This window comes from Lepidothrix coronata, unplaced genomic scaffold, assembly GCF_001604755.1.
Source record: "Lepidothrix coronata isolate B3197 unplaced genomic scaffold, Lepidothrix_coronata-1.0 Scaffold13, whole genome shotgun sequence".
NCBI classification, from domain to species: Eukaryota; Metazoa; Chordata; class Aves; order Passeriformes; family Pipridae; genus Lepidothrix; species Lepidothrix coronata.
Window position 1 is genome coordinate 8083913 of NW_016690193.1, and position 288358 is coordinate 8372270.

A 288358-nucleotide genomic window follows, 5' to 3' on the forward strand; every position below is an offset into this window, starting at 1 on the left:
GTCCTTCCTTGCACACTTAAGACAGTGACTAAGAGATTATCTCAGTTAAGGAATTTAATACTTTCATCATCCGTTTGGCCTTAACCTACCTAATCTGCTTACCTTCCTTTCTAGGTAAGCACAGCATATGGAATAATTGAAGTTACAGTTTTCTAAATGTCTTTTCCAAATCTCACATATCTCCAGAATTCATCTCTGTGTATAATAATTCAATTGATTTCTGTGTTGTACCCAGAGTATTAACAGGATTACTCAACAAGACAACCAAACAGAGTACAAACATCTTGGAGACACTTATGGTATGTGGAGCAAAGAAGAATGGATAGCTGCAACAAGAGTTGGACCTAGGATACTCCTTAAAGGAAATAGGCTTAACTGTGATATGGCAAAGACTCACAAAACAGAATCAGTGTAAAGAAGCCTTTTACAGGACCTATAAAGCATTGTGTGAGGATTGTGCAGCTCGTGAAGCCACTGAAAAGCCGCTGGACTGTAGAACAAGACAGAGAAGTACCAACTTGCAAGGACTCAGTAGGCAGGGAGATTTATCCCAACCATTTTTTGTTTCATGTCTTAATAGATATTTAGTGCTTTTTTTCTTTTATTATTTATTTTTTAAACAGTGCTTTAGAAACAGGAAGTATTTGAGCATTCTCACTAGAAGGAAAAGTGAATGTTCTGAATTGCTAGCAGTCACAATTTTGGGAGAATCAAATGACAGAAATTATATTCTGTTCTTTTGTGTGCATTTCTTTTAATAGCTAAGTCTAATTATACAATGTATCTCTGGTCCACTAATGGGTGGTTACTAGCACTAGTAGACCGTAAGTGCAGTCAGATGCTCACATTGTGTTTGGAGGGGTTTAGAGAGCAAGAGAATATATAATATGGATTCTCATATTTTAATGCCAGAGGAGAGTATTAAGATCATCTCTTGAAGTTCTATCTACATTGGTGTATAAGAATCACCTGGCCATCATCACCCTGATATTTAAGACCTGACACTGTAGCATACTTTTATCATTGGAAAATAGTGTAGCAGCTTATAGAAGATACCACTTCTTAAGACTCTTTTTTATGAGCATCTCTAATTATATTTATATTTAAATATATATTTAAAAAATAAAAATTACACAGTAAATCCCATTTTTACTTTCCATTTTTTCAAGAGACAACTTAAAAGGATTTTTCTGTGGGCTTACCACACAGTGACTTGAAATGGCAGACCTTATCTTTTCATGATGAAAAGTGTCCATTTTGTTATATTTGGAATCTTCAGTGAAAATACAACTCAGTATAGTGGTATGAAGAATCTGAAGTTTAGTTTTCTATTCACAAAGTTCAGAGATTCATCCACAACTAATAAAATCTCCCTTTTATTTGTTGTAATTACTCAGATTAGTGAAGTTATAGTAATATGGGATGTGAATAGTATTACAGTGGTACAGATCATAAAACCAAATCAACTGTTTGGATGCCCAGCAGTGAGAGATTGAAATCTTATATGTCCTGTGCCTAATGCAGTTACACTCCTTCAATTAAATTCGTTGTCGTCAGAGAAGTTTTATGTCCTTGTGTAAAGGGAAAAGGTAGATAACTTGAAATACTTATATTAATAAAACCAAGAACAAATTTAAGAAAAGCAAAAAATCAATCTGAGTTACTTTACTAGCTGTGAAGGAACTTGGATGCATAACCTTCTGATTTACATTACTGAGACACCATTCAGCCTCTTTTACTGGAGTTGATGTGTTCATAAAACTGGAAAAAATTTTCCAAAATTGAACTGAAAAGTGTGGCTTACATGGTCCAACCTCATGTATATATTTTTATGAGTTTTAATCTGCAGCTTTTGGGACAAATCCAATTTACTCCCTCATTTAGAGTAAATACGCATCTTGGAATTCCAAAATGAAATCAAATGGAAGATCTGGGCTGCAATCTAGCTAATTTTTGCCTTTGCCTGACAAGTATTTTATAAACCTGATCAAGGTATCTCATTTAAAATTTTAACTAAGTCTTTATCTGAAGAAAAATTAATTTTTCCAAGGGGATGCTTTTCACAGCATGACTTTGAACTAGCTTAAAAAAGATAACTGAATTGATCCTAGCTTGCAAAAAACAACTTCTACTTGATCTTCCCAGAAGTAATTCCTTTGGAAAATAATTTTGCACAGAGCACAAACAAGAAGCAAATTTGCAAGAGATATACTGGTTGGATCTGAAGTTGATAAAAAGAACATTTTATCCAGTGTGACAGTGGCTAGGGAATGAGTTACCATCCCTGTCTTCACAAAACAGAAACCTAGAAGAAAAATGTTTTATGTTGAACTATAACAATGGTTAGACCTTTCCATCCTTCTGCTACCATTAATCTTTGTACTTTATTTCTGTGATGTTCCTTTTGTTTGGTCATGGCCCTTCAGCTGAACATCTATATTATATTCCTGTCATCTCCCACACATGCAAAATTCCTCCACAGAGGCACAGATATAAAGAAGAAATATAAAATATTTTTATTAGGAATCTCACCACTTTTGCTTCTCTTTTTTTTTGTGTACATGTGATAGCATAGTATGGTTTCATTATTCCAGCAATTGCAGCAAATGAAAAACTGTATCCTTCATGAAAAATATTGATAACAGTTTAGAGCACAGTTTAGACATCAGTTCCTTTAATTACTATTATGCTATGTGGGAGTAAAGAGCTAACAACTCACATGATAATCAGATAGCTTCGGCAGCTTAGAAGCTATCAACTCAACCTCTTCTCCAGAGGAGCTTAGTCAATGGCATAGATTGTGTGAGCTCTCCTGGTATTCTGCATGGTTCAGATCAAGATTCAGTGTGCCAAGGCAAGCTCTATTCTCTCACATCACAAGCTGGGACACAGCCCAGCCTCTGAGATCATGAGTTCGACTTGAGGATACAGAGTCAGTTTCCCTCATATTTATTCTTCAATCATAACCTTCCAGAGAAGCACAGTCTTGGCGGGGACACTGAACTGGGGAGTACTATTCCTAAAACATGACAGGGGGTCAGCTGTCCTGGCTGTGTCCCCTCCCAGCTTCTTGTGTCCCCCAGCCTCTTTGCTGGTATGGCAATATGAGAAGCTGAAAACTCCTTGACTAAGAATAAAAACTGCTCAATGCCAGCTAAAACATCAATATGTTACCAACATTCTTCTCATGCTATATCCAAAACACAGCACTGTACCAGTTACTAGGAAGAAAATTAACTTTATCCCACCTGAAACCAGGACACCTAGACACTTAGGAAATACTTCTGTTCCAAAGCAAATCTTCAGTGTAAAAGTCATACTTGTTATAAAATCCCATGACTGAGAAGAGTGGGGGAAAGAAGCAAAAAATTTACCAGTAGTATGGCTGCCTACTCCATACCTGTCTCTGCTCTAGATCTTTGTAAAAAATTTGCCACTGGGGAAAATTCTCAAAAATTAGGTGAAAGAATTTTAATGTTGCAATTCAACTTCAGATTAAGGATCAGATTCTACATCTGAACAGTCCTGCCTTATAAGAACTGGTAGGGAAATGTACATATTTTCTGGAAAACAAATGTATATATTTTGTGGAAAAAGAGAAAATATAAAATTGCACACAAGAAACTTAGCTAAAATGGCTTGTTATTTAATATGTACTTGGTCTCAGCATTTCCTTGAGAATGTCAAAACAATTTTTCTACAAATGGTTTCTATCTCTAAGTGAAGCCATTTGTAATACTTTTTCTTTTCAGTTCAACAACTTGTAGTCTTTAACCCTTCTAGACTAAAAATGACGCTGTCAGAAATACAAAAGTAAATTAATCATGACACCTGAACAGGAGTTAACCACGTAATCTATAATAAATAGTAAAATAGATTGTTTCACTATGTCTCCTTGCCTCAGAATGAATATTTAACACTAAAGTCAATGCTCTAAATTTGCTTATATTGTGTGAAAGTGTGAAAAGAAAAATGAAGTTGCTGTCTTATAAATGTTTTACAACTAAATTTTCTACTGTAAATACAGAGTAACTGTTCATTATTTATTTAAATTTATATTGTAGGTTATAAGCATATTGACATCATAACATTTTCTTCAGAAAGAGAAGAAATCATCACAATATCTCCTCAGGAGTTGCTGCAATGCATCAGTTTCAGACTGTACCACTGTGCTCTGTTATTGATGATTTTTGCACCAACATTCTTGGTCCATTCAGAAGCAACAGGGTAATTTTGAGGCATGTCTAGGTGAGCAAATAATTTCCTCAGATATCTTAAATGAGACAAAAACTAAACACCCCAAGCCAACAAAAACAACAAAAAAACCCCCAACCCAAACTTCTGAAGGAGAATGTTTTCTTTTTTTAATTTCTTTGTGTTCATTTTTACCCTGAGAGTACATTAAAATATTCAAAAAGAAAAAGCACAATTTTCTTTTCTGGTCTAGATGAAGAGGAACCTTGCCTTAATTTCCTGAAGCACTCAGTGGTGAAGAAGCAATAATTATGTAACTAACAGAAAGAAGACCCAGAATCATTATTAATTCAGCCTGGAAATGTTTTGACTTCTGACAAGGTAAAATACTTGGAAGCTATCTTTAGCAGAAAGAAATTTTTAGTATAAGACCTCATTTATGAAAATTGTAAAATACGCATGGTTAAGAAACCTGCAAATTAAAACTACCTTTTTCTGTTTTTAAGATTATTCTCCAGTCAACATCATGACAGTGCCATAACATTATAAGACATTTCATTTTCTCACACAAAGCAAAACTCTTAATGTTAAACCAGACCGAATACTTTCCCCAGCAAAGCAATGCCTGATAACAGGGGGGGAAAGTAATTAAAGAAAGATACTTTTTTTAGGAAACATAATTCAGAATGTATTCATCCCTTAAACTGACAGAGATTAGATTCCCATTGACAGTTTGCAACTGACAAGAGGGTAATATTGAATTTTCACAAGAATAAAAGTAAAAATCTCTGAAAAAAATCAGTGATAATACTCTAGTCTCATGTCTCTTGCTATCCAAAAATATTTGCAATGTTTTCTGTCAGGTAGTTGCAATAGGTTATTTGTCACATATACATATACAAAAGTTCACATCATTCCTCACATATGGAGATTTGAGAAAGTTTAAGGTCACGCCTTTCTCAGCTATGTAGTTCTAAGGATACCTATCTCAGCAAGAACACTTAGTAGAATCCTCTCTTCTAAAATGTTTCACATTACATATGTTCCATAAATTAGTTCAATGGAAGTCAAGCTCAATTGTTTCCAAAAAAGCAAAATGAGCACTTGACAGGACAATACTTTTCATTTCAAAATATTTACATTTATAATAATAATAATTAAGAAAGTTAAGTATGATTGTAATTCCCTCCTGTTTTTATTAAGAAGACTGAGAAATGGGGGGGGGACATGATTTGGCTTTTATGATTTTGAAATACTGCTCTAGATACAAATTCTACTCCTCAGTAGGTGATCTCTTTTTAAAATTCATTTGTATAATACAGTTGCTGATGAAAGAAAGAACCTCAGAAGTATCATCCCATAAAGGGTTAATTTTCTATGTACACCTCTCACTGCCTCAGACCTCATTTGATTTAGTAACCTACAAATAGCTCAACTGTCAGAGTTTTATTACATCCTTGCATATATTCTACAAGAACTGATTCCAAAGAATATTTATTGAAATTGGGTAAAATGCATGCTCAGAACAGATTTAATATATAAAACATCACCATTCTTTTTTGTCTTTCTTATGCATCACTCCAAATAAATGAATTCCAAACAGGATATAAACCCTTGTGGACCAGCCATCTTTTGTAAGCCAAAAGTGTCATCATGACAAGATCACAATCAGATCACAATCTCAGCTCTCAGGTTGGTGCTCAAGTCTGAATCCAGAATACATAAATATTTTCTGGGGTTGAAGGAAATTATTAATTGCTAAGACATTATGGAAATAATTTGCTGATGCAATTTTAAGATTTTCTGGGCCTTACATTTCTCAAAACTTCTGACAAAATGCAAGGAATCTATAACTCCTTAAGGAATGTTGATGGAACAACATGGAGTTCCCACAGTTATTCCACATCTGTATTACTTTCTTCACCTTGATTTCCAAAGGAATTAAGAAGTTACCTGTGTTTTTGTACTGTGAAAGAATAAAAGACACAAATAGCACAAAGCAGCCTAGTTTACACAAGTGGACCTGTTTACTATTATTTTTTTCGTTTTGAATTATTCCCATAATGCAGAGACCTCTGCACTCATTTTAACTTAAAAAACAATGATCAATGACAACTTAATAACATATAGGTAATCTTCACACAAGGTTTTGAATCTCTTATGAAGGCTCTTACTATATTTTCCCAGAATGAAGGCTCTACCTGAGTTCCTCAATAAAATTCGATGAATAATATGAATGTCCCAGTAACAAGTAGAAAAAGAAACAATTTAAAAATCACAAATTCAAACCAATTCAAATGCTTGATCAGAGTTTCTAGGCTTTTTTCCTATGTAATTAATCAGTTTGCATATAATCTGCCTCAGAAGGTGCTCTTCAAGTGTGAAACTACTTTTATTGCCTGTACACAGAACCTACATTTTTCTTGCAAAGTGATTCATGTAGCTCTGCAAAACCTCGTACTGAATTTTTGGTGTTGACAACGGCTCCCTCTTGTGATATTGTACTGAATTCAGATCTGTTCTAAAGCAGACTTAGTTTGTAATAGCTCAAACCTTAGACTGGATGATTAGTTAATGAGTGCAAATGCTTCACTAAGCAGTCAGGGAATGTCAAGAGGATTGTTCTCTGGAAGTTGGGGGTGTGTACACTGGTAACAGGTTTGGAAGTTAGGAAGAAAAATAAGTGCAATGACATATGACTGTACCCATAAACATAGATTTTTATGAGAATTATGAGAACAGTTCTAAACCTTTATTAAATTATAATCCAATAATGAAAAAGTCAGGAGGTTATAAATTAAAGTAGTCTGTTATCAATAACATGAATGTTCTAATAAATATATAAAATTGAACTCATGAAGGTTTATAAATTACATCTTTGTTTAGAATTTTTCCAAAGTACTTAGATATAGAGGGAGTTCTTAAACAACTGCTTCTATTTCAACTCAGTTCTCCTTTCATGCACTTACCAGAATTATTTCTGCTAAGTTTTTGATGAATACATCTTTTGATCAATACCAAATTGTCTCTTTTCTTTTAAAAAAAATTAGAATGCCATTGTCTCATTTCATTCAAATAGAAAAAACTGCCATGTTGGTTTGAATTAATTTAATTCCCTAAGTAAAGATTAGGGAAAACAGAATCACTAAGGTCTGTGGGCATTAGGAAACTTGAGCTCCTGAATAAATATTTCTCCTAGTATTCCTCACTTTCTCCTCTCAGAGGTCAAAACGAAGGAACAAAACTAGATGTCTAGTAGACAGCTACAAACCGAAACTTCATCCACTGCCTGAAATGTAAACTAATTAAAAAATGGAAATTACATACCGAAGGCAGAAGGTTACTTGAATATATGCTGACCTTTCAGCTGATTAGAGTATGTCAGTACTGTGGGAATACAAAGTTTATTATCCCTTTCTACTTTGGTTTGATCATTTGCAATTGTAGGTACTGTATATGATATAAACTCTAAACTATCATCATAAATGCCAAACTGAAGAGATGCATATTGATAGTTCAGAGGAACTTGAATCAATGATGAGAAGCTTTGCATTCCCAGAATAACACCAAAATCCAATAGCTGGCTGCATGAAATATTAATATTCTTACATCTTGTCATTATTGATTTGCGTCCCTCAAATGAGTTAACATTTAGACTACGCTGTCTTCAAGGAAAAGAATACTTTTTATCAGTTCCAGATAGATATTTCTCATAATAGAATTATGAAGGGGCTTATTCCTGCAATATATATATCCTACTACCACTTCTTTTTTAGCTTATTTGGTATTATTTTCTACAGTAATAGCTCAAAAATTTTGACTGCACACAGAATTATCTATAAATTGGGTCAAAATGAAGCAGATATTTCTAAAAAATAACTTGGAAGTGTACTTGGCTGAAGTAATTTTTCTGTAAACACATCACCAGTTACATATTTTTGTAAAAGCTATGTAGGATCTGCTCAGTGGGATACAAAAGCAGGCAGCCAACTCCGAATAAATTTGTCATCTGAGATTCAGCGGCAAACTAAAAACTGGAGCCAATCTGAAGCTCCAGCTATCTCAGTCAAGTTTCTTATGGTTGCAAAGTTTCAATCCAGGAAGGCCTAAGCATTTTGGTCACAACAGATTACATGAATTATAAAGAGACAAGAGAGGGAAACTGGAATACGAAATAATTGAGTGCTGTTTCTATTTTTACTTCACTGATTTCAATGTACATACTTGTCTTGAGAGGCTGAGTGGAGAGCAAGGAAGCCCAAATTGATAGGCTGTCCCAAACTCCTTAAAAAGAAATACAGTATATTTGTATTTAAACACCACAGACTAATTGTTGAACATGTAGGAGGGAACTTTTAAAACATTCAGTTGGCGGAAATGACAGACCTACCTTCTTTTGAGATACCAAAATACATATAGAAACACAAGACTGGGTTATACCAATAATTACAGATTCTTTAGCATTCTGAGAAAATTATAAAGTGAATGTTTATGTCAACTATTACTTTACCTGCTGTTCCTAGGACAATAGCAGTAAATGAAGGAGAGTAGACAATCCTGCATGTGAATTCGTATCTTTGTATATTTTAAGCACAGAGAGAAGCAGATAAATCATTTTGCCTCCTTCATACTCATTTACCAGAAAAATGGCACCATTAAAATAGTCAAAAGGGCGACATCTACAGAGTCCAAATGGTACAAGGCATAAAATGATTTTCCAAAATATCATCTTTACGCTTTTACAGAACTGGAGTTAGTTGTAAAATATCAAAGTATTGACAGATGTAATGAAGTTTTATAAAAAGAGGGATTCAATTGAAAAAATATATGTGAGACTGTAAGATCAAATCAGCAAGCATATCTCATTATTTGTTATTCAAGTCCTAATTATTTCCAGAAATTCTCCTTAGGTGCATTAGAATAATTTAAGTCACGGAAACAGAGCTTTGTTCACACTTGACATACTTAACTGAATAGAAAACTAAATTTTAGTTCTTTTCATTTCATCAGTGGAAGCATACAAGGATATTTGAAAGGCCAGCTTAGTGCTTTAGCCTGATACCCAATCAGCTGTAATAAAGGAATTGGGAGTTAGGGGTTGGCAGACTCCAGATTGCCCAGGTGCTGTATACAGGCGTTACTGGACTGTGGGTCTCTCAGAGAAGTGTTGCTGGGGTTGTGATCTGAGGCTGCAGGAAGCAGATATGTTATCTCCACTCTCTTTTGACAACATATGAGAATTCATTACTGACCAATTCCAGTTACTTTATGTCTTCTCCATGCCCCTGAGATAAGCAGATGCATCAAACTGAACCTCAGTCTAAAGAAAATTCTAAAGAATCTAAAGAAAATTCACCTTTCAGGCTTTACTTCTGCCTTATCATTTTAGTGATACAATAATCTTGAAACTGACATAAATCTACTTACTAACTCCAATACTCTTTTTGTGTACTATGAACACATCATTTGCATTGCACATGGATACGCTTGTGAATATGAAAATGTATCTCTAAATGTGTATTCCAAGTGGTTAAATACTTGCAGAGTTTTCTTTTTGCTGTGAAGTGTTTTTAGTTCCAAATCGTAGTGAGAAAAAAATCAAATTCTAGACAACCATGAGAAAACAGAGAAAGGAAAAAAGGAACCCAAGTGCAACTTGCTGTTACCAAGTCCTAACTTCATTCTAACTGTGGCTTTAAACAGGAAACCACTACACAGGCAAAATGTGCCCCCACAAATAAACAGTCTGGCCATGGAAAATTAAATATAACCTTCCTAGTCATGTCAGTAGGTAGGAAGCCACCTGATTTGGCAAAGTAAAGATGTTATCTATTGATAGTGCAGCCTGTACAACTGCATATCCAGATGAATTAGGCTGAAAAAATTGTTTATTGGAAAGGGAGTCATGCTTCCTATATGCTTCTTATTCATAGATTCTTAGAATCATTAAGTTTGGAAAAGACTTCAAAATCATCAAGTGCAGCCTTTGACAAAATACCACCATGGTCGCTAAACCATATCACAAAGTGCCACATCTACTTGTTTTTTTGAACACTCCAGAGATGCTGACTCCACCACTTCCCTGGGTAGCCTGTTCCAATGCTTAACCCCTCTTTCCGTGAAGAAATTTTTCCTAATAATCTAGTTGAACCTCCCCTGGTGCAACTTGAGGCCATTTTCCCTTAGCCTCTTGCTAGTTGCCAGGGAGGCAAGGCTGACTCCCCATCTCACCACAACCTTTTTTTCCTACAACCTAAGCTAGAAGTGTCTTACACTGCAAAATGAGGTCATAATTTTATATTTGTTAACTTTTATATTGAAAGGATTGAACAATTAGCAGTGACCTGGAATGGAAATTATGTCGTTCATCTTTATGTCTTCTAATATCTCACGGATAAGATCTGTATTTTTCTGATGTGGTCTCAGTTCTCTATATATCAAAAAAAAAAATCAAAATCAAAAAATCCCAACACATAGGGTCTTGAAGGAAATTCAGAAAGCTGTCTTTACGCAACCGCAATGTTTTTCTTTTAGTCTCTCTACTTAATGTAGTCCAAGAGATCATATGTACTACTATAAAGCTTATCAACTTTTTTCCAAGAAGCAATTTAGAATCACTTATCTAATATAAGTTTTCTAAAGAGAAATGTGTAACAATGTGTCTACAGAGAAAAGGAACAAACCAAAGCCCTACCCACCCTCTGCTGCACATGCAATTCACCTCTAATCAAGGGAGGGGCAGAGGACAAACTACAGTCCTGCTGTTTAATGGAAAGAACATGACTAATGTAGTGTGATAAGGGTGATATATACACTCTAAAAATGCTGGACCAAAGAAATGGACACTGGAAAGAGGATACTTCAGCAATGCTAAATATCACAATTGGAAAATTGCTGGGTTTCAGTTTCTGAATATTGGGGGTGGTTTAGGGTTGTTCTGCCTGCAAGTTCATCCAAATTTTTATGTAATAAGTGTTTGTCATTGGGATACAGAAAATTCCATTTTGGTAAATCTTTTTTTTCAAATGGCTTAAATCCCAACAATTTCAAGCCTATATTGGTTAAAGGGAAGCCCTGCTCCCACTTTAAAAGTTTTGCTACGCATTCACATTTCACAGTAACATGTCTTTCCTTTGTAATAGAATATCTATCAATTATTTATAATTATATTCTTGCACATAAAATGTCCTCAAGAATTATGAAAAAATTATAAAGGTATGCTTAGCATTACATGTACTGCTGAATGTCATAAGAGGCAGAAGAAGAGTAATCAAGTTTTACATTGAACTCATCTGCATTCTGACCTATGAGGATTTCAAGTTTTATTAACAAAAAATAATAAAAATAATCACTCATATTTAGAATTGTACTTGTAAATCAACAGTGTTAGATTCAATGTTCAAATCAAAATTTGACTCGACTGCTGTTATGAAGCCATAAATATCACAGAAATAAATACAAAATACAGCAGGATCTTTCACCTTTTAATCTGTGCTAGTTGCTTAGGTAGGTAAAAACATGGAACAACATATGGACAGCAAAGTTAAAGGCATATAGGTATATAAATATTAAAGACATTGGACATAACATCCAGAGAACAAAACAAACAAAATAAAAACAACAAAACAAAAAACCCCAACAAACCAACCCAACAAAAAATGCTAAACAAGGGTAGCTAGAAAAATTATCTGTCACTGGCAATTTCTACAAAGAGAAATTGCCCCTGAACTGAACACAGTTTAGCTGCAAACATAAGTAAGAAAAGGGCAGACTCAGAGAAACTTCAACATTTTTGTAACAGCATTATAGCAATACATTTTTATTATTATTATTTATCAAGAGCTATTTTATGTGCCTTGCTGACTCACTAACATTGTTGGTTCACTTCCTTACTGAGATAACAAAGAAGGATGTATGCTCTCAGTTGAGATTTCGTCAGTCATTAACCATAGGAGCAGCAAAGCCTAGGGATAAAGCTTAAGTTAATCTTTATAATTTCACATTTTTTACATAACTGTTACTAAAGATAGACCCTGTGAAGGAAGTAAATGTCTTACCTTAGATGGAACTAGCTATTTTTCAGTATACCATAATAAAGTTATACCTTACTGCACTTTTCACAGTTTACATGCATGGTTTAAATTATACTTTGATAAGATTAAAACACAAGCTAAGGAAATAGAATGAGCAGATTCAGCAAACAAGAGTCTAGAACATGCCCACCATGAACTTGGGATATATTGAGATAACTGGGAAGCTACAGATACATAAGTCCAAAGGCTGTATTGCCTCTGATGTACACACACTATACATGTTGTCATTTATTCCTTTGGCAACTTTTTTTCTACTGGTACTTCTTTTCTTCCACAGCCCTTCTCTTACCTTTTTCACTGTGTTTGACATAATTTTTTTTCAGTTTCAGTTTACTCTTGAGCTAATGAGCAGGAGCATACACATGCTGCATAAATTATCGAGGAGATTTAAATAAATTAACTCCTTTATTCCCACAGCACATACCTCATCAAGTCATAAATCACTGAAGAAGCAGCTCGTCCGAATCTCAGCAGCTTTAAGTTAGAAAATTATGCCAATTTACAAGAGATAATATCATAGCATAGAAGTTAGCTTTTCAATATTTAGACAATTGCAAGACCTGCCAAGAACTGAATGACAGTTAAAAGCAGCAAAGGATAGAAAAACAGTAACAACTAACAAATCATTTGATGCCTTTAGCGGTAGTGCTTCAAAAACCATATTAGTAGAATCTTCCTTGTATCTATTCACTCCAGTGTGTGAACACTTCTTTTAACATGTTGTTTGACTCATTACTCTTTTTTAGTTATAAAAATGGAAGGACTCGTTTATATAAAAGAAATACATTAGTTGTATGAATATTATTATCTCATTAATATATTTGTTACTTTAAAACAAAGAAGGCCACATTCACATGATAAATATTTCTCAAGAAATGGCAGTGTGGCATAATTTTATTATGTGATGGATGAAGAAATGAAAACAAGTAGAAATTTGATTGAGACCAATGATATGTCCCTCTGCATTAAGAGAAAAAAAAATAATATCATACAAAGCCCATATTTGCCTAGCTTGGCTTGTGTAAAGTAGGTACCTCGTGTTGTCAGCAATAGGAACAATAAATGGATTGAAGCTGTAGACACAAAGTCACAAAGTCACTTTCATAAGTCACTTTTTGACTTACGCTTTATTTGGTCTGGTCAACCATTTTTATGAGATCAAATTATTTCTGTCGGTTGCAAAGCTGGATTTTAATTAAAGCAGAAAGTTCAGATAATGTTTTTCCTCTTTTTTTTCTGATACTTTTTGAGTCCAAGTGTACTGTGTACAGGGCCATGTCCACAGTTCAGTTTCAGAAGTGATCACCAGCAGCTGTGACAGCAGTGTCAGCATAAAAGGAGGTACCTTGCAAAAACAGTGAAAACATATACTAAATAAAAGCAATATCATAAAGGACATTTCCACTTCACTGGCAACATTCTTTCCAGTGACAGGAACTGGCATGTAGGTATGTAGAATATGTTTGCTTTATATTTTCTATCTGTCCTATATTAATTTTTTCTGACAATTTTACTTTACCATTTCTATAAAAAAAGAATATTTTTTTTTTGTTGACAATAAGCAACCTAGACTAGGAAAAAAGTGTATAGATTAAATAAATAAATAAATTTAAAAAATTAAAACTTTCAAATTTTGAATTTAATTCTGTCCAGCTCTGCTGGGTTCTTATTCTAATCTCCATTCTGGCTTTTTCTAACCTCTTAAGTTAAAAGCTCTGCTTGGAGAAAGATCTGCTTGAAGAAATGCTGGATTTTTCATTTCTTTTCAGTCTCACATTTTTCTCTTATCTTTTCTAGGGTCATAATACATACATTTCAATCTAACAATTAGTTCCTTATTTTCTCAGTCATCCCACACAAGTCAACATATTTGTGGAGGAACTTTCTACAGAGTTAGTGAAATCCAAGCCACACCAGTGTAATGGATCAGCTTTCTATAGATCCCAGTGGGGCCAGAATTTCAGCTAGAAAACAAAAGTCCACAGAAACTGGTCATTGAACTATTTTCATACACATTTAATTGAAAGACAAAGAAAAATTACAAAACCATTGAATATCATCTCTGGTGCTGACTCTAGTAAACCACCAAGTAAACTGATAAATCATGAGACATATCATTTTTTTGTGGCTAAACCCAAATATTCTCTAAGTCCCATCTGGGTTTACAGTGTTTCTATGGGTATATTTACAGTAAAACTTTTAACAGCACTTCAAAAATATTCTTGACCTTTCCTATATTTTTCCAAGTTATTCTGATTCCAAAGCTATCAGAATTCATCATAAAGATCTGGGGTTTCATCAGTTTCCAGTAAACTGTCATCTGCTGTATCTCTGGGAGATTTTACAGTATTTTAATCATATCCCTGCAAATAGATAGTAATGGTGAAGGCTAATCTGATTTCTCTACAAGAGTATCAACCTTTGTTTTTATTTGGGACCACCACATCTTTTTCCGCAACTGCACATTCTGCTTTTTTCTTGTTTCTAGCCACCTCACAACAATCTGCTTTCATTGATGGAGAACAGTATTAAAAACTTAGTGAACAACCCATGTTTTGAAAGGTTATGTGTATTCAAAAGGCATGTTTTGTTTCCAGCTATTTTTGACATACTGGTATTTTTTAAAAGGTATTTTCCCAAACCAAAGGTCTGTCGCACCTGAAAAAATACAGTAGACTTGCCAGCCTCCAAGTCAGTGTGAAGCTTTCACATAACCTTTATACTAAATAACACTGGCAGAAGAAAATGCATCCTATGGGGGTGAGAAGAGAGTTCCTACAGTTTTCCAGGTAAACTGGTGGCATGTTAGATGCCCATGGGAGAGTTTACTTATTAACACCTTCCCAGTCATTTTTGAACTGGAAGATGTAACTCTCTTCTGCACCTCCAGTGTTGCTATGAAGATACCCTGCCATATGATGATGCTGAATAAAGAGTTTGCTTTTGTGTCCATTCTTAATAGTTCTGTTTAACTGTCAGATTTTCCTGAGACTATTGACAGCATTCCTGTTTTCCATGGCAAAACAAGGTAACAAGCATGGGTAGGAAACCCTTATGGACTTGTCTCCTGGCTCTCATTAGATTGGCTTAGGTACTCAAAGATTTGTATAAAGCAAATTAACCTCTTACCACAAAAATAAAGGGTTAATAAGCGATTCTTTTTATGTTAGCCTTGCGTAAAGTTACCTGGATCAAATGAAACATAAACATATGGAATTGAATGTCTCGTGAATTTTAGCCTTCAATTCAAGTTTGTTTCGTAGTTTCAAGTACTCAAAAAAGATTATGTGAATTTCTCATCCACAGTACAGACAAATTGGAGGGGGTAAACCCCTATGTTCTTTAGTGTCATTGTAGATAGAGGGTAAACCCCTATGTTCTTTAGTGTCATTGTAGATACCTAGACAGAATTTGTGTCTGCTTGTAAAGCCTTCCCAAAGTAATAATAAGATCTCTACATGGGGCACAAATCTTCTATTTTTAAAAAATATTGCATACTTTCTCTGTTTGTTACAAGGGTAGGACACAGACAGAGGACTCTGATTTGCATTGAACATGTGTCCATCAAACCAGGAAGAAGGATGTGGTGTTTTCTCAGTGTACAATGGACAATGTACAAATAGATAAACATGGCAATCTAATAACTATAAAGGTCTGTGATTTTTAATATCAAATACTTTTACAATTTTATTCTGATCGTTGCATATAAAAGTATTGTCTTAATTTAGACAAGTCTTCATATATAAGCATATATTCAGAATTAACAATTTAAAAATTGTTTTACTCTTTATGGCTTATCTTTCTCTTTAATGATAGTGATACTTCAGCAGCACTAGATGGCTCTTCTTGTATCCATGCTTAAAAGCATAGCAGCCAGAAAATGGCCAATATTGTCAACAAGAAAAAAAATTTGATGAGCTAGATGGTGAAGTAGCTTATATTCCAACACTTTCAATAGGACTTAGCAGCTTTCAAAAGCATTATCAACCATCAGTTCTTTTACTGCTGGCTGATTAATTTTTTCTTGTTATGCCTAATGTTTAAGGTTTTTTGATTGATATTTAATAGAGTATAGATAAAATAATCATTTACATAAATGAAAATACTACACACATATACCCAGCAATACAAAATAACAAAAAATCTCATCAACTGTAAGCTGTTTTCAGGAAACAGGCCCCTTCTTTAACTGTACACAACTTCATTTGTATCAGTTAAGCAGAATGTGAATGATGCAGTGGCTTTATTGACATAAGAGATAGTGGAAGAATTTAACTCTGTCTATAGGAAAAGCTGTAAGTTTTGAATTCACTTTTACCTTCAGGCAGATACATAAATATTGTCTGTTGCAAAGAGCAAGAATGTATAAATACAGACAATAAAATATTTTTCAATGGATACACAGGTGAAAGTGTTCCTCTGACTGGAGGAACAGTTTATTCCTTTGGTTTATTGAGGTAACTAATCCATTGTATAGAGAATGAAGCTGTGATATGTGTAACTGTGTTTTTACTCTTAGAAAACATAAAGAAAGATTTATAATAGCTACTAAAGAAATGTTTGTTGCTAAAATGATCCAGCAGAAGACACATTGGTTGTGACAAAGTTCAAATCATCTCCACACTCTCCTAATTTAGGAGAGATTCTATTTTGCATATTCTATTTTTTTATGTATTGACATGTGGTTTCATAAGCATCCATCCTTTGCCTGGTGCGGAAATATTCCTGCTTAGATCGCTACACAAAAGATCAGAAATAGCAACATCAAAATATTTTATATTTTTAAATAACAGAATTATCAGAATATTAAAAAATAATGTTTAGAAATCCCCTTTAATTAACATGTAGCTAATGCAATCAGAAGTGACTGATGCTTTAGTTTATATAAAGAGTATTTGTATTTTTCAAACCAAGACTCTGTAGAAAACAAAATCCTCACAACATGATCTGTAGGGTCCTTCAAAAGGATCTTTTTTCATATAAATTGCATCTATACAGGTTTGGTTCTCAGTGACACAGCTGTGTCATTCTAATAATTATTGCTTACATCAGTATGTATCTGAATTTCAAAATTCTTGCTGATACATTTACTGAGCTGAGTTTCTTTCTTACACTTGTTAGTCTTGTTTACAACCATGTTAATATTTCACTAGGGCTTAAAATTCAACACGATATACAATGTGCAAACTTCAGTCTTGACTGCCTCAATGGCAATGCTACAGCCTCTGTTGCTTCCGTTTACATGCACATCACCAGCATCCTGTAGGCAGGTACAAGAAAAAAACCTGTTGAGCTGTGCCTTTTCCTGCCGCTTTCACACCCTCTGTCCTGATGTGGACTGTGCCTGCTGCCAGCCAGGCAGCAACTGAAAAGCATCAGGGAATCACATTACGTTAGATCCTTCCAGCTTCGAGTAATTAACTCAGTGCATTTTATAGAACTGGGATGATTTTGAAGAAACTCCAATGGAATATATAGACAATTCCCTGGCAATCAGTAAGTGCTGGCTTCCCTTTATTTACTACAAGTTGGGGTTTTTTTATATATATGCTTCTGATCTTTCACAAAACTCTGTACAAATGTATTGGACTCCTTGTTTTTAAGATTTCAGGGAGGCTGCTTTTTAGAGCTAAATCCTGTGAGCAATTTAACACTTTCAATTTCCATTAACTTCAGAATTCCTGGACTATTTATTGGGATTTGATTAGTAATTTGGTGGTAATGTTCAGGCTTTCTCTTGTGTTTTAAACTTTCCACTACACAGGATGTAGATTTCTTTATATCCTAGGAGTTTTTCTATAAAGAAAATCTATGCTATTCTACAGATCATTACAGATACTTTCTGTTTCAATAAGCGTTTTTTTATTACTCTCTCAGAGTCCAAACATATTCCTGTTATTAAATGCATTGTACACAAATACATATAAAATAAATATAGCATATAGACATATATAGACATGCCAAATTTAGTATATGGACATACAGTTAAGTGCAGCTTTACTTTAATAACTGATATAAATGTCCCCCAGAGCAACAGCACATACTGCGCCCTCAGTAAAAAGAGCTTGAGCTTACATTCTTGTATGAGCCAGCAGTATTGTTTCCTTCTTAACCACTGAAGTTACTTAACCAGTTTGACCAGGATCTAGTATCCTCCTGAGTAAAGATTTAACTACTCTATTGAGAGCAGTCCCTTTCCACATCCAGTCAGGCAAGTAAATGTTTACACTTTTTCCTAGGCAAAGCAGTAGCAGTTCATGGATCTCCCCTTCACAAACCTTGAATTAGCTTTCATCTTGCTGGCTTTTGTCATTTTCACCTTGTTTACCCTGGCTTCTATCTACAGTGACTCCCATGACAACAAAGAAGGTAATAATTTAAAATAAATGTAGTACTTCACAGGTTTTACTAACTAATATTCTAATTATAGGTTTTGTGATTTATCTTGCTGGTAGACTTACAGTACCTGACACCGGTTTAGGAATAGCATATGAAGGGCAGAGAGTAATCAGTTAAGGCATCAATAAAAGTCACAAGCATAGAAATTGAGATAAGGTATGGGAACAAGACCTTTTAGAGCTGGATCTGCTCACTCAGATAGAGCTGTGTCACACAACCGAGATCAGCACTGTAAGTAACCTCTGAGTAAGTCGCTGTTCTCTGTAGGGGAGGATTTTCTCCTGGCAGCAGTTCTGCTTCATGAAGCAGGTCTGCTTCATGCTTCATCTTATAACTAAGAAGTTATAAGATGCTTAGGCTGGCAAAACTGAGGATGTTTTTGTAATCAAGGTAAATGTTTGTTTTCATTATGCTGAAGGCAAGTATTTGCTCCCTTTTAAGAGAGTGAAAATGCAATTAAAAGTACAGGGGGTGTCTTTCTCCCATTCAAAAGGTTTTAAAATCTGGACCAAAAAATCCCAAGCAGATGCCCTGCTAGTTCTACAAAGGAGATTTAACATAACCTTACACCATCAGCAGAGAATTCCCGTGTTACAGGCATAGCACTGTCACAGCCACCGTCATGCCATCTAATCCCCTCCTGGCAGAAGCATCACTGGGGCTGCTGAAGCAGAGCAGGAGCAGGGAACTCTGGCTTTCCCCACCAAAAAAGGAGTTCCTCTCTTTTTCCAGCCTCCTGCCAAGCTTCCTCAAACTGGAGAAGGTGGGAGCAAAAGGAGGTAGGGAGAAAGTGACTGAAATAAACTCCTGAGGCACACAGCAATATAGGCTGTTGGTTTCTGCCATGTCTGATAGTAAATAACCCTGTGTTAACTTGACTTCTGTATTAAAAAAATATTTATTTTATGGGCATGTCACTGAGCAACCCTAATCGAATGCTCTTAACATTTGTGTCATATTGTAAAACTTTGGGCTGCCTAATAATTTGTGAAAAAATAGCTAACAGCATTAAAGGTGAGGAAGTGTTGCAGTGCTTGCTTCTTGCATGTCAATTAGCTTTCTTTCTTGCTCTTCTGCTCCCTTGCATTTTACATCATTTCTACGCAGAAGGGGAAACTGTTCAAAAACAGTGCACATTTCTGCAGATAAAGTGTGGTTGCCATGAGAACTGACCTCATTGAGACAGCGTGGACACAAGCAGTTTTCCCTGGGAGAAGTCCGCTGTATTGACATGGCAAGAACAGCAACTCCTCAGCTCCAAGGAGGATGGGGGAATCATGTGCTATAAGGAATGCAGTCCTCATGGCAACTAACAAATTTTGCATAGGCATGAACTTGAAAATGAGACGTTGTTTCACTGGTCTCTAACTGACATGTGCGTTTTACGAGATTAAAAAGGGGAGTTAACGGAATCATATTGATTTTAAACTTATGCCTTCCATTGCACAAAGACAAGGTTAGGTATCCTTCCTTGCCCTCAGCTTCCATAGTAACTTACAACAGAGGTGTAGTGTGAGTAGCTTTGGCAGCATCTCCTTAGCATCAAAACTGCATGAGAACTTCTCACTTCTCACTGTCCTGTTTTTATCACCACAGCCACACTTTCAGTCTGCAAAGAGAAAGCTAAGTCTTCTGCTGAGCACTGTATGAGAATAGACTCTTGATGTAAGAGCTCATAGGCACCAAATCCGTCAAAAACCTTGGTGTGCCCTCATCAGGCCTGGTTCTTATGTTCCCAGTATTCAAAGCACCTTGTATGCAATGATCTTGGACAGAACTGCTGTGAGAACAAATCCCACTTACTGTGCTAGTGAAACAACCCCTGAATTTAGGCAATGTCCTTCTGCAATAACAGAGCCTCAACCATGTTCATGTCTTTTCCCACAATGTTTTTAAAATCTTCTTTAGAGGAAAACCTGGAAAGCGGGGAATCTGTATGAAAGTCTGCTGCCTAAGATGCAGTGGCAACAGGGGAATAAAAATCATATATCCGCTTTGTGCTGACATTGATGGGTGTCTTGTTAGAAACGTGTCTTAATACAAAGCTAACTGAAACAGATATTTTGGTGAGATGTTCTTCATAGCTCTTTTAGCATGCTCATACAGCCCTAGGCCAGTACATTCTACTCACAGCTGAAAGGAATTTCCTTTGATTTTCATCTTACATGTTATCTGAACAGAAAAGGAGGGCTACAGAAGAATTCTAATTTATAATCCAGTTATTTCAGTTCAGTTATTTAAGTGGAGATAGTTGTACAACTGTGGGAGGATGTCTGTGCTTGTTTTATTTTCTCTTGTGGCCAGTAAGCTTGCATGTCATTTGCTTTTTCCACAACACAGAACACAGTGTGTATCCTTCAGTTATTTGTTTATATTAGGGAAAATGAGAAACAGAAATATTATGCTGTATTTCTCAAGCTTCTAAAGCAATTTTTGAGGGAAATTGTCCCAATCTCACCTCGTATTACCATATTTTATTATGGCATTGTATAGCAGAACATATAGTGCAAAGCAGCAGTTCCTGTGCCAGCTGAAAAGCCAGTGCTCAGTGTGCCACTTCAGTGACACAGAGCTTTCCTCCCTCAGCAAAATGAGGGCATGTTCTATAAGATTATTCTATCTTTGGGAAAATGCAATAATTCATGGAAATGTAAACACAATATCTTCCTTCAAAAGTCTTTTTCTATCTGAGAAAGAAAAAAAAAGAGATCCGAGAGTATTAATTCAGTAATTGAGGCAACTGAGATACTTAAGAGAGGGCACAGAACAAGTAGAAGGACACTGCAGAAAAATACAGAAGTGTTTCACTAGATTAGTCATAAGGAAATTTAATTCAGAAAACAAAATTTAAAATAAAGCATGTATCATTATGCTATACATAATAGTAGCTACTGGAAGCAGTACAGAAGCCTACAGAGAACCTAGATGTAAAATCAAGAATATACTCATTGCATGTGTTACAAAACCTTTTTTTGTTGGCATTACATATTGTTCTTTACAGCTAGAGGCCTACAGGCCAGCATCTGGCACAAACTGAGATACAAGACACAGATTATAAAAATTGACAAGAATGGAAACTGGGAATCTGTAGTTGTGTGTCCTTCTGAAGGAGGCAGCAGCATGTATTTCCTGCTACCCTTTTAGAAGAGGCTAAACCCACTGTCACAACGTATATAGAACACAATTTTCATGCTCCAGTGCCATTGTTGCTCTTATATAAGGAATAATGGTCAGGAAGCAGTCTTGATTCTTTCTTGGGTGTAGCAGGTAATCCTTGACTTTAATTTCTTGCACTATTTGATCTGTATCCTTCTCAGGAACCAAACCACAGCTTCTTGAAGAAAAGTGCAATGTACTTTACAGAGTTTTGTTCTAAGAAATATAAAAGATGACAGATTTATAGTAAAAAGGTAAAAGGAAGCAAGACATTAATGGCTTGTGATGCATTTGCTGCCCAGAAGAGACAGTCATTAGAACAGTTCCAAGTAGAGTTTATGCAATAAATCTCCCGCTGGAGGGAGTTGTCTAGTCACCATGAGCCACTAGCTCTGCTACTTGGAGAAGAATTATCCTGCAAAGACCAGAAGCACGACTCCCTGGAAGCCTTGCTCTCAACAGTGTCTGTTAGAATTGAAATCTCAAGTCTGAAGATTAAAATGCCTGTCTTGCCACTCATATCTCCATAGCGTGACAAGCTATTCCAAACACAGGTGCATGCAAGGGAGTTCTATTTACTTAGCATAGTTTTGCCTCAGGGAAGTTTGATTTCATATGCACTAATTGAATTTCAGCTGAAGAAATTTACTGCTTTGCACTACTTACACAGCATAATCCAAATGGTGGGACAGTAAGGAAGACACCAGCAAGAAATTCTTTTTTCCCCAGAAAATTTATTTCTCTCTATATTTAAAAAAACAAACAAACAAAACCAAAAAACCAAACAAAAGCAAGCAAGCAAACAAACAAACAAACAAACAAAACAAAAAAACCAAAAAACTATACATATAGTGAAAATAAAGGAAGGATTGCCTATAATAAACCACTATTTAAAAATTTACTTATATTAAAAATACTTAAATTCTTTGAGATGCCTTCTTTCATACAGGAAACCTGGTGCCTTCTCCCTTCTCACTGGTGCAAAGCCCTTAACTCTGCCACTAACACAGAAATTGGAAGAATTTTGTCTGTATTCATGAAGAGTGAGTTGTGGGATTCACATAATAAAAATGGTATTTCAAAAAGCTCTAGTTACCATAAGGTAAACACCAGCCTTCTGTGAAAGTAGAAGTGGCAAACTGACTGTGCTAAACACTATATTTGAGTTTTTCAATTACTTCTTCCAGTGTGAGGACTTGGGATATCCTGAACTCAGTGCCTCACTACCTACACAGAAGAGAAAGTGTCTGAGTGGTTAGTCAGTAAGAGATGTGAGCTACAAGCATGGCTCTGAATTTCATTGTCTCTCCAGTCTTAGCATTTACTGTCTGCTTGAGTACGTGAAGGGCTGAGCCTTTGTGAGCATGCAGATTGAAAAGTATGCTTTTTCTACCATAGCCAGCCAAACAGGATTTTGGAGGTATGAGTCAGCTTAAAGCCACTGAATCCTGGCAGGTTTCAAATGAAGGATACCCTTTCCAAGAGAGTCCATAAGGCCAGGTAATGAAACAGGCTCCAATGGCTGCTGCCAGTTCTCCACTGTGCAGGAGGGGTGTAAACCCACCTCCACAAAAGGGAGAACAAGCAAGATGCATCCTGGCTTTCTAATTACATGAGAAAATTACCTCAGGGTGAATCTGATCTCTGCTTTGAAGACTGATTAAGTATCTTGAATAAAATTTACCTGGTCATAAGATAACATATATAAAATATACATAGAATGTAGGAAGAGTATAAACACTTATGTTATTAACACTTATGTTATTATTGCTATGTTTTAACATAAAATACTCCTGATAGAAGTGAGTTACCATCTAACTTTCCCTTGTGGGATGTGAAATGATAGGGATTAAAGCTCTTGCACAGGCACAGGCATCACCGACTGCTGTCTCACAAGTGCCAGCAAACAGCATGAATTTCCAGAGCCTTTTGCTCCTAGAAGGGTAGGTGAGTCCTTTTTCTGAGATATTTGACAAATGCAGCTTTGAGGAAGGGAGAGTTCGCTCTTGGATGAACATCTTAATCGAACACTTCTTACAACTCTTTCTTTGAAACACTTTCCGGAAGGTAGCATGAGCTGGCCTACACTTCTCAGGAAAGGTGGAGAGGGAACGCTATATACGCTCAACACACACTAAACAAAGCAGTGTGTCAGGTAGAGCCATCCTACAGTGAAATCAGACTGGAGATCATTCAGTCTACATCTTAGGAGCCTCCTATAGAGCCAAAACTTAAATAAAATTCATTGGAAGCCAGGATGGCCACATTATCTTTGAATACAGCTGACTACCTGAAGAATACATTATGCAGGAAGACACAGAGATTCTGCCTAGATCCCATGGGAGTGACAATTTGAATTTACTTTATCCTATATATTATAAGCAATACCATAGGGTACTGAAGGATGCCAGCAGTACACGCAGTTTAATCATTTGTGCCTGGATGACTGCATATATCCCTTTTACTGCTTGCAGTACTTAGAAATGAGGTTTACTGAAATCAGTAGGAAAGACTTGCTTGGGCTTCAGATTCAGAATCCATTCAGAACCATGTTTATGACTGACCACAATCGTAGCATGTCTCATCTAAGAATACTATCACAGCACCAAGTAGGTGACTATGATATCCTTAGGTATATGAGAGGATGGAGCTACATTCCAACTTTTCCTCATTTCTTGCTTTCTAGTTGAAAGTTCCCTTACGAATTTCCTTCTGAAGCAGTTTTAAAAATGCCTGGGATGCATTTTACAATTTCTTAAGTTTAGAGAAAGCTTTTGTTGACCTGACTGTCCCTTTCACAAATCAGTAATAAAACTGTATGTGATTCATGCTCAAAAGAAGAACTTCTAGTTCTAAAGCCAAAATAGAAAACATGTATTTAAGATCAGTATTACACCTAATAGAGATCAACACAAGAATAGGACATTCTCAAAAATTTAAGTAATCCAAACATTGAACCATTTGAAGACACTGAAAGTGGGAGAGCATATTATAATTATGTTCTAAATTTCATTATTTAAAATGAAGCATTTAAAAATGGTAGAGAATTAAAGCTGCTATTGTGGGAGTACTTTTATATTTTGTGTTCTTCTCTGTACAATATATATTTGCACACATACATATTTCTCTTAAAAGTTATGGAGGTTTTGGGGAACCAGTATAGCTTATAGTAGAATTTGCAGATATACTACTAAAACCAGACTATCACTGCTTAATGGAAATATGGAGCCTTTTACTCTGTTTGGAAAAAAAGTCTGTATGAGACCACCCATGGTGCAGAGACTTAGTAACAATAGAGCCTTGGCTGGATTGAACTATTGTAAGTGCTGAAACACAATCATCTGTATGGCAACACAGACATGGTCTTAGAGGTGAAAATTTGCAGGTAATTGTTGAATAAATAAAATAATGTGTTCAATTTGAAGTAATTATAGTGATTCCTTTGTTTGAATGCAATTTATATGCAATTTTAGTTGCCAGGAATGTGAAAGTATTTAAAGGTATAGAGAAGGCCAGAAGAGGAACAGGTGGATAAAGGTGAAAATTACGTAATTTGCCTGGCAAGAGGAAGACCCTGTAGCAACAAGTGCTTTTCCTCCCTGCCTCCCATTCACTCATTGTAAACACCAAGGAGTTGCTTTCATTCGGAAGCATCATTTGCCACTGCTTCCTCAAGTGCAGATTGAATTCATGATTTCAACTCAAAAATGGCACAATGAGCAGACCATGGTGCTGATCAGAATGAAACAGAGGTTTTCCAAGACAGTTGCATCAACATCAAAGACAAAATTTTAGGGGTCTGGGTCATTAGGAGCAAGATAGTTTTCTTGTCTTGCTTTTTCTTTTTTTGAGAAAATTTCTGGAGAAAAGTAATAGGCCTACAGCAAGTCTTCCCACACACAAAAACATTACCAGGGTGCTTTTCAGTCACTCCCTGTCCTCCCAACAAATAGGTTTTAAAGTTTAATAACTCCTTTTTGTGGCAAAACTCAGGGAAAATAATTTACCTTTGAAAAGCTCTAGAGGGGAGGATAAAAAAGAAAGAAAAAAAACAACCCTATGTTTTCAAACTGATGATGTGGGAGTTAGAGTGAACATTAAGACTTTCCCAGGAATCCCTAAGGAATTAGCATATATTATTTTAAGTCCTTACTGCTGTCACAGGATTGCTTTTGAATTGTGGGGTAACACTCATGGATTGGATGACTTTTTTACTAAACTCAGAAGTATACAACCATTTTCCTCTCCCTGTGAGGTAAATGTTGCTGAGATATATATATATCAGAGTAAGTGCCAGTAAGGTTAAGGAGTCCTTCCCAGAGTAAAAAAATAACAGTTTGGGTTGGAAGAAGGCAATAAATAAGATTATTCCACCAGCTCCTGTTCTCTGTCTACTAATTCTGTTTTACCCCTTAGTAATATGACAGTCTTGCACCCCATCTCTGTGAGTGGTGTCTAGAAAAGACTTTTTGAGGACTATGTTTTACGAGTAGGGTGGAGGCTTCCCAGTTTTCTATGTATGGGATAATTCATATCTAAAAGAATATAGAAAGAAAAGGGCTTACCAATCTCAGGGATCTTTCCTGGCTTTGTGCCCTAGAAAATGCTAAAGATATGGCAAAGCTACACGTATGAGCATGCACTCAGACTCATTTTCTTCCTAGAAACACTTGGAATGTGAGTGATATTTGAAATTAGTTCATGCTTCTGCTTGGCTCTCATGCTCCTTTCTGTTCCCCTGAGCTCTCATTCTACCTCTGTCTCCACAGACTGCGGGTAACTCCCATCAGGCCAGTGCTGAACTGCACCTGTGAAGTAGAGAGGCAAATGCAGAAACATAAACAAGTGACCTTAGATGGGCTTTTGCATGACCTAGCTGGACTCTTGGAAACATACTTCAAATTTACTTTTTTTCTTTAGTTCCCTGTATTCTTCACTACATAGCCTTGAATTCCAGATAGATATACTGTTTTTTGGATAACAGAGTGGGAAGAAAGGGTGGGGGTAGATTTCTGTGAAAATGCCATATATCTGTCCTCTGGTTTATAACAAAGGTAAGTTTTTGGTGCATTGACTAAAAATAAAATCACCCTTTCTCTAGATAATTTCACTACTAAATAAGAATGATATCTAAGGTTAAGCAGAAAAATTTTAAAAACACATTTTAAAATGTCAATAAATCCATATATGTCCTCATTATGATTAAATTACATGCAACTTTCACTAAAATACAGTCTATTAACTTCTAAACTGAAGATGTCTTTACTGCCTGTTCCAAAACAAAGGATGCTCCTGACTTCCAGAAACCTTCTCAAAAACACTTTTCAACTTGAGGGAAGATAACAGAGTTCTAAAAAAACCCCAGACCCAACAATATTAAGAGATTGTTATTGTAATTTCAGTATAAGATAATCTAATGTGTTAGGAGGGGCAGGAGAAAGAGAAAATACTAGCCCTGAGTGAGGCAGAATTAAAAGTAGAAAGGCAAAATTTGGCCAAGTTAAGGCAAAAACATACGTGTTTTTCAGCAATCTCTTCATATAAAAAATATCAATAAAAAATTGAAACACTGTGAAGTAGTTAATTACAAAGGCATTAGAAATTAGAATTAGGTAATCTCAAGCACCCTCTTCCATTCTATATTTCTATAACTCTCTGTTACCTGCTCCCTCTAGAATCAGTCTACATTCCTCTTCCTGCTATGTGTGAACTTACACTCATGTATCTTAAACACAGGGGTCTTGAAAACTTCTTTCACTGTGATGCAAACTAGCAGCACTTTCCTTGCATGTGGGACAAGTTAAGAACACCCATATGAACAGGTAGGATGGCTCATCTGGAACTTGTTATGCTAACATAAATCAGCCGTGTTTGATACAGGCCTTAGCATAAATGAGACAAATGAGAGAGAACAATGCTATGTTATCAGGGAGAGAGCAGAGACATCAGTCTAGTAACAGTTCAAATACAGGACAGGATAATTAAAGAACAAGTTAGACAAATATTTTAATTATTGGATAACAGCACTTTTGAAGGATGCAAAACCAAAAGCGCATATTTTAAAGGTAAGAACACAGACACGTAAGGACTTTAGGACCAGTCAGTTATGGAGAAAGTACAGAGCAGTAGAAGGAGATGAGGAAATAACATAAAAAGAAAAGAAAGAAAATCAAGCTAGACTTCACAACATCTAAAGGCATCACCAGTCTTCTGAGGGAACACAATATTTTTCCTAGCTGTAAATTTATGCAATAGGTCAAATATATGTTGGCCTCATTTTCTTTGATGGCAGATTGTATAGATCAGATATCAAAGTATGCTAAACTTATGCAAAGACTGCAATTTTAAAACCACTAGTGGTGGTCCAAAAGAAAAGAACTGGAAATGGAGTAACTCCCTAATGATGAATTTCAGGATTTGAATGCTATCAAAGTAGAAAATATATTCTATTTTATACAGCTAATAAAGGTCAAACATCTGAAAAGATGGACTGGGATGCATATGAAACTGTAAAATGAAGGAAAGTAGTAGAGCTTCCCAAAGGAAAAGTAGAAACCAAAGAAGTAAGTTAACACTAGAGATTGAAGAAGTGAGAGTTTTGCATAAAAATGGTTTATACATACATTTAAGCTCCTCTCACTTCCTTCTGTTATTAAAGAAAATTGGAAAGGCCCACAACATGCCAAAGTTAAGATATATGAAAATAAAGCCAGTGAGCTCCTTATCTATAGATAAAATGCAGGGGAAAAGTCAATTTTCAGGCAATAAAAATACAAAAGTAGGGTGAGACCAGAGATATAAAAGACCAGAGATGCTGTTTAATAATCCACCAGTTCTCATGTCTAATTAATGCTCTCAGGCACATTATAGAGAAAACTGCAGACTTAAAGATTAGTGAACTTACCATACCATGGCTAAACCAGGATCAGTTTGATCCAAACCTAGAATAAATAATAAAAAACTGGAGGCTGCAAAAAAAAAAAAAATAGAGAGAGCTCAGAATAAATTAGTAAATTTATACTATAGAGTGGCACCAAGCTTTTTTTAGAAAATAGGAAGACTCTTTTAATAAAAGTAACAAGGTACATTGAAACAGGGGTAAGATACTCTGGTTTGATTTTGTTATGCATATTTTATTTTTCTAGGTTTAGAACTAAAGTATTAAAGCGCTGCTCATATAATAAACTCAAACAAATAGAATAACACTCTGCTAACAGTCACAGATTATATAGGTAGCTATATAGAAGTGCATTTATCAATAACTAAAGTGAACTTTTTAACAAGTTAACAAAAGTGGGAAGTAGGATAATCAGTTTATTTGTGATATTTCTTCCTATTTTACAATACTCGAAATACTTTTAAAGAAACAGAAATGCTGACAAGATTTTCAGAAATCACTATCAGAAAATTCTGATATGCACACCCCCTGATGGTGGCATTCTGAAGGAAAAAAATCATTAACAAAATTTGAATATACTTGGAAAAAAAATTGAAAACATAAATACACTTACAGATATGTAGCTCTGGCAAGTTCTAGAAAGTTATCTGTGTGCACTTAATGGCAAAATGGATTTATGAGAATTTTTTTCAAAGCTTTAGGGTCTACAACTCAATAAAATTAAAACCAGTTACATGTGAACTGTTGCAACTGTTTCACATGCTTAGAGTTTATTGATTTTTTTATTTTGGCACAGTATATCAGGGATATAAAACTAAAGATGGTTTGAATACAAACTTATGGAATGTTAGACTTTGATTTTATAAACTCAGAAAATGTGTTCATATTTACAGATCTTTTCTCGATTTCAAAAAATTCCCTACTACCAATCAAATAAATATTTGAAAAAATGTTATTTTTTTTTCTTATTTTAAAGAGCAGTACTTAAACCACACTGAAAACCAACCAGATTGTAATCTCTCATGGTAATGAAAGATTATTCCTTCAGCTACCATGACGTGAGGTTTTAGTTATGCTTTGGAATTAGACTTGCTAAAAAAATTCCAAGCTTTGAAATTTTTTTGACTATTTTTAGTGGGGAAAACAGGTAGTTCTATGCACATATGAAATGTATTCACTGCTAAAAAGAGAAATGCTATTTGACATTGGTCTGAAAACATTAATTACTTTAATTATTTCCATTAATTCAATTATTTAAATTTCCTTCTTCTTCCAAACAATCATGACTCAACTTTCAGTCACAAGCAGCTTGAAATAAAGGGAGGAACATTCTTTACCTATTCCACATCTTTTCCACTGCCTGTAGAGTTAATATATTGTGGTTTTGGTTCACAGTTAATTCTAATAAAAAAAACAAGAGCTTGGGAAACACACAGATGGCCACACACTATAAATGATATGGTTGTCTTACGTGGGCGGTGTGTAAAACATTGCTTCTTCACTCCCTTATATCAAGCCTGAAATCAGAAGGCACTTGGTGCTGATACGCCTTTTGCATTTTCTATTTTTAATTTATGTAAAAATTTTATTACTTTCAAAAATAAGTCTTCTCAATTAGGAAAACTATTGTGTAACATAATCTCTCCAAAATCTAAAATGTTTTCATTGATGATAGCTTTATTCTCTCCAGAGGAAAACTATGCACAGGAAGGATACGAGAAAAGGAGCAAATCCAAGAAGAAAAAGAAATGTTCAAGTATGACTGAAGTGGTATAGAATACTACCCAGGTCCACTGTTGGAAACACTTCTGAAAGAGGCAGCTCTGGAAGCTGGTCACCTGAAGACAGTGAGAAAACGGATGTGAGAAAGGAAGGACCTGATCATCCATCAGATGGAATCCAGACGTGACAATTAGAGTTAATGAACCACGACCCATGAAGCTGCCTCAGCACCTTTTTACAACCCCACTTCATGGCCTTAATAAAAGTACCAGGGCTTATTTTACAGAGCACATCTGCTCTAAATTCTCAAAGGAGAAACTGCATTCAGAAGTTATGTTTGGTTTCTTCACCACTTTTCAGTCATGTATAAAGAATATTTAACAGCTGTGTATTTACTTTTCTATCTGTTCAGTCAACAGAACATGGGAAGATAATGGGTTTTTGTATAATAAGACTGCATGGTTATAATAGTTATTTAGCTTACATTAACATAATAAGCTGCTGAGGATGACTGAAAAGTACCAGGCAATTTTTTTTTTATTTTTCCAATGTAATGGCATCTATATGCAAGTAATGCCTTTGATTTCAGATATTTAGAAAGAGTGTGCTCTAAAAAAATCAGGTTGATTTGCTGCTTTTCAAATATGCCTCACTCAGCCTTGGTACTGAAGTCTTCAATTTCTTCAGAGAGCAGGTATGGCTAAGCAATACCTCTTCCTCCCCTAAGTCCAGAAGATCTGATGAACTCCTAAGCCTGAGGTTGAAACTGGTCTTTCTTGCCTTACAGACAAAGGATTTCTGCAGTTATCCAGTTTTTGGATCCTACCCATTTCCTTAGGTCTCGACTACCAATTCCATACCCACATTGCTTCTTCTGTCCAGAAGCAAAAAGAAGCCAAGGGGAAGGACAAAGTAGCTCATAGATTAATTGTTAGAAGACTCCCTTTTGCATAGTAGGAGATGACTGGAAGAGCTCTTGTATAGACTTTAAGGTATAATATATACAGGGAAGAAGTAATTTTGTTCCTCACCACAGTAACATGAGTGAAAATATGACAAAATTGACCCTGTTGTATCACAAAGCTTCAGATGGCAGTTGTTGAGAAGCCTAATTATGAGGTATTGCTTTCAGATTGTCAGTGTTTTTCAGGAAAGTAAAGAGAATACCTTCTTTTGATATTAACCACTAACTTAAAAATTAATCAATCTGCATATTAATCCACGACTGAATCAATGCTAGAGTCATTCGTCGGAAGGATAGTATATTTTGTCATGACATTATTGGTCAGCCAACTCTGATATGTATACAGTGCTAGCACAAAAATTATTTTCCCAAAACAAATCAATTCCCTATGAAAACTGATATCTAAATTACCATTGCTTTTTGGTAATGGTAGACAATTCCAGGAACACTTGTCCAGTTTGGCCCTTGTCAAAGCCTCCTACAGTAAAATATATAATTCTTCTCTTTTTATAATAAGCAGAAAATATCAACACGTTCAGGAGACATTCTGCTTTGTTTGTAGGAACTCAGTGGGAGCCTGTGCCTCATTTAGACTTTGCCACTGAGTTCCTGCAGCTTGGTTCAGAAACCTGCAAAGGCAAGATAGTAAATGCAGAGCAAGAGCTCGGGAATGATGTCTCATGGCCAGCTGCATTCCAATTCCCTCAGTGAGTTAAAAAGTGATTGGTCATATCCTGCTTCTGGGGAAGAAAAAGACCCTCAGCAGCCAGTACCTGTTTAACTCTGAACTGAAAGAAAACCACCATTCAGAAGAGTCCAGTTTGGTCTCACACATGGAAATGTCTGTGGTGCAGGACTTCATTGGGAGCTGTTGCCTTTCAAGGGAAGAGGCTCACAGAGCTTTGTATTAAATTTTTTTTTCCTATACTTTAAATAACAGATTAAATAATAAACCACTTAATTTTATTCTAGCAAAGTTTTCTCAAATAAAATTAAAAAAATTTTTACATTGTTTTAAATGGCTTGGTAATAAAAATCCCTGAAACTGTTACTCTTAGTGTACATACTATTGATAAGACAAGTTCAGGTTTATCTTCTTTCCTTGTTTGTTTGGTTTTTGTTTTAACCTTCCTAGAGCTCATTAAATGTATTGAAATCACAGTCAAACTAGAGAAAAAATAATATGTGAAGCTTAAAAAGCAGCAAAATTTAAAAATTATTGAAATAGTGTTTGCTACAAATACCTTCTGCCTTGCTTAAACATCAAATTATTTTTGTAAATTTGTGTTCAGAGAACATATACACATAGCAAATAAACCACCCACAGACTGAATGATGTTTTAAATGCCCACTACTTTAATAATTTCCTTCAAGCCAATTCTACTTCAGTAACTAAAGAACATATAACAGAAGAAATAATTGGTTTTAACTTCAAGCGTCATATAAAAACATTTAATGGAAGATCTCTATGTAAAAAAAGCTTTCTATGAGAAAATGCTCTACTAGACATTTGTGGTTTCATGAGCTGTTTACAAGTCATTCTATTCTAACACTTTTTATTTAAAAGTAACAGGAAATTGTATTTCATCATAAACTTTGTTTCTTTGGGGTTTATTTAATTTAATTATTTTTTAAATTATTGTTTTGATGACATTTAATATACAAAGCAGTCATTTTCATTGAAAAGAAAACACTGTTCCTAATCCAATATTCTTGTCCAAAATAACTCATGTTTATAGGGAGACACAGCAAGGAAAAAAAATATTAGGTGTTGACTCAAAGATAAGAGAGCATTTAACTCAGAATTGTGGCTTGGAAGAGCTAGATCAGGCATGAACATTCAATCCTTCTTGGCAGTTACAGTCCAAGTTTTTGTATACATTCTAACCAAAACTAAAGTGAACTTTCCAGTTTCTTAATTAATAGAAGATATACAGAACCAACATCCCTACGTATATTGAAAAATGTCATGTGTACTAATTAAATTACAGTATTAAAAAAAAAATAAGACATCTATGTGTACCTTCTCAATCTATGTTTTCAGCAGCTTATGTCCTACTTTCCTTGCTGAGATGTTTTTCAACTTTGTCTTGAAGGCTCTCTTAAGACAAAAAACTAACAATAAATACTAGAAAGAAATGTCTGTCCGCTTGAGGAGATCCTCTGAACAGATCACCATACACTTTCTTACTTAAGAATCTGATTGCAAAACCGTTTAAGCTGAACTATGTAGAAACTACTGTGAAATAAGAATATCTACAAAGGAGCTGTATTACTTTAAAAATGTTCCATAGTAAATCAACTTAGCATTCTTGTACAGGCAAAGACTGAGCCTTTCCCAGACATGTTGGCAGATACCACTATACAGAGATAAAATCACTTCTTACATTAGTGCCCAGTCACAACAAACCTAATTTTAATGATTTGTAGGTATAAACACTGGAACATTGAAGGTATCATAGAATCCTCACCTAATTACTTACCTAACTGTTAGGAAACAGGAAGCAGCTATGCACACACAGTTAAAGAGGCAGAAGGCCTTTTACTAGGAGCATACAGTTACACACTACTCGACTAAAATTCTGTGCTGTCTTCTGTTATTATGCACAATTCAAAGATATTTTTCTCATTATGCTCTATTACGTTCTGTAAGAGAGCAACACCTTGACCTACCACCTTGAACAGCTGTACACTTTCCTGCAGGTAATTTCAGCCCCTCATGAGTATCCTCCTTCTCCTGCTGTATTAATACCATTAGTTCTGTGACATATGGTAAAGTTTTCCAGCTGTAGAGGACCCAAGTAAAGATCCTGGCATGAGACATGTCTTTCAAATGATGTAAATCCAGTTTTGTTGAAATCAGGAAGATTTTTACAGTTGAATTCAATTAGGGAACAACTTAGACTTACTAGCCCGTTCCTACTCATGTCACACGTTAGGGAAGAGAACCTGCAATTTTGGAAGTGACTTGTTCAGCTTAATGGCCACATCCTCAGGACTGAAGTTAATTAATTTTTTATTAAAATTCCCATAAGAGTGATTTCCCCATAAGGGAAGTAACCCTTTCCAATACATACCATAGACATGAAGTAAATATTTTCTTGTTCTGAGATTTAGCGGTTATTACTCCTTAGTTCTACTCATGAAGTGTACTATTTCTGCACTGACTGACAGGGATAGTTCCTTCTGGCTGTTGTCCTCCTTATTAAGCTTTATTAGGTTATTAACAGTAAGAAGCAGAAAAGAAACAGTACTGTTAGTTGAGAAAGTTAATTTTAGAAAGCAATGGAAAGTACCTTACCAAAAAGGTGGATCTAAGCCATGAGCTTTAATGAGGTAATAAAAAACACTAAGAAATAAAAAGAAAAAAAAGTTGTGTGAGCAATTATTTTACATGAAATCGTGTAAAGAATTAATTATACCAGATTATCATTGCAACCGTATAGAACTTTTATATAGTAGATTAACAGTTGAAATCCATATGAGATTATTATTTATATGTACACCTGAATATATGTTTTACTATAATAGAAAGTATTTCATAGATCTTCCAAAAAATCTTGCAGCTATAGACTTCCATTTCATTTTGAATGGAAATATTTTTATATTTTCAGGCAACATGTATAGATTTTGATTATTGGTACTGAGTCATTTAGTAATATTTCATTTTTAGTTTCATAATTTATTTGCACCACAGTGAAATATGCAACCTAGTTCAAAGCTAATGATACGTAAAGTATTAACCCTGACAGCTGAATAGGGTCTTTATATTCAAAAAAAGAAAGGATGAGTAAAGAAAGAGAGGACAGAGGCACTGACAGGCATAACCATGATTCTTAGGAAAACATACTTTAAGAAGGCACATCACAGCATTTCTATGCAACCAAGCTCTTACAGTCTAAGGGACAGCTACACTAGCTGCTCTACGCTAACTTTCTACATGGGCACTTATGCACTAAAAGAAGGGGAAATTTTACATCTTTAGCTTAACTCACTTTCAAAGAAGACTAAAAATAGTGGTCTTGGTTTAATATAAGATTTAAAGGTAATACCTTTTGCATGCTATTTTCTTGCACCAGATAATTCTTAGTCAGCCATCTCCATCCTTTTCCATTACAGACTACTGGTAACTGTCCTCTCTTTCACTTGGAAGTGGTTCAGAAGTCTGGCCCACAAGTACTAACATACCCATGTCATACGAATTGACACTTGACCAAGTCTCAAATTCATCTTAGTATTTTCTGAATAATTAGCAAACAAGGAAAATAAACAGGAAGATCCTGTTTGGAAGCACCTCACTTTGAAGGACTGACAAAAGCCACCTCACTATAGCCTTTGCAACCAAATGACATTTTCTATGACTGGCAGAACGGAGCAGCACATAGTATTTATAGGGGATCCCTTTGATCCCAAGAGTATCATTTACCTGTGTTACGGGTCATTTAATTATTTGTCTTCTCAGTCAATATCCTTTGATGTAACAAATTTCAGGATGCCAGTCTTCTGATATATGGCAAAGTAATTAATTCCAGCAATAATATCTTCAAAGATGATGTTGCAATTCAACACAGAAGAAAAAAGCCACAAAAGTAGAAAAAGGTTAGACACAAATAGTATATCTCTTTAATTCAGCTAAGAACCAAACTTTGTATGTTAGTCTGAGTGAGTTATTTGGAAGATTTAGATACACCATATAGCCTTTTTCTTTGTTTCATATGATACATGTGAATCTTGTATTTATTAAAAGGTAATTAACAGATGTAAATTCATGGGACTATATGTTTACATGTTTTAAAAAAAAGGTTACATTAAAGTGCTAAATATAGGGTTCACCTATTTTTTTGAAATTAAAGAATTCAGGATGTAGTCTCATTCCTTTCCTAATAACACTCAAAGTACAGTGATATTGAAGCCATGCAGCACACATATGGGCCTTTATTTCTAACTTTACAACTTGTGCAATTTTTTAAAGTTGTTCAAGTCAGACCAAAAATGAGTTCTGTGTAAAAAAAAAAAAGAAAAACATACACTGTTGCCGGGGTTTTCTTATCCCATTCTATAACGTACCTAGGCTTCTGGTTATTTTCTACATTTCTTTGAGCATCACTCTTGAGCTGCCATGGACTATAAGGGAGTATGCCCACTTTCATCATTAAATCCCAAGAACCAGGCTGACTGCCAAAAGACAAAGTTCTAACTCAGAAAATTGAAGTCATGTCTGCGTAAGCTAGTAGTACAGCCCCAGGGGAGAAGACTTGCAGAGCAAAACTGTTGGTGCCAAGAATGCAACATCCACAATACGTGTGTTTCAGGTGGGTTACTCAGACTACTTGATAATCAGCTTATGTGGACTGAATGTTGATTAGCAGTTGAACTTCATCTTGTACTCACCTTCAATTCATAACTAGTGCAAAAAGAATCCACTTCACAGTTTCTGATACTGCTTCATGACATGAAGTCAAGCACAATAATTGGAAATGAGTGGGAGATTCATTTTAAAAGTGCACTGCTGATATAAATCCCAAATTGAGCAAGCAGCTGGACAGGGTGTGATTTCATGAATGAACATACTAGTGTAGCAGCACAAAAACTTGAAGTTTAATATTCTTACCTGCTTTGTCATAATTCAGACAAAGTAGTCAGCCCTAAAATTTGACATTTTACTCTGCTTCACATATTCTGACTCTAAAGATCTGAATTAAAATTAGGTCTGGAAGCAGTCATGCTGGAAGCTTAAAACTCTATTTGCATATACCTATTGCTTTCTTCACAGAAGTTTTCTGCAAAGACACAATTTATAAGATTAAAAGGTGCGATCATTTCAACTGATTGAAACAGATGAATTTGAAAAGTATGTAAAATCTGACATTTTTTTCTGGGTGGCAGGGTTTGTTGATAAGAAATTTTCTTTATTACTACCCGTGTTTGCTCATTTCTATAATGGGATGATGACTGTAGTAAAGGTCATATTGGTTCAATACAGCATCACAAAAAAGCATAGAAAGTTTTGAACTATACATCAAAGAAATGTCCTTATGAATTTAATAATTTTATCTTTGTTTTATTAGGTATGCCATTAATTATCTGTTAACATGGAAACTGCATAAAATGTTAGCCATTTATACTTGGATGCAAGTCCAAAATAACACTTGAAATTATAATTAATGAAAACTTAGCTCTTCAGCTGTTAGCTGTATGACCCAGTGTCTTTTTTCTGATGTAAAGGATTATATGGAGAGAAATATTATGGCTGGAGAACACTACAATGGTTCGGAAGAGCTGCACAGCCATGACTGAGAGAGGACTAAAGAATCTTATAGGGGTGGAAGATTTTCATCTTTTCATCTTTCCCCAAAAACCCTGGGGAAACAGGAAAATAATGGATAAGTACTACACAGTCCTCATGTGGCTTCTGCCAGCCCTTCATATCAGTGCCTGTCAAAGCTTCATCTACAAGCTGATTTAACATGTAGTCACTCAGAATGGTTGCTTTCATATCAAACCTCCTTATCTACCTGCTCTGCTTGTGATAGATGGAAGAGGTCATGGCCTTGGGAGGAATTATTTGCAGATCTTCCCTCTCTCTTTTTCAGTTAGTTTTTTATTTGAAAGGGAATCTTAGTGGTGTTATTTACAGCCCTGTTAAGGGAGATTAGCAGAACAGAAGGACAATGATACAGATATAAATTCTATGGTGTTATTGCTCCAGGCCAGAAGAGATGAAAGGACAGCGCTAAGGGCACAGCATTTTGGTGTCTGCTTTCAAGTTATGGCCAGGAACCTGAAGGTAACAAAAACTTATCTACAAAAGTATTAAAGGGTCATCATACGGATAGATGCTTTTGGGTATCCAGTAATCTCCTCCTCTTCCTTTTTCTTCCTCTTCTTCCTTTTCCTTCCTACTCTTTTTTCCTCCACCTCTTCTTTCTTGTTCCTCTTCCTTCCAATCAACAAGAATGTATTTTGTTTAACATTTACTACACTTTTCACTACTTAAAGGGCTGATATATGGGGTTTTTTCTGTGTTATATATTTAATATAAAATATATAATTTGCCAAAATGATACTACATATAATTTTATTATCCTTTAATTCTTGAAAATTTATTATTTTAGAACCCTTAAGTAAAAAGTATGTAATTTTTTTGCCAATCATTTAATTATTGTGTGCAATATTTATCATTTCAAGACTTAGTTTTTCTGCTTAAACGCAGTACTCGAAACAAAGCTTTCTCAACAGCAAATATTCTATCTTTCTATGTTACATATTTACCATGGTAGAACACCTAGCACCTCTTAAAATTACCTTTTACCACTTGTTTCAGAATGTCGCTATTGACATTCTAATGTGCTGAATCAATTATGCATGCACATGCTGAAATTCCTTTTCAGACCTAAAGTCTGCAGTCAGATGCATTTGTAGTCATAGATTTCATAGCTAACTATCTCAAACCCACTCAAAGCATCTATGAGTACCAATAAATCACTAACTTCCTGCAGGCAGGAATTCTCAGAAAAATATTTCCCTATTTTAACAGCATCTTTTTCTTTCTTTAAAAATCCAGACTGATAGTAAAAGTAAATTAATTTATGTATTTTTGCATTTAAAAAAATAATAAATTGTAGAGCTGTTATAACTACTGTATTTATTAAAATGTTTCAAAGTGTTATAAATGACATCTAATTAATTATTTAGAAGAAAATTTGTTGAAACTTAAGTAACTAGCTTTCAGTCAGAATTTATTGATTTAAACTCACTTTAGAGTTTGAACACTTTTTAGTTGTAAATTTAAAAGCAAAAAGTCAAAGGTGACTTAAATTTAAAATGAAAACTCCAAAAGTTTGCTCTTCCTGAATATTCCTTAAACTCCCCTTCTGCTTGACAGATATAACAGTGCTTATCTTTGAATGATAACATGCGATCTTAAAGAATGAACACCAAATGAAGTACAAATACCTGCATAGCCACAAGCCCAAAATTGACACTAACTTGGAGATTTGGTTTTACTTCTCATTTTAAGGCCCCGAAGCTGAGTTACTGGAGATGGCATAAGCTGCTTTCACTGTAGTTGCTGTGGCCTTGGCACATTTGAACTGGTTACAGAAAATGGTAAGAAAACAAGCATGACCAGAAGATGGGGTCTGGAAGAAGGATGAGAGTTAGAGACACAAAATGAGGAAAGCAGAGGAGGGATAACAATAAAAGAGAAATATAAAAAGAATTATGGGATTAGGGAAGGAAGAAAAACCATAAAGAGAAAGTAGAAAAGCAAGGAAGGAAGAAATAGATTTTGAACAAAATGTGTTTTACTCCACTGTATTCCTTTAATCAATAGTTACTCCTAATCTTATACTAAAAGAAGGCATTATATTGGAGTTATTTAATTGTGTAGTACAAGAACTACCTCTCTCCATTATGTCACTTAAATTACTTAGATATTTAAAACTTTTTTTTCTTTCCAACTTGCCTCTTAATCTTTATCTCTAGATTCTTAGACTTCTTTTTTTAAAGTCTTCAGTGAAAGATTTTGTACTACCACCCTTGGCTGAACACTTGCTCTTAAATAGATGTAACAGAAAAATGTTATGCTCATTTGGTTTGCTTCTCATAAGTTTCAGCATGGCATAACATTTCCTTGACAGTGCTTGCAAAAAGCACAACTGGCAAGCAAAACAGCTTCCCTTTTTGTCACATGAACACAACCAAGCTCAGCAAGCTCAAGAACACACACTCAGCAACATTGAAAAATATGGAAGAAGAATTTCAAGCAGAAGAACAATTCACTATAAAAAGAAAGGGAAACTTATAAAGAAAAGGATATGATAAGAGCAATTGATGCATACATTCTACATGATGAGGAAAACATGGTGTAGACATCAGCATCCACTGCTGCTCATTCATAGCACAGAAGTTCAGTGCTTGCAGAAAGTAAAACATCCCCTCATTCTTTAGTGCTCATCAAATTATCCACATTTCTTTTTTTTTAAATATTTTTCCCCTACTTTTGGCAAAAACTTGCTTATTGTGTGGTTTAGCTACCTCCTTTCATCAAGGTGTCACTTTCTTTATCTTTTGCATTCATGTCATCTCTTATTACACTTATCTTCCTCCGCCCAGATTTGTTCTACAGACTTTGTGAGGACATAAAAAGTGCAGTGGGAATATGAATGGCAATTCTCAATTATTTTTCTTACATTGTGTTTTTATCAGTGCCCTATCATATTGAAAGAAGTTGTCTACTCCTCCTGTTGTGATTAATTTATATTTGTGTGTTGTTTGCTCTTAAAGTATTTCTTTTTGTTCAGGTGGATATCTAAAAAGCAGTAGTATTTCAGGGAGGTAGCTTTTGGTGTTTTGGTGACAGGTGACCTAAAGTTGCTCTGTATTTGCTTAGCTGAATTGGCTGTAGATAAGAGTTATACCGAACAGTCTCCCCTTTCCTTAAAAAGGGGTTAAGGCTCATGCAATCTGTGATATGTCTTTTCAAATTTAGGCTCCTCTCTCACTGTTTCTCTTCACAGAATCCTATTCCCTTACTTCAAAGCATTACTAACTAGGAGAGTGACCACCTGAAATGTGCATAGACCTTAACAAGTCTTCCCCAAGAGCCTGTATCACATATTTGACAAGTTCATACAATACCTCCTTAACTTTGCCACTGAAGGGAACTAGCACTGGATGAAACCTTGCAAAGGAAGTCAGACCACTAGATGAAGATTCAGACTGAAAGTCCTCATAAAGGAAAGCTGTTAAGCAAGTGCCTAAATTGATCTCTCTTCAGCAATCCGCCCTTGATCGTATACAATAAAAGCCTTATTGAGCAAGGACGGCTCACTGAAAGGAGGCCTGAGAGCAAACCATAGCTTCATTTGAACTGGACACTTCACTAGTGACAATGACAAAACTGTACTTCTATAACTGAAACTGTGGTAGTTTCCAGGATTCTTAGATTTTCAGTAGTTACCTTTCGTTGGTTGAAATTGTTTTCCCATCTTTAGACTCTTTTTGAAGCGTCCTTGTCTTTCATCTGCTACTGTCCTTTTGTCCTACTGTCTATGTTGAACATTAGAAAAACCAAAAAAATCTGAAACCAACAAACACAATCAACCTAAAAAGTTCAGAATGTTGCAAAACAGAGAAAATTAATTATATTTTAAAAAAATTAATGCAACAGCAGTTACTAGAAACTGATGTTATATAGATTACCTACACTGACAAAATTAAGTTCAGTGCCAGAGCGATTCAACGCTCACTGAGGTACCTCTGAAAATGTATACATTTTACCTTCAGCCAAGTTCTACTTCTCTTTGCTAAGAACAGAAGGTTATTTTAAATTACTTCCATTTCCAAACATTCAGATCAAACGATCATTGATTTGGGAACCTAATGAGTCTTTAAGGGCTGCTTTTAAGACGTCAAACCAAATTTTTTAGTATGTTGAACTGCAACTTGTAATTGTAGTAGATTAAGAATTTTAGGATAAAAACATAGTCTTTATCCATATTCACAAAACATATATATGTCTTGTTTACAGGATTTATTAGTGATATTTTAAAGAGGAATCTAAGACAGAATCACAGTGCTCAAGAAATAACAACAAATTAGCATGTAGTGTTTTACTTCAATGCCTTCAGTCACCTCAATGAAAAGAATGGAATAACTCATGACAAAGCAGTAACCAAAAAATGGGATAAACTAGAATTCAGCCCTTAATCTTCCATCTTATTCTAATGTGCTTGTGTGCATAGGCTTGAAGTTGTAGACTTCAACACATTCAGGTGACTTTATTTTCTCATAAGTAATACTCTTCCACAGCTCACTTTTTTGGCTTTGTTTGTTTGCATTTTTTTATATGGTTGGTAACCTCTAAGTGACTGTCTATGTTAAGCCAGCCTTCACAACACCTTCTGTGGCCCACTGACCACAGGTGATTCTGTTCATCTTACCTCCACTGAGATGTTCAGAGGTTATCAGTTGTCTCCAGCATAACTGGGTGCCATGACAAGATGGCCTTACAGCTAAGTCCTATCACAGTCCTTCTCAAAGGATCCTAATACAGTTTATCTGCTGGTTTTGTCCTTTTTTGTTCAGTATTCCCAACATCTTTTCATTTGTTTGCCTACTGCAAGCTAAAAAGAGGTTTCTGTGTTAAAGACCAGCACTGCTGGACTGTAACTCCTGTTATTTCCAGTAACTCCTGAACACATGAGCATAGCTTATTCTGAAATGCCTGTTGTACTTCTGCTCTGCACTTCAGGCTGTGTGTTTTAACATTTTTCATCTCCTTAAAATATCCAATAATTATACTCCTGTATAATGTATTTCAGACTGATGTTAGATATAGGGGTTTTTTCATGTGTCACTGGTAAGTATTTCTTCCACTTCTCAAGTATATATGAAAAAGTTCAATACTACTTGATTAGAGGAATTCAGATTTTATATCCGTTTGTATGATGACAAGCTTCCATCCCAATTTTGTGTTTACCAACACATCCATGTATCTCTATATTAATCTGTGTTCTCCAATACATATCAGTTGTGCAGAGTAGGAATAAAAGCATCCAGAACATTTCAGATGTATCTCCAGTCAGATAAGATATAGAAAAGGCAAAATGAAGAACTACATGTATTCTAGTTGGGGTAACTAAAAGTCTAGACAACTGTAAAGACACTTCATACTCACAATTATTTTTTTTCTTATCTGCCAGTCACTATCAAACAAGATGCTTAGATTGAAAAAAGAAAATCTGAAATCTAAAATATCCAATCAACCACACATAGCTGTGTCATGTTCATGACACAGCCACAAAATCCTACCCTACTTTAAAAATAGTTTTGGAGAAAGCATTTCACATTTTGGCATGGATGATGATTACAGGGCTGCTTTACATAGTAGTTTTTCACATAATTTTATCTCAAGTACTTAGAAACCACCTTGCAGGAGCTATTTCGAAAGCTGTTCAGCAGATTTTACTGCTATCTTTTATTTTGGTTGACACTGCAACTTGTTATGAAAATATCTTCACTGAAGAATAAAGAAACAGCAATGTCAATAGAAAATACTTCTCTACTGATAAAACTGCAGCCATGTTAGAAGACTAGAACTGGTCTTTGCTGTGATGTTCTAGAGTAAAAAAGTCCATGTGACAACAACCGAGAAAAGATTAAAGGATAGAATATGATCTCTTCAATTAAGAGCATGTTTGCTCTGAGCTGTGGTACACAGGCAGAAGTATCCAACACAGGTCTGATCAAACAAGCTCTTGAACTACAGGTAGTGAGGTCACATTAGTACAGTTGAGTGGTGAGGATTAGTAGCCTGAAAGCAGAGCTTACATAACCTAAGCTATAGTGCTTTCAGGACACAAGCCACAGAGTGCTGCCTGATATTAAGGGGAGGAAAAAGCAGAGCCTGCACTAGCTGTAACAGTACTGCTAGGGAGTAGTTTAGACAAATCCAGAGGAAAATGAAGGAGGCAGCACAGTGGACCTTGTGAAAAATTTGTAATATGAGAGAGATGAAATAGAGATAGCGAGGACAGATTAGGAAGACACCTTATCTAGTCAAGAAGAGAATTCAATGGTCTGGAAGCCAGAGAAGTTTGAACTTCATTACTTCTTTTTCTGAGGGCACTTCTAGCCCAGTAGCTCAAAGTGTAAGTACACCTTGATGAACTGGGTGAAGGACTGACCTAGGTAGCCAGTCATGTCTGCCTTGGCTGCATCCAGCCACACTAGTCCTTACAGCTGTCTCCTTGTAATCTCATTTACTTATAGAAGAGCACTGCATATAATTAGAAAAGTTAGGAGCCACATTTTGATACTCAGTAGTAAAATGTTATGCTAAAGAGGTATTAGGCTGCTAATACCATCAGAAATTTTGACCTTACTGTGAGCTCTTGTTCTGAATGAGGTTTTATCACAGTATTATAACCTCCTCAGCTGTCTTTGCTAGGGCTTGAGTATTTGCTACATCAGAGCAAATATGCCCCTGATGCTCATTGAATATATTCAGGCACTGTATTTCTTAAATACACAAAACTAATGATAACCACTTTCCATCTTTTTGCTTTAGAAAATGCAAACCAGTTTGAGTTCTGGCAGTTACAACTGTTTTAACATGCTGTTAAAGATGAACTGTCATTTACAAAACACAAAAATCTAGTTTTGCTGCAATTTTTTCATCCAAAACTGACTGAGGAGGTAGAAAATCAACATAATAAATAGACTGCTTGTCATTACCTTTTAAACTTACTAATACTGTTTCATTGTTTGTCTCTTTATTTATATTATAAAAAGATCTGGATTTCAAAAAGGATGATACCTTTTTATAAGGCTGACAGTTGTGAGTGGGAGAAACAGACAAGCTTTAGGAAAGGTTTTAAATAAAAGCCACAGGTTGAGAAAATTTCCTTTAAGCTTATATTAACTATGTTAATAAACTAGACAATCCAAGCAAATAAAGAAGTTGGAACAGGTATAACAAAAGGGGATATTAGCAAGAGGAGAGAGTTTAAGATTCTTAGCTCTCGTAGGACATAGACTAAAATGAGAAACTGTTAGGTGATGGTGAAACACACAGGGAAAACACAATGTGCTATAATACTATACCTCTACTGCATTTCTTATATACAACATTTTGGTTTCTATCTCAAACCTGAATTAGGGCTTGTGTGCCTGAAAGACACCTGTTTTTCTCAGAAAATGGACTGATCTAATGAGAAATCCTTTTCACAGTAAAACTTGCCTTAGATCATCTGCAGCTACAATAACATTATGATTCTACAGCAGGGTTTTAGTGGGCTTTGGTTTTTTTGGTGCTTGGAGCAACAGGCAGTGATACATATTCAGGCTGCCTGGGCACTGTGGTGCCAATACAACTAATACTGATCGATCACTTCTCTCCTAATTCTTATTGGTCTTCCAGATCTAAGATAGAATTCTCATGAACAGGAATTAGATGGACCAACGCTGTCAGGAGGAAGAGTTCTTTCAAAATCTGTTACCTCTTCCGAAAATGAAAATTTCTGGGTTTTTATAGCCACGGACCAACAACTATGACAAAAAAATCAAAGCCTAATCTAATGCAAAATGCATGGAATTGCATAAATTAGTAGCTAATTGTCATTAAGATGCTATGAGAAAACATTAAATCATCTGTTATTATCATAAAAAGGAGCAGTGTCACTTTACAATAGAATCTAAATAAATTAAATTAATTAAATAAATTAAATCAGGACAACTGCTGTGTATAAACCAGGATCACACCAAATGAATATATCCGCTAAATATATTTATCTACTCACACAGCAGTGTGACAAAGTAACAAAGTGAGTTTTAAAAAGTGATAGAGAAAATGAATCCAAGTTCTCTTTTTTCAATAAACCTTAATAATAACTAGGTTTTGACAATTTGACTATCTAATTTGATGTGGGGTATTTTTGTCCTAATAAAAGACTTGTGTTTAATGATTTTGTTTCTTTCTAATTTTCTGTTTACACAGGGTATCAAATATTCACTTATGTTTACTTTTTGGAGATAGCTCCTGTCTAGCAGTTTTTTGATGATTTATTAAAGAGTATTGGAAAGGTCTTTTACTATGCTTGTTAATGGGTAGGTGTTCAGAGGCAAATTTAACATGCTAATTTTAAATCTCTTTTGACAAAAAATAATAGTACATATTTTGAATTGAAAATAGTTGTGTTTGATTAACTGGGGTACTCTCCTTGGTATGCAATGCTGGGATCCCCCACTTTTGTCAAAGACAATTTTGGCCAAAAAAGAAAAGGCTGTGTAATGCAAAAACAAAGGGACATCCTAGTTCTTTTACTTTTTAAAAAAAAAATAGAAGGAAAAAAATGCATTTTTATTTGGATAGATTTTGTCTCCATACGGAATGATTGTTAAATTGATCTAAATTGATCTGAGTAAAGTAAAAATTCAAATACAAGAGCTAGTTTTGGGAAGAATAGTTCCAAAGTACTACCCTTTACACAAAGCTACCATTTGCACAAACCTAAAAAAATACCAAGAAATGGAAATGTTTCTAAAAAGTTCTTAAATATTTTTAGAAGGGATATAGTTGTCTAATGTATAATATACCCATAATCATCTATAACTACTATAATGGATATAAACACATCAAGGCCTTTCAAAGCTCATTCTGTTAAACAAAATATGCTTTTCTTTATAAGTTATCCTACAAAAATTTTTTGTCCGTATTTTTTTTCTTTGAAATACCTTATTTTTAGTACAGGACAATACAGGTGTCAGCTTGCACTTACTTTGAAAATGAAGATGTTCACTATACATGCAATTAATCCATTAACTCTAAACCATGCTATTTTACCAAGGGGTGGTCAAGAGGTTAAAGGGAGAAAATATCACTCTCTCTCAGCATTAACAAATCCGTTCTGAAAGGGCACTCTTCATCTCATTTATAAGACACATAAAGCCAATATAAGCCATATAAGTCCCATAAAGCCAAGATTTATAAGGCTTTATAAATTACTCGTACAAGTCAATGAGACAAAAGCAGTCTCTGTCAGAATCAGGGTGTGCTTTTCATCACTTAACAGAAAAGAAAAGAGCAGGCAATTTTCAAAAGGTCTACTTTCATCACCTGGAAACATCTACAGGATAAACTGAAAACAAATGCAAATTTTTATGCTATCTGAAAATACTCATTGAGTTTACGGCTAGACAAGGAGAACACCGAGGGGAGTGGGGGGAAAACAAGAAAAGAATTAGAGCTTTCCTGTGAGTATTTGAAATCTGATATAAGCTCATTGTTAAATGCCAAGTTAATGGGCAAACAACTATGCCATTTTACAGAATTAAGATATTTTTTAATTTACAAGTGTAAAGTAAAATACATTTATTGGTGAAAATCACAATTCTATAATTCCTTCAAGTAAAGGGACAATCTTCGTGCAGTCAATGAGTTTATGCTCTATCACACATTTGATTAATTTTCTGTTTCTGCTGGCCTTTCTGTATGAACGAAAGAGCTACAAGCAACTACAAAATATGAGCATTACCTACTAAAATCTCGACCAAATTATTACGAGGATTTTGCTTCATCTTCATCCTTGAAGTTTGCATTGCATCATGGTTGCTATTTAGTTTGGGATTATATTTACATATTGATCCTCGGAAAAATTACTTAGAAATAAAGGTCACTGGGATTATCTTGTTGGAAAAAACCACTTGTAAGTCAATGACAATTTTCTTAAGCTTGGTTAAAAAAACAAACCAATACAAAAACCCCTCAAAACACATTCTGGACCTTCATCAAAGGACAAAATCTCAATTTTAACAAAATCTATTAAAAAGGGGGCCCAAAAAATGACCTGACACTGAAGACATTTTTTTCTTTTTCCTTCACCAAAAAGACTCACCCCCAAAAAATCTACAACAAAAAAAAAAACCTACCCCGAACCCAAAACCCAACAAAACCCAAAACACATTCCCCAAATCATTCCAGTTCAAGATGTTTAACTTCAGATAAGTAGGTTTTGTATACCTAATAATATCATTAGTATCATAGTGATCTATGATAAAGCTGATAGTGTTGCTAAACACAGTTCTGACATCACTGCAGGCAGGGTCCCTTCTGAGTAGTGATTATGTTTTCAGTAAGTGGAATCCTGAACAAACTGAAAACCAGGCCACTTTTTTTATCAGCCTCATTGAGTCAAGACTAATCTTTTCTGTCTTCACACAAATAAAATATCCAATGATGTGTACAAATGCTAAACACAGGTTGGCTCTACATGCCTCTTTCAGAGTTAATCACTTTGTGAGATACCAGAAGTGGAAGAAACTTTGGGGAGCCAAATGTGAAGAATGGTTGGTTGATAAGACTACCTTTCAGGGGCATTAAAAGCAAAGAGAGGACTTCCTGCTTGATAACAGAAGAGATAACAAAACTTTGAATAAACTGATAGTATTTCAACAAAAAAAAAACAACAAGAAAATACTTCGCCTTTTCTGTGTTTTATAACAGCATTTCTTAATAGTCCCTACCACACACTAGGAGAGGCACCTCACACAAATGTCCAAATAACTCACATTTTCATTTCTCTTAGGTTTGCTCAGTATTAAGAATTGGTCCCCAGCTTTCCCGTGCAAACTGCAAAGACTGAGATATTCTCTACTTGCAACAAAATACTTCAGGCGATATTTTCCCTATAGAATACATAGGTATTTTATAGGAAAAATAAAAGAATGTACTTCTTTTTTTATGCATTTCTACTTATCATGCCATGCCAGTTTGTGGCCACTGCGGTGCAGTCAATACATCAATCCAAATTATATTAAAACAATGAGAGATGATGAGAAGGGAATATAAACTAATCCCTCTGAAATACTGGGCTGAATAACTATCAATTAAGCCTGACATTGTAAGAAACGTGCCTATTAGCCTAAAATCATTACTTTTCTAATTCTGCATTCATCATGCCAGCTACTTCTAGGCAAGGATAACTTCTAGGCAAGGATAAATCAAGAATATATTAAATGTATTTATGCTTAAATAAGCTTCAATCAGATAGAAAACAAGACTTTTCATAAAGGAAATCTGTTGCTGCTAACATACATCAATGAGCTGCAACTTAGAATTCAGGACAAAGATGTTTTTCAAGTCTTTCACCTTGTTGTACTGAAACTTTCCCAACGAATACTTATTTATTCCAAGATACCTTGGCCCAGCAAATTATTCATTCCTGTACATCTTTCTAAGCAGATGAGAAGCCTTAGTGAAGATGATGAATCTACTTATTGGCTTAAATACACACTTACACTCCAGCACACTGTTGGATCAAAGCCTATGAGCTGCAAAGAATGCTTACTAGCTACAACATTAATTGAGATGCACGGGAATTGTAACCTCTCAGCACCTCTCCATAAGTTATGACCTCATTAGGGCTTCGGATCAGTAGCCAAACATTTACTTAGCTGTTAGCAAACTGTAAGTTAATGTGTAACAACTGCAACAAACCCTGAAAATAATGTATCTCAAGAAGATAGATGTAAATCTCTAAGATCTATTTAAAATTGCTACAGAAATTTTATATAAAATGTGTAGTCAAAGTGCTACAAATATAACATGATATGTCATTTAAGCTTAATTTAGAGTTTAATAAACCTCAAGTTTTTATTTGGGTTCTTCTCAGGTCTTCTTATACAAACCACAGAGGAATAAAATATATTTGCAGTATGAACATTACCTTAACTTAATGTTACCTCTTATTATTACTGATACACTCTGACAAAATTGTACAGTATTTTCTTTATCTATAAAACTGTAAGCTGAGCCTGTTGCTGTGGAGATTCAAATAAAAGGATGGGCTGGTTTAGGCTGAGGTAGAGATAATTTTCTTCATAGTAGCTGGTGTGGGGCTGCGTTTTGGATTTGTTCTGAAAACAGTGTTGATAATTCAGGGATGTTTTCATTATCGCTGAGCAGTGCTTGCACAGATCAGAGGCCCTTTCTGCTTCTCATCCCACCCCACTGGCCAGGAGTCTGAGATGCACAAGTTGTTTGGAGGGGACACAGCCGGGGCAGCTGACCTCTACTGACCAAAGGAATATCTCATACCATATGGCATCTTGCTCAGCATATACAGCTAGGAGAAGAAGAAGGAAGGGGGGACAAATGGAGTGATGCATTTTGTATCCTCAAGTAACTGTTACGTGTGATGGGGCCCTGCTTTTCTGGCAATGACTGAACACCTCTCTGTCCATGGAAAGTGGTGAATAAATTCCTTGTTTTGCTTTGCTTGCATGCCCAGCTTTTACTTTACCTATTAAACTGTCTTTATCTCAACCCGTGATTTTTCTCACTTTTACTTTTCTGATTCTCTGCCCCACCCCTGAGCTGTGGTATGGGGTTAAGTTGCCAGCTTGGTTTAAACCATAACAAAGGTCCAAGTAAATATACATTAATCCTTTGAAAACCAGGACAAGGAATACCAAGTTTGTTGGTGCCTTCCAAAGATGACTGCAGTCAATTTCTGTTTCAATTCACAGCTTTTCATATGCCTAGCATTGTACTGTAAGTATTTAGAGTCCTGAAACCCTGCTGTTGGCATAGAGAAATACGAAGTATCATACATGAGTAGATCATGGTCTTATTATTTTGCTACATGCCAGTGATGGACAGCAGATGTAGCTGCTGATCTTCAAATGAATGCACTTACATTAATACATTAATATAGATACCCCTCATATAATTCATTTATTTTTCTAAGCACACGGCATTTAATGTTGGTTAGTCAGGATGAAATTAGTACTAATTCAACGATGGCCTTAAATCAGTTAGCTCAGGAAGGCTATCCCTGTCACCATGGCAGCATGGCCCTAAGAACCGGTTGTAAACTCATCAGAGGACTTGAGCAAACACTCAGGAGCATGGCTATTTCACTGTTGCACTGCTATGGTTACCTGAACTAGCACATCTAAATCTGGTATGGGTAAATCACTGCAATAATAAGAGTCTTGTGAAGAAACTCATTCTATATATTCATTCTTCACTGGGATTTCTGGTTGAAATGCCATCTGCAAGTTATCCAAGCTTCAGTCTACACGACATTTTCTGTCTGCCAGAAAAAGTTGTGAAGCTTGTAACCTGTTCTCAGTTGCTCTCAATCTTCAGGCCACAGTACTTTTCACACCTTGCGAAAACTCTACAACCACCATACAACAGATGGGAAACCAAAGGGCCTGTCAGGAAAGATGGCAGAACCAAGATGCTACAGGCACGAAACTAATTAATTCAGCTGGTATTCTCCATCCTGACCCTTCCCAAGAGTGAGGACAACTAGGAACAGACTGCAAGAAATGCCTGGACAGTGGTGGCCCACATCTGTGGCCACTTCTGCTTAAGGCAGCTGGGGAGCCATGAGGCACTTGCCTATGTCATGGACAGTGCAACACATACAAAGTCCAGTGCCTCCAAGACGCCATCTATGAAGGTGTGGACTGGCAAATCTGAACCTCTGCAGGAGGCTCAAACACAGGATAGTGGAGTGTTGAGACCTCCACAGGCTTTCAACATTGGGCACCCTCAAAATCTACAGTGGATGTGGAATAAGTCTATGAGTGTCTTTTGTACCCAAAATGAGATAAATGTATAAACACTTCAGGTTTCTTTCTTTCATTGCAAAAGTTATAAAAGGGAAACAAAAATACTGTGAATAATTGTAGCCACATTGAAGCCAAGCCCACATTCTATAAAGCAGCTTTGCAAAGACGACATTGTGTGATTTCATATTCAGTGGCCCTTTGCTGCAGTGCCCAGGTAGCAGTGGGACAACACTTTGGGAGCAAGGGTGAGAGGGAAAGGTTACTAAGCCCCTGTGAGTTATCTGGAGACTCACACAACACTGGAATGGCAAAACTACTGATAGCTGTCTCTGCCACTTCACTCCCCACTCAAAATCCTTGACAGAAACAAGCCTGGACTCCAGCAAGCCATCAATCCCTGTTGTCATGACAGCTCCCTGGAGGCTTTTAAAGAGAGTCAAACCTAAAAGTAAGTATAATGGGGGCTAAAGCAGCCCCACGCAGCTCTGGCAGCCAGGACGCTCCACACTGAAAGTGAGAGGACTCTGCATCTCACACCTAATGTGCATGGAAGGACTATGGACTGGCCAAAGGAAGCTTTGTGATCACCATATTTAGTTTATGAAAATGAAAAACTGTGATTTACTACCTATCAGAACCACAATTTATTCTTGAGCTGTGACATTCATGCTGTGATTTCTCCATCCTGCAGCTATCATGCTGGAAAACCATTAAGCAAATTTATTCAACTACAAAGATACAAATCACTTAGTCTCCAAGTATATGCAAGTCCATTACTGGTAATGCACTACTCACCTCAGTGGCTCATTAAAAACAAATAGCGAAAAAAATAAAAAAGAAAAAAGAAAAAAAAAGAAAAAAGGAAAAAGAAAAAAGAAAAAAGAAAAAAGGAAAAAGAAAAAAGAAACGAGAAAAAAGAAAAAAGGAAAAGGAAAAAGGAAAAAGAAAAAAAGGAAAAAAGAAAAAAGGAAAAAAAAAAGAAAAAAGAAGAATGAAAGAGAAAAAATAAAAAAAGAAAAGAGGAAGGGGCAAAAAAGTAGTTGTAGTATGCATACATATGCACAATAACATCTAAATGTGAAGGCCAGTTTTCAAAGGCACACCAAAAGTCAACCTTCAGTGGTATGTACTTCTAAAATTACCTTCAATTTCAACTTCTTTTCAACACAGAGTTCTTCTTGAAAACATTTAAACAATATATAGCTGCTTTCATGAGCATTAGAAACAGCATTTCAGGTAAGTTTATTTTTTGTGAGAAAATATTATGCGTATAAAAATGGAAAACAAATTAGATGATCATCTCACACAAGCTATCGCAACTGAGCAATACAACTGCAGAACCAGTCCACGCAGCTAAAATAAATTAAACATTTTTTAAAGTTACATAGTTAAGAAATTTAAGGAAATTTTTAGTTACTCCTTGACCCTCTACATCTATTTATTGTAGCAGCTTGAAGGACAAAACCCTAAACTGGTCGACTAACATATTTTCCAAGATATATTCATCCCACTATTACATCTCATTATATCCAACCTGAAATCTAATGCAAGTGGTACTAGCTATCTATGGCACAAATATGGAGTATGCATATTACTAACACTGGTCCAAAATTTGCCAGGACTCTCGTCTCCATTTTGGAAAGGTTTATTCTTGATATAATTTGATGTATGAAAGTTCACTGAGTGTGTAAATTTTTGCAGGATCAGGTTATAATTTTGGAATTCTATTACACTATTACTGAGAGTGAGTAAATGCACACCATTTTTTCACATTAATAAACAACAAGTTGCTGTTACTGAACATGAAATAGAATTTCTCACCCTGTGTAAGCATGCTTCCAGTATAAATACAGCAGTTTATGACTGGGATATCCAACCACACAGAAGCAATTATTATCTAAATGATGAACTCTTCAAAATGAATCAAATTTTGAAAGGTCTGATACATTAGCATTTTCACCTCTGCATCTACAATAACATTATCTTTGTGTTTTTAATGGATTCAAATGCAATAAGGAATAAGTTGAATGAAGCAAGGACCACATCTCTTGTAAAATAGCACACTTCAAAAGGAAAGTTCATCAGATATTTATTACTATTTTGTAGAAATGTGCAAGCTGAAAATATTTACTAGCCTCAAAAGCAAATAAACACACTGCCAAATTCAACTGAGAATTTCTAAAGCAGTGATGCAATACGTCTCATGTACTGCACTTTCTGACAACATTTAAATTATGCACATAACCTAACATAACCTCTCTTCCATGAAGCATGTATTTTGTCTGAGGGTTGGTGGTTTGGGCTGCTGTTTTGTTTACTGGATTCATCTATTTTTGAGGGAGTATAGTATCCTCTACAAAATTTTGATGAGCCTGGAATCTCAGGATCTTTGAGGGCTTAACACAAGGATCCTTGTGGTGAACACTGAAATCGACACAATTTATTTTGAGTCTTGTTTGTTCATTTTGGTTATTATTATTTAATATATATATTATTATTATTATTTAACATATATATTGCAGAAGTAGACCAGTATAAATCATGCACTAGTGCTTAGCTGCTTTAGCTTTTAAAGGATATTCTTTCACTGTATCCTGTACCTAATGTCAGGCTTTGCAAATATTTCCACTACATCATTCCTGTTAATTTAGTCTTTGGTCTTTCCATTGATAGAGATAGCACTTTTCCATTAAAAAAAAAAAAAGACAGGACCTTATTTGGTATAGTTATAGGTGTTGTACAGCCACTAATCACCAGAAGTGGGTGACAGATTACAGTGCCCTGTTTTGTAGCAGGCTTTTTTTACCTCAAAATTTTCCACCTTTGCTATCAGTGCAGCTTCAACACTGGGAAAAATGGTAAGATCATAAGTGTAAGAGATCCACAGTAAGCATTGATCAGAGCAGTCACCCAGCAAGTGCAGCAGTTAAAGCACTGACAGGTTCTTCAAGGCGATCTCTTCAGTGAGGTGGACTCTGTTATCATAACACAGTAATTCACCCATTGTATGTAATTAAAAATAAGATGCTGGCATAGACAGGTCTCACAAGTCTACAATGTAAATCTTATCCCTTGAAAAAATCTGTTATTAGTTAGAAGCATACAACATCTAGAACAGCTAGCAAAAAGGCTAGTTATCATGGAGATGCTGTTATCTTAACTAAGAGTAAACACCACAAAACATTTCAATAAACAAAACTATATGATGTGCAACTGGAAAACTTTCCTATACAGCAGTCAAGGGACAAACAACATAGGAATTCAGCAAGAAATCCAATATTTTCCTAAATAAAAGCTTGACTTTCTTGTCTTAATTCTTTTTTCATGTGCTGATATATTTTATTTGAATGTAAACTTGCACTTCCTGCTTTTCAGCTTGCCTGATGGTCAGAAAAGTGAAGAACTCATACCTTCTCTGCTTTTCCACCTCTCATCAGTTGTGTTGGCAATAGAAAGGCTGATAACAGATAAAGAAATAATTTAAAGAGGAAACACTGAGAAGGCAGTATCACAGTCTGGACATTGATGAAAAGCAAGGCAGCATTGCAATCTTTTTGCCAGGAGGCAAAGTTCAAAGGACTGTACTAGACAGGTCTAAACCCTTGTAATAAAACACATACATAAAGTGTACATTTCACCTTTTTGCAAGATGGTGACCAGGCTTGCAGAGGGTTAATAATAGCGTCAACTGTTTGGAATACTAAAACATTACATTACATTAGATGGGAACATCCCTTATGGGAACTTGTGCTCACTGTTACTGCAGAGTTCCTTCATGCTTCACCATATCTCTAATGATAAACTGCAAGCAACACAGAAAACAGATCTACTGAAGCTGCAAAGCAAATTTACTACCTGAAGTCAAAAGTATAAATATGCAAAGAGCTGGAGGGTCATTTGAAATTCTCTCTCAAGTAATCACTCAGCCAATCTCTACAGAAATTTCTCTGTCCTAACACTTCCTGCATTAAAATTTTACTGTGGCTGGTGGCTGCCCAAATCCAAAACATAAGATCCGTTATGTAGAAAATTATCTCCAGGAAGTTAACTCTTTCTGTCTGAAAAATTTATTGAAATTTGTACAGCTAAATGGATAGATTTATGTAAGACCAATAATTTTCCATGAAAATTATGTGAAGCTCTAAAACTTAGAGTTTAGGAAAAAAATATATCTGTGTTTCTTTCCTGAAATTTCCCAAGTAAATATAAACAGTAACTTGTATGTTGAATATTGCAGTAAGCACCTCTCTTTCCTAATTGAGTATGTTAAAGCTGTAGCAGAAAGTACAAACTTGTTTATTTACATGATCACTTATGAGAGTTTTCTTTATAACATGGAAAATATATTTTTAAAAGATTTTCGCTGCTGAAACTCAGGGCACAAAAGGTCTGGCTGTGTAGGGGAGTTACATATTTAAAAGTTAACCAGCAAATAAAAATTAATTATAGAACTTTGAGCTTTTCAAGCACTGAGTTTTTTCCTTGAACATCATTAATTCGAGACAATATAAATTACTCTTTAAATTAAAAAAGCTCTGAAATTATGACCAGTGGCAGAGAGGAATCTGACCCCAAATGGGTTCCCTGAAATAGAACATGTGGTCACACTGGTGGGGATCACAGGCATTGTTGCTCCAGAGTTGACCTCTTTCTTTTCCTATTAAAAAGAAATATGTATATGTATTCCCTAGATGAATCTTAGAATCAAATTTTCTTGTTAGAGATGGAAGGGAACTGAAAAATAAGTGCACCTTCAAGCCCATGTAAACGTATTTTCCTTAAGTAAAAAGGAAAATTCATCAATACAGTGTGTAGGTAACTGATGAAACCGTCTTTTGTCTAGGAGGGACTTCATAATTTATGATTATTCAGGTGCATGGCTGGTACTTCATTGTATTAAATAAAATCAACCCTACAGATTGTAGGGTTACAGAAGTCTGACAGACTAAGTCTACAGAGAATGTTTTTCCTTTTCTATTATTATTGTAATAATTATAATTATTTCTTATACTGCAGTAAGAACTTGGAGATGATGCCATGAACACAGCATATTTTCTTCCCAGTTTAAAATTTCAAAAAATGTACTTTCTAGGTTATGCATCTCTGCCACACACAGGGAAAACCTCTCAAACTGGAAAAACAAAAATAATACAAGGTTTAGCCTAGTCTAATGTGTCCCCCATTTCCTTTCCTTGAGCACATCTGTCTCCAGTGTCAGGTTACCAGTGTGCATTCTTTCTGCTTGCTGACCACCATTTTCTTCCCGAAAAATCCTGTCTCCCTCCAGGCAGGAAAGGCAGCTGAGAACTAACAGGCAGAAAAGTGATTTTTTTTTTCCAGAAAAAGCATAAAATGCCCAACAGGAGGAATAGGGTTTAGGTTTTGAGTCAGTTTTCATTTCCAAGATTAAAATAATGACAGAAAGAGAGATTTCTCCTAAAATCATACTTTTTGAGCTAATTAGTTTTGTCCAGAAAAAGTAGTCTTCATTATTATAGTAAATGAAGAAGGTAAACATTATATTTGGCGTCTGGTGCTGTACCCTGGGCTGAAGAAAAAACATCCTTTTTATTCGTGGAGGGCACACAGACCCTATAAAACCATGACATAATAATCCCAGTGAAACTTGTGGTTTAAAAAAAAAAAAATCACAGACGCCTAGACACCATTTCAAAATTTATCCCCTTGAGCAATTCTTCACCAACATTTTCCCCTCAAACAGCAACTTACATAATCTTTTTGCATTTTTCTATTTTGTCTATTGCACAGATGACATACCATCTTGCAATGTAATAGAAAGGAACAAGGGAAAGCCTAGATTTTACCTAATGATATTTGCAATTGGACTTGATGGTGTGCTTCACCAAATTCTTTTGAATTAAAGGTTTTTATCCTAGATCTTAGTGAGATGGTTAGTGAAATAATTCTTCTGGATCAGCAGGATGGATTTATTTGGGGAACACAAAGTTAGAAAATCTGGTTAGAAACTCTGATATTATATCTCATCTGACACTTCCAAGTCAAAATTAACAATTTTCACTTACTATCAGTTACTATCACTGCTGAGCATTCAGCATGTCTTCTTATAGAACAGTAGAGATCCACAATGATCAATATATTTTTACAGGCCACTAGCAGGGGAAGAACTATTATTCAAGGGGATACAGGGATGAAAACAGTATTGCCATATATAACAATTAATTCCTGTACTTGAGAGGCTTCACTTAACATTTTATACTGATAGCATTTGAAAGCTGTTCTCAAATATTAACAATAAACACTATAGTTTATTGCTGGCCTTGAAAAAAAAGGTAGGATTCAATTTTTCTAACTAGCAGCCCAATAGGGAATGCTAATTAATCTCTTACTCCATACTAGGAAGTGCCCACTTATCTTTCTTGCCTGTTGTTATAATGCAACTTTGCTTATTCCACTTCTTAGTACTATGAATTTTACTGTTTCTTCACATTATTTCATCTTTTGTTCTTGCAGTGACTTGCTCTCTCATTTATCTAAATACTTTTTTTCTGTATATGACAAAATAATTTGATGTTCCCTCAGTGACTTTTCCTTTATTCCAGTTTTATTATTAGAAATGGCACGATGATTTCAAATTATTTTTTTCCCAAATAAAAAGACTGTAACAGTCACTCTGTACTGAAAATGTAACACAGAACAATTTCTATCCAGTGAAGTGATACAGTACTTACTGAAATGTGTTAAGCAGAAGATAATGCCATGTGTGTTACTTAATGTTTGATATTCAGGAAAGGCACTTCTAAATATTCCTTTTCACAACTTTTAAGATTATTTCTGCAATATGCTAAGTATTTTTTTTTTCTTTCTGGATGTAAACTGATAAATTGACTATTTTGATCCTATCAAAGAGGAAGTAGGGAACAGAATGTCTGTTGGAAAAGTAGCAATGACATGGGTGATAAATGCTGAAATCATCATTCCTTTATTGTGTTCCTTTCAGATTGCAAGAGAAGGGAAGTTTTGATTCAAAGAACCAATTCTTCTAGCTCATAAAGCATTATCTACAGACCTCCAGCTTTCCTACATACTTTACATTCCCTTTCCTCTTAAGCCAACACAAAACCCACCAGCAAATACTGTGAAAAAGGCAGAACTATTACATCACTACATTCTGGCTAGTTGTTATTTTCCTAATTTCAAGCAGCCACTTGAAAGTAAGTACCTGAAGGAAAGCTGCTTGCAAAAGAACTACAAGTTCTAGATCAGGGCTGTAACACATTTTAGAAATTTCTTCAGTGGATAGGCATCGAATTACTACTGTAGCTTACATGAAAATTGCAATAAATGTGATTTATCATGGCTTGGATCTTATCAGTCAAATAAACCTTTGTAAACTTTTGCACAGGGTAACAGTGGAACTAGTAAACAAACTACAAAAAAAGAGACATAAATACTGCACTTAACTATTGTATCTTACTCAATTTCCTTTAAAATTTAATGTCTCCTCAGAATGTCGGTAAACTTGACCACATTCAGGTGCAGAAGAGGCCTAGAGAGCCTGAGGGACTGACAGCAGTCTATGCATTCTTTCTGCCTTTTAGCTATTTACAGAGTCTCTATCACTTTGAAGTCTGTATTACTTTCCACCTTAGGGTTATGAGTCTGAACCTTACATAGCTGGCTGCTGAATGAAAGTGATCATCATTTGCAGAGATGTATGAACAAGTTTGCCCGTGTGTTCTCATTCATGGTGAGCAACAGAACACATCCCTAAATGTGTCCTGGTGGAGCTAGAAAATTTAGGATATTGAGGATGTAACCCTGATTCTGTCACAAACTTGTTATGTGATTTGGCACAGCACTCCTCTCTTTCTCTTTCTCTTTCTCTTTGAAATTATATTCTATTTATGACAAATCCGTCACTGGCACCATGGGACCCTGATTTCAGCTGAGCTAGTGGCATCAATATTAAAGAGAAGTCTAGTTTAAAGGTGAGAGATCCTAAAGAGAAAACTTAATGACCACCAAGCTACAGAGAACACTGGGAAGCGTCTGCTGCTCATGACGGAGGAACCATGATCAACCAGCAGAGGATTTCCTTTGCTGGAAGATTTTCCTTTGTCTGAGACACCTTCCTCAACAATCTTGACATCATTTCAAAACAACATTTAATAATTATTTTCACCATGTATTCAAGCTGCAAGTTGTCTTTTAAGTCGTATGGACATAGTCAGACAAATTAAGTAACTTTTTAATGATGTGTAATTCTGTGAGGAGGAACTAGCATACACTATTAAAGTTAAATAGACTTTTAAAGAAAATAGGAAAGCCCACAAGTGAAAAAATACAAGGATAATTGAATTTAAAAACCCCAATAAAACAACAATTATATATTCTATTCTTTAAGAAATTAGGCAAAATACAACTTTATAAAACTTTCAATAATTCTTATCTATTACTGATGGTAGTATTTAATCTATATAGAAATTTACTCTTTCCTGTATATTTTGAAACAGAAACTTTTCCCAAAAAGGAATAAATTTTATTATTTTTTTTTCAAATCACTAGGTGCTATTCCATCACAAGAAATCAGCAGGTTGAAAATAAGAAAAGAACCAGTCTAATTTCAACTGATGCCAGTAATTCACTGAATTTCAATGCCATCACTGCTGCTCCCACATTCTGCAAGTTTTGCCATTCTTCTCTTCAGGCTTGGGTATCTGCACCAGCTGTTTTCAGCGTGGTTTGTTAAAGCGAGCTCTCACCATGATCTAGAACAAATACACTGCAATGTACAGGTGTGTTATGCAAACCAATGTCCCATCCAAAACTGCTCCCCTCAAACTGCTGGAACAGATACATCTGTTTTACCCCACGCAGTAAAAAAATCTCACATATTAATTCCTAAATATTCTGATCCTTTAAAAATAATGGAGGGTACAAAAGACACCCATTAGCCTTAACTACTGTCAGTTGCACTTTGAATAGCCACAACTTCTCAGCTAGTTTAGAGAAGACAGAAAGCATTTGAGCTGCGAGGAGGGCCACGCTTGGGGGGTTTTCCCTGCCCCCGCTTTCGGGGGTAGAGGGAGAAACAAAGGTCTGGGGGACACTTCCTGCCCCTGCCATTGCTGTCTGCATGTGGGATCAATGTGGGCAATGTAAAGTTTAAACAGTTGCAAATGGGGGAGGGAACATCGCGGCTTGTTTTACATATGTTTTTTTCCTGGCCGGCTTGAATTTAAAGTGAAGCGGCCGCATTGTTCGAGAGGCTCCTTGCCCTTACGCATTGACAGGAGCTGCTGTTTACACGGGCTTTTCATTCCTGCGCTGTTTGCTTATGGAAAATAAGGGGGAGTGACAGAAAAAAAAAAAAAAGAGAGAGAAGGGAGAGGAGAAGAGAAGAGAGGAGAGGAAGGCCAGTGCAATCCAGGAACCTTGCCCCTGCCTGATAATTAACTCTGCTAGTGAAGGCGGCTGGCTCTGGCTCCCCGGCTTGTCACTGGCATGTGAGCGGGCAGGGGCTCCTGCCGCCCTGCTGGCCCCTTACAGCCCCGCGGGCGGCTGCTCCTACATTTCCTCGCCTATATACACATACGCACACCCTCCGAGCTCGCCTCTGCGCTGACTGCAGACATGAGACTCCAGCTGCTCCTTTGGACCGTGTTTTTGCTCCTGGCGAGCCTCCTCCCAGCCTACGGACAGCGGCCAGGTAGGCGATGCCTCAGCGTAATGGATGTGGCGGGACGGGAGCGTGGGGTTCGTGCCTCCCGTGGGCATCTCCGGCATGTTTCTCTCATCGCGCCCAACACGAGTTTCTACTCGCGAGACGAGTTTCTACCTAGCGCATCGATCTGTGCGCTTCATCTCTACGTGTAGCGGCAGCGTGAGAGGATGCCTCAGGTATCTCAGGAGTTTAGCAACTTCGAGGATGAGGGGGGCTGGGATAAATATGGACCCAAGGTAAGCAGCTGTTGTAGACCTGCTACCGGGAAGCACCGGCGGCACGGGGTGGGCGGACACCGGTAGCTCTCGGTGAGCGGAGCGGCGGGGCCGGGGCTGCCGTCCCGCGGAAGGTAACACCGGCCGCCTCCGCGGCGCAACTGCCGGGGCACACTGCCGGCCGCCCCCCCTCACGCCGTGCTTCCCTCCCTCCGTCCTTCTCTCCGCAGCCAACCTGGCCCTGCGCAGGAAGCTCCACCGGCACGGCTGCTCCCACCGGCGCTGCATGCCGCTCCACTCCAGGGTGCCCTTCCCCTGAACCCCGCCCGAGCCTGCCCAGGTAAATCCGCGTGTGCCGGCTGCGGCCGGGAGCGCTCCCCGCAGTGAGCACCTTTCCGAACTCACACCTGCCATTCGGAACAGTGCACGAGGCACTGAAGGAACCAAGCCAAGCCACAGGTGTGATTGCATCCGGGCTTCCCTCGTTTGGTTTGAAAACGGGGCTTTGAAGCGGCCCCGGCGGGGCGGTCGCTGCCCTGGGGCCGGTGCGCGGGTCCCATCGGCCGCCGCATTGTCCCCCTTCCAGGCCACCGCCCCCCCGCGCAAATGCCTTAGTGAGGCAGGGTGAACAACAACCGAGTCCGCTAAACGGGCCGAACGCTGCCCTCCAAGGCTGTTGGCAAAGCTGCGGGGCAAAGACTGTAATTAGTGTAAGGGCTGGACAAAGCGGCAGCTGCAGAGGATGCTCCGGGGCTTCAAGCACTGACACTTCCTTCGTGTTGGATGCTGGGCGAAGTCACCTCACTCTGCCCATCAGTAACATGAAGGTAGTAGCATTCACCCACTTCAAAGGGGACTGTAATTCTTAATCATTGTCAGCAAAAGACTTTGAGCTCCTTGGATGAAAGGCTATACAAGTGCAAAACATTAATGCTTTATAGCTGATGAGGGCATATACATTCAAATACTAAGTGACTGCAGAAGCACACAGGTAGCATATGCAAATAGGGTGGCATCAAAAGGAAACCAGGGCTCTTGCAATTTAAGAATGAATAAAACATGTAGTCAGTAGTTTTGTATCTTCTAAACTCATTATATATTATAATAATGTTGTACCCCCAGGCATGACAGCATGCTAAGTAAATGATGGCAGAACCTGCGCTCTGTAGAACCAAGATGTTTTGATTTACTGAGTGGTCAACAGTGAAAAGGAGACCAAAGTCAAACTTTTAACAACCCTATACCAAGGATCTTGTCAATGCATAAACTGCCTTGGTGAAAAGAGCCTACACCACTCCCCAAACAGCCATGAAAAAGGTACCATTCCACTCTGTAGTGCTGGCCTATAATCACGTGGAATGTGCATATGGGATGGTAAACTGGCAAGTTTGTGAAGCTGAAAAAAAGATAAACATATTTTAAATTTAATCTCAGGTGGGCTTGCATACCAAGTGGCAGAAATAAGCTGCAAGTATAAAGGAGGACATGCCAGAAGGATGCTTCACTACTGAATGCCATGTCTTCTCACTGCTACATTTAGACAAGAGACAGATTAAATGAGATTCCATCATCAGTTTAAGCAGAAACCTAAAAAGATAAGCAATCAGATCAATTCTCTCAGCAGGCAGAGACTGAATGAACAGAGGGACAGTGGAATTTAGACCCAGAGACTCCTTGAATCGATTCTGAATTACTTGCTTCAGCTCCTAAGAAAAGTAAATTTAACTCCCTTTTCCTCCAATTCAGCATCCATATCTAGAAATTGTCTGTATAGAAAGCATTTTCATTTTCTCTTATATGTTCTGAAACCACATATAATGAATGCATTTTGCTTGAGACTGCAGTAGCTGCATTATACATGTGCAGTTACACTGGAATTACTTTCCCTACAGAATATCAAGATAAAAGGTATTTGCAGGGTTATCTCCTTTTCTGTGGGGAGTTGATTTCTTGTAACAAAAGTCAATAACAAAGCAAAACAGTGTACTTACTAATTCATAAGACATTTTGTAGACATTTAGCTAAAGATGCTTCTGCTTTATAAAGCTGTTTAGAACTCAATAAAGCTTGACTAGGGAGTAAGGGGTAACAGACACCTGAACTAAGTCTCTTGAGTCATCATTGTGGGTGCTCAGCTCCTTTATCTTAAGTAGGATTTACCACCTACATTCCCTTCCACTTTTAGTCCTAATTCAGCAAATATTTACATGCCTGGGTAACTTGACTCACATGAGTAATCTTACTGATCTCAGCGGAGTGGAGTTGTACATATGGATAAAGCTATTTGCAGATGCAAACAGGACGGACTCTTAAGCCTGAATTTCAAGTAGTGGTTGGAAACTCAGAATGAGCATAGCAGCCTCTCACAACATTTAAAATGAGGGTTGGACTTGATTTTTTTTTTATCAGTTACATAGACAAAACACAGGAGAAAAAAATGAAAGAAAATTTTATATTAGGAGCCTTCTTGGTTTTGGTTTGGGGTTTTTTTGTTGTGTTTTTTTTTTCCCCTTAAACCTTGTAGATGAAATTTCCAAATTAAGAAACATTACTCCAAATTTCACCCATGTATTTCATAAATAACATATTCTGTTTCATATGAAACTAATTTAGACTACCAAATCTCTCATTAATGACTATTTCTCTCCTTTTTTTTTTCCCCTAGCAATTTCATAATGGGCTTTTCAGTGTTTTAAAGGAGCAACAGTTAAACAGATAGAGAATTTAAATTAGTCAAAAGTCCAGATCGACAACAGCTGACCTGGCAGCCCCCAGAGTTTCATCTTCAGCAATCCTGTCTGTCACATTCTGCTGGACCTGGAAGGGATGGGGGAAGGGTGGTGATGGAGGATGTACATGTAACTTACCGGGTTGAATCATTCGAGGTAAATTCCTTGACTCTCCTAATGACTAGTGAAAGTTAAGAACCAAATCAAACTCAAACCTGAGCTGGGGTTCCAGTGGCATTAAGAAGGAAGGATCCATCCAAGGGGACTCACAATGGTATGTAACTTTCAGACTGAATGAAACTGGATGTGCTGTTAACTACTCAATTCAGCCTGTATATAGGGCAGTATTTAGGGTGAAGTAATGTCAGACTCCAGCACAGAACTGTGTCCACTTTTGATTTGTAGTTTTATATCTTAATAATATATACATATGTGTTTTAACGCCTAACATTACATCTTTATGGAATTACCTAAACAATAACATAGAATGTGTTACTGTAATAGCACCAAAGTCAGCAGGTCCTACTGGCTTCACATAGAGTAAGCATAGTGAGAGTTTACAATATAAGAAAGCAAAGAGAATATTATTCCTCATTCTGTAGATAGAGAATTGAAGCATACAGAGATAAGAGACTAGCCAAGGGTCATGCAAAACTGATAACTCAGATCTCTTAAGTCAGGCCTTAAGGTCAAGCCCATCCTCCTGTCTAATGAGCTGTTACTGCGAAGCCTATCATTTGTTCTCTTAAACTGGGCTGCCAAACCAGACAGTTAAAACAGTACTACAGAGCTGTTTGCTTAGTAGTTTTCCTAAAATACCCACTGCAGTATTATAAATAGAGCATAAAAATAGACCATTGAAAAGAAACCTTTGTTTGATCAACCAAAGTGTTGTGTAGTACTCTATTCCTGTAATTTAAATGAATGGGATATTTGAACATGGCACTACAATGAATGAGAACTTCAGACAGAAAACAGCCTGTTCTTTTCAGCACTGTAGGTCGACGAGACATTTAACTTTTGAGTTTTGTTCTTAAAAATACATGTTTCACATGTCCTTTTTATATCAGCGGAAATTACATACCTACATATAAAAGAAAATGTAGTAGCCCTTTCATTAGCACAACTAAAACAAACCTTAAAATAAAACATATCCAGATTTTTAAGTCATTGCACTAGACTTGAAATGTCATTATTTTTTAAAAAACGTATAAAGATGAGCAAAGATAACACTGTCATGGTTTAAATCCAGTATTAAAATTTTCTTCTTGCAACACATAATTTCTAATAAATGAAAGAACAGCAATCAAGAAAACTGTGTAGTTGACACTTCCTAATCAATGTCTATATGTAATCCCTTATATCTAAGAACTTGAAAAATTAATTGAATTCATACTCTCAGAACTTAACAGGAGTTTCAAATTTCTCTGCATACAGAAAAAAAAAAATAACATCACACCCTATTCCAGAGTTGTGGAAAACCATCATAAAAAGATGGTCAAACTTGTCTATACCAACCAACAGTCCTGCAGGTAAACCTTTGGAGTCTTGAAAAAAAGCAGTTTTCCAAAGAGGCTTAATATATTTTTAAAATTATTTATTTAACTTGGCTTTCATCCGTATCAATGGCTATCTCTGTTTAGAAGTACAGGTAAAGAGTGTGGGAAAGCAAGAAAAGGAGTAGCTGTTTAACAGTTATGTCATATATGAGTTAATGGATCTAATGTGGCACTGGATATTTCATATAACCATAATTATTCAATTAACTTCGATAAAATTGTAAGAAAAACATAATGTATCTAATAAGAAGCTATATATGCATGTTCCTTCACAGAGGAAGCCTGTTGTCAGTCTGCAAAATTATTCTAAATGTCTGTTCTTTAAGACATGCTGACACCATAAAATCTTTGAAAAAGACATTGATTGTGATCTTTGATAGATATGTTTATCAACTGGTTGGTTGATTGTATATTTTGTACAAAGACAGTATGCATTTCAAATAATATCTCATTTTAAATAAACTTCGTACAGTTCTCAAAATCTATTTTCTTCAGCTGTCAAAGTCAATGCATTTAAAGAAAATGGAGAATTTGCCTAGTTTTCCCCTGGATGCATATGGAATCAATGTGTAAAAATTTTTCTTACTCAATTTTTGACACAAATAAATGATAGGTATTCATGGAAAAATTTTCCTGACATTTTTCAAAATGCTGATAAAAGTCATGTACAAAGAACGCTAATTTGAAACTACTGGTTGGTATAATCACAGCATGCTGTAACATGACATCATTATACCCCACTAGGATTACAGCAAAACCAGACTATGCTTTGTCCCCGAGCCCAGAACAAGCAACATTTATAATTACCTCTCAGAATGAAATCTGAATGTTCTCACAAATTAAAAAAATTGTCTTTTTTCAGGACAAAAACGAGCTTAGCAGCAGTCTGGAGCATAACAGAAGCTAAAATGTGCAGTAACTTCCCTCATTAAAGGTTGGATACTGTAAATACATTTCTAAGTGCTAGATGCCTTGCACAGTAGAATTAAGAGAGCTGAGTAGTAGCATCCTGCTACAGCACAACACTACATTGACTTTTACCTTCAGTGGGAGCTTCAAAGGACTTAGTTTTCAGAAGAGCTGGATTTGCCTTTGGCTTCGCTGAAACTGTTTTCATCCAACGTGTGCCATGTAAGGCTCATGGTAAAAACAGTTTTGCATGATAAGAGTTTTTACACATACAAACATGAAGCATTTGGACACAGTGCTACAACAGGCGCATTGACTGACCTCTCCTTGTGTGTGTACCAGTGTACACTGAAAGGAAGTTTGTACAAATACAAATTGCTGTGTACTGAAAATCAGAATTGATGATGTTTGCATGGATGCAATCTAACAATCAAGACCTGATACCAAGGTAGATTCATACCTCAAAATTCTGAAGGGCAAAATGTGAGTCTCTGAAACTTAGAATTAACTCTTTGTCTTATAGCTGTTGTGTTGGAAAAACGAACATTTTATTTTAAAGTATGTTTCATTAAGTCTTGTAACAGCAGGTCAACAGGAAACAGAGGTAAATGCAAGGCTTTGGTGAGAAACAGCAGTTTAGCTTGTTCCCAAAGGATAGTAAACAATTCACCTCTTCCCTTTCCAGTATGGAAAAAAGGAAATTATAGAAGAATAAAGACTGGAAATATTTCCCTTGCGCCACATACATATGCTATAAATATCTCGGTGTCTGTACACAAAGCCAAGGGTCACATAAGATTTATATTGACATTAGGAGAATGTCAATATAAACGTCACATAAGATTTATATTGACATTAGGAGAAACATTAGCATGGTAAATAAGTTTCCAATGTTCAACTATCATCGGACAAGTACAATTAGCATACTGATACTACTCCGATGGCCTTTCTCTTTGTTACTAGTGATCAGCTGTAAAATATTTGTTCCAAGAGGGAAACACTCCAACAGCACAAACAGGGCAATATGTGTCTTGAGTTAAAAGAATGCCTAAGAGCCTAACTCATTCCAAGGCTGAAGATGCTTTTCCTCTTCTCTTGAGAGTTACCTGTCAAACTGTTGTCTGCCCAAGTCCTTTCGGTCCTTGCTGCAATGTTTTTTAGATTGACTCAGTGGAGGAAGCCCACTTAACTGCATGTTACTGTAGAACCTTAAAAGCAGGAAAATCCTGTTCAAATCTTTTACAATCAGTAATTTCCCCCATGAGGTGAAATATTAAAAAATGTTTATATAGAATATCCAGTATGAGCTATTCAGAAAGACAAAACAGAAATACTGAGAGTTTTTCCCTTATATATGATGTGTATTCACCGATATCATCACATCTTTTCTTTCATAGGTACAAAATATGTAGCACAGTTCAGCATTTTATCCAGAAATTATTAAAAACCCACAAAGTGAACATTTTTTGGGCAACCCCCAAACCTTTATGTTTCTTAGGTGGTCTGAAATACTTTCCCCAAACCTGAAACGCATATCTTGTTTTTCTAGAGAAACAAACCTATTGGCATAATACCTGGATAATAAAAACCAGAATACATTATTTTAATTTTTATTTTAATGTACCGTTGTAACATATATTAGGAAACATTCCTTCATTTTCATTATCTTCTTGCTGCCCCAGCTGCAATCCCATAGATCTTACCAAGACTATGAACCTGCAAATACCAATGCAGTTCAGCAGCTGTGGTTACATAAAGAGCATCACTGCAGCTGTTCACAGTCACATGTATTCACCTACACGCACGTTTGCCACACATCCCCCAAGAAGGGCTATGATGGTGGTTAGCAAAGCGCTGCTTTGCAGTGGAGCACGTGCAAACCCCTGTGCTCACAAGGCAGTACTTTTCCCCCGCCCTGAAACTTGGACCTGATGCTTCACTGCCTACTGCATGTGCAGCACACTGTGGGTTTTACTTCAGGCAGTAAGATCCAGGAACAGGTGCTGACACTGCAGCGACCCAGGCTGCAACACCGGTGATATGGACCAAGGGTTGCTCCGAAGTTGGTCAGACAGCTTTGGCCACCGCCCCCAGCACCCAACCCTGCACCAGCAGAGGTTTCCAATAAGCAAGACAAGTATAACCAGAACAATTAGGACTCATTGTCCAATTTCAGCACTGTGGCATGACAACTCAGCAAGGTCACAGCTGAGCTTCATCTGTCTTGCACAGCAGCAGTCCTTTCATATTGTGTATCAAGCACCTGAATGCACACAGTCTTCCTGAGCAGCTCTGCAGTCCCCTTCTGCAGGCCAGGGGCAAGCTGGCCAGCAGGAGGAGGTAGGTGCCCATGGCAGCACCCAGCAATGCCACACCATGCACCGGGGCAGGCAGCACCAGTGGAACCCAGAGGGCTGAGGAGTATTTCTGCCTCTGAGCAGGGCAAAGGCTGGCCTGCACAGGTGCAGACAAGGGCCTTGGGACTGACACACACAGCTGTGCATGTTGTCAAGTAGGAGGTACTGAAGCAGGACAAAGACAACTCACTGTAGCTCCACCAGGGCCACAGTATAGAGGCATGAACAGTAAAGAGGACCAGCTCCTAGCTGGAGCCCATACAAATGTGAAAAGCCTTCCCCCCCCCCGCCACCTCAAAAAGCTTAAAGATACTAAGAAAACAAGACAGAGTTAGGGTTACGATGAAGATATAAAACTGGAACAAGGGGTGAGTGGTTGTTGAGTTATCATTTGTGTACTTAAGAAAAGCCACAATTAAAGGGCAGAAGATGGGAATATTCTCACACAGCAACCCACACTTTGCTTTCCAGCTACCATGTTCCACAGAAAGCAATACAACTGGTTGGTTGAAGTTTTACTTTAAGCAGTCAAGGAAGGGAAGTGGAAGATTTGAGAAATTACCTCAAAATACAGTAAGTTGTTATGCTACACTATGTAGCCTATTTCTCTGTGTTGGAGAGAAACACTAGTTAGCAGGGAAAATCTGAGGCATGATAGAAAAAAACATTACCCAGGACAGAAAATAAAACTAAATGCAAAGCTTCGAAACAAATGCACAGCTATCTTTGTTTGGCTAGTTTTGCTAGTTTTAAATGCCAACACTGCTGTGAGAACTTCACTGTAATAGAAAAAACCTGCACAGATTGCCTGTTGGAACCGGATTTACATGAGCTTAGAAATGACAGAATTCACACTCTTCCTTGGTTGCATTTATTGTGCATGAACTTCACAGTCACATTTTACTGCTTTTCATAGAAATGATATAAACTGATAAACACAATCACATCAAAACCTGAGTTCTAAAACCAAACATTTTTATTCCTTACATGTATACTATAAAAACTTGGCTGCATTTTCAAGAAACAACAGTTAAGGAGAACAGTCTAGTGTTGGATAGCAGCAACACCTCCACTATTTACTGTTTTCCTTTGAATGAGACAACACCAATAATTGTTGCACACTACACAGTTCAGGTATTTCTGAAGTTGTACCCCAAGACTAAAGTAGGATGAATTAATTTTCTTTTCCTATATTCGACTGTAAGACCACTCCTCATGACAGTCTTCTTCCCACTTTTGATTAGTGATTATCCTATTCCCACAGAGGTATTGGCTTCTAAAATAATTTTTGGTCTACATTGGTAGACAAAGTAGTACCCAAAACAAGAGGTTTCTTTCACCAGCCTTTATTCACCATAAATTAAAACCAAAAATTTTTGTTTCTTCAAGTTCTGAAAGACCTGTCTTCTGTTGCTTTTCACCTCCCCACATACACACACCATTTTAGCTTTTGTATCAAGGTGCTGTTTTTTTGAGGAGCCAAAGTAAAGAGCAAGTATGCGTTAACTTGGGCATCTTTGACAGAATTGTTAAACCCATTCACCATAAGTTAGTTGCTAAGTCAATGAAAAAGCTTACTCTCAAGTATTTTTGTATTAAGTTAGTTCAGTCAGCAGAGAAGGAATCTTGTTATTAGCTGACACAAATTCCTAGTAATGGGAAAGGCATGAGCCCTGAAGATCTCTCTTAAGAGTTTTAAAGCCAGAATTCTGAACAACTGCTCAAATTAATTATCATGACATTGTTTTGTACCACACACTTATGTGAGATTTGCAATTTTAGGATGCCCTCTACTTTTTCTAAATCCTAAATTGGACACCAATTTTCCCCACTTTCTTGACAAAGGAGAAAAGGAGACTGATCTAGAAAAGAAGTATCTGTATCAGATTAGTGAAGTACACCACCTCTATCACTGGAAGTAATGGGAATCAGTGACATAATACATCTAGTCCCAGCTTCAGCAATAGAAACTGAAAAGACATCCCTTGCAAAGTCAGATTTTTCTAGAGAACAGATTTGTGTTCTAGAAAGGTAAAATACTTTGGTAGCTTGAAGCTTAAAGATTACAGCAGTACAAAATAATAGAAACAACTGAGCAAAGTTAAACCGTTAACTCAGGTCCAACTTTAACATATGAGGAATTAAAAATTGTTGAAGCTGCAGAACTTTTTTCCCAGAACTGATGATTTGAAGAGAGTGTCCAGTTGTAACAGGTTTATAGTGTATGCAGAGCTTATCCTTCCAGCTGAACTTCTATTTCAAAACGTGAAAGACGATTGAAGAAGAGTCATCTGTAAAAATCAGTCTGGATATTACATTACCTCATGTTCCCTCCAGAGCTCCAGCAGCAGTTTTCCAAATGCTGTTAAGTTTTGATTTGCTGCGATGTTAGTGCCAACAGTCTCTTGCTGAGCAGTGCATTGTGTCGCTGAAGATACTCTATTACATCTCCTTGCTTCTCAACTATCTCTTCTAAACTTGAATTTTCCCTTGAAGTTACAAAAGTGAATATGAGTTTCAATAAGTGACAGCAGCTTTCTAACACGTGAAATGTCAGAGCTAATAAACACTACTTAAACAAGTAATTTCTCTCAGTTTTACTTATACCAAGCTCAACTAACTTTTGAGGGGAGAGGCAATCTACAACACCTTTATGAGAAGGCAGGAAGAGAAAAAGTTTGGCTAAACTTCACGCCACGTATACATAATCAAGTTCCATATTTCCTGGTAGACAGTTACAGAGTGAGGATTCTTACTGTTTAAGAAACTAAGACAGTCAACATGCTGGAATTGTCCTAAGAACCATGGAACGTTTTAAACATACATTAGGATGCTTATTTTGAGCAGGCATAGTATTGTTGTTCAGTTGTGAGGGATCATAAGCTGTTTAAGACAGAACTCTCTTGAGTAACCTAGAGTAGCATACATGATATGCTACTATATACAGTGATATCTGTCCCCTACCTGAAGAGCATCAGTACCAAAAGTTGTGCTATTTCAGATCTACAACCTTATGCACTGCTACCCTCCTCCTTAAAATATATCCAGTTTTCAGATATCCCTCATTTTTACTTGGATAGTAACATTGCAACATTTAAATAAAGCCAAGTTAAATGAGAAAAAAAATCTATAAGAACACAGAATTTTTAATCAAATCAAACTGAATTAGGAATTTTTAAGAATACAGCAAGATGAAGTACCAATGCCTGAGTGTATTGTACTCTTTCTTTACATATAATTTCTTCCTAGCTGACTTGGGAACCTGCCTTCTTAGTACACTTATGAGCATCTTAGAGCTTAAAAAGTTGCTCCTCAGCCTTGCAGCATTTTTGTGGAGGAACACTGCCCTTTTCATAGTTCTTAGAAAGTGCTAAAGAAGATACCTAAAGTGGAAAAAAGCTTAGGTACAATTAAAAACCTACTTTAGTTAAACTGGAAAAAATAAAGAACACAAGTTTTGTAAACAGAAAGCTTGCAACTTTAACCAGTAATATGCACTCCCAACCTAAAGCTCCTGAAGATGTCTTGGTAGTAACTCAGGTTGCAGAGGTCATGATATTCAAAAAACATTCTTCTAACAAGGTCAACTGAAGGGCTGACAGGATTCACTTTTCAATAGACCTTAACTCTCAAGGGAAAGAGAGTCACAGTTGTATAGAGCTAAATTAAAATAACATTTTTTCAATCAGTTCTCACAGGAAGTTTGCACTCCTTAATCAAAAATAATCAGAGTCTTTTCCTCAGCTGGTCATTGTTGCAGACTCATTCCCTGGGCATTTGAGAATTTCTCAGGGGAGAAGCTGAATGAGAAAGGAATGAGGTCCACCATGCAATCACTATGGTGTTTATATCAAAATGGAAGTCAGACATGGTATCAAAATTCAAGACAACCCTAAATCCTTCCTGTATCCTGGACATCTACTTCCAAGTTCCATAAGAGCACATGCATGCTGCATTTGTGACACCAGGGGAAATGCCAAAGTATTAGTCATTTCTGCACTTTCAACTTTTCACCAAGGCACAACATATAGAAGCAAGTCATAGTGTATTAGAAAATTCCTAATTAAATTCTTATATGGAAGCCGATGTTAGTTTCAATTACTCATTTTTGTTAAGTCATACCAGACTGATTTCATCAACTGGAAGATGTTCAAGCATTTGAAAGGTACATAAAGGACAATCAAAAAAAATAAGTCTCAGTGCTTGGGATAGCTTCAGTTACTGTTGGACAGCTTCTCTGTCTCACTGAGACCTTCTTTACCCCTTAAGTGCCCTCTGCACCTTTAACGTTCCTTCCCAAACTCAAAACATATTCCAAATCCATTGCTAGAATCTCATGTCCAACTGCTGGCACAGAACAGAGCTGCAAAGTTTTCTTCGTCTACTAATTGACCACAATATATTTCCTTCCCTGAAAAAACTGGTTGAAGCAACTAGGCTTCTCCAGGCATACTTTTAAAGTTAAACAGTGTAAGACACCAGTATCTTTCCCCAAACTCCCATATAAAATTAACTAAACCAGATTAAGCACAGTTATTTATATTAAAGATTCATGCAGCCAGCCATAAATAGTCAAATCACCTCCATCTGTATGTTTGAGGATTTCTGTATCACAGTAAATTGACATTACTATGTAGAAGGTACAAGACTGTGCTGTATCTCATCTGTGCATCTAAAGTGGCAGCCTTAAGCATACAGTTTCCTTCACAACTGTTTTTCCCACCTCTGGCTTAGTTGAGAGATTTAAGATTCTACATAACTCTACATGAAGTAATGCAATTACATTAGTGTTACCTATATACCATGTCTGAACACAGCACAAAGTTAACATAGAAAAATCTTACCTAAATCCAATTTCTGAGGTAACATGACTAGGGTAGGCATACATCTTTTCTTCTTCAATTATGTCAGGTCTTGGCTTGGCACGATTGAAGTTGCTTATTTTCACTGCAACAAAGCTTTACAAATTAGTTGGAAAGCAACCAGAAAAAAAATCTTTATCACCAGATTCTAAGTTATAAAAATCTGTAACAGATGATTCTAAGATTACCTTAGGATAGGAGATGGAAAGACAATAAAGGAATCTGAGGAGTGGGGAAGAGGGAAATCAAAAGCAGAATCTACTTCTACTCATTTCTGGAATGGCTTCGATTACAAGTTAGTGATAATTTGCTGAGTTGGTTTATTTGTTGCTTTGGTTTATTTTTAATTCTCCTCAGTCCTGCTGCTTAAAAGATCACTGTGAAGACTTGAATGGGGAAGTTTGAACACACTGCTTAATGTCTGCAAAGTTTAATCTGTCACCTAAGAGAGAGTGAAACCTTTGTTGCCTTTTAGAAGGTACTGAGATTCAGTCTCCAAATTCAGGCTGTCAATTAAACAACATGTCATAAAAAAAGTTGTCAGAAGTTTTGTTACTAATACCTAGGTCAGAACTTCTGGCTTAAGCTCTTCAATAAGTACTAGTTTAACTAGACTACCTGCAAGGAAGTAGCAGCTTGTCTGTCTGCTCAGAATAGGGCAGACTTGCAACAGAAAGCCACTAAGTATTCAAACCAGCGTAGCTCTGTGAGCAGCTTCACACTGTGAAGCTTGCAGTGCTGGCTATCGAAACCAGAAGTCATTCCTGGGCACCTGTGAATAAAGTTTAAGACTAAATTTAACAGGTGTGGGATAGGGAGAGCTGGGAAAAGTTGTAGGCATCCTCTGCATGATTTTGGAAAGGAAGCTGGAAATATTTAAAGTCATTCAATATCAGATCCTGATTCAGAGAAAATATCAAAATATCCAAAGCATGCTTTCAGGACTCTGCAATTTGGGCTGCTTTTGAAGCAATACTCTAATGCCACTAAAAACATTACAGTCCAGCTCTGGGAGAAATCCACACCACTGCAGCAGAGGAGGACTGTCCTTACAAATCAGTACCATGAGGGGTTTATTACAGGCCACCCTGCTAAAACAATGCTAAGACCCTCCAGAGGTTAACTACAAGTTAGGCTCAAAGGTTAGTTATTTCTATGATGGTATTTCTCTACAAATAAAACCACAAAGGAATGGATGTGGAATTCTTAACATGTGTTGTTTGTGGGAATGTTAGTCTTTTATTCAAGTGATATTAGAAGTATGTGAGAAAGTAATTAAATACATAAATTTAGTACATCTTTTAAAGCTTGACTCCCTATCCTAGCAGTAAAAAACTTAGAATAGTAAGCTGACATTTAGAGCTTTCTGTATCATACTTCATTCTGTGCACTTTTACCTCACTTGAGCAATTTATATATGTCGAGCCTGTTATAGGTCAATCACAGCAATTCCTTGTAAATTTTCCCTGCCTCTGCATCTACAGCTCTATACACACACACTGCTGCATGGAGATGCCTCTAAAGAAAGGCAGTAGTACTACACAGGACACTGGGTATCATACAATTCCTAAAATAGCTCCAAAAAGCAAGAGGAAATGTCTAGAATTACAGTCAGGTATTCCTGATTTTTTAGACAGTAATATTTAAAAGATAGTAAGTCAGGTATATGAAACTTCTGCAGACAAGCATTTATGTCTCATAGTTAAGAAATAACTATTTCACTGTGAAGAAACAATGTATGAACTGGTGCTACCTTCTCTCCAATATTTAGCAGTAACATACTAACACAAAAAATAGTTATTTTTAGTGTTAATTTTCCCCTTGTTGCTCAGCTACAATAGCTGATACTATCTTAACAGGAAGTGGTATCTGCTAAGTGCTTGCCTGCAAGAGGGGAATCCCAAGCCTAACCAGAGGGCTGCCCTTAAAACTGTCCTACTAAAGAAGCTTCATGCTTCCACCCAGTCACATACTCGGCTCTGTTTGCGAGAGGAAAACCCATGTGAATGTCAGTATTACTATAGATTCTCATGGTATTTTAAAAATTGGCCACACATTTGTTTTGCTCCAATACAGTTTTATTTTTATATTAAAACATTGCAAAACCTTAAAAACCAGCACTATACACAAGACAGACGTGCAACCAGTCTCTTAGCTTAGTTCAAGCTTTGGGATGGAAAACGGAAAACAAGGTATACTACCCAATAGAAAAGGCAATCTAGGGTGACTGGAGGTCTTCCTCACCTTGAGGAAAGTGTTGAGTTACATAAAAATTAACCCTAGCTTTGTACACCAAGTTTCAGAGAGTGAATCAGACTGTTGTTTTGGGGCTGCTCAGGAGATAAGGCAGCTGTTACTAAAAGACATTGCCTTACTTCTTCCTAGCAATGCAGCTCTGTCCCTTCTCTCCCTTGGTTCCACGATTCAGTGAACCCTTCTTCAAGCGTCCTTCAGCTAGAAAGCAAAACATTGTATACAACATCCTTGTATACATTGGTTAATGAATCTGATAATCACAGGAACTGGTAGAGTACAAATTAGGAAACAAGACCCTTTTGGTGACAAATAAGCAGATAGTTTGAGAGTTCTTACAGAAGTCCAGGCTCAGATCTTACTACTATGAAGGTCAATTTTCTAGCACTTTCTTATCCTTTTCAGCCAAGGTAAGAGACACACAATGTAGCTCTTTGAGCTCCAGGAGGCCTCAGGGCTAGAAATAGCATTTCACTGGAATTCCTGATGTTCTATTAAAGTTTCACCATTTTATCTCTTATTTCCTGAGTTTCCCAGGAAAGTAAGTATGCATATGCAAAGAAGGGATGATCTCCAGCATTCTTGGAATAGTTTCCTAGGACTGCCATGTTTGTGTTCCCTCATCCTTGCCTTTATTCCTCCAGAGGACAGTTAGTCTACTTGAGCCAGCTGGCTCATTCAGGGGAAAGCCTGACAAGCCTACAGCATTCAGGCCCTCTGCATAGTTGTAAGAGGAGGACGTAGTTTAGAGCTGGGACCTTATTTCTTGGTGCATTTTTGATGCTGTTGCAAGGGAGTCAAGAATAGATTTTATTTCCTAGGTGAGCAAGCTCCTTGGCAGTATTTCTCTGTGTGCTATTACAATACCACATACATACCAAAACTTTCTTTCAAGCATTTATTTACCAACATTTTAGGTAGTTCTGCAATGGTTTAATGGAAAGAGGTTAATTGAGTCTTTGTTGGTTTGTAAGGTTATCTGCTTTAGGTTTGGTGTAACTTACAGTGGTAGCACAAAGCAAAGCCTCAGTTTTATGAACCAGTAAGTTATTTTAATATAAATCACAGCTTTCAATAGCCATGTTTTATAAACATTAATTTCAAAGAATCCTCCATTTTAGTGACAAAGAGGAACTGAAGCCTTTGGGATGGGACCAGGGAAAGACAAAAAGGCTGGATAAGGCATAATCACACTACCAGGTGTGCAAGTCCCATATGGAAATCCCAGAAGCAGTTCTGACAAATCCAGCTAGCTCTTACTCCTTCATAGCTTGTGGTGCATGCATATGAGAAACACTGATAAACAGACAAACCTGTTCACAGGACAGTTTTTGAAACAATTAGGCATTCATTGCCACTTGGCTGGATTAACAGCTCTGAGATAACATGGAGCTTTCATTTAGCAGCACTTGGAACCAAATCAAGCCTGATAACCTTCCTATTTGTTTTGAATTTGTCTTAGTTCTTCTACAAGCACACAATCATTCTGTTATTTATAATGGCAGTTAAATGTCTTGGGGTACCCCAAGTGAACTACTGTGAGGGCAAACATAACACTTGAATACCAGCTATAATAATAAGTCTCAAGAAAGCAAAACTTGCCTCTCTCACCTGTGTAAATCACTAAGCATGTGAGGGAGCTAATCAGCTCCAGGCCCAGGACTCCCAGGATAAGATACAGGTACACTTTACTGTGATCAGGAAAGGAATGCTGCACTGACAGAATCAAGAGCAGGGCTGTATTACCTAGAAAGCAAAGGTTATATTTTACAGGTGTAACAATTTCATCAGTTGTTGAAAGTAACTTAGTACTTTCTCATCCCCAGTATCTGCATTAGGCTGCAATCTTTCAGTAATGCTTTTTCATTTCATATCATACTTGCCCTTTTAGTTAATTTCCTTAACACAGGTGATACAAGCTGACAGCAAAATGAGGTTTCATTTCAGCATTTCACTGTAATGGTAGAGAATTATAAGTTTTCTTATAGATTTTTCTAGCTTAAAAAAATGAGTGGAAGAAACACTAGAAATACTTAACATACATATATGGGCTTAAACAGTTTCTAGCTTTGTTGCTGCTATCCATCTTATTCTTTCAATTTCTAAGAAGTCATGTTAGTGAGGCTAACAGAGCAAAACAAAAACTAAATACCTTCCTCATTTGCACAGGCTTCCACTTGTCTAGCTATTTTTTTAATACTTGCAAGTTACTGAAAGTTTAATTGAAATGAGCACAGTTAGTCAAGGAGAACAAATAGAGTTACAGACCTAAAAAGCATTTTTAATTCTTTACACACCCTCTTTTCTGATACTGAGTTTGGAATGTCCTTTTCCTGTAGAAATGCTATAACCAGTGTCTGGATAAGGAACTAAATTTATCAAGACCATTAATGTAGCTAGGGAACAGTGCAGTTCTCTTTCATACTGTGTCAGTCAACTGAACTGTCAGGATGGAAGTGGTATCAGCAGTGATTACCACACAGGACGCTTGCAGTAATGGAGCTATCTACTTTCTGAAATACAGATGATCTCTACCAAAATTCCCCAGCACACACCTGATTGCACCTGAACATTCACACATGCCCAGAGTTTGTCTAGTAGGGGAGAAGTGAGCTCCATGTAAAACAGGGCTAAGTATTCTGAATTACATTGCAATAGGTGGAAACAGTCTTTTACATCATTAAGCCTGCTGTAGCCTGATTTTGTCTCTGCATTTCAAACAATTCTTCATCTTCAGAGCTCTATCTAGTGGTCAGAGCCTGAAGTTTTGCACATTCATCAAGCTGACTAGCTCTTTTAGTGACTGTGTAGAAAAAAAGCTAGGTTTTTATATAGAGCAAGACCATTTGACTTATCAATTCTGGTGCAAAAAGTCTACTCCAGTTATTCAGAAGCCTTACAGAAGGGAGGTGAGACTTTAAGTGGCAAAAATACTGTAAAAGCCATTACTGGTCCCTTTTCCACTGCTATTTATGTGAATAATCCCCTCAAGTTAGATGGATTTTAGAATTGTTCAACCAGCTTCTAGAAAGGTTACACCAGCTACTTGCACCAATACTTTTCAAGCTCCACTGGCCAGTGATGTAACTTAGAGTTAAATCACTCCCATACACCACCTTTTGTCCATAGAAAGGCAGTCAGAAATAGAGCTGCATGTCACACATAGCCCTACTCAAGATGAGAAAATTGCTTATTTTACAGATTTCAGACAGCTGTTGAGCAACAGGAATTCAACTGTTTCTATGTGAATTGCTGAGCTTGAAAAGAGAAGAGCAGCACACTTCCTGGAAGGACTAGCAGTCTTACCACATATCCAAATAGACAAATGAATATGCAGATCAAGATCACTAGCAGTCAAACAGACCTGAATATTTTACGGCTGAAGACTAAATGCTAATGACTAAAGGTTTTACTCAACCTCACACTCCTGAGCATTTTTCCACTACAAAGAGTTCTTTACAACATGCATCTGGCAGGCCAGAAAGCTCAGTCAAGGAGGTTCGTAAGTGCTCGTAGGCAGGTTTTTAGAAGTTCATACTATACAATCATATATAAACTGTTCAGTCTTTTACTGCTTCACAGTTTAGAGTTTTAGAAAAAAAACAACTTCACCTGTGGAGTGTATGAGCAGTGGAAGCCTTTTTAGATGCTTTGTTGATCGGTATATTGCAAAGTAACCTCTTCTTCTGACTTGACTATGGTGGTGCTGGACATAGCGTTCAAAAACCACATGCAGAATCCACAGAATTACTTTTGCAATTATTATGACAGTCTGCACTTTAAGTGGGTGAGTGTAGTTTCCAGGGCACTTATCTTGATTTGGATTGGGGTAAGAACAAAACATAGCTGCTAAAAATGCTAGAACAACAAAAGCAACCTGGAAGAGAAAGGAAGAGAGATAAAAGTCAACATTTAGCTATATATATGTAAAAAAAGTAGGATTATGTAGTTTATTCATTATGCATTACTTTCTGAATTGATTTTATTAGAGATAACATATAAAACATTAGATACTTCTACAACCACTATATGTCACTCTAGGAACCTAGTGCAGACTGAAAAGCCAGTGTCCAGCAGAATAGAGATGATAAACCTCACTCTTCCTGGAATTTCACTGTTCTCCAAGTCTTTCCTTCATAGTGAACTTATTTAATTTCTGGGCCCTCTTTACTATGTCTTTTTACTTTAAGGGGTACTTGATTTATACTCCTCAAAAGAAAAATCACATCTCTTTAGACTCAATCAATTACACTTGATGCTGCTCTGTGAGACAGCCTCCTGTCTTATTGGTATAGTCTGTGTTTCTTTAAATTGACACTAGCTAAGTGAAAATCAACCCTTTACTACAGTCATTGAAGATCATCTCCAGGTTATGACATTAGACAAGTGAATCCTCATAGTAACTTAAAAACTGAAATATTAACACCAGGTAGGCACCTTTGTCAGGTGGTAATCATTCCTTAGTATATTTGCCATCAGATATTTTCATTTTCCTTTTTTTACTTAAGTCAGAATAACCAGACAGATTGACAGTCAGATTGTATATATACTTATCCTTTCAGACTAGTGCCATTATGCCATAACTTTCCCTGTCTTCTAGACTTCTCTAGAAATTTTCAGCATCAGCAGTGAGCATGAGCAACCTTTTTGCCAACTAGAAGCAAATTTTTGGATGTGCATTACCTGTGGTATATGTATACACACAGGGGTTTTAATATTTAGAGATATTTTTGTAATAAAAAAATGTTTTCCCTACTGTGTTCATTCAACGAACAAGGAAATATTATACTTTCTCATCCTGTTTCACTCTACAGAACAGGAATATTTTTAAAACAGAACTGTAAACAAAAGAAACTCCCACCATTACAGAAGTAAATTGAGAGCTTCCATGGACAAAAAATAAAAAACCCTCAAGTCTGAAAAAGTCTAACACCTAATATACTTGGCTTAAAAAAGTGTCAGATGCTCTGCATCTCATAACTGAGAGAAACAGCACATCAGAATCGAAGATAGAGCAAAATATCTGATTTTCATTTGCTACCTTCGTTTCCATACTTAATTCTATGAATATCTAAAATCCCACCAGTCCCTTTCACAGATCATAGAATATGCTGAATTGGAAGGAACCCACAAGAATTATAGAGTCCAACCCTTAGCCCTGCACAGGGACCATCCCCAAGAGTCACACCATGTGCTGTGACCATTTCCCTGGGGAGCCTGTTCCAGTGTCCAACCACCCTGCGACTGAACCACATCTTTTTAACATCCAACCCAAACCTCCTCTGACACAACTTCAAGCCATTCCCTCAGGTCCTGTCATGGGTCATCACAGAGAAGAGAACAGCGCTCCTCCTATTCCCCTCATGAGGAAGCTGTAGACCTTTCCACTCTCTTGAACTTATTTTTCGTATTTTTGTACTTTCTCAAGCAACATTCTTCATGGAAATTAACTTTTCAGAACCACTAAATTACTTTTGATACAAACTGCCCTTAGCTCCCTCTGATTGTGGCCAGAGTTAGGTAACTGGGGAGGGAGGAAGAAGGGGAAATAATTTTCACACAATCATCAAAACCTAAAAGAGACATTATAGAGGACAAACAGGATAACAACCCAGACAAAATAAAATAGGAATGTGTCCTACATTATCCATAAGACCATCATTTCCAATGTAAATTAAATACCAAGTTATCTTGAGATGGGTTAAGTAACCAGGTTAAGTAGTTAATTAAAAGGAAGGCTTACCAACAAAATGTTTGTTTAATCTATTATTTTACCACCTCCTTTTCTTACAAAATTAAGAATAATTCAGATATTTTATTTGGTCCATTTACTGTTTGGTTTGCCATTTTTCAACAGTAACACATTTAGTTCTATTCCTTTCAGAAGTTAGGAATATATTTCAGTACAGAAAATGGCTACATTAAACTGATGCAAGCAGGAATGACCTAGCAGTGCATTGCTACTAACCTACTATAGCAACGTATACAAGAGGAAACAGGTAGCTGGCTGGAAGAGTGATATTTATTATGTTTTGCTTCCATTTTAGGGCAGTCCAATAACAGGTGTTTCAACTCAACACAAAGGAATTTTACATACAAAAAGTTATTCTTATAAAGAGCAGTATTTAAAGTTCAGTTTTGTGTATGTGCATACACAGAAGGGATTAGGGAAGGACGGAGTTAACATAAAGAAATTATTTCTAGCCTGTACACTTCACACTGCTCTACAATCTCCTGATAGGAGCCAGAAGCCTGCAGAAAAGCAAGGCTTGGCAAAAGGAAAGGCACTCAAAAACCCAGCCCTACCACACCCTGGCATGGCCTACCCACATACTCCAGAATTGTGCGTAATTAGGCAGCTGCACCAAAGCAGCTATTTTGCTACTTAACTCCATTTCTTGACACAGGAAGGTGGAGAAGAAATATTCCAAGTTACTTACAAATTACTTTAGAGATTCATTACAACTTTACTGCTTAATACTATGATGGCTTTACTTCTCCAGGACACTCACCCCTTCGGCAGGCCTAACCATCAGAACCTAGGCTGGCATCTCTGCATTCCACAAGATTTGTGTACATTTGAAGAAGCACAGGGGAAGAAAATCCAATATGCTTGTTTTCCCCATCCATTTTTAGAGTGAGAAAGACAGTGCCACTTCAGGTGACAATTATAAAGCTGTATTTCACCGACAGAAAAGGATACTTCTCCATTTTGCTCCAAGGACCAAGTGGTCATTGCAGCAGCTTCAGCAACAGCAGCAAGACTCTTCCTGGAAAAGTGTGTGCTGACAGATCCCTCATTAGTTTTCCCTCTTCCCCTCCCCACACTTCTCACCATTTGCAGGAGAGAGGAAGAGGTGGAGTCAGAAGGAGTTTCCTACAATCCTGACATTTGGCTGCATCAGTTATGGTAGCAGATGGTAAATCCCCAAGGCTAGGCAGAAAAATATTTACTACAGAGTTCGAGGGCACCAGAATTTGTCTGGCAGGGGAACAGAATAAGGCTAGATACATGGTTTCCACTGGGAATTTTGGTAGTCTGTTCTGCAGAACAGCAGAAGTCTTTCTTAAGTCTACTTGACAGACAGAGGGGCATTTCTTGATATTACCATGAGGCCTACAAACACTTACTCCCAAAATTAGAAGGCTGGGGCATATTGAACAGCTTCATGCAGCTGCCCAAAGAGAGACCTTAGAGGTTGGTATATGCTTTTAAAGTTCTGGCAAGAGGGCATGTTTTGAAGAGCGCTGAGCACTGCATTTTTTGTTTGAGATGAAATGAAGCTCTAAAATAGCTAGCAACACATACATACGTGTCCTGTGTGCTTTCCGGCTTTACCTTCAGGTCATTGTCGGTGGCATTATACAATCATAGAATTATTTAGTTTGCAAGAGACCTTTAAGATCATTAAGTCCACCACTAATCCATGTTATGTGTTGTTGAGTTATGTGTTATTGAGAGATGCCTCTGCCTAAACTAAGGTGAAGATGAGACCATATGTTGAAGTTAATAGGATAGATTTTATCTAACAATAAAATGTGAGGTAGAGAGATAGAAAGAAATAGAAGAGAGGAGGAGAGAGAGAGAAAGAGAGATACATTAAATAGAAGATAGTCACCACCTGTGGATCCAGCAGTGGTCCTTCTTCACTCTGGACTTCTCAGTGGTGGGAGGCTCCCAAGGTAATTTAAAAATTTTCACTATTTATACATTTTTACAAAAAAGGAATTAATGCTCATTGCTTTCTTATATTCTATTGGTTAAATGATTCCCTCACTTCTAATGCTAATTAGACCACATGTCCAGTCTCTCTTCTCTTGAGTCAGTGGGTTGTGGTCAGTGCTCACAATCTCCCCCTTTTAAAAGGGGATTAAAAGGAATTACCCTTTATCCAGTCCAAGCCAATTTCAGCAGTCACTGATTTGGCTTTTCTTGTGGCCCATAAATTCCACATTCTTTATGTCCATTATCAATGATACATTCTTGTCCCCCAACTTTGTTAATCTCCCCCTAGGTCTGAGATAACACTAAGACAATAGTACCACCTTTCTCTCATCTCAAGTTCCTGTCACAGTGGCTTAAGTTACAGTCCAAGTTCCAGGTACCCATAGAGGCATATTCAGGGGGCAGGGGGGCTTTGGTAGTCACAGATGCCATCTGTCCCATAACCAAGTGTGATCTTTGTTCGACCAGTGACACATGTACGAGCAGTTGCTTCTTTACACAGTTTGCCACAGTAGGAAGTTTTGCCTGGATGCATCACCCAGGATGTGCTAACCAGATCTCATTTCTGTCAGGCTTGGAGTTAATCGCATCCTGTTGCTCCATTCTGTGCTTATCTCATGGCAAAATCCTTCTGTGCCCTTAGCAGTGTTTGAGACAAGCAACTGTGCTCTTTAAGTCCTTACACCATGTAAGTACCATTTCAGTTAGATCTTAGGATCAGACCTCTTCAGCCTATCTTCTTCATGTTTGGTTGCCACACACAGGCAACAATAAGCCTCTGCAGCTTATCAAGGATAACTCACTATTAGGCAAGGATCTCTCTGCTTCTGTCTACCAGCCTCAAAGGCCTGCATACTGTTCAGTATCTGTGCTTTTTGCCCTTAACCTCCAGAAGTGAGAGGAGGAAGTAACATTTGGATTCCTTTCTCTCTCCATCCACACCTCTATCTCTACCATGCAACCCCTCATAAGCAAGTCCAACTTTACTTGTTTAGTTACCATAAGAAATACCTTCTTCTGAAATTAAGTTCAGCCTCAGAAGATATGGCATTGAAATTACCTTAGCCCTCTATAACTAGTATAGCACTTCTACAGCAGTAATATTATTTTTAAAGTACATTTCCAACAGCATAGAAAAACTACTATTTGAAGTGCTTTTCCACCTAACAAGATGTGTCACAGCATGTTAGCGCCAACAATCAGAATGAGAAGGCAGCAAGTATCCAGTAGCACACACATTATCAAAATTCATTGGCAAATGGGACTTCGCTGGTTTAGAAGAACAGCACATGCAAACCCCTGGAGAATTCTGTTACATGAACAGTAGAATTCAGAACAGAGATAGCAAGTTTTCTTAAGGAAATCATGCTTCTTAAACTTACATGTATTAGCAACAGGAAATTGGCAAGGAGAACTGCTGGGATAGAATGAAATCTTGGCCTCAGTTGGGAATGTAATGTGTGAGACGAAACGAGTGGCGCATCCAGTAGAGGATCATCTTCCAAACTCTGTGTTATTTCCAAGGAACCCTGGAACAGAAGGGGGGGAAAGAATATCAATAGGTAAGCTCTAAAAGTAAAGTACAAAGGTTTAGCAATCTTCTGTTAGCAAATCAAGCTTTGTGGGAAAACCACCCCACTAGGTCAATGTCTTGAGACAAGCTCTTAAATTCTAGGTAAGCTCTCATCTCTGAGGAATCCAACAGTAACCTACCTCCCAGTATCACCCTGGGCCTTCAGGGATTTTAGGCTTTAAATATATTATGAGTATCTAAGCAGTCCTGAGAGATGCCACAAGTACTAGCATATTTATATAAAAAAGTAGGAAAAGCGATGATTTGAAGTGTCTCTCACATACTTTATACAGGTACTGCAAAACTCCTTGTTATTCTTACTCCTGTCCAACTACAGCTGGAGGCAATAACAAAGCTGCAGTGTAACAGTAACAGTTTTGAGGGATTCAGCCACTGACGCTACTGACATGTCTAAATGACTGCAGCATTAGTTAGAACTGCACTCAGGCAAGAAGGAAACCGTAGGAAAGCATCTTCTTTCACAGAGGAAAGAAGATGCTACCAAGTGCTGAGCAAGGCATTCTCAGCTTACACTAGAGAGAATGCAGCCCATACTTGACATGCTGGTGTAAGTAACAGGTCTTTGACTCCACATTAAGCTCAGCCGTTTCAGCTACATAAGTTTCCAGAAGTACCTTTTACTAAGTAGAAGATGAGTGGAGGGAAAAACCTTGGAAAAGGAACTTGCTCCAGTGCTATGCACCTCTGCTCCTTCCAGGCCAGGACACAGTCATTCAATACATCTTGAGTGGAACATACACAGCCACTATGAACGGCAAAACTGCAAGTTTCCTTCCTAGCATCCTGTTAAGTCCCAAGCTATGACTTGCTTGCTTCAAAAGATAAAGCAGCTCAAGATTTCCACTCAAGTTTTGACTGCTCTTCTCCTGACTGATACCAACCATAGCCTAGAGCAACATGACAAGGGCAGACCCCACCCCACTCCAGACTTCTGACGGCTTAGAGACATGCTAGGATTCACTAGGCTATTTACTGTTTTTAAACCCACAACTTCTCTTTGTAATAGGAGAAAGCAGCATAAGCCTCAAGATAAACGATGCACGGCATTCTTCTAAACTAGCACAAGAAGAAAGGGATAAGCAAGTTTTGGGATTAGACCTAGGTTTATAGTTCATGTTAATGAGGACAATGTAGATTGGCCCCCAGTGTTATTTCACCTACAGACAGCTGCCTACAGCAAAGGAATGAGTCATCAAAAGTTATTTCATTTAGCAATCAGTTTTATTTTAGAACCACAAACACCACACTTCCTCTACCACACAGGAGCACAAACAGACCTTCCTCACCTATTTGATACCTTTTAATTAGCCTAGCCTTTGACTGTAAGTGACCCTTGCTGAAATACCTGCCTGGTAAGATGACATTTTACTGCAGACCTAGATATTTAAAAATGGCACTTCTCTTGTGAAGCTATTGATGCCCCATTCCTGGAAGTGTTCAAGGCCAGGCTGGACAGGACTTAGAGTAACCTGGTCTAGTGGAAGGTGTCCCTGACCATGGCAGGGGGGTTTAGAACTAGAACTTTAAAGACCCTTGTAACCCAAACCATTCCATGATTCTACAATCACAGAATAGCAGGGTTAACACTTCACATCTCTCACAAAGACAGCAATTCTCCTTAGGAAAATATCCTTTGTCTCATGGGAACAAATGAACTCACCATTTCTGCAATACCATGACAGATCAGGGCACTCCTTCACAGACAAAGGTTTATCACAACACGTATGACCATGTTACTTTCTGCAAGACTGGCTACAATCCATCTTTGCACCCTGAAATACAGCTAGCGTTAGGAAGCACTGGATGACAAACTCCTTGAGTAGATATTATTACAGACAACGTAGGGAGGAGGGGAATTAAAGCATGGGAGATGATGAACCCATGCAGTCAATGTAACATTAAGATGTTACTAGATTAAAATCTAGATTAAAATCTAGTAAGCATCCTAACGAGCAAACACAGGTTTCATTTAATTAAGATGAGCCAAACCACAGCTGCCAAAAGCCAAAACGCCTTAAAAACGGACTTCTGTTAGGCATTGCTATAGTCATGAGCACAGGTTAAGGCTTCAGCCTCTTGGCTCCCTGATCCACTTGCAGCATGTGACCACCTCCGCAGCAGCCTAGCACCAGGAGAAGGACAGGCAGGAACAAGCCGCAGCCAGCAAGCTTTGCCCGCGCAGGCTTCCAGCTGGGGCAGCGGAAAACACCCAAATAAACAGAAGAACGCCGTGGCCATGCCACCGCACAGCACATAAACCAGAGGCTGCGCTGACAGGATCCGTCTGAGAAAAAAGTAACCCAGAAAAACTGAAGGAGCTACAGGAGTAGCCTCGATCAGAGATTAATAATCTCGATTTGAAACAACCCCAGGCCCAAATGCCTCGGGGGTACCTCAAGCCCGGCCGGGGAAGGGCAGCGCGGGGAGCGAGAGGCCTGGCGGCCTCCTCACTTCTGAAAGGGCACCTGGGAAGCGCCTGGGCCGGTGGATTCCCCCGGAAGGAGCAGATAAAGCCTTGGGCGCTCAGGACGGAAAACGGCAAGAAGAAGCGGAAGGAAGAGAAGGCACAGAATACGAGGCGCTCTCCCGGCAGCGCCCACGCGTAGCCCAGCCGGGACCCCCGCGGCCGCAACCCCGCTCCCGCCCGCCTGCCCGCCCGCGCTCACGTTGTCCAGGTCCTGCCGCCGCCTCCCCGCCGTCACCGCCATCTCCACCTCCCGCCTCCGCCGCCCCGGCGGCGCTTAATCGACACCCCCGCCCCTCCCGCCGTGAGCTCCCCGCCACCATTGGGCGCGGGGCGTGCCCGGCTCCGCCCCGGGGCGGTGCCGCCGCCGCTGCAGGCTGAGGGGCCTCTCCCGCGGGCGGGGGCGGAGGGTAATCCTGGCGCGGGTTGGGGCTCCTCGGCCTGCCCTGGGCAGCCGCCCGCTCTCGTGGCGATGCTCGGTCCAGCGCTCTCGACAGCCCGGCACTGATTTAAACCGGGGACTAGTTACAGCAGGCTCCAGGATGGTGTCCCCGCGGGGCCAGTGGCTCGGGTGGGGAAAGCACACCAGCAGCAGATGGCTGGTGAAAATGCGGGGGTAAACACAGCGTGGTGCTGCTGTCAGCTTGCTGGGCGGAGTATTTTCCCACCTCCAATTTGTCTTGCAGGGACTTCTTGAGGAAAAGATGGAGTCTACGCAGCTAATTATTATATAATGTGGATGTCTTATCTGTGAACGTGTCTGGTTGCCCCTTCTGATCACGGACAGTTTTAGTGTGCACAAGGCACTTCATAAGTTTTCAAAGATATTTCTGCCCCAGTTGTATATTTTGTGAAGAAACACATTTTCTTTAAAACTTGCCCTTACTACTTTCATTTTATAAGCCTTTGTGCTCACACTGAGACAGACTGTGGCCACTCACAGTGTCCAGACCACTCAATTTATGGATCTCACTTTAAGGATCTCCCTGCAACTCCCTGAAAGGAGGTTGTAGTCAGGTGGGCGTCGGTCTCTTCTCCCAGGCAACCAGCAGTAGGACAAGAGGGCATGATCTTAAGCTGTGCCAGGGGAGGTTTAGGTTAGACATGAGGAAGAAGTTCATTACAGAGGGAGTGATTGGGCATTGGAACGGGCTGCTCAGGGAGGTGGTGGAGTCACCCTCCTTGGAGATGTTTAAGAAAAGACTGGATGTGGCACTTAGTGCCGTGGTCTAGTTGACAAGGTGGTGTTAAGTCATAGGTTGGACTCGATGATCTCAGAGGTCTTTTCCAACCTAGTTGATTCTGTGATTCTGTGACAACCTTTTGTGTTCTGGATACTCCTTGACCAATTAGTTGCACTTGGTTAGTCTTTGGTAATCTTTGTTAGCTTATCTAACCTTTTTCAGCTGTATCATTTCTGAAATGTGTTCAAGCATGTGTAAAGTATGAGTTTCCAAAGCATCATTTTTATTATCTGTCATGTTCTCTGTTCATCTGCTAATGTTTCTTAACCTTCTATTCTATTTGAACAACCTTGAACCTTGAGCTAATGTTAGTGAGGATACTGAAAAGGATCAAAGCTGTAATGGGGGTTTGAAAGACAGCAAAATTGTATTCTCTCCAGGTTGTAATTGTTCTTTGGGTACTATTTAAGAGAAGCCAGGATTGTCACCCTGAACAGCTGCCATAGCTCTGCCTCTCTTGAAAACATGTAGAAGTGCCAAGGGGTGAAAACTGCTCTTGAGGTATGAGCTTCTTCAGGCTGTTCCGAGTTTTTGATCTCAGTTTCTGTGACTTTTCTTGGGTATCTTTTTGTAGAAAAAATACCCAAATTGAAAGCTCCCACCCAGAGCATTAACGTTCATCACTTGAATTCATTTGTTCTTGTTTTACACAGATACACACATTAAACAAACTGGACAACTATGAAAAACAAGCCTTAAACTTGCTGGTTTCAGTAAGGTAAAGTCTAACTCCTGTGATAAAAGCATGCTCTGTTCCAGTTTCTTAGCCTAAATGTTCATTTTTCCTCTTCCTTATTGCACTGCCTCTTTCTTTCCTTCCTGACAAGAACACAAGTACTACTGATCAGCAAACAGGGGACAAAAGTTTTCAGTGACAGTGAAATGAGGCCTCAATTCACTGGTTGCTGTTCAAGTAATCTGTTCAAGCTGTTCAAGCATTACTGTTGTAAGGTGTTCTGTCTTGCCAAATAGGTAGCTTAGCAGGTGTGCTTGACACCTACACAGATCTAATAACCATCAAAGATTAAGGGTTCGACAGATCAGTCTTCAACTTGATTGTGCAATTTTTACGAAGATGCTGTGTGACCACCAGAATTTCCCTTTCCTTTGTATAACTATACAACTTATTTGCACAGGACCTTTGCCTGAGCTTTTGCTGAGCTTGAAAAGCATGCTTGTTTTGCAAGGAGCAAGAATGTCTGTGTCCTGGTTAACATTTCTGTTCTGGAATAACCAGAAATGCTAGTGTGCAGTGTGTTGTGCCTAGTCTCACAGCCAAGAAGCTAATAACAGTGCCAACTACTGACAGTTGTAAGAATATTTTTTTAAATACAAATACATTTATATTGATTAAAAATATTTTATAGCCATTTTTTAAAAATAATTAAAATAGCATTATATTTTTTAAGAAACAAATAAAAAAAGCAACCAAAAAAAAAAGTCTTTCACAAAAAGTCACATATCATCTTATGTTGCTTAGCTGCTATTGTTTTCATTTTTGACCACCAACACATTTATTTCTCTTGTCACATTTTGTTGGCTTGCTTACATGCATGCTTAGGAATGCACATGTGTTTTTTGTCCTTTAATCAGAGGGATTTGGGTTCTGTATTTGTCAAGAATGATATTTGAGGGGAAACAGTAGAGGGAAAAAAGGTTAAAAAAATGAAGCAATTTAGAACTGTTGTTCAAAGTGTTAAGAACCAGGGACTTGTTTCATCACTTGGATACGCAAGTTCGAGTAACTATTTTTTTATTAGCATAATAATTTAAGTTGAGGAAGTACTCCTCGTCCTGCTGCCTGTCTCCATAAAATACCATATGCTAGTTGTAATCTTGGTTTTAGCCTGTTTCTTCAGATATGCAATGCATTGTATCAGCAGTGTACTATTTAAAAAGAGAACACAGTTGCTGCTAAGTAGTTGCCATTTCTCTGTGCTTGTTCAAAGATAATTTTGTAATAATATCTGTTTATTTAGAGCTTTAGAAATTTGGTCTAATGTATAATCCATTACTGCAAGGTACTGTACACATAAAAAACACCTCTATTCTATGTTTTGCATACATACATGGAGTGTGTGTGAGACATGCCATTAGACCAGTGTTTAGGATAAATTCAAAAGAATAAATTCTTCTAAGTATAATTTTAGAATCCTAAAGTCACAGTAAGTTTACATTTATTTGCACTCATTTAAACATTGTTTCTACTGAATGGAAAATGAAGAGTTCTCGATGGATTACTGAAGAGCATGGTTGGGGGAAAAATTACAAGTTTAAATATTTGAAGTGCTTATTTACTGTATAGAACACCAGTTAGCATATTTAGAAGTATGTAAGTGCCAGTTTCAACTGGTTTATCTAAAATATGTATGTAATCTTTATAGTAGTCGCCTCCTCTTGTTCTTACTAGATCACCCAGTCTTTGTTTTGGTTTTGATATATTGTTTTAATTACTAGATTCACAGGTAATTTTTATTGAGAGATGCTTTAATGATGTAAGTAAGGTTTTAATGAAGTATGATTTTCTTCTGCTCAATTCCTGTTCCAGCTCCTGTCCAATTTTGCAGGCACTGTCTTTCTAGTGCCCAGGACTTGAAAGTCTGCTCCCAAGGGATGATCCACTGCTGGGGAACCTAAAAAAGATCAAGATATGGCCTGTTCTAAAATTATTTCTGCTGTAATCCCATCAGTAACGATGAAAGTATCTGATAAGGATAAGCTAAAAAGATCTGATATGGCCCAACAATGCTATGCTATGATGTCCTTACTTGCTCGTTGCCCTTAAGGAAAGCTCATGTAGATTAGATACCCATGATTAAACCCTATACTTAGGCATTACCATTTATATATCAGTAATAATTACAATATTTGGGGACTAACTTTCACAATTGTATCCTCACAAAGAGACCTAATATCTACTTTTCTTCCTCTTCATTTTATTTAAAATTTGTCATGGATGGAAACAGGATTGGGCTCACAAACTTTTTCACATTCAGCTGTAAGATATAATTATTATTACTATTTCTTATTCATATTACAAGTAGTACTTAAACTGTACTCAGCTCTTCGTAAAGAATACAGTCTCTGCTCTGAGAAAATGGGGTTGTGACAGATCTCAGCATTACTAAAAATACAAATGGGAAGTGAAAAGGTAAAAATAACAGTAGACAATTTTATTTGCATGAATTGGTTGTAATAGTCCTGAAAATCATACTGCAGTAAGTGCATTCTATATTCTAGCCTCAGATTACAGACACTTCAGAAGTGTTCATTTTATTTCAAGCTTCCGTAAGTTTTTTAAATCCTATGAAGCTTAAAAAACCAGTTCACTGCTGAATACATTTATTATAAAGGAAACTTTCTCTCCACGTGTAGTTTCAGATTTTCACATCATGAAAGTGTAAGCTTTTTGTGTTGAACAGCATGGGGCTATTTAGGCATGGTAATCATGTAGTCAAAAACTGCCACTTGCTCTGCAGCTTTGGCTTCATAAGTAATATGCCCATTAAAAATTCTGTGGCCTTTAAAGGCAAGCTGTTAAAAAGAGAAGAGTGTAACACTGGTGTTGATAAAAACTCTTTCACTCTTTCACCAATTATATATAAATTTGAATGCTGGAGGCTTAGTATGGCAGTTGATTAATTCAGCTAATCTATTAATACAAATCATTTAGCAAAATGTCCAGTGTGTCCATAATGGTGTCCGGAGATAGGACTGATGAAAACAGGTACCTAATACAGCTGTAGAGAGAGAGTTTGGACTGCTTTATGCAGATGAGACAAAGGGCATAACATAATAGTGAATGGAAGAATTGTGAAAAACAGAATGGGCACTCTGGATTGCTTTTTTAAATTTTACTGATTTTCCAGATATATTAAAAAGCACATAAACTGAGGTTAAAGAAAGGATACAACTTGTCAATTTCCTATTTATTTTCAGAAATATACTTTACAAATATAAAAGTTTGGAAATAAGTATCACAATGTATCTTATTTACTTTGTGCTAAAGATGAATTTGAGTGCTTTAAATGGTTTAGGGCTTAAGCAAATGTTTAATTTGCAGGATGAAAAGTACTGCCTCTGCAGAATAATTCTTTTTACTTTCTTCTGATTTTTCAGAATCACATTTCTGGTTTTTTTTGTGTTATAAAGCTGTCACAATATGACAAGTATTTATTTGAACTAAATAAACGGAAATGCAGAGCTTTTTCTGAAAATATTGGAGTTTAGATTATATACTTTCTAGCATAATTTTAATGAAAAAAGAGAAATATTTGAGATAATTGCCTCTAAAAAACTACTGATAAAATTGAAATAAAGACAGAAGATGAAATTTCAAAGAACAATTCGAGACTTTTTTCCCCGCAGTTTTTTTCTCAATTTTATGGTTACTTTGTCTGAAAGTCTTAAAATGAACTTCTCAAGAACTAGTTTGTGTAAACTAACTTTTTGAGCTGTATGGTTAAATATTAGCATTCCGATAAATATTCTTTTGAATATTAAAGGTTCTGAGTTTACCTAATTTTATTACCCCAGTATATTAGTGTGGATCACAATGTTCTTCTGAATAGAAAAACTAGCAAGAGAATTTCCTTGATACCAGTGAAAATTGTACTCCAGGAACACCATAACAAAGTACTCATTCTATGAGCATCTGCTTGTACCAGAATCTTTGGACTAAAATTTTCACATCTTTATCTTTGACTTAAATTTCACCTTCATTTTTTTTTTTTTCAATTTGAGTCCAGTTTTAACAGACATTCTGAATAGTTCCATGTACTGATCCTGAGCTCTTTTCTTAATATTTACAATGAGTTTGCAATACCTTTCTTACACACACGAAAAAGCTTATTCCAAATGAAGATTTACTCATTTCTGGAAAAGCAGCATGATATGCTTGTCACTTTCCATGAACAACCTCTCTGCAAAATTATCAGTAACTATACCTATGTGATTGTTATTTTTATGCCTCCCTGAATATAACATTTTAATATTTTAATGTCTTTGATTTCATTGCCTCTTTGCAACAAAAGAATCTGTATAATGTGTGAGCTAAATCCCGCTTGCTTTTTCCCAGTGCACAGCATTTTTCATTTTCACTGAATACCTCCTCAAGCGCTGTAGACTCTGCAAATACTGTTCATCCTGTCTTGTTTATATGCATATGAGACAGTATATATTTAGATTGATTCCTTCAGCATAGTGTCACTTTTCACAGTGTAAATGGCTTCCAATTACTGTTCTTAGGTAAGCTCACTATGTGCATGACTACAGGCAAATTGGTGATTTTACTGTTGGTTTGCAATAGGCCGATGATGGATACCCCGGACTACTAAAAAGAGTAGAATTTCTCTGTCTGTTGTGCCTTCAGTAAGCATTAGATGGCAGCATATCAGTTGTTTAAATGTGAGTTTAATTAATGAGCTGCACCCGTTTTCTTCTGAGAAAGGGGTGTGTTAGTTGATTGACTTGGTTAGGACTATCTCACAATATTGCTGTTAGAGTGGGGAATATGATGGAGGAGAAGTATATGGACAGAGGGGCTTGCATCTAATAGATATAGTATTATACTTGACAGTTATTATCTATGAGGAAAATTACTTTTGCTTTTTTTTCAAGAAAATAATGTTTTAATGAGTTGAACAAGTATGACAGAACATAATAATAAAAGTCTTTTCTACTCTCTTTTAAAGTAAAATGATCAGGAAAAAACCACCAGTGACTGCTTATCCATATGTTTGCTAAAAACTGAATGTTTTAAATATTTTTATTTTTTTTTTCTCTTGTAGGCTGTACACAAAAATGGTGCAGAACTTATTTCAGTAATGTGTAATTCTGTGTTGAAGGGTGGAGCTCCTTATCAGCTTTGCACGTTGCTGATTGGGATGGTCCAGTTTTCCCCAAGACACCCCTGCTGCAGGTTACTGCGGCTACCTTTGCATCATATTGAAGTGATCACATGGTTATAAGGTGAAATCTCATAATTTTTGATGGGCTTTCTTCTGGTTGGGTGGTTTGGTGGTTTGGTATGGTTTGGTGAATGGAACCCACTCAGTATAGAGACGTGATTGCCTTATACAGCAACACAAGTCTGCAGGTATGAGAGTAGGAGCTGGTCCACCTCTTTCACAGTTATCTCAGGGATACACCTTACGTGAAATCTAAAGCTCTGCAGCACTGGGCCTTAGATCAGCTCATCAAGAGATCTACTTTGCGTCTTGGTAGTTTGCAGTACTAATATGAATCACAGCCATGACTTACACTGGCTTCCAGTCATAATGCTTACTTGAGCTAGGACTTCCTTTTGGAAGCTGTAATCTAGAAGGAACACAGCACTGACCACAGGTATCTGGCTTCTCCATCAAGTAGAACTCAGAAGCATCATACCATTTGCTTTTTATGTGGCCCTTCTTTTCCAGAACTAGGATTAGAGTATTTAAATCCTGTTTACTAGACTATGTGCCATATCAAGTCATTTTGGAAATTACACCATATCTGGTTTTGAACACTGAAAAAAAGAGTTCTTAGTTACTAATTTTCATCATCATTATAAGGTCCATCAGTTTTACAGAATAAATCTTACCCTTCACCTGTTTTCATTAAGTATGTATCATTCTTAGTGCTCCAGCAATTGTTTACACAGAAGAATAACACTAGAAAAGACTAAATACTTTCATGCATGCTCAATTGTATTTAACTGATTGTGGTCACAGTATGATTTATTTTTGATAGCGGCTGCTTTGCTATTCCTTATTTCACATTCCCAATTTACATGTCTTATTTTTTGTCTCCCTGCCTACTCTCCAGTACATATTCCTCTGCAATCTGGTCCCTTTCTCAGTCTGCTGCATGCACTGTCTTGCATTTCCTTTTCACATTACTTTGCAGTATGCATTCATGACCTTAGCTCAATGATTCTCTGAAACTTTAAATATTCCATGCTTCTGGGGAAAGAAAAAGGAGTTTCTTCCACTGGAGTGAGGCCTTTTAAGATTAGGTAATGCTGGATTAATGCTGATATTAGTGCTAGTGTCTTGGACAAAACAATGTAGTAATAACTAATTATGCATTGAACTCAAGTCCTCTCATGAATTCCACACAGGTCCTTGTGGATCTGTTCAGATACAGTGGCCTTGGTTGTATAAACGTCTGCTGCTGGATGGTAATGTTACTGGGGGTGAAATGCACAGGCAAAAAAAATGGATGTGTGCCCTCACAGATTTTGAATAAATACATATTAATTTTTACATAAATCTTATACATAAATTATCCACAACTGAATTCAGTAAGATACAAATATAATGGATAATCTGACAGCTAACAAAGCGAGGAAGCACATTGTTTTTCTGTTTGAAGCAATAAGGAGGACAGAGTACTTAAGTATTTGATTCTAGACCCATTCCTTTCTTATTCCCTGTTCCTGAAAAGAATCCCAGCCTTAGCATTTCCTCATAAGCTTTCTGCCCAAATCCTTCAGAAGCTATAACTTCTAATATCTTCGACAAGAGTACATGTTCTTACAAACTTAATTTTTGTCCTTTTTGTAGATGTCTTCCTAACCTGTTTGTCAATTGAAAATACCAGTAAGAACTTATCTCAATGTCCTCTTTGGCTAAACCTAATACAGACTTCTTCTAACGTGACCACCTCAGTATGGGTGCGTGATCCCTTAAAGATGCTAATAAAACACCATGTATGTATGCAGTTACATTGACTTTTACCAGGGTTCTTTATTCCATTTGTGGGACCATGTAACTTGTGGAACTATCTTGCTAGCAAGCAGAGCTCTGCTGGCATAGCTTCATTTTCAGTGGATGTACTTCACTGATGGTTAGTATCAGGGTTTCTATATCAGCAAAGTACTTTTAGTGTCAATACATCTGAAGAACTAAGTAAGCGTTGGCCACATTTGTTTGAAACTTAATAAACAGGTGGGAAAGGACCAAGAGTTGTTACAGGGATAGCCTAAAACACAATAGGGATAGCCTGAAACACAATAGGGAATTTCCTCAGTAAATGCAGTAATTCAGATTGTTGCAGCATAAACAAAAAAGACAGCTGTTTCATCATAGTTAGGAAACATAGCCCATCTCCTTTCCAAACTACATATATACACCCCCACACATATATAAATAAGCTTTTTCTCTGAAAGCTCTTTTCTAAGAAGAGGTCTTGCATCAAGCAGAATCCTGTAAAAATCCAGACATTGTATTTAAAGGATGTGTTTTCTCATAGTTAGAGACACAAGCTGTTTTGCCATAATCACATGATGTAGTTTGGATGCAGTTCATTTTTGTTTCAGCTGTTTATAATTCCTTTTGGAATTACTGAAGTACAAAGACATAATTTTTGGGAATAAAATATAGAATGCTGCCCTATTTGTGTTTCTTTCTGATCATCTGCATCACAGAAGTTAACTGAATCAATATCGAACATTTGGCTCTGAAGCCAAAGCAACACTGCAAGAAAAAGAGAGAATTCACAGGTTGGAAATGGTTACTGTTCATTTAAGAATTAATATTTGTCCTGGTTTTGGCTGAGGTAGAGTTAATTTTCTTCACAGTGGTTGGTATGGGGCTGTGTTTTGGATTTGTGCTGAACACAGGGTTGACAATATAGAGATGTTTTTGTTATTGCTGAGCAGGGCTTACACGGAGACAAGGATTTTTCTGCTTTCTGTACTGCCACACTGGCAAGGAAGCTGGGGGTGCGTGGAAGGTTGGGAGCAGACACAGGCAGCATATGTGACCCAAACTGACCAAAGGGATATTCCATACCATACGACATCATAATCACTATATAAAGTGTGGGGAAGAAGGAAAAAGAGTTAGATGTTTGAAGTGATGGTGTTTGCCTTCCCAGGTCAGCATTACTTGTGATGGGGCCCTGCTCTCCTGGAGATGGCTGAACACCTGCCAGCCCATGGGAAGCTGTGAATCAATTCCTTGTTCTGCTTAGCTTGCGTGCACAGCTCTTGCTTTCCCTATTAAACTGGTTTTATATCAACTCACAAGTTTTCTAGCTTTTAGCCTTATGATTCTCTCCCAGATCCTACTGGTGGGGAAGAGAGCAAGCAGCTCCATGGGGCTTGGCTGCTGGCTGGAGTTAAACCATAACATGATTGAACAGTTCTGCCATGTTAGCATGGGACAGAATCTGCAGCTGCCTACATGCTTGCAGGATCTATATGCAAATACTGTGCAAAATCCCTCATCAGCTTCTGGACAAGTTCACAATAGTCTCATACAGACCCTTAAACACAGCATAGTAGGATTCACTTAGATCTTACGGATCAGTAGAAGTTAGGAGCCTTGTCTTACAAAGTAACATATATATGAGTTTAATCTAAGTTATAGAAACCTGGAAGTGTGATGACACATTCTTCATCAACTCTCTGATCTACCTAGGGCAGACCTGCTTATGAACTCAGACCTTGGTAATGCTATGCTACACAGAACCGGCTGAATTTTAAACCTCCATTTCAGAGGCCATTATTGCTGGCTTTGGAGCAGACTTCCCTGCAGGCAGGTTTTGTTGCGCATGTAAATCTTTAACAAGTACCTTGTATTCTCTAACACAACAAAGAGGCAAACCTAGTTGTCTCTGGAGAAGAGATAAATTCAGCAGTTACAAAGCACAGACTTAATAAAAACAGGCACTGCCTATTGTGACTATTTAATTTAGAAAAACCTCCAGTGGAAACCCATCAAAAAAAATTTGAAGTGTTCCCAAATCAAACATCGCAGTGTAGTAAAAGAGAACTGGTAAACTGAGAAAACTAAAATGGCATTTTCCAAGTGAGGAGTATTATTGGAGATTAGCAAAGATGAAAATAACAAATTAAAATACATTTAGTTTTAATAGCCAGTGATTAGAAACACGGGTGAAGGCTTTATGTATCCATTTTATAGTATTCTTCACCCAAAACACATCTGCCATTTTCTTTTTTGCCTTCTACTTAAACTATGCTATCCTTAAATTTCTCTCACTCTTAGAGAAATAGTGTTGGTCAGTTAGAGATAGATTTATTAGTTTAGAGATACTATTCCAAAATAAAATCTCTTACTCCAGTGAAGAAGCATTTTATTTTTAGGCATTATCAGACTTAAATACTTGAATTTTGTTCAGCTTACTAAACATATCTTGCACTACACAATCTTCTAAGATTTAGAAGTAATTTACAGTCCAAGTACATTAAATTTTTCTCAAATGCCCTAAGTCAGAAATTGCTAAATGTAATATTCTTCATTACTGTTTGAATTCGTGTTGCTTACAAAGAGACGTTTGAAATAGATCCGTTCGTATTTCCTTTTGCCATTTTGCATCACATTAAAACATTAAAACACGAGGCAAGTACTTAATAATCATCATCAGCAACGTTTGCAAAAGACAGAAGGGCAGCTGTTTTGAGTGGCAGTGTTTCCACTGGACTGGATCAAATAAAAGAAGATGAGATCCAACAGGTCACAGTGAACTGGAGCCTATGCAGCTCCTCCACCCCGATGCGCTTTTGTTCTTCGCTTCGGCTCTGCTTTAGCTGCAACCACCTGCATGAACTGGTGCCAGGCCAGCTCCTCGGCCGGCCTAGGAAGCTGGGGATGCCCCTCATGGCGTGCACCTGCCGGTGGGTCTTCTCACTGAGGAGACCTGAGACCACTTTCAAGTATTTTTGTTTTCCCCTGGGCTAGAGCACCTCTGTGTCCTCACGCGAGCGCCACTAGCCATCCATCTGCCCTGATGCAGAGGGACCCTGACCCGGGCGCTCTGCGGGACGTGCCCCTGTGCAGGGCAGCTCGCTCTCCCGCCCTGCCCGGAGCCACCGCTCTCCTGGGAGGTGGGAAACACGCACTCGGGCGCGGGACTCGGGCTCACCCCCTCGAAGGCTACGCTTCTTCCCGCAAAGGGCAGCGGCGCCTCATCCTCTTCCTAAAGCCCCTCGCGTGCCCGAGCGGGAGGCTCCAGCGTAGGAATCCTGCCTACCGCGGGTATCGGGGCCTCCCCACCGCCGCCGGACCAGCGCCCGCCCGGGCCGGGCCAGGCACCCCCGCCGCGCCTGCGCGGAGCGGCCCGTCCCCGCCGCGCCCTCCCGCGGGCGGGCCCCCGGAAGCGGCGGCTCCGGTGGTGGTGGCTCGGCCGGGCGGGCGCAGCCGGCACCGGGCACCGCTCCCCGCACCCGTGGCGGGGCAGCGCAGCTGGCATGGTGCTGGCGGCAGCACGCCGCGCCCGCGTTGCACGGAGGAAGCCCGAGCGGAGCCGCGATGGAGATGCTGCTGCCGCCCGTGTGAGTGCGGCGGCGGCGGGGCGGGCGGGGAGGGTGCCGGCGCCCGCCGGGACGGCGGTGCGGAGCAGAGCGGAGCGCTATGCGGTCGGCGGGCTGGGGGCGCGGGGCAGGCCCAGCCGCGGAGCAGGAGCAGAGCCTCCGCGGCTCCGCAGCCCCGCCGAGCTGCCCGGGCCCCGCGGGAGCGGTGCTCCCGGGCGGGAGGGGGCTCGGAACCAGCCGCGGCGCAGCGCCGGCGGGGCGTCGTATCGACGACCTGGTGGCGGAGCCGGTGCCCGGTGCCCGGCGGGCCGGGGCTCCCCGAACAGCGTGGCCGCCCGTGCTCGGAGCTGCCCCGTTGTGCCGCGGCGGTGCCCGCGCCGGGGACATCCTCTGGGGGGAGCGGGCACTGGGCTACCCGCGGGCGGGCAGTGCTGCCCGCACCCCCGCCCCGCCGCCCGCCGGGTGCCTTCCAGCCTGTAGGGACAGGCGGGCTTTTTTTTTTCCCCTCCTCCCCCTCACTCCTTCTGCTTCCTCCATCTGCGGTCCCAAATTATTCCCAGTTTGACTCAGCAGTCGGTTTTCTGGTTATTTAGTTAAGCATCTTTTTTAGTGGCAGTGCCCAGGCAATGCACGTATCTCCAGCTGCATCTAAGCTGGGCTCATCGCCTTTGGCACGCTGCTGTTCAGTGCAGCTTCATCCTATGCCTTCGGGAGGTAGTTTTCAGGCACGCTGTGGGTCAGGTTCTTGAGAACAAACCGAAGGACAGCTTTGACCCAACTCGTGAAATGGTAAGAGATACTCCAGTAACTTCAAGCAGACTGGTAGTTCTCAAAACAGAAAGCATATGACTGATGGTTTTGTAGGCTTCATTACCTTAAAACAAAGTTGTCCTTTGTGGCAAACAAATGAAACTTCAGCAAATTAATTTATGCTTCATGAGAACTCCTCTGTCTAATCCAAGTTGCCTGACAACAGTGATTACTGTTTTTTTTCCTTGCATGCTGTGTTCGATGTGTATGTAGCCTGTATATGTATGTAGATAGGTAGACATCAGTATCTGATGCATTGCTTTGGGATGTAAAAAGATGCCATAGAAGTGTTCTGTCCTGGAATTGGTAAGTCAGTGGTATCATTAAAATCTGGGTCCCTTCCTCATAGGTCTTTGGTGTTTTGAGCATTTTCTGCAGTCATTGATTTCTCTCTATAATATTTTTGAATGCTGAACACTATGTATGTTGCATAATGTAGAGAAGTAATATTCAGTCTAAAGGAGTTTGCTAGATAGGATGTCTTTTTCTTTTTTACCTCTGTGCAGCAGCATATGTATGTGCATGTAACGTGATTTTTTTTTTGTGATTGATGCAAAATTCCTGTCCATTACTTGTCCACTTTCAGTAATTACTTGTATAATTTTCAAAATTGAGTGTGAAACTCTTAATTCATATCAGTTTCATGGTACACTGTAGCAAGTTGGTAGTAGTTTAAGTTCTGTGGATGGATTTTATTTTGTTAGCTAGTGTTTTATGGAGACTTTTTCCATTTCTTTGTTGTTTGATGCAATTTTGTGTTGTTCTGCTCCAAAATTTTGTAGCTAGTTTTGGAATAATGAAAAATAAAAATAGCTTGGCTTTGCACTGCTGTAGTGAACAGAATATAGAGTTTTAGGTTAAATTCTTAAATTATCATTGGATTTTTCTTTTAAGCTTCTTTAGACATGCCCAAGTAAAGTTTGAGGTATGGTAGAAGAGAGGCTGCAATTATGTGAGTCATTGAGTATGTTCAGTTTGACTGTGCTTACCTAAAGCTAGCAAAGTTGAATTTTCTTTTGAAATCACATCTTTGATGTACCAGGTAGCCCCACCAAGTGACTTCAGTGACTTTGCTTATTTCCAGCTCAGAGGTTCAGGAATACAGTTACAATAGTGTGGAAGAAAACATCGCTGATGCTAAGCATTTTCTAAGTGCTGTGACAACACAGTTTGCCTTGTAAGAATAACATTGTGATTTTAAACAGGAAACTCATTGGTTTGGTTTGCCTTGAAAAACCTACTTGCTGTTTGGATAGTCCTAGTGACTGAGGAATGTGTATAACAATTTTTCTGTAGAAGCTAGTGTCTATACAACTTGAGTATTTCTTATGGAAGGAATTAATTGTAGCTAGAGGTAATGATTTTTTCACACTGCTTAAGAAAAATTAAGAGGTTGGTCACTTATGCTTTTCAAAACACTGAGTGATTCTACAAAACAACCCAATTTTTCTCAGTCACCTCTGTCTCATGCTGCTGCTAGGGAAAGCCTGGGCAACTACAGTAGTTGTCATGTGGTCTTCCTGTCAGAGGTGAACTGGGAGTGTGAACCAGTAGTTGAGGTCCTGGTGGAAGGTCAGAGAGAAGCTCTTCTGACAGGCAGTGAAGGCATGGAGAGACAAAGGTGATAGATGCTGCATTCTACCTTTGATCTGTACGGCCATCAGGCTAAAAATTCCCCAAACTCTGCTTCTCCCCTTACTTCAGGGCTCATTGGAAGTATTCTAGAATATTTTTCCATGGAATAAAATAATATTCACAAACCCAGAAAATATCTTCATGTTTTCTGTAGTGGAGGTTGTTATTAGCCCTGAGTGCCTCTTGTCAACCTCACTAGTGTTGGTCACCAACTTATTGCTTCCACGGCAATTCTACCTACTCCTCCACACTTCTGGTAATAAGGAAACCAAAATTGCTTGGAGTAAAGAATAGGTTTCAAGTGCAAATCTTCTCCCCAAGATGAAGGTGGAGAAAATAAGAGGTGACAGAACTAGAGATTAGACAGAAGTATTAATTCTTTTTTTTTTCCTCTTTCTTTCCAGTTGTACCAAACTTTGCCATCAGAAGCCTTTGGATCTGAAAGATGATAACACCGAAATTCACTGTCCTGTTACAGTAAATCCATGGCACATGAAGAAAGCTTTTAAAATTATGAATGAATTAAGAAGGTATTATTTCACTGTATACATCTGCCTGGAGTCCATAATACATTTTTACTTTCATTTGCATTTATTAAGTTGATAATAATAGTTTGTTCAATAAGAACATGCAATTTCAGAACTGTAGCCGATCTAATTAAGAGAAGGATTAAACATACAATGAAGTGATAGCTGAATGATAGTTGTGTGATGATAGCTATAATGTGTGCAGTATGTTTTTGCCCCTCATAAGTTAATCAAAACTAATTTTGTGAGACTTAAAAAATACTTAGGGCTTGTATTTAAGGAGTTACAGCTACTGGTTTTGTCTCGTGTGTAGTTGATCCTGCATAGATGAAAAGTGACTCTTTAGTTGAGTCTAAGGCTCTTTTTGTGCCTCTTGTTGATTTTTGTGGTAGGCTACAAACTGGAAAAATCTTAAAATTTTCTAGTCTTAAGAGACATAGGTCACAGTCTTAACAAATATAAACCAACTGTCAGTACATTTTCTTTCTTAGTTATCTTTTGCTTGCCCTCTGGGAGAAATTCAGGAACTCTCAAATCAAATGTTGAAAGTAATTTTTCTCAATAAAGTTTTGTAAGACCTTGAGTGATACTACCATCATTTTCAGCAAAACTGGGAGGCTGGTGCTGATGCTGTTCATAGCATCCGTATTGATTTATATTCTACATATGAGTAGGTAAAATGATGTTGAAAACTGTGACAGCTGGTAGGTAGAGCTCTGGAAATCAGGACCTACAACTATCACTTACAGTAATTCAGTTTTGTAACTAACAGCAGGAATGGAAAAATTAAAAAACTAAAATGCTTCTTTAGTATAGACAATACTGGAGGCTGTGAAAATCTCGTAGTTCTTTGTTATTTCCTGTATAAGATTAAAAACTGGAGAGGCTTCACCTGAAAGAAACACAGCAAGTTATACCCACTTAAAATATGTGTCTGCCTTTGGTCTTCACTGTTCCTTATAGGGAAATCCTTAATACTGTGTGCTGGATAGACTGACACTTGTTGCTTCACCTACATATGCCCTTTGCTTTTTCACGTATCCCAGTAACCAGATTCAGTGTCTCAAGGAACATTATAGAGCCTGGCTAGAGCCAGCAGCAATGACTCCCTAAGGATGAGCAAGAGTTTAAATGGCGAAAGTTTTCCAGAATGAATGTTAACAGTAGTTTCAGAAGTCAGAAACCTTACCTGTGTTTTGTTGTGTTGCAAGTAAAAGATATGTGGTCTTCCGGCAGAGTGCATTGTTGAAGGCCATGGATTATTTTCAGAACATACTTTAGTTTCCATGGTTACTTAAATTCAAATTGCTTGTAGAAGCAATTTGAGCAATTTTGTCTTACATGTATAAATGAAGTTGGAACAGGAGCAATGCTATGCAAACGTTAACTAGTTCTTATTTAATAAAGTAGTTGATGCAGCAATGTTTATAATTTAAGCTGAGTACAGCTTTTAAAGTAAGTGGTAATTAGATAAGATTATAAACATTCCTATTTGCATTCATTTGAAATAATAAACTGAAATATTTTAGAAATGTTTCAGACTTCATTACTCAAAAAGAAGATCTAATATGAATCAAGTAAATGATATTTTTGATTTTGAATACGTTTTTAAAGTGGTTTCTATCTCAGTTCTTTTTATTAGCGTAGCACAAACAGGTATTTGCCAGAGGTATACTCTGCAGGAAGTGGATAAATTGTGAAAAAATAATTTGTTTAAGCATCTAAAATACATTTGGTTTTGAATGCTCAAGTCTATATGTTTATATTAAGTTTTTGGCTGCTGTCAAGGTGGCTGGCTCTAGTAGGTCATAAGTAAGTTTTTCTGTGCCTTCAAATTGTGACAAATTTGAGTAATTTTGTCCTTTCTAGTTTTTGTCATTTCATTGTTCACCATCACCTCAGAGAGCTCATAAGGATAGTTAATTAGTTCTTGACATACTAAGAAATTACTCTCTGATGTTTATCTTTTCACTTCATTATAATTTGCTTTTATCACAATGGAATTTGACCTTACCTACATTTGTTAAAATCCTCATTTTTACAAACAAGACTTTACCAAAACCTTTTGAAGATGTGGGTAATGAACTTTCTCTATATGAACCAATGAAGAATAGCCTGTAAGCTGGTAAGCAGTTATTCTTCTTAAATGTATGCTTTCTTGCCCCCCATTTCTCATTTTCTTTACCATGAATGGTGTATTCCCCACAGTTCTGTTCTTTCATTCACTCTATACAAGCAAATTAGTGCAATATCACTTCAGAACAAGCTTTTCTGCAATAAATTGATGTGCCCTCATGAAATGAGGCTTCTGAGTTTCATGAGTTGCTTACAGCAGAGTACATGATTAAGTTTATAAGCTCATTTCTTTAGTAGATTATTTAGCTTCCCAGCTTTGTAGTGATGCAGAGTATATTCATTCGTCTAATGCAGTTCCAGACTAGAGATGTATCTGAACTACCTCTAAGTTACTATGTCTATATATGCACAGTGTAATTAGTTAGCCTGAGTTTTGCATTGATATAATTCTCTTGCTCCTGGCTTTATTGTTAACTTTGGTATTTCTGTGCTACTAAGTATAAAACCTTTTGTTCCTGTTGTCAGGATAAGTGCAGATGTCTGATAATGCTGAGTATCTGAAGCCTTTTTATGTGCAGCTTTCTGTTTCAATTTTTTTATAATAAATGTAATGGTTGTTTTCAGGATCCTCTGAATTGAGCGTTTCATCTAGGTATGGTCGTTACTTATGTTGTACATCTTTTTTGATAATAATGCTATTGCAGAGTAAACTTACGAGATTTAGATAGTTGCTGTAGGTGTTAAGAGCTGAAAGGGGAAAGATAATGTTGTGCCAGGATTGTAATATGACACCAAAGGTTAGTCATGGCCACCAAAATTTTTGGTGTGTGACCTCACCTTACTTGAGTCTGGGCTTATAGAAATAGGATGATTGCAGAGGCTGAGAGATCACAGTTTTCTTTGGACTTAATGAATGTCTGAACAGTTTGGCTGACAGCTTTAGCTCTGTCTGAAGAAAATGCAACTGCTCACCTGTCTTTGCTACAACTCAGTGTGGTAGTTGCAAACTCTCTAAAAGTCTACACTCTAATTGTAATATATATTCAGGAAAGGTAAAAATTTATCTTTTTGAAAGTACTGAGAATAGAGTTCAGTGGATTGATATACAGCTCTAGCTCCATCCCTAAGGAATATGTTCTGTTAAATCAGACTCTTCCCTCTTCTGTCTGTTGCAGTGGCTCTAAGTTTTGGGGATTGTATACTGCTTCCACAGGGACAGTAGTAGCATAAGCAGGAAATAAAAGGCAATTGTGACTATGGCTATTCAGATGCTGGGAAATTGCAGCCTTTTGGTGTTGATGTGTTTTCTTTCTTTTTTTTCTTCCCCCCCTCCTCTTTCAATCTAGAAAATTGCAATACAAAGAGTATATGGTGTTGTAGGTTTAACTGGAAGAGGTTTAGCCAATAGCTGTAAACTGCATTGCAAACAGCAGTGTTAGGAATGATTATAAATAAGATGTTACTTTATTGCAACAGAGAGGAATTATGTATTACAGTTACAAAGGACAAAAATGCAAATGAAGATACAAACTCAGGCAAGATATGAAATTAACCATAATAAATTCTAAACTGCTCAGAGTAGAAAAAATAGTTGTTATTTTGTGCATAGGCTGGGTATGAAAAATGCTTGGAAAACAGTAAATACAGAGAAGATGGAGTAGCGATTTTGAACAATTAAGTAGGCATGAGCTTCCAAGTAATGTGACACAGGCATCACAATTGAACTTTGGATTCTTTGTTGTCTATAAGGTCTTGTTTCTTACCTCATTGTTCTTTTTAGTGTTTGTGTTTATTAAATTCTTTTTTTCTATCATAGTTATTCAAAGAGGTCCAGCCTTCCAGAGAGAAGGTTTCTAAACTGTACTGATACAAATTATGGTTATTCAATCCAGAAGATTTCTGTGCAAGGAATCACAATTCAGTTGTTTGAATTTTTTTTTTTTTAAAAGTTCTGTGTACCCAAGCACCATCTGTAATCTAATTGAGTAATAGCCATGTGGTTGTGTAACACATTTACAAACAATGCTTCATCAACATTGTCTGCCTCTTTTGAGGGCATGGGAAAACAAATTGTATGTGATATTATATACTCTTCTGTTGTAGTTCACTTATGTGAAATTACCTTCTCTGATATTTCTAAATAGTCAAAACTTGCTGTGTGATGTGACGATAGTAGCTGAAGACATGGAAATTGCAGCGCATAGAGTTGTGTTAGCCGCCTGCAGCCCCTACTTCCATGCCATGTTTACAGGTACCAAATGTTTCAATACTTACTTACTTCTTCTAATCCAATCCAACTGTATAAAGCAGAAAATTACATGACTTTTGCTTTTTAGGATCTGTTTAGTTTTTAGATAAGCCTGCAGGAACATTTGGGATTCTTAATGAATTTTTCAGTCTAAGGACATACTGGCAACTTATTCTTTGTTAGCATGACGAATGCTTTAAAAAATCTCCATAATTTAAAAAAAATTAGATGTTAAGTAAGCAAGGAATAGTAGAGTTGTTATACCCTTTAAGGCTCTAGTAATCTCACTTGTCCAAAAGAAGGTTAAAATAACTTTCATGTAAATGTTGGAGTAAATTATGTCCTTTAACAACTACTGCTGCTATGTTCTTCAGACCCTGAATGCTCTAGGCTGTTAGTAGATATGAAAACTTCCTGTGGTTTTGGCAGCCTATAGTTGGAGTGCGCGTTTCAGTATTTTTAGGGTAATTCTCCATGACACATGTACTCTGCATCATTGCCACAACTTTTCTGTGCATGCTTGATTCTGCCTCTGCTCGCTCCACGCTGGCCATGTTACGGCTTTACTGCTACAGCAGGGATGCTGAGGACTTGCAAGGCTAAGATAGGTTCAGGTTCACAGGAGCCTCCAGCTTAAATCCTGTGCTGTGGCTTTAATTCCATAATGGTTATAAATCACATTGAAATAATGTGAAATTCAGTGTTAAAGTGAGAATGCTACTAAATGCATGTTAAAATTAACTTCTGAGGTTTTGTCTGTTCTTCCTCAAATCTCATGCCAGCTTTGTAGTTGACTGTCTGAAATTAAATGTAATGCATTGCTTCTGACAACCAGCTCAGATGGAGGCAGAAATGTGACTCCTGGCCTGCCTGTATGCAAGCAGATGGCATTTTAATAACTTTATTTGTATGTGACTGGAAGATTGATGACTTTTCAAATACTGTTGTGTACTGGGGAAGCAGTTGATTATTCTTGATCTTATATGCAAATATTTTGACATAACCAAAGCTAGAAGTGGAATCACTTCTACAGCAATGCTTTAAAGTTGCATTTAAAATTAAATATCTATTCTGCTAGTAGTTCTTCACATTTGCATTTGTGGTAGAGACTGATACATTCTTTCTTGATTTTCACTACTGGTCTTAAAGTTAGAAAGAAAACAGATGCTTCTACAGTTCCTTTTTATCACCTTAGTAACAGAGAAATGCAAGCTTCTTATATTAGTTCTATATCGAAGATTAACTGTTGTTGACTATCACATTGAAAATACTCTTTTCTCTGAGTAGAGCTTTTTATTATCCTTTCTATGATTAAGACATTTCTGCATGCCCTCACTGCCCTTTCTGTGAAAAAGTTTATTACCTATTCAGAGTGCCAGTGCAGCAGTATTTGTGGTTGCTCTCGAAACAGAATTGCTGAAATCTTCCCTTTCCTTGCTTCAATCCCTTTTAACATTTTTTGCTTGTTTAATATTTTTAAGTGTAGGTGATCTTTGACCCCCAGTGGTGTGGGAGGTGGGAATGCTTACCTGAGTAATGGGTGTGAAGTGTTTAATACATATTTTTGTGGCAGTGTTTGTGTAGATGGTGAACCAAACTGGAGTTTAAATAAAATTCAGCTGTGGCTTCAAGATTTATCAATGGATTTTATACTATGCTTATAGGTTGCTTACAGAAAGGCCCAGCTGTGATATTGGTGCATTTCAGCCATTGCCCACACAAAAAAATCCTGAAATTCATTATAATTATCTCCATGGACCTTGCAATTCACACTTCTCAGGTGGATTTTTATTCTTATCCAGCAAATTCAAATAAGCAAGTTTGATCCCTTAACCAGCCACAACCAAATGGAAAAGTATCTTCTTCCATGCAGAATAAAACAGTGACTAAAAAGACAGTAAAAAAAGTTGCACTCTTATGCTTTAAGGTTACTTCTTGACTAGAAATTAGAAGATTATATTTAGGCATATGTTTGCAGGTTGCTTCCATCTTTCTCAGAGTCATTAAGAACTACTTTGGTGTAACACGGGACGTGGCATTAGCTGCGTTCAAACCCTCTGCTTGGTTTTTTTGTTGTTCCCCCCCACCCCCAATTTGCACTTGCAGTGGTAGCCCTAATGAATATCCAGAAAGAAAGAAAAAGTTACTGCATTGCCTTTCAAAGTTACAAACCCAATTATCCTATGGAGAGGTAGGGGGAAGAAAGATTAAACAGCTGGGAGTATGTTACTGGAAATGTTTCTTTCTTCTTATACAGTGGAATTATTTAGAAATATGATTTAAGTATACTTAAATGTTTAGAGGAATGGATTATAAAACATCAGAGAAGGGATTCTTGAATGGTAGTAGGGCCTGACTTGGGACAAGAGTGACCTGAGTTTAATTTTCTCTTCCTCAATAACAGTTATCCTTAGAGAATTACCTGCTCTCTTAGCTTCCATTCTCCATTTATAAAATTCTTGTTTAACAAAACAAACAAACAAACAAAAAACCCACCCAAAACCCTGCCTTGCATTACTTTGTGAGGAACCATATAAGTTTTTTAGTTAGCCCCTTTAGTATCTTCAAGTCAACTGGTGCATTGCTGCTCCTGCTCGGGTGGTTGGATTAGCTCAGTGCTTTTATTTCTGTTCATGATATGCTTTCCTGTCACTAAGAAATCTGTGGAGATATGGTGGTGCAACTTTCTAGTCATGAACTGAGTTCTTCAGCAGGTTGAATTCCAGGGTGAGACTGCCTAGTGAGTGCATATGATCTATCAAAAAAAGTATGGTTGATCTAGCATTATAGTAAGACTGCATGTCTGTTTAGCATGAAAGTTAGGAGCAAGTATTTTGGATTTATCTTACCTGTTGGGGTTTTTTTTCATTTGTTTGCTTGTGTGTGGATTTTTTCATTGTTGTTTTTTGTGGGGTTTTTTTAAATATTCTGAGCTCCGTTGTTAAACAGAGAAGGTGCCTATCCATGACTCTAAAAGACTTGACACAAAATCTGAAAACAAACCTAATGTGCTTGCAGAATACCAAAATCTGCTCTCCCACACACACAATTTTCCCAAAGGACCACCTCCACAGAAGCTTGCATAATAAATAACTTGCAGCATACACGCTCTGAAGATCAAGGGGTTTAATCTGTGTCAAACTAGAAGTAGAAACTTGGAATACAGGACCCTTCAGGGAATCTGCTAAGGTGTAGGGAAATGTTTCAGAAGAGCAGGTGAAAAGAGAAATTTCTGTTGAGACTGGATTTTGCTGGTTTTGACATGGGCCTTCATCAGTGTTTTCTAGAATGCTAGCAACCTATATTGCCATTAATGTGTTGCTGTAGATGGTCTTCCGAACTTTCTACCACTTAAAGGGTTGATTTACAAACCCCTCAGCTCAAAAAAAGGCATGAATAGTGGTAACAGATTTTTCAGTGATGACCCCTTTGCTGAAAGCACTTGGTAAAATGCATTGCTTGGTACCAACCCTAGAGACCAAAGGGTAACAAACAATGAAAATGTGTATGTACTTCATAAGAAAATATCAGCAATGATTAGCATGTTCTTGTTCACTTCTCCATCCTGCCTGCTTTTGTTGTTGCATACATTAAATTTATTATATCATCAATACCCTTATCTCTAGATGCCTATGCCTAAGGGAAAGAAATAATATCCAACATAGAAGAATAATAAATTAATGTATTCAGAGACTGGGATATACTTTTCCAAAGTCCAAGTTTATCTATCTTCCAGCATATCTGGTGTAGTTCATGTTTTGCTTCTCGGTGCAAGTCGTTGCAGAACGGTTTAAAGGTCTGAGATGACCAAATGCGTGGTTGGAAATCATGAAGAAGCTTATAATCTTTGAACAATTATTTGAGACATAAAGAAAATGTTGCATTTTGAGAAACATCATATTTTGGAAGGTGGAAACGATTTTGCAGGTCTTTCTATGAAGATCAGTTGTGGCATATGTCCAACATGTCAGCCTCCACAAAATGAGATCCAACAAGTTTTTGTATGCTTACCATTTTATCTTAGCTTGAGTTTTAGCTGTTAAATCATATCTGTAAAAGATGTGAAATTGCTAAGAGAATAATAAGTAGGCAAGCAAAGAAATGTGTTATGTTAATTCTTCTGTGGGAACATAATTTTTCTTATTTAAATAAAATTACTCCAAACTGTGTTTGGTATTCTCCTTCAATTAAGAAGTTAATAAAACTAGAGTATTTTACCAGCTTGCTTTGCCAGCAAAATGTTTCTGTATGCATTTGAAGAGTCTTATTTAGGGCTGATAACAATATTTTCCTGATACTGTACATTGGAGAAAATAGGTCACCTGCAATAAAAGTATCAACCCAGGTAGCATTCACATGATGGTAACAACAAAGTCTTCCTTTCTCGTTGCAGGAAGGAAGGAAGGAAAGAAATTAAATTATTATTATTATTATTAAAGTTGTTCTACTATTACAACTGATCATAAACAAAATGTCTGCTGCTATTAAACTTCTACATCTGTGCTGTATTTCTGTCTAATTTACTTGACCAATAAATTGTTTTTTGTAGGTGAGATGAGTGAAAGCCGAGCAAAAAAAGTTCGAATAAAGGAAGTCGATGGCTGGACTCTAAGGATGCTTATTGATTATATTTACACTGCTGAAATTCAAGTTACAGAAGAAAATGTGCAGGTAAGAGTGAGAATGTTTTCTGCAAGAAAAGAGATGTAACTGCAGAGTCATTTATTTTGTCAGTGTGGTTCAACTCCGACATAGGAAATCTCATCTGCAAACTGGATTTTTTCAGACCTTGTGCTTACAAAGCAAGTAGTCATGCTGTTTAAATTCTGGGTCAAATTCGAAGACTATTCAACTAAATGAAGAGTCAGTTGACTTTAATGGGCTCTGCAGCCAAACCTTATATAATGCAATAAAATAGATGGTTTACTCTGCCTAAAATTAATGCTGTCAGCCACCTCTGTACCACCCCCTCTCTGATACTTAAGTGCAATTTGCATAAACAAAATAGATTTGTTCCTAAATGTGAAACCATGTTCTCCAATTAAGCTGTTCTGTTTGGTTTTTTGGTTTGTTTGGTTGGGTTTTTTCTCTGTTATCCTGCAGAATAAAGTACTTTCTCCTGCTCGGTCTCTGTAACTTGCCAGTAGCCAACTGTGCAGAAATTTTTAGCTACTGCCTTTTTTTTTTTTTTTTTTTAATTAACCAATATATAGCATGGTAGTTCTGCCCATCCCACACAGAGCTAATCAGTTTTTCCAATTGGCTTTACCTTAAACTGAAGCTTCAATTAGAATAAAACAAACACAAGCCTAAAAAACATAGCCTCCTGCCCTTAGTGTTTTCTAACCACAAACCCTGAAGATGGACAGAGCAGATTTTCCTTCAACTGTCTTTTGAGATTTGGTATATATGTTTAGCAAGTTTAAAACTAGTTGCATAAAAGGTGATATATTTAATTCTTATGTTTTTCTCCTTGCTCCTATGCTCTTCTTTCTGTTCTTTCTCAATGCCAAGTTACTGGTTATTAGCAGTCATTTTGCTGCTTTTGCAGAGTGCAAAACCATGTTGCTGTATTTGGCATAGAAAAATTCTGTTGCAATTGTGTATTCTGAAATTAATTGCTTTTACTGGGCATTAGGCTGAAATTAATAGGTTTTTATTGGCGGGGACACTGCTAGTTTTAGCTATGCTTGATTGAAGAGCTAGAAATGAGAAATACTGACAACTTGAAACAAAATATCCTACTAGTAGACCCTCCATTTTTTAGGTCATACCATAAGTCATTTAATTCTATATGATTAATTTCTTATTACCTGCTTCTTAAGGAATTGTTTACTTCTGATTTGATGGTGAATGTACATAATGAAAAAACTGACTGAAATTATGTTGTGTCTTAACCAATTTGGCGATTGCACAAATCTCTGTTTCGCTGTGGAAGATTTTGGGCAAAATCCAGAGCTGTCAGATATTCTCTAATAGACCTCTTGTTGCTTGATCATGCTGGTTTTTATCCTTGAAATAGAATATTCTGTCTTGCTGACAGAGCTTAATGGCCTTAATCTTGTATATTTGATCCATAACATAGCATAACAGGCAGCCTACTGTATTTTGGCTGTAGGTGCTTCGTAGGGAGCAGCATTATCCTTGGCAATGCTAACTCTTCTGTTTATGGGGAGGAAAAGCCAGTGTTACATTTCTTCCTCATACAGGAGTCATTAAAGGCCAGAAATACCTGTGTTTAAAGCTCCTGAGTCTGATATGGCTTTAATTTTCATGGCTTCAGGTTATCTGTCTGAAGATATATCTGATAATGTTGGGGGTGTTAATATAAATAATATGGCCCCGTGAGTAATGTTAAAAGTTTGTGGTGACTTTGAGAACTGAGAATACAGCCAAGCTTTTAAGTTGGATTTTGATTTATTGCAATATAGTTACATTTTACTGTTGATAGTGAATATACTTGTAATATGACTGATAATGGATGTAAAGCTATTCTTACTTTGTCACTTTCATCCTTTTTGCATTACTGTTACTATATATGTAGTATTTATTTGTACAGCAGAAATAAACACTGTGAATAAAAACAAACATACTAATGCAAGACCTTTTCCTTAAGTTTGAAAGCCAAGATGGGAAAATTGTTACTGTGAATTTCTGGAAACTTAGAAACCTAGTGCAGATTGTCAGGCCTTAGTTAATACCATGTTCTTTCCATAGCTGCGTTGCATGCTCTTGAGATTAATTAATTAAGCTTTCAGTTTCCTGTCTGTTATCTAGAAGGTATTGTGAAATTTTAGCAATGGTCAAGAATTTGTCTTATAGGAATGCAGAACCATGAAAACCTGAAATGCCATGTAATATTGTCTCTCTTAAATTTTTTTTATATTTGGACTAATGTGCTAAACTGCAACTTCAGCTTCTCGTTAGCTAATTATGCTTCTTATTCTGATACTCTTAATGGGATTTCAACTGTCTTATTCTGTCTCTTCAGGTTATACATAGTAATAATAGGTATTGAATTAATTCCTAATATGTGATACAATGTTTGAAGAGGGTGTGTACGCTTCATGTCTAAGTAATGTAAAATTCGTAATTCCAATGTAGAATTTTAATTCTTGGTATTAAAATAGCTATAGTGTATATTTATGAAAACTAATTATAAATGAATACATAATGGTATAGCCAAGTTCACTGGTCTTTCTCAAGGGACAGGTTACCTATGAGCCTCTTTCATTAGGATGTTACTTGATCTAGATGTGGACAAGAGACTGCTTCCTTACCATGCCTTTGCAGCTTCTGAGTAAGAGCTGTTCATTTCTTCGCCCTACTAGCCTGTTCTCACTTGTGCATGTTTTTGGGCAGGTGAGGGGATAGAAAAGACAAGTGAAATCAATGATTGAGGAGAAAATGCAGTGCATAAACTATCAACACGGGAGGGCCTCTTCACTGGCTGTGTTCACTTCATTAGTTAGATACAAAAAAACATTTGTTCTTGTCTTCAGTTCTTGGTTCAATAGTTCCCCCCAGCCCCCAACAGTAAGACAGCTGGTATATGGATGTGTACATTCCTTTAGTATTTGTTCTTCATTTAGAATGAGTTATTTTATAATTCCTCTCTAATGGCACCCACTTTGTATAATGCTATACCAGTGCTTCTGCTATATTTACATACTATGTCACGTTTTTCTGCATTCTTAACTCTCTGCTCTTCCTTTTTGTTTCTTTTTTTTCCCAGGAATGCGATTAAATGTCAGACTTAATGCAATATCTCATTCTTCGTATTTTAAGAAGGGAGCATCAAAGTTAATGTTTTCGAAAGGCAAATCAGCTCTCTTGCACATCAAATTTTTTTGATATCCATATAGGTATTAACTACATGCAGTGCACAGTGTGGGAGAGAGTTAGTTACTATAAGAAGCTCATGCGTGAGTAACTCTCCCACACAGGCCTTTCAGCCTGTATTTAGTCAGCTGTGTACCTAGGGCCTCTACTGAGCACAAATATATCAGAGGAGAAATCCCTGCAGTTGTTTGTGGGCTGTGGGTTTGCTATGGGGTTTAGAGGTCAGCCTAATCCAGGGTGAATCAAATGTGATTTGAATAAACATGGGTTAAAATTGATTGAGTTCCTTTCTGATCCCCCGCTGCAGTTCCCTATTCCTTTAATTGTGCTGATACAACTATTTGCTGGACTGCTTTATAAAACAGATCACTGAACTAAAAAAATCATCCAGCAACACAGCACTCAGGACTTCCACTCTCATGCTGTGTGGTTTTTTGTTGTTGTGTTTTTTTTGTTTTGTTTTGTTTTGTTGTTTTTGTTTTGTTTGTTTGTTTGTTTTTCAGTTATCCTTAACTTGGATTGCTTCAAGGATCTGTTTTATAACATGGCCCTGCCAGTGGTTGAGTTCACCCAATACTTTGGGTTAGTCTATTGAAGTGTGGGAACATACATCTATGTTGGGAGTAGACATTTCCCTGCTGCCTGGGGAAAACATTGCACATAGCTTCACTTTGGACCTACTGCTGTCTTGCTTTTGAAAAAGATGAGTGCATGAGAGCAGAAGAGAAGATCACAAAAAATGTGATCTTTTACATAACTCTGTCCTAGCATATTTTCCCTTTAAAGAATTTTGTTAGATACAACCAACACAAAGTCCAAAGACCAGAACAGGGTCCTTTTTAAGATGTATCGTTTTTTGTGTTCATTTCCTGAAATTATTCAAGAACAATGCTAGAATAGTAATAAGCATATTATGAACACACAGTATGTATGCATTTTTCTTTGTAACTCTTACTGTTCATGCAAATTGCCATAAAAAGTACAACAAACACACTTCTATTTGTATAGTATCATGGGTTGTGGGCATAAGAGTTGACAGCACATGTGATTTGAGGTGCTGTCAAAGAAAGGTCCGAAAAAGCAACTGATTTCCCCAAGAAATCCTCAAAAAAGAAGATCCTCATGTTGTCCTAGCTGTTTACTAAGGTAGTCATTCTACAGTACCATGTTTGGTAATACAGGCTTTGACTATTCCTGCTGCTCCTCATCACCTCTAGTCTACTGGTTGAACAACTTTGCAGGGTTGTTGAATCCTGAAAAATCCTCTAGGTTGAAAATGAACAGGTTCTTCACACCAAAATCGAGAGAAGTCCCACAGCTTTTGAAAACAGATGTGTTCTTTTTAAGGTGGTCAACTTCTAAGTTATGTTTGTGGCATGACCAAGTTGGACTGAGGGTATGTTAAAGTAGCACAAAGGAAGAAGGAGTGTGAGGTTACAGGGAATAGCATAAAAGATAACTGCTACTGAACTCTGTAAAGTGAAACAGTGACTGAATGTACAGTGACTGAATGTATCCAGACTTGGCAGAACATATTTCATCTAATAGTGGAAACTTGATAACAATCCTTATGTGGTTAGTTCCAGTTGCTTTAATAGTTTTTACAGTTCATAAGGTAGTATCTGACTTAAATCATCTCAGTCTGTACTAGACAAATTTCTGGTACTTCCTTCTGTTGTCTTTTGAAGCAACTTGTTGCTAGTTTTGCTGTAACAATCTTATGTATTGAAATACTGTTTTTATTAATGTAATTTACTTTTTTTTCTTTCGGCTAAACATCGTAGACTTTTCTTTGGAGGCAATGGTTTCTAAATCTTTTACCATTCTTCTTTCTCTTCAAGACTCAGTTTCACCTATATCTACATTTTAACATGCAGTGGCCAAAATTGGTCCATTGAGGCCTTGTTAATGCGGACTAGAGTGCAATTATTATCTTGTGAGTGAAAAATAGTGTTTGTTTCTTTATGTCATTGAGTGAGTTTGCTTTTCCAGTAACATAACATTTATTCTAGCAGTCACTTTATATTTATGCTGGTAGAAAGAGTAAGAATGAGAACATGGAAGCGGGCATCAAACAGTGGGAGAAGGAAATTGTGGTACCTTCTTATTTTGGTAAATGCCAATTTAAGTGATTTGTTGTTGTAAGTATTTACGCTTATTAGCATAATACTTCTAGTGAACCAAAACCGCAACCAGTGGAAGTCATTATCTGGTTATTAATAGTAGTAGAATGTCTTTCAGTAAGTTTATTGGGCAAGAATTCAGTTTCACACCAGAGGTGCCAATTTGCAAGTCTGTTTCCAGAGTACAACCACATGTTAAAATTGATTTTAATAAAATTGTTAAGAAATTATTTTCATTTTGGAGAATTGTGCAATTATAGTTTAAAACTCACCAATAACAGAAAGGAATGACCTACTGAAAATCTTATAAAATTACACCCAATTTAGGGGTGGGAGGACATGGGAAGAGGAGAAAGATGTGTACAAGTAATTTTAAAAATGTTTGAAAGAGAGATGTAGAATATCTTTTGGAGAGACCATTACACAGAATAGAATGCAAAATAATGAATAATCCAGGCTTGCATATGTTGAGGAGGACAAAAAACCCAACAAACCACCAAGGATAGATATTAGTTCCAATAAAATGTAGTAAAACTGTGTATGATCAGTAAGATGAAATCCTACTGGATACTAATTTCAAGACAAAAATAAAATTCTGTCCAGCATTTAACATTCCTTATTTGTTCTTCTGTTGAGCACTTGGATAAACTCAGATAAAAATATTCTGAATAAATTGTTGTTTTGTTCTTAGAAGTGGTCTGCCTATCATGCACCATGTGCAGTTTTATGTGGGTTGGACGTGTGAAATGACCTGTTTAGGGGCTACCAGTTTGTTCTGAAATTTGTATTACCAGAATGTCAGATTTGGTAAAGGAGTTTTTTTCCTTGTGCCTGATTATCTTAGATTCTTTCCTTTGGTACCCTTTCCACTAAGGGACAGGTATACCAATTTATAGGAGTTTAATTAAAAAGGGTTTTCAGGATCACGATGGAATTACCAGTTTAACAACTTACTATTGCACATCAGCTGAACAACAGCAGCTAGTTTTATGTGCTCTTAGCTTGAACAAAATACGAAATGACCAAGTACAAGCCAGTTTATAAGTCCAACCTCTTTACTTAGAATTTGCCACAATCTTTGAGCACTTACAAAATCAAATTAATATACATTAATTACATTCCAATAGTCTTCAGAGCCATGCTATCTTTGTACCTGAGCTGAGAGTCAAAATACTCCTAAGAATATTGTGATGCTTGTCAAGCTTTATCCTTGAAAGCAAATGTTTTGTGTATATGACCTGGTCACTAGACTAATAGTCTTTATGTCAGTTAGCAACATAGTGATGTGTAAAGAGCATAAAGCATGTTTTTTGAGACTAGTTTCATTTCTGATCTCTAACTTGGCATATTTTTCAAGAGTTTGTAAGGCCTGCAAATAAAGTGTTCTTTTGAACACCAGAGAACTTCTTTTTTCCCTTATTATTTCATCAAAAGATGCTTCTCCCCTCTCAAAGGGTTATATCCAGTTTTCTTTAGGAATATAGGAAATTTTCTGTTTTAATTGGGGTAGATTTTTCCTTTTTAGAATCAAATGCTGACTGTCCTTTACAAATGTGTGATTGGGCTTTGTAAGAGGAGGGAGTTGAATTCAATACTTGAACAGAGACGTGCATTCTGTGTCCTGGAAGTCTGCCTGCTGCTGTGTAAGTGGGTGGGAGAGATAAAAGAAATATTTATTCAACTGAACTGAATGCTGTGAAGCTTTCAGTGAATCTTATAATACAGTAGGTCCTGTTTCAAATATAACATTATATATATTTTAGATATAAAACTGCTTTGAGAGAAGGTAATGCTGAAATTTCTTATGTAGGAATTGGCTGTTCTCCTTCAGAGAATCTGTGAAAGATATGTCTGGAAAAAAAATCTCACTTAGAAACCTAAAACAGGCAGGAAGGGAATAAGTTTGATCTTGAAGCATTTACAGATGTGCATCTACTCTCTCTTCTTTAAGTACTTTTTGATAATGAGGGAAAGTGAAACAGCTTAAATGAAAGTATATCTTGAGAAGAGTGAGTGCTAGGTAGGCTGGATCTAGGCAATTGCAACCCTGTTGGTCATGATTAACACCTTGCACGTCACCAAGAGACCAACAGATAATTAATATAGGTCCAGTACCTCCCCAATCATGCATTCTACTGAAATGCAGGCCTCCTTAGGAAGAGTTTATTCTGAGTTAACAGCAATTGCTGGATGGCTTTCAAATAGATTGTGATGTCCTAGACGCTGCAGTTTGGTGATGACAGCATGGGTCATGATACCAATTTTTCTAACTAGAAGCAGTCACAGTCTTCTAGCAGATGCAAGTAACTTAATAAAACTATTACTGCTGTATGAGAGGTTAATGTTGGCATCTCTGAAGGTTGCTGACTGGTTGCTGATAAAGGCCTTTTGTTTACTTGCATTTGCCTCGATTTACTGATCACAGTTGTCTTGTGACAGCATTAAAAATCATCACTGTATTATTTATTAATTGAATACAATTTTGAGTTCCTAGAGGTAAATTTTAAACCAGTGGGTCGTCATCTTTGTATGTCGTCCCCCTGTCCTATCTCCCCTCTCCCCCTGGTTCTCTGTACAGCTTTTCTCTTGCATCTCCACAGTACCTAGACAGTCACTTCATTTTGGTTTAGCTTCCAAAGTCTTTCCTGCAGTACGTGGCTGCTGACGTGTTAGGTGCTAGAGATAGACTATTGGGCCGTGTGACTCTTCTCCTGCGCTGATTTATTGCTAAACTCTGCTCCTAAAGAAGAATGCAGTTAGGTCAAACAATACTAACACTATTGAAGATAACAGTGCTACTTATTTTGGTTTTTTGTTTTGGTTTTTTTTTTTTTTTTCTTTCTAGAGATAATTTTTTTGGAGTGAATGAGTTTAAGTTGTTTCTCTTACTGTCCCTAAAAAAACATGGAACAATATTGCACTGATTTTTCCTGTCAATAGCTGCAGTAGATTTTTAAAAAATGAAAATAGCTCTGACTTTAATGTAAAGTTTAAAAATATCATTGATAGCATCTTTAGAGCTGAAATCTGTCAATTTCTGTTTCCTGTGACTTAAATTTAATGTGCCAAAAACTCTCAATAAAGTATCCTGGTACAGCACATATTTTTTTTAGACAGACTGTTAGGCCAAATCTTCATTAAAACTGTAGAGCTATCTTTTAAGATGTTCATATAGTTGTATTTTTCTGAACTGCTATTGAATTATGATTCCCAAATAATCTCCTGTAAGATTAACAGTTCAGACAGATTTGGCTTCCTGCCTTCAATATGTGATAAGTATGGTGCTAATTATTGAATCCTGAGATGACAGATTACAATCCTGCCTGTTTCTGAGAGAATTAAAATATTTATCATGGTCTTTGATTCCCTTATCTTCCATATCCTCCACTAGTGGCTGTTTCTAGACTTAAATTAATCTCGAAACTGCCACATTTCCACGACATTTCAGTTTACCACCACTTTTTACTTAGCCTTCATGAAGACCTAAAACCTTCTGTTCATAAACTCACTTTTTTCTTTGTTAATATGTTTCAGGCAACTGCACTAATTCTTGGAAGTTTTTCTTTACCAAAAGTGTTTTATGTAATAGAGCTATTGAGTGTCAACAACTATTGGTGGTCAGTGATCTTACTTCCCTGAAACAGATATTATTAAAGCTTTAGGAGATGGAGTTCTTTATTGGATCATCTTATAGAGCTTCAAAAATAAACAAACCTTTGGTCTTTCTGCTCATCTCCATCATGGCTGCTGTGGCACAGCTACTAAATTATGAAAGCTTTTGCAAAACCTTGGATTCAGCGTCATTCAGGTTAAAATGTTTTATGAAACTGGCTCATCCTAATGACTTCATGATTAAAACAGGATTAACTGATTCTTTTTAAAATTCATATGTGTGTTTAAATCACTTTTTACATGTAATCCAAACTTTCACTGTTATTCTTTTATGCCAGCACAGTTCTAATAATATTAGGGGCTTGCTGACACTGCAGAGAGGTACTTAAATACAAGCTGACATGAGTTTCATTACAAACCCTATTCACAGAAACATGTTTAAGTCTTACTGGGCAAGAAATTAATGTTGGACTAAACAGCCTTATAATATACTCCTTGATTGTGTGCTTAAGGAGTACCACTGTGTTTTGCTATCGTATGTATTTTATCCTTTAGGCTTCAAGCAACAATCTGGTTGCATCGTTTTGCCCTATTTTTTGTATTTATGACAACAGCTTTGAGGATTTTAATAATGTGAAGGCACAACTAATATGTGGCGTAGCTCGAGGAGAGACAGTGGCACACTTCTTGAATTTATATACATTCTAGGACATGTCAGGCAACAGTAAATGATCTCATTTTTCTAGTGAAATAATCCTAGTATGCATTCTTCATTTGCTTATATGTGCCTGCCTGTCAGGAGAGTGAGTGTAGGAGGGAAGGGAAAAGAGGAGTGAGATCTTTTTACAGATATTTTACAGTTTACAGTATATTTTATTACAAATACAAGCTTTGTTAATTTGCACTTTAAATGAGTGAGCTTCACATAAAAGAGTTGCTGACCAAAATACTAAGCAAACAACTTTGCAGAGAAGCTTAATATTTTGCTCTCTGTCAGTTTTTAGGTCCATTTAAAATGTATTTTTCTCTATTTTTTTTCATAGCATATCCTATGTAATGTTAGCTATTAGGTATGTGCAAAGTAGAACTGCATTTTTTGGGGGTACATTATGACTCTGAGATTAGTTCAGTTAGTTAGAACTTGGTTTGAATAATGCCAAGGTCACGGGTTCAATCCCCTCTATGGGCCATTCATTTAAGAGTTGGACTTGATGATTCTTGTGGGTCTCTTCTATCTCAGAATATTCTGTGATTATTATGTGCACTGCAGTATAGATATGGTACCGATATTGTCACTGCCCTTTCTATGTTTGTTTTTAACTGAGAAACTGGAGTTTTGATGTGGTTGAAGGTGTATTCCAAAGCCTTGCATTCATCTGATAGCTGTTTGATGCTCTCTGAAAGGATTTCCTTTTCTGATCTAGCTTGCTTTGGGGCATGTGGCAGAACAAAATCACACGGTATGCTTAATGTGAGGAAAGTGTTAAAGGGTGCTGAATCTGGTAGCTTGATAACAGCTGGGTGGCTGCAGCTCTGTGTCTCCAAGCTCCAGCTTGGCAGTGAGGCTGACCACTCTTCCCAGTAGGTGCACACACAGTCACATGTACAGTACATGTACATGCAGTCAGCCCCACAGATTAGTGCAGACCGAAACACTCGCCTCGTATCTCGATTCTGTCTTGAGCTGGGCCATCTTCCTAAAGAGTCTCTTGCACATGTCCGTTCAACACCTTCTTTAGTACGGTTAAGCCAAGCTGAATAAATATGATTCATGCTGCTGCACTTAAGGATAAGTTTACTATTTCCTCCCCCAGGTTGTAGATAGCATGGTGAAGTTCATGAGGTAGGTAGCAAAAGGAATTTGTAGAGAAACCAACTGCTGTTTCTGTACAGCTTTAGCTGTGATTAAGACAGAGAGGAAAGCAGTGGCAGGACTTTCAGAACCAGGAGAAGCAGATGTTGCACAGATACGACAGATAGTCTCTCCTGAGGTATTCACATTTTTATGTTCTGCCTTTTTTTTCTTCCCTTCTGTAGATACCTTGCTGCTCTTTCTCTCTGTCCTCCAAATGATAGTTTAGCCACATTTTGCTGGCACTTTCCAGCCAATGAATCTTTTTTTTTTTTTTTTTTTTTGCAATGGCCTTGCTGGATAAGAAAATTGAGTAGGTAGAAGGATATGAACCTTGTAAGAATGAAAAGATAACTGAATGGACGTTTGAGCTGTTGTACACCAGGTTGTAGGTGCTAGAGGGAAATACTTAGGGGAGAAACAGAACTGAGAATGAGCACAAGAGATAAAGATTAATCTAAAATATGGATCAAAAGATATGAGAAATGAATTAAAATTGTCCCAAGGCTGTAAAAGTCTGTCTTGGACTATCAAGTGCCAGTGTCTGTGGGAGGCAGAGAGTCTTGTACTTCTGGAGAGAGACTGAGATCTTACAGACTGAATCACAGATTTTCCCTGTCCCAAAATCTTTGTAGCTTCAGAAGATGTTTGGGTGTTGTGTAGTTTTTTTGGTTTTTTTATAGGGGGAGTAGGGGGCAGGTGTTGGGGCTTAAAAACCACTTGCTTCTGCTTATTTGGAAGAGAGACTTTAGGCAAAGGCGGTGAAGAGGCTTGTAGGTTGGCTATGTCAGCATGGTCTAAGCAAGAGCCAAGGAATGAATCAGAAGCTCTTGGAGGAGGTGATGGGGTGAGAGAGAAGTGGGATTGAGGCAAGAATACATTACAGAGGAGATACTGATCTGTAATCCTTCACTTCAGAAGCATGTGATTCTGATTACTGTGGGAGGTGAATGGGAAGTCACCGAGGGATTTAAACAGGCATGTTTAATTTAAATGATAAAAAGAATAAAACACTTTTACTCAGCACTGCAGCTCTAAATATAACATCTGTTTGTTTCCTGCATATTCTTTCTTTAATGAGTGATTTAGGAGAGTATGTAGGCTGTCAGAGCCACGCATGAGCAAGGTGCCAAAAACTAATTAAGGTAGAAAGTCCCAGTTACGCCAACGGACTGTGCAAGGTGCATCCTCTTGCAGATCAAGGACAGGCTTAGAGAAGGGGTCAAAGGATGAAGTGCAAAAGCAAATGAATGAAAACATCTGATCACTAGGACAAATAGGATTTTAAAGATATATATGTAAAAATAATACTTGCTACTTACAGAAAAGAAACTTTTAAAGTGAGGTGGCTGAGACTATGAAAATGTTATATTCTCTAGCTGGCTATTCCTTGGAATTTCAGTTCACATTTTAGTAAATCACTACAATGCCATTAGTGATCTGGAGCATTATAGAGACTACCAAGGATTTGGTTTTTGTTAGTGGCAGGTGAAATAAGGAAAGTTCAAACTTTCAGTATGTTTCAGGATTCTATTTATGAGTTATGCTTAGCTCCTAAAAACCTCCTGTAATTCTTTGAGTGGTCCAGAAATAACCATATCAAAGGCTTTTGAAAGTCAAGTTAGTTATAGTCCTTCCTAAATTGTCACATGATGAGCAATAAATAGATCAAAAATCCCTAGGGAGCACAGGAACAAATAGGAATAAATAGTTGGTTTTCACTGTATCAAAGTGGTTGTAATGTGTCGCAGGCTTCCAAAGGACATATTTTCTTTGGTTTTGAAAAGTAGGTAGCAAAAGATGTAGGTGATGAACTGGTTTAAGGATTTTCTTCAAGATCAGACAAAAATAGAAAGTTTCACTGCTTTCTAGCTAAGCTAGATGTCAGGCTAGAATGATCACAGACCAAATTTAATGTTGGAAAGTGTAAAGTAATGCATGAAAAGAAAAATTTGAATTACTCCTACGTATTGCTATGTTTTACATTAACAGCTTTTCCTAGAATAGAATAACATACTGTAGTCACCTTAGAAAAACTTCTGCTCATTGTGAAATAGTCTTTCAAAAGGAGCATTAAAAATGGCACAGCAGCATCTATATGTCATTGTATAAATCTGTGTTACCACCTGTAACACTGCTGGATGGTCTAAAATATGACAGAAATAGCATGCTTTGGGGAAAGGTGTAAAGCCAGTAAAGGCATGGAAAAGCTATCCTTTGAGAGAGGGAGAGAATTCAGGCCTTTTCTAGAGTGACTGTGAGTTGACTAAAAAGCACTCTATTTTTCTTCCAATGTCTTACTTGTTTCAAAGACTCCGCATACGCTTTTTATGGGTAAAAGGGTGAGTTACTTATGCTGAAAGATAGTAAGCTTTTTTTTTAGGAGAGAAGTGCCCAAAAACATATGTGTGAGTAGATATTGTTTTTATCACATTTAGTGTGGATTGCTGCAAAATGCATGGATGCAGCTGCTTAGGATGCACAGGGTGAGCAGTGCTGCTTTCTCTGTGCTGGTTACCTGTGATTAAATGATTACCTGTGATTAAATGATTACCTGTGAACCTTGGGTTACCATTAGATAGACTGTGTTTCAAAGCAGGTATTTTCAGCCCTTAAGGTTTAGCTTCCTAATTATGTGAGAACATACAAGGTCCAGATCTGGGTTAGGTTCACCTGTTCTACTTTCCTCCATCCCAGGTTTCCTTTTCCCCTTCTTGTTAGAGGAGATGACAGAGGAAGGGATGGTGCTGATGGAAGCACAGTAGTGCTGTGAAGTTTCATTTCAGTAATTACTGTGTTTAACCACATACTGGGGAAGGGTGAAGGACATAACAGATTCTGTCTTGAGCCAGTGGCCAAACTTGCTTCTAGCATAGCTCAGACTGCGGAGGAGATCCCTAGCTGGTTGCAGCAGAGCTAGACAAAAACAGTTCAAAGAAAGGCAAAATTTTTGCCATTCCGTCCTCTTTATCTTCTAACCCCATCCTACTCTTAAAGGAAGCCTGCATCCCCAATGCATCAACCAGAACCATAGCCACCACTATAGTCTTTTACTGTCCCCTTTCAAACCTGAAAGACCAGGGTTTTGTCCTGTGACAGCCCTGATGTTTATTTACCTACAAAGCAATGGACACTGCTAATTTTTCTCAAGTGAAGTTTGATTTTAACTAACTAGAAATGCTGTTCTAAAAGGTAAAATGCATCCTTCTGCTTCAAGAGCAAGCTATTCCTTGTGTTGCAAGGAAACATTCTTTGTTGTGGCTAGTTTACTTTGTACTGTGGAGTTTCATGCACTGATAGCAGATGAAGGTGGATGTTCCTAGACTGCCTGGGGTGTATTGACTATTGCTTTGGTCTAATATGTAGTTATCTCTGTAATTATTACCATGACTTAAGGTAGGTCTTGTAACTGTTTGTAAGTGTTCAGCTTCTATACCAGAACGATGTTTGCCTTCTAAAAGTAGGGTGGGAGAACATAAAAATGAAAGCATTCAGAAGGAAACTGAGATAATTTTTTCCATGTAGTTGACTAGGGAAGCATTTGTTGGTTTTTCCTTTTAGAAGACATGGATTTTACCCATTATTTGAACACTTAGTTGAAAATCTGTGAAGTTCTAGACGAGCCTGGAAAATACTTTTAACTCTTTGTTTTATGCCTCATCTGGGATTGAGATTCCATTATGAAAGGTATTACAGCAATAAGCTACAACTATGATGTGGTCTAAAAGAGTTTACAAAAGACTATGCCCAGAGAAGTTGTGGCTGCCCCATCTCTAGAAGTATTCAAGGCCAAGTTTGATGGAGCTCTGAGTAACCTGGTCTAGTGGAAGGTGCCCCTGCCCATGGCAGAGTGGTTGAAACTATGTCATCTTTAAGGTCCCCTAGGCCATTCTATGATTTAAATAAAGTAAAAAAAAAAAAAAAAAAGGTAACAGATGTGATGACCATTGTGTAAGTCAGAAGTAATCAGGACCGAGATTACAAGTTTTCCAATTCTAGAACCTGATGCCTTCATCTTGCCAGGATGTGGTTGCCCTTTAACTGGACATTAATGAATAATAACTTCTGCATGTAAACTGCCTTCTCAGACTGAACATCTTGTGCAACTCTCTAAGTCTGTGATCTTTAAAATAATCATGCTGCTCGGCTGTGTTAGAGTGGATGAAAGCAGCTACTTTTGTCTCAACTATGACCTTTACTGTGGGCATCCATGTATCTATTTCTCTGTATGACAATGAAGCTACCCCTGGCAAAACCTGAAAGGCAGCCCCCTAAAGTGCAGAGGTCATTTGCCCAAATGAATGCATGTGTTCTCATCCACTTCCCTGTAAAATTCAAGGTGCTTATTATGAATAAATTAAGTCACTTAGAGACTCCACATTTAACCTCTCTTACTTGCAAGTAGATTCAGCAGCACGCTGCTACACCTTTTGGAAGCTGAATAAAGGCTTTCTTGAAAACATTTCTGTTTTCTAGATACTGATCGTGCTTTAAATCATGAAAATATGCATTAAACCTTCATCTGAAAAAAAAAAATAAAATAGGAGGCTCACGATGCCATTAGCGTGGGGAAATTTGTCTCTACATGCCTGAATTTCATAAGCACAACATCCACATTACAGTGGTTATGAAATTTGTCACTAAGCCTATGCCTTTTTTTTTTTTTTTTTGAGGAAGTGCTGTGTGATATTTCTAGGATAATGTAATTACAGTCTGTTGTAGGAAAATGAATGTTAAGTAAAAGATTATATTATTAAGCTACAAAAACATAACATAGACTGTTAAAAGCTTGAGGTAATCAAATGTGTTTTGAGTCCACTGAAGGGCCATTTATTGCATATTAGGTTTTAATCTTGACGGAATTTTCATATTGAAGATAAGCACTGTGTACAGAAACCATTTCTACTTCTACTATTTTTGTTGTCTTCAGTTCTTGGTTTTGTATTACTGTAAAACTCAGTAGTATGGATGCATCTGCTATACCAGAGAATGGAATAATAGAGAAAGCAGAGGTTCACAGTCTACTATCCCAGTTATACTGCTGTTTGTTTCCAGCACAGGCTTTAGGATTTTGCAAATGGTGTTTCAAGCCCTCTCTTTTAGATTGCCAGAAAATATGCACTTGTGCTAGGAGAACAAACCTTGTTTGTTACAAGTCAGTCTGTAATGTACAAAAAACCTCAACAAACTAACAAACAATTCCTTCTTCAGTTCCCCCACCCCCCTCCACTCCCAGCCTCTTCAAAGTTGTCTTGTATACTTTAGGAAACAGCAAATGAACATTTTTAGTCTTTTGTCAGCCTTTTACATCTTCAGTTTTAGACAAGCTTTTAAAAGTGTTTCGGTCGTAGTAATCTTTGGTAGACTCAAACTTAGTGTGTCTGCCAGTGGGGTCTGAGACTGAGGGTAGTCTGGTACTGGAGGTGTGAGATGTTACAGATAAACCCTATAGCTGAAGCACAGTAGCTAAAAGTGTCAGCTGATGCAGCGATTCTTTATGTGGGTCTTTACAGAAAGAAAGAAGACCGTGTAGTGTGAGTTATGTTATCCTGCCTACTTAATATTTTCAGCTTCTTCTAATCCTTCTGTGGGGTAGCTTTGTATATTATTTGGCTAGCATCTCAGATCCCATAATTAAAGAACAAATTGTCCAGTTCCTGAATGACATGGTATCAGCAGCAAGTAGCTTTGTTCAGACTCTAGTTAGTCTCGTTTTAAATTATCCTGTCCCTAAGAAAATATGAAGGTTTTTTTTAATGCAGCTGTATAATCTGTTAAACACTGAATTAATTACAGTATGATGAAGGATTCTGAGCTTTCATTTTAGATTACTTACTATACATGTACTTAAATTCAGTGACCAAACTTCAAATCAAAAACCCTGTTCCTATAAAGTCAAAATGTCTACAATTTTTTTAACTGAAAGAAAAACCCAGAATTCTAGCCAAAATGATTTTAGGTTCAAGAATGTTTTACTTCAAGTGAGAGAATGTTTCATTTCTGTTTCCAGTGTCTTTGAACAGAAGAAAAGGATATGAAAGGCTAAGCTCATGACTGTTAACAAAAATAACCTTCAGACTAGCAAATCAGTCTGTCTCTCTTGTGTGGAAGCTTATGCCAAAGTGCACTATTATGTGGTGGTTAGAGCATTCTTCTGGTAGGGAAGATGTAGCAGAACCCTCAAGCTAAGCAAGACTGCATGCATGGTTCTCCCTTGTAGAGCAGATGGACGTCACTCATTATAGTGTATTACTTGATTAAAGTAACTCTTCTGTTATTTCATTTGCTTCATGAATCTTGTTTCTGCACTTCAGCAACCCCTAACTGCATCCCAAATCTCTCCCTAAACTTCCACACCTACCCCCTTCAAAAAAAACCCAAGAAAGCAACAGAACACCCACCTCCACAACAGATGTTTTAATTAATAATTAGTAGTTCATTCAGACTAATCTTCTAAAGTGGTATCCCTTCAAAAATTGCTTTTTGAGCAAATTGGTTACTTCCTATCAATACTATGTCACTAACTGAAGTGGACTCTTAAGTACAGATTGTGATGCAGGTTAAACAGCAGGTATGTAAACCAGTTCCTTTTTCCTTACATTCCATTTTAATCTGTCACACTGATTTCCAAGTTGGGAGCTGCTTAGTATTTTGTAGATCATGTTGATAATTTAAAATATTACATTTTCATGATTATTAGCTTCTGCTGAAATGGTGCTCTACCAATTTGTGTCTAGTATGAAGGGAATGTGAAGGAATAGGACTGTTTCTTATTAGTAGTCTGATTCCATCATGTGATACTATAAAACTGCCACCTGCACCTGATTTTTAATTGCGTGGAGCTCATTAAGCTAAAGTATAAATTTATACATCCACGTCTTCATTGTGCAATAGCCTATAAAGTCAAGGATGTTAAGATATCTAGAAGGTATATTGTATAAGATACATGATATCATGTTCTAAACTTGCAGCTTATGCCCATCTTTAAATCCAATGCAGCCTCTTACTTTGGTATTTTAACACTGGAACAGTGTGCTTAACACGCACATGTTGTTCGTACAGAAATTCTAGCAGGGTTGAATTTTCCAAAATTGGAACTTCTACATTTTATTCCACAGATGCCTTAAAATATTTGTATCTATTTCAGTGGTTTTGTATGCATACTCCTAAATAACATAATTTCAATGCAGTGCTGAATGATTTCACTAGAATTTAACTACACTTCAGTTACAAACCACAGTTTTAATTACAGCACAGATGCATGTAGATGAGAATAAAAAAAAATTTGGATTATCTTTAACTATTATGTTCATTTCCGTTTTCCTTATGCCATGATAGTATAAACAGGAAGTGGAGTTTAATTTGCTGAAATGGTTACTTAGAAATAGATGCTCAACCTTACTATTTCCTCAAGATTTTTTTATTACCAGCGTTAACATAACTGCTGTTCTCTGGAATTTATTTCATTTTCATGTAATAACTGAAAATATGCAATATCTGTGATTAGCAAGGATGTAACTTGCTCTTCTGTATGCTTCTATGTTGCATTGTAGTGTATTCGGATTCCTACGCATCTGCTTTCCTAGGTTAGTGTCTTTCCTAGTGTCACAGATTTGTTTTCTTTCCTCCCCATGCAGCAAAGAATGGAATTTTTCTATTTTAGGCAGCACATTATTCAGTTCTCTTGGCATACACTGCTTTGATTTTTAGTGGCTTATTTGCTTGCAAAGTACGTCAATGTTCTGAGAAATTTCGGTTTTGTTTATGTTGTGGGATCTTGTTTTCACCTGCAATATGATCTTTCATTATTTTCATATTGGCATTATACTGATACGCATATGTATGTGGTTTTGGTGGGTATCAATTTGAATTTGAGCAAGAATTCCTGAGAGAAGTTTTAAAGAAATTCCAAGAAATTTAAAACCAGTAGAGATGAAAATATTGCCTTAAGCATTTTCATATGTCAGATAGCACAATATGTTCTCTCTAGTAGAATCTATCAGTACAAAAAGAGTGCAAAGAGGATAGCATGTATTGATATAAAATTACTGGATCAAATTGGTTTAATTTAGGAGGCAGAAAGCTTTAATCAATTTAAATTTTACTTTGCCTTGAGCTTTTTAAAAGCAGGTCCAGTTAAAGCAGATTGAGGGGCCTGCTCAGTGAATTTTTACTATCTCCCAGGTTTGGAGATTCTGCAGCTGCTTACAGCAACCTGTTGCAGGGCTTAAGGAGCCTCATAGTTTAAAAAATACCCAACAAAACACAACACAAAGTAACAAAAAAGGAACCTAACTCCTTTTTTTCCTACCAGATTTTCCAGTATTCCTGCTTGCCTCTTGTCCAACTGCTATGCATCTTCAAGAGCTGTCTGGCTCACTCTTCTCTACCATCGCATTAGATAGCTGTAGACTGTAATAAGATCTCCTCTTTCTTTTCTTTTATAACTGAACAAACTCAGTTTCTGTAGCCTCTCCTTGTAGTATCACGTGTTCCAGCCCTCTGATCATCTTGATTGCTCCTTCCATTGGACTTATTCCTCCATTCTCAACTAGTGGGACAGTTACTAAAACCTTGTGTGTTGCATAAAATGGTACCAATCCAGGGGCTGTGGGAAGGGGAGTGTAGCGCTGAACTCTGTGAAGCAAATGTACTGTGAAGGGGTGCCTGATAGGTCATCCAGCAGCCCTCAGGCAGGATGGACACCCTTGTCTGGTATGGAGGCACTCCAGGGCAGCTGCTCTGACCAGATTCTTCTCGATAGTCCATGAGGAGGGTTTAATGTTTGATATCAGATTTACTGTTTTGAAGATACTTGGTACAACATAGTGTTATGTTTTGATTTAGCAGAGGCATACTGCAATATGCTGAAATCACAACACAAGCGTGATATAGCAGTTGAAATATATGTTTGGATTACCATGCAAAATTATTCCCATTGCTGATCTCTGTACGCCCACTGTCAGGATGGTGGGCGTCCCGAGATGACCAGGAAGGAATATATGGGCTAAAACCATCTCAAGTCCATTGCTCTCTTGAGATCTTCTTCTGTTGGTTTTTCAGTTCTATACTTTGTGAGACTGAGCTATGTCACATATAGACTTCTCCACCTGCTGGCCTGGCTAGCTGGGGAAGACCTTATATGCTATTAATGCTACTAATTATTTTAGAGAAGGCTGTTTACACAACCTGATGACTTACTGGTACAGCCATATATCTAAAGCAAAAGCTACCCTCAATCCCCTTTGAGATATGTTCTACTTTCTTTATGCCACTTTATGCTCATTCTTACATTTCTTCCCTTAGTTCATCACCCTTGCCCATCTCCTCTGAGCGTTCTTTCATTGTAGGAGTTTATTCATTGGTCACACAGGCTGTATCTTCCTGAGACTGTTGTAAATGTGTTCCCTGTGAACTGATGGGACACAGGTGGCTGGAGAGATGACTGCCTGTACCAACTGCTCGTCACCTCGGAGTTCAATGCACATATATGTTGAGTCAATGAAAGCCAATATGTCCAGAGGAGATAAGCAGGGAAGAGTCTTCAGAGGCTCATAGGGGTTAAATCATCTGCTTTAGGAGATCTAGCAGTCATTCATCACCACAGTTTTGACACAAAAAAAGAGAATACGTAATTTCTTATTTGCCATCTGTAATAATAATCTGTTCAGTTTATTTGATTATAAAAACAACAAATGCTGTGATGAGGATACATTTTCATAGAATAAACAATTGAAGATTTTTTTTTTCACCTCTGCATTTCTTGCAATACAAAGCAGTATTCAAGTAATTTTGATCTTTTAAGGAAGGTTATGATACCCTCTACTGGCTATTTTTGGAAATAAATCTAAGCTATAGCCAACCAGTTTAGAGCTAGCTGCAGTTAAACCTAATCTGCACTGCGGTTTTAATGTAGGGGTTTTGTTTGGTTTTGTTTGTTTGTTCGTTTGGGTTGGGTTGTTGTTTTTTTGTTGTTTTTTTTTTTTTTTTTTTTTTTTTTAAATGGATTTGAGAGGAGTTTGGTTTGTTTTGGTAGTTTTTCCCTGTCTAATTCTGTCCCTGGCTTCAACAGAATGAATCTGTCTGTGATGGAGCTGTATTTTTGAACACAGGTTGTTATGGCTTTGAGGCCAGCAGTTCTATAGGTACAAATAAAAGTTAACTAGATGTTGTCACAGCTCTCGTTGCCTAGTAACCAAAGCCCAATGTATAATTGAATGGAATAAATTTGATGCATTTTGCCTCTCTTTTCCTTTTTAGTTGCAGAATATACAAATATTTTTTGGATTTAAATGTTTTATTGTCTGATAACTAAAATGTATTGAAATCTGGAACTTTGCAAACTCAATTACAATGCTTTAAGAGCTGACGTAAATTTCCCTTAATGAAGAGTGATCTTCTAGTTCTTGTAACATTGCTTTACTCTTCATATGAACAAGTATGAATGAGCAAGTGTGCCAGTGGAACTGTGCATACAAATATTAAATTATTTTCTGCATGCCATTCTCAAATTTCACCTTTCCATTTTGTATAATAATGATTTGATGATGATTTTATGTATCTTTCTACTGGATCCATTTATGCAGTCAAGGATTGTCCTCAGAGTTATTTGCTCAACTATGCTGATAACATGCCGAAAATTATCTAGGACTGTCCTTGAATTAGTTACTGAATTTGTGAACACTGTGTGCTGCACTGGGACAAGTTGTGTAAACAAATATTTGTACTAGATTTCTGGCCTTGATTTTTGCTCTGTAAGGTCATGATTATAACTTAACATAGCATTAACTATCAAATTAATTATCCACTCACTGTTACAACTAATCATCTATTACAAGTTCTTGTAATAGAAATTGTATACTAATATTATCTTCACACTTATATAAACATATGCTAAAATGAAGTTTACGTTCACTGTACTGTTTCAGCTTTGTCACTGATAACCTTTTAAGCTTTCTAAATTTGTTTTGAATTGTGAGACTATGACATTTATGCCTCTTACATACAGATCTTCTCCACTTACTTTGTTAGACTTTGATATTTTCAAGCATTACCTATGGTTTGAACTAATTTTTAGTTATGTTGCTTAGCAGTAGTCTGTGTATCTCAATGCAATTACATTGTCTTTTCTTCATTTCTCTTTCATTAATGGTTGATATTCAAAGCAAACTCTTGTTATATGTATGATCCTTCCTTTTTGCTGTCTGTATTGATTGCCAAATGTGTAAAAAAAGTGATACTATATAATTAGGGTTTAACATCTTGAGGAACAGAAAGATTGTTTTCAAGCAGGCTTCATATATGGCACACTCAAGGGAGAGGAATGGCCATAAATAGTTGAAGTGGGACCAAAAAATTAAGTTTAAAGCAGGCATTAACTCTACAAGGTTGTATCACCCGAAGTTCTTTTTGTTTTAGTTTTGGGTCATAGTTTTTAGTTTTATTAAAAAAAATAATTCTAAAGATTAAACAGTAATTTGTTAGAAGCCAAGTAGATGGATGCTTACAGAGGTGATGACAAATATTTGATTCTACAGACAGTTACTAAGATTAAAATTTCTTTCAAAGAGCAATAAAATAGAAGTATATTCTGCAGCTTTTATGCAGTAAATGTTAGACAGGTTTCTAAATTGGTTTATTCTGTTCTTCCAACTCTCTTTTTATTTTTCCAGTTTTCTTGTTTGAGTCTCTTTAATTCTATGCAAGTACTGGTTTAAATGAAAAGCAAACATTAGCAAGGGTACTGCAGCCAGTGTCTTTGGTGTGTTTTTTGCTTGCTTGTTATTGATGCAGCCCTAGAGTATGTTTTCTCCATATGGAGGTGTACAGTTGAAAGATGTCCATGTTAAAATCTTCACAGAATCATAGAAGCATGGAATGATGTGGGTTGGAAGGGTCCTTAAAGATCATCTAGTTCCAACCTGTCTGCCATGAGCAAGGGACACTTTTCACTAGACCAGGTTGCTCAAAACTCCAGCCAGCCAGGCCTTCAGCACCTCCAGGGATAGGGCATCCACAGCTTCTCTGGGCAACCTGTTCCAGTGCCTCACCACTCTCACAGTAAAAAATTTCTTCCTAATATCTAATGTAAACCTACCCTCTTCTAGTTTGAAGCCATTCCCCTTTGTCCTGTCACTACATGCTCTTGTAAATAGTCTCTCTCCATCTTTTTTGTAGGCCCCCTTCAGGTACTGGAAGACCACAATTAGATCGCCCTGAAGCCTTCCCTTTTCCAGGCTGAACAATCCCAATTCTCTCAGCCTTTCCTCATAGGACAGTTGCTCCGCTCCTCTTATCATTTTGGGGTGGCCCTTCTCTGGACTCGCTCCAACAGGTCCATGTCCTTCCTGTGCTGGGGACCCAAGAGCTGGATGCAGTTTTCCGGGGGGGAGTAGACGGACAGAATCCCCTCCCTTGACCCACTGGGCCACACTGCTTTTGATGCAGCCCAGACTATGGTTGGCTTTCTGGGCTACAAGTGCACATTGCCGGCTCCTGTCCAATTGTCTTCTGTCACCAAAGATGCAAACTAACATTCCACACTTGAATGTTCTAAAATAGAAGTCTCACTAAAATAACTGTCAAAGGCACAGAAAATTGTGAAGAAGAAATTGAAGACAGCGATATAGGATTTTGCTCAAAGGCATTATTATGGTTCACCTAAATCTCATGTTTAAGTATTAGTGGACAAATAAAGTGTACGTTATAAAGTTTTTAAAATTCTTCTTTACTTTCTGCTTACTTTGTGAAAGTTGACGAACAAATATCTGTATCAATAATTCCTTATTGATACAGATTTTTAATGAGTTATAGAATATTTTATATGATCAGATTTTTAAATTCCTGAATTATCATTCTTCCAAGAAGGTCAAAGACTTCTTTGGAAGCTTAATTCTGTCCTTATTGGAACCAGTCACATAATTATATACAATACACATAATTTCTGATGCTAACAAAAAAAAGGTACAATGTCCAGTGTTTACATGCAAACAAGATTTTTGTATTCTATCGTGGTCTAGAAAACTTTGATTTAAAGAAATATCTAATGCTGAAGGCTTGGAAATGAGATGTAATTATGGAGTGTTGGGAACAGTAAGAAGGGAGCTTGTGAATGAATATTGGAAAGAGTTTACATGAAGTATGAGAATTATAGTCTTTGGAATGATTTCTTCAGTGAACGCAATGGTAGAGATGTTGCTTGTTATTTGAAATCTTAAATGGTATTTGTAGAGAGGTAAAATCATGCTAATGTTGTGTTTTAACTTTTTTAGTTGCATAATGCTGAAATCTTCCTCTTTGTTTTAGTCTTAATTTTTTAATTGTTTATTTTGTTTTCCTTATTAATATTGAGAATACTCTTGTAAATGCTCGGAATTGAATTGGAACATTAACCACCTGTTGCTTCTTCTTACAGGTACTGCTCCCAGCAGCTGGTCTCTTGCAACTGCAGGATGTGAAAAGGACTTGCTGTGAATTTTTGGAATCCCAGCTTCATCCTATCAACTGCCTGGGGATTCGTGCTTTTGCTGACATGCATGCATGCACAGATCTATTGAACAAGGCCAACACATACGCAGGCAAGTTACCATTAGTGTAGTATAGAGCTTGATATCTGTATGTGTGGGTACCCACACACATGGATTCCATGCCCACCCCATCCAGAGGGGTGTATTTCATCTCTTTCTCTCTACTACTTTTATGCTTGGTACTAACCTTCTCTTTCCTCTGCAACCAAGCCACCTTCCATTTCTGTCACATTCCTCCAGAAAGCACTTTCTTTGTCTATGCTTACCTTATTGTCATCGGATTCTTGGAATACTGCTAGCCCATACGACAAGCTGCCAGCTCAACTCCTACTGTGTTTTTGCTATATCTGTATGGTGGATTTTAAAGCAATGTACACTCTGTTCTTACTCTTACTGTGCATAGTCAGGGTGCACAGTCGGGTCCAGTCTCTGCACTGCCTTCCTTAATCCCTAGCACTGTCAGGCTTAGTACAAGAGCAATACAAAAAAAGAGAATTAAAACTGAAATGTCCTGATAAGGCTATAGAAAAAAATAAATATGTGATTGCATTACTTTTCATAACTTTTCTAAAATATACAGCGACCAATTAGCATCATTAACAATTACTACAGAGTTAAAATTTAATATTTTCCTGAAATAGAGCACTAACTGCTTCAACTCATATGTCTGGGTCCAAATAATAGGCTTGTTATTGCCTTAAGTAAATTTAAATGTCGTAACCAGAAGGATCTTGATGAATGCTTTCAGTTGTCTTCATTTCTAGAAAATCTGTTTTCTGATATAGATTATTTTTTTTTTTAACTCCCAGAAGATTATATTGTTTCTACGAAGAATGGATGTTTCAGGCAAAAACAGATATGCAGCAAACTCATATGATTAGGTATCTGTCAACAGAATCTGTGTTTGCTGTCTTAAGTGTGCAACGGGGGTATCCACATCAGCCATACTCAGAAGTTTTCAGTCTAGTGAAATTTTAGTCAAATTATTGATGTATCAATTAAAAAAAATTGAAAAGGTTTTCAGATTGCTTTTGGATGTACTAGTTTTTGTAATGCATACAATTACTCAAGAAGTTGTGATGTGTATGTGACTGACTTTGTGATATTGGTATTTGGAGTATTATGCAAAACATTTCAATTAAATCGTTTCATCTTTGAATAATACAATATCAAATTCAAAAAGCTATTATATTTTTATGTTTTGTGCAATAGGAAGCAAGACATACATTTATTAACGACAGTTAATATTTAATGTTTTAGGGAACCCATTTTTTCCAACTTTTTTTCTGACTTCTGGGTCTCAGTTACTTCTAAACCAAACTAAACCAAACCTCTAAACTACTTCAGTTACTTCTAAACAATCATTGTTCAGTTTAGTAGTTGAACCTAATATTTTGCACAGATTACTTTCTAGAAATATAAATTCTAAGGCCCTGGCAAGACCTTGAGTGCAGTATTGGTTAAATGTGTTTTGAGAGCACAGGAACTGTGTCCAGCTGGTAACTCTCCCTCCCTGGGTCATTTTGTTCAGGCATCCTTTGCTGTGCTCAGGGAGACTCTGCAAGCAGGATATAGGCAAGTGAAAAGAAGAGGGAAGTTATTTGTCGGTCCCAGTTGGGACATGTAAGCTACTAGGCTGAGCACCAGTACTCTGGTAAAAGCATCACGGGAGTAAGGGTTGGCCTTCATTTCTCCTTCTAACTGGCTGATCATCAGTCTTGCTGAATTTCTGTCTGCTGACTCCCTGATTTTCTTCTATACAATTCTGTACCTTTTGGGTCAATGTTTTTCCTCTTGAATTTTCAGGCTACTTACTGCCTGTATCTCAGCCATCATAGCTCATTTTCTCCCTGTTCTTATCTCAAATGTCTCTTTGTGCTTTGTCAAAGCTTTCTTAAAACTGAAAAAAAATTTCTCAAAAGTCTGAGACAAAGATGTGTGGCTGTGCCATTTCAGAATTAGGCCTTGTGTCACAGGCAGCCTAACTCCTAGAGTTTTGATATTAAGGCTCCAGAAACAAGAGTGAGTATAGAAAAGGATTATTAGATTGGAAAAAGCAGTGGAAAATATTTCCCTGTGTCATGGTTTGAGAACTCCAAAATCCAATTCTCAGGTTCAAGCCCCCTTCCCACATCTCAACCTAGTGTGAGATGGATTTCCAGACACCACATGAAACTCAGAATGAGGAAAGGGGTTATATATTACAATGACTGTACAAAATAAGTACTACAACACATTACATACAATCTATTTCTACCATAAAAGTATTTACAATGGATCAAATCTCTTCTCCCCTCCAAATAAAAGTCCAGGAGGGAAGAAGGAAAGATCCTTTCCACTTTCAGAGCAGCATTCTCTTCAGAGTAGCAGTCTATCTCTCTCTCTTCCATGCAGCAGCTGTAGCTGGATCTCTGCCAGTACACACAAGGGGGTATCCAAGCCCCTCGGCCCGTGGTCTCCAAGCGAGGGTCTTCTCTTCTGTGGGCTGCGTTTCCCAGGACAAGGGCGCTTCACCACATCATATCACGAAGCACAGGGGTCTTCGTGATGGTCCTTATTTTCAGGGGATTCAAGTTCCCTACAGAGCTCTTGGGCTCTGATCTCAGGCTGCTAGCTTAGCTTAGCAGCAGCGGCGAGAGGGGGCCAAGGTCACCCTCTCTGCATTCTTTCTCTGTCCTGGTCCAGCTTTCCAGGACACTTTGAGCTTCTCCGCTCCTCTCTGTAGTGCTGCTGCACTTCACCCCTCCTTTCTAGGAGGGGTCTCCAAAGGAGTTTGGGGTTTTTTTGTTTCAGTTCTTACCCAAACACACTCTCTCTTTGTAGAGCTTAGTCTGCTCTCTCTGCTGTTGGCTCTCGTTCTCTTCAGACAACTCTGTGTCTCTCTTGCTCGGCTGCATGTTTGTTTCTGCTGCTTCTCCCTTATCTCTTGGCTCTCAGCCACAGTATCTGGACGCTGCTCCTGCTGCTGCTCTGTCTCTGCTCACTCACGGAGGAGAAAACTTCTTTAGCTTTCAGCCACAGGTACTTAGCCCAGCATTACACTGTTCCAAGTCCCTGCAGCCCCCCTGCCGGGGGCTGGGAGGGGCCCAGCCCCCAGTGGGGCTGCTGCTGCTTCTCCTCGCAGCTCTACAACATGGCCACTTCTTCTACAACAACTACAACTACCTTCTCTTCCGTTCTGCTTGTGTTATGTTTATATTTTGCAAAAGCGCTCATTGGTTCAAACTTCCAAGGCGGTCACCACCCCCCGGGGATTTACCATTTTATAACTTCAGGGGGAAAACTGTTTTCCCCCCACCACACCCTGCTAGAGAAAATGAAAAGCATTTTGATTTTTAACTTCTCCCAGTTTTTATTTTGTTACACTTGCTATTTTATATTTAGAAAAAAGAGGCAGGGAGATAGTTCTGCTAATAGACAGTGATAGCATAAAAACAAATGGATGCCAATGGATCAGAAGTTATTAGAAAAGTGAAACTCTGGAACTTCCTTCCAGTGGGAGTAAAAACTCAACTTTCATTAAAATCGAAGCTTCATAACCCTATGGTGGGATTGGTCCTTCTGTAGCAGAGTGCAAGATTTCTAGGAGAGTCATTTACATGCATCTGTGATGTCTATGGAGAGATCTGAAAATAGTGGACAATTGATACAGGTTACTTGGAATGAGCTTCTGTTGCAATTAAACTTTAAGAAGCTACTTGTTCTCATGATGGTCCAGAGAGTAATCCTGCTCTGGGTCTTGTTGCGCCTTGCACACTCAGGGACTGCGTACAGCTGAGGCCTTTCATCCTTCTTGTTTCAGGATTCCTAGGAAGAGGATGTGGCATGAGCATTGCTAGTCTGCTCTCAGTTTTAGCCTGGCATATGTCTTACATAGTCTTAAAGGATGTTCACAAAGTAAAAACTTTTCATGAGAAAGTGGTGCATTATATAATTGTAATGTTATGTACAACCTGAAAATAAATTGGTAAAGCCTTCTAATGAAGAGGGGTATGCCATCTTGGACTAAAAAGACCCTTGCTCTGTGCTTATATCCTGACATATTTGTTAGTTATAACCAAAGAATAATAATGTATTTCCCTCACTGCATAGAGCTTTGGAAACATTGGATTACGTGTGGAAAAGGTGTCTTTTGAGGCTTGACATAGCTAGCCTTGTTGGCTTTTAGAATTGTGCTGAGATATTGAAGATACTTTTGTTAGGAAATCTTATCATATGCTTTAATGCAGGGATTGCTGCTTTGTGTTTAACAAAGCAGAAAAGTTTGTGGGATAACAGTTTTCTTGATTCTGGTGCTCTAAGACTAAAATTTTGACCCTGACAAGACTTGGAAGCATGTCTTCTGTAGACTGTTCTTGTGTACATCCGTATGCATGAGATTGAAAGGATGTAGTTGTCAGAATCTTTCTTATGATTCTATTCTGAGTAGCAACGTCTGTTGCTATGCTGCTGTTGCCTTGGCTTCTATGAGTTTCATGGTGTTCTAAAAACCAGTTATTTAAGCATAAAATTGACAAGTAAATCACATTTTTTAAAAGAATTTGATTCTGCAGTGTTTAGCTTCTGCTCGTTCTCCAGCTGGCAGAGCTTGTGTCTATTCCTCTGCAGTAAGGCTGGGGTTCCTGCTTGACCAGTGCCTTAAATTAGGCCATTAGCAAAGACCTTTTTTCCCAAGCCAAAAAAATCACAATGTGACATTGTGAAGTGAAGCAGTGATTTAAAAAAACCTAATTCTTCTTAATGTTTTTGTTTCATCTGCTTGAGAAACTGTTTTTCATCTTTCTTTTAAGTGACCATAAGGCTTAGACCTTTCCAAGCTCCCAGGCTATGCATTGGTCTAAAACAAGAGGTTATCAGTTCAGAAAGAACTGGAAACAGAAAGTGCTGTAATGTTCCAGTGGTTTTGTAGCATTATCACATCAGAAAGGTGCAGATACTCCAGTTAGTTTATTAAAAAATCATCATTTGTTTTGTGAAATAGAAATAATTGGCCTAAACCAGACAAAAGACACTTACGAAACTCAATATGTTTGGTTATGGTATTTTGTTTCACACATGAATACATGTTCAATTACTGTCATGAAAAGATCTAGAGAATGAGGAGGTTTTCCCTTTTTCCAGCTGCAGATTGGCACTGATAAGCTGTGGCCATTTTTTTTCATACTTTTTTTTTTCATTTAATGTGGCTTTGGGAAGATCTCTTCTGATTGCAGGTATACAAATAAGTGAAAAAGCATTTGTGAATTAATCCACAAATGTTCATAGCATAAAATGTCCTATGCAGATTTTAGATATAGCTTTCCTTTGTATGTAATTGAAAACCACAAAGCTAATGTCAATATGTTTATGGACAGCAAGACTATGTGCCTTTTGGATAGAAGAGGTGTCAAGTGTTTTTTGCTGCATGTGCATGTATCACACATAGCTCCAGACTCATAATGAAAAAATACCAAAAAGTGGTACATTTACATCTGCTATTATTTTTCTATGCTCTCCATGCTGGCATTGTTTACTGTACTTTCAAACATTTTGTTACTAGCCCTTTTCCTGTTGTTAAGGGCTTCCTTTTAGTCCTTTCAGTTTGTCCCTGAAACTGAAGTCCCATCCTGCTGGTACAGGGCAGACAAGGACAGATCTTCAGCTATTCAGATAGAAACTGACTCGGTTGCGAAAATGTGAAAATCTGGTTTTCATGTGCAATTGGAACAGATATTTTAGAAATGTCCTAAAATGGAAAGGTTTTTTTAAAGACAGATTTTTAGTTTTGATAATAAAGAAGTAGGTAGGATTCTACTTGCTTAGGAAGTGGGAATCTGGGAGCCAAGCCTCTGCAGCTCCTAAGCCAGCTTGTTTCCAGTCTGCCAGACTTTGGAGCCAGCTGGCTTCAATGTCTGAGTAAAGAGGCAAGAAAGGGGGCAGGATTCCAGTACAAATTTGTCAAAGTTGCATACTGCGTGGAAAATTCTGATTTAGGAAAAAATAATTACTTTATTCTCTCATGGAAACTTTCATCTGGATAGTTCTCTCCTTGCTTCATCTAGGAGATGGTCATTAAAAAAGAAGTATGTTACCTAACGCAATAAATAAAAAACAAGCTAATTTGAGATTTAACAGGGGACAGATGCGTGAAATATTTAATCATGTCATAAGTTTCATCATGGTTGATGTTAATACCTCCAGATTATCAAAGCTTTCAGGATGTGAGCAATAATATGAGATCATACAAATCCTAACCCAGAAGGCAAAAAAGTCCAATACTATTTTTCTCTCCTCATTATTAGGAAGAGGACCTAAGTGTGATTTTTTGAAATATTAGTACTGAATCATATTATTTTGAAGATGCTGATATCCTTATTGTTGAAAGTATGCAAAAAGTTTGATTTTCGTAAGCATAATTTTTATATATAATAAAACCTTCTGTCTTCAGCATTTGAACAGCATTACATAAATTGCCATTGGCAGAATTAATTGTTTTTGCATTTCCTTGTTCATTTTCTTTTTCCATTTCCTTGTTTTTAATTATTTGAAATAATCTATTTAGCTGTAATTTCAATTGGCTTCTGCCCAAAGGTTATCTATCAATTAGTTACGATGGTTTCCTTGACGACAAGAGATCTGATTCATAAGATTCAAGTTATTTCATCTTATCTCTTTTTTTTGATGACTAAAATATATTTAGGAATCTCCTATTTCTCTTTCTGTAGTTCATTCAGCTGAGAATCTGTAGCTATTGACTGAGTAGTTTGTTTTAATTTCTCCCTTTTTCACTCTTCCTTCTTCTCTTGACTGTGTGCATTGTTTTATACTTTAAGTACAGAGGCTGACATCCAGCAAAACAGTCTTAGTTTTTGTTCAAGTTCTGTCTGTTTTTTTGGATTTTCTTCTATGGTTTTCTCTCTAGAGGAGACAGTCTCACAGTCATTGTATTACTTTGAAAATTCTCAGCTTTTACTCTCCTGGTTTAGAGGCTAAATCTCTTCCTGTTTAGTTCATGACATAAATCTAAAACAACTTTTAAAAAGCAAAGCTTTTATATATGAGTCTATAAAATCAAGTGGGTATTTTTAATTTATGAAGTATATCCTGTCGGATGTGATCCACTGTTGGATCAGATTTCTCAAGGGAAGATGAACAACACTTCAGAACCTCAGATTTGTTTGAGATTTGAATGTGTGTTGCTTCCCCTTTCTGCTTACTTCCTAACTCACCTTCTCAGTACAGTCAGGCCTGTGGTTTGTGTCACTGTCACTTGAAATTTGGAGTTTATGATAAAACTATTTTTTGCAAATTGCTTTTCTCAATTTCTATTTGCCATATGCAAACAGCAAAACCCGTCAGATATTTATTTCAATAAGCATACCTCAGAAAATTCAGCTTAAGAAACTGCATATTTTTTGTCTGAAAAGCAGATATGAAAAGATTTGTAAAGAGTGGAAAAGTGGGTGTTATAAAAATCAATAGTATTTCTCTTCGTCCTTTCTCTCCCGTTGCCTGAAGTACTGCAGAAAATACTACCTGTCCATCATAAGAGAATGCTGCAGAATTAGAGGGACTTGGAGTGATGATGGTTGCATGAATGAAAAGGCTGGTAGGATAAGGGACTGAAAACACAAGGACCATCTACTTTAGAGATGAAGACTAAAAAGGAAATAGAGTAATGGATGATTTTGAATAGACAGGTCCACTTTCCCTATCATATTAGCATTAGTATGGGGATTCAGCATAGGTTGAAATTGAAAACTGAGTAACTGGGTGTTAAATTTATATGCATGGCTTTTTGCCCAGTGTTACTGTGGGATTATTACTATGGGAAAATAATAAAGTCAAAAATTTAACAGTATTCAAGGAGACTAGTCTTTATCTAAGTAAACTCATTGTTTAGTAAAATGTGATTAAGGCAAAATACCATCTTTCTGGCTAGCGATCTCTAATCTTTCATGGTTATAGTGAGACCTTTGTGGGAGGAGGTTTCATTATCATACTTTTCATATAAATTCTTGGACTTCTGTCTGAAGGAATTTGTGCTGCCTATTTCTAGGAACAGCATGCTGAAGTAGATAAAGGGCGAGAATTATACTGAGTTATATTTATCTTTTTATGCTATCTAGATTTTTAGTACAGTGCAAAAAAGCTGTTGTACCCTGCAAAGTTGAACTAAAAAATTAGATTTCTTTAGCTGGAAACATTCAGCATTCTTTAATTTTTTTTTTGACAACCTAAAACTATTTCTCAAGTATGGAGTCTTAACCATAGTAGCACTAGTAGAGTGAGAGAAAAGGTTACAAAATGTGCTTTAGTTTGAATATGTTTGATGGCCTTTTTTACTTATTCTAATTTTGAGTGAATTCTTAAATTCCCAGTAATAGCTGTCCCTTCTGACTTCTATCAAGAATAGCAGAAGGGGAGAAAATAATCTAACTGAATGGAACTACTTTTTAGAGCAACTGAATGGCTTAAAAAGCAATTTTAAGGAAGGGAGGGGGCAACTGAATAATTGAACAACAACCTGATAAAGATATGTTCTGTATTAAAAGAAATTATTTGGTTCTACAGCTGAAAATATTAAATTTTGTCAGTTTTGTTTACTTTAGGTTGAGACTTTAAAAAAAAACTGGGGAAAAATTGCAGACCTTCTACATGTTGTAGAGATTGGGGTATGCAGTATTTTATGACCTAGGAGAAGTTCTGAAAGATGCAGAGGATCCAGACTTGTTTTTTCACACTGCTGTCAAACTGTTAGTTCTAATGAATCAATGTGGAACTATAGGTTTAAAACATGTTTGTCAACAATACACAGAGCATGTTCTTTATCTGGAATCTTTTTTGCTGTATTTGCATGTACAAAGTTAGCAAAATGAGATTCAAGTAATTATCAAGGACAAGTACTGTGATGAAGCAATGCTGAAAATTGCTACAATTCCTACTTTTAGTATAATGTGTTTTAATATTTCAGTTATTTTAAAAAATCTTTAAATATGAAAACTGTTTGTGAGACAAAGCTTTAAATAGAAAAGGTTTTAAGTTAAGGTATTGCTTCTAGCTATGACAAAATAGCATGCATATTGAATCCTTTTCCTCTGTTTTCCCTTGCTGCATTAATGCTTGTTTTGGGATATATGTCACAGTGTACGTTAGCATATTTCTTTTTCTCCAAACAGAACAGCACTTTTCCGATGTTGTACTTAGTGAAGAATACCTCAATCTTGGTGTAGAGCAGGTGTGCAGTCTTATATCCAGTGACAAACTCACAATTGCCTCAGAGGAGAAGGTAAGACCATCTGTATCCAATTATTCTTTTTATCCTTTTGGGTGAGAGAGCAAGCTTACTCATATTGCTCTTGCACACTTCTTTGGATGTGTTCTTTGTTTCCTTAGTGAAATTAGGCATGTATTGTGCTCAAGTTTAAACAAATTTTTCCAAAAGTGTTATCACTCTGATGTTGAAAATCAGTCTCAACTCTTACAAATCCTCAAACTGTATTAACTCATTTTACTCTTTGTTCTTTGAAAAAAAACCAAAAAACAAACTACATTAAACGGAAATTCCTTCTCATCTTCATGCAGAACAAACAGAACACATGCTGAGTCACATACACAGGAGTTTGATTTACCAAGGGATAAATAACTCAAAGTTGGCAGAGCAAGTATATGCCATTTACTAACTTTAACATCAGAAGTCCCACAGAGGTATTAAAACTCTGTATATATATGTGAGCTGTTTAGCCTGACTGAACAAATGTAGGTTGCAAAGGAGATGACTAGGCAGCTTGGTATTACCTAACTTGAGTTTAATGTGTATTAGCTAGATCTCAATCTTTTAAAGACGTTTTTGAAACACTGTGGTCTTCAGCAAACCCAGGTCATCCCTGCAAACCTCTAATGGTTTTCAGGTATTAATTTTGAGCTTTTTTATTCATTTATGATCTATTCGAGATACGTTGGTTTTCCTTTTTCCACGGAGTATGTGGTTGTACCAACGTCTCTGTTCAAATTAGGCTAAATTGTGTTCAAAACCATGTTTGAATACTGATTTGTATGGCTAGGTAGTGTTTCATGTTAAAACCTTTTTGAAACTTTGAATCTAAGAACTATCTGCTTAAAGTGCAACTAGCAAAGTCTTGTTGTTATTCCTGTAATACCCTGAAGGTGCAGTTCTGTCACTTTGATCCATGTGATGCTGCTTTTGTGGAGTATGATTAAGGTTTTAATGTTCTACTGTATGATGTGCTACTGTGCAATGGAATTAAAACTAGGTTTGGGATAACTTCTCCCACTAAGACTCAGTGATGACAAGTCATTTGAATGGTGATGTGGCAGGCCAGTTCTCCAAGAAAGGAAGAAAAGTATGAGGACTGTAATATTGGTGCTGCTGTGTTGTTTGTTTACCTAATTTTACTGGATTTTCAGTGTCAGTGAAGTTACTGTGTGCATTTTGTCGATGTAACACAGCTATCCTTGAAACACCAGTAGAGGAGCAATATAAAAAGAGACTAACTAATGCACCTTTTTAATTTTTTAGTTGATAAATATGGAAATAATGGGAGCTGTAACTGCTCCAACTTTTCTTATGTTACAAATTTTAGTATAAGCAAAACTGGTTTTGGAGGCACACTGATGTTTCATACGTATGAACTTATAAGTAAGGGGATTTGCATTGTTTGTTTTCTGGAAGGTATTTGAAGCAGTGATAGCCTGGGTAAACCATGACAAAGATGTAAGGCAGGAGTTAATGGCACGTCTGATGGAGCACGTTCGGCTGCCTTTGCTTTCTCGGGAATATTTAGTTCAGGTGAGCAAAAAGGAATACTAATTATTCTGCACATGAAAATTTCTGTTCATTGTTTTAATGCCAGATGGATAATTTTAAATTTAAACAGCAGTGTAATGTAGTTTGTTACTGACAGTAAAACTGAACAGACAGCCACTACCACATATGCATGTGCACGTGCATACTGAGCCAGGTGAGGGACTGCCACTTAGAGGATGGCTTATATAAGTAGTTTATCTGTTTGGCTGACTGCATGTCATATCACACTAATGATTTCAACAATGCAATTTGCTGAGATCAGGTTACTTTTCATTTGTAACACAATCTTGTATAAAAGATTTGTTTTCATAAGTGAATTTTCAACTTCAGAATCATATCTATTGTTTAAGTTGATTGGGAATTAATGACAAAGGAAACATTCCTTCACCTGGTTCAGATAAAATACATTTTTTCCAATTTTATAAGCTCATTTTTGATACTTTGGTGTCAGATCAAATATTTAAGATTGAAAATGAGTTCAGTATTACCATTGGTTAGTTGTATGTTGGTAGGTGTTTATTTTAGAAATTCTGTTTTTGTGATACAAATCTCAACTTTGTGTGGGTTGTTTTGGATGAGTTTTGGAGGTTTTTTGCCCTTTGCTTTTGTTGTGTTTTTTAGTGTTGTGGAGTGGCTTACTAGTTTGTTAAATTATTCTCCACTATTTAAAATATTCTGTACTCTCTGTATTTGAAAATTCAAGAAATGTGCCTGGATTGTAAGAAAAGTGCTGTACCTTGCCTAATAATGTTTCTTCCACTTACTAATTGAGAATTAACATCTCCTAATTTAGTTTTTCTTTTTGGGGATTGCATATTGCCAACACATAAATTTGTGTCTAACTGGTTAAATGATAATCTAAACAATTAGATTAATCTGCATTTGTGCTTTAGTACACTTCAGATTGTGATTTGTGTTTTACTTCCTTAACACGCTCAGACCTTGTTAAACTTCTATTAATAAACAGAGAGTTGAAGAAGAAATATTGGTTAAGAACAGCAGTGCTTGTAAAGATTACCTCATTGAAGCTATGAAGTATCACTTGCTACCAACTGAGCAACGAGCATTGATGAAAAGCACTCGAACAAAATTGAGAACACCTGCTAGCCTCCCAAAAGTAAGACTCTTACTTTTCCATGTACTTACTATTTCAAACTCCATTTTAAAAGATTTCATAAGAGCATGACTGTGTCTTGGGGTATTACAGTAAAAATTTTGTACTGAAATCGCTCATCACAAAAATATAAAAAGTAATTAGCTTTACACGCCATGCTACTTATGATATAGGTGTTTTAGTCTCCAACCTACACACAGCACCACCACTACATCCCCTCCTAGAAAACATTTTTTAATAAGTGCTTCAGCATTTGAGAAATATACAATTATGGGGAAATAAGCCTGTTCAAAAAAAACCCAAAACTGAAACAAAACAAAGACTGACAAGCTTCTGAGTTGAGACATCTTTTTCAATTTTTAGCTAAATGTTGCCTTTCATTCATTTTAGGGGAAAACAAAACAAACATTAGAGATTATCTTCTTTCCAGTGAAGTAAAGAAGTTTTCTCATAGTACTGTTGTGACAACTGCAATAATGGAATAGGAGATTCTGTTCAGCAGATGGATGGTCACAGTTCCATTACACATAACAGACATTGAATTCTTATACCTGAGGTCAGAGTAGGATGTGAAGATACAGAAAGGATCTGCCTTGTTTGTGGGAGGTTTCCTTAGATTCAAATTGTTTTTCTACTTCATGTATTGCACCTGAAAACAATCATTATGAATTACATTTGTTTAAAAAAAAAACTCCAAACAATTAGTGTTGCCTGGTTCTCAAGACTCAAATTTCTAATTTAGGAAAACCATCCTCTAATTATTTGTTGTACAGAGGCTCGCTTTATTTTTTTAACACTTTTTTGATCTTTCAGGTGCTCTTATATGTGCAGATAATTAACAATTATTATTATCTCCCTTTTAGTTGATGATGGTAGTTGGAGGACAGGCACCAAAGGCAATTCGAAGTGTTGAATGCTATGATTTTAAAGAAGAACGCTGGCATCAGGTGGCTGAATTGCCTTCCAGAAGATGTAGAGCAGGTTAGCAATGCCTATTTTTTTTGTTGTGGTTGGTAATGCTTCAGAATTTAGGCATCGGTATAAAGCATTGTATGTTCTTTGGAACAGTACCAAAGATATTTTTCTAAGAAGGGCTAAGCCTTGACTTCAGCATTTGAATTACTTGCTAATCTGGAACAATGCAAGTTTGATAAATTGTGCTTAATTTGTGCTTCAGTTTGTAATCTGTAAAATAAACTGCTTTATTGCCTTCATTAGACACAAGGGATAAATAAATTTAAATATTAATGCATTGTAATAATGACTAATTTTACTATTAAAATACCCTGTTATTACTAAATGAAATCAAGAATGTGAAGAAGCAATCAACTGCTATTAAAAACATGAAAATGTGATCTTAAAGCAGCTGAGCTATCTGAGCAAGAAGAATTTCAGCAAATATGGTATTCAGAAGTGTGAGATATTAGTAACAAAAAGTGTCAGAATATCTAGTGCTTAATCTGAAGGAAGTGTGGCTCTAGGAGTCTGTCAAAAGCAGGACAAGTGTATCGAGTACTGTAAATCGTGTCAAGTATCTGCAAACTCAGGACAGTATGCAATAAAATTAATTGACAAAGAGACTAAAACACTCATCTTTCCTCCCCACTTCCCTGCTCTAGGAATGGTGTACATGGGAGGCATGGTTTACGCAGTTGGTGGTTTCAATGGTTCTTTGAGAGTTCGCACAGTGGATTCCTATGATCCAGTGAAGGACCAGTGGACAAGTGTTGCTAACATGCAAGACAGGAGAAGCACACTGGGAGCAGCTGTATTAAATGGCCTTCTTTATGCTGTGGGAGGATTTGATGGGAGTACAGGTATATTTGCCTTATACACTTCTGAATAGTTTTGACTACTCTTAACATAATTGTATCAAATTTGAAGGTCTCTTTCCTGGTAGCTGTGATGAAACCAAGCATGAGGGTAGCCTGGTGTCTTGTGATGTGGAATGCACTTTAGTGGTCACATCCCTCTACCAGAACAGTGGACTGTTTGCTCCCATCTAAGAGTTCAGATTTAATGACTAGTGAATTTTTGACAGGTTCCCATTCAGCATTCCTTCTGTAGTCAGAATCCTTAACTTCTAGAAGATATCAGCAGTTATTTCTGCTTTTTCATGTAGTGTAAATAGGATTATAAACAGCTTTTTCTGACCTGTAGGAAGGCTTTAGACATACACTGTTCATTCTCTTCCCAGATGCATTAAACCATTTGTCCAGAGGTGATCCTTTTGCTTAGTAACTGTTGTAGAAGCATATGTGGGATAAACCATGTGACTTGATTAAAAAGAAAGGAAAAAAATCAGGGAAGAATTTTTCACAGTTCAATAAAAGCTTTTAGTAATTTGTCCATTTTCAAACACCAAGAATATGTTGACTGTAACTGGCTATCTAAAGGACATCATTTGTGCTTTTTGTACAGTAACTAACAGTCCTTAAAATGAAATAATTTGAATTTTCAGATATGAAGACTTTTCTGAAAGCTAGACAGTATGTCGCACCTAGATTTATAGAGAAAATAATGTTGTATTGTGTTCATAGGTTTATCATCAGTCGAAGTTTACAACTTAAAGACTAACGAGTGGTTTCATGTAGCTCCAATGAACACAAGAAGAAGTAGTGTTGGCGTAGGTGTTGTTGGAGGTAAGTTGACAAATTATATTAAAAAGAACAGGTGGGGAAATGCAATCATTTACTCTACTACTTTTTCTTACTATTGAAAACATGCTTTGGATTTATGTTTTTGCTCAACCTTGTAATTTGTTCGTTCAAATGGTAATGAACAATATGTAATCGCTCCAGTTGGGTTTGACCAGTTTTTAGCAAAATAGTTTTAAATTTTTTTTCAGAGCTTCAACAGTGCCTGACACTAACTGAGGAAAAGCTCTCTAAGCATGTGTACTCTCAGTTATGTATGTCAGCAAAGTCAGAGAGCTGAAGTGATGACCTTATCAATTGGTCTTTAGTGATGTAGCACTGTTGTATTGTCAGCTCTGTTATCTGTCTGTGGCTGACTTTGCTGGCTGCATGCTGGGGATGATCCCAAGGACAGTGCCAGGAAAACTGCTGACTTTCCAGTCAGCCTGGATGTCACTTGCACAGTGCAGGCCTGGGCTGGCTCTTGGGTCTTAAAAGTTTTAGGTGTCTGTGTTTTAACTGCATAGGAACCACTGCTGTGTCAAATCTAAAAATGCAGACTGTACAAGTAATTTTTATCTGAATTTTTGATATTTCTAGGAAGCCTATTGGTGAGATGCCAGTATTAAACATACTCGAATTAGCTTGCTTTTGAACAATGCTTAACTAAAAACCTGACGTTTGTATTTCAGCAAGGCAATTTAAAATCTTTTGACTTGCATTGTTCTTGTTAGATACTGGCTGCCTTTTACATCCTAAAAATAAAAGAACTATGGTGTGCTAACTTAAACTGTTTACAGAGTAGAAACTCAGTAACTGACTGGTGACAAATACTGATTAGTAGCTGACTCAGAGAACGAGGACTTCTTCTCTGCCTGTGTACCAATACAGTCTGTGTGCATTAGAAATTTGTCACTTTGTGTTGGTTACCCTCTTAGGTAAACTGTATGCTGTTGGTGGCTACGATGGAGCATCACGTCAGTGCCTTAGTTCAGTAGAATGCTATGATGCTAATACGAATGAGTGGAGCTATGTTGCAGAAATGAGCACTAGACGGAGCGGAGCAGGTGAGTGGACAAGGATCAACTGTCCTTGCAAAACTGAAAATCTGTGGGTTTAAAATGTATCTAAGAATATAAAAGGTAAGCTTTTGTGAATCTAATGGAATGTGCTAGTCCTAAATGGCTGATATAAAGCAGGTTATAAAAACAAAACTGTCCTACAGAGTAAGATTGTCTGTTAATAGTAAATATTTCTCTTTGCTTTTTCATACTTTCATATTCCTCCTCTTTCCATGACTTCTGATGTTTTTTAACATACAGACTAATACTCATGGATTGTAACAGTCACTGTCGCCTAAATACTGAAGTATCAAAATCTATACTTCTAGGATGAAAAAATGTCTTTTCTTCAAAGATACCTCTTTGCCAGTGTAGGGCTGATTTTTCAGGTTGACTTTACATGTGAATTGTGACTAGGTTCCCACCTCTTTGGAGGACTTGTTCTGCATTCTGATTCACTTCAGGAAATTTTGTCCTTGTTCATTCTTAAGTTTGTATTACTGATTCCATCCTATTACTTCCACTTACGTACCCTTTATTTCACCTTCAGTAGTTCTCCTCATCACCTGGTGTTTACATCCTCTGTACCTGTACAGCCTACTACATGTTATCCTTCCTTATTGTTTAGCCAAAGTATATCCATTTATTTCTGTATAATCTTAAAAATCCCTTCTTTATTTTTTATGGATTTTTTTTACTTCTTGTGATTCTGGGTATGTATATTTCTCTTTAAAGACATCAAAAGTGCCTGTGGTATTACACTTTTGTTTAATTAAATGATGCTTCCACAGCTCCAAATTGACTTTAGCATTTTCATTATCTATTTATATTATGGACTTGAATCTCATTTACTGTTCACTGTCCTCTATTTGTCTTTTGGTATTTCAGGTTTTTTCAACTCGCAGAAGTTATTTTATTTCTCTAGATGCGTTCCCAAGGACTTTTTCAAGTCAAATTCCATGATATTATTTTCTACATTAATTTTTTTAGTAGTTTAAATCACTTTTTTTGCCAAGTACTCAAAGGCGGTTTTTAGCAACACCCTTCAAGTATCTACTGGTGATTGCATTAATGTGCTTCATAATTGGAAGAGCTATTGCTACAAATAAATCTGGATGGACTTCTAGTATGCTCAGTAGATGATTAGTAGTTATCCCAACTTTTCATCTTGCCTTCCATTATTCTTTGTTAACTCTGAACAGTTTTTATCTGTATAATGTCTAAATTAAGTTTAAATGATTTCAAAAGAAATCTATCAAAGTATTAAATTCATTACTAAAATTGATAGTTTGTGTTACTTCCATTAAAGCCTTACAAAATCAGCAAGTTGATCTCTCTTATTACTAGAAGTCATGTTTTGATTGTGTTTCTAAACTAAAACTATGATGTTAATGAAGGAAACATGATATATTGTACCTCAAGAAAACATAGTTGTCTTGTGAAACTTCTAGTAACTCCGTCTGTGCATCTTGGAAGTAAATCTAGATTTAAAACTGGACAGAGTTGCAGTAAGGGTATTGTTAAATACTCCTGTGTAATATTGGCAATTTTTGAGGAAAATATTTTTATAAAATGGGCAAATTACAAGTATCATTATAAAGACAAAGAGTGTTGGTGTGTTGTGACAAAACTTCATTTTGCAGTCTGCCCGCACACACATTTTGTTTCAGCATTTGGGGGTTATTTTTTGATACTCTGTTTTTGCAAACTGTTATTGTGCTTGTAGCCTATTTATACAGTAGATATTTTCAGAATTTTTTTTAATGTTGAATTTCTTCTACAACTCTGAAATTTTTAGTTCTTTAGATACACTGACTACTGGGATCTTTCTGTCCCTCTCCTCTCTCCCCTTGTCCCTGAGTTCAGGACTGTGTTTGCTTACTCAGCTCTCTTCTGCCTTTTACCTTGTCCTCTGATTAAAAAAAAAAAATGGAAAGGAAAAGTAAATATAGTCAGTTATTTCAGATTCATATAACGGAGTAAAGTAATGAACATTCTTCTGTGCCACTCTGTTAAATATATGGAAAATTATATTTTTGTGTGGCAGAGGAGTGGGTGGTAATGTGAAAATCGTGATTGTTGATTGGGCTTGGCTGTAGAGGCCAAATATCCAAACCCACCAGAACTGTCTCAACTGGTGATCAGTGCTGATGGTGTTATGGGTACTAACTAAAAAGAATTTTGTTCCTGTGTTCAAGTTTTGCATCTCTGGTCATCTCAAGGAACTTAAGCTCATCTCTTCTGTTCCTACTGCTTCAGCTTCATTCAAAAGCAACTTTTCAGAGGTTAACCCTCAGTTACTCTTCTTTAGTACCAACTGCTTCTCAGTTGATCAATATGGGGACAGATCTGTTTCCAGCAACATATTGGGATGAGGAACTTCAGATCCAGATATAGGCCATTTGGGAGGGCTGAGAGATATAAGACAGGGTCCTGAAAAATGGGCAGGAAAGAAATGTAACAAAGAAAGGAGAACTCAGAAGACGGCAAGAAATAAGGTAGGACCTGGAAACTGGGTGTGGGATTAAGGGAAAATGAAGCACCAAGGAGGAGTGGAGGACATTATTAAAAATAAGGAACTATGAAAAAAAAAAAGGCAATGTGGCAGAGGGAATACTCTACACACTGAATAGGAAGGTTGGTAACTACACCAAAAGCATGGGTGGGGGGATTTATATCACATCACATATTTAAACTGAAAATCGTAGCCCTCCTTCTAGCTCTGTAATGTTTGATTCTACAAAAGCTGAGTGTTGTATTATCCTGTCTAATAATGTGTGATCAGAGTGGGAGAAAGAAAAGTTGTCATACTATACTGTGACATGACAGCTGGAAATAATAGCAATAAAAGAGGAATTAAATGAACTGGAAAGGATATGGGGAAATGTTAGTAGTGAGTATCACTGATAAAGTATTAGATAGGATGATTTATAAAAGTGTCCTATCAAAAAGCTATTTTTCAGATTTACATTACCAGTTAACTTCCATGTTTCCTTTCTCTCTTCCTTTAATTATTAAAATCAATCTTTTTAATAAGAAAATTTAGGCATTTCAGCAGGAGTTGTTTCTCTCCCCATATAGGAATGGCTGTTATATACAATATTAGTGATATGTTTTCAAAGATACTTCAGCTGGTTATTAAGGTCTCAGGGTTCTCTTTTATTTATATTTTTTAAAAGAGTATTTTTTTTCCTCCAAAGGACTTAACTGATCTTGTGCATTCATATTTGTTATTTCCCTTTAAAAAAGATTTTTAAGCTGTGCCCTTTCCATGGAATCCTTTATGAACTGTATTTGCAAATCTGTATCTCAGCTTTGAGTTTCATAATCTCCAATGTGACATATATTAGATTTTCCAATATATTTCCATAGTGCTGCTTTTTGGTTGTCTTTATGGTCCATCACACAAAAGTTTTAATCCAAAACCCGTCTACATTTCTTAAATTTATTATTTTTGGGTTCTAATAATGCATTATAAAATGAGGAATAAATAAACAGGCCTTTCTTTCTGCTTCCCCCATTACCATCTTTTCAGTATGTGCAGCCCAATTAGCAAGTAGATAGAACTAGCTTTATTCACTCCTTCATTCCAAGTAAAGGAGACCTTAGGATTAAAGGACATGCTTTGATATCCTTTTGGATATTTTGATAACTGAAGTTTGTTTCAAAGATGCTTGGTATTCTCCTTCAAATCCCAGAGAAGGTATTCACTCTTAACTGTTTCCTTCTGTTTTGTATATATGTTTACAAGCTATTCCAACACTTCAGTGGAAACATCCCTGTTGTATAATGTCTATCCATTCAGCTTTTATCCTCTGTACTGCACAGTTTTTACTTTCTAAAAATTCACTTACACTTTATCATCTTGTCAGATTTCCGTTATGCTGGCTGAGCACACTGTCTCATTTACTGTCACTTCTAATTAGTCCTAAATTTCAACAATCCTCATTTTCCTGCACATCATTTTTCGTCCAAAATTTTCTAAACCTTCCGTTGCAGAACAGCTCTGGTCTTTGTATGGTGCAATATGGTAGATGGGCATGCAAGGCACTTTATCAGTGTCCTGCTATATTATATTTATCGGTGTCCTGCTATAGTTACTGTCTCTTTGCTTTAATGCATCCTGACCCAAATGTTTTCTGAAAGAGTTTCTAGCATTGACTTAATGATGAATCTATGTTAGTGGACATAATATTTGTTGTTTCTCTTTTGTATCATTCAAACTATTCTCTGGTTAATTCTGTGTATTTTCATATGTTTGCAGGTGTCGGTGTGTTAAACAATTTATTGTATGCAGTAGGTGGTCATGATGGTCCTTTGGTAAGAAAAAGTGTTGAAGTGTTTGACCCCATTGCCAGTACGTGGAAGCAGGTTGCAGACATGAACATGTGCAGAAGGAATGCAGGTGTGTGCAACAATGACTTTAAAATTTTGCTAATGTCATTTGCTGTGAATGGCACTGGATGTCAATGTTCCTGGACTTCTGCTGCTTTCATGATGTGGCAGAATAAAACCTTTGCTTTTTGGGGTGAAGAAGTCCGTTGCTATTTTTCATACTGGTTTCTTGTCCTTTTTTAGGTGTTTGTGCTGTAAATGGTCTGTTGTATGTAGTTGGAGGAGATGATGGTTCCTGTAATTTATCAACAGTGGAGTATTATAATCCAACAACTGATAAATGGACAGTTGTGTCATCCTGTATGAGTACAGGAAGGAGCTATGCAGGTAATGCATATAGATATTTTTTAATAGACTTTTTACAGTATAACAGCTAGGAGAAGAAATTCAACAAAGCATCCAGAGTCTTGTGTAAGGTAAAACCTAAGATAATAAAATGGATAGGAAGAATATTTTGAAGTCATATTTTGAATGGTGACTTCAACCAAATATCCATTGCAAGGACAAAAAAGGTATTAAACTGTACTCAAGGGATTTAGCACAAAGGTGGTGAGACAGAAAGACGATTCTGTTATGATCAGTTCTTTTAACAAGAAATTTGTCTCGATCTAGGGGTCCAGTTCGGAAGTTCTTTCGGATTTAGTATTTAGAAAACAAGCTGTTTCAGGAATCTTTTCCTTCAGTAATTGCAATTTCTCAACTGAGTTATCTAAGTGAATGTTAAGGATATATCTCACTGATGACAAAAATAAATTAAACTTGATTAATGGCAAGTTTTTTCAAGTCACAGAAACTTTCAGAATTTTGCACTGATTCAGACAGCTTTGTGTCAGAGATATATTAGGGGGAAATAGGTACATTGATGCTGGTGTACAGCTAAATCCTAATTGCAACATATTATATTAAAATTATGTATACATATGTATATGTATTTTCATGATTAAAAAAAATACTACCTAAAGATTTATACCTTTTTCACCCCACTCTAGGTGTTACAGTTATTGACAAACCATTATGATCAGTAATGGGATTTTCAACTTGATTATGCACTAGGAGCAGTCTTCAGCAAGTGTATTTGAAGTGACTGAGTATCTAAGCACTTCTCTACTTGTAGCTGCACCTTGAGTCACAGTGGAAGATGTGACTGTCTACAATTACAGATGACAGATGATGAAGATTACTCTAGGTAGAAGCAATGCGTAGGATTATTCTGCAGCTGAGCAGAAGCTGATTGAATTTTTGAAGTCTAGTGGACCATTTTTTTAATTGCAAGATCTTCAAAAAAAAAAAGCCACCTTTCATAAGGACCGACTTATGTCAGTCGTGACTGAGAAACGGATTGTCAGTGAAGAACGGTGTGTATTCTGGTGAAAGTAAATTTTTGTCTTATTTTTTCCAGAGACTAATAAATATATTTAAGGAAATGAACTGTCAGTCTTCATAGTAGGTATTAAATCCCACCTCAGTAATTCAAGCTGGCATGGGGTAAATTTGTTTCCTTTTATAAAACTTTTGTTACCTAACTATACTATGTGCATATGTTTGTTGCTCTCCATTGAAACTCTTCAAAACCTGATTTTACTATTTATAATTTGGCACAGTACTTTGAATATGTCAGTACTATGTTGTAAAACAGAGCTGTATTTTTTGATATGTAACAATGCTTAACACTACTAATTCCCACTGAAGGAGATCAGAGATGGTATAACACTTCCTGAACAGGTGTAATTTCAAGATCTTTCTAATAAAAATGTTGTCTGTACTTAATCTTTTTCCTGTTCAATTTTGGTCACATTTAGATGTTACTTCTTTTTTACCTTTTTATCCAAAAGGTTATTTGGCATGAGAATAACTGAAAATTTATAGTGAATGTATGCAATTGCGTTGAACTTGCATGGTACTAAGGCCTATTTATGCGTGTAACCTCAGCTTCTATTAGCCAGTATCTGAATATACTGTATGTGGCCATGCTTGTAAAGCAGCTCATTTTTATTTGTTCTTGGATGGCCTCCTTTTAACATGACCAAAGTTACTGTCATATTTGGGACATTTTCTTCAAATAAAAGTTTGTACATTGTTTCCTAATGCCAACAGATCGCTTAAAACTTGTGTTTCTCGATACAAGTCCTGACATCAGAGGGAAAAAAAATTGGGGGTAGGGGGGGGGGCTAGTGTTCTAAAGATTTGAATGCAAAAAAAAAGGGGTTAGGAAGCAGTCATGTCAACATCATTGGTTTGGTGCAGGCCTGTTTCTGAAAGCTTTGGTTGTCCGGCCACCGCCCAGTCCCCGTGAAAGCGTTGGAGCTGTGACAGGGGTGAAAGGGCTGAGAGGCACGAAGGCGCTTCAGCGAGGTGTGTGACTGCCTTGTGCTGTGCTGGCTGCGGCGCGGTACGGGATTGGACTGGAAACCTCATGTTTGAATTGTAGGATTTTACCCGAATGACACAACCTCGGGGAATGGGGCGCTCGGGGCCGTTGCTACCATGACGACACCGTCGCCTTGGTACCTCAGTGTTCTCATCAGCGCTGGAGCAGAAAGCGGGCGCACGAACCTGGAGGGATGACAATGCGTCCGGCCGCACCCGCGCCGCTCCTGCAGGCGAACGCTTTAAGCGCAGCCCCGGGAGCTGGTGGGCAGCGGGTCCCCACCGCCGCCTCCCCCAAACCCGCGGCTCCACCTCAGGGCCGCTTCCGCCACCGGCGGGACCGCCCCATCGCGTCGTGTGCGTCACCCGCCTGCCCCCGCCCCATTGGCCGCGAGCCGCGGTCTCACTATCCTCACTCCACCCCTCCAGCCAATCGCGGCGCGGGAGCCTCAGCTCTGGCCCCGCCCCCGCCCGCCTGACCCTGCGCCGCCGCCCCCAGCCGACCAATGGGCGACGCGCCGGGCGGTGCCGCCCGGCCAATGGGCGGGCGCGGCCGGAGAGCGGGCGGGCCCGGCGGGTGTTATTGCTCTCAGGGCGCTGCTGCCGCCGGTGGTGCCGTCGGTGCTTCCGCAGCCGTCACCAGGTGAGGGGCGAGGGCGGCGGGCGCGGCTCTGCTCGGACCAGGCGATCGGGGGGGGTGTGCCAGGCGGGCTGCGCAGCTCCTGCGGGGTCGCTCCCGGCTGAACGCGGGTGCCGCCGGGCGGGCGTCTCCCCTCGGCGCTCCGCGCGCGTGGGAGGCGTGTGCCCGCGTCTGTCCGCTCCCTCACAGGGCGCGGCGGGACGGACGAGCCTGGTCCCGGTGCGGCCTGGCCGCTGGACCCTCGGCTGGCAGGGGGCTTGTGCGGGGGTCGAGAGTACATTGCCGTGGTTGCCACCGGCTCAGGAGCTCGGGTTGCGAGCTGCCTTGGCGTCTGCTGGAACGCTTCTGCTGGTAGTAAGACATGGCAGCATCGTGATGCTGTTGCTGAGAAACAAAAAAATTAATAATGTTGCTGGATGCTGGCTTAGTATGTTACTTGGTATGTTGGGATAATTAGACATTGGAATGGGCTGCCCAGGGAGGTGATGGAGTCACCGTCCCAGGGGCTGTTTAAGGAAAGACCGGATGCGGCACTCAGTGCCGTGGTCTAGTTGACAAGGAAGTGTTTGATCATAGGTTGGACTCGATGATCTCAGAGGTCTTTTCCAGGCTAATTGGTTCTCTGATTTATGCTGGACCCAGGCTAAGCCTGACAGCTGGGGACTGACCCATGTCCTGTGAGTTGCAAGGATGTTTGAGACTGGAAGAATGACCTGTTAGAGGTGGTCCAGAGGAGGGCCCCGAAAATGGTCAGAGGAGACGTCACCTGTGGGGAGAGGCTGAGAGAGTTGGGGTTGAGCAGCCTGGAGAAGAGGAGGCTCCAGGGACACTGTAGTGTAGCCTTTTGGTACACAAAGGGAGCTTTTTGCCAAGGGTTGTAGCAACAGGGCACAGGGCAACGATTTTAAACTAAAAATGATTAGGTTTAAGTTGAGCATAAGGATGACATTTTGCACAGTGAGAGTGCTGAGGCACTAGAACAAGTTGCCAAAAGAAGTTGTGGATGCCCCATTCATGGAAGTGTTTGAATGCCAGGTTGGATGGGGCTTTAAGCAACCTGATCTAGTGAAAAATGTCCCTGCCCATCCAAGAGGGTTGGGCTACAAATAACTTTTAAAGGTCCCTTCCAACCCAAACCAACAAGCAGCCTAGTCTGTGAAAATGGCACAAATTCAGGGCACCTGGAGGAATGCGGCCTCTATGCTTTTGGGAGCTGTGATGAAAAGTCCATTACTTAGAGAAAGGTGAATTGCCTCAAGCCAGTTTGAGTGTTAATGTAATTTGCATGGATTTTGTCTCACAGCTATGAGAAGAATGGGACTGGATAATCAAGAGATCACAGTTTATTCATCTATTAAATCTCATGTGAACCTTTATCTGCTCTTTTAGTATAGAATACAATTATCCCACAAAAACATTGAAATAAATTTGGCTAATAATTAATACTTCTTTATCCTTTTGCTCCCTTGACATAACGTCAAAACTTGAGCCGATTGTCTCTCAAACCAACCTAAAGCCTTGTACTTTCAGACTATTCCATAGAAAGAGAATCTGTATTTCCCCTCGTTTCCCAGTTTTTACTTTAGAACTATGGAACGGCTACGACAGGTAGTGTTTTTTTCTCTGAATATTAACTGCTGGTAATTTTTTATCTAATTTGCAGGTTACTTACAACTATAGAAGAGCTGTAATTGTGATGTTTTATGCTTGAAGGATGGCAATGAACGACAGTGTTAATATCTTGAACTCTGCTTATCTGGCAGTGGAATATATAGACTCTTTCTTGCCTGACAATCCCCTGCAGCAACCATTTAAAAATGCCTGGAATTACATGCTGGATAACTACACGAAGTTCCAGATTGCAACTTGGGGATCACTTCTAGTTCATGAAGTTTCATACTTTTTGCTCTGTGTACCTGGATTTGTCTTTCAGTTTATACCGTACATGCAAAAGTATAAAATTCAGCAGGTAAGAAAAAGTTGTGAACTATACACTTCCTGATTTGTCTTTGAACACATCAAGTAGAGCGTATGAGTGCAATATCCTAGTTTCCAATGTATATGGCCCCATTTTATCTGTCACTTGGTCATCCTGAAAATGACAGAGTAAAATAACAGTGTGTATGAGTATCTAAAGGTTTTCCCCCAGTTCATTGTGATCTGAATTGGAAATTACTAACACCAACTTCTGAAATTATTACAGGGGTTAGTAAAATGTCTCCTGCAAAAACTGGATGTTTTCAAGACCATTTATTTATTCTTCAGCTTTTCTTTGTATTATTTTAGCAATGGAAATGCATTCTGTGGTGTGAAGAAGAAAAGCAAACTTGGATTGTGTTAAACTGTTGAGTATGAAGTAGTCCTGCTAACTGTAAACACCAAAATAACAAAAATAGTTCGGGGTGACTGGTAAAAACAACTTATTAAAACACTAGCTTAGCAAAATGAGAGGTTTTGATGAAACTGAATCCAGTCCTTTGTCATTTGTGTTGCCCAACTTAATTTGCATTGTTGGAAGAGGTACTGTCTGTCTTCCAAGGTGAAATGAAACTGACTCCAAGGGAATTTTTTGCAGCACTTCAGTTATGTGTAATAGAAACATGTAACACAAGTGATTCCTTTTGCTTCTTTTTAGGATAAACCAGAAACTTGGGAAAAACAGTGGAAGTGTTTCAAAACACTCATCTTCAATCACTTCTTCATTCAGCTTCCTCTGATTTGTGGTACCTATTACTTCACAGAGTATTTTAACATCCCATATGAGTGGGAAGAGATGCCTAGATGGTACGTAGATTTTTCTGATATGGTAGTCCTGAGTTACATACAGTCGGAGGCAGAATATTACAATTAATGTCTAATACACAATAATTTCTTGGCAACATAAACTGTGTGTTAGTCAAGCTTCTGTTGATGATTAACTGCTATAAGAGCTAATTAGAATTTTCTAGATTTTTTTTTTAAATGGCCCCAAATTGTTCTAATCCTCAGAAGAAGGGGGATTAGGAGGAGTTTATGGAAGTGAAGCAAGATTCATGGTGGTGTGGTTTAAATGTTGGACTTCTGGGGGGTTTATTTATCCAATTTTTTTTATTCCTTCTAAGTGTTTCTTTCCTTCACCTTATTTTATATCATAGCAGTAGGATGTTCCTCAGAGGAGAGAATGTACCACCTGCTTCACAGTCTTCTTTTCTTGCACTAAACTGATACACTTTTAAATAAAGCTGAATTACCTGTTAGTGCCCCCTACTCCCCCACTCTGCACCCTGATATCGGTTCTTTACCACAGAAGGTCATCTTTCTTGGAAAGCCATTTGTTCCCTGGTTTAGAGAGCTGATGCAGCTCTGTATTTTTATATCAAGGTCTCACACAGTCTGTGTTTAGACTATAGACTGCATGTGTAATATTGAAATGACAGCTCGTTACACTGTGTGCTAACTCACTTCAGCGTATCAACAGATGAGTTGATAAGCACAATAGCCTTTTTACCTCATAATTGGTATTTTTAACATGTTAAAGTAGTGTCAGTGCACTCTTGTTCAGTCAGTAAAATGTATAATCATTTTGGACCGTTATTAGCATATAAACTAGGATTTTCTTTTCCAGGATCGTGCATCTGCTAGAGTATTCTATAAATAATAGCTTTTCTGGTTTTTAAAGGTATGTTCTGGTTGCCCAGTGTTTTGGATGTGCAGTGATTGAGGATGCCTGGCACTATTTCCTGCATAGATTGCTGCATCACAAGAGAATTTACAAGTATATCCATAAGGTTCACCATGAATTTGTTGTATGTATTCCTTGATTTTTTTTCTTTAATAATAGTTTATGGTGTATGTTTCATGCAACCTATTTAAACATGTTATTTGAAAGACCTAAGAAATTTGCATCCCTCTGACAGCTGGATATATGTCTTTTCTTGACTTCTTTGTCAAGAACAGTCATCCATTTTGTTTCTGAAAACATTTCCAGTAATTTTATTTCATTTCATGGGAATGAAAGATCACATTCTTGCTTAAGTTTGATCGTATCTGTTGAGCAAGGTGAAGAAGCCTTTTAAAAGTGTACGTGTGGGTCTCATTGTCAGGAGAAGGAAAGTAGTAAGTTTGTGGGTTTGGTGGTTTGTCAGTTCCCTACCACCTGTGCTGTTATCTAGAGCATATGAATCCCCAACACATGATCAGACAGGCAGCTCTTGCACAACCTGGGCGTGTGCGTCATACGTGTGATTCAGGGAAGGATTATACTTCGGGTGTGGGCCTCCGGAGCAATATAGCCCTTGGTGCAATACTGCATCAAGAGCACAGTGTAGCACAGAGATTTTGGGTGGTTCTGCAATTTAGTGGTGTTGGAGCTGGCATTGAGCACCAGGTAATGAGCCACGCTTGGCTGGAGGAGACACTGTTGTGAGACAGGTAGGGTCAGCAGTACCTGCACCTTACAGTTAATATCCTATGTTTGTTTAGATGGCACTGCCTCTGGATCACAGGGGTCAGTGCTACTGCGTTTGTGCACTGCTGTGTTTCAGTGTATAACCTATACTGTGCCAAAGTAAACTGCAAGCTGCTGGGTCAGGGATGGTTTATACATGCTGCCAGTAATAGAGGAGCTTGGTATTGATGGATGCATGCATATGTACAGACATCTGTTGCAGCAGCTGCTCTATTCCTCTTGCTCTTGGCAGCCCCTCAAGTCTCTAGCTGGAGCAGCTTTGGCCATTATTCTTGAGAGAGGTTAGCAGTTCTCACAGAAGTGATCTGTCTAATGTCTGTTTCACTAAAAACTTTCTTGACAGTAAAAAGGGATGATTTTAAAATATCCCTTAAGACAAAGTGGACTTTATTTTTTTTCTGATTATTTTATTTATAACCTTCAGCGTTAGGTTAATTTTTTTTAAATTGTTCTCTGTGTTCTACTTTTGAAAATTCTGTGGAGTGTCTGTTTTTGGTAAATCAAATGTAGGAATGACTGGTGTGTGTATGTATATACATATATATATATATATATAAAGGAGAGAAAATGTTTTGTATCAATCTCAAAATAACATTTGAGTGACATGAATTTGTTTTAAAAAAATGATCAAAGGTGAGGGATTTTTAATTTTTATAATAAATTTCTAAATGAGTCCTGCTTCTGAGAATATTTTGGCTTCCTTCTTTCTTCTGCTTCCAAGACTGGATGTATAGCAAAACTGATAGGAGCTTGCCAAACACTTTAATATTCCTGAAATAACGCTTTGACCTGGGGTAATGGTAAGCCTAAATAAAAGTTTTCAACTTTTCAACTAGTAGTGAAGTGTTTGGAATTACTAATGGAATGATAATCCTTCTGACCTTGGAATACTGTTTTCCCTATGAAGAGCTGAGTACATGTGTTACGGCCTTTGCTCAGTCATACCATTTTCTTTGCCCACAACATCATTCCATGTGTCCTATTGTAGTCTTGTGCAGTAGTGGGAAGGGGAGAGCGTCAAAAAATGGTGATGCTGATTTGGGGGTATATAAAGTTGAAAATGGTGACTGTTTCCATATGTTATCTCTTTCTAGTCTCCGTTTGGAATGCAAGCGGAATATGCTCATCCTCTGGAAACACTTATCCTTGGAGCTGGCTTTTTTATTGGAATTGTTGTTTTCTGTAACCATGTGGTTCTTCTGTGGGCATGGGTGATATGTCGCTTGATGGAAACCATTGATGTACACAGGTGAAATGCTCATTGCTTCTTAATGATTGCTTTTTCTCTTGTCCCTGAGTCCGTCTCCAACTTACCTGTCTCTTTCACTGAGATGTACTGTTTATTTTGCACTGAAATGCCTTTATGTGTCTTATAAAGAATGACACAACCTGAACAGTAATCACTGTTTTCTATTTTGAGGTAGCGTTAACAGCAGGTTTTGCTGATTAAAAGGGTGTGGACTATCAGCTAGAGCATCTCAAAGAGGGTTTGAGAAGCTAGGTGCCTCGTTATGATGTCTATCTCAAGTAATCTTATGCACATTAGAACACCAAAAATCAATTACATAAAGTGATATTTCAGCCAAGAGTTCTTTCTGTTTAATATTTTGTCAGACTATTTTCTTGGGCAAGAGAAACTTTATCCTATATGACCACTGATTCTCTTTAAAATAAATGCATAAATTTCTTCTGTTTATTTGTTTATTTATTGTAGATAAAAAGGACAAGACTTCATGTCTCTGTAGTAAAACTGACTTACTTCAAATTTGGCTCCAAAATGCTAGGGTAAATCCCACTAGGCTTAGTTTAGTTCATCTACAAATGAATGAGCTTTCTTTCCTATGTTCAAAAGGAAGGGGTCACTAAGAGTTCGTTTTTGAAATGCTAGTATTAACACTTGACCTTGTATTTGTAAATATATTATGAAGCATATAGTGTCTTATTGCAAATTGAGTGTCAAGTGTTTTAGTGGAACACGAACTACTAGTACACTCATCTAAAGCATTGCTTGTTTAGTTTCATATTGCTTGTAGAATTATCAAAGTATATGTTGAGACTCTGGTGGTCTAGTGGTTAGGGTGCAGGACTCTCACCGCTGCGACCCGGGTTCGATTCCCGGCCCCCCGGGCAGATGGAGCTCGTTAGCCCTGTGAGGCAATCCATCTAAGAGAAGGTCACTCTAAACAAACCTACGTTCTGAGACCCTCACTGCCACTGTCCGAGTTTCACTCGGCCCCGGCAGATGAACCTCAGGATTAAAGGGTGGGCTCAGTTCAGCGCACACTGGGTCTCACCTAAAAAATCCACTGCGCAGGCTCGAAGGGTTAATGACCTTTCCCAAATCTTCGCTCGCGAAGACTGGCCATTATTATTATGTTGAGACATAAAACAGGAGATGTAAAACATTAATTTCCTCTGGTAATTGTTACAAACGCCTCCTGTGGACAATGAACTAAAATGACAAATACCTTGTGCTCTCCCCACTAGGTGGTAGTAGGTTGCTTTCCAGTACTGCTAAGCAAAAGAGTTGAAATCCTTCTAAACTGTTCTGCTTTTAATCTTACTTTAGCTGTATATTTGAATTTTAAATATTTGAAGAACTTGCAGTAAGCTGAAAATAAGAGTAGGCATAACTGTAGTTGATTTGAGATGCTCTCTGATGAGCTGCTGAGCTGATGTCCATAGCTTGTCACTAAAAGATAGTGTTACTTTTTGTTCCTCCTTCTCAGTGTCACTCTTAGTTAAAACTGCTAAGCCGGCGGGAAGTCAGCCGCTGTGATTTTTTTAGGTTAATTGCTTAAATTTTTTTGTATTGCCTAGTAAATTGAGCTGAAAAGCAAGTGCCAAAGCCATTGTGTGATAGTTTACAGAATCATTTGGCTAGGGTTGGAGGGATCTTGTTTTCATACTGAGCCAATATCACAGTGATTACCTCAGGGCCTTAGAATACGAAAAAAAACATTTTTATTTTATAAAAGTGACAAGTTAGTGTCTATATTTTGTAGTTTATGTCTTGGGAAAATCCTTACCATAGCTGCTTTTCTTTTTTTTTCTCCCCCCTGTAGTGGTTATGATGTTCCGCTGAACCCTCTTCATTTGGTGCCTTTCTACGCTGGGGCCCGTTTTCATGATTTCCATCACATGAACTTTATTGGCAACTATGCTTCAACCTTCACGTGGTGGGACAGAATCTTTGGTACAGACTCTCAATTCATTGCCTATCAAGAAAAAGAGAAGAAGAAACAATTCATAACAAAGAAGAAGGCTAACTAAATTTCCAATGTAAAAATCAACTTTTGCTTTTCTGTAAAGCAAAATAGTCATTGGTTGTTTAGCATAAATCTTGTTCCTTGGCTAAGCTGTAGAGGAAAACAGCTAATTAAACTGCAGTATCTTTCTAATGGGAATGTTTTCTATTTTATACATAAGTACTGCATATATTTTAACTACAGATTTAAAGATGATGGAAAAAAACCCCAAGATGACTTGTGTCTATCTTTTTCCTTTTTTTTTTTTTGACTAAAAAAAAATCAATTTTATCTATAATGTTACCCATTTTGGATCCAGGTAGAATTGTACAGGTACACTGAAGTTGGTCTTAGTTTTTTTTAATATATATTCTTAAATTTGTAATATGAAATAGCAGGAGATATTAACTAGTATAATCACTGCATTATTTAAATATTGAATAAAAGTTGCTTAAAACCAAAACATCTGTTACTAGGAAGCTTGTGAACAGGTCTTTTGCACACTGGATAATGTGAACTGCTTATAACAGAATATCTGGTTAAACATGAGTTAGCAGAGACATTCCTGATCTAGATTTATGATGTTATTTTAGATTACAGGTAAAAAGAATAGAAGTTTTTATTTGAATAAACTGGTTTTTGCTGCTCTTTTGAAGTTGGTCTGTCAGTGTACTTAGCATTTACATTACATTCTTCTCTATGTGTTGTAATTTGCTGAACTGACTTGTTGCTATATTTGCACTTGTGACTGATGAAATAAATGTGGTTTGGTTTGATGTGTGAATTATACTTTTCATATGCCTTTTAATACAAAGCTGTGATAAAACCCATGTAGGATACAGTGTCTTACTCTTCATCTCTTTAAGGAAGAAGCATTATTTGTTAGTACAGTTTGCAGCAGTTCTGTCTGTTAAACTACTTACAGAGAGAGCAGTAAGAAATGGAGAGCATGTAAATTCTGCTGGTTTGTGCTTTGGAGGACTTGGATACGTAACTGCTCAATGTAGCAACAACTTTTGAGCCGAGTGCCTTCTCAAGGTACAGCTTGATGGCAAGCAGAATCTCAAAATCTACTACTTGAGTTGTACGGAACAGAAGCAGTAGTCAAATGTTTTTGAATCTAAATGTTTGTCTGTTGCACAGAAAATAACTGAAAGTATTTGAGAAGGGCTTAAACCCTTGCAAAGATCTTATACTGTCATATCAGCTGCTCTTTAGTCTTCAAATGCCACTTCATCTACTCTATAAGTCCTTTAGAGAACTTTACAGTGTTTTAAGACTACACCTGAATTTTCATGCTGCTTCACAGACAGTCTGGTATAATACTCAAAACAGGTACTCCACTGAAAGTGCAGATGAGATCAGGCTTCTAACAAAAATCAAAGTGTTAATGACATGAGGAATGACTCAAATGTTACTTGAAATATGGCAGTAATTCAGATTCCTCTTCTGCATGTCTTTTGTACAAGCTTTTACTTCTCTATCTATATCCCAGTGTTGAAATTCAGTGTTCTTCTTCCCTCTAAAAAGAAGTAAAAATATTTGACTATGGCAGGTGAACGGAAGCTGAAATCCCTGTATTGTTCAGTTTTTAGCGGGAACTGCTACTTAAGACTTGCTGAATCCATATGCCCTGCCAGCCTGAACTCTCCATGGTGGAAGTGACCTCTTTAATCAGATTTTAAAGATGGCCATTATCCTCTGATTTGTCAACTCCCACTCCCATCCTGCAGCTGCAGCTATACTTAGCTTTATTTTACTGAACCATTAGCCTAAAAACACAAGGAGCTTTCAGTGCTTCAGATTTTCCCTGTGTGCATCATTCTGTTCACTGCTTCTCAGCCCACTGGCTTGTGCCTACACACACACTGTTGCAAAATTATGCAAACCCATGAACCACTTTCTGAAATATTCCAGTAAAGGTATTTGTAAAAGCCTGGTGTCTCAGTTATTGGAAAGCTCATTGGAGTGCTAAAAGTTTGATAGGATTGGCAATGTATATTCCATTCTTTAAGAGGTTTAAAAAAAACAATGCAGTTTTAGTGGTTATATTATCATTTGTGGTAGCATGCATGGGGTTTTTTTGGACCTTTGCTCATTACTTGAATCCATGTTTTTCTCACAGCTGTTGCTATTTTAGTTTTTTTGGTTATTTTATGTACATCCTTGGTGTACAATGCGATCACATAATTCCTTTTATCCTCTTTCTTTAATAAATCGCTAGAGAATTCTGTAAGCTCTGCTTTATAAATTTTTTTTTTCCGAAAAAAAAAAGTGAGTACTGGAACTCTCAACACAGGAACTTGCATTTGAAAACCACAGACTTTGTTTTGCTGCCGGACTAGATCGAGCTGCATTTTACCACCAGCTCACCACCTTTTCAAATGTAGAACCTTGTATTTTTTACTGAATGTATGGCGAGTAAATGATCTATCTCATTACTTCATAACTTTTGTGCATTTAAAGAACTGTGTTAGGCAATTACATTTTTGATATTTTAGGCCTTTATTAAATAAGACTTTACTGATTTCTCTCTCCCATATTTAGTGAGAGAGACAGTAGAGTAGTTCTGAAAACAAAGGGGTTTTTGTGCAACTGAAAAAAATGAGAGCAATGTATGGGTAACAGTTTTGGGTCTTCACAACACACAACAAAACCTTACAAAATCAGTTGTCCTTCAACCTCTTTAACATGGAGGCAATTTTAAACATGGTAAGATAGGCGAATAAGTGTGGAAGGAACATTTTCCATCACATAATCTTTTCCTGAAAGTCCAATTTAGTTTAAGTAAAGCTCATCTATGGGAAATAACAGTTTGTACTGTCCCTTTGGATATGGCAATAAGTAAGTCCTATGAAAGCAATGAATTAATTTTGGGGGGTTTATGTCAAAAAACATGGAAACTTGAAAAGTGTAATAAATTGTTAAGATTAGGATTGCAAAATAATCAACTGGTTCTGGTGGCTGATGTGAAATACTAACTAAGGCAGTTTATTTTACACTAAAGCACAGGTTGCCAGAAGACACTAATAATTATTGGTATTATGATTATATTTGCAGATCATATGATTTCATTTGTTTTCTTCACAGTTTCTAATAAATGCTGCATGTTTTATGATAATCTTAAAGAAAAGTGTGATATGTTTCCAGATTTTTAACATTCATTTTTGTTGAAAAACTACATTATTGAAACTATCTGTGAAAGTAATAAACACAGTAGTTAAATTGCTTTTCAATTGTATTTTTCACCAGTTATGTTGATCAATAGGAAACAACATCTCAGCCTTGGCCATATTGATCAACATAACTGGTCTAATCTGGCCTCCAATCGGGAGGTCTGGAGACACACAATCTATAACACTGCTGATGCTTTCGAGAAAGCACGCAGGATCACTCTTGAGGAGAAAAGACAACGCAGAAAGAATCGTGCCTTACAGAATATACCACCTAAGGAGTCTTTCTGCTGTGCCTTTTGCAACCAGACATGCCTATCTCGTATTGGCCTTTTTAACCACCACTGCACTTGTAACGAACATGGGTAGAGCCCTTCCCAAATCTTCGTTCGCGAAGCCCAGCCATGATGATGTATTTTTCGCCATCTAACCAGATTGTATCATCTCCGCAGTAAGGCATTTCCTCTGTTTCTCAAATCACTCCTGTGGCTCGTATCTGAGTTTTCACAGTCTTGTTTTAGCTGTAGATACCAGAACCATGTGTCCAGGTTGTTCTTTCTAACATCACCTTAGTGATATAATCATGTCCTCGCTCTTAACCATTACCCTTCTTTCTAAGCATTGCTCTGGAAAATATAGTCATTATCCATCTTTTGTGATCTCTCGATGCTTCTAGAAATACTGTTGCCAGACTGTTATGAATGTGTTTTATATTTCTTGCTCTTAAGTGTAATTTGAAATTTACTCCTCTGAAATATTTAGATGTGCTTGACTTATCAAGTAAATCACATTCCAGAGCTGCTATATATCCTTACTGTTCACCATTCTTTGTCATCCACAAATTTTAATCAGTTTTGGTTCACATTTATGTAATTACAGAATCAATTAATGCTTGGACTTGAAATACTAGTCCCTACAGAAGAGCAGAAGAATACTCCTGTAAGATCATGACCCATCACTTTGAAAAAACCCTGTCAGCCAGTCTTGCGAACTTTCACAATGATCCTGCATAGCAGTTCCTCTGTGTGAGAGTGTTTGGCACCATAGCCAGGCTATAGCATCTCTCAGAAACAGCATTCCAGATCAGTGTCCAGGACCTAGCATCACCCAAGAGCAGTTATTATTCCTGCAAACTGAAACAAGGGGCAGCAGTAACTCACAGCCATTTGCACAGGTGTGCTGTGTATAAGTGCAAATGTCAGATAACGTTTGTATAAAATTTAAGTTGCAGTCTATAATGAGGCTCAATGCAGAATTGTTACACGCTTACGATGTTCACCACTCAGCAAGAACACAGTAAGCTCTTAAATACCTGATAGGGTTGGATTTAAGTAACATGTGTGAGTCATCTAACAACTGGAGACAATAAAATATTCAATCTTGCACTACACAACTTGGAAGGTGGGTGGGTTTTTTTCCTCTGCCTTCCCATAACCTCCTGCAGAAGTGACTTGTCTTTATTTGTATGTTTAAAATTTTTTTGTTGTTGTTGATATTTCCTTTGCCCTGCCTTACATTAAGCCCTTTCTCAAGGTACTCGAAAAGCTGCAACTTTCCATATCTCAACCCAGTTTTGCAAGCATGCAAGAAATAGACAACTGAGTTGTGCAAGACGTTTTGAAGGTTGGTAATAGAAGCTCCTGTCTTGAAGACATAGCTTCAAGTGACCAGAGCTGCCAGGTGTAGTATATGTGTATATAACAGCATTCTGGTAAGTTTTGTAAAATCTTACAGCTACAGTTATCTCTACCTACTTGCCCAGTAATTTGTCAACGCTGAGTTCAACTGTTCTCTCTTTTAAATTGATTGCAGGTATTTTATTCCTAGCATTAATTTCTTGACTGAAACCCTTACCAGCCTTTACCCTTGTCTTTTAGGGCATATATGGTCTATAGTTGGAGTTTTTTTATGAATAGTTAGTGTTAATACCTGAATTATTCTTTCAGAATTTTTCCAAGGCTCAGAAATGCAATTTGACTGGACTATTAGCAAGCCAAAGAGACCCCTTCTCAGATGGGGGCTTAAATGATTTGATCTTGCTGATCTGAACAAGCATTCTCCCTTACGCATTATGTTCATCATCCTACTTGCCCGGATCTATGTTAGAAAACAGTATCTTCCCCAGGCAGTATAGTGCACCTTCTCAATTCTTTCCAAATATAAACCAGAAAAGTTTAGTGAGTGGTTCTCTGGTGTAAGTATTAACAGTAGTTTGTTATTAACAATGCTATCTAATCTCCATCATAGAGTGGTTTTAGGATGTCTGTTGTTCATAATGTACTTTGATTGTTTGTAATGGACATAGCTTTAGGGTTCTCTTTTTGAGTAATAAAAGAAAATAGCTGCGTCAGCCTGTTCATCTTGTTACACAAATAAAAAAGGTGCAAAGGTACTCAAGTCTTTTAAGCAAAATTCTATGAGTGTAAGTTTATTTTGGAAAATTTATTTACATACTTCCTGGTGAATCATGATTTGCTGAAAAAGACAGATTCAGGCAAGTAAAAAGTTTTAGAAAATTTGAATAGACAAATTCTATTTGGCCAAAAGAATGGAGTAATCTGTAAATATATATGAATATTATATATATGTTTGTGCGTATATGTACGTTTGTCTATAAATAAGTACTTTTGGAAATGTCAATGAAAATTTTTGCAATTACCAAATAATGTAATTGCAATTACCAAGTAATGTGTCTGTTGGTGAAATATAACTTACTATTTGGTATTATACAGACACAAGAGAGAGGTAAAACAGATTTGAAATCTACTGATCAGTACATTTCCTGGAGCACTTGCACTCTGCTCGCTGCTCTCATTAGTATTGCCAGTTTACAAGGCCATTTCCAGGTGCCTGGTTATGCATGCAGGCTGGGAATGCCCTTGGGGTTAGAGTATTGCTCTGAAACTAAGGCAAATGGCAGAACTTTTTCCATATTACTAGGAAATTTGGCCTTTGCCTTTGATGATAGTCATCTTCCCTGAACTACAGAAAATAGGAGGAAGGATTAGATACAAAGGAAGTCATCAATTTATTCCTCCTACTCAGTTCTGTGAATGCTCCTAAACTCTCTGAGAATTTAAACATTGTTTCTTAATCTCTTATTAAAAAGAAATTAGTATGTGTGAGCTCAAAATTAAATATTTGATAGTTTTACACAAGATGTTTATGTGCATGTGTTTTTATAGGTATGCATTCTCTTAATTTTTTCAAGGGGGGGCCCTAATAAGTATGTAAATTAATGTAAATCCATTCAGATCTATTCGTGAGACCAATTCTGTGTAGTGGAATAATAATTCACTGCTTGAATAGATTAAATAGATGATTTCTGAGCCTCCTTGTATCTTTTAGTGATGTATTTTGGGTAAATAAATTTGAAGGGAAGCCAACGAGAGTTGCTACAATGCACAAAGGGGTTTTTTGGATCAGAAAGTTATCCCAGAAAATGATATTGTGACTTTAAAATCCCAGCATCAGGAGATTTGTTTACTTTGTGTATTGAATGCAAGGAAAAGTGATTAAGAAAACAAGGAATATTTAGCCTGTGATGAATGTAGCCAACAAAACTGATAAAGAATATGAATCTTTTGAATACTTGGTCAGCTACCCTTATTAACAGTTCAATCTGGGGCACTGATAGGGCTGAACACATTGCACATAATTCTAAAGCTGTGTAAAGTCATAAACAAGTTCATAATACTATTAATGCTGTTAGGAAGAAATCAGAGAGATAGCACTTTTGTGATCTATATCTGAACAGTGATCTTGGTAGGAGAAAACAACATACTGGAGACCTGTATACATCCAAGTCTTGCAAAATACTTGGAGCAAATTTGCACTGTCATAACCCCTGAGCTAGTGTGACATGATCTGACAGGCATCTCCCAAAGTTTTCTAGAGGTAAGAATGGAGAGTAGAAGGCTCCAAGAAGTGCTCTGAAGGTGCTTTTGCATGTGGTTGCCTACTTGTAACCGTGGAATTAAACTGGGCAGAAAAGCTTCTGAACCAAGTTGGCTTTGAAAGATGGTGAGGACTGGATGGGATGAACTTTGGTTCTTGTTAGGAAGAAACATGTCAAATAATCCAGGATTGACAGTCACAGTCCTGGAAGATAAGAATAGGTTATATCAAGTATTTGTGTGTAGTAGTTGTATTTCCAGGTCTGAGTTTTAGATGCTGGATCAGTTTCCGAGCTGGTATATCACCAAGCATCAATGAAGATGTTCTCCTAGAAGTGACTGTTTCCATTATCTTCTTAGGTGCAACTAGACACTGCAAATATAGGAAAATATCCATAGGATTATTAAAGAATCTGCCTGAAAATTGATTCAGTATTAATTAGTGATAGAAGGGTTTGTTATAGAGGCTCACCCTTTTAGATTAAAAAATCAGAATAAAACATGCATTAAATTATTGAGGACAAGAGTCTATTTCTAGAATGATGAATGGGATGTGTACTTTTAAAAATTCTGAACCTCTCAAAGTTTTCCAGCAAGTCTGTGTCCTTTAAAAAAACAACCCCCCCACCCCAAAGAAACCGCAGCCAAAAAAACCTGAAACAAACAAGCAAAACAAAACCAAAAAAAGCCCCAAACCAAAACCCTAAACCCAACAACCTGATATGGAAGTTGCTCTTTAGCATTTAGCCTTTTGCTTTTATCACTTGTCCTTTACAGGTTGTTTCAACATAATCTAAACAGCTATGCCTATAAAAACGGGTTGAAAAATCATGGCTTTGGAAGTCCTGCAGTATCTGTGGTCTAGAAGAAACTGTTGTTTATTAATATATGGTGGATGGTTCTTCACAGGAACATTCCCACTGAACATACTAGGATGCGCTCTCTAAGGATTGTCAGCATCAGAAAGTAAGTCCAGCTTTATCCTTTCCGTTCTGTGATGCAGCAAAGACACCTTACAGATGATGAGCAAAGCAATCTTACAGATGATTGTTTATAGTTATACTATAGACCTATAGCACAGCTCAATCAAATACAGTCGTGTTATCCTGTAATGGCACTGTCTGAATCATTCATGGAGCACTCTTGTTAGTTTAGCTTTGTGGCAGTGGGTTTACCCGCTAGGACCGCATAAAATGATGAAGCGGTGCGGAAAACGCGCACCTGGATTCTCCCAGTGCTTTTTGATGAAAACAGCTATAGCAGCTTTCGCCCGCATCTTGCGGCCCCGGCCCCCGCCCCTCCGTGGGCGCGCCCGCACCTCCCGCCGCGGATCGCGGAGAGGGAGGAGCGGCCGGTCCCGCCCCGCCCCTCCTCCCCCGGGCCCCCTCCCGCTCCCTCCCTCCTTCCCTGCTGCCGGGGCCGGCGGTAGTTGCGCGGCCGCAGGCGGGCGGGATGGCGGTGCGGGTGGTGCTGGCGCTGTGCGCGGTGCTCGCTGCCTGCCGGGCGGCGGCGGCGGAGCCCGCGGCGGGGGCCGCCAGTCGGCGGCGGCGGCTGAGCGCCGAGGAGGGCATCTCCTTCGAGTACCACCGCTACGCCGAGCTGCGGGAAGCGCTGGTGGCCGTGTGGCTGCAGTGCCCCGCCATCAGCAGGATCTACACGGTGGGGCGCAGCGCCGAGGGCCGGGAGCTCCTGGTCATCGAGATCTCCGACCGCCCCGGCGAGCACGAGCCCGGTAAGGGGGGCGGCCCCGGCGGTGCCCGCACCTGGCGGCAGGTAGCGGCGGGGCGGTACTGCCGCCCGGTGCTGCCGCGGGGACGGGCGCTGTCCCTAAAATCCTCGCTGCGGCAGAGGCACCGGCGGTCAGCGATCGTCTGCAGCCGGCGCGAAGCGGCTTTATGCCGCTGCCATTGGATTTAGCGCCCCGTTGCAGGAAGAAACGCGCTGAATTCCCCGGGAGATGTCAGGAGATGCGGCAGCAGCCGGAGTGAAGGCGCTGGAAGCAGGCGCCCAGCGCGGGTCCGCTGGCAGGGGAGGTGCTGGCCGCCCCTTCCCCGCACGCACCGCACTGCCAGGGAAAGCCGTGAAGCAGGAGCGGCGTGCGTGTGAGCGGCGTGGCACGGCCGGCGTGTCCCAGCGGCCGTGTCACCCACCGCGGCACACTGCAGGCACCGGCGCAGATGTCTCGGGATGTGTGGTTGGGTGTACTTAAGGTTTGGGACGTTTTTTATCAAAGGGAATGTGATTGATGCTGTGCACTTGTTTTACGCCTACGAGTGTGCATAGTTCATTGTTTCCAGTTTTAGAATCGATAGTATCACTAATGTCTCTATGTGAAAAGGCTTAATCGTGAAAGCCGCTCAGTACCTTTGGCCCAGCCATAAGCCTCATGCAGCTATGTCCTCACATTTCCCTCAGTGGGTTAGAGCACAGGTCCGAAGGTATGTGACTTTTAGGGAGGGATGTGGCTTCTGTGAGTCTCCGGGGATTTGGCCAATACAATTAGTGTTTAATATTCTACTTTATGACCTGAATATAACCTTGCTTTGCATCCTCAGGGGACTTAATTTTTTTATTTACAGCGTTAGGGCTACTGATAGAACTTGAAGGTTAGAGGATACTGCACATAAGGAAGATAGAAGAGAAAGGCACGGTAGTAAAGCATCGTCTTGAAATGAAAAATGTTGGAATTGCTGTGAAATTTGAAAAATTTCTTTGTGGTATGTTGCCATCTTGATATCAGGGGTGAGGATCCTGAAGCAAAGGATTGCCGCTGTGTAATTTGCACGATACAATGATAACACAAGTCATTTCTGTGGCTTTGGATTACTATCAGGGGATAGTCACTACAGCTCATATTTTTGACTGTTGTGTCAAGCCAGGAGGGCTTGAAAGAGGGACAAAAAGAGCATGCTGCCCAGTCTGAGATGGGTCTATGGCTCTTCCTGGAGACACACTTCTCCTCTTGGTGTCAGTGACGTGAGAAAGGGTTCGTCATTGAGCCTAAGCAAAAGGGAATCCAACAGTATTCCTTTTCTGAAACATGCTTGGTCCCTCACTAAGGGAGGCCTCTAGACAAAAATACCACATGTTGCAACGTCCAAATCACATGTCAGGGAATGTGATGAGTCCTGGCAATCTTTAGTGGTGGATGCTGAAAATGCTGGTTTTTGGAGGGGATTAACCAGGGTTTGAACCAAAGCAAATTCATTGTTTTATTTAAATCCTCAGTTTCATTCTGTCAGGTTCTGAGAGTTTCTCAAAAAGTGCAGAGCTACTGCTCTCTGCAGTGGCACATGGGAGAAAGTCGGGGACTTTTCAGGAAGGGCAACAAGCCAGACCTCATGGTAGTTACCTTGCGCTCCTTTGAAAACACTCCTGCTTCTTTGTTATAGAGCCTAAGCACCTACATATTGTGCCAATGGTTGCATTAGAGGTGTTTTCTTCTTAATAATGTACCCTTTCTTCTACTGTGTAGTAAAAGGCAACACTGTTTGTTTTCGTATGTGAGCTTTTTTAAGCTATGCAGTAAAAGAAGTGGAGCCTTGTATCAGCCTTGGCAGGAAATATGAGGCTGATTCTGCTCATACCTGAGGGGGGAACTTTGCTCACTCTGAGCATCCTACTTAATTCCCAGGGCAACAAATGGAGTAAGGATATTTGGTGAGATAAAGCTTGCAGGATCAGAATCTAGTTTATCATCATCTATTATTGTTAATAAATGACAGAGAAATTCACAGACACAAATACATACAGACATATACTTATTTTTTCTTTTTCCCTGGCAGGCCAAAAAGTTGTAATTTCTGAGCATAATTTATTCCTGCAAGATATCCTGAGTGTCACTGGGTTTATTTTTAAAATACAGGGAAGTATGAACAAAATATATGCTGGGATTCATAGATTTATAGTCTGTAGAGAGCTCGTGCTTCTAGAAGCCTGGTGAGTACACAGGGATGATACCTGAATCATCCAGTGAACAGCTGTGAAACAAAAACGTTTGTGTTCACTTAGCAAGCAAGTTGATGACAAAATAGATCAGGAAAGTGTCTGCAGAGCATCGGTAAAGACTCTTTGTACTGAGTAAATCAAATACTGCACATACATGCAACCATTGCATAATCACACATGGCCATGCAGCATTGTGAGAATATATTTGATAGTATGCAAGCATATAAATCAACTTTAATTTTAGAATATCAGCTATTTTTGAAAGTTAATGTGTAATATATGTGCAACATTTGAAAAAAATGCATGAGAGAAATAGGAAAATTTTAGAAATGTGCTTTAGACCTCCAAAGCAACTGGAAAAAATCCTCAGTGAATGAAGACACTGGAACAAATTGTAAGGGCCTCCTTTTTTCACAGAGTAAATATACATTATGAGGATTTTTTTTTTAGGTCCTAATCCTGCACTGGAAGTCAGAATGATTCCATATGAGCCAGTCTGGTTTCTTGCTTAATCATACAAAGTGTCTTCACAAAACCTGGAAACCCTAATTAGTCATCTGGAAGATGCGAGCTGAGCCTTCAGCCTTTACTGAGTTCTTCCTGGGGACATGATAAATACCAGAAGCGTGAGACTGCCTAAAGTTTCTGATGCTACATTGAATACTTAGAGAATGTACCTTCTCTGCAAACTCAAACACCTCTGCTTCAGTTGTGGTTCATACCAACCAGAGTTTGGGCTGCTGTTCTGCAATTTTGTGCATTTTGTGTTTTGGGCTGTTGTTTGTTTTTGTTTGCTTGTTATTTGGTCGTTGTTTTTTAAAGGTTTTTTTCTGGTTTTGTTTGTTTTGTTTTTGTTTGTTTGTTTGTTTTTTGTGGCAGCAATTTCTTTAGGCTGATACTGCACCTGTATGGGAGATTAGAGCCTGCAATCACTGATGGAAAAAAAGCCCTTGAATAAGGAAAACCCAAACAACCCAGAAATGAAGATATTTGAACTTTATTAAAGTTTTATATTGAGGCAGGTGTTCCATGCAGATAACCTCACTTTGAGTCAGTGAGGAGAATCCTTAAGGGAGAGGAAGATGAATTAGTCTGTGTCAGTGGTTACTTATAGAAGGTGTTGCATAAACCTAGACTGGAAGCAATCAAAATGTTTAGGAGTAACTTTGATTGCATGAGAAAATACGGTTTTGTCCTTGTGCTTGCCAAAAATTGGCCAAGTTGACAGAAGGTGATGGACAGGAAGGTCAGATAAAATGAGGAGAAAGAGGTCGTTGAAACTTGGTGGTGCACCAAGGGATAGCAGAGGACAATTGATGGTAAAACACAGATTTTTATTTTTTTTCTCTAGGACAAACTAAGCAATCTTTTGCCTTAGTTTAGGTACAGGAGGATATGGACTACTCTCGATCTGGATATCTGATGTTCTGTTGAACAAACACCCATGGATGCTGATCTCTAAACGCTTTTTGTTTGTTACCATAATTAAGGTCATTTTGAGTATGTTTGTATTCTTTAATAGCAATGAAATGTATTTAGAACTGATGAATACCAAAAGCAGTTTGTCCACCGTTTATGTTCAGCCACTTGTCTAGGCATGCTGCCACTTCTGGCTCATGTGTACTATTGATTTTGGAGGTGGAAGATCAGTCCTCTCCATTACCACTTCACTTTCAATGTGAAAGTGAAATATTTTGACACTTTCAAGATTCCTAGGTTGGATGTTTTGGGGTTTTTTTTCCTTGCATTTACATAAGAAATTGCAGGTAAATATTTCTATGGCTTCGTACTTTTTAAAAAATATAAACTACTAATATTTTAATAGTGTTTATTTTTCAGTGTTTAGTTTTGCAAAGAAATCCTCAAAGCAAGGCTTATTAATTGGATGGTTACATGTGTAACAGATACAGGCCCTGAAAATTAGTTTTGCATAAATTGGATGAACATATAGATTTTGTGACAAAAAATGACCTGCAAATTTGTGGCATTTTCATCAAAGTGTTCATGCTAGAGAACAGGAAACAGAAATCCTGAAAATATCAGAATAATGAGATTTTTGTAAACAAAATATTTAACGCTTTTTTAGTGTTAATGATTTTATTGTTCATTCTTTTCCCCACAAGCGTCTTTAATAATACTTCAGATAGAAGGAAAAGGTTTATTTGTAGTTGAGTGAGACAACTGATCTTCTAGAAAATTGCATACCTAGGATTTTGCAGTTTCGCACAACAAAGCATTGTGAACCTGTGAGGCAGGAGCACACTGAGTGTGAGTTGAGCAGTGCATTTGTGACTTGGAGCATTTTCAGGGCCTTGTGGGTGAGACTGCAGTTGATTTTATGAGGTGTAACTCAGCTACATTAATCCTGGGACCCATCACTTTATCAAAGACCCCACTTGGCAGGATGAGGAAATGAGCTGGGTGGGTCAGTGCTGGCACAGAGCCTGAATAAGCTGCTTGGCTTCCCAAATTATAGCTGCTGTACTAGCCCCCCCCCAAAATCACCAGATGTGAGGCTCTCAGTTTTTCACATCCCAGCCCTGCAGTGTTTCCTCCTGCAAAAACATAATTAAAGGGTGACTAAAAGAGAAAGGAAAATCATGGCTCTATATTGATAAGTGGGGAAATCCAAGATTTGTCCTCTAATGCAGAAACTATGGCTGGTTTTTATTCTGTCAATGAAGTGATCCCTTATTCAGCTGTGGCACCAGCCATGTGAGCTAGTGTTTTTGGTGGTAAGAAATTGTGATAAGTAAAGCTGACAAAATAAAGGGAGAAGAATAATTTCTCATAATGTCTTTATGTCACTGTTGCACAAAACCTATTTTAAAATATTTTTTAAATTACTGTGATTTAGAAGACTCTGCAGCCATTTCAGAGAACCATGAGCAAGTGCTGCTCTTTTTCAAAAGAGAAAAAAACAGCAGTAAGAAGGAGAAAACATGTAGGAGGCTGCCATGATTTTAGCCCATCGTGGGCATGGTAGTCTTAGAGTGGGGAGACCACTGGATATTGCCTGTGGGTCTTATAGGCTGTCCTGCTTCAGATGGGTAAGTGCAGTGCTGGGTTTGATGGCAGGGCATTGTATCAGTGGTGATGTCAGAAAGTATAGAGCTCGTCTCTTGCTTATGGTGATGTCATCAGATACAGCTGTTCTAATTTTATTACCTACAGTTAATTGCACTTGATTTTCTAAAGGTGCTTTTCCTTATGCTCTGAATCTGCACGTAAAAATTGTGTGAGCTCTTTGATTGGCTCTATTCATATCTCCTGTATTTGCAGAGCATTAATACAGATTGCATATGGGAAGAGCTTGTTATTAAATCCAGGTATTAGAGAGCAACCCTAATTTTTGCATACTTGAGTTTTAAGCAAACACCAGTTTTTATCAGGGGCCTCTCGTTTAGCATTCCCTTTCTGAAGGGAGATGTTGAAGGGTAGAGGGCTGGTTGCTGGTAAATGCATGTGCACGGAGTTCACACTCATCCAGCTGCACTCCATAAAGGTAGGGGCTGTAAATGAGTGGATATAAGCAGAACACTTTGTATCAGGAGTAGAGGGGATGCTGTGCTGATCATTTTCTGTCAGCTGTAGTTTTGCTTCTCTTCTGGCTTAGGTTTGCAATCCTCTTTAAAGGTGAGCTGCTGTCTGGGCAGCCTGGTAATAAGAGCACCTTCAGCACCAAATCACGAGTGGGAGTAGGGCAGCTGCTGGTGTCTCTATAGGAATGGATAAAATAAAATGCAGAGTAAAACATGCTTAAACCTATTACTCATGTAGCCTTCTGCATTTGGACTTTTTCTTTCCTTTGTGCATCAGGGAACAGATTTTCTTTCAGAGCTTGCGAGGATGTTCTGGCTTTCTCATCAGACACTACCAGCGATATGCTACTGACTTGCCTGCTGGGAATGCAGATCTGGGGTTGGCTGTACCTTGTGCATTCTACAGAAGACTGAGAAGCTGTAATTACCTTTCCAGAAAAATCCCTTATGGGTTTTAGTGCCACTTGGGGTATCCCCCTGGAGTCACCCAGCCAGGATTTGGCCTGGGGTCATCTCTGGCAGGACGATTTTAATGCTGCCTGCATTCAGAGTGAGGTGTTCAGTGTCCTTTGCAGACTGTGTAGGTTACACAGGTCTTGGGAGGGCTGTAAGATTTGCTGGCAGGAAGATGGCTTTCTGTGCATGCTGAGTGGGTTTTTTAAAGGCATGCTTTATTGTTAAGAGCCTTGAATATCTTCCTTTTTTTTTAATGTACTTCATAATGTGCAGTTTTTTGAAAATAGATTATTAATTATTTATTTAAGAGAAAAAATATTATTTCCGTAATAGTTTTGATTTTGTCCTATTTCAGTTTTCATGTTCAGCTAAAAATAGAGGTGCAGAATATACCAAGAGAGAAATGTGCTCACAGAACTCTGGTGAAAATCAAAGAGAGGTAGACGCCTTTATAGATCACATTCGCAGCTAGTTGTTAATGCTATTCACGTTCCCACTGAAGTCAATGGAAATTCACAGTAAGTGTGGTTAGGCGGCTGTGCTAGGCAGTCTGCAGTGTTTTTCTAGAGATACCCTCACTCTAAATTGCTTCACGGGCTAAGGTATTTAAAGACTCCCCTTTCTCTTACATCACTTTAAAAAGGGTTGAGCGGCTGTGTGCTACCTCTGAAAACACTGGATTCCAGCTACGTCATGTCAGAAGTTTCTTTTATTTGCTGGAATAACACAAAGGATAAACAAGCTGTGGTAAAAAGGTCTGTAATTATTAAGAATAAACATGACTCTGCAGAAGGCTGTTGTTTTATTTTTCAGGCTTAAAATGAGTGTGAGTATGCAGAATATTCAGTTTGTTGATCTGACCCAGGCTGCTTTTTACAATCCTACTCCTTTTGAAAGAGTTGATTACTTTTATTTCTTTTAAAGAGTCATCATCACCTCCCACACCTGCAGAATGCCTTAGCAATTCTCAAAGAAAACAGAAGGGGAGCCTGTTTTGTCCTGTACTTGGCTTAAAGTGATCTTTTATTATGGAGACATTAATGTGAACTCCAGAGAGTTAGTGAGAAGTCTATAGAGCATGGTATTTCCCAAGATTTTATGAGACTTTTTGTTAAAGCCAGGAAATTGCAGGTGTGTAATTTCTCAAAAGTGACCTCATTATTAAAATAATTTTTATTTTTTTTCAGGAGAAACTGTTTTTTATTCTATAATTTAGTAATCAATATCTTAAGCCTTTAAATTACATTGAGGGTGAAAAGCACAAGACAGGTATTTCTATTTCAGAATAAACAGAAATTTTTGGTTGTAACAGTGGAGTGGTTACTAGATTCAGCCAATAATTTAGTATTAAAACTAGTTTAGAATTAGTCTGTTTTAATTCCACCTAATTTTTCTTTTCAGAGGTGGTATGTGATGTAGAAGCCTACATACTGGGCATGCGTATTCATGCTTTAGTCTCCCTTTTACTGGTTGTCAGATTGGGCTACAGTGACCTCTGAAAATGTCTGTTTTCCCTACTGACTGCAAGAGGAGGTAACATTGGGCAGGCTTCTGATTTAGGAACATGTGCAAGAGCTTACGGTTAAGACCTGATGAATCCCAGCCTTCATGTGTCATCATCTAACGTACCTTGTTGTGGTTTATTGTGCTTGCTTAGCAAAACATACCATTTATTAACCCTGTCTGATCTTTTCTCAGCAGGTTAATTTATATTGCGAGTCCTCATACCTATTTTAATTCATGTTCCTCCTAAAAAAAAACCAAAACCAAAAACATCATGCCCCAGCTTTTTTTGGTCTACATTTTCTTTTTTAAAAAAATGTCTCATGCATGTATTACCACAGAGTCTTGCTTTTTTTTGTTTTGTTTTTCTTCCGTTGAATTGGGAATTAAACTGTAAAGAAGATTTGTAACTGATTTCTCTTAAAATTTTGTGGAATCAAGCAAAACTGAAAACTGCAGTGGGTACTTTCAGGCTTCTGGGTAAGGTAATTGAGATGATTGTAGAGTTACAATGAGTGGAGTAAAGGGTGCAAACTTCATATATTTCATTTTGGAGTAAGTTGCACATCAATAGCCAGAGTTCAGTGAATTCAATGCAAAGGTTATTTTGGTATGCTGAAGCTAAATGAAGACATCAAGGGTCTAGGTAGTTAAAAGGTTAGAAAAAAAATCCTTATTGGTAAAATGATAAGGATAAAACGGTAGCAGAGTAGATGGGTTTGATTTGCTATGTGACAGGAAATGGAGCTCTTTGAATTGCCATAGGCTGGCTTGTATCATCTCAGGATAAGGATGAAAGCTGGTATTGTATTGGGAGTGAGTTAGGAGCTCTGCAGAACAACAGTGCTGAAACTGAGCAAGTCCCAGCTTGACATGCTGGGATTTTGGAACAGAAGTTCTACCATACTATGAAAAAACACCTGTATGTGCTGTGGTGCCATAGCTGCTCCCTGACACTGAAGTTGTCACTGCTCTTGCTGCTTTCAGGGGCACTGCTGGAGACAAGGACACTAGACTAGAAGTGAGGTCTTGATCTGTAGTGCCCTTCCCTTTGAATGGAGGTTTCTTGCAGTGTGCCAGTGTTGTGCCAGCTGAATGACATCGGCGGCATCTTCCCATCACAACAGCAGGTGATTGGGCCAGTACAAAGGCATGTGTTAAAGATGTGTCTCTGTAGCTACAATGGCCAGGTAAAAGAGAATCTTGAATCATTAACCTGTGGTTGACAGTTCAAAGGCAGTAAACATTTGTTTTTAATGAATTTGTTTTCCAAAGCGAGACATTTATAACTGCATGAGCAGTTAGCTGCTTCCTGGTAGTTGTTAAAATTGAATTATGTGCAAAATCTGACATCCTTGTCAGATTTAAGTCCTTTAAGTCCTTGACTCACAAATGAAGTCCTGTGGAGCAAGCTGAGATAGCCATTCTTTGTATGGAGCTGCTTGTGGCCGTGGAGCATGAGCTGCCTGATTTATGACCAAAGAAAGATACTGCTCTGGCTACAGAGCCTGCCCACAGTGAGAACAGCCATTGGATGCCATTTTGAGTACTTATGCTTTGGTATGATCTACCTTAAAGATGAATGAAAAGAATTGTTTGATCAGAGGGGACATTGGATTGGCCAAGGTTTATTGATCTATTTTCTTAGCAAAGACATCCTTACAAGCGTAGCAGCCTGATGATCTGGTAGGGGTTTTTGGTATCTAGAAAGTATGATCTCAACCTTTGCCATATTAGTTCCTACCTGCTTCCTGTCAGTTTTTTCTTAGTAGCAAATAGCCCCAATGTTTGTGCTGACTTAGCTGTGCATAATGGACATGTGGTGAGGGGTCATCAGGAATTTGTCTGCCATTTACCTGCTGCAGATAGACAGTTTTTTGTTTTGTTTAAAAATCCGCCTTGATAGCATATAAGTATGAAGAAGATACCAATTCCTTTTCTTCAGTGCTAATAGGTAGAGTCAGAGACAGAGACATCAACATTTGCGGAGTTTCCATGTGTTACAGATAGGGGAACAAATCCATAGTTGAAATAAATAGTACAGACCTTCAGTGAAAATCTTGCAGTAAAAATCTTTAGAGGAAAAGTCTGTAAATAAACAGAAACAGAGGAGCATCTGTTCCTTGATACTCCATGAAGCAGCTGATAAAAATAAAATCTGTATTATTACAGTAGCCAATACAAAGTGAAAAAGTACCTGCCAACAGAAGATCCCCTGAATAGAGAAGTTTAGGGGCCAAGAAGCTCATCTGACTTGAAAATTGAAGAATTGTCTGAAATAGATGTTGCCATGGAGACAGAGAGGATTAGCAGCCTGAGACTGATTTCATTGGTCTGCTGCTAGCACAAGTTGCTTGTTTGAGTAGCATTAATATGTTGTCTCATGCTGCTTTATATGCGGAGACCATCTGGCATTAGTGGTATTTAAAGGTGCAGGTCTGTTAAAGAAAGATTTGGCCAACATGGATTGATTTATGTTTGTAAGATAAGTTACAAGAGTTAGGAGGACTTTGAAAAGCTGTTTTGTGCATAAAAATATTCTGAAAAGTCACAGCACATACAGAGATGAAGTGGGGCTTTGGGAAGGAATACGAGAAATTTCAGAGGTTTGTTTTATACTCAGTCAGCACACATTTAAAATATTCACTGGACAAATATGCGCTTTTCCATGTTTCTTCAGGTGTGTATGTGAAGGCAAAAATATTTTGCAAAAATAAGCCTTTTCACTTTGCACTGCGAAGCTGCTTGGGAGCTACAGCTCCACCACCTTGAATAAGCGCGAGATCATATTGTGCATCATATTGTGTATTAAGGAAAAGTATGTTTTAGAGTTAAATGAACAAAATAGGGTCTAACTAAACAAGAGTCCATTTAGCTTACTTCAGAGTCCATGATTTCAAGAAGAAATATTTTCTTTTAGTTTGACTATATGCCTTTGAAAATGAATTTTTTAGCAAAGTATTTGAGAAGAAAGACGGTTTGTAGAGACTAAGATAAACCTTATCTTTGATCTATTTATAGCTGTGAGTCTTCATCTGCTTTCCTTAATACCACTCTGGAGTAGGAGTTATCTTCCAAAGAAGCTTATATGACAGTACTGACATTCCTCAGAGGCTTATAAATTTTCACTACTTTGTTTGATAAATATTATGATACTTAATTGTTCTCAAGGCTTTTTCCCCCGCAGAGATGGCTGGTTAAAAAGTGACCAAATAATAGCCATAAAATGTTCCTGTCTGAACTTATGAGTTCCAGTGTGGAGGTCTTTCTGTGGGCTGAGCATCACAGGGAAAGTGGCTGGAGAGAAAACACTAGACCAAATTTGAAGTTAGGTCTTGATACTATACACTGTGAAAGCATAGGAATGGAAGCATTTTTATGTTCTCAGTTTACCGATGTCCTGAAATTACTGATGAAAAGTATTTATAATGGTGTTCTGGAGCTACATAACACTTGTCCTCAGATATTCATTGGATATTGATGTGTTCAGTGTAGTATGATAATAAAATGAAACAAGGACTTGTGGTCTGTTCCACAAATCTTTGTTTTAAGCTTTTATTCTGGAGCTCCGACTTTGGTGCCAAAATAAATTCTTCATATAATTTTGCTTCAAGTGCAAGACCCAAGAAATACATAGCTGTGGATATCCTAGCTCATTCAAATAGCTTTAGAATGATTATGTTTGATACTTGATGTTTTTACAGCTTAGTTCTGTTTTAACTCTGTCAGAATGAATATAGGGTGCATGAAGAAAGCCAAATAACTTGTCCTCCCAGCCCACTTCCAACACCCAGTTCCTTGCTTGCAAGTCAGTTCAGTCCCTGGAGTTGGTTTGTTTGTTTGTTCTGGTATGGGTTTTTTTTATTTTTTAAAACACTGTCATTCAGTTCTCACAAAGCTTGGGTGCGGTTTTGGGCATAATTCACCCAAAGACCCACCTCACAGTGACACAGACAGTACTATTGCAGGGCTTCCTGCTGCTGTTATCCCTGAGCTGCCTTCCAGTGTTACCTCATCATGTCTGGCATACATTTACCTACTCTCACAACACATGCAGGGTATGCCACACACTTTCACAGTGTGTGAAAGTATTAAAATCAGCCTGAGAGGCTGTGACCCTACCCTCGCATAATTGCAGGCCCTTTGAACCAGATAAACCCACAAGTAATTAAAGACACACTGTGGGGCCCATAGTAGCCTACTCCTACTGTGGGGGATGATAGGGAGGGACTAGCCCTGAGGAGCCAAGGTGTGAGCCACCTACACTGCTTGGTGTGTGGGGATGCCCTTGGTGCCCTTAGCAATGTAGGCATAGCCATAATTGTTGGTTTTCTGTTTTATTATTTGTGCTTAAAAACTTAATTTCTGAAGTCACAGATTTTGGCCAGATGCTTCTTCATTCCTTTGCATTATTTGGTTTGTTTCAGTTCTCCAGATACTGACATTTGACATACCAATATTTATAGTCTGGGAATTAACTTTTTTTTCTCTATTCCATTAATTTCCAAGGATGGAATGCTACTTCCATTTTTGCTGTGTTTCCATAGCACTTAAATGAGCCTACTGCAGCTGATTAAACTATTCACAGATTATTTCAGTGTGAGGAAAGATGATAGAATGGAGAAACAATAGCATCTGAAATACTGGTTGTGCTACATAACATTATCCTGAGGTGCAAACTGGTGTCTTGACTGTATGAAATTGAAATAGCTACAACTAAGCTTTCTTGTCTGGAGCGTCCAACACAATTTTTTAAATTTGCTATTAATGTGAAGTGAAATGAATGTAGATGAATGTATCATAAGTTTTGTGATCTGGTAGCCCTGAAAACTGATGATATGGAAATGTGCTTTTGAAACAACCAGCTGTAAATGCCTAATGACACCTTCTTCTCGTAATACCACCACAGTAGCTCCAGTAGATACAATAGATGTATCTTGACAATACATTTTCTTTATTTAGTGGATTACTCAAATATGATTCCATGTGATGGGGACAATTTTGGAAACTTGTAGTTAGAAACAGCTGAATTATGAGAAAGTGAAATGTGTCCTGTACAAAGAATCAGTAAAAGGCTCAAAAAATGCTTTGTTGAAATACAAACAGTTGGTTTTAGATTTATGCTTCCTAAGATTTGTCCCAGGTAAATTTCACCTTTGGATAGCATTCCAGAGCTACTGCTGTAGTCCTAGTGAAATCACAACATGAAGTCGCTCTGGAGTGTTCAGTTATTGTTCTGAAGACTTGACAAAGATTTAGTGACCATCTATACCTCTGACTTCCTCCTTGAAGTTGCACAGAATATTTGTTCTGCCTGAACCACAGTTTACCCTCTGGAACCCTGGAGCACGGTAGGGCTTGTACAGCTTGCCACAACCCGTGACAGGGAATTCTTTGATATCTATGTTGGCCAAACACCACAGAAACTGGAGATATTGGTTAGTGCAGTCCAATATGTTTTTTGTTTTCTCTTTCCTAGGAACTGGAAAGATTAGGATGATCTAAACCAGAAAAAGGATTCTTTAGTGTCCTCTCTAATGACTTAGTGGCATTTTCTTCTGCTCGTACTCATCTACTCTGCTAGCACAGAATATGATGTCTCTATGAGTTTCTTATTCGCTTGGTATCAACTTTAAATTGCTTTAAATTCTTTTCTCCAGTGTAAAGTAGATTGGTGTGGGGCGGGACATTGAGCATTGTGGTACTAGTCCGAGTTAGGATGAGAGCTGCATTTTGCAAAGACAAATCATCATTCAGAGTTGCACAATTTAAAATTTATATATTGCCTACACCTGTCATCTGGGGGCACTTCCCAGATTATTTCCATTAAATGTATGGAAATTGAGTTAGATGGACCTTACCCTATTGGTGGTATATATTTAGAGTTGTTGCACACTGGAAAGCTGTGAATGGCATATATTTTTTGATACAAGGATTCATTTAAAACATTTTTCTCTTTCTCTTTTTCTTCCTCCTTTCTTTTAGCTACTACTCCTATCCTCTTGACCCTTTTTTTTTTTTTTTAGTCACTGCAGTTGTCTTTTAAAAGCAGCCTCTCAAAATACAGCAAAGGTGAAATAGAGGAGAGGAAACAGAGAAGACTAAAGAAAATGTGGCTTTGCTGCAAATTTTGTAGACTTCCAGGTTTCTCCAGCCTTAAGGCTGCATTATGGGGTGTATCAAGATTGTACTGTGTAGAAGGAAGCTGTAGCTGTAATGCACAAGACCATGGCACAGTAGTCAGCAATTTGTTTATAACATTGTGGTTTAGAGCAGAAACCCTGTCTGTAGGAGATTCTCCAGCAGAATCTCAGGAAAATTGAAACAGCTGTGGCTGTAAAAGGAAACGTACATTAAAAATGCCAGGGAGAAACCACAGACAGGGATCCTCCTCTGCCATTTTTAGCTCTGTCATTAAATGTCCCTTTCAAAGCTTTGAACAGAGAAATCACATTTACATTTAGATACATAAAAGGAATACACAATGACATCATGGTTCAGCTGACAGTGAGATGATTGCTGCAATCTCTGATAAACTGAGGTCTGTCGTTGTAGTTTGTGTCTAAATAGAAACCTCTGAGCAAAAGATCAGGGATTATAAGAGACAGTAAGTGTACAGGGTCTGACCTAGTATCTAGGAGTGGAAGAAGCAAACAAAATATTGTGATAATGTCACCATTAATACTTTTACAGAAAAATGCTGATTTAGTTATTGAGATTTTCGTGTGCAGAGTCAACAGGAATGTGGATCAAACTCTTCCCTGTGATTGCTTTAGGTGAGGGATAGGTTCATTTCAATTCAGTCACCCTGCTTTTCTATTACTTTCCCTTGCGTTACTCTTTGTTGTTTAAAAATACATTGAAATTAATGTAACATAATTTCTCTTTGTGTTTAGTTGGCAAGTTAGGTAGCCCTTGTTTAATTTTTGAAACAGTTTATCGGACATGCACTAAGTGCATTTCAAGAAATGTATGTCAAGAGTTATTTCTTCCAGCTTTCCCATTAACTGGATTACAATGATTAATACGTCTTCCAGGAAAGCAGTCAAAATTAAATAGCATGAAAATCTAAAGGGGTTTCAGTTCTGCACACAATGAAGTCAATTGAAGCTTTGCCAGTGACATCAAGGGACCCAGAGTTTAACATATCACTTAAACTATTAAGTACTATGAAAGTGAGATACAAAAGTTGTCTATCTGCGTCTTCATAAGCTTCATACGCTATTAATAATAATACAACTAACCATAAATTAAAATTATGTGGTTGTATGTACATATTCATGCATATGTGTACCTTTTATATCAGAAATCTTCCAAAAGATCCCCATAGAAAGGAAAAATCAAATATCTACAACTGGTTGTAGAGGATCCGTTTCTTGGTAGCTGTAGCAGAAGCTTATCAATGTGGAAGCAAAGGTGCACTGATTTGTGGGGTAATTGCTGAGCTGATCTTTAAAGCTCCTTGAATACTCAATAAGAGACAGTAAATTTAAAAGACTGGAAAGACTTACTCTAGTCCTTATCTTAGATAGGAGTCCACATTAAAAGTAGATAAGTGGTAAGCTTTCCAGCCCTTCATATTCATGCTGCAATTACTTTTTCATAAAGCAATGGTATGAAAATGTGAAAAGAAGCATAGCACCAATGGTTTTGAGATTTCGTTAATTCTTCCATTCAATGAGCAAATGAATCCCAGAACATCTGATGATAATATACAGACACAAATTAACGCACAATTGTACCTGATCTTGTGTTGCAAGTTATTTTATGTTGTGAACAGTGCACACAGGAAAAGGTTTAACAACAGATAGAATATGTGAAACCCATGCTCTTCCCCTCTTTCTAGTCATTTACACAGCTGAGATATTTTGCCTTTTCTGATGTTAATTAGCAAAGCTTTCATGATCTTCAATGTGCGCAAAATTGATATTCTGATTGATTTTATTTCCTATTTGTTTGGCTATTCCTAGTAGCAATTAAAATTTCAGGCTACTTCAAAAACCAATCTTTTTTGCTAAGCTCTTGGGGGGATTAAAAAAACCCAACAACTGAAGACCAAACACCAAAATCAAACAACAAAAAGAGTTTGGAAACTCTTTCCAAACTGCTTGTTATTTTCAAGCTTTGGAAAACAAAAATGCATTTTTTTTATTCCTTTGGGTATTGCTCCCTGAAAAATTACCAGAAAAGGAAAAGGGGAAAAATATCTATCTAAAAAACATGACAGTCTTGTGAGTTTAAAAAAAAAAAAAGAAAATGTTTTGGACTTACGAAATGTCAAAAATCACAAGTCTTCTGCCTTGTAGTTGCATTCTTTGACTTCCTGGTTCAGTCAGGATGCTGTGGAGTAGCCTTTCCTGGAATGGTCGTAATTCTCCAGTGGCAAAGTTTCACCTTGAACAAAGACTATTTTTTCCCCCCCTAATATAGATGAATTAAATAAGTTTTAATAAAAATGAATAAAATTACCCAATTATGGATCAGTTTGAAGCATGAAGGTGTAGTTGGAATTCAGGTCTCACATGGTGTGTCAAAATTCACCAGTTGTTTACTAAGGATTTTGAGGTGATTTCCTGGCAAATGTTGACCCATCTTTCAAAATTTCAAGCATTATTATATATTATAAAAAAAGGTCTTTTGAACTTTCCATCAACTCTGTAAAATTCAAAGTGGACTTGGGGAAGGTTTTTCAGGTCAGCTTGCTTGCTTGATTTGCAAGAGTGAAGTCAGTATCTGTAACACTGTGGACACAGTGGGCCTGTCTCACCAGAGGATCAAGGCAAATCAGAATACCATTGGTAGGTGGCCAAATGAAAGATACCCCATCAAACAGTGTTTCAAATGTTCACATTGGCCTCAAAAGCCTTAAAGATCTACTAAGCCTAAACTATGTTCAAGTCAAGAGCTTGCTTTGTCTACAATTCAGTAATTTCAAAGGGAAAAAACATAAATAACTTTAAAAAGGAAGTGGTCTTAGAGAATAGGAACAAAAATACCAAAGGTAACTTTCTAAAACTTTCTCATGTATTGAGGGGGTAAGAGCAGATAGGTTAGAGGGGTATGGTGCATCTTGAATAACTGTTTTATTTAGTTCTCTGCAAATAGAGAAAAGACATAAAAGAATCCAGCTAATGTTAAAGTCTGTGAAAAGTCTGTAGATAAAAAGAAACAGAATTCTCCCGAGAGTGTTAGCGTGTTGCTATGTGAACAATTATAGTGTGGTAGCAGAAAATGTTTACTGAGTGCCTGCTATTCTAGGAAGGATTTTCTGTTGGCTATATTAAAAGAGAAAAAAGTGTTTTGATGCTAGTTAAAAAGATATGTCCATTGTGAGTCTGTTCAGTTATGTTTACTCTGAGGAATCATGGCAAGCCTATTTACAAAGGCTCAAATAGTCTCTAAAATTGCTCAAGAGTTAAGAAGACATTCAAGAACAATTTCATTCTTTTTAATTATTGATATACAGGTAATTATATGTGTGGAGGACAAATTTATTCAGAAGAGAGATGCACAAACTCAACCCTTTGTAGGGTGTCCACTAGATAACTAAAAGTACAGTTGTACCAAAAATATTCTTTTAGTTTGTTTAGTCAAGTCACTGAATCCAATGATGTTGATAAAAATATGTTACCACAGGTTTTCCTCTCCTTTAATAGAGCTTTTCCTGAGGGGATTTTTCAGTGTTTATTTGTACTGCTAACCTGTGCTTAAACCTGTATCTTCATCACTGTTGCCACCCACTTCGGTAGGTTAAACTTGTCCATGCTGCTTTCACACCTCCATTTAAAAGATTTTCTTGTGCAGTGTGGTTGTTGAAATTGAAATCTGAAGAGGAGACTGGGATGAACAACTCATTCATTAAGGAGATGTCACAGAATTTTTTTTGAGGTCAGATAGTAATTTATTATATTTCCTAATAATCTGGAGGTTGACACCCTCCAAAAGAGATGATCTTCAACAGTGGGAGACAATCATTCCCAATGGGACTGGAGGTATTATAGTATTCAGGTATTCTGTGCAAATAGGCAAGGAAAGAAATATTCTTTGTTGAAATGTGTTCCTTTGTAACGATGATGACAATTGTTACTAGGTTTTCCTTGATATTTTTGTGTGAAAAAATGTCTCTAGCTGGTATCACAAAGATGATGTTCATTGTTCTCGTTCTTTTTGATGTGACTGTGTTATTAAACTTCTTAAAATGGATTATTTTTTTTTTTACATTTCCCTAATAATGAAAATAAATATAATATTGAAGTAGTAAAATTGAAGATAACTATTATGATTTATTACATGTTTTCTTTCGTCAAGGAAAACTTTGGAAACTCATATAAAACTTAATTATAGTTTTGAAGTTTTTTCTCTGTTCCTTCCTTCTTTACATTGTTATTATGTTATTTTTTTTTAATCAGGACTCTGGAGGGAAATTCCTTTCCCATGTAAGTGCTGAACTGCATTTGACATGTCAACTCATAAAGTTGTCATAATGTCATGATTATGGTTTCAGACCTGTGTCTCTGTGAGATTTCCTCAGGAACCAGGAATCATAAGCAGTGTTTGTATATAGACTCTGGAATTGTATTTCACTGATAAGTGGAATGCAAACAATGAATTAAGAAGTGTTTTTAGTTAGTTATTAAGCGTTACCATTTTTAGAATGATCAGAAGAGAAAGAACTGGGCAAAACTCTTCATAATTCTAGTAAAAGTGAAATGAAGTGTATATGATTTTTATATTAATTTTACTTTTGAGAATGATCTGTAATTGAAATGTAATTTATCATGGAGTAAAACATCACTGTTAAGGATACTTTTTACTCAATTCAAGTTTATTTTACATACCACAAAGATGAATGCATTGTTCTTGGATATTAAGGTCAACACAGCAGTGGAAAAAATGAACTGGCTTTTGTAGGAACAGTTATGCACTGCACTGCTACTTAAGTGAAGGTAGAAATTGGTTGCAAAATATTTTCCAGAGGTAAGAATACTGTTATGATGAATATAAGGGAAAAATGTAAGAGAGGAAGGTTAAAAAATGGCTCAGAGGGAGCACTAAGTTTTAAAGCACTAAGCCTACAGAGGCAGCAAGAATAAGTTCACCTTTTGACACAAAAAGTAGGACAATACATGTCCCATCCCTGTTCCAATGCAAATAATGTTCCAGCAGTTCCTAGTGCTTAAATAAAACAAACCCAACATTATGGTTCTCTGTGAGGCCAAACACTAATTTTACTGTTCTGCTTGTCAAGGCCATGAGGAGTATAAATGCAAATATATTAGTTTGGCAGTAACCCAGGGCACATAGCTGCTGCTGCCTTGGGTGTCCAACATGTCTCCTGTGAATAGATGCTATTACTGTGCCACATGGAATATTTTTCAGGGTGGATGTATAGAAAGCAAAGTGCAAAGATTAAGGTTAAACAGTGGTGAGGTTATGGATGGAAACTACTATTCAGTGTCTCTCATCAGAGAGAAAGTAATAAACTGTGCAAACTTAGTAGTGAGGAGATGGTTTATGACAAGAAGGTAAAGACACGAAATAAGAAAATAATCATATAAAAAAAAGACAGGAAAAATTGTAGTAACATTCAAATTAGAAAGTTAAATTATGAAAACAAATATGAACAAATCCCCAGAAGTGTTCCCTCTCTGCTTGTTCTTAGGCCAGTGCCAGTTGATCTTGTTAGGTCTGTGGCATGAGAAACCAATGAAGACTTCCCCCTCCTCCCCTTTTTGTCCTTATTACTAGCATGATAAGCTTTTGCAGTTTTAGATAATGTGAAAACAGCAGGATGCTCCAGGTGGTGTGATCTCACAGGGTGAATGATGATGAAAGCTGGTTGTTAGCTTATAGCAAGGCCATGGAAACATTAACTTGGTGGCCCAGTGCTGCCTATCTCTGAGTCTGAGCGTGACACTTGGAGTGAACTGGTCTGTGTCCCATCTTCAGGAACATGCAGCGCTGAGGCACTGCTTGTTTGAGGGCTGTGTGGCTCAGCATCTGGTACCTCAGAAAAAGGCATTGCTTGAGCTCAGGCTGCCAGGTTTACACTTTCTCCCTCTTGTTCTCCCTCTTCTTAGGTCCCACAGTGAAGCTTCCTCCTCACTCACCCTTTACTTTAGCGGACTTCCAATTTCTTAGAAGTATTTCTTTACTGCCCTCCAAAACATCACTTTGAATCATGGGAGAGCCTTCTGGGCAAGTGACTGAATTTCAAAGTGCTGTTTTCCAGCCACTGTGATATTGTGAGACTACCTTTGTTCACTTACAAGCCTTGCAGCAGAACTGAGCTTGTTCCTTTCAGAGGCTTACGTGGGATATTATTTCGTATTTCATCCTACTGTCTGCCTAGGGTAGCTTATACTGGTCTCTTATTCTTCTCTATAATTACCTTTATTAACTGACCTCTTATGGCACCTTAGCTCTTAACTCACCCTTAAGTCCACAATAACTTTTGAAATATTTTGACTCGGTGGAAAGGGATTACCTTCTGTATTGTATTTTAACCTCAGAAAATCCTGGCCTCCTGTTTCTCAAAATGAAGGACATGTAAGTGCTACAGAAGCACAGCAGGATTTTTATTTCCACAGTGATTTCCAGATGAAAATCTTAGCATGTATTAAGTGTTTTCTTCATTTTTTAAAACTGTGTTCTTTACTTATCTTCCAACATAGTTTAAATATGCCTCTCTCTCTTCTATTTCTAACATTCCCTAAATATTAAGATAAGTTAAAAATGCACAAGTGTTTCTGAATGAAGACGAGTACCTGGAAGTTCTTGGAAGAAACACACTTTGTCTTAATGCAACACCTTATATTTGGGACATAGGGTGATGAAAGTACCATACAGTACCATCACCTTAAAATTTTTAAAGGAAAAAAAGCTTATTTTTCTATACCCTCTTCAAGCCCATATGGTATGAAATGAGGTTTGTGTGCACTGTGATGTAAAGTAGGATTTATAGCTGCTATGTAAACCTTGATAGGATGCTTTTGCCTTGTTTCATTGCTTTGTGGTTAATTTTTGCGGTATATAGATTCAATAGAGAGATTTGAACTTAAGAAGAAATGGAGTTTAGCTTGGTCTGCTACCCAGGACTCTGCTTCCAGAACAATTCTTTGAAATTACCTACATCAAGGTTTGTGTAAGAAAAAAACAGCATTAGGAATTTGTACCAGCAAAATGTGGCGGTTTCAGTATCCCCAGGCATAGAATATTGATGCCAAAGTAAAATCTCAGTTTCCTATATTGGACAGAAAAAAGTACATCTAGCAGAAAATGTGCTCTGAATGGAATCTGTCATGTCTCTTTAGACCTTTGAAATGTGCAGTGTCACTGAAGGTAGTGTATCTTCAGAGTGAATTATTTGTGGAATGCACATCTGTGTTACGTGGTGCTCATTAGAACAGTAGTGGCTGCTTCTGTGGTTTGCTGCCACCCACATTTGTCTGTCCATATCTTTTTGTCTGTTATTCCTTTATAACTAGTTGCAGTCAAATCTAGGAGTGATAGAGGAATCCCATACCACAGAACTGCAAGAGTAAACCCACCAAACTAAATCATAAAAAAAGTCCAGCACAGAAAACTTTTTAAGAGCAAAATTGTCTTCCTGTATGAAATAGTACAGCTAGCACCACGTGTAATGGAAAAAAGAAATGGAAAAAAAATGGAAAATGTTACTTATCTAGGTCTTAACACATACTTCTTTCATATGTGCTTATACATTTGAAGTGTTGAGGTTTTGCACTTTCAGACATCTGGGCCCTCCTGTTATTAAAAAGTGGGTATTGAAGTTAGAATAAATACACAAATAAATAAATCACTGTTGTGAACCAGTATGGTGATCTTTATGGCAGCTCTTTAAACTTATTTCAGGCTACTTTTCTGCTCACTATCAGAAACGTGTTTAAGTGTGGTATTGAATTGTAGTGTGATTACTTCAGACAATAATCTGTCTTCAGTTTGTAGGCAATTTGGCACAGGATTTGGAGTAATGAGGTTTGACACTGTTTTGTCAAATCTCAGATCGGCTAAAACATTTTATATTCTGTAGAATGTTATTTTTTTAATGAATTAATGTTTCCAGCCCTTCACAAAAGCTAGAAGTGCTTTTTGAGTTTGCAGGCTCAAAGAGGAACCATAACATTCTGATTTTCGTATTAGCAAAGGTGTGAATACGAACTGTCACAATACATTTGAATATCGGCATTTACTCTCTTGTTGATAAATTTAACAGCCAGATTCAGTTTAAAAATGAAATTGTTTTGGTGTGGACCATTGCCTTTGACAGTTGCTTGAATGCTGGGTCTCCAGGATGCTTGCAGTCTCCTAACTCATTCACTTGTGGGGAAAAAGAGACTTTGTCTAGTTCTAGATAGGATTTCCACTTTGTAAGAGAAACAGAGTTGAGGGAAAAGGCCTACAGACTCTGTGGGAGGAGAGTATTTCAATCCATATAAGCTACAGTGAATGACTGTGAAGAACAAATCTGCTTTTTTCTGCTGATGGTACTATGTTGTCAAGCTGCAGAATTTCACCTGTTTGTGATTGTTGCCTTTCTTAGGTTCCTCTGGGGCATGACAGCTAATTCAGGCACTCTATAGTGTCACACTTTGAGTGTGCCCCTTTAAGCAGCGTGGCCATTCCTGGCTCAGCCAGCCGCATCCTGAAACCTTGGTTCAGTTCTGGAGCTGAGCTGCAAAAGGCAGTGCAGACATCTCTTTCATGCTCTTGTGTCTCCCTTTTTATCCCCAAGACAGGGTGCTTCTGTGGAACTGGAAGATGTTTTGCAGATTATAAATAAAAGAAGAAGCAAAAGAAGATGGCAATGAGAAACCTACATCAACTGACATATGAGTATCGAGTAGCTCAGTGCAAGCAATTGTTATAGAGGTCAAAGTGATAAAGAAAAATTTACTGGAAGGTTCATCAGATGAGGGACAAAGGCTGTCAGGAGTTAGTTATTTAAAAATAAACAGATAAACATAGAAGGATGCTTTAGAGCAAAATCTGGCAGGAGGAGAATACAAAATTTCCATGTAGACCTTGGCAGCTTCCTTGGCTTTTTCACTTAACCGATTAAAAAAATAGCTGTCTTTCACTCTTTTATGTTGAGATTTAGACTGTTCATGGGATTTAAATGAACCTACACATGGAGGGCATAATGAAATTGCAGTCTCTTCCCTAGTTTTGTATAATTTACCTGAAAAGTATTATATTCACTAGGTGTGACATTGTTTTCATAAAACTTGTGTTTTCCTTTGTAGGTGGATTTGTGTGAGTGTAATCCCAATTCAGCAATCCTAAAATAAAAGCATAAGATAGCACATTTCCTTCCTTCTTTTAAATAGAAACATGTATCTGTAAAGCCCAGTGATAAGTAAATAGCAGCTGAACATCACACATCATCCTGCTTTCTCTCATGCACATTAATGCGATACTGAAATCACATCTGTTAGGATATTTCGGTAGTGAAAAATCCATGAAGAAAGCACTCTGCAGTACAGCTGACAAGACTTTCAAGAATGTTATAATACTCTTAAATTTATTTTTTTTTTATTGGAACCATAGTAGCAATATGCTCAGGAAAAAATACAATGTAATAAGTAGTGTTACGTATTTTTTTTTCTCTGCCGGTATTCACTTGCTTTTATAATAACCCTGCAGTGAACTGATTTTCATTTTGTTCAGTCTTGCTTTTCTTACATTATTCTGTCTGGTTCTTCATTTTGAACTGTTCCTGAAGAAAAAATGTAGTCATATTCTGTTGTCTACTTGAAGTGAATGTTGCTTATTCTGCCTAGTTTGGACGTTTCTTTGATTCCAAAGGCTTGTAGCATCATTTAGGATTGGTACTCAATATTGTTGCTGTTGAAACATTAACAGACAAAATATTAGTAAATGTTAAAACCTCAGAGTAAGGTTAGTTAAAATACTAATTTGTACTTCTGAGCCAATAATGATCACTTCTGTTGTCCAGTGAGCAAATTTTCAAACCACCTTTCTTGCACTTGCTCTTGTGACATCTTTGATAGCAAACAACTTCCCCACAACAGTGTCAGAGGCAATGATTGATATCCTTCCTCAGATCTCTCCTTAAATATTTACTTTTGTCACAGCAGTTCTTAAAGATAAGGGAGAAAAAGGGGTTAAGGAGATCTTTGTTAAGATCATTGCCTGCCCTGTGCTTGCCATATGCTTCTATTCTCTTTTCTTCTTTTGCTTAGATAGCAAATGCTCTGAGAGCAGGTACAGTCTTTGTTCTGTGGTGGCAGACTGGTGTCTGTCCTATCATGGAGGCTGTTACAGGCTTCATGATAGTCCCATTATATGGGAAGTCTTGCACTTATGGAGTGGCAGCTTAGAGTAAATCATGGGTAGGATCCCAGAATTGCTTTCTGCACTCTGACTATCCCTTATAATCGTTTGTGTACTTGTTGGGAAGGAGGGTCTGTCAGCTCTGACTGATGTGTTGGGTTTTTGGCAAGGCTTTTTTTTGGTGGTTTTTTCTTTTTTTTTTTTTTTTTTTAATGCCCATTGTTTAGTGATCAGTACAGTAAACTGTATAGATTTTTCATATTTCTGTATAACACTCAAGCAACTCACCATTGACAAACAATTTAAAATAGGAACCTTTCTTTTTCTGTGAAAAAATGTCATGCTCAGACTATTTTTGCCTGGTTGAAAGAGCTGTAAGCCAAAGCATGAAATGCTCATAGCAGGCGTGTATAATACATAGCTCAGAAAGCCTGATAATGTCTGGTTTCCTACGTTACACAGTGTTATATTTTAGTTTGATAGTTTATAAATTATGCAGCCATGACAGAACAACATCTTGATGGAAGTCTGGGAGCTGTTCCTAGTCAGGAAACTCTTACAGTTCCTGAATTTATCTCTTGGATTTTTTTTTTCTTCTTGCCACAAAACATTTAGATTTGCCCTTCTATCCTGCTTCCTTTGTTGATTATTTAGATCTGATGGGGCCTTCTGAATAGTGCAAGATGTGCTAACAGCATTGTTCCCAATGTGAAATGTTTTATGAGCATACATTGGATTTGCGTTTGTCGCTTTCATGGGATTAAATACTAGACTACCATGTCCAGCGGGCTACATAAAGCTTACTCTGAAATCCTAGAATGCATTTGTTCCCAGCATAGCCTCATTGCTAAGGACTGTTTTAATTTCCCTCTGTAAAAAAAGTGTAACTCTAACATTAAAGAGTTTGAAATAGTTGTCTTACCATAGGATAGTATAATATAGATGCAATTTTACTGTCTGTCTTCCTTTTTAAGCAAAATAAGAGATAAGAGGCTTAGTGTTGTACTAACCTCGGTGTCCAGCCTATGGTTGGTTACCAGGTGAAGTCTGCCCAGCAGACAGTTAATCACCAACACCCCACTACAACCATGTGCCCAACACTGATACTTTATGTGCACTTTTTCTAGTAGCTTTTCAAATAGTGTCAGGATTCGAAATTTCACGCTACAAGATGGAGTTGTCAAGCCTTTTTGCATCTGTTGGTTCATATCTGGTTTGAAGAGTAGGCCTCAGGGAAAATGAGCCACCTGGAGAATTTTAGTATGAAAAAATTATTTTTTCTGGGTTAACACAAGTACAAAGAAAATATCTTTGGAAAAAATTGTCTTATTAGGGCCTGTATTTTTTTATCCTCAGATAAATTATAAGTATGTGAAAAGACTTGCTTAAAAAAAAGTTTGTTAAATGTGGATAGAACCCAAATATAGAAAAATTACATCCAGAAAGAAACTTCTCAGAAATAAAGACTTGATGGAGAATTTACACAAGTCAGTGGAAAGTCTCTTCTGAAAGTTGCTTTTGCTTGAGTCTGTAATGCCTCATTCTGGCAAATTCATGAACATGTGCTTGACTTGATACTTCAGACTAACCCCTCTGACACTAATATGCTGAAGGTAAGTACATGTTTAATGGTTCAACTCCTACATAAAGGGAAAAGAAGAAAAACTGAGCTCTAAATGCAATTTCAGTGGTAGTTTTTGCTACTAGTGAAGTTAAAAGGGAAAATGTCTTTATTGTATACATACAAAAGTCTTTATGGTTAGAAGAGCAGCTCAAATATCAATGAGTTGTTTGGGGAGAAAAGTATAGTTCCTTCCTGCTGGGTTAGTAGCATGGCTTCGTGAGTTACATGGGCTGACTGCTCTTTGCCAAATTTGTTGCCTTTTATTAGGTGCGGTTTTTAATGGATAGTGTGGTAATCTTCAGTCCCTTTGCTTTCCCATTTCCATGTTCCTAAAATCTTCTAGATTAGTTATGCTTTGTAACTATTTCTTTTTTCTGTATGGTTCAACAGACTGCTGGGAAAAATACACTGAAAGATGTTTTTGGCAGTTGTGACACTGTGATCATAAAAGTTAAAACTAGGATGAAAGAAAAAGTTAAGTACATATTAAAAAAAAAGTAGAAAATGTGGCAAAGAGTGGTTAGCTAATATTTTATGAAACAATCTAAGCAGCTGTAAGTTTGTCTTTTAATGCAAATATATAATCATTTCATAAAAAGCTTTTTCTTTCAGATTATTCGATTAAATAAGAATGAACTACTGAATTGTAAGGTGTAACAGGGTTAATAAAGATGGGGAATACTGGGTCACCTTCCAAAAAGTTCAGTTTCTCTCTCTCCCTTGAAGTCATGTGGTTTTGATTTTGTTTGTGAACTGTGCCAAATCTGTCTTTTCTTATGATTTTGAGTATCTGCAAATGCAATTTCTTTAGTTAAAATTAGAAGTATGCTTTAGATCTAAGAAGATGTTAGCAAAAAGAAACAAATGAAAATAATTTTCATGACCTGAGGATGACCTCCTCTGTGCCTGAGTCTCTCAATGAGGGACGCTCGTGCTTTTCTGTAAGATGTACCTGTCCACGTACATACACAATGGTAAAGAAATACTTGTATACAGTTAGAAAAGATTTTGCATCCACATTACTCAGTACTATTCCTCTTCTTTGTTGAATTACTATTCTTGAATTAAGAGCTCGACAGATGCACAGTGGATCAGGCACCAACCACATCATCTTCCTATTCAATTGGCATTATTATTTCCTATGTTCCATTTTTTCTTCATTAGAGAAGTTTTTCTTCGCAAAATATCCCAAATACCTTGAAGCTCCAAGTGAGAATATTGCTGTAGGTTTTCTCAGGAGGTGCCTTTTGGCTGTGTTATGCTCTCTTCTGCAGGCTGGCTAGTTAGCTACTTCACGAGGTCTCTGGCCATGAAGAATGATAGTATGTATGAGAAAAGTAATTTCATGAACCTCAGAATATTTTGAATAAATAAAGGTACAAAATGCATAAATCCAGCTTTTAAAAAAGTGCCAGACTTTATTATACCTCTTCATTATACCTTGCCAGCCCTCTATACCTGCATAAAATTGAAATAAAATGCAATAAATCTGGAAGGTAGGGTGTGGTTTTCCTCTTGGTTTCAGTGCTTTAATATTGGTCTGAATTACAGAAGCGTGGCAACATATTTCAGCTCCTAGTGTTTTATTACACTTACTAAAAAATATAAATGACTACACAGGAATCATGGTGCAAATGCTCAGACTGATGCCAGATACTTCTGATAGCAGTAAAAAAAGTCCCTTGGTCTTTTATTAGTGCAGGTATTTGTCCTTGGATAAGATGTACGTTTTCACTCATATGATGTTTTCTCCCAAATTGTCAGAAAAGAGCTTGTCTGATGTACTGCTAGTGCCATAAAAGAGAAAGAAAGTTTCAAGTGAGATGAAAGGGACAACGAAAGATGTATTTGCTGTAGTTTTTTGTATTGCTCAGAGGAAACAGTAATTAGATAGTGCTAGGAATTAATCCTTGATTTCTGACCCTGCTGGTATGGCCCTTTAATGTGCTTGACATATTGGAGGCATAATGGATGTAGTGATATAACATGGCTATTATTTGCCCTTTGTGAGGAATGTGCCTTGTTACTTTGAACTAGCCTTTCTGCTTGCACTTAGAATAAACTCTAGGTAGGTTCATTTTATACCAAATTGCACATAGGTCTATTGTCATACGTAGAGCTCATTAAAAATATGAAATTGCTCAGCTTCCATTTGACTTTCTGCCCTTACAGGTGCTGTTCAAGGTCAGGATTGCACTTTCTGTTGTTCTTGACTGAGACCATATGTACCATATCCTTTCTCTAAATGCAGAACTGTCTTACTACTCTTTGGAGGAAAAACCCAGTGGAAGCTCTGAGAAAAGCTGAGAAGATACCAACCATTACATTTGTTCCCTATATAAGAAAAAAAATCTGTCTGTTTTTAGGACACTAGGATGTATGTTTTTGGGCAGACCTAAAAGCCATTACAGATTTTTTTGTTAACCATTTATTTCTATCTTATGAAGGGTGTTCTGTGTCTTGCAGCTAATACAGCTGTGCTGTGGTTTGCAGTGTCAGGGTCAGTGTCCATATGGGATTTTTGTCTGGAGTTTCCTCATTTAAAGGCAAAACATCTTTTGAAAGCCTTATGGATACACTCCCATCTGCTATTGAGACAAAGAATTTGTCTGGTTCAGTTATCTCCATCATTATTCTTGAGTCAGCAAGCTGTTATGATTCACTTCTTCCTCTTACGCATGAAGCTTGATTTTATTAGCCTCTGCACCAGTTTAGCTTCCTCTCCCTATACTGTGTTGCTAGGAATAATAATCACCTCTTTTCTTTCTTTTTAATCTGTAAGGTGGTATGGGGAGCATTTTCTAAAGGGTATCTCTATTTCAAATATATGTGACTGTGAAGAGATAGACCTCCTCCAAGCATCCAGGTCTGCATTTCTACCTAAACCGACTACAAATAAGTCATTAAGGTACAACACCAATTTTTATTTAGAATTTTATATACCATTGAAAAATTCTGAAGCCAGTGTTGCAATTTGGATATGTAGTGTTGGTCTACCGATCTTGATCACTGTCTACCCATTTAACCTTTATTTTCTTCTATTTCATACTGACCTGATTTAACCATTGCAATCTCAAGAATAAGTACAGTTGAGATTTACTGCTGGTTATCACATAGCATTAATACCTTAAATGCACTTGAGAGACTTGAGAGAGCATTAGCTGCTAAAATCAGGCTGGAGATGAAGTGCAGCAGAAGAACAGATTTCAGTAAGACACTTTTTAATCAGAGTTTCACAGAGTTTGCCATGTTTTTAAGCATACAATGCAGCTGTATTTTTTCTGGGAAAACAAACAAACAATCAACAACCATCACCTGTCATCTAAAATGATGGAACTCTGCTGTTAAAAATAATTTGTACCAAAAGGGTGATAGTAAAATAATTTTTAAGAAAAAAAGAATCCACTTGAGTATTTGTTGGTTTCTGAGAATATTGACGTAAATCATGTTGGTTGTGTTCTGACGTAAATGGTGTCCTCTGTTAGTTATCACAATATTTCATATTTTTTTTTCCACAAAGGAGTAAATTAACTGCATAATTGCTTTTGCAGTTTGCCTTTGTCTTTCTTACTGTCATTTTTTTAAAAGACCACTTTATAACACTTTCTGTAAACTCTATGACCAATAATCACAGAAGCTAAGCTCAATAAATATTAGGGCTCATCAAGCAGGGAGAGCTATATAAATATGCCAGTGCAAAACAAACTCTTATTCTGTAACCTGCTGTCTACACTATGAACTTGATACAGATGTTCGTTTATGGGGAGATTTTAACCCTTTCCATCTGTTAGCAATGACCAGTGCACTTCAGCATCATCTGTGTGAATCACAGATCTGCAGCCCACACGTTTTTTCACACAGTGTCAGATTGTGACAAAATAGTAGTGGAATAAAAGAATTTTCCAGTTACCAATAAAGAAGGAACATCCAGTACGAGTAGCCTTGGTGGAGTAACAAGTGCCACTGCAATGCCTCAGAAAGGCTCTTGGAAATCAAAGGAGGAAGTGTGAAGGTTTACCACTAGTTATTCCTAGATCCTTAAGCACAAAAAGTATATTTCCCAAGGACCCAGAATGTCCTTGTGACACAAATTGTAATACTTTTCAGTCAGAAATAGCTCTCCTCTGTGGAGAGAACAATACAAAGGGTTTTGCTGGGTGAAGGAGAATTCCTTGAGTGTGCTTCCCTTGCACATGCCGGTACAGCCCAGTGCCCAAGGCAGTGAGCCCCAAACGCTACCCAAGCTTGCTTTCCTGCTGAAACATGGCCCTGCAGCGAGTTCTGGGGCTTGACACTACAGAGGAGGAGTCAGGAGCCCTGGCCTGACTTTACTTTCTCAGCCCTTTTCAGATTTGCTTTCTGCTGTGGGCACTGCTGCCCATCATTTCCAACCTGGAAATTGCCACCACACAAGCTCATGTCTGTGCTTCTGTGTTTTTGGCCACCCATTTGGCAGAGGGAATCATAGAATGGTTTGAGTTTGAAGGGACTTAAAGGTCATGTAGTTCCACCCCCCCCCCATGTGGGCAAGGACATGTGGACACTCTGGATCAGGTTGCTGAAAGCCCCATCCAACCTGGCTTTGAACACTTCTAGGGATGGGGCATCCCCCCCTTCTCTGGCCAATTTGTTCCAGTGCCTCACCACCTGCACAGTAAAGAATTTCTTCCTGATATCTAATCTAAGTCTACAAGCAGTGTTTAATCAGGCCTGTATAACTTACTGGAAAAGAATTATTTACATGTTTTCATTGACTTTTTCTTTGTTTCCAGTAATAAGGGAGAGCCTTGCTGTTGTTTCTTCACCATATTCATCCAGCATTTCTACCCAGTTCTTTGATTTCAGAGTCTGGAATTTAGCTGTATTTTTTTTTCCCCTTGATTTCTGTTTCTTTTCTTTTTGAAATGAGGATGTGTCTCCTGATGGCAGCAGGCATTTGAACTAGTTAGCTTTGAAATTTTCTGTATATTTGTTACATGCGAAAGGAGTGAGCTAGTTGAGCTCAGTCCTTTTGAAGTGTTCTGATGGCTGGCAAGTACTTTCGTAGTTGAAGTGAAAAAGCTGATTCTAGAGTTTGCTGAAGAGAGAAAACTTGTTAAGCGAACTTGATGAGGAACCATCATAAATACATGTCTAAATTATGTATCAACTTTCTCTTAATCAGGTCTATTCTGCTGATAAATTGATGGATTGAAAAAAAAAAAAATCTTTGCTCTATTTGCCAACCAAAACTTGAAGGATACAGTGAGTGCTTTTGAAATGAAAATTCACTTGGTCATACACTGTTATAAATGGAAAATTCTCCTCTCTTACTGAGTACAGTGGAAGACATGAATTGAATCTCTTACATCCCACAGCCAGCATCAGGGCAGACATAGAGTTACTCGTGACATCTCTGTACTGCCAGTGTCATTTACGAAGAATCTCAGGGTACATTTTGGTCCGTATTTTTTCCAAGCAGTGAGACCAAAAACTGGTAGGTAAAAAACCCCTGTCTCCTACTGTGTCACAGACTGGTAAGGGTGGTTCACAGATTGGTAAGGGTGAAAAGCAATTTCACATTTGTTTTCTTAGGAACCTCATCTTCAATGCTGAGCTAACAGAGCTAACAATACTTGCTGCTGTAACACTGTAACAAATTCTGTAAATGCAAAGTCCTATTCAGTTTTCTGAGGGCATGAAAAATGCAATTTATTGTAAAACTAATTTAGTTAACCCATTTGTATATACAGATGGTTATTTGTTGCTTCTAAAATTCTGATGATTTTTAAAATGTGCTTTGAACTTGAGAGGGCTTTTTAACACATTTACATAAGATGAGGGTTTTATGCATATCACATTTCCATGTTTCTTATTAAGTTAAAAGGTTTTGATTAAATATGTAAACTTCTTTTGCTTTACAAGAGATTTGTTATGATTTAAAGAATCATCACCACCTGTATTGGATAAAACCATCAGTTTGTGCACAGTAACACCAGTCTAGTAGGCAAAAATTGTTGTACTCTGTGGTAAGGCAGGTGGGCTTTTCCCAAAATGCTGGATGCAGTGTTACACTGTGCAACACTTCAGTGTAAGCGCAGTATGTTGTGGAAAGATCACAGGGATGTGCCAGCAAAGAGCTGTAGGTGGGAACTGCAGGAACCGTGCAGATGCTTTACCCCCTTCTTGTGGGAGGCTGTGCCAAGTCCTGTAGCTGCTGGGGTGAGAGTGGGCTGTTGGAAACCTGGAGAAAACACTGAGTCATGCAGAACCTTTCTGGTGGAAATAGCTGTCTTGGGCATGAGGTAATCTATCTGGAGAATTTAATTTCCAGCGCAAAGTCACATAAGATCCTAGTTTGAAGCCCAACTGACAGACTTTGTACTCAGTAGAATGGAGATTGCATCTTAAGTTGGCCAGCAGAAACAGCTGCTGTTTGTGAGCTTTCACTCCAAGTTTAATGCATTGTACAGAATTTGTTGTTAACTTTGATTTTAAGCAGTAGTGAAAATTTCCAGAAAGAGCTTGAAACTGCTCTTGAATCATAGCTGTTAAAAATTATGCCTTTTTTTTTTTAAACAAGAAGTTGCCAAAATATCCCTAATTTTCTTTTGTCTTGTTTTCTTCTCTGTGTTTTCTAGCAGTTAATGGCAAGGAAGTGAAATATTAGGTTTTTCAAAGGCCTTCAGTGTTGACCGGTTTCTGCTTTCATGTAAGCCACATGTGAAACTTCCAGTAGTTTGCCTTTCAACAAGGTTAGACCAATGCTACTGTCTTAGTAGAAGTTGTCCTAAAATCATAGCAGGCCTCTACAGTGATTTAGAAACTAATACTGCATTGCAGCTCCCTCTTTCAATGCCATTTTCGTACAAATTGTGAAGATTTTGAGGCAGATTCAAGACATTTGGTTTACAGAGTGTCTAAAATCTAAATTTTCTAATTAGTTCACTTTCCTATCTCACATCCCCATGTATTTTCTTCTTTTCCTCTCTTTTTTCGTATTCAGAGTAGAAACCCATTTTATAATCTTTGGTTTTCCATGTAGTTGAACTCCAGAGAATTTCTTTTTCTTTAAAATACGAATAAAAATGTGGAGCATAAGAAAGTCTTCAATAACATTTAATGAATGAACTTCTTGCCAGCGAGGGTTCTGAGATTTTATATGCCATTTATCTACAAGAGAACTTTACTGGTTGCTATATTAAAAATGACAAGCAACTGTAAATAATCAGAAACACGAAGTCTGTTATTTCAGGAATGTTGCAGGCTTTTCCATAAGAAATACAAGAAAGCAGAAGGACTTAATTTTTAAGGGTATTCGAGGCTGGTTTGCAAAACAGTTTATTAAGCACTTAAACTTCACAGTAGTTAATTGGTTTTGCCCCACATGGTTTGCACTTCCATGAGTGAAATATTGTGCAGTAACGCTAACTGATTGACGTTAGACCATGACTAGTGGCATGACATTGCCTTAACTCATGATATATATAATTAGTATGTGCTAAAGTTTTCGTCCCTACATTTTAGAAAATTACTCTTTACTGTACAAATACAACCTGACCTGAAAATGGCAGTCGTTAGTCACAGTTAATTGGATGACCTGTCTGGCATTAATGATGTACATGCTGTTCCTAGGAAACTGTAGAAGACCTTTGCTGACAGTAACTGCAGAAGCGAATGATGACATTCACCATGTTTGTCAGGCACCAGAAAAGCATGACATTTTAAAACACTTTTTTCCTCAATCGTTTATCAGGTTGTAATGTACCACACAGTCAATTTAAGAGGGATGTAAAAGCTTTCTAAAAGCCATAATGATGTGATGGCTTAGGTTTCACCGGAGATGCTAAGATATTTATAAACTTGATTGCTACATTTCATTTCTTATGTTAGTATCCAGTGATTCATTCATTATTGCAAACCTCTGTATCTGAGCTGAAATTAGGTGTAAGTATATATAATGTCATACGTTGTTTGCAAGACTTACTTTTGCTATTGCGAATGAGAGATTATTGTTTGTCAAGATATACTATCAGAAAATTAATAAAATTAATTAAAGAAGAATTTTAAATATTCACTCAATGTAAAAGCTCCTTTGTGTTTATTATATCTTGCACCACCGTGGGAATCCATCTAAACAATTTTGTGAGGGTCAAATAGATGAGAAAAGCCAGTTATATTTCTTTGAGCTTCTTCCTTAAAGCTACGTCCAGTTCTGCAGTGGAACAGAAGTTTTTCTACTTGTTTGAAACAACTGTTTAAAAATTCTTCATCAAATTGACTTTTACAGAGTCTTTTATTAAAAAAAAAAAAAAAAACAATTCTATGAGGCAATTGCAGCTACAGAACCTTATGAAGGGTGATTGAGACCTGCATTAAATGGCTCATGAAGGATTAATGGGAAGAACAGCTCTTCCTCTAGCTAAGTAGCATGCTGGCAACAGGTGACCCAGAGGCTGTTTTCTCCATGGGCTGGGCTGTTTTCCAGAGAAGGCTGAAACTTGTAGAAATGGCATGGCAGGATATATTCTATGAATAGGCCAGGGAAGCCATAAAGTGTTAAGGCTGAATGACCTGATGGACGCCATCCTTGGCGTTTGAGGTATCTGTGTTAGCCTGTGCAATAGTGGAGGAGGAGGAGGAGGTGGTGATGGTTTCTTTGGGTGCAGTAGTGGGTCTGGGATGCTGGCTGCATTCCAGAGTCATTCACTAAAACTCAGGCAGCTGAACTTGCTTAACTCAGCCAACAGAGTGATGGGCATTTTACTGTTGGCCTCAGCAGTCTGCCCTTCGGTTCGGACTTCATTGCCTTAGAGAAAGAGAGGATTAGGAAAGAGTTTAGGTAGGAGTGACTCGAAAAAAAAATTATAAAAAGAAGGTCCCCAGAAGGTACACCCTGAGTGGCAGTTTTTACTCTAACAAGGCAGACAGCAATGTAAATGCAAATTAAGGGCTTCATTAACTGCAAAGATGTATCAGCAGATAGTAGCCTGTGGAAGCTCCCTCGGCTTTTTTGGGGCACTGTGGTGACAACTAATGACTTTGTCGCCATTGTCTCCTTTTCCAGAATGGATTCCCTGATTTTCTTTGCTCATAATGGGTACGAAAAAGTAGTGAGTGGACTGCTAATTCCCCCCCAGCTAGTTTGTGACATTAATTTGTTTTTGCTGAAATAAACAGTAAAAATTTGTTTTCCATGCGGCAGCTGCAAAATGTGGAAGTGAGACTTATTTTTCCCATTGTTCTGTTAGATGTGAGTTACACTGTTGAAATGACTAAGTTTTCCTAAGATTCTTAGATAAAGTATGAAATTTAATACCTGCTCATATTGAGCAGAAAGCCAGTGTTTCTTTTGTTGCTGTGCCTAGAATTAAGAAAATGGGCAGGGCTGGGGGCTGGCAGAGAAGAGATCCCACAAATGTGGTCCAGGCAGCCTTGTTCTCTGTGGTCAGAGGATTGATAGGAAATGGGTTTCTTTCCTTCAGAGACAAGGATAAGAAAATGCCCAAGGGAGCTAAAATATAAACACAGGTTATGTTTTGAGGCAGAGCTGTTATTCAGCGCTCTGTTATCTTTCCATTTTCATTCCTTTTGCATTTGCTTTTAGATTGTTTCTTCAACTCTTAGTGTGCTTGGAGTTTGGAAACTTGGAGTTTCGTTGACACCTCACTGCCAAGAGGATTCTTTGAGTACTGGTTTCACACTTTGTGTTATGAGTAATGTAATTTTTCTTTATTGCTCTAAAAATGGTCAGTGTTCTCTTTCACTAAAAATTGCTCTCTTGTTTTCCTGACCAAGCCCTCTATGCCATAATGATTGGTATATTTGACTGTCCCTTATTAGTCTTCCTAAGGAAAATAGGGTTGATGTCTTCAATCATTTTTCATAGGAAACACTTTCCATATTTCCAGTGACTTGTTACTTCTTCCTGACCTCCTTGCTCATTGGGGATGGGTCATTACCACTGAAGATATGCTGTCATGAGGCTGTACTCTTGGCTCACCATAGACCCTGTGTGACTGTTTTCATGAACCCTTCTAACACTGTTAACGATTCTTTGAGGAGGAGGCCAAGTAATATGGTATGGGAAGCATCTGTTTCTCTTTATTCACTTGAGCCAGGCCTGTAAAATTCAAGTGGGTGAGAAAAGTGGGTGATTAATGCATAGGTTGGGGAATCAGAAGAAATTCTTTCTCCCTCAGGCTTCCCTAGGGATGTTAGAGCACAAGTGGAAAATGCAAGTGTTCATATTTATGGCAGCAACAGCGTTGCCTGTTAGCTTGCGAAACATTTTCCCCGTAAGTAACATGCCAATATACATATGAATGTCTATCCTAAGTATATGTGATGTGCAGTGCTGCACATTTTATTATATAGTATCCGTCTGTTTTCATGGGATCAAGTTGACTGTGTGGTCTGATTACTCTTGATGATTAAACCTCTTGCATTCCCTGGTATTAACAGATAGGAAGAAACAGTAAATAGGATGTCAATGCCAAAAGAGGAAATGGAGGGTTTTAGTCGCAGTAACTGCCTTGTGTCCATCAGATAAAATGAAACTGTTTCTCTGAAACCAGAAAACTTTTTAACCTGTCTAGCAAAAAAATTCAGGGATGAATCCATATGTACAAACCCAATTTATCTGGAAGAAAAGGAAGTCACGGTATTAATAGCACTGTGTCTGCTAGCATCTAATCACTGGATTAAGGTTAACAAGCACAGACTGAAGGGTCATAAGTAGATATGACTGCATGCTTGATTAGCAATTACTTAGGTCTTGTTTGTGTAACACTCTTCCTGGCTTGAATTTGCCCCTCTAATAGTGCTAAAGACTGTCACAAAGTGTGGCTGAAGGCTATTCAGAGCATATAATCAGCTGAATGTTTGATTAAAGCAGTTACAACATAACTAGATTTTAAAATAAGGATAAGGAAAAAGGGGCTTCAGCCCAGAGAATATCATATTTCTCATTTTAGTTCCAGGACACTCCTTTTAATTTTATTCAGTTATTTACATGTATACTAAAACCTCTCCAGAATTAGGGCCCAAAATGTAGTCTTTTAAAAGATAAATACTTCACGGCTCTATAAGACATTTCTTGTGTGATTTTTATGTCCATGGTCATGAGAATGAGACTTATGAGCAATTGGGAATATTGGATGGCTTTTTTATATAGAGAATATTCATTGAATACATATTACATATGAACTGAATATCCAAAACATATGCTGAGTAATATTTTTTGGATCACTATGATCAAGAGCTGTTCACTGGTAATGCTTTTGTGAAAGAATTGCAGTTTAATGCCTGTGTATTGCAGTAAGCTTAACCTATTCTTGGAGGGATCATTAAAGATTAGAAGCTTTGTTAGTGTCAGTTTATATATTTAAAAGCTGTCTAATCAAGACATACTTTTGTAGTATTGAGGCATCAATTGAATTAGATCTCAGTAGTTCATATTAAAATAATAATGTTAACTTTGGTGCTTAGCATTTATTTTGGCACACTGTTGTCCTCTGGTGGTCTTTCTCTGACTTTGGCAAACAGCTGAATATTAATTAGCATTTGTTAAGCCAGAGTTTAGAAAAAGAACCTAAATCCACTTTTTTGAAGGAGGTTTGCTTCTGGGAATACTGTGCCTAGTTGTAGTAATAGTCATACCCACATCTCAGGTATGCTGTGTCATCCACTCTGTGGGTGATTTTTATATGTTGTTCTAAGACATGTTCTTGCTTTTTCTTGCAGGAGAACCAGAATTTAAATATGTTGGGAATATGCATGGGAATGAAGCTGTTGGAAGGGAATTACTCATCTTCTTGGCTCAGTACTTGTGTAATGAATACCAGAAAGGAAATGATACCATTATCAACTTGATCCATAGCACACGTATCCATATCATGCCATCTTTGAATCCAGATGGCTTTGAGAAGGCAGCATCCCAGGTTTGTAAGGCTATGTCTTTAAGAATATCAATATCTATTAGTCTCAGGATTATAATGACACTTGGACTAGAAGTTTTACAGATACATGTACTCTTAGTGGTGATTGTTGAATGCAACAACAAAACTGAAGTATTTCCTAATAGTACAGTAGGCTTGTTACATTTAATGGGGAGGATTTTATGCTTGACTTTTCAATGAATAGCCTTTTCTCTTGTGACTTTACTGTATTTTAAAATATAATGATGTTTATATTTCTTGCATATTCTTAGATGAAAGAATATTCATCTAAGTTCACTGACTGAACTGCTTCCTAAACAAGTAGCTTCTAGTGATACATGATGTTTCAGAAGTGTTAGAAAAGGGAAAGCTGATGTTTTCTTTAAGAATATTCTCATGTAAATGCACTTAAAAGAATTATTTACATTCATCAGAACTTGATCCCAAACCAACAAACTTTTCAAGCCATCTTTTTTAATATGAATAACTTTGATTCTAAGTTTAAACATGAGGCACTTTAATTAAAGTATTAGTCAAAAAAATTTAGAGTGATGACTCAGTCAAGAAACACATAATGCATTAATGCATGACTAGCAAATGGCAGCCAAACAGGGACCCTGTTGTACAGATTCTGATGTGTATTATGTTCAAAACCAAAATAACAATTCTCTTGTTTACAGGGTGAATTTATTTTTTTAATTAATGTGAAAATGTTGAAAATTTTCATGTGATTATTAATTTATTATTAAATAACCCAAACTTTATTAAGATCTTTATTAAGCTGGTTCTCATGAAGTCTTTAAAAAAAACACACAGCCCTCTTTTAAACTATATTTGGTCATATGTCTCCCTCTCGTGGCAGTGAAGCAAAAGCTGTCCTCAAATTGGTGCAGCATTTTACTGCTTTGAAATCTCTTTCTCTGTAGAGATTCTGTAATATTATTGGAAACTTTTGCTCTGTAGACGAAGTACACCTACTTTTATATGTTGCCTTACAAGTTAAATATGATTTATAATACAATTTGTTTTAGTGCTGCTGTTATTCTAATTGAGAAGTATCTTGTTCATGTACACAGTGTATGACAGTAGATTCAATATGCCTCAAGAACAAAACCAGTAACCAGACTAAGCCTGCTTTAAAGGGTACTGAAAAAAATACAGAGGCAAGCTACATAAAACTATGTGTTCTGAAGTCACTTCCTTAATGAAACCCCAAACTTATTTTAGAGAATCAGCTTAAAGAAAAGATTTTGCAAAAATTCTCATTGCATCTTTATTTGGTGCTACCATTTCAGTGAACAAAGCTAACAGGCAAAATAAAATAAAAGTTTCAAGTAAAGATTAGGGTCCTTCTTTATCTTAAAGCCATTTAGAGGAACTTTTAAACAAGTGTGAACATTCCTGATGGCTGGTGGATAAATCTATAGCTGCTCTGAGTCTCACTAAAATGAGGTCTGTAATTCACAGTCACAGGCAGGAAACAAAGGGGAAAAGCCAAGTCTTGGGAAGACACAGCTGGCACTGAAAAATCTGTACTTATGGTAATTTTATCCATCCTTAGTCAAAGTGTGCCCTGATGAGAATAATCCTGTCCTGCAAGACCCTCAGTGAAACAGGGGTTGGTTTTGTTCCCAGAGAGGTGTAGGAAGAAATAGGGGTGACTCAGGTCTTGGTGCCTCAGAAGTTTGAGGCATGATCTCTTCTTATTCTCAAGCACATGAGGGGTAAACATACACATAGAAAGCTTGATATGTAATCTCATGAATCTACTCATCTCCCTTCTCTTTCTGTTCCCTTTCCTCATTCAGCCTGGTGAACTTAAAGACTGGTTTGTTGGTCGAAGTAATGCCCAAGGGATAGATCTAAACCGAAATTTTCCCGATCTTGATAGAATAGTCTACATTAATGAGAAAGAAGGTGGCCCAAACAACCATCTTCTGAAAAACATGAAAAAAGCTGTGGACCAGAATCCCAAGGTAAGTACAGCCTGAATATCAGGCCACTTACATGCCCATCTCTTCCCTTTTATGCAAGCAATCATGCAGCAACCTCTAAGATATGTGTGTGTGGTCTTTATGATTCATATTCTTCTGAATATTTTCTTAATTTTGTTAAATTTATCCATCTGATGCTTCTTGAATTTTTCCTCAAAGTGACTTGCCATAGTAAACCCTTTTGATCTGTATCACTTAATCCTTAGACAATTCCTCACTCAAACCATGGTGGTTTTTTTTGTTTTGGTTTGGGTTTTTGTTTTATTTGTTTGGGGTTTTTTTGTGTAGCCTTCTCCCTTGATTTGAAGCTATTTTTGGAAATATTCTGCATTTTTACCATTGCCAGAAATTCATTTGTGTATTGTGGTTAATTACAATGCTGGCTCAATAACTATTCTCACATATAACACATGCCTTTTTGTTAGCCTTCAATATACAGCCATATATCTGGAGGGATTTTTATCTTGTTGTGTTTACTCCCCAGAGGAGATTCTAGAAAATGTAGTGTTGTGACTGCAGTCCCATAGGACTGTGGCCTTAATAGATGTATTCTGTCTTCAAAATCAAATTATTAATAAAGTAATTTTACTTTCCATATGGAGAATAGACTGCATCCTACCAACATTTATTTTGAATTAGTTTATTTTCCTTAGTGTAAAATTTAATAGGCTTCCCATCCATAATGAGAAGTAGTAAAAGGTTGCTTTTTTGTAGTCTCATTCTGAGCTAACTTACAGTACTTTTAAACTTATATTTACCTACTTAATATAATTATAAATCTAATATAAAGGACTTGTTTAGTTTTCTCTGAAGCCAAAATAAAATTGCTGTTCATTTATCTGTCTTGTATAATATATGTGATAATAATTAAGCCCATTGTATTAAATTGAATGTCTCTACATGGAATTATCACTTTATAACTTCTGGTAATGCTATTTTGTTGTAGCTTGCTCCTGAAACGAAAGGTGTAATTCACTGGATAATGGATATTCCTTTTGTGCTCTCTGCCAATCTTCATGGAGGAGACCTTGTTGCAAACTATCCTTATGATGAGACTCGGAGTGGTATGTAAATGGAAGTTAACATGAAATAGCAGGAGAGAAGTTTCATTCTATACTTATTTCACTGCTAGCTATGGTCCACTTTGTAAACATTATGTCATTGCATTGTAATGACTTGTTTTATCATATTAATCACATGTTTATGACCATATTTTCTAGTTTTGAAGATGATAGTTTGTTTCAGTAGATTTATGTGACAAAAATGACGTAATACCTGAGGGAATCATAGTCCCTCAGATATTTTAATCAAGGCAACTTAGCTCTTAATTAGCTGGGGCTGTTTGTACCCTGTTAAATGAAGTGAGAAAGATGTGTCTAGGCTAAGGTTTTTTGCACCTGTAAAAAATGAATTTCTGAAAGCCGTAGTTTGCTAAGAGAAACAACTATCACTGTTGCCACTTTCTCAGTCCCTTATAAAAAGGATCACATTCTGGCAGAGATGTTATCATATAGTATACAGCAATATTAGTTTGTTTTCCCTGCTACCAGGGGATGAGCAAATGACTGAAGTTTCATGAAATGATTAAATTGTTTGCGATTCTCTTATTTCAGTCAATTCTCTCTCAGTTTAATTGCAAATCCTTTTAATATCAGACAATAAAACTCTTTAGGGAGACACTTGTGTCTTGTTCAGTGTACCTAGGATTTCCAGGCACAGTTCCAGTGTGCAGTGCTGGTAATCTAGGTTGTGAGCCCAGTCATATGACTGCCCTTTTAACAATCCTTGTTCCTGGACATTTTTTTCCTCCCTAGGTAGTGCTCATGAATACAGCTCCTGCCCCGATGATGCTATTTTTCAGAGCCTGGCCCGCAGTTATTCTTCTTTTAATCCCGCTATGTCTGATCCGAACAGACCACCATGTCGTAAAAATGACGATGACAGCAGCTTTGTGGACGGAACAACCAATGGTGGTGCATGGTACAGTGTCCCGGGAGGTGAGCCCACCGCATGGGGGATCCAGGTCGTGGGATATTTTGAGCTTGAGTTATGTTATCCACGACTTTTGGCCTGGTTAAGGCTAAATCAAAGGTTGATCACTCACCACAGTACATCTATAAAATCCCATAAAGCTCACTGTGGTGCCTACTAAAATATTCCTTTTTATTCCTTTTTCTACGGTGTTTCTTCACTTAGGGTTCAGGTCATTGCAAATTTAATAGTTCTACAGTGGGCAAGTGATTTGTCTGTTATTGTGAGAGTTTAAGGTTTAGTTTGGGTTTTTTTAAGAAAAGAGTAAAAAACAAAGCCCTGATGAGAGCGGGCTACTGATGTTTCATTTAAACTTCAATAACAGAGGCATCCAAGCCTGAAGGAAGTGGGGAAGGCCTGGTTTTGCAGTGTTGTAGAAAACAAGAGTTTGGACTTTGATTTTGAGGGGAACAAAACCAGGCACAAAGATACCTGTGTCTCCATACTTTGTGGCTTGGTTAGTGCCTGATTCTGCCCAGGTGCTGTCCCCCTAGACTTTGGTGGAGCCTTCTGAGCTAAGAGGAACAGTAGAGCTCCTATGGGTATGTCCAGACTAATTTTGCAGAAGTCTAGAAGAGTAGCCTGAAATGAGTCTTTTCATTCAAATGAGACATTTCATTCTTTTATACTAAGAATTTTTATGTGCTATTTTCTTTAGAAACTGAGGCAGACAGGCATAGGGATATCTAAATCTTTGAGTCTTCTGTCACTACTAAACTTGGAGTGAAAACTGAGTTGGATATTCTGAGCTAGAAACTCAGCTTGCATTGAAGTGATTTGCCTGTGCTTTGGCTTTGTTGATTTATACCGGATAACTTTGAACACACATAACAGTTTTATTGTTTGCTTACCTCTTAATATTCAATTACAGTCTCTGACTGAATTTTAAATTTTTACCTGAAGTGAGTAGGAATCTCTCAAAGCATTAGACAGCCTAGGTGGTAGCCGAACTCTGCTTCTCTTACAGTAGAGGGGCTATTAGAAGAAAATAATTAAGCTCATGTGAAGAAATTAGAAACAGAACAACGACTAATAGCGCTCACATAGCCAGAGATCACCAGCTTATTCTTAGAGCTGTTATTCCCAGTCTTCACAGGGGCAGCATCTTTCCTCTGCTGTGGTACCACAGGTACTAGGTACCAGGGACTGGGTGTGAAGACATTTTTGAAAATAGCTGAAAAAAAAAATTCCCTTTGTGAGAGGCTTTTCATGGACTTTGAAATGGGACCATTAAAACACCCTTAACAAAACAAAGTTTGCAAAAGTTGAAAAAAAATAAACAAAATATTGAGAAGTTTAATAGTTAAAATTTGTTTCAATTCAGTTCAAAAATTATCTTAATGAAATATTAAGTATTAACTGTAAAAACATGGACATAAAACTTTAGCTTCTTTTTCCATAGGAAATTGCTATGAAAACCAGTTTTTCCATTGTTTTGGTGAAATGCTTTGATTCTGACTAAACTTCACACGCTTAAGACACATTTTTCCATTGGAAAATCTTATGGAAAGTCTGAATTATTTCCTCTTTTTGGATCTTATTTTAAGTTAGACTGCAAATTCCTCAAGCGAGGCCTTTGTTTTTCTCATGTATTTGTACAGATGTTAGTAGGCAGGAATTCTAGTTTTAAGCAGGATCTATGATCCTAATATGTTGCAGCTAATAAAAAACTGAGACAACAATATGCTTTGGACTATACTGCATGAATCTCCTGTGGGTTTTTTGTTTTTTTTTTCCTCTAAGTGTAGAAATCAACTGACAAGCTGCAACTTTTGAACAAAACCTCCATGGTAGTTTTTGCTGACTTAAAAAAACTGGTGCAATTCAGTGCAACCAGTTCTGTTCTTTCTATATCTGCTGCTAAGGAAAATAACTAAACATTGCTCAGTTCAAGTGAAAATTGTCTTGGAAACTTTAGTCTGGGAAGCTCCGTCTGGAAATCAAAATTAGGCAATTAGTTTGTGGATTGTACCAGTGATCTTTTGCTATCCATATGGTAATGCACTCAAAGTTAGTGGCATAAGTTGTTGAAAAGCCATTTGTGTTGATTTAGGAAAATTATTCCACTGTGTATCCTTACCAGAGTTAGGAATTTATCTCTGAAGACCTTGTCTGTGTGGTATCTGCTCCTATCAGAGCTAAGGTAGCACTTCTCTGCCTTCGCACCCTTGGGTTGCTGTGGGCTGTCATCCCCCACTTTCTCCTTTTCCCTTCCTTTCCCATTTTTCTACTAAAGCCAAGCATTCATTTCTGTGGAATGTGCCCACTCTTGCCTATTTTCCCACTTTATTGCCAATACCCACTCTTGCCCGTTTTCTGTGTTTATTCCCAGTCATCTTCTAGAGGCTGCCTTTGACAGTACCTCATGAGACCAAGAGTTCTGACCTAGGAAAGGATGATTTTTCATTCTAATGAATCACTATAGGTGCTGTAGCCCTATAGAGCTTATTATCGAGCCCCCAGTTGTGTCGTATCTGTTCTTTGTCCGTATCATTCACCCACAGGAACTTGTACCTTCTGTAAAGACAGGCCTGCATAGTGGGATGGCAGCAATGTTCACTGGTTCTCCAGTATGCAGGGATAATATGTGGGTGGTGCTCTCGTGTGACTGTGGGTTGCTTTGTGTGTTTTTCCAAGTGCCTGGGTTCTTTCAGTAGGAAGGCTGAACGTCTGGTGGCAGAAACATCTGGTAACAGTCCTTGTCTCAAACTGGTACTAAGAATGAACTCTCCATTGCATTCCTGTTCTATCCTTGCCTTTTGTCTGACCTCGGGATTTCCTCACCAGCCTCATACAAGATGGCAATTCTGCTTTCAGACTTTAAGCTTTTGGGATGGAGAGAGCACATGATGTACAGGAATATTTGACACTTGCTTCTCTCTCTTAATACGCTTTACTGTGAGATTTTTCTCACCCTTACCTGTTTAATAGTTAGTTTCTTCTTTAGAGCAGAGGCACAGAGAAAATAGCTCCCCCCTATAGCATCTTGGTGCTAAATCTGAGACCACAATGTGTGTTACACTTGTAGTAGTTGTCATCTGTAATTAGTTGATCCTTATAGGNAAGCAAAGGCAAAGAGGTCATTCTTTTGTGTTCAGGAATGGCTCTTTAAGGCATCAGACTCTGGGGAGAAACAAGTTTGTACATAAAAACCATGCTGTTTTTAACACTTTTTTTCTCCTATTAGCATTTAATTAATGATTTCACTTATGCACAAGAAAGCCAAATTAAATTTGCACAAACAGCTTTAATTTTGGCATTTCCTTAGCTGTTTAGTGCACAATTTTTCAACATCCGTAATGATTTTTTAATGTACTTTTTGTATGGAGTATCTATTAGGAACTATAAATGAGAAGAGCAGATAGTAAAGGATTACTACCTAGCCACATGCCTGTTCTGCTTGTTCTGTCATTACAGAGTCACCTGAGTCTAATCAGATTCGTGTCATTGCAAAAATAGCTTTTCAAAGCAGCTTACTGCTATTGCTGTACTATTAGGCTATTGTTTAAATGTCTTTTTTATTATTATTTTTATTTTCAGATACTCTCAAATCACTCTTGGCACTCAACTAATTCCTTACTTGAATTGCCAGTTTTGGAAACAGCTTTAGGGATTTTTAGGATTTCATACAACACATGTAGGAGGCAACTGTTCTCCCCATTATGCACAAGGCTCAAGTTCATCTTGTCCTGCTGAATGTTGCTGTCTTTTCTGTGTGTAGAAGCTGAACTAGCTTAGTGCTGTAGCTTGTAGTCTTAAGTAATTCTGATGCATGGATGTCAGGAACACACCCTGCACTCTGCTTCCTTTGTGAAGCTTGGCGTTCCTTTTTTAAAACATGAAGAAATTATTTTTTCCCATATTCTAAGCTTATTTATGTAAACACTAACCTAGAGACAGTATAGTCCTTCAGGAGACTAGAACAGTGCAACAGGGGAGGCTTTGTGTTTTCAGAGGAAAGTCTTACTCATGGTCAGCAAAGGGCATTCATTGCTGAATCTCACTTATATCTGAAGTATCTAAGCCTTTTTGATCTTCAGAGAGTGGTTGCTGTTAAAGTGTAAGAAAGTTACTGCTATACTTTGTTAAAATGAGAGGTTTGGGAGTGTGATGATGTGCATGCATGTAATACATGCCGTGTACATAATCAGATGGAATAGGGCAGTTAGAGGACTTGACCAGTAGCAGCAAAGTTGCTGCAAGGTTGAATAAATATTTTTAATATTTAAAAAGTATTAAATATGTATTGTAACTCTGTAAATATCTATTGATTTCTTGGATATTGCACCTAATCACCATCTTGAATGTGCAGGTAAAGAGTGCACAGCCCGTTGCACTCGAGATTACATGTGTAGTAGGCCACAGTTTAAATCTAGGCCAGCTTCCACCCATTCTTTGTCCCAGAGATTCAGATCATCACCTGCAATTCAGTGAAGCTGAATTTTTTCAAAAGCAACACATAAACCTTGGAGCAGGCCAGGAACTGGGAAACAAACTATAGGGTATGGCCATTGTGCACAAAACTGGAAAATATATTACTTCTTTATTCTGTTCTTGAGAAACTAGGGCATTTCTGAGTAACACTTTGGGGAAGGAGAAATTTCTTGAGAATTGGAACAGTAATGGTCAATGTTGTTGGCACCACAGTAAAATTACATAATGCCCTTTGTCTCCCAGCTCTCCTCTTCATGCATTCTTTCTTTCTTTTAGAAGAAATAAAAAAATCAAGAAAAGCAGCGATATCTAGTGTCTAGAACAGATGCCTGGCAGTCAGCACTGCTGTCAGGATTTAACTCATGATTCCACACCTCTCTTGCTGTGTACTCTTGCATGGTCCATCTAGCGTTCCGTTGGTTGGAATGTCAGAGCCATCCTTTGCAGGAGCACCTTTGCCTTCTGTGTCGTCATTTTTCTAAAAAAGGTTTAGAAATAAAGAGGTTCTTTTAGCAATCTGAAAAGTCCTTGCGCCTATCAGTAGTTAGGAGTCTTGTTGCCTGGTTGGCAGAAAATAAACTCTTCAACCTAATGTGTTGGCAAAATCCCACCTGACTCAATCTGTTTGCTGCCCTCGGGGTTCTGTTTTGGGTATGACATCAGCTCTCTGGTCAGTTATGAACCTTGAACAACACTGGTGCTTTGGTAAAGAGACTACATTAGGTCTCATGTAGCTTGCATGGGAGAAGGTAGGCCTGAATGAATTAGCTGTCTTAGAAGCACTTTTAAATCCTTCAGTGACCTCCATGGAGATGCTCAGAATGCTTGATAGAGATTTTCTTTTCAGTCCTCCGTTTGAGAATCCACTGACTCTGCTAGCTAGATAGGCTGGGAAGGCAAGTGATAGTTCTCCATCAGCTTCCGCAAAGAATATATTTATAACCCTCCTGGGGATGGCCACAGTCCCTCTCCAGCTTGTTGACCCAGTTACAAACCTGGAAACCTCTTTGGCTATTGATTGACCAAATGGAGAAAATAGCCAATATATCCATGTGGTAAGAGAAGGGGCTCAGAAAGGTGAAAGAGCACATACTTTGCATCAGATTTTTATTCCTAATGATGATGTTATCGTGCTGCATGTATTTTTAAATTTCTATGATTAAAGTTCAATTAATAATGATGTTTCCCTTATCTCTTGAGGGCTTTCCAGTACTGATTTTGCAGAGGCTTTGAGTGGGTAGGAAATACCCCTATCTATGGAAAAAATTCCATGAAAATAAATTTTATAGGATTTCTTTTGTATTTTTTTTTGTAAAATATTTTGAATCTATGCAGAAAATCTTGACAAACAGATGTTTTTCATGTAAAATGTTACTAACTTGAAATGCCGTATTTTAAGGAAAAAAGCCCCAACACATTTTTGACCCATCTTTATAAACCTCTTTTTCAATGTCACTTTATTATGTTTAATTTGCTTTATATAATTAATTCTGATTATTCTTGGCTTACAAAGTGGTTGTCTTTCTTTTTTTTATATAAAAATATTTTAGCCATAATCTGAAATAATTTTCTGTTCCAAAAGAGAAATTATGTAATGTATATGTCAGCTATCCAAATATGTGTGAGGTAGGAGTATACAGGCCAGGTGCAGCATTAAGTAGAAGTATACAGGCCATGTGCCAAATCTTTTTTAAGCTTTCCCTGGAAGAATATGTTTTTTTGGAATTAATTGTTCAATTGGTTTCTCTGATACAAAGCTTCTGAATTCAAAACTAAGTGGATTAACTGGAACTGCACGAATAGCTGTTCTTTTCTGAATAGTACCAGCATCTCAGGTGTCCCCCTCTATTTAGTTCAGAATAATGCGAAATCCATCACTAATTCTCTTTTCTGGCATTGCAGGGATGCAGGATTTCAATTACCTCAGCAGCAACTGCTTTGAAATCACAGTGGAACTTAGCTGTGAAAAGTTCCCACCTGAAGAAACTCTGAAGGGCTACTGGGAGGACAATAAGAACTCCCTTATAAATTACATTGAGCAGGTAACACAAAAGAGGGTTGCAAAACTCTAGTTATTATATATAAAACTTATAAACTTTTCTGCTGTGTGAACATCTGTTGGGGTTTGGAAGCTGTCCAACTGCGACAAACATCTAATTCAAATTTCATATTAATCCAGATGTCGCTCCGTAATTCCTATCTGTCTCTAAAATGGTAAATCCTGTGTGATATTTCTAAATAAGTGGAAAAAGAGGGGAAAAGAACTAAGATGTTATAGTATGGAATTAATCTCATCTTGCTTAAGCTGTTGCAAACATTTAATTTAAATGATTTGTGTTGGGTTCCTCAATGAAAAGAAATACACATTTCCATAATTCACTCCCCCAGCAGTGATGTGTTTACTAAGAGATGGATTGCCCTCTGCCGATATTAAAGTGTGCGTACAGATGTGGGATGGATCACTCTGTGGATGTACAGGGAACCTAGACAGCTGGATTAGACTGTGATTGCTTGGCAGTTCAGTGTAACATCATGAGACATCTCTAATTCTGGTTTTGTAGATATTCTGCTGCTCTCTGACTGCATGAGCTGCTGATAGTATAGAGCTGTCAGTGTGATGATTCCATTAAAAATGACACCAAATCTGGTAGAAGTGTAAAGTGTTGTCATGGGTTTATATAATCTTGTGCTAAGGGATTGTTAGAAGTTAAGGCTCATGAAATAGATCTGTGTGTGTATTTGGGGGTTTTCTTTGTTACTGTTTTTTTTGGTTCGTTGCATTTTTTAATTGTTTCATGCCAATGTATCAAGCTGCAATGAAATGATGGTTCCAAGCAGTGTGGGAATATTGAATTTCTGAAACCTGACTATTGTAGTTAACGATTACAAATATAACTGATATCATGAATGGCTGCACACCTGAGATTGTGAAATCAGAAACACACTTGGTTAGCAGATCTGATCAGTTAATACATTCATTTCTTTAAGAACTTATTTGTGCAGAAATGCTTTAGTTAGTCAGAAATCTGAAATACTTGAAATGTTTGAGTTACACTGTTTTGTTAATAAGTTATATGTGGGCTCAGGAAAAAGCTGTACCCATCCTGCAGGTTTTTACCCACTGATTATGAGATCCATCTCAAATTGTTCAGCTCCTCTGCACATGGGTTAATTTTCTTTGACTTGTGGAAAACTATGTTATCACTGCATTTTCAAAATTTTCATGTGTAAGATACTATTTTGCCAACTTCCTTTGCTCCTGCGGAGCTGCTGGCTTTATCCTTGAAGTTCAGTTGGCCTATTTGGCATTGGTTTTTATCTTATTGCAGGATATAAGGTTCAGCTCTGTGCTCCAGCTCCCCTGCGATTGCTGAGGATAGTGCAAATATGTACTTTCTGCTTTTCTAAGCTGATCTACATCAGGCTTCTCCCATACTGTGAAGTAGAGGAAACTGAACTAAACTATAGCAGCTGAATATACCATATAGGTTCATAAAGGGGAACATCAATATCTCAAAACAAAATTTGGGTTCCACAAGTATTTTCAAATATCACAAAATCAGAGAGAAACCTGAACTCCACAGTACTTCGCTGCTTAATTTCCAGGCTCCCGATGAAATGCATCTCCACACAGGTTCCCAACATCCCCTTCCCAGCACTGAGAGTTCCCTATTTCAGGCCATGAAAAAGCAGTTGATCCTCAGTGTCTTGCCCCTGAGAAGATCAGCCTGCTTTCAAACCATGCTTTCAAACGAGGACTCCACACACTGCAGTCAAATTAGTGCTTTAATTTCATATATTCTAGAAACAGTCAAGTTAGGTACTGCTGGGGCTGTTGCCTGGAGCATGTTGCCTAAGAGACAAGAAGGAACTAGGACATGATGCACTATTGCCTTGTGGGGAGTGTTGTGACTCTGTATAGTCTCAGCTCAAAAACCTGGGTGTTTTGGGTACACAACAGAGGTCTCAAGCATCTCACAAAGGGATTGCCCATCGAAGTCCAAGTGACCACATTTACTTTGGTAATGTTTCACCTTTAAGCAGTTATGTCCATTATTATCTCTACATTTTTAAAGTTGATTAAATTTTTCTTAAAAAAAGGATTTTTAAAGCCCTCTTTCAAAGCTTTTCAGTGGATTCATTGATCCCCAATATGATAAAGACTTTCAAGTCATATATATTATGATTTGCTGCATATTTCTGAGAACTGCTTGCATTGCACAGGTAAATTATTATAACTACCTGCTGAATTATTTTTCCTCTTCATTCTTTGTTCCATTATGATGTTAAGTATTTATCATTGATAGTTGTCAGCATGTAGACATGCTTTGTTAGATATATCAGTAGATATTCCATTGACAAAAAATGCCATCTTCTCTTAAGAATTTTCCAATTATTTACTATGTGTTGCCGACCCTATTTATTTTAGATTCATCGAGGAGTGAAGGGGTTTGTTAAAGATCTTCAAGGCAATCCAATAGCAAATGCTACAATTTCTGTGGAGGGGATAAGCCATGACATTACATCAGGTGAGTGTGGTACCTTAGCAAAACAAGAAGTGCTGAGATACATTGCTTCTCCTCTGCTTAGCAAACTGAAGCCATTTCACATCTTTTTAACTGAAGCTTTAAGGGAGCAAAATTTTGAGGCCAGGAAAGCTTGCTGTGCCTCAAGAAGCTTGTTGTCTGCAGGATTTCATGCATCTTCTGCTTGTATTTTGCTCTCAAAGTATCTGAGACTGGTTTTCGTGACTTCATGGATCTCTGGTGTGAGCTGGTTCTGGAGGCTCTTGGTTATTAATGCTTAGACTGTCTTCTGATTTATAATGCAAATAGTGTTTCACAGCTCTGCCAGGATTTAAAGTCCTGTTAGCAGAGCTGTTTTTAGTTTGAAGGCTAAATTTTAGTCTAGAAGTGTTATATTATTTACAATGCAATCATACCTTTGGGTATGTAAATTCTTGACAGATTTTCAGTTTACATAACTTTACATAACTTCCTTCCACAAAGGTAAATTCTGTCTGCTGTTTACAATTATGTGACCTTTTTTCAGAAAGGTGATTCTAAAAAGTATTTTGTTGGTTGGTGTTCACAGAAAATTATATGTCACCTCTTCAGTGATGTTGTGCTTTATTCTAGGAATAAGTTCAAAGCTAGCTCACACAGTGCCAACTTTCAGTCTGCCCTGTAGACCTATGCTGTCCTATCCTGAATGACATTTTTTTTATTTGCACAAGATACTAATTAGAAAAACAATAAGAAAATGTCATTTTTTTATACATGATCTTACATTATGGTCATTTTCTCAATAATATGTCTCACTATAGTGAGAATGCAGAATGCAGAATACTATGAAACAGGACTAGAAGAATCTTCGGGTGGCTCCAATTTGTGTTTGTTTGTGCATCACCTTTCAAGAGGCCAGCACTTCTGCCAAGCAGGGGAACAGTCTGTGAAAACATTAGTCATCTTCTTTCACTGTAAATAAGAAGACAAAATGTATAGAGGTTGGAAATAAATTTTCAGGCATAACAAAAAGGAAATAAGCTGTGAAAAGAGGCATTTTGAGGTAGGAGAGAGTGAGGCATATGAGAGAGAAGCTCATGCTTCTGTGGTACAAAAAATCATTAATCTTTCCACATCATTGTGTGTATAAGCCTTAAAGTCATGTATTGTCAAAAGAGTGAGGAAAACAAGTACTTGAATTTTGGCACAGTCAAAATAAAGGATAAATATTCTTTGGCTTTTCTCTTGTTCTTTGTTCATGAGTTGAAATTCAGCTTTGTTCCATTGCCAGGAATTAGAATAGATCATTATCGTAGTTCTACAGAGTATTTTTTTCCTTTCTCTTTTATGAAGAGAAAAATCTGGGAACGACTGGACTGACTACTGACATTTTTTGACCATGCAAATTGCAAACATTTAAGTAATATTTCCTTTGTGCACTGTGTAGCTGCAGATGTGGGGAAAAAGCATTTAAGGGACTGGCAGAAAGAGCGTGGCCAAGTCTTTTAAATGGACTACTAACTGAACTTTAGAATAGCCTTGCAATGTTTTTTGGAGATAGAGAAATTCGGAGTATTAGCCTGTGACAAATTAGGTAATTGCACACCTGCTGGTGCAGGGAGGATCTGAGTCTTTGTGAAAATGGGAGAAGGTCATTTCTGTAGAAGAGGATGATGCGTTTTGATTCTGTGACTGAAAAAGATGATCTACAGTAACAGTGCAGTAGGATCCTCTCTTTCACCTGAGTGTATTAAACTTTCATTTCTTTGTTTATCTGAGCCAAAGAAAAAAGCCTTAGACAATGCCTGGATACTGAAACATGTAGACAATGATACTTCAAGGGTGGTACACATGGAATATTCTAGGACATGATGATTTATAGCTTTTTCTGAAGTGTGAGAAAAGTGGTCCCATTTATTTAAATTTGATGAGAATAAAATGCATTTACACTTGGATTTTCAGAATACTGAGGAACAATAAAAATCCATATCACATTGCAAACTGAAACTCAGACACTTAACAGGGACTTTACAATGGCTGGAGTGTGCTTCTAAAGTAGAGTAGTGCCCCATATTGTCCTGTTCTTCAGTGTGATGGAGAACCTTCAGCCTCAGCAGGCAAAATCTTTCACGGCGTCTACAGCACAACTTCAAAGTTTAAATCAGTGTTTTGGTTACCTGAAAAGGAGAAAATCTGTAATGACATATTTATACAGCTCTTACAGAAGAATCCTTTCAGACAGACAAAAGGAAAGGGCTGACAGGAATAGAAAAGACTGACATACCCCTTCTCCTTAACTGCCTAATTAGTTTTATACATATTTATTTGGATATTTTTCTTCTTCTCCTCTACAGCCAAGGATGGTGATTATTGGAGATTGCTTGTGCCTGGAAATTACAAACTTACAGCCTCAGCACCAGGCTATCTAGCAATAACGAAAAAAGTGGCTGTGCCCTTCAGCCCTGCGGTTGTGGTAAGTACTCACGTGTCTTGGTTTATCACCTATTATATATTTAAAAGGTCTCTTTTCCCTCATGGTATGCATGTAAGCAGAAGGCGATTTTTCAGAATATTTGAGAATATGCTAATTTAGAAAGACTAGAAATCTACTCTTTTAGCACTTGATGCACCAGCTGTTGAGAGTAATCTCATTTTAAACTCATTTAATCTCTTGCTGATCTTATTTATAATGAAAAGACACAGAGAAGGGTAGTGTTGGGATACTTAAACATTTTATTGGTTGAAGTGTGAATAGACAATCAGAAAGAGGATTACAGGATGTATCTAAATAGTGCAACATGAAAAGTAAGAGATGTTGAGGTTTGGATTGAGACATGATATGTTCAGTCTAAATTGTCAAATGACTACCTGCTTGGTTTAAAACCAGTGTTCAGCTCTGTGCAGAAAGATAGTGATGGACTTCTCTTTGTGTGGATGCCCAGTATGTGCGGTGATTAAGACCTAGACTGCGTCTAAGATCTTAGAAGCATTTTTAACTCACCCTCTGTCCGGATGTGGATGTCTCTTACAATTAAAGTAGCACATCATATCTACATTAATGAGTCACATGTTAGGAAAAGCTCCCTGGATCTTTTTGCTGGCATAAAATTGAATGAATACATGTTTTGATACGGTGAGGGTATATGCATTGCTAAGTGTTAGCACTAAGCTGATGATACTTCTTATAATATGATGTATGATTTATGTGGCTATTAGTTTTAATTTCATTGGCCCATACCATTTGAAATTTTTAAACAAGTCAAAGACTTGACAAATGTCTGGTTCTTTTGGAAATTTTGCTGACCTGTGTGTATTTTTAGATAAGTTATTGCACTGATATGCTGGTATTGCACATATTTAAATCAGCCTCGAGACACTTTGGAATAAACCTAGCCTAAAATAGAAGGTACCTCCCTAAGCCCCATGTCTATGTTAAACAATTTCTTTCAATAAATGACTCTTAAAAGCCTATGCTACTCTCTTTCTGCAAGTCTTACTGACATTTTTTGTTGTTCCTCTTACTCAGGTTGATTTTGAACTGGAGTCATTGTCTGAAAGAAAAGAAGAGGAAAAAGAAGAGTTGATGGAATGGTGGAAGATGATGTCAGAAACACTAAATTTTTAAATGAGAATTTTGACTTTACAGCTTTTAATCTATGTTGACTTAGTATAATGTACTGTGGAAACTCCCTATATTCTAGATTTTGTGCACTTCACAATAATTAACTTTGAATTTTTCAGTCATATTTTGATTAATATGATTACAAATAACTACTAGCCTCCTAGGTAGATAAATAAGTTATTAATTTTCTTTCATATTGTTATAGAAAATTTACTCTTATATACAAATCAGAAAAATATGAATGAATATGCAGCCTATATGACTATATGACAGTACAATCTGTTGTGTATTATTTGCAAGTTCAGAATATGTAGGTTAACTTTTGATTTTAAAAAAGAAATATACTGTAGTCAATTATTGATACTGCCAGAAATATTTGACAGTGCATAGTAATAGACAGTGCTCTTTATTAAGTTCTATAATGGATGTTATTGAAAAGATTTATAATAACAGTGTGTGGTGTAATAATGTTTTACAAGGATTAAAATTCACTATAACATTTTTTATGTTTCTGGTGTTGGGGCTATTTAAATATGTAAGAAACATAAGTTGACTTCATTTTAGTAAGCAGAAGAAATCCGCATAAACTTTTATTAAAGGTGGAATAGAATGAATACAGGAAATAGGAGAGCTTTATTTCTTAAACAGTTGACAATATTCGAAGATCAGGTTTTAATTATTTCTCATTACTTATTAAGCACATTAAAAATTCTGAGTGGGCGAAGAAGAGGAGCTTGTGCATCTTGTTAATGTGCTGCTTGTGTTTGTTTTACAGCAAGAAAAGAAATAATTTCAGGTGATGTCTGTTTTAGTTAGATAACTACCTTTTCAACATGACATCTAGGTAATCAGCCAAACGTTAATCTGTTCACTGAAGGCTACCAAAGTATAGTCTAGACAAAGAACTGGAAATCTACTGAGGTTGTGCATTTAGTCTTGCAAGTCAAGAACACGTTTCCAACTTTGTTTCTTCTTCTGGCTAGTCTTATTTAAATCTAGAAGCAAGAAAGATAAGTGAAAATTTTTTCAGTGTGGTGAAATTTTTGCAGTATTTTTGAAGATGATACAAAAAGCAACTTTGATTTAGAAAGATTTTTCTTGCTCTCCCCCTTTTTTTTTAATAATTTAATTAATATACTGCAGTATTTTGGCTAAGATGAGTGAAATTTGAAGCATCAGAAAACACACATGGACCGTAGTAGGTGCAAGTTTAGTATAATTCTTCTGAAACAACTGCTGGTATGCTACTTGATAGCAGCTAAACATCTCATCTGTTTGAAAGCTTACACACTATTGCTGGTCTATTTTAATTCAAGATCAGATATTTGATATAGATTTCCTTCCTCTGTTTCTTTCATATCACTGTGTTTTGATTAGCGTATTATTTTAGCTTATGCTGTAGGAATTCAGTATGGTTCAGAACCAATCAACAATGCACTATCATGCTCCTGCTGCAAGTGAAAAATCACATGTTCAGGTGTAGGATCCAAGTTCACCTCCTTTGAGTATTTAAAAATTTACTGAAATACTGTTTTCTCAGAATTTTAAATTCTTTAATAAAAGTAGCACCTGATCCATTTAGAGGAACAGGCTTAAGATCTGATACACATTGACAAACTGAACAGTAATAAAAAGGCATAAGCTTTCTCTCTCTGATCAAGAGTTTGCTATGTAACCTGTAGCTCATTTGGGTAGTAGATGTTTAATTCCAAATTTCAGGGGAACTTTAAGTACTGTGAGTTGTTATACAGCAATGAACTTTGAACCTCCATTGCGATGAAAAACTCCAGTGGCAAATAAACAATCTTACCTGAACGTGTCTTGATAACTTGTGGCTAGCTGTGCACAACGCTGTGCATAAAGGATGCCTGCTTACACCAGACTGGGTGCTTATGACAAGTTGAAAGGCTAAGATGTAGCACAGAACGCATTCTGTGTCTGGCAATAATGATACTGTTTTTAAGTGAACCAGGTAAGGACAAAGCAAATAGTATAAAAATGAATTATAATAAGAAACTGCTGGCATGTGGGCAAATGGCTACAGTAGTGTAAACTAATGTAATAAGGCAAATGTCTATTTGTACAGAATACCCTGCTCTGCCTCTTCCAAACATAAGAATTTCGATCTGAATGACACTACTACATGGTACTACTACATGGTAGAATACCTGTCATGCATCCAGTCTTCCTGTGGCATAGTTAGTGCAGACATTACATCAAAGTGATCTCATAAAAGATTTCTAATCCATACCTGTATTATGTGTTTGAGATCTTCTGGTCTAATGTTTCATGCATTTGAGATTAAATGTGGTGTCCCTTAAGTGATCTCTTCGTTGTGCTCTAGATGACTGCTTGCTATTACCATATTGAGATCAGGTTAAAGTGATTAAATGTTACAACACCAGAACCACTGCCACTGTTCTTGCTCTAGGTAAACATCCTTAAGAACAGCGTAGTCAGGACTCTTAATAAATTAATTCATTATGTAGCTTTTCCTAGCTGAGCTGAGCTGTGTTGTAGGACTGTGTATGTTTAATGGAAGATTAAATTGTTGTGTGATGCTGAGCTTTTGGTTAAAAAGGCACATGCTGTACTCTTGTACAATAAATCTACAGTTTTATTTAAAACATAAAATGTGTGAGTAATTTACAGGTTCAAAACATGACCTCTTTGGCTGTGCATGTCTGCAGAGTATGCCATAAACTCATCTTCAGTGAGGTGTGTGTGCCAATTAATTTGCTGTTTGAACAGAGAAAGGAGCTGGGGTTAGTGATAATGTCCCATTGAGAGCCATCCACAGCCCCTTAACTTTGTGCTTGAACATCTGCCTTTTGGAGTATACATCTTTCTGAGCACTTTTCCCATGGAGGCCTTTAAATCAAGTAAGGGACAGTAATGAGGTGCTCTGCATTTGCCATGTGGGGACAGGGCATACATTTTGCATGTCTCTTTCACATTATTTACAGATCTTTTTTCATATCGATCATATCGATCCTTAGGATTAGAAAGCACAGTGTGCAGCACGCTTGGAAACCTGTGGTACTATGCATTCCTTATAACTACAGTGGCCAGGATTATAATAACAATGAAGTCAGTCAAATAAAATCACTGCATCTTAATTTTCTTTTCCTTTTTCTAGGTTGTGTTCACATCCATATATGTGAATTTACATATAGTCCTGGCTAGTCCTGAGCTGCTAATAACACACATTAAAGTGTAAATTAAAACTATGTTATGTTAGAAAGAATTGCTGTCAAGTTTCTTTGAGGTTTTTTATTTTTAACAGATATAACAAGTGTGTTAGGAACACTTAATAATTAGGCCGTGAAAGGAAGAAGTTTCAGAGAAGGATGACAGATAGGTTTAAAGGAGCTTGAATTTAAAGCTAAAAGGTGTGGTTCCAATGAGCCTGATTTTCTCCCATATCTATGTTTAGTTTGATTCGGGTCTGGTGAGGCTGTAGAATAGCAGCAGTTTCATGAAGGCCTCTCTAAGAGTTAGAGCAGCTGGCTAGAGCTTCTCAGTAAACCTGCTCCAACAGAGGAGTGTCTTGTTTCCTACTTGTAGTTAGCACTGGAAATGCAGGACTGAGAAATGTCACTGCAACGCTTGCTTTCTGCCTTCCTGAATCTTGCAAAATACTTGTTCTGATCATCTCCTTGCAGGTATTTTATTCCTTGTGAACATTTCTGTTTATTATGTAGAGCTACATCTGTTATAAATAATTTACTACTTGTTAATTTGACTCATAGGTTTGATCATTGACACAGGCTCTGTTCCAGTATTTCTGACTTACATAATTAAACCCAGAAAAACAAAAACACTCAGGAGATTTTCTGAAAGTCATGGCATAAAAAAACCCCCAGTGTGTTTTTTTGCCTGTCGGCTTGTGAGGGTTTTGAGTGAGCCTGCTTCAAGTTTCTGTTTTTAAAGCCTGCTTTAGGGAGAGAAGAATATGACAACTGAGAAGCTGATGTAATTTGGTGCATCCGGAGGCCGAGGATATACAGCAGTATATCAAGTATTAGAATCGGCAATATAAAAATGAGATCTTTACAAACAGTTGCTGTTTACTTTTACTAACTGTGACAGTAGGAGTGTATTAATTGAGTTAAATAGCCTTCCAGTGCTGATCTTTCTTCATCCCTCCTCATTTTGCCTCTCCACACCTCAGGCATTATATTTCAGCAATGACTTAAACACATCCATGATTAGGCATCATTCATCACAATGCTAGATTTCCCCTGAATTAATGTTTAATAATTCATATTATTTTATCTTTGTTCTACTTTCATATTCTGTTAAGCCACCACAGATTTTTGTAATCACAGATCCCTGTGCACAGTGGAAATTGTTAAAGAGAGAAGCTGAAGAGTTTGGCTCCTGCATTGGGAATGTAGAGGGAATTTGACATCTGGAAATGCACTGGAAGCAGTCTAGTATTGAGAAATATGTAGATTTTACAGACTTCTATTTTAATAATTATTTAGTAATGGGCTAAATAGGGGTTTGTACCTGTGAGATTCTAGGAGTGCAGCATGTCTGTGTCTTTAGTCTTAAGATAAAGCTACACTGAAAAGATTCCTGTTATCAGACCCTCAAGCCTAGAATCTGAGTAGTCAGGACTATCTGGTGTCAAGGATGCTCATTTTGCATCAGTAGTAGTTGTTTTTTCCTCTTTTCTAGGAGAAAGATGCAAAATAATAAGAAACCATTTCACAATGTGTAGAATTGGTTGAGGAACTTAGATTCATTGAAAGACACAAAGTAGAAATAATGGAGATGAGCTGGACCAGTTGCAACTTACAGCTCTTTAAGCCTTGGAACTGCTGCTCAGTAAAAGATAGCAGGGTAACTTTGGGTGCCATTTTTGTTACATTCACCCACTGAGGATGTGGTCAGGACCCTAATTTAAAGAAAAATATGGAGCTAGATGGACTTCTCACTTGACAGTAGCATGGCAGCAATAGAGGGGTTAAGAGTGTTGCACTACCATTCAGTAATGGGAGATTCCGGTTCATGGGCTCAGTTCATGCATCTGTTCTGCAGTCTGCTATGGTGCATGTGCTGGTATCCAAGGGTGCAGAACTAACATCCTTCCCCCATATTCCACTTTTCTGCACTCCTTGCAGAAAAGGTAAACTAAACATATTTCAAAAACTATGAACAACATTCAAGAGAAGACTGGGCTGCCAAGAACAGTACGAAATTACAGTCTGACTTCCCTCCCTTCAGCTCACTAAATATCCGCTCATGTGGCTTTTCTTGGCTGCTTCCAGTTCTCTTTTAGGGTGTGTCAAAAACTAACCCAGCCTGAGCAGCTCAAGGATCACTTGTGCCAAGACCCATCAGGAGTGGATTACAGGGCTTTCTGGTGTCTATAAGGATCCTAAGTTTGTACTTTGAATCACAGAATCATAGAATGGTTTGGGATGGAAGGGACCTCCAAGATCATCTAGTTCCAACCTCTCTGCAATGGGCAGGTTACCTTCCACTAGACCAGATTGCTCCAAGCCACATCCAGCCTGGACTTGAACACTTCCAGGGATGGGGCATTCACAACTTCTCTCCACTGTCCACACCATAATTGGCACAGCGGCGAATTTACTGGGATGTTGCAGCTTCCTGTTCAGTCAGGTCCCCTGGCGTGGCCTGGCATCAGGAATATTCAGGTCTCCAGAACAGAGACCGGACCAGTAGCTTGCTTTTGGCCTGCATACTTAGATTTCTTTCAGTGGAAGTAGACGACAGCTGCTACACCTTCTTGGTGGTATAGGAGGAATGAGCTAGCCTATGCCTCTGACTCCACGCCAGAGCGTGGCAGGCTGAGAAGTGCTCCTGGATCTCATAGGTTAAACATGGCCAAGACATGAGAAGTGACTATAGAAACTCAGTCTGAGAAGGAATATTCACAAACCTAATGCCTCTTACTTTCCCCTTCAGATTCAGGTAATATGTCTGAAGGTTTATCATGTTAGTGACATTTATCGCTGTATATGCATATATAAGCATATCTGCTTTGTGTTTCCTAGGGGGGATGGAATGCTTTTGAGTTTAAAGAAGTTTTGGATAAAATACAGATGCAGCTTTGGGAGCAGAGGTACACTAGAAAACAACTGACTGGCTTGTGCTGCATTGCATTTATTATTAATGTGTGGCAAAGGAGGACCATTCACTCCAGTCCCAGTGCTACTAGGTTTTAAAAGACGTAACAAAAACTGTTGGAGGTCAGTTTTTGCACACATTTAATGTGTTGAAACTTAGGGCCCAGAAAGATCTTACTGCAAAGAAAAGGCTTAGATGCTGCAAAGTTTATCTTTTGGATTCACTGTGTGCATACATACATAAGTATGTGTGGGAGCAAGGAAGCAGGGCAAGAATGTATATCATCTTCTCTAGTCTATTGTAGGCATTTAACTGCTCAGAAATCCTTGAAGGCACCTATTCTGTTTGCCATAAAAGGAATTCAGACTCCTGGTTTTATGAATCACATCTTAATTAGATACCTATGGCAGGCAAGTGAATTCCCGGCCAATCTTTTGTTATGGGGATGAGAGTCCCCAAAGGGCAAAGAAGGTGCCCCTCAGTGGGCAGGGCCAGGCAGCCACCTCACCAGAGACTAAGGAAGCCTGGGGTTCAGTTACTGCTTATAGGAATATTTTAAAATGCATGACTATGTCAAACTGTATGGCTGCCCTACATAGCCTCTGATGCACTGGAGGCCTGTCATGCACTGGGCTGAAGCCTGTATGCCTGAATGTTTTACTGCATTTTGACCTCAAAATTCTATTAGCTGTTTTAGCAGGGCTTTTGCAAGAGAAACTTCTGAAGGTACTGTTTTCTTGTGCCTTCTTCTGGAAACTGAAAGACTAAATGAAAAGGAACGTTTTGTTATACCAGGTCATTATAGATACTCTCAAATAAATACAGATTCTGTCTTCAGCTTTCTATTTCCACATAGGTCTGACAGGACTCAACATCAGATGCTTGTTAATGTATGTAGTAATGTGCAAGATTATCATCTTGCATTAACATTAACGTCTGCAAAATCTTCTGATCATTTTTGTAATGTCTGAAAAGTTAGACATAGCTTGCAGGGAATTTCCACTGAAAAGAAACATATTTTGGAGGACATCCCAGGTTAAGTCATTCAATATTTTTTTGCCAATACACTGGATGGTATTACATGATGCCAAGATAAATTCAAATTAACACAAAAAATATGCAGTCCTATTGGTTCTGGGTTTACATAAGTTGCTGGCACATTATGTTAAGAATTCTCAGATAAATAGTTGACAGGAAAACAAAGTCCAAATGAAAAACAAATTTAATAATTACATTAATACACTTAAGAGGCACAGAAGAATGAAATTTTTATCCAGTGAAATTTTTCTTCAGCAAAGTAATTAAACATGGAGATGTGTTCATAGACCGAATTTCAAAAGAAAAATACAACAAATACAAATTAAGAAATTAGAAAAATATTGCTGTGAATATTTGTGTACTGAAACAATTCACTTGTAATAAAGCTTCCCAGATGCCTTAGGTGCCTTTGAAAACTGTGGGTTGAAAAATAATTTTTTTAAAGGGTTATTAAAAGGTAAACAGTAAAATTTTGAAATATTATTCTGCTTCCACTTGAATGTTTCATTTATAAAAATGACAATTCCAATTTTTGATATTTTATAGTGTAATGTTTAAAACATTTTTACTACTTTCATAGTTCTTATTAATGTAGCTACATAAATGAAACCACAGTCTAACAAAGAAAGACTGAACAAGATCAAATAGTTGGCAGCTGAAACTGGGCAAATTTAGAAGCAGAACTAATGTTTGGTGTTTTCTTAGTGGGGCTAATTCACCTTTGAGATAGTTCATGTAGCTGTACAGTAGATTTTTCATCACATTATTTTTTTTAAAGTAAGGCTGTTGTCCCTTTTCAAAAACTATTTAAATGCTGTTTGTGTTTCTTGGCTGACCTAATAGTTTATTCTTCATGGGTACGCCCTTTCAGTTGATTTTCCCACCTGGTTTAATTGTTTCCTGAGACCTTAGATGATCACACATCCCCTTGAGCTTCTGCTTCATTAATCTAAGAGCATTTTTGGATTCACTAATTATGGGATTCTGAGAATTCAGGCTTGGATTCTGTGGGCAGTACCTGTATGCCTTTAGAAATATCTGGGTATTGAGTTTCCACGCTTGCTTTTGGGTTGCTTCCCTTGCTATTTGTGATCTGATTGAAGCCAAGTGAGATTTTTTTAGCTTTGATTCTGAACTGAATTTTCAGATACAACAGAACCGGCTGAAATGTTGTAGGAATGTGTTTGATTTTAAGATCAATCAAAATGCTTAAAAGGGCTTTCTCTACTTCTTCAGTCTCGCACGTTTCTCAGTTTCCTTGGAATTACACTACTAGAATTTACTCATTAAAGACTGGTTTGCTTCCATGATATTTTTAGTGTCAGCAGCTTCGCTCCCATAATATTCAAGAAAATACTTTGTTTTTGCAAGTCTCCATTCCTCTGAAAGCCACCTACTTCCATGGGAAGGCATGGGACTTCAAACATTTTTTTTCCTCCTCTTCAGCAATCTGTAATTGTTCTTTCTCCACAACCTCATTTTTTCATTCTAACATCCCCAACATGCATGTTAAAATCCTAATAAGACCTGTGCACTGCAGAAAGTGCTGGTTCCCAGATCAGTAAACATGGAGGAGATTGCAATATGATGAAATTTATTATCTAAAAGAGAAACTAAACTGCTGCTGGTAATAGAAAGTCATAAACTCACAGAGCATGCACTGCTTTATCATTTCTGATGAACAGCCTCATTACTCTGTGCCTTTGGATAGAAATTGTTGAAGGCAACAAGTAGTCATTATACTTCATGTCCTTCAAGATTTTCACTCAGGAATTCTCCTTGAAGATGGAGTTAGAAAGGTGTGATCATAAAATGCAGTTCAGTTCTTCATATGGTTAAGTCTCTTACATTAGAGCAAACTACTCCATGACAACTTACAATTTCTTAGGCAAATGTCTGGTTAGGTGGATAGTGCGCAAACTATAAAAAAGCATTCACAAAAGGGAAAGAAGTATTGTTTAGGGGGTGTAAGGCCCAACACTTTTCTTGGTGTATTACAGTCAACTGTAGGTGACTCTCATGGTTTTATTCAATTTCTCATTTTGCCTTGCAAGGCATATTTTTCCTCCAAGAGAGGATGACCCGTGTAATCGCTTTGCTTGACCCACCCTAATCCCTACCACAACAATTTCAATACTTGAAAAATTCATTCATCCAAATAGTTTGGACTGCTGCTTTATTGTTTTATAGTCTTGAATTAGGACCTGGATAGTCTTAATCTTAGAATCAAAACCATGTCTGGTAATGAGAGGAAATATCAGGATAAGCTTCATTAATTGTAGGCAAGCAGCTAAGAGCACAAACGTCCAGGAGCACACCCAGTGAAACTCTTTCTTGCCTGCAGCTGGAGCTGAGAACTGGAAAGCTGTGTGTTTCTGGAGACACTGAATGTACAAAGGGGGAAATAATGAAGTCACACTATACTTTTGATTTTAAGCCAGTTCTTCTCTGGAGCATCACACAATTGTACCATGGATTTTCACACCTGAGTAGATTACCAATGAGAAGGAGAAGCTTAAAAAGGGGATTCTAGTCGATTTACTTGTTTTTAAACTTCCCTGCCATCAGCTAAGTAACTAATATTCCTTAGCAATATTTCCTGTAATATCAGAGTCACAATTTCCATTACTTAGATTCTGTCAATCTCAGCATATGTTTTCATTTGATGTTTTTCAGATATTTCTTCTAGATATTACATTGGAAACCTTGAAACTTGATCATGCATTGAAACTTTGCGATGCTGAGATTAGGCTGAAGTTCCACAACGCCCATCATTGTCACTGCTGTGGGAGGCAAATATGTACCAGCTGTGAATCTGTGTTCTGTGCAGCCAAGCAGGAACTTGCTGGCATATTTGGAGGCAATAGCTCACATTCATTTTTCATATACTAATGATGGATTTTCTACCTCTTCGTAATGTATATGCCCATAATGATTTGTTTACAGTGAGATTTCAAAGAGGCAACACAAAGAGACAAAATGGGAAATAGCTGTGTGGAGATGACAGGCCTTTGCCATACAATCTTGCAGCTCTCATCTGTGTTGAAGTTCAGGGAATGTATCTCACTTATTTCCTGTGTCATACTTTCCCAAAGAATATTCTTCTCTTTAGAAAATTGCAGATCAAAATAACCAAAAGATAAAAATCGAATTGTGCAAACATTTCCTTTTACAGCTTTTTTACTCCCTCAAAGTCTTTAATATTTGAAAACCTTGCTTTGAAAAGCAAAAAAACAAACAAACAAAAAGCTACAAAAAACCTTGGAACTTGGATTCGGAGTTTGTGTGAAAATCTAAGCATAAAATTAAGAACTATGTGAATGCCTTAAATAGCCTTTAATTATTCTTTGATGACCAAAACTAAAACAGAATCTGGATATCTATGCTAACTGTTACTGTCAAGACTACGTTACTGTGTTTCCACCTTGAAATTATGTGAAGTGAGAAATGTTTTGTGGTTCAAACCACTCCTCCTGCTGTGCAGCATCCTCTGTTAGAGAGATGGGACAAATACAATTTGACTGATGAGTTTATCATCTTCTGTATCACCTTAATCTAACACATTTTATGAGTCAGCAAATCCAGGTATTTAGGCATCTGTTTGACCCTTTTCCTAGGTGTCCTTAGAGAGGAGGAGAGACTAAATAGCTGCTGAACTGACTGTCCTCCTTCCATTGTGTTTAAAAAAGGATAACGGCTTGAGTCCGTTTTCCACTCTGGTTTTAAAAGCATTGAATTCAGCAGAATCACTCTGGATTACAAATGTCATCCTTGGGAGTAGAAAATGACCTTGTGTCCCTTTTCTTTCAACCACATAGTTCCTCTTTCCAGCTTTCCCATGTTGAGCAAGGGCAGTTTGGCATGTGCTACCACTGCACATTTCCCTCCCAATTATCCATTTCCTCTCCTGTGTGCATTTTTGGCATAATGTGTTGTGTTCGGAAACCTACATACCTGAAACATTTGGAAGCACTGAATTCTGGACACATCTGGTTATTAGATTTGAGGTGGTTAGCCCTTCTGTGAATAAAACTGTCACACTGCCATAGGAAATTCCACTAAGTTTTTGCCCTCTGTATTAAAATTTTGCCTCCCATATTTTACTGCTTTATTTATTAACAAAGAAATTTTATATTAACCATGAAAAACACTGCAGAAGGTTATATGAAGGATGTAATTTGGGAAATAGTTTTGTAGATGAATAGAAATAACTTTTTTCTGTATATTTTTGCTGTGAAAATTTGTGTGTGACCATATGATCAGTAAACACTTTCTTGTAAATTTGTAGTGTGAGCAGCTTGAAAAACCTCTTGTTCGACTTCAGCCTGCTGATGTTTGACATTAAACTAGCTTAAATGTTAGTGGCTACCTATGACAAGCTGTGAATTTATGGATGGGAAAAGTTTAAGGATAGTGATAGAATGGGGGAAACAGTCCACAGGAGGGGATGGAAGAGGTGTACTAAAACCTCTCACTAGTTCTGTATCTGTAGATTATTACATTAAAGACTTAATTCAGCAAGATACTTAGTACTTGCTTCACTTTTGTACCTGAGTCCCTGTCCTAGTGAAGAGAATGGGAATATTTACACAGTTGGCAGTATGTACAGGTATCAGTATCTTGCTGAATTAGTATTCAACATATTTAGGAAAAAAAAAGGAATTATAATCACCCTGGAACTCTATTTACACCTGCTACCTCTTCTCTTGGCATAATGCCCAACGGCTGCACTAACAAGAGACTTTTTCAGCCCTTATTGTCCTTCACCTCCCTCCCTGATGGAAGGGACAAATCTGCTGACAGAACCAATGTAGTGTTTCATTTAAAATGGCATTGGTTAGCTTGAACAGAGGGTTTTTGCTAACTTGACTCTTTAAGACTAAAATTAATTAGGGTGCTAGCTAGCTTCCACCCCCTAGGTCAGCTGCTTATGGAGTACGTGCGTGTTTGTGTCATGTAAGTAATATATGTAGGTCAATAACAATTCAAGACTGAATTTGATAATGGGTAGATTTTCAATATTAATTGTAATAACAATAAATAAAAGTGTGTACCATAGTGGCCAAACAATGAGACACTGAAAAAACCCAGCTGCAGCCAGTTCTCATAACACTTGGTATTTGTAACTGATATTGGGGCTTAAAGGAGTTTTTCAGTTCCATAATAGGGAAGATGGATTTTGATAGCAGAGGCATGTTTTTGAGAGGCCATTTCCTTTTCCGGTTAAAGTAAGGTTTCTTTCCTGTTCTTTCTTTCCAGTGGAGAGCCAGTGTCTCTCTCAGGTGCACTGGCAGATGGGGCGAGCGTGAAACCATTTTTTTTTCTTTTGCAGTCAGCATTCACTGCAGCACCCTGTGGCCCAAGGAAGGAATGGATGGAAAGTTAGACTGCTCAGTGCCAAAGTGGCCTCCTGGAGAACCTGGTGGCCAGAGCCTCTCACATACATTGTCAGGGCATTTACTTGTTCCTTTGTAGCTTTCACTGTGTTATAAGTTAACCTTTGCATTCTGGACCTGGGTCAGTTTGTGTCTTTAAAGAACTCTTCCAGAAAAGGTAAATCTTACCATAAAGATTGGGGAAATGCACTTCAGAAGTCTAGCTTTAAAAGCTCAGAGTTTTAAATCCGAGTGAGACTGGTATGTTCAAATGCATGATGGGGCATTGCTCAGCACTCAGTGTTGCAAGAATTCAAGATGGCCAAGCTCCACTTTTACAAGCACCCAAATGTCTCCTGTTTTTGACTTGGATGTGCTGTGCCTCTGGCAGTGTTCACACTCCAGGGAATTCAGAGACTTTTACCAAGTAATGCAGGGAAGGATAGTGCTCAAGGGTGGGATATGTAGCTGCTAACAGTACACATATGGTGGCGTGCTGGGGAAAACCCCAGTCTCCCAAACCATCTTTCTTGGAAGAAGATTAGGAAACTCCTATGCATATGCCTGGAGCAAGTGGCTCATGGCTTGGGAAGCATGGTAGGAGCACCCTGCAACTACGTTGTGGAGCAGTCTCTTGCCTGCACAAAGTGGACTGTGCCTCCTGCCACCCAGGGACTTGTCAATGCAGCTTAGCCACTGTCCATGTGTCGATAACAATTTAATTACTTATAGAAAGTGGCATGAAAGAGACTGGGATTGGTCCTCTCTCCTTGACCCAGTACCATCAGAGATGAGGGTCTGCATCCCCTCCAGGAGGAGGACCACTGAATCCAAAGCACCCTTTGCTGCTTGAGAACAGCTGAAATTCCTAAAACTGAGTGTATGTACCTTTCAAAGGCACAGACTAAGATTCTGCAAGTGGCTGCTTCTAGGGTAGTGCTCTCTTTATGGTGCTGAATCTCAGTAACACCAGTCATATTTCTTGAGATTGAGTAGCCTGGAGGAAATCTGTGCTGCTGCAAGATAAAATACATTGAGGAAAGCCAACTAAGGGGAAAATTCAGCTGCTTTATGTGATGTAATTCTGTTTCCCGGGACTTACAATATACACTGCATACACTAGATGGCAATGTAATACCTGCATAGAGAGGTTACCACTAAATACAATGAAAAGTACTTTCAGGTAGGCACTATGAACTCTTTCAAAGTAATAACTTTAACTCTTTTACAGTAAATATTCTAACACAAGGGAAAAACACAGGACAAATTCAGAGCAGTAGAGGACCACTGAATTTGATTATTGCTCTTTCTAATTTGTTTAATAACTTACATATATATTTGTCACATAATTTAATAATTATTTCATAAGGTAAAGTCTGTTAGTATGTAGTTTCATGACCTTTGTTATTTTTTCGTCTCCTATCCCTGTTTGACCCTAGCTCAAATAGCTTTGAAACATCCTTCCCGTATATTCCCTTTAGAATACTTTAGACATTACAGATGTTCCCTTTTCATTTCCTCTTTTTTTCCGATGAGCAAAAGTCTGTATAATAGTTTGGTAATGTTTCTGGGACACAAGGAAGCTCTGTTGCATGTATATCTCAGGTCCACCTCTTTCTCAGGCTTTGCTGTGCCTTTTCGGATTTAGCCCAGGCATAGATAAGCCTGAGATATTTGATTTAACATATACTGTACTGTATTTTTTCATATATTTAAGTGATTGTGTCATTCATCTAGAGCCAGTACTGAATCTTCAGTAAGGTTTTGTAATATAATGAGAAGCTTTTTCTCTACTGTGTTGGCTTTTTTTAAAAAAATATTACTATTTATTTGTTTCAGATACTATTTAAATGAAATTTAAGGGAGAACTGCTGTCCTGAGCTCAAAGCAGAAATTCTAGTTGACTGTTTTGTAGTGCTGCTGTCATTAAGAATCAAACAGGGAAATTGGTGTGTTGCAGCTTTTAAATGATAAGAAAAAAGTTAATATTGCAAGTATAATATTTTGAAATTTCCATGTAAATTCAGATTCAATTCATCCCCTTTACACTTTGGTTTTTTGTGCAATCAGAATGAAATACTCCTCAGTGAAATTCTTGGTGTTGTTTTCAGTCAATAAAAGATTAGTGGGACACTCTAGGTATGAAGAGCTGGCAATAATCAGTAATTGCACATGTCCCTCAAGAATCCACCCTGTCAGATATCAGTCTACACCCCATATAGCTGCTCAGCTTTTTTTCTCAGATGTTAATTTTCTATCTCCTAATTAATCTTCTGGTATTTTCCCCACTAGAGCAGTCTCTCTCTCTCTCTGCTTATTACTTCCATCCTGTCCACTCATCTGCTTTTTTTAGCTGCCTTTTCCTTCCTCCTCCTTCACTGTATAGAACCTACAGGGAACAGGAACTTATACATTGGCTTAAAGGGAATTAACAGAAATATTTAGACTTTTTTTTATCCTGTTATGGCATGCTTTGGTATTACTCTTTCTTTATACCTATGCTCTGACCCTGTCATAAGATCAGTTGATTTTTTGTCTTCTCAACACAGTGACTGAATGTAAGCATACACATTAAAAATACAGGAATGTAAATCACTGCATTTCATGCAAGACTGAATGTTGTCGTATATTTACCCTGACTGTACCTGTCATATCATCATAGAATATATAATAGAATATCTGAGGTTGGAAGGGACCTTAAAGATCACTAGTTCCAACCCCCCTGCCATGGATGGGGGCACCTTTCACTAGACCAGGTTGCTTAAAACCACATCCAACGTGCAGTTGAACACTTTCAGGGGTGGGAAATCTTCCTTCTTGTTGTCTAACGTGATGTGCTTTCTGTGCTATGCTTTCTTCCTTAGTCTCTTTTCTAGCAAGGAACTCTTCTTGCAGTTGAGGTCAACAGTGGACCTATCCCTTGAACACAGACCTCTATTACAAACCAGCATGGGTTTGTGTTGTGCTGCAGAATTGCTAGCCTCAGGGCTTTCTTTTAAGGTGAAACTGAAAGCCAAAGTGAAAACTGAATTAATTCATTAATTTACCAAAAATGCTTTCCCTAACCTGGTAGTAGGCATTAGATAAAAGTCAGTTGAAAATTCTCTGTGAAATCCTTTTGGGGCTTTTGATTACTGAAGGGACCACAGGACAAATTCCTCCATTCCTAATGCCATGCATACCATGGGGAATCTTGCACTGCAGACGTTTTATCATTGTCATATTGTCAGCAAGTTAAAAATGTTAATTTTTAAAGCCTAAAATATAAAAATATCTGTATTTTAGCTACAGCTGTTTAGAAAATGTTTTTTAGCATCTGTTGTTTAATTTATATTTTGATTTGATGCTTTGTCACAAAGACATTTGTCCTTTTGGCTTCTGACTGAAAGATTCCTTTGAGGTTCAAAGTTAGCAGCCTTGGGTGAAAGCTGTCTTTACACCTGCATAAGCAAGAGATTAATATATTAAATGGATTAATTTTAACCAATCAAATTTTTTACACAAATGAAGAGCAGTCTTCCTTTGAGTGTAGAAAAGCAAGGCAACCTGTGCAAACATATTGTTTCACTGTATAATTTTGGGGCTATAGTCTTGTGTCATCAGAATATTCTATGTCAGATAATGTCCTTGCTTTAAAAGTTATTACACAGTTCCAGATATTGGAAAAAAGCAGAAGGCACTCCATATGTTATTTTTTTTTAACATATAACAAGTGTATATTAGGTAAGAAGTGAAAGGTCAGTGTAATTGGTTTAGCCTCAAGACATAGGTCTTGAGGCTAAATTGTAAGTAATTTTCACAGTTCTCACTGGCAAATTCTGCAGAATGGCTGTTATAAGAGGTAAAAAAAAAAAAGCTCCCCTGGTAAAGTGATTTGATTCCAGAATTACTGACTTACTGAGATAAAAACGTAAACTTGAACATGTCCCTCTTTGATCACAAATTCCCCAAGATAAATCAAAATTAAGAAGTATCTAATAAGTCATGGATGAATGAAACGTTAACTGTTTTGCAGTGGAATGTCAGGCCATCTCTGCGGCAGTTGCAGAATCTCAGCCCATTAGTGCTTTGCAACTTCCAGCTGAAATTTTGTTTTCATTTTGTTGCTATTTACAGTTTGTTGTATGAAACACAACAAATCTGATGAGAATTGTCTCTTTCTTTGCTTTGTTGTAAGTTAGATGGTCAGACTGTGGTGACGATTGCAGTAGCATGTATTGGTTTTCTGTTGGATTTACACTGGTCCATCAAGTGTTAGGGTTGGTTGGTGATGTAGTTTCCTTCAAGTTCAAAGCCTTCCCCATAAGGGTTTTTATTTAATTGAGGTTCTATTTCCTAAAAGGAAAATAGTTGTAGAGATAATTCTCACTGCAAATCTTTTGCATCTGCTAGTTATAATGTTCAGACTGGACAGCTTTGGTATCTGACTTTCTGTTTTCTAGGTAAAAATGCATTAACTGTGGAGTGAGTTAAAAGCTTATTTTGACCAATTAAGAAAGAAATGCCCACATGCTTATGGTGCTCAGCAAAGCTCTTAAGCTGAGCAGGCACAGCAGCTGACTGAAATTCCCACAGAGAAAAGCGATATGGCTATTACCTCGCAAAAAAGACATGTCCAAAAAAATCTAAGTAGTAATAATTTTCACCTTCACATTTCCAGTAATATGACCTACATGTTTTGGAAAACATCCTGCAACCTTTTGTTTCTTTAAGCATTTGTGTTTGCCTTGATGTCACAGCTCATTCAGAGAGCCTGCTTTGTGAATGAGCTCATCAACAGCTATGGTATCTGGAAGCCAGACTTCCATTAAATGTGCCTGAGGATACCATGTGGGCGGTGAAGAGGTATGGGGTTTTTTGAAACTTTTACCAAAATGATTCTTAAAAAAACCCCACCTCATTGAGCTGATGGTAACTATTATGTTCTCAAATTGAACGAGGCATTCAGAATTATCTTAAAAATCTCATTGAGAATCTTTGATCTTCATGCCCTTAACGCTGGAGAGAAGAGAATGAAACAAAACAAGTCAAAAAAAACAGAAAAGCACTGCCTACCAACACAGAGAAAATATGTTTCTTTTTCTTCAATATACAAATACATGGCTCTTTTTTTAAGCATAAAATTTCTTTAGTGTTTTTGTATATGTACTACACTCATACTTTAAAAAAAATAAAAAAGTTATTGAAAGTATATCATGTCTATGCTACATGCTGAATTCCCTCTCCCTCCTTCTAAGCAATGGTTGCATTTATGCTGCACATAAAACTAACCTGGCCTTTTTCTGAAAAGGCACAGCATGTTTGCAAGTCTTACAATGGAAAGAAATCAATATAAAGAAAAAGGATCAGAGATGGTAAACAATAAAATATTAAATGTTGATAAAATTGTTGTAGGATGTATGAATTAGGTGAAAAGAGCTTTTTTTCCTTTTTTTTTTTAATCTCTCCTCTCTAAGAAGACACATTTTTTGTTTTCTGGTAACTGAAATATCTGTATGATTATGAAAAGTTTTAGAACAAGAGGAGATAATTTGATAATTTGCGTATTTGTAAAGCTCTAGGTAATTAAACTGCTCTCCTTTCAATCTGGTGAAGGAAGAGCAGTGAATTCTTCAAACATTTCTCATTGCATTTGCGCACTCCTTTCTGGTATCTTCTACAGATTCATTGCAATAATTAGACAGATGTGAAAGAAGCAGTTGCTGTTGCAACCAGCTACTGTTGAGGAATGAAACAAACAGCTGGGGAAGATGAAATAATGGAGGGCACTTGGGAAGGGAGCTCAGTTTCAAAAGAAGTTCCTGGTGGGTGGTAAGGCAGTGATGTTGCCAGATCGAGGAGAAGAAAAAAAAGACAATATGGGGTTAGATTGGCGATGGTGTATTGATGTGGGAAGGATAAAGCTTTGGAGAAATTTGGGAAGGGAACAACAAAGTTACTGGGTTTAGGGGTGGAGGAGGCAGTAGCTGAGAAGGGAAGTTGGAGAATGAGCAGCTTTTCAAGGCGGAGAGAGAACTTGGAAACTTAGACCAACAACAAATTCAAGATTAGTGGCAGGCACTGTAAGCACAGCAGCGATAAGATCACGAAGGGAGGAAGGCAGCATTTTATGCTCATTCTGTGTGCTGAGCTCATGCTGGTTTGTGAAAAAAAGCATGGTACAGCGCCGAGGGTTTGGGGATGGGAAGGTGTCAGCTGCTGTTGCCCCGATCCCCCAAAACTACAGTCACAATTTTACCTAATAACTCCTGTGAAGGACAAGACCGTGTGCAGCACATAAGCTCAGAAGGAAAACAAGGTGGCATAGCCCCTGGGTGGCAGCGTGCAGAGCTGCCTAATTCAAGCTAACACATCTTTAGAGCGATCTTGTTTGCACTTCACCTGGTTTCTGACTCTGCTTGAGGCTATATCCTATTGAACTTGAATGGTGTAAGGCAGAAGGAAGTGGAAAATCTCCAATCCAGAGTGCTGAGAGAGCGTTTACAGGAAGTGGTTAATGGGAGCACAAGGTCTAGTGATTAAAAAGCTTACTGCAGCCTCAAGTCTTTGATCTTACCACGGTGCTTGTCCCATCGATCATTACAATTTATTGCCCTATCTATGCACATTTGCTCTTTGTGAGACTATTTGCACAATCCATCCTCATTAGATAATCAGGTGATTTACTCCCTGTCTACACAAAACCAATTCACAATGGGTGATGCCATTGATGTGCAAGTGGGGTTTATTCAATTCAGTTGACACTGAAGTAAATTGCATTGCCCTAAACTCACAGGTTTATAGTATGTATGTGCTCGCAAATGTGGATTAAGGGGTTGGCAGAACAAAAATTACGCGGATGTTGATCACTGTACAGAACAAACCTTCAAAACAGAAAGAAACTTACATAAGAAATATTCCAAGTACTATTTTGCAGCATGGTGACCCAAAATAAAACGTAACTCTGAAGTAGATTTTTCCGTGGTTTAAAAACATCTAAATCTGAATCTTTTTAAATTGTAAAAAAAGAGAAAGGGAGGGTGGAGGGGAAGGGAAGCCAAGAAATTTAACATTTAGATTACTGGCTTTTCTCCCCCCAACTTATAAATAGGGGAGAAAATACCTAATAATATATTCTTTATCTATGAAATATTTATTTGGATAAAATAACACAGTAAAAACATGTTTCCCAGTCTCTGTACCTGTAAAATAACTTGAACACTACTAACATACTTTTAAATTTCCCAAGAGCTTAAACTGCTATTCAATTTTAAACATTTTGATTACTGAAAAGAATCCAGTGCCTAAGAGAAGGTTGAAAAGAAGAATTGCTAATAGAAGTTAGGATAAGGAAATTAAAAAAAAACCAAACAACCTACCAACCCAGAATAACACATGTAGCCACACCAGGGCATGAGGGTGTCTGTGAAAGCACTAATATTTCTTTTCTGTCTCTGTTCTTCTTGTGCTGCTCAGGAGAAAATTTTCTTTTCTGTATTTGTGGATGGTGATTCAGTACCTTGCTCTTACCTCTATTTCCTGGAAATTGAAAAGAATCTCTCTTTCTCTTTTTCTCTTTGTGTGGATACTACTGCTTAAACTTTGAGCTCTGGTTCAAGTGCTTTAGAACTACTTTGCTTCTTTTGAGTCTTTAGATGAAGAAGCAATAGTGATGTCATTTGTCACCCGATTAAAAATAAGTATGGTACACTGGAAGCAATAAGGTTGAAGGGTGATTTCTTTGATGCATCTGTTCAGGTTACTTTACCAGAGACCCCAGCAACCTGGTGCTGATGTTGGATTGGATTAAGTTGATTGATATTATATTTGAGAATTAACGATAAAGGTGTAAAAATCAGCTCCAGTGGTACTATTATGAAATATTTTATGTCATTGCCTCTCTCAGGCAGTATCCTAATTTATAAAAGCAGTGAGTGAGCTATGGGCATTTAGCAGTTGTATTCTGAACTGTGTGTGTTTGGCTAGATTTTGAATAGACATACAATGTTTTGCTATTTACATAGTACTATAGCTGCTCAGGCCTTTTTTTTTTCCCAAGAAAAATGTGTGTGGGGAAAAAAAATTACATGTTAGAAATTGCCAGTAGAAGCCTGGCTTTCACAGAACAGTCTCCAGTAGGAGACGATAAATTTTCTGATAATGGCATCACATTTAGTTTCTACAGACAGCAAATTCAAAGAATGCCAGAGTAAATATTGAGCCATACAATATGTCTCTTGGGATAGACATCAATTTGAATCCTGAATGATGTATCACTCTAATAAAGTCAAAGTCAGATGGAACTGAATAAAGGATGTTCTTCACCTGCTGCTTGGCCTGTCACACATTTTGGAGATGGAGTAGTGGATTACATTCACACAACTAATGAAAGGTCTTAACAAATGAAAAAATATGCTAAAGAGGCAGAGCAATGGGTCTTCCTTCAATAAGGAACCAACTGTTCCCAAAGTGTCTTTTTTTTCTTGTCCCTTCCCCCCATGATTAATCCGTATTTGAGACTGTTGACTCTAGTGCTCATTCTCAAATGATCGTCTTTGCTTCTGCTCTGCTTAGTCACTATTATTCTAAAGCTGATTTCTGTGCTTGCTAAGGTAGTTTCCCTTGTTCTGCTTGTCCTAGTCGGTGTTTTTAGAAGACACATCTTTAATTAAACTCAAGAGGAATTAAACCAAAAATTCCAGGAAGGGTGTTAGCATAAGGAATGAAGAACCACTGAAGTTTAAATGTTGAAGCATTTTGGCAAAAATAATATAGTATATTCATGACATTTGCTATGAAGAAGAGATTGGAATTCAAAAAGCTGAACAATGGCACACATTTAACACTTAGGTATAAGAACATTTTAGAAATAAATGTATAGAGTGGTGATTTTCCAAGTGGGACTGGAAGTTAAATTAAAATCAAATCAAGATGCATGAAAAGGTATTGCATACCATTTTGGTCTGGTGTTCTGTAGTACAGTGACATTATTTTGGCAATATGAAAAGTAGCGCTTTTATAAGGGAGTTGACACTGTCCTACTAATTTCAGCCAGAGGGCTACAACAACATAACTGGTGAAGAAAGATGAATATGATTGATTGGATAGAGTGCATGGATTAACAGGTGTTAGAGCAGAGAAAAAATGTGCAATGAAGAGAAACGGGGCATGAGAGGAGAAGGAAAACAGGTGTTGTGGCTTACTAGAAGGTTTAAGGAATTTGGCACAGAGCATGATCCCCTATTTACTGAAGCTGATGGCAAAGCTCCCATTAACTTTAATCATGCAGAATCCAGACATTTCCCAGGGTATCCAGAAGAAAATAAGAAAAATTCCAGGGAAGCAAAATAATCATGAAAATATGGAAACTTGGAGAACAGCAACACTGAAAAATACAAGCTTGTCAGGAGCCAGCCAACAGAAAACAGTGATTTAGTGATAATAGTCTTATTCTATCTTATTGATCAAGTGAATAAACTTCAAACAAAGGAAGAACTAGTTTAAAGAATTCCTGTTCTGTCATCTGTATCTGCCTAAATAAATGTCCAAATGTTAACTTTTGCGAATTAACATGGCTCAGAACAGTGTGTCTGTAATTTGTTACAGACTGATTTTAGGCTCAGCCTGTTTGTGTGTCCTTAAATTTCGTGAATTCTCTTCCCTTTCTAAATGGTCTTTTAAAGGTAACTGAAGGACATCAAGATAGGAATGGTGGGGTTCACTACTAGACACCTGTTTTGAATGATACCATTTCAGTATACATCTCAGTCTGTTCAAAGCCACCGGACAGCATGTCTTAAACTGTTGGGTTTTCCATGTGTCTTCAAGATATTTTTAGCCTCTGAGGTGTGTCTGAGAGTACCTGACTGTAAATAAGTTATACAAATTATGCAGAAGGTAGGAAATCTCAATAATAGAATAAAAAGAAACCAGCTTAATTTGTGCTTAAATTATCACTCTAGTTTTTTTTCAGTAGTAAAATCTGAATCACAGAAAAAGGTGGAAATAAAAAGTGTTCTGATTAAGAGGTTATGAAACAAGTTGCTTGATGATATTGAAATCTGGGACTGCTTAGAGGAAGGCTTTATGAATAGTGGAGAAAGTGATGTTAGTCTTTATTGTTACTACCTGATATAGTCACGTTCAGTGGTATATGCCCTTTTCTTTATTAGATTGCTTGATTCTGGATTCAGTGATATATGATCAGAAAAAGTCTTGGATTAGCTTACTTCTAAAATTCAATTGCCCATAGTCACAGCACTATGAACTGTTTATTTTTGAGAAGTACTTGGAAATAGGAAACAAGAATTTTTCAATGAATGGATTTTTAATTCTGAGCAGCAGTTCACAGAGTTATTTTCATGGACTGTACCTAATACTTTGAACCTAGAATAAGGGCCTTTTAACAAAAAAAATCTGTGCCACAGTACCTTTTTGTTCCACATTAGTTACAGGATACCTGATGTATGCAAACTTACAAATAGGGAGAATTCAGCACCATTACTGAAGGAACTATTGAGAGGGACTAACACAGGTGACTTTTTTAACATTTACTTCAGGAAACATAACTTTCTGTCTCTGGCACCTGGCTTTGCTCTCTGTGAGAGCAGTCGGTGGATGCCAGGCCTACTCGATAAGCCCTGTTTCAGCATATATGTGGGAAGCACTTTACTGTGCAGCTTTGTTGCTGTCATGGCCAAACACTCCTGACTGGGATGGTATCAGCAGCCCTGGCCCCCCTCTTCTGTATCAGAGAGCTGGCACCTGGGCTTTTTTGACTGCCTGTCTTTGGTTTGCAGGTCACGCATCAGGATATCTGTTATCTCTCTTAGCAGCTAGCATCTCCTCTATGTCTGGTAGCGTGGGCTCTCACCATCCCTACTGACAGATGTGATGTGGTATCCCTGAGACCGATCCTAGTGCATATTCTCATTTCTGGCAGCTCTGGGAGGATCTTGGTCTATAATTTATGTAGATACATCCATCTTTATATCTCCTTAAAAATCACTTTTCTGTCTGTTACATATATTAAGCACTTGACCTGGCTAATGCTGACAGAGATTTCAGCTAGTTGAGTGTATACCAGTACTGACAAGACCCTGATTATGAACTTTGCTGCGATTTGAATGAGCCCTAAATTGCAGATCATAAAGGCACATACAAATTGTCAATGTCTGCAACTGCATGTCTGGATGCTTGATTACAAAGCTGACTGTTCCTAGCTTATTCTATGGTCTAGCACTGGAAAGCAGCATGATGAATAAGACAGTTGTAAAATTTTACAATTAAATATGGATTATGAGTTTTATTCCATGTTTCATTATGACTGTGTTCAATTTAATTCTGTAAGACTGTCGAACTTATGAAAGTTTCTTTGATAAAATATCATTAATCTGCAGCACCCAGAATAGGTATGTAACTATAGATTTTAATTTAGTGATGGGAGGAGAAGTCTTTTAAATGTAGTGGAACAGTGACTTTCAAGGATTTTGAGTAACACTTTAAAATATTTCATAGTTTCTGTATAATATCTTGCCAAAACTGACAAGAAACCTCCAAAAAGTTTGTCTCATTAGAAACTTCTAAAATGTCTTTTGAATATAGATGTCCACATGTACGGAACCAAAGTAGTTTCCTCTCACGCTCTGTAGTAAATAAAAATGAACTACACAGGTTAAATAAATAATAAATAAATAAAAAGGTTAAACACTGACATGCCACTCACTTAAAAATGACTCAGTTAAGGTGCTTCTGACATACAGGGTGTAAATAATTTGAGACTATAAACTATTTTCCCTTGCTCAGGAATGCATTTGAAAATGTGCTGATGGCAGGTGTAACAGACCACTACTTAGAAAGTGCTGCTTAAACACTTTGTCTTGTCTCTACTTCTCCATTTCGAAGTAAATGTGCTGTTTCTTCTCTGCCTGCCTCAGACCTTATTTTGCTGATCATAGTTGAAAAAAGGCATCCAATAACCTAAAATGACATTAAAGGGCAATACCTGTTGCACTAAAGTGGCAATAATTGTACCTTGTATTCAAGACTTGTGCCAGAGCAAACTTGCTCATCAACTTTGATTTCAGAAGATTATTTAAATCTTTAGTATGAATGTCTATAATCCAAAAATACTTTTGTTTTATATTACCTGCAATACCTCATGCCAGTTAAACAGTTCTGTCCTGCTGTGAGGATAAAAACATAACATCTGCATTCAGACCATTATTTAACAATATCACTGACAGTTCAACATGGAAATAGCAGTATTCACATCAAAGTGTTAAATGTGGGTCCCTGTCTGTTATTCTTAAGATCACCTCTGAGTTATTTTTCTTCTACTGGTCAATTAATCTACAAGCAAACAATAGGTTTACAAATATGCCTCTTGTAGAATTACGATTCCTAAAGTCTTCAGTTTAGATTTATAATCTGCTAGGAGAAGCCAGTATTGCTGAAAATACAGTCTTCAAGGGAGTGAAATACACAAGTCACACAAAAGCAGAAGGGAGAAAGTATTGTTATTCTAATCTCAGTATTAAGTAGATAAAGAACCAATCCACTAAAACTGAATTACTTGCCCCAATGTAATCAGAATTTTTTGTAGTAAAGCCAATGAGATGATTTTGATCTCCCTAGTGCTCAACCCCTCCTTTCTTTTACAATATCCTTTGTTTTAAAACAATCCCTAAATCCTGTTCGTATCAAGTGAGAGCAAAAGAAATTTTTGCATCTTGACACAGACATGATATTAATTTGCAAAAAAAATGCCCAAAGCTTCTACAGTATAAATTCTGCAATACCTGATAGCTTATTGATGTGTTCTTTGTCCCCAGGGTCTTTTGATACAGAGATTAAGGGATTTTTATTCCTTCTTCTTTTACCTACATGTAGAATGCTATCTATATGTTAAAATGTTCAATCTGCTTACTCATTATTGGCAAGAGAAACAAATTTTGAAACTTGTTCTGGCACATCTCCATCCCTAAATCTGCTGCACATCGCTATTCTAATGTTTCCTTTTCTCTCTAGAGTAGGCACAATCAGTCTTTGTCCTCTACAGAGCAGATCAGTACACAGGGAAATCTCAGCTCCAGTACAACTTGACTCCTGTGGTGTTTCAGTACTTTATTCTGACCATCTGTGTCTTACTGCTTCAGCAAGTTTCCTCTTAGTATTGTCATTAAGCATTTTCTGCACGCAGACTTTGCACTTGGAAATGAGCAATGTTGTGTTAATCTAATTCTGGTTCATCAGCTAGACTGTGTAAATTTGTAGGGACATGTTATTAGGACCAGAATATGTATTTCCTTTCTCCCCCCCCCATATTTCCTATTTTCCTTTCCTTTTTTTCTCTTGCCACTAGTGTTCCAGTCACTTTCTATTCAAATATCTGTCCTATTGCAGACAACTAGTTACTTTTCTCAGAAAAAAAGCTTCTGGCATCCTCAGCAATATAGTGCCTCTTTATTATTGAAAATTATTCACCAGGCTTTTTCCATTACAAGACATGATACAAAGACATTTAAGCAAGAGGAAGGTTTCACAAAGTAGTTCAATTTTTGGTGTTTATCTTGGATCCCTGCACCTGCTGGATATTATATACATAATGTCCTCTGGTATAAGAATATAAATGTGGTTTTGAAGAAGGTAAGCAAGCTTCTTTTCCAGAGACTTTTATATTGCCATTCTGCAAAGGTGTACTATTTGTCACATTAGAGGTCTGTAAAATAAAACACAAAACAACAAAACAAACAAAATTAAAAGCCAGTCTTTCTATTAAAAAAGAAAAAGAAAAGCAAGGGTTCATCTTTGTAATTAATAGTAATGATCAGGTGTCTTTTAGTGATGGGGTACCTATTTCATTAGCTATTCTTCACAGTAAACAGATGCTTCCTACCATAAAACACTAAACATCTAAATAGATGATGAACAATGAGCAGATATGGCAGTCAGGAAACACAAAGAAACTCTGCACAAGAGGCACTGAGTGCACAGCCTAGATGGCTTGTATGCACAAACCACTGCATGCATTCATTACTCCTTCAGTCTCAGTAAAAGTGGGGGATGATGGAAGCAGGTAGTTTAGTAAAGAAAACTAACAGCTTCTGCGCAGACCAAAGCATCACCTGGGTCAGGTTGACAAGTGCAACTGAGAACAGAGGGCTTTTGGGCACAGGACTTCTGCGTTTGCAGTGCTACAGGGTCCTGAAAATTGCTGCAGGTGCAAAATTCTTCCTGCTTCTGGAAAGCCAGTGTTCAATTTTCTTCATATTATACAACATGTTTTCCCCTGTTTATTGACTTTAAGTTCAAGAGAGGGGCCTTAACTATTCAGGAACCATAAATCCACCTCTTTTTGAGTTTGTGAAGCCTGGTCCAAGGAAGAACCACTAGAGTGAATGAGTTCCCACTTTTTTTCTCCCCCTTAGCTCTGGAGCACACTGTGTTTTGCAAAATGATTGCAGAAATGCAGAATGAGTGTGAGAAGGCCCACTGCTGGCTCTAACTGCTGTAAGGACAAGTGGTGTCATCACAGTGATGATGAAGACAGTTATTGTTTTATAGCCCTGCTGTCACGAGGGTGTTCCCAGAAGCTAGCTGGGCTGGCAGCTGCAGTTTTATATCTTTTTCTCAATAGTACAGTTCCAGAAGCTTATTTTGTGGTTACTTAAGAAACAAGTTTTGTTCTGATTTGTTGCCTTTTCTTATCTTACTGCTAGCTTTCCACTGCTCAGTTGTATGACTAGGTTGGAAGGGTGCACAGTTTTTAGTAGTTTGTGTACATGAGTTAATTCAAGTTACACGTTCATGACGAATGAATGTAATGTACCAATGCTGCTTATTTTCCTTTACCCTTTTCATAGTTGGTAGTGACAGAGACCCCTGTGGCAGGGAGCAAGCAATTCTTGGGCTTATTTAATAGTTGTCTCGAGTATCTGCATCATGTAATAGGCTACACAGCCCTACTATGTAGTAATAACTTGGTTAACAAAAATAAAGAAATTGCATTATGAGAAGACTGTTCATAATGACCTTCAGGAGGTTTGCTGAAGTGATTTAATCTGAACTAGACTGTCCCTAGTAAAAAAAAAATCCCCTCAGTTGAGTGGAAGGATACTCTCTGATCCCACTACATGTTGGATAAGGGCATTTGTAGATGACTCACAAAACTTCTTTTTAAAGTTGTACCTTGAGCATTGTTTGGATCTCCCAAAATAGGAATTGAATTTCATTATTTTTAAATTTTTTCCCATGTTATATGAATTTGTGCATTTTCTTTTCCTCTGAGGATGAATATAAGTGTCAGAAAATTGACATAATGGGTGCTCCATAGCAGCTGAAAGTCCTTGGGTGAAGGACTCCAACTGCTGGCTTGTGCTGTGGTCTGGCACCTGTGAGCCAAGTGTGGTGAGAGCCTTGGATAATGAGAGAGGTTGATGAATGTTAGATAGTTTGAGGAAGATTTTCTTTTTTTTAAACAGCACAGCAGTTCTGAAAATATACAATGCATTTAAGTGTTTGGCTCGGTTTGTCAAATTTGTTATTCTTATAGGTTATTGCAGATGGTAAATTCTTTTTAATCTTACTTTTTAATGTTCTGTACATTTGTTTATGAATTCCTTAACTTTAGGAACATCTGTATTTTGTTTTCCTAGTATTATTAAAGTTGCACCATATTCACTTTCAGAATATCGTTTTGTGCAGCACTGCCACCAGATTAAAGAAATTATTATGATTATGAACTATCCATACATTTAGTTCTCAGTTCTGTGCCAGTCTGTAAGCTGACTGAGTGGATCTGATTTGCAGCACGACTGTTTTCTGCAACATGCAGATGATTAAGGCTTGTAATTAACTAATGATTTATACGGCAATTTGACAAATTCTTTTTGCTCTGATTGTCTTTTCCCCATAGAAACTTTTCTGTATCTTCACAGAACTTTCCACTCCTGACTCCTTCAAACCTCAGCTATAAAACATTCTTTACTTTATAAAAAGAGTTCCTCTTTTTAGTGATGGAGGTGGCTATGCAAACTTCACAGCTTAGCAAGGAGTACGATGGGAAATGAAAACTTCACTAGTCAAAACAAGAGCTTTTTGCAGCTATCTGAGTGCAGCCAGCAGTGGTGGCAGCCTGCCATCCTCTGCCAAAGGTAAAGCCATAAACAAGGCTTTTGAGGGCAGAGCAACCCGTCATTTCTGAAGTAACTGTAAATGTAATATCTCCTTTAAGTGACAACCTGAAACAATAATAGTGTTTAGGGAAACAATGGCCCATTAAGAGCAAGTGATGCTGGAACAAGGTTGGCCGTCCTTGACTTTCCAACAGCCCGGGAGCCAGTGAGGAAACACAGATGGAGCCAGTCTGCATAGGCCTCTTCACACTCACTTTTTTTTCTTTTCAAACAGCAGGAAAATATTGAACAGTGCCAAAGTCCAAATGAGTCACTATGCATACAATAGGAAAAATCATAGAGCACTGAAGACCACCTTAGATGTGAGTTCAAAAGAAAACTGTGTATACACATCTTGCATGTATTGCCGATCTTCTTCCTCTAAATCCCCACTATGAATTTTCCAGGAAAGCATGTGACAAACAACAAAGAGAAAGTTCTTTGATTTATATTGTATTCCAGAATGGTAGAAGAAAATGTTGGAAAATAATCAGAGTGATTTTTAAAAAAATGGGGGCATATCTCAAAAAAGTTTATTTAGAGCCCTATCAATTTCCTATTTAAATCAGTGGCAAACCTCAAGGTGGCTTTAGAGAGAGAAAGATTCAGCATTGAGAAAAAAGACTATTTTTTAGCTTATTCTATCCCTCTCCCTTTTTAAACGACTGCAAATGTAAACCACATTTAATGCAAATGGTCCTTACAGGTAATATGAAAAACATACCGTGGTGTTGCAACCACTTTGACAGTACTGGAAGCTACAATAATCCCCTAAAGAAAATTATAATTACTACGAAGAATGAGTTTCAGCCACTAGAAGTAAACAAGAAAGCTTATATCTTCAGTTAGAGGAAAGTTTTGGAAGAAAAAATGACTATGGCAAAACAGTACAAAAAGCAAGAAAACTGAGGTTAAAACCAAAGACCATCTGTGAGAATAGAGAAGACCTAAAGATCAGATTTCTTGGAGCAAATAAAACATTTTGCATCAAAGGACATGTGCTGATTGATTTCAGTGGCTTTGAATTCAAGTTTTAAATTGGACTGAAATTATTATGCCAGACCATATATAGCTGCAAAAGTCTAAAACTAGGTTTTTGGAAGTTGGTGGCCTATATGTGAGGAAGTCATGATGGAGTCAACAAATCAGGAGATGCTGGTATTTATCCTGCATGTTGAATCATATTTTATATTTTGGTCTTCAGACTGTTTTGTTATACCTTTGTACTCTCTCAGCATTGACTGAAAAGATATTAATCATTCATAACAGTTGGGCAAAACTTGAATCCATCTGTTTCTTCCATAATAAGTAACTGGAATGAAGGTCATAACAAAAAAACTCCCCTTTGCTAAACACCACATCAATGCTACTTGTGGTTTTATGTCTGAAACTCTTTCTTAATGTATTTGTGCAAAGAAAAACTGCTTTCTTATGCAGAAGTCCATATGATCAGACAGCAGTACCATCTGATCATCCAATCTGGTAAAAATTGTACAGCCACTTCTGCTGTGTAACAGCTTTTGGAGTTTTGATTGGTACATCGATGTAATTTTAGTAGGATAAGAGTTTTGTATGGAAAATTGTATGAATGAGAATTTCAGGTCTCTCTAACAAGCACTTTAATTGTGACAAATTAATCCAGGAAAATATATAGGTTTATTAAAATATTTATCATTCTTTCACTAGACTGTTTAAGGTATTTCTATCCAATGTTTTTCTTATTTTGTTTTACCTTGTGCTTACTGCTGATCTTCAAGCCAGGTAAAAATCAATGTTTTCTACAAGGACCTAAAATTTAGCATTTGGATGTTGAAACCCATCTGTCATTAGAAACTCTATGTTGTAAAATAATCAATTCTCTTACTTGGATATAGATAGAAGGGTAATACAAAAAATGAACCCAGAGAAACTGCAGTATTGGCATTGAGTACCTGCAGCTCTAGTGAACCTTGGGGCCATGGAGGAAGTAGATTTGGGGAGTATTAGAGCAAAGACAAAAGAAATTTGTAGTGAATACTGTATTAAAATATTTTTGTATGTCTGATACAACTGAGGAGAATGTGAGCTGAATCTTAAATATTATTGCATTTCAACCACCTTACATCTGCTTACTCTCTTAAGTTATTGAAGCTTATTCCCTAAGTTCTGAAGAAATTGGCACAAATTCACTGACAGTTTGTTCTGAGTGATACTGGATGGATAAACAGTCCATAGATATCTGAAAGTAAGCGTTGGCAACCCCCATTGACACAGAACCCATCAACACAGTTCTTGTACCCCAGCAATCCCCTAATCATTGCCAGAGATACACAACTATCTCTAGAGCAAATATTAACTCTGCTGCTAGATGAGATGTTTGTCATTACAACAGATAAAACAGAAACTTGAGCTGAATATAGTTCCTGACTAAAGGAACTAAAAGGTGGAGTCCAAGAGCTCTGCACTATGCTGTTTTATTCTTTCCCTGAGAAAATAATGGATTGGAAACTACCACGTATTAATCGTTTTCATTACATTTCCTTTCCATGTCCCTCTTATATGTCCTTTCTGTCTAGTTTATGACTTCACATACAATTATAATCTAAAAGTGCAGGTCACCACGTTCAAAATGTTACACCCGTTTCTGGCAACATCCTCATAAATAGCCTGGAGCATATGCTTCCTGTATCGTCCCCCTCTCTTAGGAGCAGAGGCTGTTATTGCTGATAACAAATCAGCTCATCTGTGATTCATGGGAATTAAAAACCAACACAACCTGAAACATTTCTATCTCACTCAGCCTTACCACTTCATACTGTGTCCTTACTCAGGACTTCCTAGAATAGTGTGGTCATCACCTCCTGATGCTCTTTGGCATAAGCAAAGTATACAATGCCCTTGGGTAAAATGACTTTACTTTTTGGAATAGAATTTTATTTTCTACATCAGTAGTTTTCACTGATTCCATGGAAACTACTTGCAGGATCTTGTCTATTTTTTATTTTAATTTATGGGCAATTTGTCATTAAACATTGGAATTATTTTTGCATTCAAATGTTGTTTCTCTGTGACTGTGTATTAAAAAAAACCCAAACAAACTGACTTCTAAAAGTCAGAGAGGTGATTAAAATAGACTCTTTTCAAGATTTAGCTCCTCTGCTACAGTCTGCTCCTCAAATAAATAGCTCTAGAATCAAAAATAGTGAAGGACAATGGTGTATTTAGAACATTTGAAGCTCATGGAATATGAAGGGCTCATTGGCTGAACTAGTAAATGCCTTTTCAGTGAAATTTCATCTATGTCAGTTCTGCACAGTATGTTTTGTGTATCCTTCACAGCAGGAACTGGGTATTAGAACAAAAATTTCTTTTAATTTTTGGCAGAATTTCACAGATTCAAGGCAATCCTTTAAAGCTGTCTTTGTTATAACTACAACTTAATGATGCAAAACAAATCACATTTCATCTTAAAGCATATTGCAGGTCAACTTTTTCACCTAGAAAGCTGTATTGTTTAAACCTATGCCCCACTTTCAAAAAAACAAAAACAAAAAATTCCAACAACCAACTGTGAATTTGTTCTTGAAAAGATACAAAAAAAAAAATCCTAATAAAAGTATAACCAGAATATTATTTTAATACTGTATTTGAAAACATCCCATGAACACCTTCCCCTTTAGAGTCAGCTTAGATATCTAATTTGACATCTTACTCTATCACAAATTGCAGCTTTCGAGTAGAACTGGTAAAACTCCCTGCATTTCTCAATCCATTTAATTGAATGATCTTACCTTCTGAAAACCAAGGATCATTTCATAGGATGTTGTCATAATGGTTTCCATTTAAAACTCAATTGAAATGTATATATGTATATGTATTTTAATGCAAAGTAGACTGAGAAGCATAACTTCAGTGAAGGCAGTGTTTGAGAGTTCTGTGACTGGCTTATAGCCCATATTTTTGGTAGCTCACTTCTCTGGGTTTTTCTCCTATTCTCACAAGCACATCTGTGTAGCTGTCTGCCTACTATGGTTTTGTTAATAAACGTATTGCAAAGTCTATTGAAATGGGTGGAATCTGAAGTTATGTAGCTTTTACACCAAAAATTTCAGGTCATCAGTAAATACGTTGTTTCTATGAAAATATCTGTGCCTGAGAGGCAAAGTCTCTACTCTTTGCTTCAGTTTTTGTCTTTCCATATTTTTTGGACTTGATTTTATTTAAAAATATCAATTCAATGGAAAAAAAATCAAAACCAAAACAACTCAGGAACATTAGCACCGAAGTCAAGCAAGTTGTTGATAATTATAGATTTTTTGACTCTTCTGCAGATAAAAATACTTGTCTATACAGAATGAAACCCAGCAAATATATGCACCACTTAGATTCAATATATCACATTCTTTGTGCTTTACAGATTGGTTAAAATACCTCACTGTGTCCAATGACACAATAAATTTAGCACATCTAGGAATGACTTTCTGAGCAGGATATACTAATGTCAGGGTTATTTTTTACCTTTCTCTGATAGTGATCCTACTTGCTGCATTATTTTTAGAAAGTTGCCCGTTGATAAAAAGCTCAGTAAGGATGACCTTTAAAGAAGCCAGGATGATTCCTTTCCCCTCACACAACAGATTCTGCTTCCCCCTCTAAATCCCAGCTGAAAGTAGGCACTCCTGTCCCTTAATGTTAAAGGGTGCTAGTTCACAAATAGAAATCACTATCTGACTTGATACTGTCATTTTTTGTTTCCTAGGGATTATAGGAAACACCACTTTTTTTTTTCTTTTTAAATATTTTTCCATTGTCTGCTTTGTCTCACAAGATTTTGCTTCTTTTCTGACAGGAAAGCTGATTTCCACACACTGGTGCTTCTGGGGCAGGGAATAATAAAGCCTGGAACACCCTCCCTGCACTCAATTTAAAAGTAAGCTTCAAAGAAACAAAAATAACCATCAGGTTTTCTTCACTGCATTATTGAGACTATTTTTTTAATTTATTTTTTAATATCCATTTAAACACCTTCTCCCATTACCTCAGTGGAAGGGATTTGAAGCCTTACCTCAGCAGTTCTTGAGGTATCCAGTGGGACAGTGCAACATTTTTCTTCCCAATGTATGGAGGGGAGGAAGAGTCTGGATGTCTGGTTGTTGAGAAGGGTCAGATCAGCAGGGTGAAGCAGGCAGGAGGCACTGGCAAAGCCCAAGATTACACTATAAGTCACAGTAGGAGGAATCTGGTGTGTGGCTGCTGGGGTGAAATGGGCTCTTTGGAGCAGCCCTGCAGCTTTGCAGTAACTTAGGAGGGAAGATAGAAAGATTACTTGGCAATTGCCATTCAGTCTAATCCTGGAAGAATCTAATTGTGAAAGTTTGTCCAAGCTTTCCGCAAGATGCCTGAGCATTCAGCACCTCAACATGTAAGGAGCAGAAATGGGAAGAAAAGGGAATCAATGGCACTTCATAAATGGCAAGCTATGTCCTCGTAACAGTTTAATAAACTATAAATATTCATTACAATGTTTTCTGATCTAAATGTGATGATTAGTTGTTGGTTTGTGTGTTTTGTTGTTTTCTTTAAAAAAATGAGACAGACATTCATTTGTTAAAATCTTGGTGGAAGTAGAGAACTATTTCTGTTTATGTTCTCTGGGAAATTGGCCCATTATTTTTCTCCTCCTATAGAAGGCAACACAAGAGAGTTCCCAAGGACTAGACTTGGAGAGCAGATTGTGGAGGTCTATCTCATCCTACTTACTGCAGTTCACGTGTAGGAGGTTCCACCTACTCTAAAAGATGATTAGCTTCTAGTGATTTTCCATAACTAGCATAATTTTAATGCTGTGCAGTATTGGTCTGCAGTCAAATGGTTCTAGTAAGGAACTGATACAGATCATGTATCACAGTGTATGCATGCAGTAGAAATTTGTTTCTGTCTTCCTATCTTGACTCCCTTCTCCAGAATTAAATTTTCAGACACACTGAAGAAACACTGATCCTTAAAAAAACCCAAGCAATTACGTTTAAAGGAATACAGGAAAGTTTTCTATTTTTATCCGATTCTTTGACACAGACTGTGGGGATAATAAGCTTTGAGGAACTGTTGTGTGAGTCATCCCAGTAAGAAGATTTGTAATCACAGGGTGTGTATCTTGTTCATTAATTTGCATACAGGAACAAGGTTCATCAAAAGTTTGTAGCAGCAAAATGATGTGCCTCCCTTAGGCACCCAGCTCAGGAGAATCTGAAACTGGAGAATTAAAGTACATCTGACAACCCTCAAGCATTTGTTTGCTGCAGTATGCTTACTACATAAAGTCACCACAATTTTTATTATCTTAAATTGATTGAAAAATGTTGCCATCATAGAGTTTTGAGATTTCTTCACAATGTTTCCAATATACTAGTTCCAATATAGTAGTTCACATGATTTTAATGCAATTAAATCTTCAACTTATCTGGATCTTATGATGTGCCTGTATTATCTTCATTTTTGGATCAAACATATCCTTTCAAAGTGAATCTTCTCGTAATCCTCTCCTTTCACTCCATTTTGGGTTGTATTTGGGACCATATGAGTTAGACTGTGTTGATTAGCCAGTATAAGCACTCCAAAACCCATGTAGCACCCATAGCAGATCCTCTGTCCAATGCACAGATACCTTGTATGTATGCTGAATCAAGTATTTGCATACCCCAGGGCAGTTTTCTATTCTCTATAATGATTGAGGGTCTAGACTGGCTGGCTGGTCCATGGCTCCTAATTCACTTAAGGCATCTTCCTTTGTGCAAGGATGGAAGAATGAGGTGTCAAACTTTGAGCAAGCCCGTGCTGTACAGCACACAGTGTACTCCTCCCAAACCCTGCTGATGCTCTGTGTTCAAGGGGTGTGGTGACTGCTGCCATGGAAACTCCTTCTACAATGATCTGTGTCCTAAATCCCCTATTTTATCAGCAAGCTATTCCACTTTGAGAATATCCAATCACACATTTGCCATAATGAGTAGGACAATGCAAGAAAGTTGGCATGTGAACTTCTGTTGGTGAGTGTGAATGAATTTTTTCAGTATACATTAAAATAATTTCACTGTTTCTATCTTTGATTATCTCCATTAAATTCAGTTTTGCAAGTAGTCTCCCAAGTCCTGTGTTAACATCTGTCTGAAAAGCTGCTGGTGATAGCCCTGAAGATTCCCTTCTCCCTTGCCCCAGTAGTTCTCAGGATTGAGTCTGAACATGGAAGGTAGTACAGATGGAAAATAGAGAATGGGGATATGTAAGACTGGCGAAATGAGCATTGCCGAAGTCCTCTGCAGAATTCCAAAATGAAGAAGCTTGGTAGTAATTAGTAAGCATCCCGTCTTACAGAACTGAGGACTCAGAGGTTCCTTTTATTTTTTTCTCCTTTTTGATACTTCTGTTCATATCACTCTAAGATATCTTAGGGAAACCATTAATTAAGGACCAGGGGAACTGACTGAGTGACCAGTCACTTCACTGGCTTGCTGTGTGACCTTGTATTGTTTCACTTCTCCCTAGATTTTGTTTAAAAATAAGTTTTTCATAAAGGATTCCTGAAGTGTAGCTAACATTTGCAAAGTATTTTGTTTCACACAAAAAAGCAGTGTAACAACACCATGACACGACACTTATTACTTGGCTTTATACATTTATTATTTTTCCACAAATAGCTTTTTGGCTCAGCCAAAAGGAGTGCTGGATGCAAAAACTCAGTGTCAGCAACTTCATATCCTCTCTATTGCCTTATTTAGTTCTTTCTTGAAAAATATCTCTTGTGTTCTTAATTTTACTGGCCACTTGCTGATCAGTTTTCTCATCACAGCAAGACAAATTGTGCTCTCCAGACAGTATTTTCACATTTGTTGGTGGCAAGGGAGGAACCATGTTGTTTAATCAGATTGGCAAATGTGATCTAGGAGAACATCAGTTTAACTTCATAATCTCTCTTTTCCAATTATTGTTTTATATTTTCTAAACTGATCTTTTAAAGAGTTGCCTTTCCACACACTTTGGATTCTGTCTTGTCTTGCTTATTTATAGAACAAGTAAAACTAACAGAAAAAAAGTCTGGTGTAAGACTCTGCTCTGGTTGGTTCTGCTGTATCAAGGAGTAAGGATGGTACAGTACCACCCTCAGAGAGGATGCCATATCCCATTGCCTCTGGGATACAGAGACACTGCAGAAGTCACTGGGTGATCTTCAAAACATCAACAGCAATGTCATTAAAGACCTGCCAAGTGCAATGACTGGAGTACTGTACAAAACAAAATGCTATTTCGGGATTAATGGAAATTTACGTGAAATGTGGGGGATATGAAAAACTCACCACCACCACCCAACCCTTAAAAACATTGCAAGTTTTAAGCTAAATGAACTAGTATTGTTTTGTGAATCTTTAGGGATCGCAGAAATTTGAGGGAAGCTTTCCACAGAAAGACTGTAAGATGATGCTACAGCATCTGATGCCTGAAATACAGAAAGTAGCTGGGGGTTTCTATGCATAATCATATTTATGTATGTAGTTTCTATTGCATATCATGTTTTAAGTGTAAATTGGACAGCCACCTTCATTCCAGAAAAGAATTCCCTTTATTTTAAATATAGCTGCAGCAAAGAAAAAAGATAAGAACAAACATAGGGCTTGGTTCTCCAGTGGAAAAAGATTTTGTAAACCAATAGTAGTTATTTGCTTAATGAGAAGTGAAGCAGAATATTTTTGTCAGCTCTGCTGGTGTAAGGGATTCAGAAGCAGTGTGTGGCCAAGGAACATAAGGAAGAGTGACCTTGGTATCTTTAAATCTGTTTCTTTGCTTTTCTTCTCTGTTGTGGTGAAGCTGTGCTAATTTGGGGAATTTGTCTTATTGTGATCCAAATGAGAAATAATGTACTAGCCAAAGCTGCAAAACAGAAATTAAATACTTTTGAAGTTGTTAAAATTATTTTAAACACAGTTTGGAACATTTTTCCTAGTAGTTTTACCCTAAAGAATAAATCTTGGATATGGTCAAATTGAAAAGCCATTTTAAATCCAGATTTGATAACACTTTGTTCGTTCTACTTACTCTCATCTGTCTTTGTTTGTTTTATGCTGATGTTATTTTCTGCTTTAATAATGTTACATTATGAAATAATGTTACAATGTAATCATAGACCAAAGCTATTTCTGTTGTCTGGTGCCTATGTGGCTTTTTACTACTTGGTCACTCCTGTTTTCTTTTTGATTCTTTCTCCTGTTCATCTTAGGTCTTTTTCCTCCTTCCATTCTTTTTTCCTCCTCTATCCTACAAATTTATTCCTCTTTCCCATTTTTTTTTATTTCCCTTTATCTAGACAGTCCTAAAGCATAACTATTATAATTGTTTTACCTTTTAAACTTGCTTTTAAAATAATTTATTAATGCTGTCTGTAGCTATGTAGAATATATAGAATTATGTCCATATATTTAATTCTGATTTAAGTAAAAAATTTAAATAATTTCTTTTTGACATTATCTAACAGGATCAAGATAATTGATATGTTGTAAGATGGTAAAGCACGGGGTTTGCCAATACTTACAGTATTAGCACTAAACCTGAAGATATTTTTTTGACATCAGGGCCGTTGGATATTAATTCAGAAGAGTCTCTTAACTCTTGCAACCAGTGACAGGACTCAAGGAAACGGCATGAAGCTGAGTCAGAGGAGGTTTAGTTTAGATATCAGGAAAATGTTTTTCACCTAGAGGGTGGTTGGGCACTGGAACAGGCTCCCAAGGGAGGTGGTCACAGCATCAAGCCTGACAAAGTTCAAGAAGCATTTGGACAATGCTCTCAGGCACATGGTGTGACTCTTGGGGTGTCTTGTACAGGGCCAGGAGTTGGACTCTGATCCTAATGGGTCCCTTCCAACTCAGCGTATTCTATGACTCTGTGGTAATCATAAAGCTGGTGTCTATCTTTAAATGGACTGAAAAACAATTATTATCAAGAAGTCAGCTTTGCTTCAATGTATGGAAAAATACTGGAACTCCAAATCAAGCCAAGTATTTGAAAGTACTTTGAAAAAGGAAAGTAACAAAAGGAGATAAGTTGTAGTTAACACAAACCTGTCAAAAATGTATTAAATCGAACTAATTTCCACCCAGGACTGGTTAATAGCCCTTGTCAGTAGGGCTGTGGATATTTTCCTAAGCAAAGGAAATACAGTCTAGACACAAGATGAATCATCAGAAGATGAACTCAAAGACTATACTCAGCAGTTTTCTGTGGTCCACTATGAACTCTTTTAGTTAGCTGTCTGGATAGTATGTTAGAGAGTGTTCTTGTTATCTCTATAGGTGGCATCCTCCAGGGAGAGTCAGCAAGCACTTTCAGGCAGGGGTTGGATTTTGGGTTGGATTTGGAGTGGGGAGGATCATGGCAGGAGAGAACCACTATCTTTCACAGAAGGTCAGTTTGGCTGCTACTGACTGCAAATGAGCCTGGTTCACAGCTGATGTCCTGCTGAAATCTGCCAGTGGGGAGTGTTGTAGGCGTGACCAGGTACGCAGTAGCTTACACTCAGAGATGTGAGAGCCTTGGAGCTGGTTTGTGGGTTCCACTCTTTCTGCAGGGATGGGCTCAAGGAGACAGTCAGTGGTGGAACAGCCAAAGTTATTAGAACCTGTGAAACTGAGAAACCACTGATGAATCTAGAGGGGGCAAGAAGGAAGTATGTTAAGTCATCAAATAAGTAAAATATTTCTACTAAGGCTGGATAAACCAAGAAGAAAGTAATTAATTGTGCCATGAAAGATTTCTGTCAAATTTTAGCAAAATGTGATAGCTAACTATAAGGTTAAATAAGTATTTAGATAGATTCTTGGAAAAGGCTTTCGTTACTAAGGGCTTTAATAGTTAAGCTAGAGAAGTATCTGCTAGGAACATCTGAAATACAGTTTGATCCTGCTTGGTGGAGGTAGAAAGCTTAATGAACGACCTTTTTATTTCCCTTCCAGCTCTATGTTTTAAGATTTTATGATAAGAAAAAAAGAGTACAGAGCAAAAAGATAGCTTTATATTTCAGTCAACGGAGAATGTTCTGAAGAGCTGAAAATCACATTTTGAAGGTAGGCACATATGAAGTTCATTTGACAAGATACAAGAAAATTTAAATATGGGCCCATGAAACCTCTAGAAGACCTCTATCTCCTTTTCTCTAATATGCTAGAAATTAGGGTGGCTGTTCTCCTCCGTAATACCATAGCATTGCTTGATTTATGGACTGGCTGATATTTTACAAAGATGTTTTTCCCCCTTTCATCTATAAAAATAGCTCCCTTTTGATTAACATGTAGCAAAGAAATATTATTTTACTTGTGAGAATATTTTTGTGGTACTAGAAATATTTTCAAGAGTGTGAACTTTATGGAGAGTGTTTAGCAACAGAGATACCACCTATTTTCCCACATTTTCTTTGTAAGTTGAAGTCTGAGTTTAAAAAAAAATCAGGCATTTCCACTCAACATTTTCCCCTAGTAAAACCCTATTAAAACCATATTTCTGAAACAAAAATTACAGTATGACCAAAATAGTTGGAATGTTCTCACTAAGGCGTATCTGCAATACTTGATAGTTATTGGCATTTTAGATTTATGAGAGGCCAGCTGTGAGACATGCACAAACAAGAACTTCTGATTTATTTATTATTAATAATGAGCAGAAGCCTGCATTGGAAAACAAATTGCACAATGTGACAAGCTAAGGAAATGAGTAAATTCCTTGTGCCAAACATGTGATTGAGCATTTGCATACTGAATTCATTTGCTCATAAGTGGTCAGAAAAATGCCCATCCCCCAAGTAAAAAATATTTCTTGCTTTGATTTTTTTTTTTAAAGTTTGCATGATGAATAAATATGATGAAACTGCCTTTAAGCATATACCAGAAGTTAGTTTTGTTGTTTGCTAGTAATCCACTGTCAGAAAGCTGTCAACTCATTCATGTGATCTTTAACTTTGAAAAATATATTATTTTTCTTTTTTCAGACATGCATAACTAATTATTGTATAATTGTTTACAGAACTACCAGGGGAACTACAGAAATTCATTTTGTTTTCTTGCCAGGTCATGCACAGATATTGATATCCATCCAGTTTCCCACTCATGGGGAGTTTCCTTTCTATTTATCACTGGTATTTAGTTCTACCAAATATCTACCTGAATCCTCCTTCAGATTTATCTAAAAAGTTAGTGATACTATTTTAAAAAATCATAGCTTCACTTTTTTTTAAAATGCATCTTTGGTTAATATGAAAAGTTGTAGCATTTGATAACATACTTGTGGTTGTCTATTTCTGCGCATGGGAAGACATTATTCCTAGCAGTATGATGAAGTAAATAGTTTATTATATATATATAAATATGCTTTTTTTAGGGAGGAATCATTTGAAAGACCAAAGTACTCACAGGTTTCTGTTTTTTGCAATGCCACTGGCTGATGCTGACATAGTTTTTATAATCAGATATATCTAAGTATTCTTTTTTTATTGAAGGAGAAGATATGTTGGCATTCTACCAAAGTACCAGCCCAAATCATGCCTTATTGAACATAAAAAATGGGTTCCATTTTTTGACTGTATTTTAAATTCTGAGGCAATATATAAAAAAATCCTCAGGTTGTTTACATACCATAAGTTATACAAATAATAGAACTGGGTTATATATTCAAAATATCTTGTTTATTAGAGCATTCTGTTTAAAATTGTGATACCTCAGAATAATACTATCAATGGGTACGCAACCATTTATGATTGCAAATTTAGTAATTAATAAAAATCGCTGTAGATTTGTAGTGGGACTTAGCACTATTTTCTGCAGTAACTTGTTCCAATCAGTAGTAGGTCTAGTTTACTTACCATTGATGTCCAATGACATGCTCGCTCCTTCTTTTGTTACACTTCTGATCTAAATTTAGATTAAAAGTAGGAACCATGGTAATATTGTTTACATCAATGCTCCCCTTGATGTCAATAATTCTATACTCTATTATCCTTATATATGTGCGTCGTGGCTTTACTAATTCCACACACCCCCCCCGGAGCTGAAGATGATTAGTTCCAGGGTGGACTTCTGATGCAGACCAAGGAGGAGAACCAATCCAAAGCTTTAGTAACGCCTCTGCGAATGACATATTTGAGGAAGATGGAAGAGAAGCATGTGGCGCAGAAGAAATTCCAGCGAGAGAGAAGCTGCCTGGGGGCAATTTGGGCAGCCTTGCTACCTCCCTTGCCATGGCAGGGGAGAGGCGACAGTAAGCTGGCTGACCCTTTGACTGAGTCAGGACGGGCCGAAGGGGCCCTGCTGTGGTGCAGCTGCACCTAGGATGTAAGGAAGATTACTATCCTGCTGTGGGAGGCCTGAGTGAAGTCCTTTGGAAAATTTGTAACTCAGAGAGGAGAGAAGCCACACTGGAGCAGGTTATTCTGGGTAGGACTTTGATAAAAACCATCGGGGTATAGAGACTGAGTTGAACCCCAGAACCTGTGGCCCGGGGGAGGGGTGGACCCGACTTGGAGGGGTCCCCTGAGAACTTATCCCCCCGGAAAGGACCCCATGGAGCAGGAGAAAGACTCAGAGCTTTAGCTCCCCTGTAATCCATGGTGAAGATCATGGTGAGGCAGGTTGTCCCCCTGCAGCCCATGAAGGACCATCGGGGCAGAGACCCCCCCGCACCCAGATGAAGAGAGACTTTCAAGTGCAACAGATTTGAAAGAGCTATCACCCTGAGAGTAAAGAAGGGACCTCTCCTCCTGCATTGATGGGGGGGGGGCGAGGGGTGGTTAGAAAGTGTGTTTAAGACTGTTTATTTTATCAACATTCTTCGCAGCTTCCTTTTCACCTACTAGAATAAGTGAATCCTAGGAAATACATGGGATCATCAGAACTTCATTGCAGGGAAAGCTGTTTAAAATTGTCTTATCTCTCATTCTTTAATTCCTATCCTGTTAACAATAAATTTTATTATTATCCTCACGTTGAGTCTGTCTTGCCTGTGGGACCTCTCCCAACTTTTAGCAATTTTGTGGGGGTTTGAAATCTGGCCAGAGTAAACCCACCACAGTCTGTCTCAGGTTCCATGGGTGTGTGTAATTTTATATAGGTAGTAATTTCACATAGAGCTATGCTTGCTGATTATGGAAATGTAAGCTTAGAATATAGAACAGGTTTAAAGTATAAACTTTTATAAAATAAATAATACCCATTTGAAAAACAATAAATTAGAACTACAGTCGACAGGACCATCTTTTCAAAATTGGTAATCTAATATGGCTTTCTAAATTTGAAACCACAACATCAGTAAAAGAGTGAATCATCATTCATTTTGAGTTTTGTACAATATAATTTCAGTTAACGAAATGCACCTAATGAGATCAGCAGGCTGTGGCTCACACTCTGCCTCATGCCTATAGGGGTTGAGATATATAAAATAGATGAATATATATTTAATGGGCAATCAGGTTAGAAAAATGTCACCCTGCATGGTTATTGACCAGCTATCAATTTCACACTTATGTGGTCTTAAACCTCTCATGGAGATGCCATGAAAGACGCAGAGCTTTCCTTTCTGAGTGTTTCAGAAAAATGCTTAAATTGTTTTAAGCTGAAAAATATTGTCTGACAGTTTTGAAGCCCATTTAAAAATCTGCTTATGAATTTTTCTTATTGATTGGCATAACAGCTATCAAGGCTATTTACTTTAAAATTGACAGAAAAGTCAAATTTCATTTAAAAACAAAACCCGACTCTTCAAGAAAGCAGGTAAAGCAGTAAATTCAACTCTTCAGGATATATTTAGTAAGAACTTCTGAAATTTAAATAAACAGAACAGTCATAAACCTTTAGTTTTGACTGGTTTTCAAAATCAGATATCCCTGTCATTTGAGGAAAATGTACCAGGAATACTTTGGTGAAATTCACATTCCTATTTCAGACTTAATTTTTAAAGTCTCTCTTGCATTCTAGGTCCTTAATGTAAAGTGCTGAACATGCTTTCTTTCATCTCACAAACCTCTGAACTTTTTGCTTAACGTACAACAAACGAATCAAGATGTCATTTCTCATAGGACTGAGAATTTTCTTACAGTTCATTCATCTGCCAATAAAAAAATCTGCTCTTCCTAGTACAGACCAGATTCTGCACTAGTGATCAAATAAATAGCATGTGATGACAGTGGTATTTCAAAGATAAAATTGTGATTGAAATTATGATGAATAATTATTATAATAAGTTGTCTTGCCTGAAGCAGTGTTAATAGTTGTAGATTCAGAGTTATTTCTCTAAAGAAGCATCCAATCTACTTAAAAATCCCTTGAGATCTTGGGAAGTTAAGCATGTCTCTCTGTTGCTACTTTTCTCCATTCACTGTCTTGGAAAAAGTGGTCTCAAACAGGTCTGTGCTGTTTCTATGCTGGCAGAAAAGGAATATACTGGGGAGCAGGGAACACTTAAAGTTATTTGGAAACCTACCTTTGCAGACTCACTTCATTTTGGGTGAAGAATAGCTTGATGCTAACTACCTACTTGGATATTATGGTTATCTAAGATAAAATACAGATAAAAATACGTTATGATCTTATTTATACTAGAAAATATAATCAAAAAATTCTGTTGAGAGTGGTAACAAAGGGAAAGAAAACACCACTGTTATAATCTACTTAGTCATAGATCAAACCAAAAAGCTGTCTCATGAGGTCTAATTCTCTTCTAGATGGTTTCTGGCCATTTGGGGTTGAGATTCTCTCTTACTCTGTGTCTGCCTTCCACAGGAGTATCCCAATCCCTGTGAAATGCACTTGCTTTTATAGCCAAAGTCTTTCTTGGAGCCTTCCGGGGATCCCCTTCAGACCCAGATTTCCCTCTTATTTATCTGTAAATTTTTGATGGAAAATTTTCATATTACTCCCAGTAAATTATTAGGAGCCTGACCCTCCTTTGGATGTAAAAGTCATGTCTCCAGACCAGTCTTTATCCTATGAATTTGACTAGTTTGCAAATGACTCTGGAAGGAAGACCTCATCTTCTTGTCAGTGTCTGAAGGTATTGTCTCTTTCAAGGGAAAACTGATGGGAGAGACTTTGGTTGATTACCAGAATCCTTCAGATAGGGCTTTCACTTTGCTGTCATCTCAGTTATGGTTACAGTTTTTTGTGTGGATGTGTGGATCCACAAAATAATTCAAGTTAAGAGTAAACTTCTCAAGATGTTATTATTCAACAGCATCATTTCTTTATAAACTGCATATGTTCAGGGTAAAGTGCCTCCATCCTCTGAAACTTGTAATCAATCACCTATAAATTGTAAAAAATGCTTCATATGTACATCTAAACGAGATTAATGCCTGTACCCCACAACTTGCTGTTGACTGAGCCTAAACAAATCAGTAATTAAACACTGCAGGATCATAATGTGTATGAGGCAAGCACAGCCAAAATCTATATTGGAGAAAGAAAATATGCTTGGATAATATTCTTTTCAAGTAAATTGTAACACTGATTACCTCTGTGCTGTAAATCTAAGACCTCTAAATATACAAGAGACCACATATCAAATAAATGTGAATAAAGTATAAATAATATTATGTTCTCATTAATTCATTTTTTTCTGTTTGTTTTTGAGCATCAGTGGACTTTTCATCAAGATATGTAAATAATAAAAAGAATGAAATCAAGATGTGATAGGAAATCCCAGATCAAATTGCTTTCAGAGCCAGGATAAGCTTTCTGCATTGCTTTGGTCTGTGGGTTGGGTTTTTTCCTTCTTTTTCTTTTTTCTGTTACACCCCCATATCTAGTTTTGTCCCGCTTCCAAATCTTGTACAGTCTCAGAATAACATAAAATCAATACACATCCAATATTCTTGCTTTTGCCTCAACAGAAAAGAGCCAATGTTGCTGACAGTCTTTGTAAATCTTTCCAGTTGGCCCAATATGGAATAAATTATCCTGAAAAAGAAATAGAACTCTTTTCCAGCAATGCTATTATTGTAGTACGCTCCATCAGCAGTACCTTTAAGTGTTTAATAATACATTACAGTATTACAGGCTAATGGAGGATACTACCTTTATTACAGAAAAACTGGTGCATGCTTTGTATCTCCAGCTTTTTCTAAGAAAATTACTCCTCGAAGCAGGAACTGTGATTTTTTTATTGCAGCTTCAAATGTTGAGTCTTTAAGAAGTAAACAAATTTAATGTAAAACACCTGTTAACTTCCTTAGGAAGTAAAATAGAAAGAAAAGGGAGTGTCGCATTATGTTCTGTTTCCTAAACATAGGTGCTGTGACTTTGTTTCAAGAGGTTCTTAAGCATGTGTGTCACTTTAATTCTGTAAATCTATTGATGCTAATATGATTTCTTATGTATTAGCATGACATACACATGTGCTAAGGGATGTTCTTTTGTCACATAAGGAGAAAAAAATCTAATCTTGTGTGTCTTGTTTCTTCTTCCGTGTTCTGTTTTTTAATTGCAAATGTCCTTACCTTTTTATCCTCTGCCTCACAGATTTGACTTCTCATCTTCTGCCCTTCTGGTACTTATCTATCCATTTACTGCTCCAGACAGGTCATCACACACATTTTGGTGATCAGAGGTACTAGAGGCAATACTAGCTTGGGCAGTATCTATTACCTCATTATTGGCCCCAGATGTCTTGCGTTTCTACCTCTTCAGCAGTGCCAACACATTTGTTTGTAGTGAAACACCTCAGGGTGAAAAAAATTTAACAGGCATTATTTAATAAATTCTGTTCTTGGGTAACTCATCTGGTTCACAGTGCAGCCTCAGACATGGCTGGTTAGCTCAGCTGAGTTGCAGTTAACTGTAGTTAATCACCGTTTATTTCCAGCAGTGGAAATAAATGGACAGTCATGGAAAGAGTCAGAGCTATCTTTGGTAATGCTTAAGATGGTATTTTTGATAGTGCTCCATACCTCAGAATAAGGCATGAGAGCAACACTGCTTTAAGAAGTGAACACACCCTGATTTCCACATAAGAAGTTGAAAAGTCTGTGGGATAACTAGTGATGTAGCTGGGGGCAACTTGACCTCTTTCATTTGGGAGGAAACTGTCTGTACAGCAGTCAAAATCCAAAAGGTTGTATCTACTGATGATCATAAATAATTTTAAAATATTATTAAATTCATAAGAATGCAGGCTATCAACAGTTGGAGTTTGATTGCTTATAAGATCTTTACGTTTTTTTGCCTATAAGACATTGAGATACATTCTGTACTCACAAACACCTTTTTGAGATCCCATGTGAAGTCAAGACTTAATATGGTGATTCCAAGCTACAGAATTGCATTGAAAAGTCTGGGGGACTGTCAGAGATAGTGTAGATCTCAAACTAGGGTGACACTATCATCTTATGTGACTCTTTAAACACACAGGTTTTGTTCCTACTCTTTTTGTACATTTTCTCTAATGGTGTAGGGAGTCCATCTGAGTGTGCCCAATGGTATTCACCTGAAGCTTTTGCTAATAGTACTGTCAGCACTGAAGGAAGATGGAAATTCCTTAAGTCTAACTTTATAGAGTGAAACTCACCAGATAGTTACATAAAAAATATAAAAAGGGATTGTTCCTGTTAAGAATCAGAAACTTTTCCCACCAAAATGTATGATAATTTTTTAATAGAAGAAGAATTTTATTATTTGTATGTTATCAACAAAACAATTATTTTCAAACTTTTATTTAGTTTGGATGTTTAGAAAGAAAAACAGCCACCAGATCAAGTATTTATTCTGGCCAATTTTCAGCTAACATTATTCTATATATTTTTTTTAAATAAGAAAATATTTTTGTAGATACTGTGTTTTACGTTTTTAAATGATCTCGGCAGGAAAGATAGGCATAGAAAAGACATTCTGTATGAAGCTGTTTGCTCTAAGATTTTACCATTTGTTCTCAAGAGCTAGGTATACAGATTGGGAGTGCAAAAGAATAGCAGGAAATAAACTAAAAACCTAAACAAACACACAAAAAAATATGCCCTAATAAGATCATTTGTGGGAATTGTAAATCAGATGGCTGATGACTATCACCAAAGGGCTATTATTCTTTATCAGTTAGTGGATGTCAAACATTTAATTTCCACTTATCTACCATTGCTTTGATTTTGGATTGCAACCAGACCATGGCTATGCTTAAGAAAACTAAAATGCACCTGGGTAGTCACACACTATTAGGTTAAAAGGACAATGACAAAGAGATATAGAGAGAGAAATAAAAAGCATCACTGGTATTTTAGCACCAAGAATGGATGGGAAACTGCAATAAATTTGCAGTGAAATTGGAGCATAATCAGGAAGATGAAGACAATATTTTCTCTTTTTACTTTTCTGGGGTGAATATAATTATTTTTTCCCATATGCATTTTTCTTTATTTATTTTAGGAAATTCTGGTTTGTTGCTCACAGAGAAATGTTGATTACCTTTTATCAGCTAATTTTATTTCAAAGTTATTATCCTATATGGTATTATATGCTAGTATTTCATCCTCCTATGTTGCAAGTAATTGGAACACTTAAGACCTCAGACCAAGAGAAGTTTAATAATTTTCCTAACATCAAACATAAAAACCTTGACTCTTTGGTATTTTGGTAAAAGAAACTTTCTTGAGAGTTTTTGGTTGATTTGGCTGTCTTGCCTATGAAACTCAGCTCTGTGTGTAATACTGAATTAGAAATGAATGACTGTGATGGCTGGTATTAGGAACAGAAGAAACATATGGATAATGTAGAGGTATTTTTCTATGATTTCCATTGCTATTGTTATATATTATTATCATAAATAGAATGAATGCATTATTCCAGAGGTCTAGTTCTGTGTCTGTGTTGCAGCTGGAGTTAATTGTTTGTAACTGAGAACACAGAACAGGTTTCCCAGGATGCCCAGTCTTCTTTGCATGCAGAAAAGGTGGCTCCTCTAATGAGCAAGCTCTGATTATCCAAGTGTTAGGGGAAGAAGATTTGTAGCTGAGATATATAGAGGTCCAAAGAATAGAAGATGTTAAATCTGTAATGAATCAATTTTAAAACGACCATATTTGAGATTTTCAAGTTTAGATCTAGATTTTCTAGTCTTTGGATTTTTAAATAGTTTCTACCCAGTGCATCTGCATACTTTCTCCCAAAGAACATAAATTTGCTTCAATAAGCTAGTTATTTCTCAATAGCAAAAGATATAATTTTTCTCCCAGTATTTCTAATTCCTTCCATTGTTATAAAATTTTTGAAGATTAGCATCTTCTTATAGCTGATAATATCAAGTGCACTAAGTATTTATGTAGTGTTGCTTTTTACTTATCCATTCTATAGATTCCATAGTTCAAGATTGCATAATTTATTCTTCCTGATGGCAAATGCATTCCTTTATTATGTACTTGGGTTGGTAGTTTACAACAAGGATGCATGAAATTGAAAAGACTGACATCTGAGGGAAAACTAGCTATACCTATTTGGCTGTCAACCTGTAAATTACTAGAGCTGTTTATAATTTGTTGAAATTCTTGGTAAAATTTCTGCTTAACCTTTTTTCTTCTTATTTTATTAAAAAAACCCCAATCTAAAGAAAACAAACTACTTTTGACTAGCAACAAAAAATTGGCAGTGAATGAAAAGTAAGGAAAAGGAAAGGAAATATAACTGGAGAGATGGAAGTGAAGAGTTGGAAAAGCTGAAACAGGAGCAATCTCTGAATATTCATACTCATGAAATTTTCTCAGTTACAGCTTTTCACCCAGATACTTAGCATAAATGTGACATATACTTGCTATTTTCCCTCATCCTTTTTATCTGCTCAACTCTTGATAGGAAGTACAGCCCATCTCATCTGTACTTGGTGCTAAAGTGAAGCTGCAGATCTAGCTGATATTGTTTAGCTTGCTGCTGATGGCTGCCTTTCATTTCACCCAATGAGAGTTCATTACACTGTTCTGATAAATTATAGTTGTTGCCAATGGATCTTTTCCGTCCCTTTCTTCAGCACTGCAATCCAGTTGTCTATTGAGCATAGGGAAAAAGCTGACTGCTCAAGGTCAGGACATTTTTCTCTTGCTGGAAAACTGAGAGTGAGCAGAATAACTCTGCCTGAAGAAAAGAACTTACCCAAAATACTATTATTAAAAGATCTTTTAATTCCACTTGACATTCGTGTATCTACTGATGGTAGTCAGTGTATATAACTCTGAATCCAAAGAAACCATTTTAAAGCCAATTAACTCTAGTGGAAACTCAAAATTTTCCTGACATTTTGGACATTGCTTTAAGGCATGTGCTTGCCCTTAACAGTAAGCTATTAGATACCATTTTGTTTCAGGAAAGAAGGTTTTTGTTCAAGATGACTATGATCAAGTATCTTCTCTATAACAAATTGGCGTGTCACCTTGAAGTGACAATCTCAGACAAATCTGAGATTAATGCTGTTGAAATAAATCTGAAGTATGATTCCTATCCTGTCATGTAATCCTCTTAGCTTGAGGATTTTGTCATGAAATGTCAGACTTTAATGAGCCAGCAATTCAGTTTAAGCACTGAATAGCAACACTATTAGATACAGAACTCTAATACAAACTTCAGTACCACAAGATATTGGTATGTACTTTTTGAGCTGTAATAAAGTCTCTAAAAATAATTATTTAAATAGCAAAGAAAATTAAATGGTCACCAAATACTTGCTCAGTATTATTTCAGCCAGTGAATTTCTAGATCCTAAGCACTTGCCAGAGTTCTGAGGTATTGTTAATCTTGAAGAGTTTTGTCAAAAAAATTGTAAATATCCTTTAAATGTCAGAGCAATCAAGAGTCAAAGGAAAGATTCCAGGTGATTCCTCAGAGACCTGCAAATAAGAGTAGCCTCTCTTTGTGCTACTAGCTCGACTATACCCTGCTGCTGGCCAGCTTAATGTAAGTTTGAGCTTCATTTCCAACGTTGTCATAAAGTTTTCCTGCATCAGACCTATGAAAGCAAGTTGCTTTAAAATCGTTAGTTCTGTTAACGACCTTTCTATCAGTTTTTTGGTCTAGGACCTTAAAACATCTGCCAGAGCCTAACCACAAATTTTAGCAATGTCACATGACATTTTCCATTCTTTTAATAAAAATACCAAAATGAAAAAACGTATTCGCTTAACTCTACTACTGCCATATGCTGAAAGCATGTGAAAAGTTAATGCAAAAAGGGAAAAGCATAAATGTAAAGAAAAGCTTTTTAGCATGGGATTCAAGAGCACACCAGTTAGTGAAAAAAAGGTATTAATATGGAAACAAGGGCAGAGCAATACTGATTTCTTGCAGTGTACTAATAAACCTTTTCCTGCTCTCCCAGTGGCTTAGCATGAGGTTGCTATCTAGATTAGCATCCACATCAAATTGAAATTTGACCCTAAACTTATGCTTGAACTTATGTCTGTGGTATTTGCTTGCTAGTGCTAGACTTGAATTCAATGGCAAGTGACATTACTTGTAAAGGCACTCCTGAAAATATAGTATTTGAAAGGTAATTCACAAATTGAGAGAGTAAATCAAAATAGCAGGCCAGTAAAACTTTCTGCATGATTGTATTATTCTCAGAATACACCCTGATAAGTTGAAGGATTATAAAAGTGATGTTGGAAGACTGGGTGTTACCTTTACACTGAAAAAAAATGCTCCTTTTACAGATTGAATTCTAGTCTTATAGGGCTTTAAATTCTTGCCAGGGGGTAAAACACTAACCCATGTGTCTCATATAGAATTTTAAGCATAGTTTTAAATCAGAACCGGTTGTTCAAAACTCTCTAAACAGTGTCCTGTGGGTAGGGATTGTGTTATGAGCAAGCGTTCTGCCAGCAAAGTGTTGCTTTTACCAATGCTCTTGACATTATTTGGGACTGAATCTGCATCAGGAATATATTTATCTAAATTTCAGTTCAGTTTCTATTATGAGTTAAAAAATTGTTAAGTATTTTTTTTCCTCCAGTTTCAGTGAACACTGGACCAAGCACAATTGTTACTCTTGTATAGATGCCATTGGATCATACTTAGTTTCCTTCTAATTTTGAGTAGTAAATCCAAAAAATGTAACACAATACAACCCTTACAATTAAAAATTAGTTCCTTTTGTATGTCATTATCGTATTTCCTGCCTGAATTTTTAAAAGATAAGACAGATTAAGTCAGAGAAGGTTAAAGACTGAAGTCTTATATCAGAAGAGCTGTATGTGACTCTTTGCAGTAGGATGCTCTCCTTCGTTCCACAGCTATTTGTCTCCACTTAAATTACCTGCCAGCAAATACATGCATTTCATATTAGTTACCATGAAAATGTGAATAAATCTTAAGCATTGCTTCATTTCCATCACTTGCCTGAGGCTCAGTAAGCATATCACATTGCCACACGCCACTTTTTCTGACCTTGTATCCTGGAAAACTTTGAACATCTAAATGGCTAAGTCAGTCAATCAAGAATCAAACGCTTCTGAAAATAAAACTGTTATGGACAGTGAATAATTTTCATTTGGTACCATTGGGATTGATTTTCCATAAGCCAGCTGTTGCCAGTTTTACACATTCAAAGATTTCTGAGCAATGAGCATGCTAATGGAGTTAAGCGTAGAGCAAAATTACTAGGTATAGTGTATTTTAGAAATGCAATTTAAAAAAATTTATAATGAATCCTTAGATCCTGACAGAGGCATAAAATACTAGTGAGTCTGGCTGCTGGTTGTGAATTGTGACCCATGTACAGGTAGATGTGGGTAACTAGCTTAAAAATTGAATTACAATTCAAAAATTTAAAAGCCCGGTAGATGATTTCTGCCTCCCAGAGAAATAATAAGAAATCCTTCGGCATTTTAAATGCAGACTCATTTAATCACCAAGGACAAAATTTACATAGTAAAGCCGCTATTTTCTACTTTAAGAGAAGAATGCTTTTCCCAAATGGATACTAGTGCCCAGTGATCACTCTTTGGGATAGTAAAGCCAGACAGTTTTGTCTGCTCTCCATCTCTGTGTTGGCATATGAAACAGGTATAGCTAAAAGCAGAAAGAAAGTCTCATGCAGTAATAAAAAACCTAGCAAGGTCCTGGACCTGATTTCTCCATGCAAGTCTTGTACGTTTAGCACAGGTTCTCCTCAGTTGCACCGTGCTGGCCTAGCCCATCCTCATCCATCCCTTGTCCTTTTCCCGGAGTGTGACTGTGCTGCTGTCAGTCTCTCATGTGTGACCCGTACCTGTCTGCCACCACAGGCACTGGTGTTGAGTTTGTGCGGAACAATCACGGCCACTACTGCACTTGTGGGGTGGACATGCCAGGGGTGGCAAAGCACTAGGCATTCCCCAGAGCAAACCTCTAAAGGGAAAGCTTTATCAAAAGAGGATGTTAAAGTAATTATAGTTTTACCTATTCCTCCCTGCAACCTTCTTAAACATTTAAGCACTTAGTATGAAATAGTGTTGCCGTTATATATATCTTCTCAACAGGATTAATTATTACAGAATCATAGAATCTTTTCAGTTGGAAAAGACCACTCCCCTGATGGAGTCCAACAGTCTATTGATTTGAAGTGTAAATTTTTTACACTAAAATCTTAAAGCTAGTAACAATAAACACATTAGGTGTATGTAATTACAGAATTTCATTGCAGAAACAGCAAATACATTTAAGAAACATTTATTTCTTGTGCATTGAATACAAATTAATATACAGCAAAATGTTACTCTAAGCCAGTGTGATTTGTTCTTCCAATTAAATTCAGTATCTTATTAGAAAACAACACTTTTGATACCTTTGTATACCTTTCTACTTTCATATGAATTTAGGCACTGGTCTTTAACAAACCAAAGAATTTAAAAAAGAACCAGTTACTCCATGATGCATTCTGTATTTCTTACCTTTATTCAGCTGAGTACAACAAAAGGGTTTAGGAAATTTCTTTCTTGTTTTAAAGTCCCAAGTGCTGTATAAAAAGAAGGAGCACGTTGCTACTTAGACTTTAGCAAATCAACTAATTTTCATTTGAAAAAAATTACAGTTAGATTCGATTACATATGCTGGTTTTACTTAAAAGGTATTTTAAAAAATTATTTATTTAAAAAGCCTTATTTTTACTTAGTCATGCAAAGAAATCTAGTATTTATCGAAGGTGTCTATGTTGATAAAACCAGCAATTTTATTATTAAGACTGTTCACAGAAAGCCAAGTCATAAAGATTAAGTGAGCTGATGCTTCTTCTTCAAATACCTATTCACAAAGCTTTTTGTGGTGTTCGCACAGCTTTACTCTGGACCTTAAGGCTGCTGCTCATGTCTTATCTTTATATCTTTATTTAGCCTCTTCAAAACAGGGGAGAAAGATCAGACTTTTCCTGCTGAGAGTATAGGCTTTTTTCATCTCGCTACCTTTCACAGAACTGGCAGGAAGAATCCAAGCTGGTGAGGAAAAACTGCTTTTGATATTTCTGGGTAACATCTCCTGCGTTGTCTATCTTGTTCTTTCATCCAAGGCACTTTCATTTTCAAGATGAATAACTGTCAAAATAAATAATCTTCACAAGTTTCAGAGAGCATTATTTGCTCTGTTGAATTTTCTCAATGATCTTGACTCAAGTATCAAAAACTTTTCACAGAGGCGGGAAAGCCTTTTCATTCCCAAAGCGGGGAAAGAGTATTGCTGGTATAGCAATCGAGCCAGCTTCATTATAGAAAGGAATGCAGTTCTCCAGTTGCTATGATGGAAAAACACCTACAAGTAATTTCTGCTGTCATTCTTGGGGCTGTGGTTTCTTTTCCATGGTTCTGTTTCAACCTCTGTGACCTTGCAGCTGCTGCAGCCATGTTACTAGGTCTCAGAAATGAGGCCTTCGTATTTTTTTCCTTTATGCTGTGAAGACCATGACCCATTGGCTTGCTATGATTTCTTGAAAGCTCTCCATAGAATTTAATCCAGTTGTTCACATCTGGAAAATAGAGCTGCCTGATTTTGTGTGTGTGTGTGTGTGTGTGGTAATTTGGGTTTTTTTGTTGTTTGTTTATTTGTTTGTTTTTGTTTTTTCAGTGGTGGGAATGAGGAGGGGAGGAGAGGCAAAGCAGAGGATCAGGATTTGGATTTTAATTACTTCTACTGCTTGCTGAACTAGTATGATTGATTTGTAGAAATTCAACCTACACAGAGAGGCCCTATTTTATTCTTCAGGCAGTTAAAGTCTAACACTAGGAAAACAGTTTTAGAATCATTTTACCTGTTCAGATGTGGAAGCAGCAATGCAGAAAACAGATAAAAAGGTAGCAGAAGATTCAGGGGCCAGGCAGATCCTTTATGAGTAACAGCACAGCAGTGTCTGGTCAGTGGAGAGCATTCCTCTTCCCGATAGAGGTGTCAGCCTTTGCAAGCTATCCCTCTGCCAGGCTCGTTGCTGCTTCCTAGGAGGGTCCAAAGTAATAACCACTGCAAAGTTTATTTGGTAGCCCTTTATCTCTTCCGTCAGTGTGTCTCAGTAGTGAAGTGCAGCAGGAGACGGTGCTCCAGTGTCATTAACTGCAATCTAATCCAGGACGGAAGCTGCATTTCAACCAAAAAGTACAACAGGAAAGTTGACACGCAGTTATCATAGTGAAGCAGAGTGAAATTCAGTGAAGGTGAAAGATAGATACCCTTCAATAAATATTTCTTGATGTTTCTTGAATGATTGAAATAATTTTACTGTACAAAAAACTCCTTAGCAAGACATGATTATATGGCTGCCGACTGAAAAGAAAATACCTCCACATTAAAATACCCCTTCATCCAGATTAAACATAATGTTTTGAGGTTTCTAGAGGTTTCTGCTACAATAAAATTATTCAGTCAAAAGTGGTATAAAGATCTCATTAGAAACGTTTGTTGGTGGGAATAGGCTTTATAGGTGGCTGCATTCCAATCAGTCAGTTTCTTTCAACTTACTCAGAATGGATTCAGACAGGTAGCAGAAAAAAAGCTTTGAGGTTTGTTTGGGGTTTTGTTTGTTTATTTGTTTTTAATGATTATTTTTGTGTTATTTGAAATCATTCATTCATCCAGCGCTTTTCCAACATCTTCCTCCAGTTCAGCACACTTTCCTTGGGGGCAAGAACTAGTAGTGGAAACCAGTGACCTGGACAGCAAGACCACATATTTTACAGTCTAGATGTTTCCATCATACTACTTGAATATAAGACTTGCAGCTGCATTGCTGCTTGTCTGTGTGTAGCAGTACAGGACACCATCACATACTTCTCCAAGTATTAAAAAAAACAGAAACAAGAGAGGGAGGAATTATTTACAAAGGAGAAATCTCATGTGGTTGATGTTTATTAATGCTGTCTACAAGCTGAAGCAATGTATAAATCTACAATGTTGATGAAATTTTATTTATTACTGTGAAGTCAGTGAAATTATAATGATCTGGGTAGTAGTTTTCTTACTGAGGCAGTAAGAAAATTAGATGTTTTACTGGCAAAAAACCTGGAGCACTCGGGAATTATGCAATCAGATCTGGGAAATTTAACAGTTTGTTGGTAGTATAGAGGTGGTGGTGCTAGTCTGGGAAAATGCAAGTCAAGAAAAACATTTCTAGTGAAAGAAAAAATTATGATACCACATGGAGTTTAGTGTCCATATAAGACCTGAACTTTGACTTGTGTTAAGAAAAGACAGGACTTAGCTGCGATGAAGTGATGTTCATTTCTGTATAATTAGATGTGATAATGTCTACACGAATCCATTTGGTTCTGAACACCAGAAATGCAGGAAAATGCTGAAGAAATACATTAAGAAGTAAAGGGAATGGTCAAACATAAGGGTGTTTGTAGATACAGGTAGGTGTCAGATAAGCAAAGTAAGATCAGCACAGCTGCATGAAGAATGACACAGCAAAATAGATGATATTGTCCTGTGTAATACTATGGAAATTTTTAGCATCAGGTTCATCGTGTTTTCCTCATCATCCTAATTATCTGAAAATGTGATATTCCTTGTGATATTTCTTAGCGGTAATAAAGTGATATAACTTAGAGCAGTGAAAATAAACTGAGGAGGAAAATGTAATATTTTCAAAGGTTTTAGTAAATGAATAAATGCAACATTTGCAAGCATCTTTGAACTACTGGATGTGTATTAACTAAATCAATCTGTTATATTTTGTGTATTTTGACAATTTATTTATTATCATTATTTCACAAGTCAATCTTCTCCACTTTATACTTTTGAGGTAAGATTGCTCAACATATTTTTGACTTGATGGTCTATATAACAAGTTCTGACCCTAAAATCTTATTAGTATAAAGCAGAAATACAAACAATTTTGAAAAGACAGAATTCAAGTAAATGGAAGGAAATTAAAAGCCAAAGATTTTTTTTAACTAAATGTGTTTTTGTTCTCTTACTGATGAAAAAAAAGTAACTAAGTTTTATTTCAAGCAGTATGTTCTACATGTTAACATTATTAGATATTAATATTCAATCTGTTTTGACAAGAAAAGCCCAAAAATTTCTAACCTGACCTTTCAAAATCATATAAGGATTTTGTTGATATTTTTGTTCTGGCACTGTTTACCTTTTCCAGGAAGTTGGACATCAAAAGTAGTGTAGCTGCATAAACGTGAGAAAGATAAGAAAAATATTTTAATTTCCTTTAATGATATCAATAAAAAGTGGGTAATGGGATATGTTTGGATATATCTTAAGAAGTTTGAATTATGTTTGAATATATCATACTGGGAGTATGGATTAATTTGAGAGCTGAGAATTTGTCAGGCATACCATCTGTTATTTTTAGATTGTACCTTTATTAATGAGAAATCTTCTGAGTGAAGAGTTTTAACAGACCTTATATAGCACTGTCAAAGGGGATACCCCTTTCATTGACCAGTGGTATAAGTAGCAGGTTTAGTTTTTTGGGGTTGGTTTTTTTTCATCACTGATTTGATCAGTTCTTATTTGACATACTCAGAGTAATGCTATAAAAATACAAGTGTTGTTAGAGGTGTCTCTGAAATATCAGATGATCTTAATCTGATATGAATGAATTTCTGAATATTAAAGGTAGAAATATTTCCTCTAGAGACAAGCTTGTGAATAGCCATTGTATCCTTAGTGATTTGAATACTTTAAACTTTTTTAAAGTTTTGGCTAATCAGTACTTTTTCATAACAGCAAATTCAGATTAAGTAAACTCATTGTGCTCAATAATTGCATGGAAAAGATCTCTGTCATTTCTGAGGCAGAAGGATAGGAGTGAGCTGTGCTGTTGATTGCAAAAGTTGTACATTTGCTTTGTGTGGATTTGGAGCACAAGAAACAAAACGTTAGCATCATGTCTGTGATATGCTTTCAGGTAGTTC

The 288358-nt window shown here is 37.4% G+C and overlaps 5 protein-coding genes and 3 long non-coding RNA genes across 14 annotated transcripts; 6 read left to right on the top strand and 2 right to left on the bottom strand.

Moving 5' to 3' along the window:
• Positions 1-13357: 13357 nt before the first annotated feature.
• Positions 13358-18517, bottom strand: LOC108493047. The gene is made up of 3 exons (XR_001873313.1): positions 18363-18517; positions 14202-14251; positions 13358-13632 (listed from the first exon to the last, which is right to left on the bottom strand). It is a non-coding gene; the product is annotated as an uncharacterized LOC108493047 (long non-coding RNA).
• On the top strand, positions 17532-36191 carry LOC108493046. Its single transcript, XR_001873312.1, has 4 exons — positions 17532-17783; positions 18527-18656; positions 27579-27664; positions 30431-36191. It is a non-coding gene; the product is annotated as an uncharacterized LOC108493046 (long non-coding RNA).
• Positions 36192-60734: 24543 nt separating this feature from the next.
• On the top strand, positions 60735-65672 carry APELA (apelin receptor early endogenous ligand). Its single transcript, XM_017805940.1, has 3 exons — positions 60735-61205; positions 61666-61775; positions 64101-65672. Exons 1-2 carry the CDS (start codon positions 61130-61132, stop codon positions 61752-61754), a joined length of 165 nt encoding a protein of 54 aa, XP_017661429.1. The 5' UTR covers positions 60735-61129; the 3' UTR covers positions 61755-61775; positions 64101-65672.
• Positions 65673-69846: 4174 nt separating this feature from the next.
• TMEM192 (transmembrane protein 192) lies at positions 69847-88176 on the bottom strand. Of its 5 annotated transcripts, none has more exons than XM_017805936.1 (7): positions 88091-88176; positions 87085-87196; positions 85213-85359; positions 79717-79981; positions 77707-77850; positions 73834-73936; positions 69847-71478 (listed from the first exon to the last, which is right to left on the bottom strand). In XM_017805936.1, the coding sequence occupies exons 2-7, from the start codon at positions 87085-87087 to the stop codon at positions 71355-71357; spliced, it is 786 nt and encodes a 261-aa protein (XP_017661425.1). In that variant the 5' UTR covers positions 87088-87196; positions 88091-88176; the 3' UTR covers positions 69847-71354. The 5 variants fall into 5 exon arrangements, with proteins under 5 accessions (XP_017661425.1, XP_017661426.1, XP_017661424.1 ...); XM_017805937.1 differs by lacking the exon at positions 88091-88176 and adding an exon at positions 87818-87836; XM_017805935.1 differs by lacking the exon at positions 87085-87196 and having other exon boundaries at positions 77716-77850; positions 88091-88165.
• Positions 88177-100264: 12088 nt separating this feature from the next.
• On the top strand, positions 100265-158742 carry KLHL2 (kelch like family member 2). 3 transcript variants are annotated; one of them, XM_017805827.1, is made up of 15 exons: positions 100265-100413; positions 103242-103367; positions 107585-107691; positions 112238-112359; positions 136532-136694; positions 145802-145911; positions 147316-147432; positions 148418-148567; positions 149428-149545; positions 150184-150381; positions 151105-151206; positions 152139-152267; positions 156526-156666; positions 156840-156983; positions 157646-158742. In XM_017805827.1, exons 1-15 carry the CDS (start codon positions 100391-100393, stop codon positions 157672-157674), a joined length of 1779 nt encoding a protein of 592 aa, XP_017661316.1. In that variant the 5' UTR covers positions 100265-100390; the 3' UTR covers positions 157675-158742. The 3 variants fall into 3 exon arrangements, with proteins under 3 accessions (XP_017661316.1, XP_017661317.1, XP_017661318.1); XM_017805828.1 differs by lacking the exons at positions 156526-156666; positions 156840-156983; positions 157646-158742 and adding an exon at positions 153150-154875; XM_017805829.1 differs by lacking the exons at positions 100265-100413; positions 107585-107691 and having other exon boundaries at positions 103258-103367.
• An 819-nt stretch (positions 158743-159561) lies between these two features.
• MSMO1 (methylsterol monooxygenase 1) lies at positions 159562-168142 on the top strand. The gene is made up of 6 exons (XM_017805830.1): positions 159562-159666; positions 161327-161632; positions 162299-162447; positions 163322-163448; positions 165205-165359; positions 167176-168142. Exons 2-6 carry the CDS (start codon positions 161378-161380, stop codon positions 167381-167383), a joined length of 894 nt encoding a protein of 297 aa, XP_017661319.1. The 5' UTR covers positions 159562-159666; positions 161327-161377; the 3' UTR covers positions 167384-168142.
• A 7737-nt stretch (positions 168143-175879) lies between these two features.
• Positions 175880-232955, top strand: CPE (carboxypeptidase E). Its single transcript, XM_017805950.1, has 9 exons — positions 175880-176159; positions 213542-213738; positions 215544-215711; positions 216676-216793; positions 217544-217726; positions 224097-224236; positions 226624-226723; positions 229054-229172; positions 230226-232955. Exons 1-9 carry the CDS (start codon positions 175880-175882, stop codon positions 230322-230324), a joined length of 1404 nt encoding a protein of 467 aa, XP_017661439.1. The 3' UTR covers positions 230325-232955.
• Positions 232956-262897: 29942 nt separating this feature from the next.
• On the top strand, positions 262898-272560 carry LOC108492946. Its single transcript, XR_001873287.1, has 3 exons — positions 262898-262908; positions 269604-269610; positions 272446-272560. It is a non-coding gene; the product is annotated as an uncharacterized LOC108492946 (long non-coding RNA).
• Positions 272561-288358: the final 15798 nt, after the last annotated feature.

Excerpts from the sequence above, each read along its gene's own strand:
- KLHL2 (XM_017805827.1), top strand. The coding sequence starts at position 100,391 with ATGGAGATGCTGCTGCCGCCCGT. Across the intron at positions 148,568-149,427 it reads CACCTGCTAGCCTCCCAAAA|TTGATGATGGTAGTTGGAGG; the intron begins GTAAGACTCTTA and ends TCTCCCTTTTAG. Across the intron at positions 151,207-152,138 it reads TGGCGTAGGTGTTGTTGGAG|GTAAACTGTATGCTGTTGGT; the intron begins GTAAGTTGACAA and ends TTACCCTCTTAG.
- CPE (XM_017805950.1), top strand. The coding sequence starts at position 175,880 with ATGGCGGTGCGGGTGGTGCTGGCGCTGTGCGCGGTGCTCGCTGCCTGC. Across the intron at positions 213,739-215,543 it reads TTGAGAAGGCAGCATCCCAG|CCTGGTGAACTTAAAGACTG; the intron begins GTTTGTAAGGCT and ends TTCCTCATTCAG. Across the intron at positions 215,712-216,675 it reads CTGTGGACCAGAATCCCAAG|CTTGCTCCTGAAACGAAAGG; the intron begins GTAAGTACAGCC and ends ATTTTGTTGTAG.
- APELA (XM_017805940.1), top strand. The coding sequence starts at position 61,130 with ATGAGACTCCAGCTGCTCCTTTGGACCGTGTTTTTGCTCCTGGCGAGC. Across the intron at positions 61,206-61,665 it reads AGCCTACGGACAGCGGCCAG|CCAACCTGGCCCTGCGCAGG; the intron begins GTAGGCGATGCC and ends TTCTCTCCGCAG.
- TMEM192 (XM_017805934.1), bottom strand. The coding sequence starts at position 88,132 with ATGGCGGTGACGGCGGGGAGGCGGCGGCAGGACCTGGACAAC. Across the intron at positions 77,851-79,716 it reads ACTGCTCATACACTCCACAG|GTAATACAGCCCTGCTCTTG; the intron begins GTGAAGTTGTTT and ends TTTGCTTTCTAG. Across the intron at positions 71,479-73,833 it reads ACCTCAGAAATTGGATTTAG|GGAAAATTCAAGTTTAGAAG; the intron begins GTAAGATTTTTC and ends TGTAACTTCAAG.
- MSMO1 (XM_017805830.1), top strand. The coding sequence starts at position 161,378 with ATGGCAATGAACGACAGTGTTAATATCTTGAACTCTGCTTATCTGGCA. Across the intron at positions 161,633-162,298 it reads AAAAGTATAAAATTCAGCAG|GATAAACCAGAAACTTGGGA; the intron begins GTAAGAAAAAGT and ends GCTTCTTTTTAG. Across the intron at positions 163,449-165,204 it reads AGGTTCACCATGAATTTGTT|TCTCCGTTTGGAATGCAAGC; the intron begins GTATGTATTCCT and ends ATCTCTTTCTAG.